At 37.6% G+C, this 288,358-nt stretch overlaps 1 protein-coding gene across 1 annotated transcript; it reads right to left on the bottom strand.

The window, feature by feature from the left end:
• Positions 1–6,003: 6,003 nt before the first annotated feature.
• mdga2a (MAM domain containing glycosylphosphatidylinositol anchor 2a) lies at positions 6,004–162,001 on the bottom strand (the record flags this gene model as incomplete). Its single annotated transcript, XM_081347548.1, has 17 exons — positions 6,004–6,581; positions 7,988–8,090; positions 8,307–8,437; positions 11,269–11,433; positions 13,447–13,602; positions 14,867–14,887; positions 20,201–20,378; positions 38,171–38,319; positions 45,183–45,452; positions 68,404–68,697; positions 73,964–74,293; positions 86,544–86,813; positions 88,522–88,654; positions 90,803–90,999; positions 98,737–98,911; positions 114,510–114,649; positions 161,929–162,001. The coding sequence occupies 17 exons, from the start codon at positions 161,999–162,001 to the stop codon at positions 6,493–6,495; spliced, it is 2,874 nt and encodes a 957-aa protein (XP_081203674.1). The 3' UTR covers positions 6,004–6,492.
• Between the last annotated feature and the right edge of the window lie 126,357 nt (positions 162,002–288,358).

Below are 288,358 nucleotides of genomic sequence, written 5' to 3' on the forward strand. Positions count from 1 at the left end.
CATTTATAGTCAAAATGACATATTGTGTGAAATAACCCACAAGAGTGTGTAAGAAAAGCAGAGTTTGTTCTCAGAGAGAAAGTGTGTGTGTGTGTGTGTGTGTGTGTGTGTGTGTGTGTGTGTGTGTGTGTGTGTGTGTGTGTGTGTGTGTGTGTGTGTGAAGAAGACGTTAGCCTGTTGAAGTGTAAAGCAAAGACTTCACAGAGAAATCTCTGGTGGATGGAATCTCAGGCCCTACAATGTTTCAGACTTCACTGAACGCGCACATCACAGGATTTAAGTCTAATTGAACCGCAGAATCTACCAGGCACAGAGGGTGAAAGCTTTTCTTGTATTATATAATGCAATCTTAAATTTTTGATTAGAGAGCTGTCAAATATACGCTGTGTAGTGCAGGAACTAAAGCATAATTCAAACAAAAACAGCTATATTATAACTATTGTTATTAAACTTATTAATTAGAATTAATATGAATATCCCCTAAAACAAACACATTCATATTAATATTTTTACAAATATAGCTTCATTAATGCTATTTATGGTGAACAAAAAAGTGGCCAAAAAACGGTTAAAATTATGATGATTTATTAATATTATTAAGCTAATAATTAAGCTATTTGAAAAAAAAAATTTAATTAAAATAATCAGTTTTCCTTATAGCTTCAAAAAAGCTATAATAATTATAATAATACATTTCACTATAACAAGCATTAATAGTTCAGTAATTTATGTTTTTCAAATGGTTAAAATAACTATTCATAAAACAAGTCAACAGTAAAACAATGGTCACAATGGTTAAAGTTATGTTTATGAAGCTATTTGTAGCTACTTTTATGATAATCATTGTTTTCAGATAGCCTTTATAAAGCAAATAAAAATAATAAACATCATTTCACTATTATGTCTTTCAAATTGCTTCATAAAAGCCATTCATAAAACAAATGAACCAAGCAATCCTGTCAATAATAATTATGATGCTGATAATTATTATTATGAAGTTATTTGAAAAACTGTATTATTATTGTTCCTTTTTAATGGTTTTAAAGTAGCTTCATAAAAGCTATATTAATAATAGTTCATTTTAATATTTCATTATTATGTGTTTTTCACAAAGCTTTATAAAAGCCTTTCATAAAAACAAACGAATCATTAGCACTTTATTTTACTGCAGTCCGTAGTTTTTCCTCTTTGTCGCCATCTTTGTTCGAAATCTGCAATTGCAGTTATTCGCGGAATTATCAACTTTGAGTGGGTTGTGCTACGGCACAGCGCGGATGAATCCAATGTTTTGAGGAGAATGTGTGGCTGTCAGTCACCGCGCCGGTGTGGATACTGTCATTCGCAATCACAGATTCTACTTTTTGGAAGTTTGACCAACATAAGAATTTTCACCTGAAAATGTCCTCTGAACAAGTAAGTAACATCCACTTTTGTTCTGACCAACTAAGGGAAAAAAAGCAGTAAATCGCGCTGATTAAATCTAACGATCGCTTACCATATCACGTCAAACCATGCAAATTATACTTTGTTCTCAAATTGTTAATGTTAACAACATAAGCATTGCGTGACTACATTTAATAGCCTTACGATATTTATCCTTGTTTTCGCATGGGCCCGGTTGCAGTCTCTTTTTTTCTGTAGCCACTCCGAAGTCCGAAGTCTTTTGCATTTTACAACAGGTGAATCTCCAGTTGTCACTGGTGATTGTCGTTTGAACCTTTCTGGAACCGCCATCAAATTGATGACTTTCATTACATCAAGTGCCGTGAGAAAAGGCTATAAAGCTCCACCTCCAACATCCTCACATATAGCCTACTAGCCGAGACACCTTCTTTATGTGTACAGATGTGACATAATGTAAAGATGCTCGAATTTCCCGCGGAAATCCACCAGTGCCGCTGGAATTAAAACATTAAGTACTACAAGCTTACCGTTTTGAATCGAGCTAAGGCAAGCAGATAGTTTTGAACACAGGCTGGTTATGTAGGCCTACTTGCTCAAACATTTATTTTGGATAAATTTTAACACCAAAAAGTTGCGGAATGCAGCTTTAACTAGTTAACATGAACTAAGAATGAACAACACGTCTACAGCATTTATTAATCTTAGCTAATGTTAATCATCTCAACATTATTATATGAATTAATTATTAAAATCAAAAGTTGTATTTGCTAACATTAGTTATTGCACTGTCAACTAACATGAACAAACAATCAACGACTGTATTTTATAACATTAACAAAGATGATTAAATACTGTAACAAATTCATTGATTGTTAGTTAGTGTTAATTAATAACCAATTTTAACGAATGAGACCTTATTGTAAAATGTTATCAGGGAACCAATTAATTCTGTCAATAATGAATATTATGATATGTGTTTTTAATAAAAGCTATTTAATATTATTATTTATACTGTATTGCAGCCAAACTTTTAATAACTATATGCATCCATAGCAAAAACTGCATTTGCAGGTAATGCTATACAGGCTGATTATAAATGTGGAAGTCATTAAAAAGTCATTGGCATACTTGACCAGCTCTCTATTCTAAAGGATAAGAGAATATCCCTGCAGTACTAGCGCGAGTCCAGTGTTTTCAGCATGCTCAGGATATTTTCCAAAATCTGTCCAGCTAGTCTCAATAATCCGCTCAAACAATATGCTTTTCCGTTGGTTTGCATCACTGGTCTGGCAACGTTTTCTCATTTGTATGTTAAGTTAATATTTTCACATGAGTGAAAGTGGGGCAAGGAGAGAGAAGGATAGAGATGAAAATGTACAGCATGGAAACAGATGTTTGGAGCATTTCGCCATGAAATAATAGATTATGGGAAAATATTTTATAAGCACAGACAAATCATACCCCTCAAAACAGCCAGACCCCCCCCCCAAAAAAAATCATTTACATTTGATGTATGATAGCTATTAACTAGCACCTCATACAATCATTTTAATGACATAAATATAGAAGGGTGTCCAACCTTTTCAGCTATAATCTCATTTCACATGACAGCACTGGAAGGCAGAGGCAAAGTTGCCTTTAGCTTTATACATTACGGTGTGTGTTTTCTCAGTGGCTTGTCACTGGTGACAAATGGGCCTGCTTGTAGGGACTTTCAGACCATAAATTACAGATAATCATATGGGTACTTATAAAATAACCTAATGGAGGGGTTTTAACCATCCCTAACATCATAAGCTCCAGGGCATTATATGCAAAAATCCTCCACGCTTGATAGAAGTTAATCTTTTTCTTTTTAAACAAAGGGTCAGAAGTTGCAAAAAGTTTGCACTGCAGATAAACAAATATCTGTCATTAGGAAAAACTGTAGCTCTTATTTTTTGGCTTATAAGGATCTGTGGATTTATTTGGCCACCCAGCTGAACAGATGAACCAACAAAAACGTACGATATATCTGATGCAGGAGGTTTCAGTGAAAATGTATTCAAAGGCGATAAAACTGATGAAATTTCTGTCAAGATTAGTAAATAAGCCTGAACTGAACACATTTCAGTAAGAGCCAATGCCATTTTACATGCATTCTTACAATTTCAGCTTTGTGTTTCGCGTATACAGACCGAAGATCAAATGAGGCCCAAAACTGAATCTGTAATCTATTTTTGATGAAACTACCAGACACCCTGTGGTGAGACCCCTCAAACTACAAAATAAGACGGGTATTTGTAGGATTAGTGGCAGTCTCTGCAACTTCATTTAGCTGGCACTTTTTAGGGCTTAAAGTGGGTTTGCAGCCCAAGGCGCAACCACACACGGGTTTTATCATAATTAAGACAGCAAATGTTCTGTTAAGTGATGGTTAGTGGAACTGTAACTGCACATCCTCTTTTCAAAAATTCAAAGCTTTCATTTCATGGAATGACAAAATATATCTCCCCAGTCCCACACACACGCAGTGCTGCTTGAATGTTTGAATCCGGCTTGAGCCAATAAAAAAAAGAAAAACAATACAGAACTGATGTATTTTAAGTGAGCAGCTCTACATAGCTTTATTTACCAAATGGACAAATCTATTGTTGATAATTTTGCTACAGTTGCCATAATAGGTGAGATTTAAGTCAGATCTATCTGTCCGTCCGTCCGTCCATCCAGAAACTTTTCCATTGATCAATCAGTACTCGATTCAGAGGATAAAAACTGATAATTTGCTCTAAGCTTTTGTTTGGCCATATAGCATTTTTTTTTCTCAAGATGTCCAAGCAACTGAAAAAAAAGTATAATTAATAAAACCATCTATACTAAGGAAAAAACCAACACACAATACCATGAAAGCCTTTTATTGAACCGAGATGTAAAATATCTTTTTTTTTTTATGTAAAGAATTCAATAGTTTATTCCTGTTGATTGTAACTTTAATAAAATCGAGAAAAACAACTTATTGTGTGTTGAAGGTATTGTGTTTCTGAATATTGACATTAATATTTCACATTGTGCTTTGTCTGAATAAGTGTGAAACCATTTCCATAGACCTCCCTACCAGGTGTATTTGCATATAATCTCATATATTTGATATTATTTTATAATGTCATACTATAGATTCAAATTATGTCATAATATAGTAATGCAAAGGGATTTTAGAAATGAATAAATGTTGAAGACAAAAAAAAAAAAATATATATATATATATATATATTTGTTGTCCGAAGCAACATTTTTGGGCTGAAAAAAACTAAGAGAGCAACGTAATTCTTCCTCGGAAATGAATAAGATGAATGAGAAAAGTGATTTTACAATACATGTCCAAAAACCAGCTGGTTAAGGTAACGGATGGTCTCAGGTAGTTCATAGTTTGTAGTACAGTTTTTGTAAAAGCAGTCATTTTCATTAGAGTAATAAAATATCATTTGTACGAATCCAACCGGATGGATCCAGATCAAGGCTGATCATCTTGTCCAGCTTGAGCATCAGTCCTCTAAAAGGTCCTCATTTTTTCAAACCTCTCAGTCCTCAGGATGTCAGAAAAAAAAAAGCCTTTTTTCGGCGGCACAGAAGTCTCATCAGATATCTCAGGAGGATTTCATAGTGACCCTCCCGGCTGTTTTTCACCTGGTGATAATAGCTCCCAGATGTCCTACTGAGGAATCAATGGTGCTTTTAGTCCAGTCCCACCACCATTGTTTTCCTTATATCAGTCGGATGTGGAGCAGGTGGGATGTATGCTGTCGAAATAAAAATATGTCATCATCTATCAACAGTATGTGGAACGCAAGACATCAGTGGTGGGCTGCAACTCTCAAAATGGGTACCCGTCTCTCATCGTGGCTCTCTGATTTTCACCTTTCACCTCACGTGTGTATGTACGCTATAAACCGTGCCAGAAGGAAATGCTATAGATGATACAGTAGCACAGTAAAATGATTTTACAGAGGCTCTGAAGGCACTTGATTTCATAACAGACAGCAACTTCCATGTCCCTTAGCGAACAGGTGACGGCTATCTTTACGCACCTAGAGAAAACAACTGCAAGCGGACACAGTGGGGAGATTTACATCCACACCAGCAGCAGGTACATCGTGATGTTCAACAGTTCTCTACTGCTGTTGTTTAGCAGAGTTGCACTGAAATGAAAGGTCAACTCAATGATTCTCAGTGAGAGACGGTGTTTGTTGTGTCAGCTGCGTGATTAGCTGTTAATATCGATTCAGATGAGTTTGGTAACATACCTAATATAACGCAACACATAGAGTAAGAATGAAACATATACAGCCCAGAATGGGCGTATCAGGACGCCAACTGTTCAGCTTGCTCTGTTAAAGCACAAAGGACAAGTACATGAACGCCCCATCTGTCTGAAAACATACTTTACATAGAGATTGTACTCCCCTTTACAAAAACACACATTTGTGGAGCCCTGATGTTCACATCAAAACGATAACATCAGAGCACAGGGAGATACAAAAAGCGCGACTGTATTTGACATACCTCTATTTTCAGACATAAGAAACGAAAACATTTTAACTTTTTTTTTTTTTTTTTTTTTTTAAACAATCATTCATTTTTGTTACCAACTCTGGTATCCTTGTTTTTTTCCTTCTCGGAAGCTTTCTTCTTGTGGTTCAGTATTACGTATTGTGACATAATGAGGTCTTTGATGACAGAATCAGACGTTCAACAAAGCAAAATGCATGTAGTGATAGAAATACATGTTACGTCTTTGTGCTTTGAAAGATTCCCCTATTAAGTCTCTCAACCCGTCCTGCTGTAACCATCCACCTGTTCTTTTCTTTCTAACACTGACAACGGTAATGGGCTTTTTCCTCAAGATCTTGAGTGGACTCCAGTATAATACTCATGCCAATGTGTTAGCGAGCTTCAGATTCCCTCCCCGGCTTCCTTTTCATTCGCACTGATCTAAAACCTACGTTCCTTTTGTGTAGACGGGATGAATCTTTGGTTGTTGTCTTCAGGCAGTCCGAGTCAGCCGAAATCTCTATGAATGCCAAAGCTGGGTTCCACCTCCATGTGATGAGGTCACCTTCGGAGGCCAACCAAGACCAAAAGTAAAGTGAGACAGAGCTGCCATATATGCACTGCAGCGGAAGAAGCCAGGGATCTTATATCTGTGGGAATAAAGACAAGAACAAATGCAGTTATGGATGTGAACAAATATTCATTTCTCAGTGTTGTGTAAATAATTCAGATATTAACAATTCTTCGGTCCTTTAGAAGTTTAATGAGGTTTGTCTACGCTCTGTATGTATAGAACATCTTTCTTTCAACGTGCAATGCTTTAATGCAAAAGAGAATGGGAAAAAATATATTGTAAATGTTTGCTGAGTCATGAAAGAGACCTTCAAGCTGGTGGATTGTCTTGTCACAAGAAAAATTAAAGATAATACACTTCTTGTTAGCCTTGATCCTACAGAAAAGTTTCTTCCACAATTGTTTGTTCTTGTGACTTATACTAATACTAAATAGGTATTTAGCAAAGGTTTAATTAAGCTGATCAAAAGTGACACGTTAAAAAAATTATATTTCAAATAAATGTTGTTCTTTTTAACTTTCTTTAAACTTTTCTTAAAAAAAAAAAAAAAACCCTGAAGGAATTTCTGAAGGATCATGTGACACTGAAGACTGGAGTAATAGCTGCTGAAAAATCAGGAATAAATGACTTTTTAAGACACATCAAAATGTAAAAGGTGTTTTAAATTGTAATAATATTCCACAATATCACTGTTTTGATCAAATAAATGCAGCCTTGGTGAGCATAAGAGAGTTCTTTAAAAAAAAATCTCCCTCCCTCAAAATATCTAGCCTGGCTAACGTCAGACCACGTCTTATTGAGACGTCGTCTGGGAACCACAATTTCATTTTCTCGTATTTGAGGCGTGGTTTACGAATGCCCAGAGCCGTTTATTGGGCGATATGAATGTCTATCAAATGCGCCTGTACGTAGCTCATAGCCAATCGTTTCAATTATACAAGATGACGTATCTAGAGCGACAGAAATTCGACGAGGAAGAAGACGAAATAAACTTGCGTTCTAAACTACTTAGAACACTATCTAAGGCTGCATCAAAAGGTAACTTCGCGTCTGATGCCATGTTGGATCCATAGATATTAACAAACTGCTTCGGTGTGTCGCATAGACGTCGTCATCGTCTTGCTGCCTCCTCCCCGTTCTGTGATTGGTTCCCTTTTTGAGGGGAAAATCTGGTCCATGGTGTCCAGGCTGCCTAGCAGTGTGAATAAAATCGAGCTGCGCGCAAGGCAGCATGGGGAAACCCAGGCTACAAAATATCCAAACTTTTGGATAAAATCCAAATTTGTAATTGCTAGTATACCAATATACAAACAAAAAATATAGCAATTAAATATGAATGAATTACATGTATTATTTCAATTAATTTGGGCTTCATTACAATAGCATGACATTAATTACAATTATTATTTTTCTTATTTCTTTTTATTTCATTGCAATAAACTCAAAAGCCATTTCTTAAAAAATCTTTTCCAATATACTTACTACTACTGGGTGGGGGGTCTCGACACTCTCCTTCCTCTATGGCCACATCGTCTATAGCAATATCCCCCTCAATGCCAGAGCCACGTATACCCTCCAAAACCATCTAAATGAATGGGCAGAAAAAATATATATATTTTCACTCTGTACTGGCTTTTCATTTCATTTTGAATGCAAAGTATATTCAATTATATAAATTATATAATTAGAAATTAGAAAAATATTATTCATGTAGTTTTTATCATATTATATTACATTATTTATTATTATATTTCTTATATTATTTTTTGCGTGTTATTATGCAAGCAAAAAGAAGAGGCACCTGGAAAGAGGATGTTGGATTGATTTTAACTCTGGCTTGCCTCCAACGGTCTCCTTGGTTCCCACTCAGGGTCCACACAGATGTATCCTGACCTGTCTGGCTCTTCTGCCTCAAATACACGTTTAACGTTCCTTGAAAAAAAGGCATATGCACTTAGTGTCAATAGAAGTCATTCGATGCAATATGCCAGTTAACTACATAATGCCCTTGGAACCGTTCTTATGTATTACACAGCAACTGCAAGGTTCAGTGACCTTGAAGAGACATCGACTCATCTCCATCTCCAGAAGAAATCAATCATTAATCTGTTCAGAACACAATCACTGCTGTTGTTGTATGTGTATACTGCATATATATATATATATATATATATATATATATATATATATATATATATATATATATATATATATATATATATATATATATATATATATATATATAATTGCTACTACTCTAATTCTATGCTAATGAAAGGAAACGCTGGAAGAAAATCTGTATTGCTCTCTCAGATGTCTGGGATTTGGCCAAATGGCATGTTTCATTTCCTTGCAAATGAGGAGACAATGAGATTAGTGCCACAGAGATGTGATGCTATTAATGCTAAGATACACTTTCTGGAGAAAAACGGCGTAGAAAAAGAGTGGAACATTAAAACAACACATAAAAAAACTCTTGTTGCTATTTCGTTCTTCTTTAAAAATGTAGTTTTTTCCTAGCCTGGTTAAAACCAGACCATTCTCAGTAGTAACTGAGTTATGGTCTGGCAAAGCTTCATTAATAACTCATTTCCAAAGGGGCGTCACCAACTGACGTCGCTCAAATGCCTCTGGGCGCAGTTGGATAGACCTAAACCAATCAGAGCGATCGTCATCGTTTAAAGCCATATGCTGCGTCCCAATTCGCCTAAGTTACACTACGCCATAAAAGTATGTACTCGATTTGTGAAGAAAAGGTATTTACTTTTGAATGTGTAGCAAAAAAGTAGGCAAGCTTTGGGACATACTACTTCGTCATCTTTATCGGACAGATCTGTCGCGTGCATCCTGTCACATAAACTGCCCTGTCAATCATCTTGTCACAGTTAAAATCCTCTATTAAATCTAATTTAATTTCCTACCATTTCGGAGAGAAATGTAGTAGCACGTTCATCTGCCTGTGGGTCTTTCATGGAGACTGTCCTCATGCGTTTGCAATTTGAATATAATAATGCATTTAAAAGTTGCTGCGCTTCACCAACGGACGTCGCTCAATGGGCGCAATTGGATAGACCTAAAACCAATCAGAGCGATCGTCATCGTGTAAAGCCCGCCCCAACGTTTCTGATTGGTGCCTCGATTTCGACGGATTAGAAATGGGCTTGAATGAGCTCTTTGCCAGACTACTTGCAGAGCAAATCTAAATTTGCCGGAAGTTGTCTGGGTTTTCCCAGGCTAGTTTTTTCCATCATTACAACATTATTTGAAAATGAGATGAAGACTCTAGTCATATTACTCCTCTAATAATATTTATTTTACGTGGAGCGGTCAGTGGCTAGCACTTTGAGATCACATAACAAGCCGAATATTACTATAATTTATCTTTTACAATAGCATTATTAACTGAAAACATTTGGATTTGCATTATAGTCCATCCAAACCACTAGCTGTCAGTATAAGTCAAAGACAACTGGAATATAGGCTAGTGCAACATCCACAAAATGGATTTTACTTGCACCTTAAGACTTGGGTAGGTTTTTATATCAAAACAGCCATCTAACCATGTTGTCTGGGTTGCTTGCTGTGCAGCCAGACAGAAGATCTTGTTGGTCACATGGATTTTTAACCCCAGACGCCCGATGAGACCATGTGTCAAAAGCCAGGAAGAGAACACCCTGGTGAGTTGGAATTAGCTTCACACTTACTATTCGAAAAGCACACAGCTTTGTGAAGCAGAAAATTGCAGTTACAAGCTTGTCTGTGAGGCCATGGAGGTCATTGCTACCCCAGAAGTGCAACAGCATGTCCAGCTCAACTGCAGCAGCATAAAGTGAGCATGAAAAAAGGAACTATAGAAATGTATGTGTACCAAAGAGCACAAATTGAGTTATTGGTCTAAGTCATTTACAGCACTTACAGTCCACTAGAAACCTTTAATAGCAAGTTTTTCCATCCCAGAAAAGGCCAAAGAGTACACTGCAGAAAAGGCCAAAGAGTACACTGCAAATTTCTGACTAGCATGGAAGCCCATTTCTGTCTGAGAGTAAAAAATAAAATATAAAAAAATAAATCCGTTATTTAGGAGAAAAAAGTGAAAAATAAGAAACAAGTTACATGATGTATACAATTCACAATAGGATATGACAAATAAATGGGCAATTTTGACATATAAAGCCTATGAGATTTAAAGAATTATGAGAAATATATTTTTCTCAGGCCTGTTTCCACCTAAAGTAAAATAGTAATATAAATTTATATGTAAAAATCACATTTCTGAGAAATAAAATCTACCCCAATTCCATAAATTGAATATTCAATAAAGCTCATTGAATTTGAAAGCATCTTGTATATTCATTCATACATTAAAAAGGTTCATACATAAAACATTTTAGAACCTGTCCATATTTTGACATTTTATACATATTTAACTGGAAAGTGGTAGACATTTCATCTTTGTTTTCATCTTGAGACACTGAAAGTAAGAATGTTCCAGCCCATATCTGCCTGTCACTGACTGACCAGGGCTGTGTTTCCAAAAAAGCATTGTAAGCCTAAGAAGATTTTAAGAAAAAGAAACGCAGCCCTGATCATCAAGCACTCATTTGAACAGTAGATTTGGGATGTCAAACACACTGTAGTTGAAGAGGTTACAGCTCATCAACACTAATTAGAAGAAACAATCAAAATAAGTAATCTGCATACAAATCCCCTTTAGTTGATCACATCAGGAGTCCTTGCAATGTACTGTGCTAACAGTAACTCACCTATATGCTTTCCATACATGTGGTAGTAGAAGCTGAAGCAGTACGTTGGGTTGGGGGCCACATTCCCGTAGGGATTTTTAGGGGCAACATTGAAGGACGGGGTCAACAGTCGGGCCTTGTCTCCCTCCAGACGTGGTCGTGAGGTCTCAATGTACATGTAGAAACCTGTGCAAAGTGCACAAGTACATACAAATGAATTTTTTTGAAAGGAGTCTCTTATGTTTATCAAGGCTACTCAAAAATACAGGGATGTTGTGAAATATTATTACAATTTAAAAGAACTGTTTTCTAATTGAATATATTATACAATGTGATTTATTCTGTGAATTTACAGCAGCCATTAATATAGTGTTCAGTGTCACATGATCCTTCAGAAATAAGTATAATATGATGATTTGGTGCACAAGAAACTTTTTTGTCACTATAAATGTTGATAACAGCTGTTTTGTTAAAAAAAATTCTAGAAGCCGTAAAATATTTTTTCAGGATTCTTTGAAGAATAGAAAGTTCAAAAGAACAGCATTCGTTTGAAATGGAAAAAACATACTGATCCCAAACATTTAAATGGTAGTGTATACACATATACATCAAATCAAGAAAATGATTTGAATTTGGCACAATAATTAAAATAGTTTAGCATCAAAATCACACAACAGTTCAAATCTGATATTGCACATGCTAAATTATCAGGATATAATTTCTCCAAGCGTTAATACACCTCCATTGAACTTAGCGCTGCCTCAGAATAATCAATAGGACCTCAGTGACTCCACAGAGCAGGACAAATGATTTTTCAATTCACATTTCTCATAGCCTTTTAAAAGAAAGATTTTTTTCCTTTCACATCAGGTCAGAGGGACTTAAAAAGCTATTGACCTGCGTTTTTCTCCCACTCAAGTCAAGCCCTTGAACATCCATTAATATAAATATTAACAGAGCGCTGCAAGAATGAGTCCTAAAACCCAGAAACAACTTAGCATTTTAGCACTTCCGGTTCCATCGTCCTCAAGTCAATAGGTTTTCTGAAAGGGTTTTTGGTTAAATGCCTGGTCTGTGGTTAACACAGTTTTCCCCTTTTTTATTACATAAAGTACATCAGTTTTTTTTAAAAGCTTTTATGTGTCTTGCAAAAGTCAGTTGCTATCAAGTGGCTAAATGGGACCAGATGTTGTCGGGGCCATTAAACATAATCACATTGAACAAGTAAACTAATATACTCTCTAGTTTTCTTTTACAGTCTTTTTGTGGTTATACCTGTGCTTCTGCAAACTATTATAACTCAAAATTTCTAACTTGCTCATTTTTTAGAGGTTGAAAGATTTGTCGGAAGCTTAACGAGATAGTTCACCCTAAAATGAAAATTCAGTCATCATTTAATCACCCTCATGTCATTCCAAACCGGTAAGACTTTCATTCATCTTCGTAACACAAATAAAGATATTTTTAATAAAATCTGAGCCAGTTATGTACTCTCCATTGACAGCTACACATCTACCACTTCAAAAGCTTCATAAAGAGATCGTAAAACTAATGTTACAATGTAAAAGTAACCTAATTCTGTGGGAAAACTGAGGATTTGGCAACACTGAGGGTGATGCTAACTTCTAGGTTGTCCTACAAAAATTACGTCATCCCTGCAGCACTTAAAAACCCACTTAAGTATATAGATTAAATAAGCACCCTACCGTTATTTCTGAACTTATAACTTGCAATCTTCAGATTCCACTACTTTACCAAAGTAGACAGGCTGATTGCATTAGTGATGTGTTGACCCATGGAAATTATCCAGTTGCACACCGGATCTGTCATGATCCGATGTCAAGTTTAATGACTGACACCATTTTTCTGAAAGTGCAGTTAATGGAACCCACTGAGCATCTTCCTCTAAACATCGCCCGACCAAAAGATGGCCTGTGCACTCCTTTAGCAACATGAGAAACTGAAAGTGCCTTTGGACGCTAATGCTATTAGCCTCTCTCTAAAAGTAACAAGCTTAATTTTGCTGATGATATAACCTTTTACTCAACATCCACTATGCCACTGATGAACAACAATTCATTAACTTATTTGTAAATATGAATCTTGAATTGTTTGACTTTGGTGTAGCTATAAATCCACATCTATCTATATTTAACTTGCAGATTTGATTTACTGCTAAGTGGCACATGTGCGGTATACCTTGTTTAGAGCCACTGCGGTCACTGCTGGGTCCAGTGTTGGGTGTATATTTAGTGTCCCTGGTGGCAGCGCTATGTCTTGTCCAATCAAACTCTTCAGTTTTATCTTGGGTGAACATACAGATGGTGTCCTCTTCGAAGCCGCACTGAAACTTACCTATGATTGTTTGAAAAAAATAGTACAATGAAGAGTGTGCAGAAAGAGCATCTAAAAAGCTATCTCAGACAATTCAGTCATTCCAGAGTGATCACATATTTGTACATAAATACATTTATGGATCATTATTAGACTGTTGAAATGTACAATATCAATGTATAGAGAACATCTAAAACAAGCTCTTTTTAAGATCTGTACACATTTGTGCAAATTTTCTTAAGACTGCTTTCATCATCATCATCATCATCATCATCATCATGAGTTCAAAATTTATGAACTAGTCAAAAACTGTTGATGTCACATTTAAATGTTTCACCCATTTACTGTCACAATATGTATGACCATTAGAAATTACACAAATAAAATTAAACCTTTAAAGGACAAATTTGATAAATACATTAACTGTGTTAAAAAATGTGATGGCATTAAACATTTTTAATTTTCACAAGTTCTAACAATAAAATCCATGAATTTAATATACAATAAACCATATAGGATCTGAAAACATTTGTATGTATATGCTTTCAAATTTGTATAATTTGCATTATACATACACTATCGTTCAATAGTTTGAGGTCAGTAAGATTTGTTTTGAAAGAAATTAATACTTTTATTCATCAAGGATGCATTAAATTGATCAAAAGTGAGAGTAAAGTTATTTATAATGTTGCAAAAGATTTCTATTTAAAATAAATGCTGTTCTTTTGAACTTTCTATTCATCAAAAAATCCTGAAAAAATGTGTCACGGTTTCCACAAAAATATTAAGCAGCTGTTTTCAACATTGATGATAATAATAATAATAAAAAAAATCTCAGGCACCATATCATCATGTAAGAATGATTTCTAAATAATGGCTGCTAAAAATGACCATAAATGCAGCCTTGGTGAGCATTTATTCAAAAACATAAATAAAATTACTGACCTCAAACTTTAACAGCAGTGTATGATAAGCAGATGCATGACTGAACATAATTATGACAACACTGTTAGATTACATTTTAAAATATAATTATCGAAAGCGAAAAGTTATTTTCAAAAACATAGAGAATATCTTACACACCCTAAACTTTTGCACATTAGTGTACATAAAAAAGTTGTTAATGTTATGTACATAAAAATGTTAATATTTTGATACATAAATGTCTATACGAGATCATGTTGATCATTTACTCATGCTAAACTTCAAAAAGCAAAAGCTATACATATTTTTAAATAGCTCTTATTCCCCCTTTTTTACTAATTCGAAAAAACCCCAAACTTACTCCAATGAGGATTCACCGGTGCTGTAAAACAGAAAAAAGAAGAGGTTACACATGTGAAACCCTAGGTTTATAGTAGATAGTTTATTAATAAATCATTATAAACAACAATAGGGGATTCAGAGAGGGGAGAATGCAGTTTGCCCTTGGAGAAAAGTGTTTAGAAAGTGCTTTGGGCATCATTACCATGTATCACACAGTTAGAGAGGGGAAATGAAATAGCGTTTTAGTGCAGGAGGGGGTGTTTGTGTGGGGAGAGGTCGCTATGGGGCTGTGCAATGCTCAGGTGAACCATAAAGACCTGTATCTCTCTTCATTCCATTCACAAGCAGCCTATCTGAGTGTGGCAGAAAGCCGTGTGCTTCCAGGCAGCCTCATTGAGGGCTAAGGTGCATTGTGGAAGAAAGGTTTCAGAGGGCATGTGTGGAAAAGATAGTGAGACTGAAACGATCCCTTTTTCAACCAACTAAGTTCAGTGCCTTAATAGAATACAGAAAAACCATGCGCAATCCTGTTTAAGTCAGAAAATGTGTATGGATCCTCCACACTAAGCTTTGAATATCTATGTTGGGAAAACAAAAATCGAAGGTCATCCATTCAAAAAATGTTTGAAAAGATAATATTGCCGAGGGCTCTAACTTTAGCAGAAGAATTTAAAGAAATACGGCAATATAAGTGTCTCAAATTGACATTCCAGCAGTAAAATGAGTATAGTGTGTCAGTCGCCTTCTGGGACGGAAAAGTGGCATCGGTTCTGGCATTTGATCAGGCTCCTATAATGAGAGAGATTAGCACAACAGCGTTCAAACATAGCAGATGTTCACAAGGGGTTGTCAGTGTAAATGTCTGCTTTGTGAACTGCAGGGGGAACAGCTCCACACGAAATTGATGATGCAAATGAAAAAGTAAAAAGTTGACAGGAGGGGGAAAGAAGGGGAATCAATTATCAAACGTCTGTTTACATACACAGGATTTACAAATGAATGAATGAGTGAATGATGGGAAGTGTCATGGGATTTGCAACCTCAACGGGAAAAGAGGATTTTTGTCAAGGAAGACAAAATGCCAGTGAGTCATTCCTTGAAACAGATGCCTTTTCTTTTTTGGTGGTTATTTTTTAAGTAAATTTATGTTATGGTTTGGTGCATTCTATCAGATATAGAATGTCTTCAAGTGTTAACAAACTGCTTTTGGCATCTCAAGCTAAGTTTATAAAAATTCATATGTTTGGACATTAAGAGAAAAAGGGAGAAAACGGGGTGGAACATTTCAAACCAAATTGCTGGTGCTCTCCATGTTATCAAGGTTATTTCCTCGAATCATTAACACTTAACAGTCAATAATATAATTATTATTACAAAAAAAGTATCTGGTGTTAATACTTTTATTACTCTTTTAACATACATGATTATTTTTAATAGAATAAAATAATTAATACAATTACAGATAATACAATACCTTATCAATGGAATTGGAATGGGAACAATGGAACATATAAATACAAAAAATTACAACTGATTTTGAATTTAAACCTGAAAAACAATTTGTTATCGCTAAACAACTACATTACTGATAAAAAAGCACAATCAATATGTCTGTCACATGTGAACTGATCAAATTCCATGTTAACTATTCAAGACTAGCTATTTTTTCCTATTGCAAAATCGTAATTTAGGAACTAATTATTCCATGAAGGTTACAGTTCCCTTCCTATAAAACTACCCAGCTGTTTCTAAATGGGGTAAGGAGGGGAGAGGCCTGCTTTAGTTAAACTAAACACATGTTGCATATTTGGAAACACGTGCCGCATTAACACACTCTCTAAATTGATGGGCTTCATGTTCTTTCCCTTTCCCTGTCTCTCTTCCTCCATCCCTGTAAAAGTACAATTAGAGCTATTGGAGCAGGAGGCGAAAGCAAAACGTCAACATCATTAAACACACAAGCAATTAGACCCAGTATATCTCCCACTCAGAGAGGATTCACAGCCGCCCTACTCAAAGGCAAGCTTTAAGGTGAAATCCTACCATATTCAGGCCTTTCATTTGAACAAAGCCATATAACAACATTAATGTGCAGAGCCGAGTAATAAATTGCAGTAATGCATTTCAGGCTATAGAGACAAGCCATGTTGTCTTATCATAGAAAACTAGGTTTTGTGATACCCATACAAAACCTGAAGGCATTTCAGAAACAATATGTTATCACTGAGCCCAAGTAATCAAAGGCCTGCAAAAATTAATGAGTAGAATCATACATGCATTCTCATTAGCATATTTCATATTCATTCATTTTGCTACAATGCTTGCATTGACTTGCATTAGCATTTAAATGACCTGTAGTAGATCATTATTATTAATATTATCAGCAGTAAACAACTAAACAAAGAAATAATGCCATTTATGACAACCTAACACCATAGTAAAGTCGTAGTGAGGTGTACTAACTGTTTGACAATACAATTATAATAGCTTGTTAGCACTGTCCTCTCAGCCTGTTTGTGTTCTCTGAAAGGCTCATAAATAGCTGCCAATTGGTGGCTTTCCAAAGCAATCTACAGGCAGCAGCAAGTTTATGTGTTGAATAACTGCTTTATAGAATGACACCAAATGACACAGTCCATCAATTCTTCTTGGTAGCTTGTTAATTTGTCTGGCACTGTCCACGCACGAATGTGAACAGCAGCCATTCAAAGTCTCAACAAACACTGTGAGACCTTTGCCACAAGTTGCAATGGCTTGCCTTTCCAATACTTTCCAATAAAAACCACCAAGTATGTGAAAAAAAAATTCTGCCTCATTCTCATAAATTATAAATAAACACATATGTGATCCAAAAATAAAAGATTCTGTCATAATTGACTCCCCCTCATGTCATACCAAACCTTTATGACTTTATTTCTTAATCTATTTTGGACTTGGATTTTTTGTGTAAATTACCTCTTTACAATTAAATATCCATTGCGCATGAACTGAAATAATGTATACCTTGGATGCAATGTAAATTGCTGTTGATTTAAGCATCTGCCATGTAAACATAAATGTGCTTTGTGCTTAGAAACCTTAGAAATAAAGTCATACAAGTTAGGAACGACTTGAGGGTGAGTAAATTATGATAGAATTTCATTTTTCGGTCAACTATCCCTTTATAACCCTTTAACATTAAAAATTAACTGGACATGAACCGAAAGAAAAATGTATACCTTGAATGCAATGTCACCTTCGATTTAAGCATCTGCCAGATGCATAAATGTAAACATAAAGGTGCAGTTTTATCAAACCAATAGAAGGTACTATCCTCACAGAGAGCTTATTCAACCGTTTATTCCACTGCATTGTGAAAGCTGGGATATGGATTTTGACTGGTGTGATTGTGTTATCACCTTCTCCAGGCTATTTTAGCCAATTAAAATGCATAATGTCACAGTGGCAAAAGCTGGACTCTTTGATGGAATTGCTCCTGGTGTGAAAGTCATCCCATCAATACAGATGGTCTTTTCCTATGAGCCCTGTGGCAAAATGACTTCAGGGGGAATGGAATAGCAGTGAGGGAGATGTTATGGAATGAGACGTTTTCAATTTTTTAGCACTGGTATTTCCATTACCTTATACAAAGACCGTGTTGAGCCATAGGGCTTCATATCACATGGGTAAGCTGCTGAATAAACTATGAGCAGAATAAATGAAATAATGACTGAATATAAGATTAAATGAATTTTTGGGGAATTTTTTTCTCTGTTTTTGTAATTGCACCTGGTCTGTACAGATCTACCAGGGTCTTTTCTTGCTAATCCCTGTTTTTAGAAGACATACAGAGAGTGAGGGGGAATTAACTCGATAGCACAGTGCTGTTTAAAATAGTTTTGAATGGAATCAAGCATGTCACACCTCAGGACACGTCGACTTTTCACAGTATTTCATGTCCATTACCCATAAGAAAAGGCTTAAAATTATGACAGAGCCTTTAAAGAGTTTCTAATATCACACAACCTCGATAACAGAACACTGTGCACAGTTAATGAATGTGCCTGTGTGCATCCAGCCATTGGTGAGGTCATAAAGCTGCCACATTACGATTGGTTTTCTAGTAAAGAAGGGAAGGGGTTCAGGCACCAAGGATGTAGGGTTTAGGTGACTTGACATACGTTACCTGTGTCTCGACTGGCCTCTTTAAGAAGCACAAAGCAAAACCATTAGATCGATCAATAGCTCTGGTTAATTTTGGAAAATAGTAGATAACAAGAAACAATTGCAAAAAAAAAAAAAAAAAAAAAATCATGTCAACAGATGAGTAATATAAATGCATTTTCCATGTACACAGCCAGCAGAGGTCTCTATTACATAGAAAAATAATAATTAAAATGTCCTCTGTTGGTTATTTGTTGGATTAGCAGATTTCTACACAAGTAGTAAAAACAGTTGAATCAACAATTACATTACTAAAGACGTAGCATTTGCACAATATTTGGAGGTGTCAAATCATCTGAATTTAAATGAAGGAAAAATGTAAATGTCTTTAAAAAGTGACCTTGACTTAATGACAAGCAGTACACAGACAGTATCTGCTCATCAGTACACCATGATTCTTGGTTTATTATCTATGTTGCAAGAGCAGTTATATATTAGCAAAATCTGAGATCACAGGTCAAAGTTTAGCATTTTTCTAACTGAATAATAATGATTATGCATAACAAAACTAAACTGAATGCATAATAATTTGAGAGAAAAGTGTAATACATTTCAAGCAGACTTTGTAAATCAGATTTTCAATATGGTCTCTGTGGACTTTTTTACTAGTAATGAACTTATATTTAACATTTCATTTTATGGCTGATACTGTAACAGATAAATGGTTTATATTAAAATTCTATACGATTTTTTCAAGTTAAAAATACTAAAAACTAAAATCAGCTGTACATTTACAAACAGCTATATAACACATTACATGAGAGGTAAGCAAAATAGGGGCACTTTAAATATTACAAATGAATTTAGGCATCACAACATACAGCATTTGCTAAAGACTGCCTTTAGCTGTGTTATTAAATTAGAGTTTTTTTTTTTAATTTAAAGATTAACATTAAGTTAGGGTTAGATGATGGTAAAGAAAATCTAAATAATAAAAAAAAAATCTCAAGTTTTGACTGATAAACAATATGCTACAGTATTGTGCATCCCTATTTTTGACCCCACTGTATTTGGAGACTCTACTATACTTTCTCTAAACATACAGTATTTTAGAGAGCTAAGTTCACCATCATGCTATGGTGCTTTCATGTACTAAAATACTGAGAACATTAAAAACAAACATGACCATAATCAAACAAGTTTTTCTTACCACTGTAGTAAATGATCCTTTCTGTCGAATCTCCTTCTCCAAACCGTGTTATCGGTGTGAGGCGGACCTGATAGGCCTCAGGTTTAATGAGTTCGGTTAGGTTGTAGGTGAGAAGTTCTCCTTTCTGGATATTGTCTTCTGTTGGGATTTCCTGCTCCCACCATCTCTGATGCCCCGTCTGAGGTAAAGAGCATAATTACAGGTTCGTTATTCCAACACCTAATGATTAAGCATCAAGCCAGCACACGCACAAGTAATGATCCTCCAAAAGGTCCTTTTAATAAAACAGAGTCTCTAGAAAACAAAAACCATACATCTTGATATGATGTCTCTGCACTATTAATTAAAAACATAATTTCAACATACCGGTACTAATATTGTAATATAACACCCTGTGCATAATATTGAAAAGGGCTGATCACCTCTCTTTCTGTGTCCATTTTAATGTCTCTGAGTGTTTTTCTCTCTCTCTATTTTTTAAGTTAAGAATCTTATTTAAAACTTCAAATGTAACTTTTCTGATTACAATGGCACCAGCCCGTGGCATTAATCAAAATACTTCCCGAGACAGCCCCACTTGTCTGATGCAAATCAGTACAAATTCTCTAAACAAACACCTACACACAGCAGAGGTGGCTTTTTCAAACAATGAAGCTTTTCACCGAAGAACGAAAGCGCATGAGGTGACTATCATAAAAAGTTCCTGAATGGGCAAAAAATAAACACTATTGAGTTTTCAGTGAGATATGTGAGCCGGCTAATTGATTTTGACAAGGCATTTTAGCTCCCTGACCCTCTCAATTAACTTTTTACTGCAAGCTGAATTAGTGCAATATTAGAAGTCAATTCATTCCTTTAGCTCAGGCTTGAAGAAAAGCATAAATGGATTTTGTCTGATGCCTTTTTATCGTTGTTGTAGTGGTAGATGAGAGGACATGTCTAATTAAAATCCAGAACCTATGAAACCTTCCTGGATCTCCTGAAGTGAACTGCCGGGCAGTAAACAAACCAACATGAGAGTTCTAATCACAAACAGAGAATCTGAAAGTTGTGAAAGTGTTTGAGAAACTCTGGGCTTTCATTTGCCTAGTCTCATGTCAACTCAGCAACTCAAAGACCTCATACATCTTTCATTACAAATATGGATTAAATAAGGATTAAAAGTTACAATTTCCAGTGAGGGTAAACACAAAAGTTTGTTTTGGGGGTAAAGTACACAAATTGTGAGTGTCAATTAATGAAAAAATGTTTGCCTTATCCTTCAGGAATTTATTTGATTGTGAAAAGTGGACATTACATACAAGAATGGAGCCAGTTTGTTGGAGTGGTATCAGTGGTAATATTATGATAATACTGTATAGACATTTTATTTATTTTTTAATAATATGCATCACTAACTCATGCACAGCATATATTAAAAAAGTAAATAGGTCCATTTTTATATCATACTGGCTTAAATCCAGCACCAAAGGGAACTGTTGGGTGGGTATTTACTAGCAAAATCATTACTCTGGGTTAGTTAACCTTTTGGCCATAGTGTGCAGAGTTGGTAAGATTAACTGTGAACATTTGCAGACTTGAACTTTTTCCAGGTGACAACTATTAGGCAAGCTGTAGATGCACAACGACGGGAGAACTCTGTTGTGCGGTGGCCGTTGATCTTGGCCGCAAGAATACGGTCTCAGAGCTTTGCTGACTGACAGCCGTACACAGACTCCCTCGGCAGTCAGCCTCATCACCGCGGGTCTCGCTGGATTCAAATACAAGATGATTGGTTAAATCAGTGGGGTGAGAGAAAGGAGGGGAGGGTGGCAGCAATAGCCCTGAGAAGTTGCCAGTGTTCCCATCAGGGTCTCTCTCTCTCCTGGTAACGAGATTTCCATCGCCAAATCCAATTACTGTTTATTGCTTCTGTGAGATTTCTAATTCCATGCCTGCAGATCTTGTAGAGGGGAAAAGCATCGGTGAAGGCATATATAAGGAAAGATAGACCGTTCTTTCCCCAAAGCACCTTACTTCTGCAATGCATCACATAACAACAGCTTATTTCAAAGTCTCTCCTTTTTAAAAAGAGAAAAAAATCAATACATTCATAAGTGATATCATCACAGACAGCTTTCAGCAGCATTTGATCTTATCTATGCAAAGCCGCTAAACCCAAAACCCAATTAAACCCCACTGAAGAGAATCATAGAAGATCGTTTTCATATCCTAAAAAAATGACTCCTAACCTTCTCCAAAAAAAAACAACAAACAAAGTCAAGATTTTTTTTTTTTTATACATAAAACACTTGACATGGAGCATCCTTCAACACCACATTTGGGTGGATTTCATTAAAGAAATGAAACGCATCTGCTTTTTCCATGTGGTTCGGTGTGCACAGCTCCAGGGACCTTCTGTTTCTTCCAACACAGCACTCAAATCTTAACACATCCTTGAGCAAGACACTCTAAACCTTGTTGTGGATGTGAGAGGCCAATATTGAAGCACACAGCCCTCACACTGAAGGAGAGTGTGAAGAGCACAGGGACAAAGAGCACACATATGCTGACAAAACAACCTTGCAGAACCAACCAGCTCTGACGAAATACTTACAATTTGGTGCCGCTGATATAATACCCAACTTAAGTCTGTGGAATGTGAAAATAATCTATTGTGATTCAAGAAAGTGACCTTGGCTGACTGTATACATGAGACAAATTATAGTTCTTGCCACAGAATGTCACTACTTGTGTCAATGTGCAAATAACTGAAAGTAAGTTCAGCTTTTTTTCTTTTCTTTTCTGTTTTAAATAACAAAATAAACAACAACAACAACAACAACAGCAGAAAGCTCAGACAACTCATAAACTACCATTCAAAAGTTTGGGGGCAGTTTAAAAGAAAATAAATTAATACGTTTTTTCTTATTATAAAAGTATTAGCACATTTACAATATTTTTACTGTATTTTTGATCTATTAAATGCAACCTTAGTGTGCATGAGACTTAAAAACAGAGAAAACTTACAGAGCCCAAACTTTTGAACTGTATACTGAATAACAAAGTCCCTTTTAAGGAAAGCCTGTTCACTCGGCGGCCATATTTGCAACGCCTCCAGTAGCTATTTCGGGCATCTAAGAACAAGTCCTATCTATTTGAATGGGGTAATCCTGAAATCTCAAAAACTGCTTGCCAAACTCACAATTAAATAACATATTTCAAATCAGCAACAAAATTTGACATGAACCGTCCCATAAATGTTTTTTTTTATGCTCAAATAGAGTTAAAAATGCTTATTTTCAGGCTAGACCAGCGCGAGTCTCGGGTTTCTATGGGAACCGGAGCTTCTAACGGCAGCTGCAGTGATTTAATGTCTTTACCAATCAGCGATTGCCTCTTTTACTTATAAGGCTGGACGTATTCCGTCATATTGTGCATTGCAGTTTTTCCCATTCATAAGTTATAGGAGTGAACCGTCTTTCTATATTTATAGACTTTGGTATAAAATAGAGACTCCATATTTTACATCTTCTGAACTTATATTAAAGCTTTATGTAATGAGCATTTAATAACCAACATTAAAATAATTAAGTGCTGATAATCTTTTCTTCTGCAGCAGCTAACCTTATTTTTAAATGCACACCTACAGAACTGGCAAAACGTCACAGCATTTGATACTTCTCTTCAGGCTGGTAATTTATTTTGTGAGGATACACATCGCGACAGGGTTCATCGCAACACTACTCTGAGACTCGTGACAAAGCTGCCAACAGCAGAAGGAAAACGCGAACTTTCACAATCAGCAGAGGCTTGACGCCAAAGGCTTTCTCTGGGGTCACTCGTGAGACAAGCATTATTATATTTTTATAATGTAATTTTCATCTGCTTCTCATTATCATAGCTTAAGAATTCCAAATGCAGTTTCCCTCCTGGTTTCTCAGTGAACCATCTGTGCCCTAAACCGTATATATTTTCCCCTTTTCTGTAAATCTTGGGTTTGTTGCAGTTTGGCAATGAATTTTGATTACTAATCAAACCAAGCACAGTTCCGACACTCGCATTTGAGCACACAGCACACTTTAAGGCATTTTTGGCTATTCTGCATTACATACAAACCTGACATTTCCCTTCCTCTGAACATGACCTTTATTCAAATACCATCATCAGAGAGATGAATACACAGGCCTCTTCTTTTGGTCAGAGAAACATCCTCAAAACACGAGGTAAATTAAATAATAATAATAATAATAATACACACACACATCAGTGTTAACCATTCAAGAGGAACTGCCCCAGTAATCCAGTGGTGAACATAGGGAAAAACTAACTCCACTTAGAATATCAGCACTGAGATTCATACTGTAGTCAGACTAAATGAAAATATACATGATCTTCTACAGCACTGCTGCTTCAGCACTCACCATTCGCTTTTCTTATGAATAAAAGAAAAAAGGTCAAATAATCTCTCTGGTACTGGAACTGGCTGGTTTCACAAGAAGGTGTGTGCTCGCTAAATAACAACTGTCTTTGCGATTCAAGTATAACACAGAGTAAAAGCATCCCCATTCACCTACTCTCACCGAAAGTACTTTTGCCTCATTTTGTTCTACCTTTTTTGTTCTGCATTGTAATATATGTTGCCGGTCGGAGGTAAAATGGCTTGTTGCTATGGCAACTGGGCTCACTTCTCATTCATGACATCGTTCAGCAAATCTTGTTGTATAAAGACGAGCAGAGAAGGAGTTGGGGATGAAGGGAGGATGGGGTGAATTGATATGAAAAGAACAAGACATTCTGCCCTTATGCAAATTCTAACCTAAACACCTTTTGTGCACTGAGATACATCAACTCCACATGGGAGAAAGGAAATTATATTTTGTGTAAATAAGAACCTCATTAGTATTTGATCGAAGATATCTAAGAAAAAAGAGCTGATTTGCAATTCAAAACAAGGCAATTAAAGCAAATTATGATGATTTCTTTTTTCACCGCATACTTGGGGGCAACCTAAGGAAAGTTAATAAAAGAACTCTTTGCAAGTGTTAATATACTAAGTTTATCAAATTAAATTATTTGGATAGCCAGCTTAATTATGAACAAGGTCAAAGGTGAAGATGTGCTGATCTCAATACAGAAGGTTTTGTGAATTAAACCAAAACTTTCCTCAAAGCAGATTCATCTGGATGTTCCAAAGGTGAAGTGAAGCAGTGCTGATCTATGAACATCTCAAAACCTTAATGCATATTTAAGTACTTTCACCCTGCAGCACTAAAACCTCTGCTTATAGCTACAGTATGCATAAGTTACGTGTACGGCAAATGCTAAACATAGAAATGTCATTTACTCTATGTATCCATTGGGAAGCATGCTATGGCACGCTAAAGCATTGTCTACTATCTTTATTGTGAGTTATGAGCAGAATAGGATCACTAAACATAGACTAAGCCGTCTACAAATGCGGTCGAGCGATGCAAACTGACCCATCATTGATGCCATGTGTATTTAATGTCAGTTTGTGTCCGCTGCATTTCTAATGCAGTTTAGAACCAAAAATCCCCTTTTGATATTTGCTTCAGTTTCCTTCTTTTTTAACTGCAGAGACTAAAAAAAAAATGGACATTTACTGAAAAAGTGTGAGATATTAGAATCTGGAATAACAATATGCACATACACGCTTACCTGTGCATGCAAAATATGAATCGCTTTCATTAGTGTAACCACTCCAGCGTGCCCCCGGTAATAAGACTTCACACAAGACTTATTTTGTCATAATACACACTAATGGCAACGAGCTTCACTTGTAAATAAGGTTTTATGCTAGCATTAGCCCACACGTAGGCCCAAGGACATTGTACCTTTAGATGCTTCATCTGGTGTGAAGTAAATTGCATATTTCCAGAGAACAGCCATGTGTCGATGTCGTGCAAGTCTTTGAATTAGCCCACAGGCCAGTTTGTTGACTGCAGAGTGCTGTTTGCTACCAACACAAATCCTCTGCTGCAGTGGAGATTAATAAATTCTTGTTGTGGTACTGTAAATGTGGAACTGTATCCTAGCACACTGTCCTTCTGCACAAACAATTCATAGACTGAAAAGGTGGCCTATATTCATTTACGTCACAGATTGAAAGAGAAACACATCAGCAATTGTGTGCTTCTCAGTGTGAAACAGTGTGCATGAAGAGTGCAAAAGAGTGTCCTTGAATCTTTACTGTGGTTGGAAGCCTTGATATTGTATTAGCATGCAAGGGGTGTACTGTATGTGTGTGTTTGTGTATCTATATCAGCGGTGTTCTCTCTAAGGAGGCCAAATATAACGAATATAACCAAAATATAACAAATATTACCAAATATGTGACTGAATAATGTATAAACCGCTCATTTTTCGGAAGTAACACAGTTTAAATGCGTCACCTGTGGGCAAGTTTTCAAAAGGCTGCAACATCCCTTTCGACTTCCTAGAGATCACATTGAGATACCAAAGCATTAATTTGAGGTGGGAATGGTGAGACACTTGATAGTCACTTGAGATCTGCGACTGGTTGATTACCCTGTTAGTGCGATAATTCCCACCATCATGTCCCCAAATAAACCAAACTGAAGGAAATGGACAAACTAATCACGAAGTAAACAACTCGCCACTTGTATGTCACTGACTTTTACTAGTTAAAACACCACTAGTGTTTTAAGACACTACTAGTTAAAAGTTTTAGGTCAGTAAGATTTTTTTAAATGTTTTGGTAACACTTTATTGGGATAGTCCACTTTAGACATTCAATGTAACTTTGCATCTGCATGTCAACTACCTGTCTGCCTAAACACTTTATTTTGATAGTCCACCAACATACATTCTACTGACTATAAGTAACTCTGCAAGTACTTTGTACAAAAACTTTGTCTTTCAAAATAACCCTAACCCTAAACTGTTTAGGGTTAGGGTTATTTGAATACAATGCTAAACCTAACCTAATGAGAGTTAGTAGCAGCAAATTAATGAGAGTTAGTTGATATGTAGTTGCAAAGTTACTTATAGTTAGATGAATGTCTAAAATGGGATATCAAAATAAGGTGTAACCATGTTTTAAAAAAAGGTATTTAATGCTCACCAAGGCTGCATATATTTGATTATGAAAATACAGTAAAAACAGTAGTAATGTAAAATATTATTACAATTTAAACCAACTAATGACTAAAATAACAGATTTTAAAATGTAATTTATCCCTGTGATGCTTTACTGTCACTTTTGATTAATTTAATGCATCCTTGCTGAAAAAAAAACGTAATAATCCAAAAACATGTTCATAACTCAAACTTTTAAAAAGTAGTGTATGTAAATTCTATAAAATAGCGTGTTCATATAAACATAAAAAATAGTATATTATTTATTGCTTGTTGGTAGCGCAACTTACTGTAAAAAGTGTTCCATTAACCTTTTACCAAAGCATGTAAACACTGGATGGCACATGAATAAATAAATAAATAAATAAATAAAATAAAATAAAATCAAGAAAAGAGACCTCCTGAAATTGAAGCCTCCTTATCAAGACAAGTGCATGCTACTGATCTATATGTGTATGAGAACAAATGAGACAAACGTTAAGTAATCAGAGGGGGAATTACGAGGTTGAACAGTATGGGATTTCAAACCAGAGGGGAAAAGAGGAAGTTATGAGGGGGAAAAGATCTGATAAGTGCGCCCTGCTGAGTTCACTACTGCGAAAGCACTATGTGAGTGTGCAGAAGGGATGAAAGGCGGAGGGCGGCCCCGACTCTGAGATTCCATATAATGCCAGAGATTCCAGATAAAATGCTTTTCAGTTTTGTCAGCAAAATGCATCAGACACTAGTTCACCGGATGATTTTATAAAAGTATGCACATAAAGCAGTCAATACCCCACTAAATATATATATTTTAAAGCATCACAGAGTGTTTACACTTGTTGTGAAGTTATCCTGTAAGACAGGGATTCCCAAACTTTGTTGTCAGACAAAGCCCTTTCACCTAAAATATTTACTTGAAGTAACTTGAGTTTTTAATTTATCATTGCAATAATTTAGCAAAAGATTAGACATGTTTACTTTTTCATCAACTCACAACTCCCTGTAGTTCCCTCACAAATTCCAGTTTGGGAAACCCTGCTTTAGTTGGTTGTCTCTGCACATTAAAATGGGAATAGGAGTACCCAGCAGACTTGACCTTTAAATTTGTATTTTGTACTTAGTTTACTTAAAACTAAAGTAGCACAGGCATATTCACCATTTTAAAGTTAGAGTGAGCAAGTAATGTGGAACAAAATCCCATAAGCAGCCCGAGGTAAAAGGCTTCATCTCAGCACTACATGAAAAGTATGATCAATAGAGAGATTTTTACAATGCTGTTGAAACATTGCAGAAATATGATGACACACTTACAGAATGAATGCAATTCAAACACTCTACAAGAAGTTCTTGGGGGCAAAACGGAAGGCCGAGGGTCAATTCCCATCCCAAAGGTTCTTCATGGCTTCATTTGGCATCGATTTGATAATTATGATATTTATTTCCTTGTGATAAGCAAACAGGTTTCAAATGAGGAAACAAACTCTGTGAAACCTTGAATATGAAATGGAATATTTCCTGAAATGAAAGCTTTAGCATAAGTTCTGCCAGGAAGACTTAATTACTACGTCACTTATTACCTTCACATCTATCCAATCATGTCCTAATACTTGCTGTATAAAAGATCGGCAGGAAATGCAGATCCGCTACCCTCGGATTATGCACTACGGACGGGGCCAACGCCAAAGAACTTTATAAATAATTGCTTGCTGGGCTCTCAATAAATTAATGCTTTGTTACATTATTATATCTAATATATCTCCCGAGTCTTTCTGGTAGAACTGGATTTCTGGGCTGCAGGAACAAAATAAACAATAACAGAGGCTTTGGAAATGAGAAACAATATGAGTATTTTCCACACCAAGCATCTTGTATACCTCACACTTTTAGGAGCCAAATTTGGTTTATGTCTTTGGAATTCGAAGGAATTATATTTCTATAATGTGGATTTGGAAGCTTTATGTGCAAATGCCTTTACCACGCCTGGAGAACTAAATGTTTGACTGCAGCAGTAAAACAGGCTTCCATTTCTCCTCTAGCCTGGGAGCAAAAGATAGTGCTAAAAACAATATCATTAAAGACACTTAATTCCCATTAAATTAAACTCTGAAATCCCTTTAATTAAAGATGAATCGTTATACAACTTTTCTACAAAGTGCTATGTAACTTCCTCTAAACATAAAGCTGAGGCAACTTGTAGCACTACAGAGATGGAACCTATATGTCATCTAAGTAAGGATAACTTTTACAACAGAATGTTAAGTGCCATAAGCACAGAAAAAAATGTTAAGAGGGCTCGTTAAACTTGAGGTACGTAGGCTGTATAGTGAAAAATGAGGTCATAGAACATTAGGGCTGTTCATAACTATGGCTGCATGCTGCCCTTTATTGCTGTTGTGAGACCAGTGCTCTAGTGGCTTTAATAATCCTTGAAGACCATGAGGTTTAAGATGGGAAGCTTGCCGCATATTAGAACAATGGAGTTTCTATACAGGATATGCAAATCTCCATAGGGTTGTCCGTCACTTAGATCTAAAGATATTCCTCATGTAGTTTTAACACACATAAAACCTCACAGACGAACATGTAGATTTCACGTGGCATTTTCGCTCATAACTTCATGAAACATGCATAGACCGTGCAAAATGGCAAATCATTACTTACAGCAGATTCTCACGATAAAAAAGTCAAAACTCACCGTAATCTCTTAGATCTAGATCTATAATCTCATGTGTCTTAGATCTAAAGAAAATCCTCATAGAGTTATAACAATAAAACAACATAAACTGGAAACACTTGTTTGAAGAGGTTTTGAATGCTTGACTAAACCAAAAAAAAAAAAAAAACTACATTGGTTCCAAATGCTGTAACTTTTGATTACTTTATGCTATCACCACAACAATTTGGTTCCAGATACAGCTCACATGTAGGGGAAATTCACCAAAATAGAATTGTCCTCCTACTGTACCTTATTTCCTTCCTGAGTTATTGCATGCCAAATAAGAAATATCTGTAAAATTTCCCTTAAGGGGAGACCCCCCAAGTGAATAGGAAAAAAAAAAACTAATAGATATCAGCATGAAACATCCCCAGTTGATTACTGACATTAAGACAAATATCTTTTGTATTACAAGTTTTTAGAATATTTGATGTGCAAACTAGGTAGTATCTCATTAAATATGCACTAATTAGCATATATTTCCAGAAGAGAAATCTGAACATTGGATAAAGCCAGATTTAAAATTCTTGTTTGTTGACATGTTAGAGTCAAAGGTTTTTACAGAGGGGATTTTGGATATCTCTTTTTATCACTCCATTAATCAGAAGAAACTGTCAACAGCCATAAAAAAATTAATTTTCGGCCTGTTTTAAGGTATAAATGTTGTATAAATCAGAATCTGAATGATATATGAACAAACCCCTCTGTAAAAACCTTAAGAATATAGATACCATTACGAAAAAGAAGTTTATTCAAGTGTGCTATTAGTATACTTCTTTTAAACTAAAAATAAGAAAGTATACTTTCAGTCTACATTTGATATACTTCTCAAAAATATACTTTATTTACTTCTCAGAAATATACTTAAAATTACACCTGAGTGTACTTGACTTATACTGAGAGAAAAGTTCAAGTATATTTGGCCTACTTGAAGTCAATCTTTGGATCGAGATATACTTAAAAGTATAATTAAGTATTTTTACATAGTGATTTTTTGTTTAAAATGTACTTGTGTACCTTTATTTATGAAACTTACCAACATTCAAGTGTTGATTAAAAAGGCATTCACGAAGCTAATAAAATGTTTTTAAAATTAAAGTACAGTTAAAGGTATTTTTCAAGTATAAAAAATAATATCTACATTTGAACATAGTAGTATACTGCAAGTGCAAAAATATAAATATAAATAGTAAACTATAAGTATAATATTATGTTCACTTAAAGAAAACTTGAAAAAAGAAAACAAGTATACTTCAGTGTGTACTTTCATAAACTAAAAAATGTACTACTTGTATTAAAATAGTAAACTAAGTAGTTTACTACTCTTTATAGTACACTTAAACGTATACTTTTATAAACTAAAAGTGGGACAATTTAGTCCCAAGCAGTATTGAAATAGTACACTTACAAGTTTACAAGTACACATTGATACTACATAAAGTAGCCTATACTTAAAAAATATACTTGAACATTACTTAAGTATACTTCATAAAATTAACTTGAATTATACTTCTTTTTCCTAAGGGTAGGAATACAACTGTCTGAGTTTGGTAAGTGCTGCTGAAGTGGAGATTTCTGGCTCAGAGTATGAGAAAAAAAAAAAAAACAGTTTTGAGAAAACGGCCTTTAAAATTGACATCAGGCAAGGAGATTTCGCTTTTAGAGTTAAATGCCCCATTGTACTTTCACGATGCTGATAAAAAAGGAAATTACCATGTTTGGAAGTCTGAAAGAAGACATGTTATTGAAGACAAATAGCCCAAAATCTCAAAATCGACCAGTGAAAAAATAAATAAAAATATATATATTTTTGCATGCCGTGTCTCCCCTTAAGCACACTTTTTTTTTGTCTTTTATCAGCAGTTTCTCAGCACGAGAATGTTCAAATGTATTGAATTTTTGTAATAAATGTAATGAATTTTTCTCTAAAAGTTTTTTTTTTAAAATCAAACTATACCTACCTTTTGACTCCTGTGCAATAGTTTTGGAGTTATGAGTCTTTACTTTTATATATATGTCACTCAGAAAAAACTACTTTAAAAAATACCTTCAGGGCTTGAAGGGTTAAACAGAAACACTGATTTGATCCTTATTGAATCTCTTTCATTGGGTATACATGTTTCTCCACTATGATTTTAAACAGAATGAAAGGAAATAACAAGCAATCAGTCTGAAAGCCTGTTATAGGCCAGGCGTTGTGTTAAAAAAAACATATATTTAAGAAACCTTGTTGGAGGTTACACTATTCAACATTTCTTTACTAGAAATTACATAAAAAAGAGTTATTCAAAATTATCGTATTTATTGCTCCGTGCATGTTCACAGCCTCAAAGAGTGTTAATATAGTACATGAAGGCTATAAAAAGCAACGGTAAGCAATCTCATTCCTAAGGGATCTATAAACACGCCAGCCCCCTGCAGTGAAATTGCCAGTCCCAGGGTTAGGCACTGAAGCGGTGCCTAATATGCTTGGCTGGCAGTGTCTCCGTTAGCCAGCGCGCACTCCAAACCCTCTCGTTTAGGATTGTCAGGCTAAGACTTCCCATGCCCGTTGTGTCCTGGAAATGTCACTAGCCAAAGCGGGCGAAGAGCCCACAGAGCGTTGCGAGGCACTCGCGTCGACAGGTGACCAGGCGAGACAACATGATGGATGAGCACGTAGGGGAAAAGCGGCATGTTAAACAGAACAAATAAACTGCAGAACAACAGTTGGTGAACAAAAAAGCATGAGCAGAGGCCGTGTAGAGGGAGAATATAAGAAATTAACGGAGAGGCCAGACTCCTCCATCATGATCAGAACAGATGAGTCAATCATCACCCACTGCAGGCACAAAACACAGCTCCACACCCACACGTGCACACAGACACACACACTAAAGTACTGAACGGATGCCCCCGCAATCACTTCACACAGCTAACCTCTGTTCGCTGGGGTCCCATCCTTGATTTCTCCTGTAAAGCTTATCTTATTACAGCAGCTTCATCCCACCGGACACAGCTGTTAATTAGTTTTCTGCCCCTTCTCTTGTTTTCAGAGTCACTCTTTTTCTCTTTGCAGTGCCAGGTGCGCTTTCAGTTGGGAAGTCATCAAAGATAGTACAAGGTGTCCTCTCTATAGTGGAAATGACATGCATGCTGTTATTTCTCTTTTAGAGTTAATGAAATAAATGCTTTCTGCTGATAAAGGTAAATATGTAATGCGACAGATGCTGGGAAATAAATCTAATCTGAATTCAAATGGATAGAGTCTTTCCTTTTCAAGCCTGTGATGTGCATCTTTTGAAAAGGTTTTTGCGACATGCTTTAAATTATTTATTAGAAAATCTAATGCTAACAGCTACATTACATGGGCCATTATGAGAGGCATGGATTTGATTATTTTCTGATTCTTCAGTCCATCCACTAGATCATTACACTCCAGAGGACACATGCAGATGGGGTGGCATGCTGCTTTTACAACCACTTTAAACACCATTTCGCCGATTATTTTATAATTATACATGTAGCCATTATGACCTCATATAAATTGAGAGATTTATACTTTTAAAAAGTAATTTGTCACACTGTAGGACCCTTATAGCTAGTGAAGACAAAAATGATTTCAATCAAATTTTAAGAAATAGTGACCAGTTACAGGAACACAATACCATTCAAAAGTTAGGGGTCAGTTAGATTTTTTTTTACAGAAAGTAATATTTAGCAAGGATGCATTAAATGAATCAAAAGTGACAAAAAAGTTCACTTACATCTCTTTAACATTTATAAAATTAAAAAGGTTTATTTCTATTTATCAATTTTCTTTCTATTTATCAAAGAATCTTATAGATTCTACAAAAGTATTAAAGGAGAACTCCGGTCAATTTTAACATTGAGCTAATTTTTTTGTAAATTTGGAGTGCTGTCAGTACAGAGAACAACGACAAAAATAGGTGTTGCCTACACCGTGTTATCCTCTTATAAAATTTGCACCCTGTTGACTTCAATGGGGCAAGTTTTAAACCTGCTTTTAGCCTCTTAACATCCTTGATGTGTCATTACAAGTGTCCAGCCAAGTGAGTGATTCCTACAGAGTGAACACGGGTGAATCTGACTGCAGTAGATGTGAAAGATATGAATAAAAGTGATGTTAATTTAGCCAGCGCACATACCTGTATTTACTTCCTGTTTTCGGTCGAAGTTCATAGTAATCGACTGTCGAGTTCACGCGCGTGATCATAGGTCACTATGCGCGTGAACTCGACAATCGACTACTGTGGACACTTTTATTCATATCTTTCACATCTACTGCAGTCAGATTCACCCGTGTTCACTCTGAAGGAATCACTCACATGACCTGTGCACTTGTAATGACACATCAAGGATGTTAAGAGGCTAAAAGCAGGTTTAAAACTTGCCCCATTGAAGTCAACAGGGTGCAAATTTTAAAAAGAGGATAACACGGTGTAGGCAACACCGATTTTTGTCGTTGTTCTCTGTACTGACAGCACTCCAAATTTACAAAAAATGAGCTCGATGTTAAAATTGACCCGAGTTCTCCTTTAAGCAGCACTCAAAAGAAACGCTTCTGAACGATGCTGAAAATTCAGCTTTACCATCACAGGAATAAATCACATTTTAAAACATACTAAATTGAAAACAGTTATTTAAAAAAGTATAAAATATTTCACAATATTACTGTATTTACTGTATTTGTGATCAAATAAATGCAGTCTTGGTGAGCATAAGAGACTTCTTACAAAAATATTTAAAAAAATCTTACTAATCCCAAACTTTTGAAATTGTTCTACATTTAAATAAATACAATTTTAGAGAGTATAGTTCAACCAAAAAGCAAACAAAAAAACAAACAAAAACAAACAAAACTATTTTCTTCATTCTAAGCCCATATGCATTTTGTTCATGGAATACAAAATATGGCAGTTCTAAAGATCCAGAAAGGATCACACAAGTTTAGTTTATGAAACACACGCACCAAAACACCAAACAGCACCAGAATAACCATAACCATACCTGTATGACTTCAAAAGACTTGAAATATAGTGCATGAGTTGTATGGACTATATTGATTGTGTTTTATTGTCTTTTAAGCTAGCTTTTGGCCAGTATGAACTGTCCTTGTACAAGAGTTGTGCGTAATAGTTCTTCAAACATTGCTATTTTTGTGTTCCTAGAACAAAAAAAAACAAGCAAAAAACAAACAAACAAAGGTATACTGGGATACGAGTAAATGATTACCAAACATTCATTTTTGGTTCACTATCCCTTTAACCCATGATGTTATTAAAAATAGCATCTCATCTCTTCCATAAACTGCATGGAAACCAATATTGCTCATGAGCAAACACAAAATTCATCTCAAGCTCAACAATCCCTTGAGCATAAAAGTAGAGTGCTAAGACTAGTAAACATTACTAATAATGCAATCCCAAAACACAAGCAATGCAGAGACCTTGATGGAAACTGCAAAAAGCCTGAGAGAATGAGAGGGAGAGAGAAACAAAATGAAAAGGAAGGAAAGGACACGGGCAAAAGCAACAACAATATGGCATGGCAAGACGCGTTACGTGTACTTTGCATTGACTTTGAGCACCAGTAGGCAGCCACAAGCAAAGGCGAATCTGACAAGGAATAAATCACCCCACATGATGTCATTATAAATGGCGGTGGACGCTGCCATTCCAGCTGAGCAGAGGAAGTGTGAAGGAGAGGGTGACAGAACAGTGTGATGATGACTCGTAATTGACAACCGCACTGCTCTGCGTGACCACACGCGCAGAGGCAGAACAGTACAGCGCTAAAGCTCTTAGACAAATATTAGCCCTACTCAATAAACAGAACGCATCTGTTTCACTGAAGTGAACTACGTCAACAGTAACCATAAACGTCTCCCGTGAATCTTAATAATGTTCCTTGATTTATCCTATATGTGTAGGATGTTGACAACTAAACTTGGTCTAATTCAGTATTACTTTAGCTCTGCCTTCATAAGCAATCGTGCACACCATTCTGCACACAGGCCAAATGCACCATTAGCATGGATGCTACATAAAGACAATAGAGTCTATAAACAATTATATATCGCCATGAGCACAGCCTTTCTCTCACAGTCTTTTTCACAGACGAGAAGTTGCATTTAATTTGCATTGACTGGATTTTAAAAATAGAACTAAGCATTCTGGGAAACAGAACATAAACTGTTATTTAAAAAATATCTTGAAATGACATGATGGTCTTTTTTTTTGTCCTATCTAATAATGTATTCAAGAAATACAACTAAAGACCTTAAAAAAAGCAATTAATACATATAATGAGTCAGATAAAATGAGCATGATTTAAATTTATTTACAAATTACTTTAATCATTAACTCATTTAACTTTTAACGTAATTAAAACAGTTTCACTACTTATTAGTATTGAAAAAATTCTGCAAAATAAAATTCCTGTGGTGTGACCAATATGCAGAAAAAAAGGAAATTATATCATAAAGAGGACCCCTGCAGATCTTAAATTAGCTTTATTCGCTTAAAGCTCCAGTATGCGACTTTGGTATTTGACCACAAGAGGGCGCAGTTTCAACAATAACAAAGGCGAAGCTTGATGACGCTATGAAGGAGGTGACGATGGGAGATGTCGTTTTTTTTAATGCGTTTTCACCATCTAGCGATATATCTACATGGAATTAATGAATCATGATCACGGATGAGGTAATTTATTCGTTTTTGTATTACCTGTATGTCTGATCGTATTATTTTATTTCATCATAATTAATGAACTGCAAGGAACGTGAAATGTTATGCTATATTATCCCGTTACAACATACAGCTATTTGTCAAATGATTTGTTTGGTTAATGTTGTGCAGTTTTACGTTTTTATGGTTAATGCCGTGTTGTGTAACGTGTTCAAACCAATATCTAAAAGTAAATTTGAACGAACATTTGCAAGTAATGACTAAATATATTTTTTTAACATCATATCCGATTGTATTTAATTGTACTGCCATAATCTCGGTCACCACACGTAATAAAAAGCCTTACCAAAGTACAAAGAGCAATATAACTTTGTTTATAAGTGCTATTATTGACAGTTGCATGTCTTACCTGTCTATCAATACACTCGCGAGACCAGAGTCTCGGTCAAGTCCAAGATTGACGCGCAGCTCTCTCCATCTCGAAAACGCCTGGCCGATATTTATCTGGGTTTTATTCCTTCGTTTGTCACACAGTCTGAGTGTATCCGAATATGGACGCTTTCGTTTTGTTGGCACTTCCATACTCGCCAAAGAGTTCGTGATCCATAACAGCTATAACCATACAGTCTATGGCTATAACGCTTTAACCACCACTTCCGCATTTGACCATGCGATATTCCGGTGTGGTGGGTCATATTTTTTATTTTATTCTTTTTTTATTCTTTGTCAGACGTCTTTATTGTTTATTGTGATAAGAAAAAAAACCTCAATAAAGTTGTTGTAAAAAAAAAAAAAAAAAATCCGGTGTGGTGGAATATCCTATCACATGGTCCACACCGGAAAAAAGGGATATTGCGTCACTGAGGCGCGACATTTCTTTTCCGGGACGGCCAGTTATTTAAAATCGGAATTTCTCTGAAATAAAAAATCTTTGGAGACTTTTGAGATATTTTAAGTACACAACTGGAGGAAATATATCACACTGTGCAAGTTATTTTTGGAAATTTTATTACAAAATTCCTACATATTGGAGCTTTAAATTATCAGATAATTTGACCACACAACTTTATGAAAATGTTTTTATATATATATATATATATATATATATATATATACTTTGTACCATTAAAATTATATTTTTCTGAAAATAATAATTAAAATGTGTACACTAAGACATTATAAATATATAATTTAATGCATATACAAGAATTACTTTTTACTTGATGGTTACACCACATGACATTTTTAGAGTATTTTTAAAAAAAAAAAATTAAATGGCATACCAAATGAAATCGCCAGAAATACAAAGAGTACATTTCTAAGACCTTGGCACATGTTTTAAATGTAAAATTGTGGACTTTTTTCATTGTGGACATGTATTCACCCTTACACATTTTCCACATATCTGTCATACATCTGGTATGAATACCAAAACATACCACTGATAAAATAATCTTTAAGTAAGTGTTCAGACACACTTACCTGCTTGATACCAAGACGATAAGCCATGATACGGTCGACCGCATTGGGATTCATTTGAGTCCACTGAAGTTTGAAGCCGTAGACACGAGGTTTGTTCTGCCACAGAGCGCTGTAGGTGTCATAGTAGAACTCGGGTGCAAAGGCTTTACCTGAAAAGAGACATTGGCTTATTACTGTAAATTCACAGCCACATTTCAAGGCCAAAACCAAGACTGAACAATTATTTGTTTTGTCCTAATAGAAAATTCATAAATAAACTTTTAATATTGAAGAAAAAATCTAGACAGATATGAAGATTTCCATGGATTGTGTTGGCTATAAATTGCAGATACAAAAGTGGCAGATTCCACATTCCCTCTGCCATGAAGCCGGATACATTATCACAAAAATTCGCGATTTAGGATGTGTCAGATAAATCATTTGAAGTAAACCACAGGGATTTGTTTTATAAGGTAGGTCTGTCTTAAAGAAGTAATGTTTTTTACACCAGTAATGTTTTTTTTCTAAGCCATGTTTATAAAAGCTATTTAAATGCCCTAATTGAACTAAGGCCTAATCCTGGCTTAGTCTAAGTCTTGTCTGTGAAACTGGGCTATAGTCTGCTGTTTAGATCGGCAGGTCAAATGTCTGGCGCACTGAAGTGATGCTAGAGGATATTGTGAATGCATTTATAAACCATTGCTGGTGGAAATTTTGTAAAAAAAAAAAAAGAGGAACGTTCTCCATCAAAGGTTCAACGGAGACAGACACAAAGCAAAGTCATTAGGAGAGCTCACCTCTCTATCTGCTGAAAGCTGACAAGCAATGAAAAAATATGAAAACGCGAAAGAAAAAACAGTTTTGCATCAAGGACTGTCTGTTTCTTGCCTAACTAAAAAACACTTGCAGAATCAAAGTAAAAAAGAATAAATATATTAGTTGCAGACAACAAATGCTTTAAGCTCATGAAATGAAAAGAAACTCTATGTTACGTCTAAAATAGCTGTTTTTACAGTACATTGACTGCACAGTTAGATAAACAAAACAAACAAAAACATTATTGTGGTTATGTGGTAGAAAGGTCTTGTGAATGAATCCAGGAAAATCATATTATTACGATAATTGCTTTCATATTGTCACTTTACTAAAACCAAAAATTAATTAAAATAGTTTTAGAAAGCAGAATAAAACAGTAAAAATATGTTCCACAGTTCCACAGCTTCTTCTTTTTGTCAGACAGGTCACTCCATCCGGAAGTTCACCTTTCTGCAGATACATTTTGAATGTCCAAGTCGGTAGAAACATCTTGGAGGGTTACATTGAGAAGAGCGAGAATGGAAAATTTGCTGATGTCTGCAGGTCAGGAATAACGGCTGTCACCAGCACTTATTTTATCCCAGCTTATTAAGAGGGAAAAATCTAGAGCCAATGCTAATAGGTCCATCGAGTTTACTCTGCTTAAGGCTTAGGGATAAATTTGACTCCTCTGGGAATCGATGCTTGAGTGAAGGTGGAGTGAAAAAGCAGGAGCATCATACACACATGGCTCTTAAATCAGCCTAAGATGGAGAAAGATACATGTAGTACTGCATGGATCAGCTGTCACTTAGCAGAGAAGCAAAAGAAACACAGCGGCTCCTGCAGCCAAGGTTTCTAAGAGTGCGTCCACTGTGCTCTACAATGGAAATGTACACATGCTTTAAAGTGCAAACCTTTGATTCATTAGTTTCAGGGTTGGATCAATACCACAATTCTCAATTAACCTTGTCTCAAGGTACATCAGTTTCTAAATGGATACTAAACCAATATCTTATGCAACAAATAAACAGCCACGGACAGCAGAAGAAATTAAATTCGTCTAAAAATGAATTTGATAATTTGACATCAATAACTCAATAATTAAATCTGCTATTAAATGCTCATACTACTGCAAACCTCACATAAAGCTCACATATGTACTTTATATTTGACTCCCCAGCAGTGTGCAGCCATCAGCCAGTGGGGAGTACTTACTAACCCATCAACCACAGGCACCCTGAAGCAAACCACCCAAGATTTTTAAGCCAAGTGAACTTTGAATGCAGCTTCCAAAAAAAAAAAAAAAAAATTATATATATATATATATATATATATATATATATATATATATATATATATATATAATGTCACACAATTTACATATCATTTGTGTTAAACTAACAAGTTCAGTTGCATTTTAGCTTGGAAAAACGAAATTGTTACAGAAATTCTGTATTATGGCTCTTTAACACCAAAAGTGAAATGAATCATCTGAAAATCATGTATTTTATTCACACATAAAGAGTGAAACAAATACGCATCAGCCAATGCAAATTCACCCAGTGAGATTAAATCCATAAAGTGTATTCAATTTATTATATATATTTTTTTTATTATATATTATTTTAACATAATTCATTCACTTCTGCATTAACACATATTTTGTCTTATCTTAAAAAGGAATATGCGTTAATACATTAACTACTATGAAAATGTTCAATTAATCAGAAATTAATAAGATTATTTGAATCTCTTGACAGTCCTTGTTTTTATTTATTGTATGTTCAGTCTGTAGTACTGGATACAGAACTGATTAGGCCTAGTTCACGTTTCGAGTCTATCGACTTGTTCGTTCATCACGTGACATCTCTTGAGTCTTCGGGTTCGAGTTGTTTGGTTTTATGTCACGTAACTGCATGTTGTTACTAGGCTATGTATAGGTATCTTTATCAAAGTGATTTTCTATGGGGTTAGGATTGTATAGGCTATATATATAAATACATAGACATCCAAATAAATAGATTGAGATTCACAAACAAATGTAAAGAGATTCACAAAAAAAATATCAAATTCACAAATAAATAGATTAAGATCCACAAATTAATGTAAGAGAAATTTAATTTAATGTACAAATTTAATGTAATTAAAAAATGTATAAAACTCACAAATAAATAAAATGAGATTTGCAGTACCACATTCAGTACTTTAGTAGCACCTCATTCAAAAGGAAAAGAACCATCATGACAGAAATTAAAAAAAATTCTAAATTGAAAGAAATAAAAAAGGGTTACACTTTATTTTAATGTGTCATTGTTACAGTGTAATTATATATTTAAGTACTGAGTAATATTAAGCAACTACATGTACTTACTCTAGGGTTAGGGTAGGATTAGGATTTGGTTGAGGGTTAGTTGCATGTAATTATGCATAATTTACTGTTATTACTATGATAAGTACATGTAGCATATGTAACAAGGACACTGTAAAATAAAGTGTTACCTAAAAAAGCTATAATTTGAGACCAAAAAACGCAGCATGTAACTGTTAAAAAAACTGACTACGCGCTTGTTTATGAGAAAGGAATTAGCATAGCATAGCTCTATGGGACTGACAGGAAGAACGACAGGAAGGACTGACAGGAAGAACGAAAGACTCGGACTCGGACCCGAACCCGAAGACTCGAGAGATGAACTAATCATTTCTGTTTCCAGTACAGAACCTATGGGATGTTGAGCATGCGCGGTCAACACAAAATGAACGAATCACTCTCTGAGACAACTCGGTAGTTCCGAGTCACATTAAATATTCGTTCAAAATGTATCCAAAAATTTAGACTAAAATATTAAGCATTTTTATTAAGCAAAATATTAAGCACAAAAACTGTTTTCAACATTGATAATAACAAGAAATGTTTCTTGAGCACCAAATATGCATTTAAGAAGGATTTATGATTTCATGGAAATATATTAAAATAGATAATTGTGATGATATGAATAGTTCATAATATTTTACTGTTTTTCTTAACCCTGATCAACACTGATCAACACTGATCAAATGAATGCAGCCTTGGTGAGCAAAAGAGACTTCTTTAAAAACAGAGTATTAGTCACAATGACGTCGTGAAGAAATGTTGATAGTGCAAACATATGCAGAAATAAAGACAAAAGAATACTCACAGCAATAAACTGTATATCTATCTGTAGTTCAAATGGTTCATGTAATTGAAAAATTCCCATTCGGTGTGGAAAGGCCTTTAGGTTGGGATTTGAACCCAGGTCAACTCATGTGCAAAACAAAAACTGTACAACTGCACTAACACAATTCATACTTACATTAAAAACTTCTTGTTAAAGTCTTTCTTTCCTTAGTCATGTCTTATTTCGCCTTGGGCACAAGTGAGCCAGAACACTGGTGCCCTTTCAGAAAGAAGGTGCATGATAGTCCTGCAGGGCCTTCTCTCAACTTTCTGAACTTTCTGCTGTATTAATTGGTAACCCCTGTTGGGTTTGCATTTTGCACTGAAATTAATGCTGAGACTGAGAAAAGTCAAGCTTTCTTATCTTCGAACAGTTGTGCACATTGCTCTGACAAAGTGAAATGTCAACTTGATGCATTGGCCATTTGTTCAAGTGTCACACAAAACCCTGTGGCCATGTGACATTGGCTGTTGTTCTGTGCCTTCGCCTTCATTTGCTTGAATCCATCATGTTCGCTTCGTGATACAACATTACAGGAGTTTAGCCTCCAATAAAACAGACTCAACGTGGGATTGGGATTGGTTTGGGCTCTTTTAACGCTTAGACATACAGTATAAAAACCCATAGGACGACAACGATAAATGAGAGCTTCAAGCTCGTGCAGCATGTTCCAGCATCATAGAGAGCAGAGGCTCATCATAGATGCATGGTTTGTGCAAAATAATGGCCTTCAGCATGTCCTACAGAAGTGCACATAGGAGAGAGAGAACGAGAGATGCGGATACAAGGAGAGTGGATATGAGTGATATAATCCTCTTTTATGCCTGCTGAACAGAGCAGGAAATTGTCAATGCAAATTAAATGATTAGGGGTGAACATCTCCAAGAATAACCTATGCATCAGAAAGCAGGTAGCTCATCTCTCTCTCTCTCTCTCTCTCTCTCTCTCTCTCTCGCTCTCTCTCTCTCTCCCACATCCTCCTCTGGTCCAGGATGCCTCATCAACCAGCTGGGATTTCAGCCATGAATATTCAACAGCAGGGAGGGCAAAAACACGAGCTAGCAGTTCCCATTTCTAAACACAAGCGTCTGGTGCAGTAGCAGGCATGAGATCAGGCTACTTATGTGGTGGCACGAAATCAAAGAGAAACTGCTCCACCATTTGCACCAAATGTTCCAGGTGACATGGTGGACTGGATTTATTGGTGCCAAAACAGATATACGGCCAGTCCAAGATATGGGGTTTTGAATCTCGAAGGAAAAGCAAGTGTGCTAGTGAAGCGCTAATGCTAGCAATATATCTGCACAGTTTAATTTATTCTGTTGTTAAGTGCTTGTAGTTGAGATTTGCATTTTATTAATGACTGCATATAAAGTGTTAAGTACTGTATGTAAATATATAAGAAAATTTTTCCAGGACAAAACCAACATCTGCTTAATGGACAGTTAAAAAAATAACAGGGTACTTCAGTAGTTTCTTCATAATTAAATGTGATTGTACTGTAGCAAAAAAATCTGCCTATCAGGAACAGTTTGGATTAGGCACCAAAGTATCGTAAAATGGTGATTCTCGACAGCTTTTTTCTTAAGGAGATAGATTTGAGATTGCATGGTGACATAACAAAGAAACAAAATGTAACGTACAATTAAAGGAGAACTCCGGTCAATTTTAACATTGAGCTCATTTTTTTGTACATTTGGAGTGCTGTCAATACAGAGAACAACGACAAAAATCGGTGTTGCCTACACCGAGTTATTCTATTTTTAAAATTTGCACCCTGTTGACTTCAATGGGGCAAGTATTAAACCTGCTTTTAGCCTCTTAACATCCTTGATGTGTCATTACAAGTGCACAGAAAATGTGAGTGATTCCTTTGGAGTGATCACGGGTGAATCTGACTGCAGTAGATGTGAAAGATATGTATAAAAATGATGTTATTTAAGCCAGCGCAAATACCTGTGTTTACATCCTGTTTTCGGTTGAAGTCCAAAGTAGTCGATTGCCGAGTTCACGCGCGTGATCATAGGTAACTAAACCTATGCGTGTGAACTCGACAATCGATTACTATGGCCTTGACCGAAAACAGGATGTAAACACAGGTATTTGCGCTGGCTTAAATAACATCATTTTTATACATATCTTTCACATCTACTGCAGTCAGATTCACTCGTGTTCACTCTGAAGGAATCACTCACATGACCTGTGCACTTGTAATGACACATCAAGGATGTTAAGAGGCTAAAAGCAGGTTTAATACTTGCCCCATTGAAGTCAACAGGGTGCAAATTTTAAAAATAGAATAACTCGGTGTAGGCAACACCGATTTTTGTCGTTGTTCTCTGTATTGACAGCACTCCAAATGTACAAAAAATGAGCTCAATGTTAAAATTGACTGGAGTTCTCCTTTAAGAAACAAGCACATTAGCAAAAGTGCTGTTGCTTGCGCCCAATATCACAGCCATGCTAATATTCAGCCCAATATTGAGTGTGACATTTCATTTATACAGCATTTCAATAAACAAAAGATGCGTCCCTATTTACACACTGTACTTGTGCACTCTTCCATTTTGTAGTATAAATAGTGCAAGCAGTGTGTTCACACTTCAAATTACAACACACAACGGTATAGTACATAATGAATAGTATAAGTGCTTAGTGTCTTGAACATTATACAGGACACAAGAAAGAAGTTAATATTGAATAACTTACATTTCAAACATAATATTGCCAGTTACCAGATATAATATTACAAGTTATTTTGTCTTGTTTTGAACCGCCAATAAAAAAGGTCACAAACAAAGCCAAAGAAGAACCGCTGCGAGTTTCTAAGCAACACATAGTACTGGAGATTTCCTTCCTGAATGAATAATTTAAGTTGTTCATAAAGGTAGTTGCTTGTTGCCAGCTACTGGCGTAACAATGTAACCAGTGGAAAGAGTCACTGATTAATCCTTCCCCTATGTGCTATCTTCCTAACTATACATAATTATATTGCAAATGCATCCATTTCAATTGCACATGTATTTCAATTGTCTTACCTGTGACAAGGAAAGTACATCGGCCAGCACCTGCTTCGTTGGTGATGTCACAAGTGTACGCGCCGTAGCCCTCACGGTTGAGTGACTTTACGTGGTATTCCGTCTCGTCCCGAGTATCGAACTTGCCCGTTGTTAGCAGTCTGGTGCCCAGTTTCCATTCGTATGTCAGTACTCTTGAGGGGTGGGCACGTAAGACCCTGCAGCTCAGTGAGAACGGCCGGCCTAGACCCTGCCTGATCTCCGTATACACCGGCTCCACCGCAGGAGGATCTGGAAAAGGACGCACGTTCATATCAGACAAAAAGAACGTATTTGTACTGGTGCCTACTAAGTCAATAAAACCAATACAATTCCCTGCTGAAAAATCCAGCATAAGGTATGATTTGCATGCTGGTCACCAGCATAGGAAGCAGGAGAGCTGGTGGACCAGCTGCACAGCTCAGTTTTGCTCCAGCATGACTATGCTGATCCACCAGCTAGACCAGCACTATACCAGGTCTAACCAGCATAAACCAGCCTGGACCAACATGGAATTCATGCTGGATTTTTCAGCAGGGTTGAGAAATGTGGCTGATAAAATAAAGATTCATTCACAAAATCAAAATCGCCTGTGAGTGACAGGAAATGCGAAAGTTACTTGAGAATGTCGCAACAGCAGCAATACAGACATCACAGATGGATCTGTAAGTTTTATAATCACTGCGAAGCAGCAAAACAGCAGAAAAAAAGGGGGGGGGGGGGATGCTGACTCACCCACTCATAAGAGGGTGACCTGTCATGAATCAGTGATTCATGGTGTTGCGAGCCAATGCACGCACATACACCATGATGCACACCATCAGAGAGCACAGCCCCGGGAGAGCATCATCAAACATAACATTATGTCCTTAGAAGGGCGCTGGCATCTGCACAGAGTTTGCACTTTTTATAGTCTGATTTGGAGAAGCTTCCTGTTACTGTAGTGCACAGCACTTCTATTAATGTCCGCTGAGAGTCATGCGTTCTTACAGAGAGGGCTTGATGCACAGAATTCACACACCACATTCCTCTCTTACTCTTCTATTTCATATACAGTACACCACCGCTATGTAAGCTACAATATGTATTCATAATTTGTACATTATCAGTGGCCCAAAGTCCCAAACAGGCATTAGGACACTATAAAATTGAATGAATTTCATTGCACTATATGCCAAAATATCAAACACGTAAAATATGGATATTGAATATTTTCACAAAAAGGAGGATGACTGAAAATGTCATTCATAATGGTTACTATGGCCCTGCAATAACATCTTCCCAAAGAAATAGGCTTTGCCTTTTTATCATCTGTTTGGTTATCTAGTAGGCCTTCAGTAGATAAATGGAACAGTATAGGCAATACAGGGATGCAGTCCAGTAATTCAGACTATTCATACTTTACAATGTACCCCTACATCTCAAATCCACAGTGGCAATCATTTGAGGCATGCTCATCTCAGTCCCATTTCCAAAACTTACATAGAACAGCACATATTTTCTCCTGTCTAAAAGTGCTGGAAATAAAAAAGGAAAGCAAACTTACTGTACCAGACATGCTGAATGGAATGAAGCCTGGATGCTTCTAAATTCTTAAAGATCTAAAAGCATAAGCTTAAATGACTGAAATTAATTTAGTAGGCAAATACTGTTTGCCTATGCATGTATTTCTTCAGAAAACTACTCTTAATTATTTTACTCTTTTTATTTTATTATTCTTTACTTTACTTATTAGTAAAATGCAAAAACTGTAATAATAAAGAATAACTGTGTCCAGGCTGGCCCTGTACATAAATGGAGACATGTATTGTAAATTGACTTTTATATACATGTAATATTCTACTATATGTTATACACTATGTTTACATTAATCAAACAACTCTATATCATAAATAAACAGTGGTTAAAATATATATTTTTTAATAATGAAAATAAAAAAGTCTCAGGTTACGACTGTAACCATGGTTCCATAAAAAGGAGAACGAGACCCTGTGTCTTGGATCGACGCTATGGGGAATGCCATCAGCTTAACTGGTGTCTAAAGCACATATAAACACACTCCAATTTCGTTGGTTGGCGACTGTCACACTTATATGAAGACGAGGAGAAGAACGGCAGTTCAAATTACAGCAAAACTTTAATAACTCAAAACCAAAGAGATCCACGCAACAGTGTGCACTCAAACACAATCAACACTAGACAATGAACACAGAGAACCGAAGGTCTTAAATACACAAGATAATGAACTCAAATGAAAACAGGTGTGCACTAATTAATAACGTAAGAATAACCATGGCAACAAATGGCGAGCAGGAACACAGGACACAAAGAGAAGCAAACAAAACCAAGTCTTTGAAAACGAAACCAAAACAGACTAAACATGACATTACTCCCCCTTTTGGAAGGCGGCTACTGGCGCAATAAATGATAAATGTTTAAATTGAGTTCAGGAGAGTGGAGGAGCAGAGGACCTCAATGGTGGAGCAGAAGACTACCAAAGCAGGAATGACGACCCCCATAGAGGAACGGAAGACCACCACAGCAGAGTAGACAAGACTGAAGGTCCCCACGGTGGAACCGATGGTGGGAGGAGCCAGGGTGGAGTTGGCGTTTTAACGGCCAACAATGGAGCCCAGAGAACTGAAGACCCAGGCACAGCTGAGGAGATGGAGAGATCAGACGACACCATAGGTTCAGGAGCCCATGGCGGAACCGCAGTGAAGAACTACTTCAAGAACCAATAGTTGTTGGGGAGGGAGGTAAATGAAGTAGGGGAAAGTAATTGCCCTACATACTCCATTCACCCTGCATAAACCCTAAGGGGGTACCTCCTAAGCAACCATCCACAGGGGAGCATACAATTTTGCATACAATACAATACAAAAACCATGGGAAACAAAATACTTCAGGGTATTAGAAGGGAGAAAGAGATATGTTAGACATAATCAACCTCAGCACACAGCCACTGACTTATGCCACCCTCACTTAGGGGGGCATGTGAAGGAGACAGGATGTCCTCAGACATGTGTCCATCCTCCTATTTAAACTGAAGTATCTTTGCCAAAAATGTGCCGGTGCACATACAATCGAGCACTGCTCAGCATGCATATGAAACAGGTGACAGAAACAGCGGTTTCAAATTCATGTTAAAATTCCATGTTAAAAGAGCCATGACGATAATGTAGGGTCCAGACATCAAGGAACTCTACAGTCTATAAATCCAGCCCTGGACCTAAGGAGCATACTGAACCACAGCATTGCTCTGGACTAGAAAAGTTAGCGGAACACACTCATTTACATTTACATTTATTCATTTAGCAGATGTTTTTATCCAAAGCGACTTACAAATGAGAACAATAGAAGCAGTTAAACTAACAATAGGACAACAATATGCAAGTGCTATGACCCTTCCCAGTTTAATCTAATGCAGTATCTGTATTTATTTTAAATTTTTTAAAGATAATACAGAATAGAAAATAAAGTGTTAGTATTAATGAATCAAGTGTTGCCGAAAAAGATACGTCTTCAGTCGTTTCTTGAAAATGGACACGGACTCAGTCGCACTGGTTGAATTGGGCAGATCATTCCACCTGCATGGAACAGACCAGGAAAAGGTCTGAAAAAGAGATTTAGTGCCTATTTGAGATGGCACCACAAGACAACGTTCACTTGCAGAGCGCAAGTTTCTGGATGGCACATAAGTCTGAAGTAATGAGTTTAGGTAAAAGGGAGCAGAGCCAGTGGTTGTTCTGTAGGCAAAAGTCAGTCACTTGAATTTGATGTAAGCAGCAACTGGCAACCAGTGCAATTTTATGAGGAGAGGAGTGACGTGTGCTCTCTTTGGCTTGTTAAAGACCACTCTAGCTGCAGAATTTTGGATCAGTTGCAGAGGTTTGATAGTGCAAGCTGGAAGACCTGCCAGGAGAGCATTACAATAGTTCAGTCTGGAACAAGTGCTTGGACAAGGAGTTGTGTAGCATTCTCTGATAGGAAGGGCCTGATCCTCCTGATGTTGTATAAGGCAAATCTGCAAGACCGGCCAGTTCCAGCAATGTGGTCTGCAAAGTTCAATTGATCATCAATCACAACTCCAAGGTTCCTGGCTGACTTTGATGGAGTTATGGATGACGAACCTAGCTGAATGGAGAAGTTGTGGTGTAGTGTTGGGTTGGCCGAGACTACAAGCAACTCTGTCTTCGCAAGGTTTTGTTGAAGGTGGTGGTCCTTCATCCAGCCAGAAATGTCTGTCAGGCAGGCTGAGATGCGAGCAGCTACCGTCGGATCATCAGGCTGGAATCAGAGGTAGAGTTGTGTGTCATCAGCAGAGCCGGATTAACGCAAAGGCAAACTAGGCACGTGCCTAGGGCCCGATTGGCGGGATGGGGCCCAGACAGAGGGACAAAAAAAAAAAAAAAATTAAATGTCCTATCTACAATTTATTTCAAAATGTAGCCTATTAATCAACTAAAAATAGTGACAATGTTTATCTTAACCATAGACTGTTACATTACGTCACATTAACGCCAGCCCATGACTGTATAGAGGCGCCAGCCAGTTTAGTCCGAGGGGACGTCAGAGGCGATCAGAGGCGGTCAACGAACGCATCCATCAGGTGCTGCGAGTGCGAAGCAAAAGCAGAAATAGGCACGCAAAGAAGCACAGCTCGTAATGCAGGTCATCGATTTTGGTGTGATTGCAATGTATTTTAAATATAAACTTGTGGGATACTGTAGATCAGCGTCATTTCTGGAAAAATCATTCACCGCTTTGTGAATTTAAAAGAGCGCGCGAGCGTCATTAACGTGCCCAGACGCGACGCTTTGAATTTGCGCGTACAATCAATGAATAACATCGCGTCCAAAGCTAACTAGTAAAAAAGCTACAAAAGTAAAAGACAAGACGTTTGTATTCAAAGTTAAAAAACCAACACACTGCAACATTTTTAAATGTTTCAAATAAAGGATCTCATATCTATGGGTCTATCTTCTATATGCTGATGCTGATGATTAGATAATACCCTGACATCATAGCCTATACGAATATCAGTTTAGATTTTTTTTCCTGCTCAGTAGCGATCGTGTCTTTCTCTTCCACTTGATTTGTGTATAGCATATTTAAGGTAGCAATGCAATACATAATAACATATTACTGATATTAATAATATGACAATATCTGCAGTCAATATTGATTAAATGGGAGGGAAAAATCCTGCCCATAACGCAGAAAAATTATAAAAGCACGTTCATGTTCATCTACTGAAGTGGTATTCTGGAACTGTGAATAAACTGAATAAAACAGCAAAATAACAACAAGAACAATAACATCTTCATTAAACAAAAAAGAGATTAGCTTAGATAAAGTTTGATAGGCTACCAGTAACAAGTCTGGACCCATTACTATTTTTAATGTTTTTGAAACAAGTTTATTATTATGCTACAAGCCTGCATTTATTTGATCAAAAATACAGAAAAAAACAGGAATATTCAGCAAGGATGTGTTAAATTTATAAAAGTGATATTGAAGACTTTTTTAAAACAACTTTTTAATAATCAAAGAATCATGAAAAAAAGTATCACATGTTATAAAATAAATATTAAGCACCATTTCTAACATTTGATAATAAATCAGAATATTATAAAGTTTTCTGAAGGATCACGTGACTCTAAATTTAGCTTTGCATCACAGAAATATATTTTAAAGTATAGCCTAGTAAAATAGAAAACCATTATTTTAAATTGTAATAATATTTCACTATATTATTTTTCTGTATTTTTGAACAAATAAATCCAGGCTTGATGAGCATAAGAGACTTCTTTCAAAAACATTACAAATAGTAATTTGTCCAAACTTATGTACTGTGTAAGTAAAAATATACTAAATTTAAAATTAAATGTTTTATAAATAAAAAGGTTAGGAATCATATTTGTTTCAAGTGTGTTTTATTGGGGGTGGGGGGGCCTCCAACATGAATTTTGCCTAGGGCCTCCAAATGTCTAGATCCGGCCCTGGTCATCAGCGTAGCAGTGATAGGAAAAGCCATGTTTTATGAATCACAGATCCTAGTGATGTCATGTAGATGGAGAAGAGAAGTGGTCCGAACATACTCCGTTAAAATAGACTCTTATCATTCTAATGAGAATCAGGCGAGAACAGAGTCTGCTGCCGTGAATGCATCACTATGAGTGCCTTCAACTCCCTCGAGACCCGAATGTACTCTGTTAAAATACTAGACCAGTGGTTCTCAACCTTTTTTGGGCCAGCGCCCCCTATCCATTATCCAAGTCCCTTACCGCCCCCTTTATTGAATGTATGCTGATTATCATTGTTTTAATAATAATAATAATGTGTATTATTCACATCCTTATTTTCTTCTTCTTATTATCATTACTATTATTATTATTAATAAATCCTTAACTTTTTGTATTTAAAATGTACAACATTTATGTAATGAGCGAGTACAAACTAAAACAATTTTCTAAACTGTGTTTTTGTCTTATCCTGAATCACTAAGGTACACCTATAATAAGTGTTTATATTGGGACTATTTTAAGGGCCGCGCCGCTTTCTCCTTGTTTCCACAAGCGATTGCGCTCTGTCTGTCGTTGCTATGCAACCATGAACTGCGCTCTCCATGACATGATGACGAGGAAGTTTCAGCAAAGGATTAATTGATTTCTAGCCCTTGCTTTAGCTTTACTACTAGATATATTTATGGAGATGAGAAATAAAAACCCGCCCAATGATCAGCTGTTCGGCCGAGCTTTCGATGTTGTTACGGAAAGGCCGAAGCTGATCAGTTGGTTTTTGTCACATGACCTGCTGTGCGCTTGCGGCATTCTGAAAAGTTGAGATGTTTTCAACCGACCGCGTCGCTTCTATTATGAGCGCGCTTGCTGAGCGCCTACATTTGAAATAATGAATTTGCACGCGCATAAAATGCGATATGTGAACAGCCCCTGACTGGTTCAGTTTTGTTTTTATGATAGTGTATTTGCCCGTGCAAAAGTGGACAAATCTTTTTAGCGCAATTTTCCACCAGACAAAATTGCGATTGTTAACTCATGATTTCTGTTCTGTGTGTCTGTGCGCACCAATCTTGCACTTCTATCTACTCCTCAACCAGACCACCTAGAGACTTCGGGTTTTCGGCATTATGTTAAGGAAGGTCTAATCTCGGGAACGCACAAAAAAAATCCAGGAAAAGATTTACTATCTCTTGTTGTGATCCCATGAGGTGAGAAAATTGCGCTAAAACACTCACCGAGTTTTTATTACTTGTTTTTAAATGCACTGTTTGTGGACTGTGATTTTGAACTGATAAGTGACTAAATGTCACAGAGGCTATTATGTATGGAAGACTAGGAATGCAGGATTTGTTGTAACACCTTATAAACCAAAAGAATACGGAATAATGTAAATTAATAAATCATTTTAAAATGGACCAATGAGTAGACATTTAAAATTGTTGTGCAATTCTTGTTTTATGTTAAATGTTTGATTATTCATGTTAAATGTAAACATTTTAAATAAAATAGAACAATAAATTAATAAATCGTAGGCCTATATTAAAATAAATAGACATATGAGACTGTCTATTCACATGTTTAAAACATAGTTTAATAAAGCCAACATGTAAAAACATTTTGGCAGTTTTTTTTTTCTTTATCCATTTGAAAATCTTGTTAATATATGCTATTATAAACTCGTAGGGGCAACAAGTGAACTTCCGACTCTCTCCCATGCCACTCAAAGTAGATGTAAGATGGGCTGTCATTGGACTGTAAAAACGACCGTAGGCTATGCGGTCATCAAAGCGGTAATGTTTGCACTTAGGTTTTATTACGCATTTAGGAGAGTATTGCAAGAAGCTGCTTACATTAACCTTACTTTCTAAAAAAATAAATAAAAAATCATGATTTTTCATGAAAAATTATGTTAGAATTGTAGGCCTAAAATACCTTGGTATCAGCTTGTTTTCATCAATGGTATAATTAATACAATTACAATTAAAGGAGAACTCCGGTCAATTTTAACATTGAGCTCATTTTTTGTACATTTGGAGTGCTGTCAATACAGAGAACAACGACAAAAATCGGTGTTGCCTACACCGTGTTATCCTCTTATAAAATTTGCACCCTGTTGACTTCAATGGGGCAAGTTTTAAACCTGCTTTTAGCCTCTTAACATCCTTGATGTGTCATTACAAGTGCACAGCTAATGTGAGTGATTCCTTCAGAGTGATCACGGGTGAATCTGACTGCAGTAGATGTGAAAGATATGAATAAAAATGATGTTATTTCAGCCAGCGCACATACCTGTATTTACATCCTGTTTTCGGTCGAAGTCCGTAGTAATCGATTGTCGAGTACACACGCATAGGTTTAGTTACCTGTGATCACGCGCGTGAACTCGACAATCGAAAACAGGATGTAAATACAGGTATGTGCGCTGGCTGAAATAACATCATTTTTATTCATATCTTTCACATCTACTGCAGTCAGATTCACCCGAGTTAACTCTAAAGGAATCCCTCACATTAGCTGTGCACTTGTAATGACACATCAAAGATGTTAAGAGGCTAAAAGCAGGTTTAATACTTGCCCCATTGAAGTCAACAGGGTGCAAATTTTAAAAAGAGGATAACAAGGTGTAGGCAACACCGATTTTTGTCGTTGTTCTCTGTATTGACAGCACTCCAAATTTACAAAAAAATGAGCTCAATGTTAAAATTGACCGGAGTTCTCCTTAAATTTGGTTTGTCATGATTCATTTGTGGTTCATAATCAGTAAAAAACATTTTTTTTCTAACAAGAATAAACACATATGAACATTATTTCATTATTATTGTATTATGAATTATTTTCAACTATCTTGAAACTATCCAAGCAGTGTTTTGCGCTCAGATGTGACGGCGGAATTAATACATTACCAAAATGTGATTACAGAATATATTTAAATTATCCATCAAATTGTCATTTTCTCCTTACAGTCTTGCGAGTTAACAATAATGCCTGACCAGTAAATTGCTTGGTGAACAAAGAAAACCATTTTGGCATTAGGCATTGGCATTAGTTAATGCCTAAAAATGTAAAAGTTTACTGTATAAATAGAATTTAGTTTAATTAATTTTAAAATTAATTAATCGTCTGAGTGAATGGGAACATGATTTATTGAAAATATTGTATTAGTATAAGTGGTTCTTAAGTCAATACTTTTTTAATGGATTGTCAACTTTCCATTCTTCCTCTGCGTGATTCTAGTCAGCTCTGGATTGTTGTCAGCGCAAACACATTTTTGAGCACGTGAATGCTGATTCTTGTCAGCGCTGGATTCTAGTCAGTGCTTGAGCGCTGGAAAAAATAATAGAGTTGTTGCAATAAGAAACGATACATAGCTTACATGTCGCATTAAACTGGCAGATTTTAGAATGTTGTAGGCAATTATTTTGCAAGTAATTACATTTTTTAAATTACATTTAATCTTGTCCTCCCTGGATCTTTGGTGTAAACTCCTGAACGCCCCTCATGAACACCTGAACGCCCCCGTTAAGAACCACTATGCTAGACTCTCATCATTCTATCGAGAATCAGGCGAGAACAGAGTGCACAGAGATGAGTGTCCACTATCCCTCGAGTGATAATCAAGGAAGAACAAAGCTTCATACCAGTCTCTTTCAGCTAGTCTCGTGAATGGATCATAATGAGCACATGCAGCTTCCTCGAGGAGTCGAACATGCTCCACCAGCAGTGCTAGCCTTACACACGCACTCAAAGTCTCCTGAAGACAAAAAGGTTGATGACGATTCAGTTTTCTCTTTATCTATAGTGGTCACAGTAAAAAAAAAAAAAAAAAAAAAAATATATATATATATATATATATAAAATGAAACAAGAAAGAAAAAGAAATCGGATGACTGGAGCTGTTTTATGAAATGACAAGAACAGGCTTTAGCAATCATGCCATTTAGAGAAAAGCTTTCTAAAATCAGTGGTTTGTTCACTTTGTTTCCCCACTCCAAATGACAAACATGTGGAGGCCCCACACTGTGAGTGGATTACATTCTGTGCAATACAATATCTCTTACAGCTGAGGTCAACAGTTCAGCTTCCACAACGACTTTATTCAGGCAATGATGCGAGCCCAAGCCTACCACATTTTGTCATTCTGAATTTCACGGCTGAGTTTCCCAAACTGAACCAATTCCTGCTGACATGTTGCCAATGGATGAGGGTTTGATAGACTAGTCATGGCGGTTATCCCACACTCGCGCTGTCAGACAGGTGACGGCGAGCAACAGTGTGCATTTGCAAATCGATTTTCAGCAATACGGGGAGAACAGGAAAAGACGTTTGCTGAAATGGAATCAATTGTGTATGCAAGTGGAAAGAAAAAACAGATAAACGATTTACTGAAACATTGCAACAGGAGGTGAAGAACAGTCCCAAATTGCCAAATTGCAAATAAATGTACTGTACATTGCACAATATGGTATAGCACACTGCTGTGTACACATTTTAATAACAGCTGTGTATCATATTGACTCTCTGCTAGTAAGCTGTAATTGTGTAAATGATTTATGTGTTTCTCAACAATATACTGTAGCTGCAACATGTCTGAAGTCTACATGAAATGAGTAAATCAGGATTTTGAATACATTTTTATAGAGTTTATTCATTATAAATGGATTAGATTATGGATTAGATTAGAGGGGGTTATATTAATTTAATAATTAATATTAGTATAATTATAATAGCACTAGCAGTAATCTAATAAAAAACTAAAATCCGCAGAAAGGGAAAGTAGTTTCAGAGTAAGTCATTCAATATATGATTATAAATGAATCAAAATACCTTTTCTTCAGAATACCATCCACTGATGAATCATTTACAATAAGACAAGAAATGTGCATTAAGAAAGCAAATGGGACCAATTTAGATTTCATGTTCAAACAAACATGATTTTAAGAATGGATTGCTTTATTTCTATGATGCTGCCTCATTATATGAATTAAATGGGAATAGAACACATGAATCAATGACAAAATTATACAATCATATATGAGGTCATTTCTTAAACCATTCTCTTTACTTAAGACCAAATACAAAGCAGTTATAGAATTCCTGCCTAGCACAATAGCCTTATGAGACTTCATGTTAAAACTTTTGAATCAGTTGTGTTGACTTCTGCATCGTTATTAAGGGTCTTAATTGCACACAGAAGACAACACTTTACAGTGAAGACGTTATGACTGTTAAGCTGCACGGAACATTTGTTTCTGACCTATGTAGGAAATTGTTATGCAACACGCAATTACATGACATTACATGACAACAGGCTTGTGTATAGATGAGAGTGTTAAAACATATTAATTAACAAGTCCCCAGGGAACCCTCTTTACAAATTTGTGTCCAATATTAACTAAAGCAATAATGCAGTTTTTAGTTCTATTTTAGTGAATTTCTTAGGGGACTAAAAGCTGGGTTTGATGCATGAATGGTGATCGTACTTTGAATTGCACTCAGGACTTTTGCATGAGCATACCCTCTTTTTCATAAATGAATACTATTGGGAATAAATTAGTTCTCTGCTAATTAGGCTGGCAGCCAGTTTTGAATGCCATGCTAAGCGAACATCGAGCATGGAACGCTGGCACTGTGTCATCCGAGGAGAGAAATATTCCTCTATTCTCCAGCGCTTATCCCAGTTCCACACCACTAATCAGGATGCCAATTTTATCCCCTCATAACGAGGATCCACACTGCTCTTATATTCCACATCAGAATCCTTATTTGCATATGAGCCGTCCCAGTGTTTTGTCACTTTGAATAAGTAACTGTCATCCAAAACACTCTCTTGTAGCAGCTTCTTAAAGCAGCTTCTTAAAGCATACATCAGTTCTACTTAGACCTCGTCCAAGTTGCAATTACTTATCGCTGGGCCCAGATGGAATCTGTGGGCTTTTATTGCATTTTCTGCACTTATTTTAGGAAAACTCATCTAAATGGATTTAAACGTGGTAAAATGTTGAGAGTACTACTTTTATTTGTAGCAGAAAATGTAATCAAATTAGCCAAACCGTTGAATAAATAAACATGCGGTGTAAGGCAAGCTACTCAAAATGCAGCACTACATGTTACACTACTAATGAGTGAATGAATGAGGCATTTATATAGTACTTCTGTACATATGAAAGCATATGATTCTGTACACGCTGCTGTGAAGAAGAATCCTCTCGAGAACTTTTTTCTACCCTGCTGCTTTGAGAATCAGAAGAGGACAAGTTGGGTTGTTACTGTCAGGGTTTAACTGCAATTATCCCTTCATTAAAATATATTAGATCATTAATAATCAGTCAGCCTTGCCACATTTAGATGCAATTAAAACTTACTTCACTCCAAGGTGTTGGGAGTCCAAGCTGCACGGCAGTCATATTCACCACGTCTGCTTAACTAACATGACGGTATGTGAATCCATCATCAAAATCTGATCTCAAAGGCAGAAATAAGTCACACCAAAATAAAATAAATCAAATAAATATCCCTCCCTTATTTTACAAATAGAAGCTTTAGCAACTGCAAGCCAGGCATTTTATGAGACAGAGAAAACTTGTAGCATTAAAGAAATGTCACGTCCTAATGAGAGAGGCTCAGCTGCCGGTGCAAAACACTCCTGAGAAAATGACAATATGAGCTCAATTGACACCCCCCCATTTCTCCCTCCCTTTCTGTTATCGTTGCTCCCAACAAACGCATTGGGAGCAACGACAAGAGTGCCAATTGACCTTTACAATCCGTAGCTGTTTGCCTCCTGCAAAAATCGTAAGTGACGAGGTTCCGATTCTGGTCACAGTCATTGGTTTTGTGGCAATCATCGTCCGCCTTGCATGAATCGGTGTGTGCTTAATTATGGATGGGTAGTTTTTTTGCCGGTACATGCTCTGAAAATGAATTCAATTAACCCCTTGACTGGTGAACATTGGCAATGTTGTGTGGAATGTGGAGCTTCCGTGTCAACTCTTGACAAGTGACAGGAGATAATTGAGTTAAAGTGCATTAAAAATACTCCAGTTATACTGACATTTGGCCTGGACACTAGATATTTGCCTCACTTTTTGAAATGTCACACCTCTGCTTCCAGTTATTTTCTGTGGCCATTATTTATTTCTGGAACGAAAACTGAATTGCGCATAATTGCATCAGACACACAGAGATTGTACAAAGGGACAGCCGTATTACAGCATACCTTGACACAATGGCAGTGGACAGAGAAAGTTCCCATAGTGGAACTGGAAATGTGGTCATTTTATTGAGAGAGACAATAAAAAAGAGGGAAGAGCAAGGGCAGGATTGAGAACATTAAAGGCCAGTTACTATTTGGGCCAAAAAAAAAAAAAAAAATGGGCTGCTCAAATAAACTGAAAAGTTCTGATAGTTCAAGATTAACTTAAAATAAATTTCATTTTCAACCTAGTATTCCATCAGAGAAAAAGTTCAAGGTCAGTGGCAGTCGGCCCGAGCGCTGGAGCGAGTCGCGAGTTGTGGTTTTTTAGGAGCAATTAAACTGAATGCTAACAGAAGGCTGAGAACTATGTATGCGGAAAGGATGATGCTGGGGTCATCTTGGTTATCATTGGAGACACAAGCAGAGATTTCTATAGGGATCAAACTCATCCTTCATGATGAAAAGATAATGCAAAGTAATATGCAGCTTTATGAGTGGTTGAATGGTTGTCACTAAAATAAAGAAATGTAACCAGTCACATGACATAGATCTGTTAAGCTATTCACAAGCACTTCATTTCACAGTGAATAGTCCCATTTTAAAAGATAAATGTGTAAGTCCACGTAAAAGGGGCATGATTGACTTAATGGAACCCAGAATGACAGAATAAGTACAGATAGCTGAGATAAAAAAAAGGTCTTTCCAAAGAAATTTAGTAGAGGACACATTAAACCTGAAATATGGGTTATGAAAATTAGATTAAGACCTTTACACATCACATTCTTTACAACTGTACATTCTTTACTGTCCTTCAAACTCTTGATTATACATGTATTTTTATGCTTATCTATCTACCTATATAACTGAAATCAATCAATAAATCAATAAATAATGGGAAAAATATATAAAATAAATAAATAAATAAATGGCACTTGCACCATATTAAATGTAGTGTTCATCATCTAGAGATAAGCTTTGGGTGAAAATATGAAATGAATAAATAAATAAATAAATAAATAAATGAATAAAGAGAATAAGTGTGAAAAATGTGTAAATATTAATATATAATCCGTTAATACTATACATACTATTCCTTTTGAACTACATATGTAATTTATCAAAGTATTTTCTTGTCTCCTCCACCATGATGACAAATGAAATAGGTCTATGCAAGTCAGATCTCAAACCAAAGTATGTCCAGATGGATGTATACTGTCCAGAAATGAGCTTCTACTGTTTAGCTTTTAATTTTGTCCAGAAATGATATTATCCTGATTAAATGCCAGGGAAAATAGGGGAAAATCCAAGGGGTAACTTAACAGATGGCACTCAGGCATTAACCTCTGCACTATTTGTTCTGTGATGAGAGGGCAGAGTTTCATTTTATTACCAATATAACAGAGTAATGCAGATTTGAAGCGCTTTGACAGAACGAAATCCAGGGCAATCTCTTTGATGGACAACCAACCCCCTTCTCGCTTACTCACACAAACATACTCGCTCTCTCTGTACTATCTCCATACTTTCTCTTGCCCTGTCATAATTCCGCCTCTTTCTTTTCCTCCCTCACTCTTTCAGCATCTGTCTTCATGCCTCTTTTATCCCACCTTTCCTCTCTCTCTCTCTCTCTCTCTCTCTCTCTCTCTCTCTCTCTGTCTGTCTCCACCCCCGCAGTTCTAGCACTTGCTGCAAGACCCGTTCAGCTGTCACAGATATAAGCAGACATTATCCACTGGCATACATTTGTGCCTTGGACTTCTGCAAGTAATGACTGCAGCATTAGGATTACCTCTGGACCCCCCCTCGAGTATTCAACTGCAATCATTCTGTCTGTGATGGAGGGGGAGGAAGCAGCCTTTATTACACAGGGAGAGTTGACATAAGTTAGAGCGGTGGAGAATGAGTCATCAAATACAGCTACTCGTTCTGAGCGGCTAATGCTTATGCTAGCTTCGCTTCTGCTGAGCAGGAAATGATGGCTTCGTTAAAGAGCTTGTATCTGTCATTAGAATACTTCCACATGCAATATGTGCAGCTAACAGGGAGAAATGTAACATATATGGCTGCTTCAAATGGAGATTTGAAGAATGTGTTTAAAGGGACAGTACACTCAAACTAAAATTCTGTTTGATTGCTCACTTTCATGTCGTTCCAAACACGTTTGACTTTGTTTCCTCGGTGGTACACAAAAGGAGAAATGCTACAAAAAAAAAGTACTGGTCATTTTTTTCAACATAATGTCAATGTCAATTTTATTTATATAGCACCAGTGTTCTCAAGTCTCACGCACTGGCCGTGAGACACGCAATTCAACCAGTTCACACGCTCACACGCCACACCATGTATTTCTCACGCTGAAAAGGCAATGCTAACCAAGTTGTCCTGCAAGCTTTATATATAACGTTATATACGAGGCGCAGGCACACAAAGTGAAGTTTCCTTTCGCCAGCACGGCCAGATTGCGTTCGTTACTAGGCAACATAGATGCGCGAACACACGGAAGTCGACGGAACATTCTTGGCCACCGTACGTTCGTTACTAGGTAACCAACAACATCGCACGAACACACGCCGTGATGGAGAAGGTAAGTTGGAAGAACATTTTTGTCTCGTTTAACATTTTTAGGCTAGAACATTTAATATATAGCCCATCGTATACATTATTATTGCCTGTTATCAAGGCATCAAAATGTGCAACAAACACAACACAAAACACATTTCATAAGCTGAAGTGTGTACTCTTGTGTACACACACACAAACACACACACACACACACACACCTTAATACTCTAATATGTCATTTGTTCACAATGTCCCACCACACAATAAATCATTATACCATTTCAACTAGACACATTTAAAATGCAAAAAGATTTGTGTTTCCAAACTGTTTGGAGCAATTTGTTATATTTTTGTATATTTGTAATTTTGAAATATAACATTAAAGAGTATATTTGATGACGTGATGAATTTGTCACGATCCACTCACAGGAAAAGAGGAGAAGATCCAATAGCAGTAAAATTTATTGGGGAATTCTGTACTCACAAACAGTCCAGGCAGGGGTCAAAACCAGAGCAGCAATCCAAACAAAAAACAATACAAAACAGGCAACAAAGCAGAACTCGGAAGTGGTGTGATAATAGACAAGGACTCCGTGACAAACACTGAAACAACCAGGGTATATATACACACAGAACTAACAATGAAACAGGGAACAGCTGGGAACAATGATGACGGGGAACAGCTGAGTGCAATGAACAGTGATTGGTACAGACAAGGATTGTGGGGAATGCAGTTCATAATGTGACAGACACCGTGGGGAAGGAGGAAATCTAGTGGTAACCAGGGAACACAAACCAGACACTGTGACAGAATTGCTCTGTCATTTATCAGATTTACCAATTGTTATAATTTAAGTTTGTGCTGGTTAATTATGAACAATGGGTAAAATTGGGGGCAGGGGCAGGGCTCCATTAGGGCTCCTCCCCTAACCGCATGTGATCTCACCCCAAGCTTTTGATAAAACTTGAGAACCCTGTATAGCACCATTAATCCCAACCGAGGTTGTCCAATGTGCTGCACATACTGTAGTAGACATAATAAGACAATACAATATAATAAAAAAAAAAACTTATAATAAAATCTTACAATACAACTTCCTCATTGAATATAAGCCAATAAAAAAAGCGTTTTTAGCTTAGATTTAAAAACAGACAAATATGATGCAGAGCGAATACACAAAGGTAGAGCATTCCACAGTCTGGGGGCAGATACTGAAAAAGCCCGGTCACCCCTGCACCTCAGCTTCGATTTTGGAATACATAATAATCTTAGGTTAGAATACCGGAGAGACAGAACTGGACGATATTCCAGAGAGGTAAGGAGGGGCCAGACCGTTTAATGATTTAAACACCAAAAGAAGAATTTTAAAATTCACTCGATAACACACGGGCAACCAGTGCAGAGAATGTAAAACCGGCGTAATGTGATCCCGTTTTTTAGTCCTGGTTAAAAGTCTTGCAGCTGCATTTTGAACTATCTGTAACAGGGATAAAGCTGACTGGCTAATCCCAAGATATAGTGAGTTATAGTAGTCCAATCTAGAAGTAATAAAAGCATGAATTAATTGTTCACATTTTTTTCTTGACAGAATAGGATAGAATAGAATAATTACAATCAATGAGGAGCTTTAAGGTCAACCGGAAGTTGCAAACGACTTTTCTCCAGTGTTGTGATGTATTTCCAAGTGAAACGGAATATTGAACAGAGGGCAGGGTTTTACTCTAGCGCTCCTCCTCTCCATCTCTGCTCATAGCAGACTAACGGTTTGAGGGTTGTGGGTAAGCATTTTTAACCAGGGTTCGAAATGACTTAGGACTCTTGGGGGGTCCCCTAAAATTCAATTATTAAAAATTCTGAAGACTACCTTGCTACACTAGCTATATACTGTAGGCAACATTATATGGACCAATGTTGAAGGTGGGATAATGGTCTTGGGATGTTTTCATGGTTTGGGCTAGGCCCAGTATTGTAGTGGTGCCTGGAGAAGTGGCTATAATCTAACAGGTAAACCTCTAACTCTGGAGCAACAAAGTTGCAATTCTTTTTCCCTCAGAATTGCGAGATATAAAGTCAGCATTGGATGAAATAAAGTCGCAATTGCGTCTTATAAAGTCAGAATTCTGACTTTTTTTCTCACAATTGCGACTTTAGGCTATATATCACGCAATATAGGCTACTGACTTTATAACACATAATTGCGAGTTTATATCTCGCAATTCTGACATCTTTTCTCAGAATTGTGAGATATAAACTAACAATTGTGATATATAAAGTCCAATTCTAAGGGGAAAAAATACGGGACTTTTTTTTTTTTTTACCTCAGAATAGTTTATATTTCACAATTCTGACTTTATAACACGCAATTGCGAGATATAAACATGCAATTCTGAGAAAAAAGTCTGAATTTCAAGTAGCATATTTCTCGCAATTGCGAGTATATATCTCATAATTCTGACTTTATAACACACAACTGCGACTTTATATCACACAATTTTGACTTAACACACAACTGCGACTTTATATCACGCAATTCTGACTTTATAACCTGCAATTGCGACTTTATATCACGTAATTCTGAGATAAAAAGTCAGAATTGTGAGATGTAAACTCTCAATTGTGAGAAAAAAAGTCAGAATTGTGAGATTAAAAAGTCGCTATTACCTTTTTTATTTTTCACTCTGTGGCGGAAACAAGTTTCCATAGTCTGCTGTTAGCTGGCGGATCATTTGGCTTATACAGCTAGCAAGAAACGTTGACAAACGTATAGGCTATGGACCCTACTCTTCTAATCATTACACTGCGTATCTAGTTAATGCAACTTTTGATATAGGAACTCGAGCTCGTAATATTTTACTATAAGCAATTATGGAGATATAAACATAATCGAAGCACTTACAGGATTTTCATTCAGGTTTTCACCCTTAGTGAGGTTTCGTTTTGCCGCGTTCAGCTACAGTGTGTGTCTGCGGGAGCACCACAACAACAATCTGTGACACTGTATAGCAGGGGTGGGCAAACTACGGCCCGCGGGCCACATGCGGCCCGTTAGGCTGTTTAATCCGGCCCGCCGAGTATTTAAAAAAATTGTCTTAAGATCGCATTAATTTTGCCTTTTTTCTTGCAATACTTTGCGTTATATATTTATATATATATATATATTGCGTTGCATATATTTGACAATCGGAATATCAGATATTGCATGCCATAGCTAACAAATGTAAAAAAGGAAAAATGACATAAAAGCAGATCATCATTCATTCAGCGCTGTTGTGGCTGCGGTGTGTCACGTAACAAGCAATGACGCGTCACCATGGAAACCAAACAGACAGCGCCTTAAGCGCATAGACTTGTTGCACGTTAATGTTTTTTCCTTTTTTGGAAACTCAATGAGAAAAAAAATGTTTGGTAACCGCTTGCACACCTTAGTTTTTCCTTTGATTTGTCTGCTATTTAGTTTCTTTGCTCCTCTGGATTTGTGGATGTATCCTGCCCGATTCCGTTTACCGACCTATCGTCCGGCTTTTGACTTCGCTCCCCTGTCTGCCATACAGAACCCGTTTTTTTTTTTTTTTCATTAAATGTTCTGATCTCCCTTTGCCTTTTATGTTTTATTTTATTATTCTTAAAATAAATTTGTATATTCGTTTATTTCCACAAATGTATGACTTTTGGAAGTGCAAATTGCCATTCAGTTTTAATAAAGTTGAATTAACGTAACCTGTAATTTTTACTCTTCTAAGTGTACACTTGCAGATGTTTTGTTTCTAATTTACTGTTAGGCCATTAAATAATAATAAGGATAAACAATATTTAAAAAGTATAGGCTATAATTATCTAACATCTTTAAAAATTAACATCAAAACATAACATACTAAATGGGGGATATCTACCATAAAAAAAATTATTGTCAGAATGTCGTCTCTCAGTTGTTGAATTTCGCACAGACATTGCCACAACATTGTCTGTTTGCTCAGCCCGATCTTATGAAAGTGCGAATACCACGAATTGTATTTGTAGTGCATAATATGTTTTCGCGTGCATATGATATGCACTTTATGGCGTGAAATAGGCAAGCACTCCACACCCCTAATCCTAACCAAGGGGTTTACAGTGTGTAGCATGCACGGAAAAAAAAAAACAAAAAAAACAAAAAAAAAACAAGATTTTTGGGCCGGCTACTGCTACTGGGCCGGCCCTCTGTCAAATTTTTAAAACCCAGTGTGGCCCTTGAGCCAAAAAGTTTGCCCACCCCTGCTGTATAGGAACTCACTCGGCGCTGCCCTGATTGCTGCCTCGCGCTAGGAAATAAATTAATTACTGTTATAAATATAAAACGTCACTAAAGACCTATAATTTTCACAATCATTTTTAATGTTAAAATATATTTGTCGGGGACCCCCCAAAATCCAAAAATAAATTCTTATGGTGGGTCCCTAATGACTTATGGAGGGTCCGGGACCCCCCCAGACCCCCCTCATTTCGAACCCTGTTTTTAACCCAAGCCGTCAAACTGACGTCATCAGAAAAGGAACGCCATTCCAGACTGGAAGAAACTTTTCAGATTTTGATTAAAGATTACCACGGCAAACTATTTTTTTTCTGTGTATTAACTTGCACTGATTAATTGTTCACCACAAGACTAGTAATATGCGCTAACAAAGTAAATAGGGTCAATTTTGATTTCACGTCGACTTTAAAGGTTCAACAAGGATGCAAATACACCATGAAAGTGGACCATGCAACTTGTGTGCTATATTCCAAAACTTTTGATTCATGGCTTTGTGTGAGAAAGACTGAAATATTCTCCTCCAGCGAGCTGTTGATGAAAACCGCTGTGATCACATTTTTGAATCAATGAGCTTAAACCAGATCAGTCTGATTTGTAGATGAATCAATCAGATTGGTTTGGTAAACAACTGATTCAGTAAACAGATCTGACTCAAAAGAACATTTAATTCACGAATTAGACATTATTACCTCTCTCACGAAGACATTGAGGGAAGCTAGGGGGACGTCAAGATATTTAATGAATAATGACTTAAATTTTGGGTATGTTCCTCACTTAAAACCATTGAATGACTTCAGAATACCTGGAATACAGCGCACAAGACGTATAGACCACTTTTATGCAACATAGGGTATGTTTACAAAACAACAATTTGGCACCAAACGAGCCAAATCTTTTTCCTTTGCAATTTTTTGCATACAGAACGCAGCGTTGTCAAAATTATCGCGAAAACGACTAAAAACGCTGCATTGTGCATGCCAGGCCAGCAGTTGGAAAGTCACTTTGTGAAGAAACACTACACACCGAAAGACTGAACAAGTAATACGAATGCATGACGTCACCGTTTTCATAAATTCATGTTTTTGTCCTACAAGAAAGCTAAATGCAGGTGAGTCTGGTCAGGGTTCGAGCTAAACTCTGCAGGGATGTGGATCGCAAGGGCCAGAGTTTCCCAGCCCAGCCATTGTCATTATTTGTAAACTAATACAGTTTGACATTTGCATTACATAACCAGCTCCATACGTATTTCTTTTCTGATGTAGTAAACTTTGGTAGTTCACTTGGTACAGCATTCACGGTCCTGTGAAACACAATAAAACTCAAAGCTCAAAGACTTGTGGAAGCACAATACAATGGCATGGCTGTTTCAACAAATGCGTTTTTGTTTGAAGTTTGTCTTGGGGTACGTTCTTTTTTTGCTTTTGTGTCCTTTAAAACTCAAATCCCCATTCATTGTAAATGCTTTCAGTAATTCCTCATAATATCTCTGTTTGTGTTCACAGAAAAATGAAATTCATATGATGATAGGATGTATGGATGAACTGTAAGCAAATTTCTAAAGGACAAAATTCTGCTGTCTGCATTAAAACAGAAACATAAAAATTGAACCGGCAAGCAAAAGCTAAGATTATAAAAGGCATCCGTGACTGTACTTCACTGGAGAGTAGACCTAAAAAGCAGGTGACAAGTTACAAGCAGTTCCCTCACCAAGAAAATTAATCGATTTCAAACAAGCTCTCATTTTATGTAGAAAAGAATAATAATAATCCTAGAGCAAAGTATGATGGGTTTAAGCAAATTTCACAAGACACTACAACACATACCAGATCTTGTGTTCATTAGTTTTCACTAAGCCAGTGCAATATGCAAAGGTCAGGATTATTTGATTCAACTAAATAGGGCATAATGATCACACATGCTGAATTGATAGTAGGGTGTAACAAAAGACAAAGCTCGGGCAGAGCGGGCAATTACAGAGAAACAAAATAAAAAGCAGTGAATCGTGACTAACAAACAAAATCACTGACTCAGATCACAACAGGAAACACACAAAGGCTATTTCAGACCAATCTGGCCCTCTAGACAAAAAGAGAGTCTGAAGACATTAAAGAAGTAAAACGCTGACACAAGATAGTATTGTGAAGTGTTATTTAAATTTTTTGTGGATCTATACAGTTTTAGCAATTATATCTTAAAGTGCTGAGCGCTTTTCAGTCGGCGCTACATTGTGTTCCTTCATGCGCACGTTTTAAATGAAATCTTCTAGCACAATGCATTGTTAATTAAGGTATACATAGAGGTCATTTAAACTTTTTTTTTCAATACAAACACTATGAAACATGTTTAAATGCATGCATAGTCCTACAATTTTCCACAAAGCAGAACTGTCATACTGTACATGTACGAACGGTAGTTAAGTGTATGAGAACAATATATTCAGCAAGGCCAATTGGACCACATACAATCTGCCTTGGGAGGAACTAAGATTGAATATGATTGTTGTTTCTAACACATGTCATTTAGGGTGCAAGTTATTATCAAGATGGATATATAATAGCTCTTCCTGACATCGTTACAAATGCCAGATACTTAATTAAAATCTCTTCAGATACTTTAAGTGAAGCGTATATCTGTAATCCACCATACATCCTACTTGCATTATGGCTGTAATTAGATATTCCATGACATCGTGAGCTGTAGGGGAGAATAAGAAAACGTAGCCACAGCCAAAACATGTTTTTCACCTTCCCCATAGATGAAATGATGGTTAACACTTACATCTGACCCTCTCGTGTGCCTGTCTCTGAGTCAAAATGAGTCAAAGTCCTCTTCAGCAATTCATGCTATGCTATGCTGTGATAATATGGAATGCATTACATTGCATTAACCTCTGCACCTGCGCTAATTGAATCTGCGAGCCTTAATGAGACAGAGAAAAGATCGGCAATGTGCATCGCTCACCAAGGTTGTCTGTAATTACAATTAATGATGCCCCTATACTTTTTCCATTTATTTCTCCAGAAAACTAATGGTTTGCCAATCAGCCACGACAAAAACGTATGTTCTAGCCTGAATGTAAGTTAATTAGGTCCAGCTAAAGTGCATGAGCAACAAGCAAGTCCAGTACTTACACAGCACTATGAGCTCCACGATGGCCTCTCTGGGTTTGACGTTGAAACCGTTGTACTGACTGGTTTGGCAGCGGTACGTTCCGGTCATCTCACGGGAGACGTTGACGATGCGCAGAACTCCATCGTAACTTTCGGTTTGCATGTTGCCATCTGGCATGGGTGCCTCCTTATCAGCACGGGACCAAAGGATGATGGGTTTGGGTTTGCCGGAGACCAGGCACTGCAGCTCTACTGTGTCGCCCTCCTGAGTGGCCAAAGGGGACTTTCCTCGTGGGACGGTCAGGTTGGGTGGAACTAAAAGAGAGTAGATGATGATCAAAATGTACATATTACATATTTTACTCCACAGTCCTTGGAGGAATGTTCTGGGTACAAGTCGACAGCATTTATTGTGTAATGATAATAACCAGAAAAAATTTTGTTTGTATAAAAAGTTTGTATACTATACTACTACAAAATTGTATCATTTTTTCTATGATTTTGAAAGTGTTTTATACTCAGAAATGCTGTTTTCAATTTTAAACTATTTTACAATGTAATTTATTCCTGTGATGGCAAGTTGCATTTTCAGCAGCCATTATTCTAGTATTCAGTGTGACCTGAATATTTTTTTTCTTTTTGTGCATTTTTTTTAATGTAAATCACCAATTTTGTAGTGGGACTACTGCTCTAGGTGAATAAACATCTTGTCACAGACATAATATCTGTATCAGTTTTGCCAGTACATCAATAGAGACATCTTGTCACCCACCAGGTGTCAGGTAACTACGTTTCTTGCTGGTTTTCGCCGTCAGGCATCATAAACGTATGCAGACGACAGGAAGGAGACAAGTTTATGTTCTTCTGCTGATTCCAGACAACAGTCTGGCAAACTACCCGCTCAGCTCCATGTAAACAAGGATGTTGTCACCTTCCTTCTTGGTATTCTAGCAGGACATTGTGTGAAGGTTACTAGGTTTACAGGCCTTATCGTTGTTGTGTTGTCATGACGACAAAAGACAGAATATAATTTTACACACTTTTCTATCACTATAGTCTCATGTTAACACATATAATATGCGTTTTGTGTGGCTATGCTATTTTTTTGCCTATAAACAGTATATACTGTATTTTAATGTTTATTGCCAAGTCTCATTTACTTAAATTCTTTCTAAATGTTCTTTCTTTAACTAAGGGATAAAAACAACCTTATTTTCTGTTGTAATAGACATAGAAATGTCACAAATGCTGTCGACTGACCCTACCTTGTATTCGACCCATACCATTCCTTCAAATGTTTCCAGTTATACTCAGGATGTCTCGGTGCAAGGGAATCTTAGTTTTCCACATCAAATCCTCAATGACTGAACAATTTGTCCAGAATACTTTCTGCCAACTTTTTTGATTGAGTTCAGACCTTAGAAACAGCAGGGTCAGGTTGTAATGACATGATCTGTGAAACAGGACAACTGAAGATGTATACAGTTCAACAATGCCACAGACACACAGCTTCCTCTGAAATGAGCCACTTGGGTGCTGCATAGGCCCCTTCCATTAAACACACTGTAAATCTTGACTTTACTATGTTCAAAGTATCTGGACATGAATTGTCCAAGTCTCCACAGCCCACTTCACAAGCTCCATTAATAAAAGAGCTGCATGAAAACAAGGGTCCTTGTTGGGTAGTGAGCATATCACTTGATTGTGTTCTTCTGGGATTTTTTAAATCCTATTTTAGTACAATACAAAAAACGGGAGGTCATAATAAAAGCTATCATGCATGTATGAGATGTGCGGTATGAAAGAAGATGACAAAGACACATAAAGACTGTACAGTGGAAAATAAGAACTTTTTTCCTCTGGATAAAAAATAGAAATCTACTTTTCTCTCCTCCAGAAGGTGAGTGGGAAAGACTGATTTATATAAAGGGATGGTAATGAGTATAGCATGAAAAAAGAGGAGAACAATGCTGAATGTATTTCCGATAGCGACTGTAGGGGGCCTGGTGGGAGAGAGATCTTGCGTCTGCAGGTTGATTAAGCATGACTTCTTTTGCAGACCCAGGGCAAACAAACAAACAAACAAACAAACATAGGATATTTTGCATAATGAAATGAGTCAGAAAATAAATCACATTATCCATTCTGTCAACATTAAAAGCCTAAAACAGCATTATCTATGTTTTGTGACAGAAAAAAATCTTTTAGATCTACATTTGTATCATTAAAATGTCATCAGTGGGGGAGGCTGAGATTATTTTGTTTTATTGAAGCTATAAAGCCGTAATGTGCCGAAACAGTCGGTAAAACAATAATAAATGTAATCACCATAAAAATGTTTTAATAATAAATAATTTTAAAGTTTTTTTTTTATTTCAAAGAGTGATGGAATCCTACCATTAACCCCATTTCCACTGCAATTGTTTCTCATTTACTCAGTAATGCATGCATGATTTCTAATTAATTCAATTTTATAATTAATAAATCCATGTTCCTGTAAGTGCCAAGCTGCTTAAAACATGTTACGGTTTCATCTGCTGAAATTCAAAGACTGAGGTTCTCAGCAAATCTCTTTGAATCCTCATGGCAGTGATATTTAACAGATTCAGATGTATGACCTTCATACATACAAACAAACAAATAAATATCAGCAAATATTGAAAACAAAGTAAAAAGACATTAATGCATGAGGTCAGTGGTGTTTTGGATTCCATCCTGGGGTGGGCATTTGGATATGTGTGGCAGGCAATGTGTATACATATTATGTATATATTTATATAAATCTAACATATATATAGACTTTCACTTTCATGAGAAACTATTGAAAAGTTTCTCGTATGGAAACTTATTTCTTCGTTAGGGCAATACGTCATATTTCAAGGCCTTATGGCCGCTTTAATGGATTTAACTCAGAGAGGTGTTTAATTCGGATTTAACTGGCGCAGTAGGAGGCTCAGTGTGCATTGTCCTATATGGTTAAAAAAATACATTGGTACAGTAAAAAAAAAGTAAAGAAATTGGATTTCTTTAGGGCAGTATTTGGGTCAATGACATGACGAGCATATTTTGTATCCAAGTGCATTATTTTCTTTTAAAATAATTTGATAAATTCATGACATATGTCACTTAATTCTATAAAATCTATTTATATTGAATTCATTTTAAGTACATTCTAATAATACATATTATTTTATATTTTATTACCTTAAACCCACACAATGTCAGGTGGTGCAACTGTCCAAACAAGTTCTGTCTGAAAATGGTGTCTTAATAATATATATATATATATATATATATATATATATATATATATATATATATATATATATATATATATATATGAAGAGTTCAGATGCAAAAGCCTCTAAATGCCATCTGACATTTTCTTATTTTCATGATTCTGCCATCTAGTCCTTGTCATTCTTTAATTTTTGAGGCAGGATCATGGCAGACCCATGTTTTGTGTACAAGCACATGGCCATTTGTTTGGGCCATGTGCTTGTGTTGTCTAGTTCTCTTGCCCCGCCCCCTTGTTATCCTCGTTTTGTCATTATTGCTTTACCTGTGTCACCTGTTGTTATCATTAGTCTCCCTATTTAATCCCCTTGTGTTTGCTGTCCTGTGCCGGTTCATTGTTACTCTTTACATGCGGTCATTCATAGTGTGAAACCTGCTGTGATGCTACACTCTGTGAATTCTGCCTATCTTTGCTATAGTTACGTGTGAGTCATTGCTAATTATTACCTGTGACTATCTTGTCTTAGTTATGAGTCCTGTGAAGATCCTGTTTGTGTTTTTGCTGTTAGTTAGCATCTAGTCGTCTGTCAAGATCATAGTCTAGTTAATCATCCTCTGCCTTGTCTTGTTTTACCCCATCGTGGGCTTTATTTTCACCTTTTTGTTTTCAATAAATCGTGTTTAGTGTACTCTGTCTGCGCCTGGGTTCTCCTTCCTCACCATCATAACACTTATAGAATGATCATTTTTATCAAGCTTGTATGTTTTAATTTCAGTAATTTCACTTAAATGATAATTAATAGGTAATCTTCATTGCCATTTAAGTGAAATTATTGAATTTAAACATACAAGCTTGATAAAAATGATCATTCTATAAAAACATTTCAGATGGCATTTAGAGGCTTTATATATTAGGGCTGTTTTCGACTAAGGATTTTCATAGTCGAATCTGATTTGTTAGATTTTCCCGTAGTCGACTGATAGTCGAACTTTTTTTTTTCTTTTTTTTTTAGATAGCAGCTAGATTTTTTTCCATTTCAAACAAAAGAGATAAAAAACATATATATCACACATATATCATAACATTTCATAAACATGAGGAGCAATATGAGAGAGAAATTTGGTGATGGTTGTTTAGGTACATTAAACCACGTAAAGCTTTTTCACGCCCATGAGAACCGCGTGGAGTCAACTCACAGCCGCTCCGCTGCCCTGCTGAAAATGTGAAGCAGAAACGCTTAATATCAGATAACGTCCATAATAATTGGACTCTGGGTTCGATTTTTTGACCATTTTCAGTGGTTATGAGGAGCAATATGAGAGGGAAATTTGGTAATCGTTGTTTAGGTACATTAAACAAAGTAAAGCTTTTTAACGCACATGAGACCCGTGTGGAGTCAGCTTTTTAACGCACATGAGAACCGTGTGGAGTCAACTCACAGCCGCTCCGCAGCCCTGCTGAAAATGTGAAGCAGAAACGCTTAATATCAGATAACGTCCATAATATTTGGACTCTGGGTTCGATTTTTTTTATCATTTTAAGTGGTTATGTGGAGCAACATGAGAGGGGAATTTGGTAATCATTGTTTAGGTACATTAAACCACGTAAAGCTTTTTAACGCACATGAGAACCGTGTGGAGTCAACTCACAGCCGCTCCGCAGCCCTGCTGAAAATGTGAAGCAGATTTTTGAATACATTTTTATTTATTTACATTAGTAAGCTACAGGACATCATCTTTCAAAACATGACCTGAAAAAATAAAATAAAAATGGTACCCAGCCCTTCTGAAAATGCGAATGCGTCTCTGTCCCCAGCACATTTCAAACCAAACTGACGCCCATGTATTCGACTATGAGGTAAGGTTCATAGTCGAATCAGACCTCTCCGAATCGAATCGTTGAATCCTCGACTATTAGAAGTCAGCCCTAATATATATATATATCAAAAAATATTGGTACAGTAAAATGTACAAAAATGTTGGATTGTCGGATTTAACGCACCCTTACAGGTGGCGGAGAAATACAGATTTTCTTCATTCAATTCTATCAGCGCTTATTGTGAGCAGAGCCATAGACATAAAATACTTTAGATAGTGTTGTTATATTAAGGGGAGGCTCACGCTTCATTGAATGACAAAATAAGTAGCTAAATTCAGCCTTGTACAAGACAAAGACGTGTGCACGCAAAAAAAAATCCAATGCATATGAAATTGTTTCTTGTGAGCACGCAAAAAGTTGCTTGTGTGAAAGTCTGTATATTTTACATTTTGTGCAAAGGTCCATTTAGAGGCTCTGTAAAAACGAGCTACTCTCTCTTGTTTGTAAAGAATAAGAATAGCTCACCAGTGGTGGAAGAGATGTTGACGTCTATGCTGATCTCTGGTATCCCTCCGTTCTTTAGTGAGGCCACACAGGTGTAAGTGCCAAAGTCAGTAAATTTGAGGTCGATGATGTCCAGGTTTGTGGTTCCTGGGGCAACGTCTGGGTCAGTCTGGGTAATGACCATCCGCTCTGAGCTACGCAGTGGACGGCCGTTTTTAAGCCAACTGAACATCAGCTCCTCGGGCGGCGTAGCCTCCACCTGACAGGATATCTTCACCTCTCTGCCGATCTGGATGTTGTCATCATTATGATAGGGGTCTGGTGTGATCCAGAACCGGCCCTTCTTCAGAGCTGTGTAGACAGAATGAAATGCAGCCGATTTAATAACAACAATAATGTTCATGTGGATATTTCTTCAACTTTGGCCAATTTTCGCCCTTTAATTGTTAGAAAATACACTCAAGACACACTCTAACTAGTTTATTCCACAGGAACTTTTTTTTTTCATTAAGTTATTTAGGACTGTCATGATTCCTCGATTCAATTTCAGTGCTCAATTTTTTATCACAATTTTACCTGTGCAAATTAACCAGCAAAATACCGGAAGTGGGGCATTCCACAGATTTGAATCCACGAAGTGCATTATTAGACCTTTATCACTGCACAATATATTAAAATCATCCAAAAATCATAGTATAGTGCTACTGAAATCACAAAGGATGCGATTCAATGAATTAAATATATTGTGTATTTAACAGTGTTGGTTTCCGAAACCTCTTTACGCTACGTCATTCTTAAGTTAGGCTAACATTCTTAAGTTAGGCTAACGTTCTTAGTTAAGTATATCTTCTGTAAGTCACTCGTTCGGAACTCGTTTGGTCTGGACCACTCTTAGCTTTACCTTATCACTGTTGCAGGTCTATAGCCTACGAATATAATTCTGAAATTTTAATACACAGTGTTCAATTAGGCTAATTCAAGTGTTTTCATGCAAAGAAAAAAATTGTCATTACACTGATTGTTGTTGGATTTTTAATTATATTATTATACAATATTATTAATTTAATTAAAAAGCGCTTTTAAAGGCCAGTGAAAGCATAGGCTACTGTCAGTTAAGTCCTATTCGGACGCTAATATTGTTTCTCATGGGCTTGTATGATATTTTAAACATTTATAGGGGTGAGTCGGTGATTTTAGTGTCGTCCGAATCCATAATATCAGTGTTTTTCTCACCCAACCTGCGTAAAAATCCCTGGCCAAATTAGTACCTACTGTTTTTTTGACAAACAGGTCGTGTGGTAATTTAATTGCCGTCTGAATCCACATCTCTGAGTTTACAAGAGATTCAAAATCCACTGTTTAAACCCTTTTTGATCACTGCCGAGCACAGAGATGTAGGCCTACACTTTTATTACTGAAATGCTGGAAAGTATTTACAAGAACAATATTTCATCGCCGCTCCACCTCAGCGAACAAAAATGGGAAAGAGAAGAAAGCACGTAAAAAATTGAAATGGTTATCATGGCAGCAATATATGATACAATTTAAAAATATGTAGGCTAGGCTATTATAGGCTATTATAGTTTGGATTATTTTTTATAATATCCCATGAGTCCTAATAAATGCAATTTCAACTATTTCTGAAGTACTTCTTTTATAAAGAACACTGCTTTCTCACATTAACAGCCCCTGCACGAAAGAATAATTGATTCTCGAGCCATCGATATCAACCAATTCAGCACCATCGCCACGGACAGCACCCGGTAACGTTGCACGTAAGAAGGTATATCTTAAAGGAGAACTCCGGTCAATTTTAACATTGAGCTAATTTTTTTGTACATTTGGAGTGCTGTCAATACAGAGAACAACGACAAAAATCGGTGTTGCCTACACCGAGTTATTCTATTTTTAAAATTTGCACCCTGTTGACTTCAATAGGGCAAGTACTAAACCTGCTTTTAGCCTCTTAACATCCTTGATGTGTCATTACAAGTGCACAGAAAATGTGAGTGATTCCTTCTGAGTGAACACGGGTGAATCTGACTACAGTAGATGTAAAAGATATGTATAAAAATGATGTTATTTAAGCCAGCGCAAATACCTGTTTACATCCTGTTTTTCGGTTGAAGTCCAAAGTAGTCGATTGCCGAGTTCACGCGCGTGATCATAGGTAACTAAACCTATGCGCGTGAACTCGGCAATCGACTACTTTGGACTTCAACCAAAAAACAGGATGTAAACAGGTATTTGCGCTGGCTTAAATAACATCATTTTTATACATATCTTTTACATCTACTGCAGTCAGATCCACTCGTGTTCACTCAGAAGGAATCACTCACATTTTCTGTGCACTTGTAATGACACATCAAGGATGTTAAGAGCCTAAAAGCAGGTTTAGTACTTGCCCTATTGAAGTCAACAGGGTGCAAATTTTAAAAATAGAATAACTCGGTTTAGGCAACACCGATTTTTGTAGTTGTTCTCTGTATTGACAGCACTCCAAATGTACAATAAAATGAGCTCAATGTTAAAATTGACCGGAGTTCTCCTTTAAGCAACTTCCTAAGGTATGGTTCGGCGAACACGCCTAGAAATGGTATACCTTCAGTTAAGTTATACCTTAAAGGGGGTCGCACACCGGACGCGCACCTTTTCAGTTTATGGCCAGCAATATTGTTATGTTTAAGCAAATTATGAAATTAAGATAATGCCTGTACTATGTTATGATTGTACTGTACAATTAAATACAATCGTTGCTAAGTCTGCAGTCTGAATTCACTTTACCTCCGTCCGTTAACTGAATGAATTGAGAATATCACCTGAAAATCCGATAACATCAGCAATTTTCATTCAAGCAGCTGATTTCTGTGAATGAATGTAAAACTAAATGTATATTGCAGCACAGGGGGAAGTCAGTATATACATTAACGACGATTTGAGACAAATAAATGTACATTTAATGTAAAACTATGTAAATGGCGCTCTGAGGTGCGGCAAGATTTTGAACAAGGTCCTGAGCCGTAGCTGGGCGCCGCGAACAGACGGCGAAAGGCGCCACCGGTGTGTGTATACTTATAGATAATAATGTGTTCGAATTTAAAAGACGTGGCACGGCGCTGAGCTGCGCGTCCGGTGTGCGACCCCCTAAGAGTCTTCGTAGCTCGCTAAGAGATATATATATTTGAAGTCATTTTAAGGCTATTGTTCACTTAGGTCTTTTTTATAACCAAAAAAATAAAACAAAAAATTAGATTAGGCTACTAGATTAATCGTCTAAATAATCGACCGATTAATTGATTGCCAAAATTTCCGTTAGTAACAGACCAAAAGTCATTTATCATTAAAATGTCCACCACAGTACAATTACCACCATATTTCCAGAAATATATTTTGTTTTTTCGAGTTCATTGGTGGAAATGACACTGATGCAAATGACATTTGGAACATTTTGGACTCTTTTGCCTTGCTAAGGATAATTTAATTACTAACATTTTACATAAGCTAAATAAACACAAACAATATTTTCACACTTTTGGCATAATTTACAAAATGACAGCTTGATTGTAAATAAACTTTTATTATTATTTTAATTTATTATTATTATTATTATATTTCTAATTAAATTAAAACACTAAATACGTTTTAGTATTATGTAAAATAATACAATTTTAATATTATTGTGACATTATTATTGATATTTGTATCGCTTTAATCATATTTACCTCAATTTTCTTCACACTTTAAATGTCTCATATTTCATCTCAAGCATGCTCTGCATTGCCATTGTCATCTATAATAAACAATTGCAACTTTTGAATTTTTCTTAAAATAAAAGGAGCAAAAATCAATGAGTATAGTAAAATATTTCGTTTTTTAAATCATTTAAACATTTTTATATTAAATATTTAGTTCATATAGTTCTTATATGATAATATGATGATATTCTTTTATTTATTTTAATTCTTGGTATGTAAAAGTACCTGGGGTTGAAGAAACACCCATTAATAAAGGCACTTTCCTTTTTATAAAATATCAGTTTGCTCAAGAAGCAGTAACACACTGCACATTTTCTTATCATAAAGTCTCTTAATCTCTTCATACAAGATTTGTACTGCATGGTTAATGATGCATTAAATGCAGTGCATCAGTTTACATAGCTAAAAGGTCTTTCCTTAATGTAATTTCAAAACAGTTTAATATACTTTTCCACAATTCATCCACACCACTGCTTTTGAAGTCATTATCACTGTGACAAGCCAGTAACATAAACATGACAAAACTCAAAATGTTACTAAAATACCCATAAGCTATTTTTAAGGAATGGAGGTGAAAGACTACCATCTTAGCCAGTGAATACGGCACAAATAAAGCTGGATCTTAAAATACATAATCCCACTATCACCCCGAATAAGGTGAGAAATAAACAGAGGGCCCCTCAAGACACACACACACAAAAACGTGAAATTATAAGGGATTGTCAAGGAGTCGCGCACTTTCTCTGTTCGGAGGAGAACAGACGTTTCCTTCCACAGAACCTCAGTCCTTTGACACTGACATTGAGAAGAACTCTGACTCAACCACACTGACATCTACAGAGTTGGAAATGATGTAAGAATGGCGTGACATGACACACACTTTCCACACTACTCCACACATGCTAATGACTTAATCTTTGCAAGGCTGGATTGAGAGATCTTGCGCACTGTGAACTCACATTCAGAAATAACCCCAACTCAAAGCCACACCAGACTGAACAGCAGCTATTTTAGGATCTTTATGAGTTAAAACCACACAGTAAATAAGCCGAAACCGCAAGCCGCCATTCTCAAGAAAAATTATCTTTTGTAAAGTCGCAAAGTCAACATGAAATCAAATATATATATATATATATATATAGGCCTATATATAACATTTTGAAATAGTCTCTTATGCTCACCAAGGAAGGCTGCATTTATTTGATCAAAAACTCACTGACCCAAACTTATATATCAATAAACCTCTCTTCACCTGTCACAGAGACCGGTTCCCGATGGATAAAATCAAGTCCTGCCCTATTTTTTCTTGTTCTTTTGGGAAATGTCACATTACACATGTAAATGGGTTGTGAATGCAGTTTTTCTAAAGTCACATTGACTTCAACAAAACACAACTGCATATTTATGAGATTTTGGAGGTTTCTTTTTTGTTTTACTTTTCATTAGCGCTCACTGCTCTCTTTTCAACAGGAGTAAAGGGGTCAGAGACACACAAGAAAATGTCTCCCAATGGGATTCCAAGTCTCAAGCTAGCCATGAGCCAAAGCAAAACACCACAAACTCATTTCCCAGTCATTTTTGAGAATGCTGTGCATCTGGCCCTAATTATTAATCAGTGACTGAATTATTTAAAAACAACTTTTAGGAAATCTTATTAACCAATTGCATTAATTCGGCACATTTTACAATCTGTTACAATCTGGACTGCTAAGAGAGGATGTTTCAAGGTGGACTAAGGCAGAGACTCTGAAAATTATGAGATAGATGACAAAGAAGAGCTGTAACTTTGCAGGGTTGCTTTATGCGAGGTTCGGCTCGGCTGGCCTTTCCTTACTGGTCAATTTGCGACTTAATCAATAGCTGAATATCGTGGTGAGATAGCTGTGCGCTCTTTGGTGAGCCCATAAAACGTGCAGGGTGTTAATGCTTTCGAGTCCAGTTCTGTCATTATCAAAAAGCACTGCAGGTAAGCAATTACCAAGAGACAAGCTGCTTAATCTTTCCAGGACATTTAAAGTCAGGTTGCAACACGTTGAGCGTTTGACGATGATTTCTTACAGTAATCCGCTGTAATAACATCTCTTGAAATTTCAAAAACGCTTAAAATGGAAATCCAACTTTTTGCTTCAACTTTTAATGAGCTTTCCAACAGAAGAATATATCAAGGAGCTCCTAAGAGACAACATAATGGTTTCTCTCCACCATTTGCACCTGTGTTTTGTAAATGTTTTATGAAACGTCTGGGAAAGAATTAAGACATCACCTCGAATTACTGCTAAGCTTTTTTTGCATTCCAAAAAACACAATAATGATGTTCAAATACGATTCCTTTCTGGCATCAAACATATGCAGAAGATATTGATGGATGCATTTCAAATGATTTTGTTCTAGATGAGTCTTTTCTTTGTGATATTATAATGAGCTAGTTATTTCCTCAGCTCAGCACCCACCACAGATCATTGTCAACACACTTGTTGCATTATATGAAAATCAATAATTCTTTTGACTATCCCTGCATAGTCGTGCAATCAGAGTGAATAGATACAGTGAATGGTTGAGAAAAGTCTTTTACTGATGAATATGTGGTGCCACACACAAGCACTTTTCTTTACTTATATCATCTTATGCAACCATGGGAATTTAAAACAGATCTTTTTTTTCTTCATGGCCACATTTGCACTAGTCAATTGCACCTTTTTAGACAGCAAAACTGGAGTTTCAGACTTACTCTGCAATGCTGAATATTGCAGGAAGGGTTTGTCATTTGAAAATGGAACATTGTTATTTGGCACATAATAATCAGTGAGTTTAAATTAATGTCTTTCATAATAAAAAATAAACCGATTATCATTGCACCTGCAAAAAACTCAGAAACATGGCTCTTCCAGAATGTTCTATAAAAATATATTCATATTGTATAATAAGTATTACTCAGGAAAAATCAGGAAAAATGATTTATTCATCAAAAGAGAATGAGGATCAGAACAAATGTATGCAGAATGCACCTGTTTAAAGGACATTTTGCATAAAAAAAATTTCTGTGCAAGCAAATGGTGTATAAAAAGTATACAAAAACATAGAAATAATAGTGAATGATAACCACCATCTCACATTCCGTTATACAACAGGCAGTAGTACAATCAACATAAACCCCACCAACAAGATGTGAGCGCTCACATTAGAGGAGAAGAAATGGTTGAATACAAATCTGTTATTAGCTGTAGTAAATCACCACTGCAGCAGTCTGCTAATAGTCACCACCTCATCAAAAGCAACTGAATTCTCTATTATCCATTTTATTTAGCGGAAAAATAAGTCAAGTAGCGCAATGTCGAGGGGATCATCCTGAGCCCAGCTAATTTGAAAACAGCTTTACAGGCAAAAGCTGCATTCAGTCATTACATCCAGTGGAATCTCATCAATGTGCCCTCACATTCACAATACTGACACATTGCATTGCTACAGACAACGCAAAAGTTCGCACAGCAATTCTGCTGAGAAAACAGTTGATGTGAATGACCATCAAAGTGATTCAGAACATCATTTCCATATCAGAAATATGACCAATTTCTGCAGCCAGGGAAAGGAGGATGGGAGGACCGATTTTTGCGTGCCTGTTTTGATTGCTTGGTGGAAAGTGGCCCAAACAGGAGATGATATCTTCTCTGTAAATAAATAAAAAGATGAGTTTCTATAGCAGTGTGCAGGCTCAGCAATACCCTCCCTTCCATCCCCTTAGCTAATAAATATCTTATAAAGAACGTTGGGTTATTTTGCAGTTATCTGCAGAGCAGACCCTGCAACGTCTGGCATAATCTGCTGAAGAGTACTGACAAGGCTCAGTATTTGAGTGATAACTGGGAAGGGTGGGGTGTGTTTTATTGATGATGCTGCCAGCGGGTGGTGGAACAGAGCTGTCAGAAAAGGCCTTACTCAGGGATGGCTATCTGGTCACTCCCACCTGGGTGCCACTGAATGACGGCCCATTACACCTCTCATCAGACCAATCTGCCCCCAAGTAATCCCTGCACTGTGTTTGCTCTGTATAGGAGCCGAGCAAGATTACAGAAGACTTTGCTTTCTTTCTTTTTTTTTTTTTTGTGTTGAACTAAAAATGAAAATTCTGTCATCATTTACTCATCCTCATGTCGGTCCACTGGGATCATTTCAGTGATAAATATAAAATCTCTCTCTCACACACACACACACACACACACACACACACACACACACACACACACACACACACACACACACACACACACACACACACACACACACACACACACACACACACACACACACACACACACACACACACACACAAACACACACACACAAACACACACACACACAGGCGCACATATCTTTGTGGGGACTCTCCATAGACGTAATGGTTTTTATACAGTACAAACTGTATATTCTGTCCCCTTACACTAACCCTACCCCTAAACCTACCCATCACAGAAAACTTTCTGCATTTTTATATTTTCAAAAAAATATTTTAGTATGTTTATTAACCCATTTCCCTCATGGGGACCGCTGGCTGGTCCCCACAATGGAGGTGATCTCAGGTTTTACTATCCTTGTGGGGCCATTTGGTTCCCATAATGTAATATAAACAAACACACACATACACACACACACACACACACACACACACACACACACACACACACACACACACACACACACACACACACACACACACACACACACACACACACACACACACACACACACACACACACACACACACACACACACACACACACTTAATTTGCTCAGGAATCAGTATTTGCATCCTTTTGATTTTAATTAAATAGTCATATTTTATTGAAATTCCATAGAATCTGCATAAATCTGTTAATTGTAAAAACAACTAAATTTATTCAATTCATTTGGCTAGCAGTGGTACAAACAATTCGTCAACATGTACTAGATTGGCTTAGTTTAATTTATGTTAAAACTGTGTAAATGAATGGACATTTTATATCCAATTAAATCTTAAATATTATGACAAAATAATGGAGTGTATTTGCTTAATCCAATATACTGCTCTATATCTTCTCCTCACAAAACAAAGTAAAATAGAGCCACCTCTATTCTACCTTCATCCATCCTCAAGAGTTCAGCTTCCTCCCCAATAAAGTGATTGGAGAAACAGTTCACCTCAAACACCACCCCATCTGGCTACACATGCTCTTTTTCCCATTGCAGGAGAAAAGGTCATATTTCAAATGGCCAGTACAGCTGCTATCATAGAGCTTTGTACAAGCAGCCAGCAGAGTGTGTTGGGATTACCCAACTTCCAAACCCTCCCATGTAATATCGTTTTCTCTCCAATCCCTTGCTTATTTTGCCCAACAAATGAGATTCTGCCATCTGTGCAGCAAAGAAGCTGCGCAGCTCAAGCTCGTAACGTCCCCTCTGACGATCTTATATTATAAAACCTTCCTCAATCTATGGAGCTAAAGAATGGGCCTATCATTGCTATTTTCTGCCCAATAATGTTGTTTCCATCCATAAGAAAAAGCATTTAAAACCTAAATGGCCAACACGTCTAGGACAAAAAAGAAGCATTGGCCACAAGTGAGCCATAAAGACGTGGCAATGATATTACAACATTCATGGTTTCTTGTGATGTAGTGGAAAATGAGTAGCTCTCCACTGAAGGTGGTTAATACATGAAGAAAAACACAAAAGTAAGGTGAACGGAATTGTGGGAAGTTCATTTTGTTGTTGTGAGAGTCAATTAATACATTGAAAATACTTTTAAAGTGTTATAAGAGCTCTGGATCATTAGGTATGCAAACTGTTTCTGCAACATTGATTGTAGGAAAGCAACCAGGACCAGGCAGAAACTGAGCCACCAGAGGATCAGTATGTCTAATGAAAAAACATAATGGGATAATAGGATCAAAATCTAATGAAAACGAATGTTAAAATAATAGCATTTTAATATTACAATGAATGAATAATGCAAAAAGTGTCTCAGAGGGTTATGTATGGCAATAAATAACTGGCTTCTAATGTGGAATTTATTTATGGGATAATGTACAGTCAGCTGGTTATTAAGGCAAAATAAAAGACCTACTTCAACCCGGTGCCCTGATCACCAAGTCTGGGTTTTTAAGCAATGTCACACGAGCAGCACAATTGCAATTGCTATATTACTTTTATGCAATTATTTTATAAACAATAAGTTAATCTGAGTCATATTTTAGACACAATTTTGCTATTTACTGCTATTTGCTTCAACAACACAGTGGCAGAATCGTTGCATACCTTTAATCATGTTTTTCGTTCTTGAGTGATTCAGTTATCTTGAATGATACAGTTGAATGAATGATTCAATGGCTTTCTCATAAAGAAAATAACTTGCTTCATTTATAAATGAATCATTGTTTTTGAATTAATTCATTGAATTAATTAATAATGAGAGTCACTTGTTTCATTCCTGAAATGATCAACATTTCTTTATTTTTATTAAATGGTTGAATGAATGATACACTCATACAGAGAGTGACTGAATGAATCGGAACTTTCAACAATTGGTTAAACAAATTATTAATTTATAAACAATTGTTTCATTCTTGAATGAATACTTATTTTGAATTTTTGAATGATTCGATTGAGCGAATTATTAAAATCATTCACACTCACTCATAAAGTTGACCTACTGGTGTAATGAAGTAATTTGCAGAATTTTTTTGTAAAATCCCCTCCATAATGCACAGACTGTCTCAAACAAACACAGAATAGCAGAGTGACACAAACTGCTTTTAGACTGTCATATCAGCGCTAACCAACCAAATTGAATGAGGACCAGAAATAACTGTTGAATAATTTATGATAATGTAAAGCTGACAGTACATTATCTCGCTTATTCCAAATAAATCGAAAAAATAAATGGAGAATGATTATTGAACTGAGTTTAATAATTGTATTACCGTATTTGAGTCAAAAGAGTGCTAAGTAAAACATTAAAATCGATATCACAGCAATTACCCTCTACTAAACCACACTCATCCGACCAAGGACATTTAAAAAGGTTTCTGGATATCAGAAGAAAAAAAAATCCCCAAAAAACGATACTCAGAATGATACTGATACTCGTCAGTAATGATACTAACCACAAACTAAACTGTTCTTTGTTGTGAGGAGAGCTTGGAGAATTACACATGGCAGATTTCTTTCTTTGGTATGATCCTCTTCCCCTTTGCTGTCTACCCCACCAAGATGATCCTCCTCACTGGCAAGACATCTGACTCCCATCATACTCTCCAGCCTCACACACAAACCCAGCTCGCTGGAAATGCGTAATCTCACTGTGCTCCCCAGACCCGGTGAGTTGACAGACAGTAAGGGATTCACATTTAAACCTGGACCTCCAGATGTGTAAACAGCTTTTTGTGCACACAGGGGATCAGCCTTGAGAAGGAGTAACTGTGAAGTAAGCTATAAAAGCTGCTCCAAACCGGGGATAGTAAAGCTTCTTCAGAGAGAGTCCCACACACAGATGCCTGAAAAAGCAACTCCTTTTCTCCATTTCACTCTGCTCTTTTGGCTAGATGTAATACGTCAAAGTCATGGATATTCATTACACTAGGTAATGACGCTGGCTGGAAGAGCACCTATTTATAAGACATTTCAAGCAAGGCTGAGTCTTGAAAGTTTCAACAAATACTTTTCTAATAACGCTTACCGTAAGCAGAAGCAAAATCTTCGTCCTTTCACATCAGCTTCGAACCACAACTTGATTGTTTTTCGATGCATACTGTTAGTCATTATTCATAATTGTACTGCATTCATAAGATATTTATTACCCCCATGTATTGTCATTCTGCCTTCATGATAATCATTAAGTAATTCATTATGCACTGATAAATGGTAATGTGTATAGTGGAAAATGCTGACAGCAAACTTGAGAGGCTTGTAAAACTTATTGGAGGAGGCAATTTACACTGAGTGTAAAGGAAATTAGATGTTATTTACACCCTAGTGTAAATACTAACAAACACTTTTTGCATCTTGTCAGTATGTTATAAATACATGTTCAGAAGTCTCTTATGCTCACCAAGACTGCATTTTTGAATCAAACATACAGTAAAAATAGTAATTGTGTGAAATGTTATTTGAATTTAAAATAACTGCTTTCTATTTTAAAATATTTTACATTTAATTTATTGAATTTTCATCATCATTACTCCAGTCCAGTGTCACATGATCCTTCAGAAATCATTCTTTTAATGCTGATTTGGGGCTTAAGTAAAATTCCTTATTATTATCAGAGTTGAAAACAGCTGCTTAATATTTTTTGTGGAAAAAAAATATTTTTCAGGCAATGGGTCTCTAATTCACTAATAATTCATTCTAACTACCAGGATTGTTCTAAGGGAGCAATTCAAATTCTAATGCTATAAATATAAATTAAGGCATATAAATAAATACATTTGGCTTCACAAATATCATGTTTCTAAGGGTCAGACATGTTTTGATTTGGTTCTAAATATTAGAATAGAAATTAGATCTGAATTTTAGAATAACTTTAACTTTAACATATACTGATAATTCCTGATGAGAGCAGAGGGATCTGAAAATGCCGCAAGCCTAATGCAAACTCAGGTCATCCACGCAAACATACTAATACACAATCTCGGCACTCCAGGCCACCAACATCAAAGTCACATGTTTGATAGTTTTGTCTAGTTCTACTAGACTCTTGGGGTGCACTGTGTGGCCAGTGCTATGTACACCTGCTGCAAATAAACAATTTCCAGAAAATATGATACATCAAGCACAAACAAACTAAACCAGCTCGGCCTCAAGGCCTCTCTTCTCACCTCTGACGACAATGTTGGTGGATTTCTTTGCAGGATTACCCACGTTGTTACTGGCTACACAGCTGTAAACACCAGCTTCATCCGTGCTTATGGCAGGTATAGTGAGGGTTCCACCGTTGAGAACGCTCTTCTTTGGAAGCTCTTCGCCATTCCGGACCCACGCCAGGGTCGGGTTGGGCTCGCCTCCAGAGATGATGCATACCAGAGTTACTGTCTGCCCAGGGTTGGCCACAATGGGGTCTTCCACAAGCAGTTTAATAGAGGGGGAGGCTGAAACAAAAACAGAACAGGTTAATCTTATCAGCTTCACATGGAAGACTTATTTTCTTACTTAAAGGAATACTCGCACTTCGTTTACATAAGCGAATGCACGTATGACAGCTATACGGAAGCGATGGTTTATAGTTTACAATTTTAACAGTATTTTACTCACATATACACATTATTTCGCTTCAGAAGACTTTTTATGGATTACGTTCATGTTTGTTTTGCATGTTTTTTGCAGCATACATTTTGGGGGATCTATCCACTTGCATTATATGGACTCACAGAGATGGACAGTGTTGCCAACTATTTTCAAAGGAAAGTAGCTAAAGCCTGCCCAAAAAGTCGCTAAATGTCGCTAGAAGCTGTTCTCATTTCCTATGATATAGTGAATGACAATTTTTTTTTATATGTGTTAAATTATCTGAATTGAGAGAGTTACTGAGGTTTGTCCAAAAAGTCACTAGATTTATCGCTAGGAGCTTTTTTTAAATAAAAAAAAAGTGGCTAAAGGGATCTGGCAACACTGGAGATGGATTATTTTTCAAAAAAATATTTGTTTGTGTTCATCTAAAGAAAAAAAGTCTAATAATATATATCAGGAATGGCATGAGGGTGAGTAAATGATGAGAGAATATTCATTTTTGGGTGGAGTATCCTTTTAAATCCAGGGGCGTTGGAGCTTCAGAAAGAAAAAAAATGAGGAAGAAGAAACATTATAAAACTTACTAGCTTGACTCATCATGAATATTAATTAAGTGACGTTATAAGATTTTAAAGGAATCAAAAACATGCTGTTTAGAAGCAATACCAGGTGCACAGCCAACTTCAAGTGAGTAATTACAGCAAATACACAAAGTTCATGTACTGTCACCTCTTGATGACAATTATGGTGGTTTACCTAATTACGCTAATGGGTTTATACTTAAAAAAAAGTGGTATTTACAATTAGCACCCAAAGAGATTGGTTTACTTGGGCCCATAAGTGACCACATCCAATCTATATAATCAAGGCCTTGTCCCAAAAGCACACTGGCAAGCTGTGATGTAAGGGCTTTCAAGTTGGCAAAGCTATCAGTCAATCCCCGGGATTGTGCCATGATCATCGTCATCAGGCAATGTGTTGCCAGAAATGCGCTGAGAGATGGAAAAGAAGTGAGAAAGAAGGATAGTGCAAGAAAATGAGCAGGGTGGTGGGGTGGGAGAGGAAGATAGAGAAACAGAGATGGCCGGAGGAAAAGGTCCTTCGACTCTGTTCATTCTTTAATGGATTCCGTAAAGGTTAGGTCTTCGCCGCAGTAGCATGTGAAGCCCACCGAGACAGATAAGGAGCACAGGAACCCGCAGGGCCATTTCCTTAAGAATATGGTTTTGCCATAGACTGAATTAACTGCAAGGCCAGTGGTGAAAACATTAGCCTAGGGCGGTTTCTTCAGCCATCAACCGACGAAGGAGGAGAAAAGTAGAAGCAGACCTCTAAATGTAACAGGCGTAACATACTCAATAACACATGCAGCACTCACAGCTCGCTGATTATCAGACCACACAGCACTTGTGGTGACAAGAGCCTTAGGGCACTTCCTTTGGAGAGTTGCTTCTGTGGTGCTGCTCGCATGTACTTTCTTACTCGTTGGACGGCTCAAATATAGCAGAAGGAGACTAAAATAACAGACAATGCTGTGCACAAGGAGGAGGTATCTTTGGCATCTCTCACCGGTTTTGTTGGTGAGCCGGAATAGCACACTCTTGTCGGGGATGCCACAGACATTGCGGACAGAGGCAGTGCATGTGTAGTTAGCGTAGTCCTGAGGACGCAGGTTCTTTAACTTCAGGATCTTGGTCTCACCCTGCAAGCCAAGAAGATGATATTGTATAAATCAGGATCTCAACGGGTTTTGCTTCAGGACACAGATTTTACATTAGACATCAAGAGGTGATTCAACAAAGTACCAAAAAGTTTAATATTTAAATATTATACTAATATGAATAATTGATGTTATTTTTCTTTTGATAGCTAATATTTTTTATTCATGATTGATATATATATTAGCGCTATGGAGTATTTTTTGTTCCAGTCAGCATTAGAGTGATTGGTGCTCTCTTTGGTGAAGTTGCTTCCATTTCAGTGAGTATATACAACTTGTTTTGATGTAAGTAACTCTATATAACCTTTTTAGTTTGCGTAAAACAATGCTAAATACAAATAATTAAATGCAACTAACCATATAAAGGTGCTAATAAATAAACTGACCTTTTAGAAGGGAGGAGGAGATTTGTTGTTGATCACATAAAAAAAATCATCTGTCATTTTGGTAGAAGTGGCCAAATAAGTTAACATGAACAAAACACGGTTTTCATCACAATGTAAAATCTGTGTTCAGAAGCAAAACCAGTTGAGAACCAGTTTATTATGGCAACTGTGCACTTACAGCAAACAGTTCATAAATAGTGGCACTGTTTGATACCAAAACCTTCTGAAGATTCTTGGCTTTTGATCTGCTTTCTAACCTGAGATTTTAACAGAAAACTGCAGTGCATCAGCTTCATATTCATACCTCTGAAGGGGTTGAAAGATAAAGAAGGCTCTATTGAAAATAACATGTAGTATCTCCTTTAAGTGGACAGACTAATGTTGCATGAATGATTCTCTGTGGGGAATAAGAAGAGCGAAACAGGTCCAGAAATACCCTGCATCTTATGACTAATTACCAAGACAGATCCACTCTGGGCCAATCACTGTGCCATATCGGATATGGCAAAGCTGTGTTTTGAAAGCACTTTTTTTTAACTGTCATTTCTGATGTGCATCCTTCTGGACCAGATAACACTCACAATGTCAAACTGATGCTCTCTCTTTGTCTCTCTTGATAGCTGCGACAACTTTGATGCAAGAGCAATGAAATTCATCACATGTTTTCAAGCAAGCCAGCCTTTCATAAAGTTATCTTATATTAAAGTAATCTAGTATTAAATGTCACCATTGATGCACACTATATAATCTATTTTTTATATTACAAACAATTAAATATGATTCCATTTAAAGGAACACTCCACCGTTTTTTGAAATAGGGCTTATTCACCTTCTTTCCTACTTTTAGATAGGTGGGCAAATGCATTTTTGTCACAGTGCATGCATTGTTTTAGTTTGACAGGGTCGGCGCTAGCTTAGCTTAGCATAATGAATGGAATCCTTTGTTGCCAGCTAGCATGTCCTGAGTAAAAGTGATAAAAAAAAGAAATAAAAAAAACACCTAATTACTTCTTGTGGCCTGTGTATTCACAACAAGTACAAATAGTGATGCAGATTAACACTAGCCGATTTCCTATTCAGATATTGACTTGGGACTATATTAGGGGGAAGCACAGGCGAAGCACTGCTACTTGGGCGCAGAGATATCACGCCCAAGTAGCAGTGCTTCGCCTGTGCTTCCCCCTAATATAGTCCTTAAAATATAAGTCAATATCTGCCTAGGAAATCGCCTAGTGTTAATCTGCATCACTATTTGTACTTGTTGTGAATATGCAGGCCACAAGAAGTAATTAGGTGTTTTTTTAATTTTTTTTATATTACTTTTACTCAGGACATGCTAGCTGGCAACAAAGGATTCCATTCATTATGCTAAGCTAAGCTAGCGCCGACCCTGTCAAACTAAAACAATGCATGCACTGAGACAAAAATGCATTTGCCTACCTATCTAAATGTAGGAAAGAAAGTGAATAAGCCCTATTTCAAAAAACGGTGGAGTGTTCCTTTAACTGAAGTGCAGTGCAAATATCATATATTTTGCATCAACCAAGTGGTTGGGAGGGAGCATGAAGAATCATTTTCACACATGAATTGGCACCTCTGAGTCCATTGGGATGTGCTGGAGTATACTTTACAGAGAGCTTGACTCTTGCATGGACAATACAAGATTTTGACCAAAAATGGATGCACCTCTTGATGGAAATAACACCACAAGATTTATTTCCATCAATTTATCCCAATGTCTTACCTGTGTGAAGAAAGGCTCATAGATCTCCACACCCTTGTCCAAACCTTGGGACAGGAACTCCCTCCCTCGTCTCCAGCTGTACCGCACCGGAGGGTTTGAATTGGCAGCACACCGCAGGAACACTGTCCTCTCATAGTAGAACTGCTCCTTTGCCTCGCCTATACTCTGATGGACCGTCACGATGGGGTCATCTAAATCTGAAATGTAAACAGATGGGTTGGTCACGCTCACGCTGATCTAGCATTGCTCAAATCACCCTGAAAACCGCCAGGAGACTTCTGTAGAAATAGTGGTATACAGAAATAGCCATCTAGAACTCTAGCTAGGTATATTTCTGAAAAAGGCTTCAGTATGCAGACATGTAGGACAGAAGTATGGAAATGACAGAATGTAAATAAACAGAAAACTAGGTTACAGGTAAACAAAAACATCCATTTTAGCTTTATTTACACCCTACATTTTACATTAATATTCATGTCCCAATTCTAAAAAGGAAGCTCAATTCAAATGCACATGTCACAGTGTTACAGATACCAGGAACAGTTGTGTGCCACTACTAGCGTTAAGTTGTTGCTAAATATACCTCAATAATGTAGAATAATTCAGACATTATACTGTGATTTATCTGATTTTTCCCTGTTTTTTTCTTTGCTTCGAGATTGAAGGCACAATTTGTTAAATTGCTTAATGAGCCAAAAACGACCTAAATTAAGAAAGAAGCCCATAAAAGAATTGAAATTTACTGGAGCGCAAATCATACAGTAGCCAATTATGGTCCGATATAGACATAAATTGCTTTGCACATCATTTTTAATACCTAACTCATTAAACACCAGTCAAAATGATTGAGATCCAATGCAGTCAGTTAACACTTTACAATAAAGGTCAAGGAATATACAGTATGTTAACATTAGTTAATGCAATATCTTACATATAACAAATAACAATGAACAGTAGGGGAGAGCGGGGCACAAAGTAACGCTTTTTGACTTTCTCAGTTTGTGTAAATCTACTTATAGTTCAGAGTATTTATTTTTTCCCACATTCATTTCCCACATGTCTACTACAATTATGTGTTTTTGTTTTATCAATATAGTGTATACTTTTTTCTTGATATACCCCGAAAGAATGGAAGTGAAATGTGACAACATGCCCCATAGGTGGGGTACATTGTAACATGTGCAGGGGCACATTGTAACATGACCATATGACAGCTTAAAATGTTATCTGATCTAATAAAAAAATATACAAAACAATCTAAAATATTTTCTAAATAAAATACAATTAAAAAACTTTTTCATATAAAATAGTGGCAATTTTTAATAATTAAATATAAACTCATTTTTGAATTTTGACTATGAACACATGAAAACACAGCTATACAACATAGTTCAAAACAAATAAATAATTAGTAATTTCTGAACATTGACTCTCAGTCTTTATTCACCTTTTTCTCACGTTTTCTCAATAAAATTAATAAACGTATAGAATATAATAGCATATTTCTAATAGGGGCACATTGTAACGCAGTGTTACAACATGCCCCCGCCTGCACAACTGGGATTTAAACCCTGCTAGTGTCTTCTGCTAGTTAGCGGAGCATTAAATAACTATCTCAACTGTTAAATAACATCTTGGAGATTAAAATAATATCAGATTTGTCTTATTTTAAATAAACACAAAAAATAGAGATGAAAAATTAACTTAAGTAAGAAATTTACTTTTGCTATGGTTTAATAAATGTCTATGAATATCTTCCAAAATAGAAATAATTTTGGCGGATTTTTTTTTCTATGTAGTGTTGATATGGCAACTAGTAAATACACAAAGTTCCGTCATCCAAGCATGTGCGGAAGTATTTAAAACAAGCGTGTTACAACTAACCCCGCGTTAGGTTGTGCCCCGCGCTCCCCTACATTATCAACCAACATTAATAATGTGTGTTAAATTCTATATTTAATAATACATTAACATTTCAACTTATATAAATTAACAATACTTAATGTAAAATGAACAATGGGATACATTTAAATGATAAACATTATTTATAAATGAATATCAATCTGCATTAATAAATGCTGTACAATTGTTGTTTATTGTTTGTTTATGCATTAACAAATGATACCAAATAGAATCAAAGTAAAGTGTTACCTGAAATCTCTGTATTGGTATATAAAGATCCAAACACTCTTCACCTCTCCACAAGCCATTCAAGCATTAACAACAAACATAATGTCTAAAATGATGGACCACGTCGGGGCCTTTATTTTGGCATCTGAATTGTGAGTATTTTTACAACTGTAATTTTTTTCAAGAGCCACAATAATTACAGTGCTTGAGCGAGGAGCCATGTGCTTTTAGACTGCCCTCAAAGCAATGCAATTTTAGAGAACTCTCAGCAATCAGTAAGCTGTGCCTTTCAACATCTTTCTTTCTCCTGCTTTAAAACATTAATCAACCTGTCCGATAACAGTTTGACAGACAGCATTGGTACGACTCATTTCCTGCGTGTCAGGTTATATTTTTAATACTGAACCACAAATGAATTCATTGAACGTCAAAGGGGTCCAGAACCCCCCCCCCCCAAAAAAAAAAACACTATTATATGGACAAAAACATATTTTATGTTTTACAAAACAAAAAATGACATACAGGTTTGGAATAAAATGAGGGTGAGTAAATGATCACAGAATTGTCATTTGTGGGTGAACTATCTCTGTTATTTGAGGAAAAAAAATGGATCACTGGATTCAAGGTTTCAGTAGACCACTCTGGAACAAATATAAACTTGAATGTAATCAATATCGCTATTGCCAATCTTGACCGCTTTAAACTAATGACTAGTGAGTGCTGCCACGCTTAGAGACAACACGGGCACTCCAAATCGAAGTACTCAGTTGTTTATCGGCAGTGTGTTGGCTGTTCTTTATCAATGACATGTATCTAGGCTTTGATCACTGCATCAGGAGTAGCATGTCTCTGATCGATAAAAGCAAGTGCCCACCAGCGAATAGTCCACCATGAAACTGGAATAAAAATGACAAGCTGAGGCCTGTTCTCTAATTCAAGGGTAATGACTTGCTCCTCATTGTCTCCCCACGGCAATGCTGCCTGTCATCGTCCATCGCTCCTTCTATTCATCTCTCTGTGCTACCGTAAATCACTTTACAACATCTATGGCTCCTCCGTGTCTGTAGGGAACAGAGGCAACACACAACTCCTTTTTTGACAGGTTGTGATAGCTTTTGATGGTTCCGATAGCAGAGGAGTAAACCTTTGAAACTTGGAAAAATTCAGGAGCTAGCTTACTGACAATGATGTCTCTTTGAAGAATAATCCTCATTTTCATTTTACTCATTCATTAAACCTCTCATTTTATGCATTTCGTCACATATTCAAAGCCATGCATTTGATTTCAACAAAGTCTATGGTTGCCAGAACTTCAATGAGAAGTGCCTTTAAGTCGATAATGAGGCCATGTTGCATCTCTAAGAAAATAAAAGTGTTCACAGACTCAGAATGATGACGTGTATGAGTGCAAAACTCTTTGAAAGAGACATAGATGAGATATGCTCTTATGATGAGTCACATAAAAAAACTCACTGTCTGGCTTTTGATGGCTAAGAAATGTGCTAGACACGAAATACAAGAAATAACACATGCTCCATTAGAAGCCCTGATAATGTAAGTTCGACCATATCAGAAGTACCGTAATTCATTTCAAACATAAAGCCGTAATGAAACATCTGAAGAGGTAAAGGTTTCCATATATCATATGATACACATTAATATTGGTACCTGAACATATTTTGTGCTGTTTTCTCAGTAGGTTTGCATGCATGTTTTTCTTCAGTTGTTAATATAAAATATAAAATGTAGCTAGACTTAAAATGGTTCCTTATACTGTAACTTACCACAATATATTATAAACAGTATATAAATTGTATACTATCGCTTAAAAGTTTGGGGTCAGTAAGATTTTTTAAATGTTTTTGAATATAGGCTCTTATGCAACAAAGGACACATGTATTTGTTTAGGAAATATAGTTAAACAGTAATTTTATGTAATATTATTACAATTTAAATGACTGAACAGTAGTGCATATTTATTAACTTTAGAACAGTAGTGTATCTTTATATAAATATATCATATAAATATTATATTATATATTATTTTACATACTATAATATATGTATTATACATATAATAGTATATTAATTATTATAATATTTCAAAAATATAAATTTATCATATATAAAACAGTGAAAGATAAAAAGTGACAGCAGCAAAAGTCTAAATATTAAAAATAAAATGTAAAAAATCTGGTTAAATTTCACATATAAAGCAAAGCTATAGTAGATGACTAGCATAACTAACTACAGATAGTGATGGAAATAAACTTAGATTATAGCAATAAAGTAACATGTATTTATTAGTAGTACTGTATTGTTTCCTTAAGCACTTCCTTGTGTCACTGTCCAGTCATTATTTGTTATCGTGTCTGTATCATTAAATGACACCATAAGTGGATAAGCTATTTAGCATTTACTTTTATTCAAAGTGACCTACTGTAAACTTATTTTAGGAACATTCATTGCTCAAGGGCACAAAGGTTGTGGCTAATGGTTAGCTCCTTAAGAGGCTGAGATTTAGTCATATAACACCCTGTTTTGTTAGTGAATATTGTGCCAAAGAAAGCATGTAAAATATGCTTGGAATTTGTACAACCGTCTCACTTCGAGCTGCATAAAGCAACTAGTGAGAGACACATTAACGCTTAGAAAACGTTCTGGCCCATTATAAACAATGCTGGAAGGTCATTCGGCCATGATAAATTATTTAGATTACTGTGCCTAACATTTTTTTTTTTTTTTCAGAGAAATGGTTTTGAATAATGGGCACTCCTTTTTTTTCTTTCTTTTTTTCATAATCATGAAAGAAGCAAATAGAAGCACAGATTTGAAAACAAGTGTTCTATCAACAAGCTTAAAGGTATATAATTAAAAATTAGAGGTCGACCGATAGTGGATTTTACCGATACCGATATTTAGGTTTGACCGTACATGCCGATAACCGATTATTCATCCGATATTTTTTGAATGGATATTGGGATTAAAAACAAACATAACACTCCAAGCAAAAGTGCTGAACTGAAATGTGCTAAATGCAATAAATATATAAATATCAATATATTAAAATGAGAAGTTCTATAGAACAAACTCTACAGAAAATAATTTAAACATTCAAATGTTACAGGTCAAATGTGTGTTTCTTTAGCTATAACCTAGACACTATGTAAATTTCATGGGTAACACTTTTGCAAGTCCCATTTGTTAACAATGATGTATTAGCTAGCTTTCATGAACTATATGCAATATACGTATTTACTGCATGTAATACTATTTGTACCTTGATCATTCATGTTAGTTCATAGTACATTTAGGTAATAACAGATTTTCATGTTAAAAATGAAAAAACTAACAATGAATAATACTTCTACAACATTTATTAACCTTAGTTAATGCTAAAATTGTAATCTTATTGTAAAGTGTTACTATTTCATATGAATCATGCTTAAAGAAGATGTCCATATTTAAATATCTGCAAAGGCCAGAGCATTAAAATTACATAAATGTAGACCTATATTACATGTATAGTCTCTCACTTTATTTGCTTCTATTTTAGAACACTTGATGACTATCTAATCAAAATAACAATATGTATTGTAGTGATAAAAAGAATAACTGAAATCGAATGCGTTTCTAATTTGTTTATGTTTCTGTCGGCTACATGAACATATAAATGTTGAGAAAGCAATCAAGTCACTAGCTTTAAATATTAAACTTCGCCGGCTAATGAATGCATAAAAGTGGCCAGCTGGATATAAGCTAATGCAAATAGATGGTAACAATTGTGACATAAAACATTTGGGTCATGTTTGCGTGTGTTTTTGTCACATTGTTTTAACCGCTTGAGGTAGCCACTACTAATGATCTTTGTGCTGCGCGCAGCCTCACGTGTTAACTTAAACTATGGAGTTAATATTGTGCTATAATTAAACAATAAATGAGCCTAGATAATATTTCACAAATATTACATGTAACCTTTGAACAAATACCAAATCTAGTGCATACAAATTCATATCTGTCTGTTACGATTGTGAGACACTTGGCTTTTTATGAGATCTCTCGGCTCGATTTTCTCACAAATGTGTCCAGGCAGATTTTCTCACAAATGCAGTTGAGCAACTTCCTCTTCTAAAACAGTAGATGGCGCTAAACTAGAGGATTAATTTAGCGCTAGTCTCCCGGGAGAAGCACTAATTTGAAACTTGCCTTTGCCTACAGCTGAGGAAAATGACCGGTGAATGGGTGTGTTTCTGTCTTACTTTAACTATAATTAACCTTCTTAAGGTTTTCTTTTGTAAAATGTTTATTGCATATCTAGACAGAAATCCACATTAGCACTTAGTAGCAATTCACTCTCTCTAGGATTGGGGAATCAAAAAGCTGAAAGCTCTGCCATCATATGTTGCTTTTTTACATTTTTTCTACATCGGACTACATCGAAATGACTAAATTAGTGATTATGTCTACACTGAACGAATCTATTTCTTTCGTTCTTCATAAATTAATGAGAACATTTCATTTAATTGAAAGGAGGGTTTCATTTGTCTGTCCAAAATAATAATTTGGGCACTGCATACGTCACAGGCTTATTTCAGCTTATAGATTCCCCTATCCTAGAGAGAGTGAATTGCTACTAAGTGCTAATCTGTCTAGATATGTAATAAACATTTTGCAAAAGAAAACCTCAAAAAGGTTAATTATAGATAAAGACAGAAACACATCTGTTCACCGGTCATTTTCCTCAGCTGTACGCAAAGGTAAGTTTCAAACCAGTGCTTCTCCCGGGAGACCAGCGCTAAATGAATCCCTTATCTTAGCGCCATCTACTGTTTTAGAAGAGGAAGTTGCTCAACTGCATTTGTGAGAAAATCGAGCCGAGAGATCTCATAAAAAGTCAAGTGTAACAGACAGATATGCATTTGTATGCACTAGATTTGGTATTTGTTCAAAGGTTACATGTAATTTGTAGGATGTTTTGTATTTATTTGTGAAATATTATCTAGGCTCATTTATTTATATTTGCAAAACAATCCATATGTGTTACTCCACTGCATTTTCGCTCAAATTGACCTTTGTACTTGCACATTGCTTTCTGTTTGTTTACGAGTCGAGTTTTCCTTTGCAAAGCAGATCGAGTTTGTTTGCAAAATGCTGGATTTGTTTGTTTAATTATGGCACAATATTAACTCCATAGTAAACAACTCAGCCAGTGATAGTTTTTATTTGTCCTCTAGAGGCCGCTCTCGCTCTGTATAATGCCAGCAGTCTCTTCTCAGCGCTCTCATACTGTGTAATGACTGCGCACACTTCTCAGCCGATCCAGCAACGGACGCAACCCGGAAAAACTATCAGTGTGGATTTTTGCCGATAACGATAGTTCCACCAATCAACTATCGGTACCGATATATCGGCAAAACCGATGAATCGGTCGACCTCTATTAAAAATGCTCAATTAAAAATCCTTAATTGTAATATAAATAAATATATGATTTGATATAGCATATGTTTAAATGCTACAATCAGAAGGACAGCACTTTTTCCTTTTCTATTAGTTTATAAAATTTGAGGTGACAATATACAATCAACAGTGAACCCAGAGGTGCAACAAACACTTTTGCTTATAAATGTCTTTCCAACTACTTATGTGATTTGTAACTTAAGGATTTAAGTGAAGAGCTGAATCAAGGTATGCATCTGAAAATCTGAAGAGAGATGCAGACACAGTCAGCAAAGGCTAATACCAAGCTATGACTTGCAAGAGTGTGTGGTTTTCGGCCGACGGGCGGATGAGCTTGTTAACTCACAGTAAACATCCACTCGGATGGATTTGATGGCGGGAGTGCCGAGTCCGTTCTCAGCCTTACAGTAATAACGACCGCCCTGGTGCCTCTGGATGCGGGTTATGCGCAGTGTCTCGTTGAATACGCTGGAGTCCTGGAAGCGGTCAGTAGCACTGCCTGCTGTCTTGGTCCATCGTATCTGACGTGAAACAAAGAGAGAGAGAGAAACAAAAATAACATCAGCTTAAAAAGAGAATCATAAGCTAGTGGTTTAAACTAGTCAAAGTTCACATCTCCTTGTCTGTCTCTGGTGAAGCACATTGGCTCATAAATCTTTAAACATGGTAAATAATGATATAAAAAAAGGCAAAATTATTGTTGAGTTAAAAAGTTAACATTGAGCAGTGTTCTTTTAGTAATTTTTTTTTTTATTATTATTCACATTCTATTATGGTATTTAATAATATTTTTATTTTATTTAAATTTTCATTTTAATTTTAAACTTCTATTTAACGTTATAAATTTCTATTTAACTTAAACAATCCAGTTAGCTGTCAAGGCAACATTTCCAATTTTCATTTAAGTTAAAGTTTTTCATCTTATATTTATAATTTATTTTATTACAGAGACTTTTATTCTAGATAAGTGCCTTTTTTGCAAGACTTTATTTTATTATATTTTTTATTTAAATTTGGCAAATGGCATCAATTCTTCATAAAGTGTGTGCCTAAAAACTGCAGCACATAAATCGAGAAGACTCTGTCTGCGTCCCTGCAGATTACACCTACTACAAGTTACGTCTCCCACAAAGAAACAAGCGGGTCTCACTGACTAAAACAATCTTTTGAAGTAAGTTATTTTATATTTTATGATTGAAATGTTTGTAAGAGGAGCTTATATTCCTTTTAAATCTTATTAAGTATGAAATAACAGTAGTAACAGTAGTAAAAGATAAAATAAATGATACTATCAAATTATAACAGACTCATGGTAATTATAGTTAAAAACATACCCTCCACACCTAAACCTTACCTAAACCTACCCCTTCCATAAGGATAAAAGTGACGAGGAAAGTGACGTTTCTTTTTAATTCAAGAAATATATGCAAATGTATACAGTTATAACAGTTCAAAAACCATTTATATGTAAAGTCAGATATCTATCTAAAGTATTAATAAATATTTACATACATATGAAGAGAACAAATAAAAGACAAGGGATAAAGACAGAACATTTTTTAAGTACCATACATTTTTTATAGGGAAACAATAGTAGCAAGAGATAGATAATCAGAAGAAGAAGAGGGAGGACAAAAATAATCAATATATGAGAGAAAGCTGGTTAAATTTGACCTTCAGTGCCATTACAAAGGAATTGTTCATATTGTTTCGGGAATCTATCACAATTTTTTCATTGGTAGATAAACTAAAAATGTTTAAGCTGTGAGTCTATCAAAAAATGTGAGAGAGTATGCGAGCCCATCGATTTCTGTTTATGGATGAAAAAATTGCCAAACAAAATAAAAAAAAGTTGAAAATATTCTTTAGTTTTGTTGGAGTCAGTGTAATAACAAATAATATCTTTCAAATTAAAAGATTGTGCATAGATGGGGTTTTTATTGAAATAAAATATATGTTGGACCAAAACTTTTGAACCAATTTGCAAGAATTGAATAAATGTCATTAGCATAAATATATGATCAATTCATAAATAACAAAAATTAATAAATTCATCTTTGTGACCACAAAACGTACAAGTACTAGGAATATCAACATATTTGGACACTGTTGAATTAACAGGGTATATCTTATGCAATATTTTAAAGTGAACTTCTTTGGTCTTGTTAGGAATAAAATATTTATGGGGCAACAACCATGCTCTTCTCCAGTTGATTTTGCGAATTAAGGCAGCCCAATGGGATCTACCAATAGGGCAAATTTGTTCCCTTTTCTGAATCATCTGGTGAATATGTTTGCTAATGACAATACCGTCCAATAACAAAGCAGGCTCCTTTGTATCTTTCTGGTTGTATAATATATGGCTCTTTGCCAGTTGCACTAGACCTGTACGCATAGCTTTAAGCACGGTATTATATTTTTTAAAAGGGATATGGAAGTCATGGACAATCATGAAGTATTCATTACACATGATATTATCAGAATTGTCAAATAAAGAAAGGATATAAATTAAACCTCTATTAAACCAATTGGAAAAAAGAGAGATTTGTTCCTAACAGTTATATTCATATTATTCCACATAGGAGTTTTGTGTGGTGAGAAATTGTGGATGTAACACAATTTCCATGCAAGAAGACCCTGCTGATGAAAATTAGAAAGTTTAAACGGGAGTTTATTATACATATAATTACATTTTAAGATAAAAGGGAGATCTCTGATGTTATTAAAGATATAAAAAGGAGTAAAAAAAAACATATAGAATTTGGATTTATTAAACATCTTCTAATCTAATTTATTTTAAACACATTTATAGTGTTATGAAAATTTAGCACTTTCAGTCCCCCATCACTTCTACAGTTGGAAGCGAGGAAAGTGAAGAAGAAGAAGAGCAGTACTAGTGAGGACATCAGCGATTTCAGAGGGAGGGGCTCTGATAACATCCCGAATGGCATTGTAGGGGGCGTAACTTGAGGTAGGGACAGTGGTTTGTAGTTCTGCGAGACACAGTCGGACATACATCAAGCGGAGCAGAATTCACGTCCCACTGCAGCATTCACTGGTGACAGCCAGGTAATGATAGTTTTTACCCTCTGCTTCGGCATTGTTTGTCACTGCTGTCAAATTAGACTACTATAAAATATCTACATAGAGACAGCATAACTAGGCAATAGCCCTATTAAGCTTAACAACAAGCAAGTTTGGCGCTGGTGTAAAAAAATCTGTTGTGCCGGGTCAAAAATGCCACCAAAATTAATAAAAATGCCACCAAAATTCAAGATATGAATTTTCCCCACATGAGATTTGATCTTTTTTGTTTTTATATTATGATATATTTAAGCAATATCACACGAACTGCATGTTTTTCTCGAATATCAGCACGACTGCAAATGTAAGATTCCACTTACAGTTTTTCTCGATTGCTTAAACACTATAACCAGGCTTTTGAACTAAAATTTCAAAACCATACTGTAATTTATCAAAAAGCACACCCATTTCACTAAACTATAAACACTATTCCCTGTTTTGACACATGAGTCAGATTTTTTGAACTGTCACTGCAAAACTCTACACACAAATCCCTTCATTTCTCATTGCCTAGACCATGTTGTCATGTATAACGCACTAGCATTCAGTATCATTCACTCAAGTCAGCACAGCTTCAGCTCAGTTAGCACTCAATTACCCAAGTGGAAACACTAAGAGTCAAAATTTAACACACGTCAATCAGAACCTTCAATAGATATATAAAAGGGCCCAAATCAGTTTATTGCGTTTTGGATCAATGGATCCAGAAAGACATGAAGGAAGAGATCGAGGAGGGATAAGGAGAAGGAGGAGGACAACGGGCAAGGGCAAGAAGACAAGCAGTCTCAGATGAAATTCAAGCCACTCTAGTTGCCCATGTCTTTATCAATGGTATGACTATGAGGGAGGCTCGGCTACGAGTAAGGCCAAATTTGAGTCGCTTTACCATCGCCTCGAGAATCTTCAGGGAGGTGTGGTGGCAAACAAAATTATATCACTGAGTAAGAGACAAACATTTCCAATAGTCTTTGATGAGGTTTATTTTCTTGCAAGAAAAGGCCAGCAGTCGTACAGTCACACAGAGTGTCTGCAGAGTGTGACAGTGAAGCATCCTTTCTCCTTTATAGTCTTGACTTCCAGAATGTTATCTTTCTAGGCAAATTATGGTATTTCAACCATATGTGGAACATTCTTAGTTCATCATATTGTATCCTTCAGTGGAGAACCTCCTGTCACGTCCCAACACTCTTTACCATTCCAATACAATTCCATATTAGAATAAGGTTTGTGTGTGCTCTTTTACTGTCATATGATGGTCACACACATCTTACTGTAAGTCATTTTTTTTTTTTTGAGGAGAGAATAAAAAAAGAAAAGAAAAGTAAAACAGGGAAAACAAATTTGTTTTGTTTTGTTGTGTGTGTGTTGTACTGTGTAGTACACGAATGAATAAAAATGTGCCAATGTATACATGGGTTGTGTCTTTTGTGTTCATCATGTAAAAAGGTTTGTGATGGGGGAACCACAAGCAACATAACTTACCAGTTTTTGAAATGTTGTTTTGAATTTATTGCACCAGTGTGTTAGACTATGTTGTAGTGTGTGTCATTTTGAGGGCTTGTGTGTCCTGTCTGAGGGCAAAGTTTGGTTTTTCAGCAAGAGTGAATGGTTTTGAGTGTAGAGCTTCATTTTGACCTGAAAATAGGATGTTTGGGGAATTGGGTGAGACCATATGGATTTGTGTTTACAGTTTTGAGAATACGAGGCATAGTTTCAAGAAATGTGTTTAAGCAATCGAGAAAAACTGTAATACAATAGTTTAATAAACAATAAGTTGATATTAATTTAAAATAATTGTAAACACAGTTTTGTCCATTTTGACTGTTTCTTGCTCTATTTCATGAATGAAAATAGTTCAGAACAAAGCAGAAGAGTTGCTTCCCCCTGCAACATACAGAGTAGTGGTCTGTTCCATCATTTCACTGTGTAATGAGTTTAATGAAAAATAGCAACTAAATGACTTAGGGGCCGCTCACATATCGCGTCTTTTGCGCGCGCAAGTTCGTTATTTCAAATGTAGCCGCGCGGTATGCGCGCTCATAATGGAAGCGACGCGGTCGCGGTGCGACGCGCTCGTTTTTTCCAAGCGCGTCCGCGCCGCATCGAGATAAAAACATCTCAACTTTTCAGAATGCCGCAAGCGCACCGCAGGTCACGTGACAAGAACCAAGCTTAGCAACGACAGACGCCTCCGGAGCGCAACCACCCGAGCGCTTTGGAAAAAAGGAGAACGCGGCGCGCCTAGCGTTTTCAACGCGTTTTTAGGCGCGATATGTGAGCGGCCCCTTAAATGACTTTAGAACATTTCTAACTGTGATGCTACTGTTTATGTTTAAGTTTTGATTTGGAAATGAGCAAATACTCTGCCACAGATCTGATCTCCAGATCAATACATGGCATAAGCTGTATTTGGACGGCAATTATTTCTCAGCAGGATGTCTGTAAAACAAAATCTGTATGTCATGAATTTGTATGCCAATTAATTCACAGAGGACAAAGAAAGGAGTTCTGTCATCTGACAGCCTGTAAGTTTATTTGATGTGGTCTGTCTTGGTATATACTACAGGTTTATAAATCAAACTTTATTTATATAAGTGGTCCATCTCTAACATGATATTCTCTAATACAAGTCCCCATTTTTCAAAATAGCCTTTTTTGCTTTCCATATCACATAGTGTCAAATAGTATGGCTGTGAAACATAGATCTTTTTTTTTCTATCGATTCATTCTTGTAAATTCGTCAATTCAAAATTGATTTAAATTATAACACGAAGCTGAAGCGTGTCTGCAAACAGCAGGAAATTCAGCCCAGTACACCAAGATTTTTGATTCGGAAAGCAGTTAAATCACTGTCTACCAAAGGTAAATGTTGAAATTATACCATGTTCGCTAATGGAATAAATTTACAGCCTGAATAGGACTACAGACTATCCAAACAGTAAATATATTAAATACATAAATGCCAATTTATAAAACAACGTGACCCTAGTCTATTATTGTCTTACTTAATTGCCTCATTAAAATCTAATATGGCAAACATTTTTCATGGTAAACAAACAAACAAATATTGTGTACATCTCAAATTGCAATTTTTACATCAACACCCACACACAAATATAGTATAACTCAGAAGAAAGCATGGAGAGATGAGGGAAAGAACGCAGCACATGGAGCTCACCCGGGCATAGAGGAGAGAGAGAGAGAGAGAGAGAGAGAGAGAGAGAGAGAGAGAGAGAGAGAGAGAGAGAGAGAGAGAGAGAGAGAGAGAGAGAGAGAGAGAGAGAGAGAGAGAGAGAGAGAGAGAGAGAGAGAGAGAGAGAGAGAGAAAGAGATTCTGTAGCTCCCTCTGTGTACACTCTATCTGCCAACCAGCCAGACAAGTGGAGCAAATTGGCCATTCAGGCCTGGCTTGGCCTTACCGAGTCCTGAGTGAGACTTACTGTGTAGATGACCTACATTACAACAGAACCCCCCTTTATCATCCCTGCTGCTCAAGAACCTCAGAGGCGGGAGCAACTCAGCTTGAGTCCAGCAACAAAGATCAAAGCTCCGCCTTCCTCTTGCAAGTAGCAACTTCTCCTTCACCCCAACTATTAGCCCCGCTCTTACTAATTGAAAGCATTTTCAGCTCTGCAATTTTAAAAGACTACGCATTGCTACGCACGCCTACACTCTTAAAAATAAAGGTTCCAAAAGGGGGGGTTCGCAGTGATGCCATAGAATAATCATTTCAGGTTCACCAAACAGTTCTTAAAGAACGTTTTAATTATCTATAGAACCTGTTTCAAATATAAAGAACCTTTTTGTGCTGTGGAAAGGTTCTACAAAGACCCTTGGGTGCCAATAAAGAATCTTCATTTTTAAGAGCGTGGTCCTCGGTTTTCCTTTCACGAAGGTCTATGAAGAAAAAAAAAAACAGCGGTTTGAAGCCCAACAGAGTCGTAACCTTTGGAAGTGGCAGAATGAAATCCATTTCATGCTTTGCTGAGGATGGAGGGTGGGCAGATTTGTTTACACACGTATTGGATGTTGGTCGGGAATAACGGCGTATTGGAACTCGTGGGGCTTAGATACGCCGGCTTTCTTTGTGAGCTCAGACAGGAAATAAGGCAGCTAAAGAAAAGTGCTTAGCCCTGTACGTCTGCATGTATTGAGGTGGGCTATAGCTGACAGCGCACAAATAGGAATTTCTACTTTCAGACGGAACAAAGTGAAACTGAATAATTCTTCGTGCATTATGTGGCAGCAATTCAGTACAACACGTAAGAAAAGATGACCCAGGCAAATCCTTAAGACTTATTGTACTTTAACTTTCTTCATGTAATGTATAAATTCACAACTTTGGGAATGAATGAAATAAAAAAGTAGGACATAAATCAAAAACCTCTGTTTTATTATTTGTTTCTGTGTTAGTAGAGAGCATGACGCAAGCGATATGTTGGGGTAGAGAGTGAAAACAATTTGACAGCAGCCCACTGTCTTCACAACCAAAGTGTCTCCATAAATAGTCATACAACAGTGGAAATGACAGTCCTCCAGAACCCATGCCATGTAATAGAAAGGAAAATATTGTTTCAGAGTAAAGGAAGGAAAGGAAATTTTCAAATTACAGTTATTGTAACTCAGGATTTCACTTTAAAGGTCTAGTTCACCTCTGAAATTTCTGTCCTCAATAGCTAATGTCCCTCCTAATGTCGTTCCAAACCTGTATGACTCTCTGTATTCTGTTGTTTTGTCCATGCAAGGAAAGTCAATGGGGTCCAATATATTTGTTTTGGATTCATTTTATCCAATATATGGAAAAAAATGTTTTAACACAAAAAATATGTACAGTCGTGCTCAGAATTAATCATACCCCTGGTAAATATGATCGAAAATGGCTGTAAAAAATAAATCTGCATTGTTTATCCTTTTGATCTTTCATTAAAAAAATTGCCAATATCCTAACCTTTCATTGAAGTAAAAGAATTGAAAGTGGGGGGGAAATCACATTATAAAATAAATGTTTTTCTCCAAAACATGTTGGCCACAATTATTCATACCCTTTTATTAAATGCCTTTTTGCAATCTCCTTTTGCCAAGATAACAGCTCTGAGTCTTCTCCTATAATGCCTGATGAGTTTGAGGAACAACTGACAAGAGATCAGAGACCATTCCTCCATGCAGAATCTCTCCAGATCCTTCAGATTCCCAGATCCATGATGGTGCTTCTTCTCTTCAGTTCACTCCACTCATCAGGTCAGGGGACTGGGACGGTCATGGCAGAAGTTTCATTTTGTGCTCCCTAACACATTTTTGTGTTGATTTTGATGTTTGTTTTGGATCGTTGTCCTGATGGAAGATCCAACCACGGCCCATTATAAGATTTCTAGCAGAGGCCATCAGGTTTAGATTTTGTATCTGTTGATATTTGATAGAATCCACGATGCCATGTATCGGAATAAGAAGTCCAGGACCTCCAGCAGAAAAATATGCCCACATCATTAAAGATCCAATGGTATATTGAATTGTACACATGGGGTACTTTTTATTATTGTGTGCACCATATAGTGTGTTTGCTGCCAAAAAGCCCTTTTTTTTGTTGTTTCATCTGACCACAGAACCCTGTGCCGTTTGAAGTTCCAGTCGTGTCTGACAACTGAGTATGCTGGAGTTTGTTTTTGGAGGAGCGAGGAGCATTTTTCTTGAAAACCTCCCAAACAACATGTGGGGATGTAGGGGTTGTTTGATTTTTTTTTATAGGCTTTCTGACCCCAAGACTCAACTAATCTCTGCAATTCTCCATCTGTGATTATTGAAGAGTCTTTGGCAACTCAAACTTTCATCCTCACCGTCCATTAAGACAATATAGACACACGTCCTCTTCCAGGCAGATTCGTAACATCTTTAGTTGATTGGAACTTCTTAATTATTGCCCTGATGGTCAAAATGGGGATTTTCAATTCTTTAGCTATTTTCTTACAGCCACTCTCTATTTTGTGATGCTCAACAATCTTTTGCTGCACATCAGAACTATATTCTTTGGTTTTACTCATTGTGAGGGATGATTAAGGGAATTTGGCCTTTGTGTTTCCTCATATTTAAACTCCTGTGAAACAAGAAGTCATAGCTGGACAATTTCATGTTCCTAGTCACCCTGGTGTGCTAAAAAAAAGGTAAATATTAATGGGAATATACTTCAGAGATATTTTATTCATAAAAGATTCTAGGGGTATGAATAATTGTGGCCAACGTGTTTTGGAAAAAAAAAACATTTATTTCATAATGTGATTTCCCCCCACTTTCAATTCTTTTACTTCAATGAAAGGTTAGATTTTTACCAATTTTTTGAATGAAAGATCAAAAGGATAAACGATGCAGATTTATTTTTTACAGCCATTTTTGATCATATTTACCAGGGGTATGATTAATTCTGAGCATGACTGTATATTTTGAAGAATATTTTTTATTTTATCCATAAACTGAAATTCAGTGGGGTCCAAGTTTTCAAGTGTAAACTTAATCCATGCAACTCCAATCTTCTGAAGTGATCCAGTTACTTTTTGATGAAAACTTATATTTAAGTGGATATTCACTAGCAAATCAAATCAAAGATCAACAATATCGTGACACATCAATAACAAAAAAAAACCTCATGTATGGAGCTCTTTCATGCTGCCTTTATGGAGCTTGAAACTGATGGACAATGACTTTCACATTCATCAAATATCTTATTTTTAGTTCAGCAAAAGAAAGAAAAATGACATAAGGTTGAGTAAATGATGACAGAATTTTCATTTATGGGTGAACTATCCCTATAAAGGATTTGGTAATGTCATAAAATAGGTGTATATGTGACCCTGGATCACAAAACCAGTCATAAGTCGCACGTCACGAGTATATTTGAGGCAATAGCCAACAATACATTGTATGGGTCAAAATTATTGTTGTTTTTTTTATGTCAAAAATCATTATGTTAAGTAAAGATCATGTTCCATGAAGATATTTTGTAAATTTCCTACCGTAAATATATAAAACATTTATTTTTGTGAGTGCATGCAGCACAATCGCGAACATAAATGGATTATTTTAAGGCGATTTTCTCAATGTTTAGATTTTTTTGCACACTCAGATTCCAGATTTTCAAATAGTTGTATATCGGCCAAATATTCATATCATAGCAAACCATGCATCAATGGAAAGCTTATTTATTCAGCTTACCAAAATTTACCCATGTGACTGGTTTTGTGGTCCAGGGTCACATATATATAAAAAAAAAAATAGTAACTATGAAAAATGAAGGTTCTCTTTTTATTTATTTATTTTTTTAAGTACAAACATTTTTCGTTCATCCTCATACATTTGTCAAATCTGAGATTTCTTCCCCTGCCAGCATTAAGTGGATCAGTGCCACGGAGCGCCTGAGCCAGAACGCTGATGAGAGTTCTGTGACGACGGGCCCAGTGTCAAATGCAGACAGAATGCGCCCATAAAAAGAGCTATATATAGCCTCCAGCCCCCTCAGTCTATCATAAAGCAGCCCTGGGTGTATCTTTCTCTGGCCCACTCACTGTCTGTGGGATCTATGGGAACTGGTTCAGTAATGGAAGAGCTGAAACAAAGAGTTGGTGAAACCTTAGACAGGAATGTTTTGAGGGTTTACGTTAATTACCGATTAATATGCTTTGCTGCAAGGTAAGAAATACATGATGACCCTGTTGCTAATTTTGAAGAGAAAAATTCTGGAATAGAGCCATAAATAAAACTGTGGTAATTAGGACACACAGCGAGTGTGTCTGGTCACAATTCGCAGTGCTAGACGACGGACAAGACCAGTATAAATATATTTTTTGTCATATATCTAGTTGTGTGTCATTTTGATTCATATTTGGTCAATTCACTGGTTGGTCCTGCTTCACAGTTGAAATAAAATATAAAATAAAAAACTAAATACAATAATATATATAAAAAAGAAAAAAAAGTACTGTCCATTATTTGTATTGTGAAATATCCATGTAACAATACACAAATGCAGCTTTAAATTTAAACAAGTTGACAAGACATGATATCTTGTGAAACGTCTTGGGAAACAATCAAATTTAAAAAGTAAAATCTGCCAGAATATGCTGCTGGGAATAATTCTGAATGGACGTCAACAGAGAAAGACGTTTATGGCCAGATGGTGTAGTTACGGCATTAAACAGCAGGGGCTAAAGAGCTCCTGCTGAACTTGAACTATTGGTAGCATATGTACAGACCCTTTCCAAAAAAATAGAATATCATGGAAAAGTTTATTTATTTCCATAATTCCATTCAAAACGTTAAACTTCCATAGATTATAGATTCAGGGCCCACAACTTAAACGATTTCAAGTATTTAATTGTTTATTTTTACATAATTTGGGCTTCCAGCTCATAAAACCCACGAAAACAGGATTTCAAAAAAATCTGAATAGTACATGAAATCACACAGTAATTACACAGTGATACCATGGTTTTGGCAGTGTGGGCAGATGCAAATCCTGTTGGAAAATGAAGGAAGCATGAAGTGCTCTGAAAATGTCCTGGTTGACGGCTGCGTAGACTCTGAATTTAATAAAGCACAGTGGACCAAAGTCCTCTTTTCTGATGAGAGCAAATTTTGCATCTCATTTGGAAACCAAGGTCCCAGAGTCTGGAGGAAGAATGGAGAGGCACACAATCCAAGATGCTTGAAGTCCAGTCTGAAGTTTCCACAGTCTGTGTTGGTTTGGGGAGCCATGTCATCGGCTGGTGTTGGTCCATTGTGCTGTCCACTCAACGCAGCCGTCTACCAGGACATTTCCAGAGCTCTTCATGCTTCCTTCAGCAGACAAGCTTTATGGAGATGCTGACTTCCTTTTCCAGCAGGATTTTCACCTGCCCACACTGCCAAAAGAACCAAAACCTGGTTCAATGACCATGGTATCACTGTGTAATTACTGTGTGATTTCATGTAATATTCAAATTTTTTGAAATCCTGTTTTCATGGGTTTTATGAGCTGGAAGCCCAAATTATGTACAAATAAACAACTAAATACTTGAAATCGTTTAAGTTAGGGGCCCTCAATCTATAATCTATGGAAGTTTAACGTTTTGAATGGAATTATGGAAATAAATAAACTTTTCCATGATATTCTAATTTTTTGGAAAGGGTTTGTATATACACGCGCTTGACTGGGACAATTCTAAAAAAGTAAAAATAAAAAATTTCATGGTGGTCTTCGACATTTCTTCCATTTCATAACAAAACTGTATGATGTTTTGTTTGTACTGTCTCACAGAACTGAGCTGTGCCAGTACCCAGTTTAAATTTTAGATAATAAATGTTCCTGTAGTACATTTATGACAGCCTACTGCATTACATGATAGGATAGGCCCAGAAAGTCATATTTCATGTTTACTGTCATTAACTGCCCAAAAGCAGAGATGGCAAGACTGCTTTAAAGTGGAAAAAAGTATATAATTCATTAAAAATCTTTCCTTATTTACACTCAAGGTAAGGGAGTCAGCAAAAGTCGGAGATGAGATGAGAAGTGGCACAAGTTCATTTATTCAAAATGAGGCTGCCAGCAAAAATCTTCCTATCTTTCTACAATGAAGACTGGGAGGCAAATGCAGCACAGAACATTCAAAATGCATTAGGGTTTTCACAGCCAAAAAAAAAACCGTCCTCTGCATGAACCAGCACAACTCAAAACGTGCTTGCATAAACAATTAAAATAACAAACTGCCTGAATTTTAGTCATCAAACATGTCATTTATAAGCATAAATTGATCCATAAATTGTATTTTGGTTGAATTTGATAGTGTTTATGTTTTATGTAGGACACAAAACCTACAAACCAAACGCAACAGTAGGGTTCCTATAAATACCATTCATTTTCTCCATAAGAGAATTGATTTTTAACAATAAATGATAAACCTTTAAAGATAAACCTACTGTGAGGTTGTTAATATATGGTATATTGAAGCCATCAACATGCATAATTTTTGCCTTGTTTAAAAAAGAAAAGAAATAATCATGTGATAAATTCCTGGTGATAACCTATGATGCCCAATCACGACAAGCAAATCGCGTCAAAAGAACCGCCCACTACCATATTTATATTTCTCCATCGTTTTCAATTAGATTAATTACAGCTGTTAAGTACACAGTCGTGTACCTTTGTCTTTTTGTCTGATTTTCAAATACTTTTTTGCTTCAAATCAGTTTATAATGTTGAGATTCACCTCATTGGTTTGTGTGGTTCACAGCTTATAACTCTTTAACAAAGACTTCTACACCATAACTAGACCCAATAATGAGATATATATATATATATTTTTTTTTTTACAAGCAGCATATATTTATCACTAATATCTCACTAAATGTTTTACCAGTGCCCAATTTTGTTTTACAGCTATTTACGACTAACTCGAGAGAGAAAAACAAAAAAGAAGTTCTCCAGAAGTGATATGGCCGATTTCAATTCACAATACTTCCAGGGAGTCCTATGGCATCGATCATCTGACATTAAGATGAATGGGAATGTTACCAGATAGATTTCTTCAGGTAATATAGACTTTCTTGCTCCCCTCCAGGTCTGGGGCACATGGGGTGGCAGCCTCCCCCAGTGGCTCGGCGTCCCAGGGCCCCACTGTGCATGCAAACCGCCGGAGGAGAGATGCACTTAGCACTTAACGGCAGCGGTGACGAGGCACCATTACCTTCAGGTGTACCTCATCCCACACTGCCCACCCTATTCATCTCTTGTGCCTCTGCTCCGGTCAGGAACCTGGCTGCAGGGCAGCGAACAAAATGGACAGCGCGGCTCTGATGTGAGGAAAAGAACGTCACAGGACCACTAAAAAATGCAAACTCCTTACAGAAAGTGTGTAGAATGCAAAATGAAGGCTTACCTCAAAACTATGACACCACAGCGCCAGGAGGATTTTTTTAGCAAACATTTAGATTTTACGACTCTTCCTAGCTTTCTGAGGTCTGACAGTGCTCCTCAGGGAATCACTCAGCTCTTCTGCAGTCGTGCAGATTCAGTGATTTCCCTCGTGGCCGTCTCTTCCCCTGCACTAACTCAGTGAGACTGCTCTTCCTCTCCACTGAAAATGCAGCACTGAGACCAAGATGAGAGGCGTAGAGTGCTGCCTATCTAAAACAGCACACAGGCTATGGGACTGATAAGCCCTCTGCAAGATATGGCGAGGAGTGGGGCGTTGAGAGAATTAAGACCACTTGAGTGAGGGTGAAATGGAGAGTACTGCAGCAAGTCCAGGAGCGTAACAGATGAATGATACATACAGGGAGTGCATGAAGTAGAAACACAGAATGTTGTTATCATCCTGTGATAATCAAAATGTTATATTATTCAGGATTATATTGCGTCCTCTTGAGCTAAGAAGCATAACATTGATTTAGGATGCACGGTAGCAACGAATATAGCTTAATTCCTACCTATTTTGTCACTAGCTCATATCTGAGTAACATATAGGGTAGAGGAGAGTAGAGGAGAATGGTATTCCTACAATTAAACATTTCAGGATGAGAAGAAAGCAACTGTAACATAGGACGGTAGGAAATATGACTTAAAAATTCTGCCCCACATTAGGGGTAAGCTGCGTCATGACAAAGAGTAAGTTGAATCATTGCGGAATACTTGAATAATTTACATCTCAAATAAAAATATGAATATAAATGAGAAAAAGCAGTTTTCTAAAACACAATCCGATTTCAAAGTCCTATTTGCCTGCAAATTATTCACATTTTCAGAATATTTTGGTAATTGCATTTGTAATATTATTTCCTACATATGGATACAAAGCTTCACACTTTACCCCTAAGATACCATTTTGGAATTTCTTCATATATAATTAAACTAAATTTAATTAATATAAACTAATTTAAACAATTTTATACACAGGCAGTTCATTAACTTTTGTTAGAAAAATATATTTTGACAATATATATCATCTTTATACTTTGACATGCAAAAAACAAAGTCTTGCCAGAGATGGACTTCGACTTGTACTTCGACATGCAAACAAATTCTTAAAATTTCTCAAGTGCATCTCTGGCAGGATATTGTATATGATGGACTTGCATGCGAAAAACGGTGCAAATTTTCTATATTTAGGAGGTGGCACATCTTACCCCGCTCACTTCATTCTGTGCCAGTCATCACACTCTATAATAAATATACTAGTAAGTTCACTGAGAATCAAATTGTACTATATTGTATTTTTCAACACCACAGAATGTTTTGTACCTCAAACTTCCATTTCCAACCATTTTCATCTATGTAGCACACTTTATAAAGTTATTTTTTCTTATTTAGATTTATGAGGTCGCTTCACTTCCATTCATAAATCATCTCCTGTGGCCTCATGGGATAGTAAAGTCCGTCACATGTGCACTGTCACCTGATGGAGTTTTGGTTCCTTGCCACAGTCGCCTTTGTCACCTTTGGCTTTTGGCTTGCTTAGTTGGGGACACTTAATATTCAGCAATAATATTGATCTGCCTGCTTTGACACCATTATATGATTATACCATTATATGACGATGACATCACTGTTTTCTCGGCCTTATATATAAAAATATATAAACTTTTTTACAACAAAAATTAACCATCACTGAACTTACTAAAGCTGGACTATGACGCTATTTTCTTCTGTATCTGCTGTACAGCCGAAACAAACTTTGTTGCATTAATTTCCTGTTATCACTGTAAAGCTGAAACAATCTGTATTGTAAAAAAACTATATAAATAAAGGTGACTTGACTTGACTTAACTTCAGAATCTCTGTGGAAGTAGTAGGTCATCTGGGTACTTTTTTTTTCATTTACTTTTTTATGTATTCAGACATACTACTCTGTTGGAGTACTGTTTTCTCGCATACTAGTTGGGAAGTTTCGGACACAGCGAATGAAATGTTCAAATTAAAATCTTGTGCAAATATCCCAAATCACCCACTAGAAGTCCTGCGATGATCATTCTGATGATGGAAAAACAACCAAGGTCAGTAAACAGTGAGAGCCTCACCTGTGGCCGTGGATGCCCAGACACCAGACAGGTCAACTCCAAAGTCTCCCCCTCCCGGATGGTGTACACCCTCTCTGTGTAGCGTTCCTCCTCAATGTTGCATGCGTGACCGGAATGGATGATCCGAACGTTTGGGGGAGCTGCATTAGGGAAGAAATGAAAAAGTGATATAGTTCAGTTTGCCGGATCATTTGAGGTTGCATCATCAACCAGCCACACTGCAGAAATCTGTCATGGAGGGAAATAAAATCCCTGCCACATGAGACTGATGCTTTCAGCCAAATCAAATTCAAGGTGAGGCACTGCAATCATTCACCTCACTGTAATTTGCACTACACCAGTTGCTCTGTATGTAGAAAAATATTGGACTTGCATTTCCAAGCAATTTCACAGACAAAAATACCCTCATCTAAGCATTACCTTATAGTACATCTCAAAGATGCGTAGGCGACTGATGAAGAAAAGTGCCTGTATTATTGATTTCCCCTCTAAGCAGGAGAACGGAGCTCGCTGCACTGCAGTGTGGTTGCTTGATGATGTTTCCTCCACTAATATCCACTTACCAAGCACTTCAAGGTTGCTATTTTTTTAACACAAACTCACATATTCTTATTGATGCCAATTCAGGTCTTCCATTGTTAACTGCATTATTGTAAAGATTCATTACAGTGATATAGGAAAAAGTACCACAGTATCTCTAAGCTTAAAATAATAATTGAAAGCCACTTCAATTCTTATAAAAATGCATTTTTAAACGAGTGAGTGAGCAAGCACCAGTTTTATGGAGTAACAAAATGAAAAGTACCAACGCAAGTAACGTAGTGAAGGAAAGGGGGCAACAAAGACAATCTCAATCACAACAAGGAGATAAAGGGGCGGGAAACATGTAAAATGACTGACGACCATAAATAATAAAAATGACACAAGGACGTTATTGAAACTCTAACTTTACTTAGCTGATTATTGTTGATTTGAAGACATGCAAATTTTAATAAAGGATAATAAGATTTGTTTGTCATAAATTTTGAAACCGACTTCTAATGAATCAGTCGATTGAATGATTTAATGAAATTATAAATTAAATGTATGTTAATGTTTTAAGAACATATAGCCTCAATGTAGTTAGCTACTTTTTGTAACAAGCTTATATGGAGCGATACAGTTTCAAAGAAGTTCCCCAACACTGGTGAGCACTGTTATGACCCTATGGTTTTGTTGTATTTCTGTTGCTTTGGGAGTGTCTGTGTGTGTCTGTCAAGGAAAGTCTTCTGATTTGTTCCTGCAGACCTGATTGGTGCACAGTACTTTAAAAAGCACGCCATCACTTCCTCTGGAGTCATCTTGTGTTCAGAGCAGAGAGAGTTTGATTGCATAGAGCAGAGTTTGTGTTGAGGTTTTAAAATAAGTTTTGTTTGTTATTTTGGCCCAGTCAGCTCCTGAATCTAGACCCAATTTAAGGCAATAAATTCATCATTGTTGGTCCAAACTCACTGCATTCCAGAGTCTTTCATGTTGCACCTTGACGGGGCGTAACAAGCACACAGAAGTTATCAGGACTGACACCACCTGGAATGAAGACATCTCAGAGATCTAATAGTGCTCACCAGGCTACTGCAAAGAGTTTAGGAAATGACAGGAAGCTGTGCCAGAATGCATTGTGTTGCAAGGTCTCCTTCTGGATGCCAGATGAAACAAAAGGGGGGAGAAAAAAAAACACATACAAAAAAGCATTCTCTTCCAGTGTGCCAGCTGCCTGCTCTGCATCGTCCTAGTTTTAGTCCTCACCATCTATTTTTAGAAAGTCAGTGTCTATCTCACAACCCACCATATGACTGTGCTAATGTCCTTCCATATGACGTCAAGAAGTCAGGAAGCAGACATCACTGAACAGGCCTCAAAGGGACACGCAGAAGGTGGTCTTTGGATTATTATTGATTAAAGAGGCAGCATCGAGTGCTTTCTGACGTCTACACTACGACATCTGGATGCTCCCTGCAGACTGGAGACCGCTCATATATGCAGAGGTGGATTATCTTATCTATATGAGTTACACGATAGCATCATGAGGGAATTATTTGACATAAGCATTACAAACAGATATTCATCTCAGGCATCTCACCATGCCAGGGCATATCATTGTTTGCTAATCTTTCAAGTGCCAACACAAATGCACTCATATTTTCACACCAGACCAATGACCTAACATGTGTTTAGTACACTCAACTTGAGTCATCTTAGAAATGATTTTTTTAACATACATTGCATTGTGCTATTTCCAGCTAAATGAATAAAAATAAGTATGTCAACATATTCTAGACTTGTGATGGTGTGGAATATTTCAAACCAAAATGGCCGCTGCTTTGGTTACTAGTTACTGTAACGATACCCTCATGTAATGATTCGATGCATATCACGATACTAAACTCACCATTAATATTATTGCGATACTCCAAGACATACAGTAAAAGGTTAAAAAAATGTTTTACTGTTGATTAAAATGCAAAATTTGTTATTACACTGGGGGTGGAAATTAATAGGCTTGGACTTGGTGCTAGTAAACCAATGCACAGGACAATAGTGACACTAGAATAAAAATATTCATGATTCTGAAAATACAGAATTATTTTAGACCAATATGCTTGCTCTCTGTCACTGACTATATATATTTAAAATAATGTAGGCCACTTTTTACTGGTAACATAAGACATTTGGCATTATCAGGACCCATAAATATTCCTCCATTGCATTATAATACATTTTATTCAACATTATAGTAGTTTAATGTGGTACGGACACTAAAACTCTGTAAACTTTTCATTTTGGGTGAACTATACACAATATAGTCAGTTTGTATTCACGATACATATTGTCGCACTTTTGTATTGCGATATATTGTGACACAATATATTTTTACACCCCTAGTTACTGTACATCCTCAGATCTTAAGCATTCAAGAGTCGACAATATTTCTATAAATAGAGGAAACATTAAATAAATATATTTTTGTGTCTATTTTGGGACAGGGTGAATAGGTTTTTCTTTATGAATCCTGTCAAGCATGAAAAAACAACAAATTCTGAATGTTAGATAAGAGTAGAACTTGGCAAGTTGGCTCCTCTGAAGGCCTAAATTATGTCACTTCCTCCCTCCATATCTCATAAGTGTTGTGGAAGAGGGAAGTCAAAACTCACATACACGTATTAAATTATTTAATTAACCATATCAATTTGTTCCCAAATTTGGCATAGAACAGGGCATGGTAATAAATAGACAAGACAGTTGTAGGGAGTTTTTGAGTGTGCAAATGTGCAAATTTTATGTTCAAAGATTGATAAAGTCCATGTGAATGTATGTGTGTGAGTGTAGTTGTCAGGCCAGTCACATGGAGTTGAGGAGTCTGATGGCTTGGGGGAAGAAACTGTCACACAATCTGACCATGAGGGCCTGAATGTTTCTGTACCTAGGTTGTTATATAAATATAAGTGATCTAGTATGAATGAATGGAATACAGGTATATACAGCACAGTATACAGTATTTTATCATTTAACATTTAATTGTGTTAATACAATTAAAATATATTTTACGTCTATGACTGTGAAATGCATGAATGAATATAACGTAAAAAATTATATAATAAAATATAAAAATACTGTAATTAATTGAATTAATATAATATAAAAATTTATAGAAATATATTTCTGCTTCTTCAAATGACTCAAACAGTGCACCTGTCATATAATGAATCCCCTAACGGAATATTTTACTGTAGCCCAACCCCCATTTTAGTCATTAATCAATTAGCATTTTTTAATTCTGTCCAATGGATTTCCACTGCTGGAACTGAAAAGCCCCGTAGATCAGATCATGTTCCATAGCATCCATATGCACAACAAATCAACTCTCCAATCTCTTGTCATCACATTACATGTCAAGTATAGCACCATCTAGAGAATGTGAGTACATATTCTATGAAATAAATAAGGCTGAACTCTCAGTTTAATTTCCTGGAGTGTTATTAGTATCTCCGAAAGCAGCCGATGGGCCGCGTGTTGGAGTTTCCTGCCCAGATCAATCAAACCGGCGGCTGTGTGATTGCCTCATCCACTCTGGAGGGTGATTCAAGTTTGGCTCTGTATTGCAGTCAACCCTGCGTGGGAAATTGAAGCGCTTTTGGATGTACTTCCAATCAAACAAGCTTTGATTTCAATGGTAATGTCTGCCTGCTTCCCCACCCAAAATTGTTCATGTGCCTGCAGTCCCATTGAGAGGAACAAGGATTTATGATCACTGTCTGATACAATTAAGAAACGCGTTAATTTCTAATTCATCCAGAAAACCAGTGAGTACAACAAGGACAAGTCACTTATATAATACACAAAATGGGTATCAATAAACTGAATCTGTGGAGTCTCCAACAAATAACAGTTAACATGGATACACATAGGAGGTTTCAGTGGACTGGGTGGGCAATATATGTACACAAAATATTCAGTGATATATATGATATACAGTATGTGCTTTTTCTTTGGCCCTAAGTTTAATACAGAGTGTTTCATTAGAATAATCACTAATTTACTTCAAAGGTTGTTTGCTTGAAATGATTAGGAAAAAAAAATCTATCCATTCCAGAGCAAACTAAATAAAATACATACTAAGAACTATATCAAATATTGTAGAAAGGCTAAAAAAGATGTCAAGACCAGCCCTGCTGCATGGTATGAGGAAAATTGCTAGTTACATTTGCGTTCTGATCACGTTACAAAAGTGAACATCTCACATGGTATTACAGAACACATTCAAATTTAGAGTCATAGTTATGGGAATAAACACTCTAATGAACACTGATGGAAAGCCATTCTCAGTTGCCGCTACCAACAATAATGGAAACAGACATAAAAGCATAAAGCTGTCGGAGAGACTTTTTTATCCCTGTGCAGACACATTTGTTTATAATTTGAGAAGTCTGGTATTGGATTCTGGATGAACAAGAACACAAAACACTATACGGATACAATGAACATAAAGGACATATTTTCATCTTTCAGGTAAAGTAACTATTCTGTCAAATTATTACATTTACATAAGTTTTTTTTTAAAGAAAGTAATGTATTTTAAAACAAATATATTTTTAGCTTACCTTAACAGCACATATTCTCAATGTTTGTTAACAATTAAAATGAATTCTCAGTCATTAAAAAAAAAAAAAAATGAATAAAGACCAATTAACCAGAACGTACTTAGTAGCAGTCTATTAAACCTTTAACAAATTAATGTATTCGTTTTTTTTTAGAGTAAATATATTATAAAGGTAATATGTATTATGATGGATGGATTGATAGTCAAGAATTAATATAATATAATATAATATAATATAATATAATATAATATAATATAATATAATATAATATAATATAATATAATATAATATAATATAATATAATAATAGCATTGGCATTTGCAAAACTGTATGTGTTGACCGCTAATGCTCATAAAAAAAAAAAAAGTGTTTAAATGTCAAAAATGTCAGTGGGGTGCAGCAATAGAGCATAACCCCTCTGTTTGCAAACATTAATCCTTTTTTACAGAACAGATTCCTTTTGCTCAATCACTCTAATCAGACATAGGCAGAGGAGGATAATAGCCCTATTGGGTGGAGCGAGCTATTGGGCGGAGTGAGCTTATCACTTTGATACACATGCTATGACAACTGCAGTTGCCTGAGCCCCTCTGCTGTCCAGCTGTGAGGATTAACCCCCAGCCAACCTGGCAACCCACTTGTTCATACAATGCATAGCATTCTACAGCCTGAGGGGATGTGAGACACACGGAAGAGGACAAACCCGCTGTGCATTTGTCAATATAAAGTGCATACAGTGTATAACCTGAGTTAACTCCTCTACAGCAGGGTTGCATTGAAGAAAATTAGCGTCCAGGTCTTGGGTGTGTCGTTTGATGATGCGTTCATTTTGATGACTAATAATGGAAGAGAGGGGCAGCACTGGATGGCAAACCCGCTGGGCCGAGGGCTGATGGAATTTCCTTCCTCCTTCATTTGCAGAGGAGCTCGATTGAATAAGCACTGCAAAACGAGTCATTACTTTTCATTAGCCTGGCACTAATTCTGTAAAGGCCCATATACACATTCACATCTGAATTGACAGTGCTATTTCAAATATCCGATTATTTCTAATGGTTAATATTAATCATGCTGGGAACATGGCTAATTGTGGAGGAGCTCAGAGGCACCACCCAAGGCCATGAAGCTCAATTGACAATGAGTGCACAAAGTGTCTTCTGTCATTATAAAGGGCTGCATTTTGAGTACTTATATTTCCAAGAGGAAGAACAAAGACAACCGATATAACTTCTAGCCAAGGATGAATCGTGACAAAGCAAAATGTTTTCGTGCTATCCGTACGCCAGTGTTTCTTCAACTTTATGAAACGCAAGTACACAAGTAAATTCCTACCGACAGCACAGCTGCAGTCTTCTGTTCAGTTCAACTCACACTGAACTCAACACATGCTTGGTAATTCACTTCAAACTTCATGATGGCTAAACTAATTATGAGAATGTCTTGTCTGAATGCAATGTGTCATAATGCAGACACTTTCAAAAGAGTGGATTAATTAATTTTATTATCAAATGTTGATAAATCATCACAAACCACGCAAAATTAAGCTATTTAACAATTTTTTTAATTATATACAACATCTAGCACTGGTATGTAAGAATTGACTGAGTGTCAAATAACATTAATCACTTTTTAAAATTCAAGTATACGATTTAAAGATTAGGTACAACATATTGTATTCATATAAGAATGGTCTGGGATTTATATCATGCCAAATTTTAATTTTACAATTTAAAATAGATGTTTTGTAATTTCATAGTCTTCAGTATGGAAGAGGATTAGGGCCAAGCAATAATAAAAAAATAAAACCATCTCAAGATTAAAGTCATTATAATGCGAAATTAAACTCGTTAAATTTCAAGAAAAAAGTCGAAATACAATCTTGAGAATAAACTCATTAAATATCGAGAATAAAGTCGTTGTGTTTCGAGAAAAAACTCGTTAAATTTCGAGAAAAAAGTCGAAATACAATCTTGAGAATAAACTCATTAAACTCATTAAATTTCGAGAGTAAAGTCGTTGCGTTTCGAGAAAAAAAGTCGAAATGAAATGTAGAGAATAACGCATTCGATCTGTGTTCATTAGCCTACTGATAGAGGACATGGCAGAGTTGGATCACTTAGTCAAGCTATATTTTAGACTTTCTTTCAGTAACAAAGCCGTCTAGGTCGGCTAGAGGAGGAGCTGTAGCCTATCATGGAATAATGTCCACTTGAATGCACCCTATAGGCGGGTGAGAAACAGCGCCATGAATTATGCAGAAAATGCAAGACTGCTCTTTGTGCATTGTGTAATGTGTCAAGTTCAAAGCTTCATAAAACAATAATTCCACAGTAAAAACTGCTTAAAATTTGGATTTCGTTAGACAACAGCTCTTCTATAATGGGATAATGTCCACTTTAACGCACCCTCTGATGCGGCCTAGAAAATGCACAACTAGTAGGAATGATGGCGCAATAAGGCGACTCTGAATTTGTTTGTCCCATTTAAAACTTTAGTCCATAAAAAAACCCCGGTAGCCTACAGAAATTTGTGCCAATATTTCGGTTTCCACTAGATCAATATATGCTGTATTACTCCCTTTAGTCGGATTTAACGCACCCTTACATATGGCTGAGAAATGCAGAATTTCTTCATTCATTTCTAACAGAGCTTGGTGCGAGCAATGCCATACACACAGGGTGCTTAAGGAAGCGTCGCGTCATTTAAAGGGGAGGTCCGCGCGTCAATAAGTAGCCTAACGAATAAAGGCCTCATTATACTTCTGCGTCGGACCTACGCCGGAGCCTATACGCCGTAGGCAACGTGTTGGTTTTAATTTATACTTCTGTGTCGTTGTCCGCGTTGACGCGCACCTAGGGAGCATGTGAAACCCCGAGGGAGGGGTTCTGGCAGACCAATCACCGCGCTTGTGTCCGCGTAGAATTGACGCGTTGTTACATTTTTGGAGAGGTGCACGTCAGGGTTCGCCGTAGGGTACGCGCGCTACACACAGCCTACGACGTAGCTACGGCGGCAGTTCGACGCAGAAGTATAAAACAGGCTTAAGTAACTGGATTCAGCCTCGTTTGCAATGAACTCTGATCGAAGGCGTTATTCTCTACATTTCATTTCGACTTTTTTTCTCGAAACACAACGACTTTTTTCTCGAAATTTAATGAGTTTATTCTCACGATTATTTCGACTTTTTTTCTCGAAATTTAACGAGTTTTTTTCTCGAAACACAACGACTTTATTCTCGAAATGTATTGAGTTTATTCTCAAGATTGTATTTCGACTTTTTTTCCCGAAATTTAACGAGTTTAATCTCGCATTATAATGACTTTAATCTTGAGATGGTTTTATTTTTTTATTATTGCTTGGCCCTAATACTCTTCCGTACTTCAGTGTCACATGATCACTTCAGTGTCACATGATCCTTCGAGAAATTTAATATGCTGATCAGGGCTGTGTTTAAGTCCAATTTTGTATGCCCTTCCCTCGATAACTTCACTCCGTCTCATTCACTCGGCTGTACGTCATTGCTTACGTTGCACGAGTGCCCACTACTGGCGGAACCCTTAAAATGTGTTAAAATGGAACGCACTAAGCCCTTGATCCCTTGGAATATATGCAATGGAGATGATTTATTATTTACATTTTTTTTCCCCTCATGAATTTGTTATACACACCATTCTATAGGCTGGTATGTATGTTTGGGCTGTTAAAAAAAATCAATATAAACAAATATTAAATATAAATATATTAATATATACAGAACTGAAGTGTACATGTTGAGTATACTCGCTTCCTCGTTCAAAATCGAGGGGGTCAAGGGTCTGTCCAAATATACTTCCCTCCTCCACTTGACGAAGTTGAACACACTTCAGAATGGCGGTGGGGGTTCCCCCGAGGGTATGTATATGTATGTATAAAAGATTTAAAAGCAGCCTTGGTGCTGGTTATCAATGTTTTGTGGAAACCATGATACATTTTTTTCAGAATTCTTTGATGAATAGAACAGTATTTATTTAAAAAAGAAATCTTTTGTAACACTATGAAAGTCTTTACTGTCACTTTTGATCAATTTAATGCGTCGTTGCTGAATCAAACTATTCATTTTCTACAAAAAACAAAACTTACAAACCCCAAACTTTTAAACGGTAGTGTATATCAAAACAGGATTAATTATTTAACAGAATGAATTAATTAACAGAATTAATTTGAATTATTCAGGTTTCTATAATTTCTATAATTTTTTTCCCTATTTTATGAGGCATGAGACTTACAGAACATTTCACAGGCTCTCACATATTTTAGCGGGTCACTGTTGTTGCCACATTCTCATTGCCGAGATATTTTCTTTAATAAGAGGCATTTTGACACTATAACATGCACAGTTAAACAAAGATGATGTCAATAATACAAAATGCCTAGCTATGCTTTTTAGAAGAACAGCTTTGTCCTTTTTTGTGCTCATTTATCACCGCATCAGCTCTGAGTCAACTGCTAGGATCATAATAGGTCACTCTTTCTATTCCACAAGCATCCGAGCTGATACGAGTATGCATTTTTTTTTAAACCTTACTAGTCACCTTTGACCTTTTGATCCATAAGGCCTCATTAATCATAGTGAATTTGATTAAAATAAACTCCACCATCCTGGTCATATGCGTTAACTTAATTTCAACTTTATTTGAAAAGTTTTTTAGCATGAGGGCCAGCTTTGCTGAGTCTGAGGACAAGCTCAGTTGACGTCGGTCTGCTTTGTGGCTTTCAGCTGACAAGTCTGGTTTGTTTGGCTTTTGAAATAGTAATGAATTAGATCGTTTCGGTTACTCACGTAACCTCTGTTCTCTCTAGAAGAGGGAACGAGTATTGCGTAGTTAGCTTACGCTACGGGAAAGCCTTTCTTTCTCGAGATACTGAAGCCAAAAATTATCCTTAATTTTTATAATCTTGTCAACGCAGTGCGGCAGCCTGCAGACCTAGGGCAAGCTAACTAGCGTGCCCATTGGCTGCCCTGCGGCAACTGCAGCAGCCTACCGCTGAGCCCTTGGCGTGACGTCACGACCAATGAGCGCGCTTGGCGCGCTTAATGCGTCACAGCCCGCGAAAAGGGGTGTGGCTTAGCGTATATAAACAGGGCTCGGAGGCTGCTTCTCTGGTTTCTGTCGCATGAAGCGAAATGAGCTCGTGGCGCGAGCACGGCGGGCTACGCAATACTCGTTCCCTCTTCTAGAGAGAACAGAGGTTACGTGAGTAACCGAAACGTTCTCTTACGAGAGGTTCTCTCGTATTGCGTAGTTAGCTTACGCTACGGGAACGCCCTTGTCAACGCCGTGCGCGCCCAGCATCCACTGAATGAGTCCCAGGGAGAGCCCGGGGAACGTGATAGCGGAGAGCCGGGCAGCCCGAAGAGGGCTAGCGCCGTACATAAGCACACACTAGGGGGTTAGGAGCGGCACGGCCGGTCCTAACTGCCAATTCCCTGTATAGTGCAGCTCAACCAGTAGAGCTAAATCACACAACGTAGCCCGCGCACAGATAGTGGGCTGGCATACGCGAGACTTAGACTGATAAGACTTTCGCCTGCAAGGCGGGAACATCCAGGTTGTAAAACCTAACAAACGTGGAGGGGGAGGCCCAGCCTGCCGCTGCACAAATGTCATGAATGGGAATCCCGCTGGACCATGCCCACGACGAGGCCATGCCTCTAGTGGAATGAGCTCGAACGCCCAATGGGCACTGCAGGTCTTTAGACGCATAAGCAGCAGCAATAGCGTCCACTATCCATCTGGACAGGCTGTGTTTCGAGGCGGCGAGACCCTTGGTGCGCCCACCAAACGAAACGAAGAGCTGATCCGAGCGCCTGAAAGCGGCGGACCGTGAAATGTAGTTTCTCAACGCCCTGACCGGGCAGAGGAGATTACTATCGGCCTCGCTGCCGTGCGTCGGCAGGGCTGAGAGGGAAATGACCTGTGCTCTGAAGGGAGTGCCCAAAATTTTTGGAACGTACCCATGCCTCGGTCTGAGAATGACTTTGGAGTCATTAGGTCCGAACTCGAGGCATGCGGCGTTAACAGATAACGCGTGAAGGTCTCCCACTCGTTTGACTGACGACAGTGCTATCAGAAAAACGGTTTTGAGCGTGAGGTATTTCATATCCACAGTTTCCAAGGGTTCGAAGGGATGCGCTCTCAGGGCCTCCAAGACCAGAGAGAGATCCCACATAGGAACCGAGGGGGGTCGCGGGGGGTTCATCCTCCTGGCTCCCCTAAGGAAGCGGATGACGAGCTCGTTCCTTCCTAATGCGCGGCCCTGCTCAGAAACCGAGAGCGCTGAAATGGCCGCAACATAGACTTTGAGCGTGGAGGGGGACCTGCCCGCGTCCAGTAGCTCTTGAAGGAAACACAGTACTCGCGATACCCCACATGTCTGTGGATCGAGCCCCTTAGCAGTGCACCATGTGTTAAACACTGACCATTTCGACATGTAGAGCCGCCTCGTAGAGGGGGCTCTAGATTGTATGATCGTGTTCATGACCCCGTCTGGCAGATTAGCGTGTAATCGTTGAGGCTCCACGCATGCAGAGACCAGCGCTCTGGATGGGGATGCCATATCGATCCGCGTGCTTGAGAGAGGAGGTCTCTCCTCACCGGTATCGGCCAGGGGGCTGAGTCTGCCAGCTGTATTAGATCCGGGAACCAAGCTTGGTTCTCCCAGCATGGGGCTATGAGGAGCACTGAGTGGCGCGCTTCCCTGATTCTCTCGATGACCTGAGGCAGCAGAGAGACCGGGGGAAAAGCGTACAACGGGCCGCTGGGCCAGATCTGGGCCAGCGCGTCCTCGTTCTTCGAGAAGAACTCTGGGCAGTGAGCATTGTCTTTTGACGCAAAAAGGTCGACTTTCGCTCTGCCGAACCGTCGCCACAGTGACTGGACTGTTTGGGGGTGTAGAGACCACTCCCCAGGGGGAACGTTGTCCCTGGACAGTCTGTCGGGGCCCTCGTTCAGGTGGCCAGGCACATGCGCGGCTCTCAGCGAGCGCAGAGAGTGCTGAGCCCACACGAGGAGGCGTTCCGCCAGGGTGCAGAGCATCTTTGATCTGACACCGCCCTGGTGATTCACGTAGGCCACTACCGATGTATTGTCCGTACGGACTAGAACATGGTGACCGTGGAGGAATGGGAGGAAGTGTTTGAGCGCTTTCTCGACCGCGAGCATCTCTAGACAGTTTATGTGTAGGAGATTCTCCTGGTCTGACCAGCGGCCATAGACCGGTCTGCCTTCGAAGAGCGCTCCCCAACCTAGGTTGGAAGCGTCTGTCGAGACAACTTTCCGGTGTGAAATCACTCCCATAGTCACTCCTGTGTGATACCATTCGGCTGCCAGCCAGGGCTGCAGGGCTGAAATGCATCCCTGATTCACTCTGACTCGCAAGCCGCCGGCCGCCCAGGCTTGGTGGGGCACGCGCATTTTCAGCCAGCGTTGGAGCGGGCGCATGCGCAGTAAACCCAGCTGGAGCACTGCTGCAGCTGAGGCCATATGCCCCAGGATACGCTGGAATGTCCTCAGCGGAACCCGGCTGCCTATTTGGAGGGATGCGGCGAGAAGGCGGATGCGGCGCGCGCGCTGCTCCGACAGTCTGGCCGTCATAGCCACCGAGTCCAGTTCTATTCCAAGAAAGGAAATTGACTGACGGGGTGATAGCGAGCTCTTGGTCCAGTTGACCGAGAGACCCAGCTCCTCCAGATGGCTGAGAAGCGCTGTTCTGTGAGACACAAGTTCCGTCTCTGACTGCGCTAGAATAAGCCAATCGTCCAGATAATTCAGTATTCGCATTCCCTGTTTCCTCAGGGGAGCGAGGGCCGTGTCCATGCATTTCGTAAATGTACGGGGTGCCAAAGACAGGCCGAACGGCAGGACTGTGTACTGATATACTCGACCCTCGAAGGCGAATCTCAAGAATGGCCTGTGACGGGGAGTTATCTGGATCTGAAAGTATGCGTCTTTTAGATCGAGAGAGATAAACCAGTCTCCTGGGCGAATCTGCGCGAGGATTTTTCTGGTTGTGATCATCTTGAACGGCCGTCTCATGAGGGCTTTGTTCAGATGTCTCAGATCTAAAATAGGTCTGAACGCTCCGTCCTTCTTGGGCACGAGGAAGTAGCGGCTGTAAAAGCCCGACTCGCTCAAAGAAGGATGAACCTGTTCTATAGCCCCTTTGCGCAGCAGCTTCGCTATTTCTGCTTGAAGCAAGTGCGCCGCTTCTGAACTCACTCTCGTCTCCGTCTGTGCTGTATAGCGCGGAGGGCGACGAGCGAATTGAAGCGAATAGCCGTGTTTTATAGTTTTCAGCACCCATTCTGACGCGCCCTGAATCGCTTCCCATGCTTCCGCATGCATAGCTAGGGGTCGAATGGTCTCTGGGCTCAGATCGCCGCGCTGCGCGGGATGGGGAGCCTGTATCAGAGAGAAAGGCGCGGCGCGCGCGCCGCTGGTGCTCGAACACGGGGGCTGGTAAACAGTATTGGCCGACTGTACAGCGTTCAGTAGCTCGGTCCCATCGGATGGAGCGTGATTTGCTGTCAAACAACCCAGGCGCGAGAGAGGCGTGGGGATTATCATGTCTACAAGTGAGTGCGCGTGCTCGTGAGCGGGCGCAGGGTTTACACTTATGACACGGCCAGTGTTTGGGAGCTTTAGAGGATCCGTGACCCAAGGTAACTGGCTGGCAGAGCGAGCAGCGGGTAGGTGTGAGCACAAGGTTGTGGGCACATTTCCTACATTTAATACTCGAGCGGCTTGCGACCGCTTTATGAGAGAGCGCTCTGTACGCGTTACCATGGGGACCCTGTTTGTGTGAAGCAGTGAGCACATGGGAGTGGGCACATTTTCTACACTTATAACACCCTCGGCTTGAGCCGCTGTTGCCCGGGGTAACCAAGTGGCAGAGCGAGTTACAGGTAGATGTGAGCACAGAGTTGTGGGCACATTTACTACACTTATTACTCGAGCGGCGTGTGACCGCTTTATGAGAGAGCGCTCTGAACACGTTACCATGGGGATCGTGTTTGTGTGAAGCAGTGAGCACGTGGGAGTGGGCACATTTTCTACACTTACAACACCTTCGGCCGGAGCCGGAAAGCCCGAATTTACACTCTTTCTGAGATTTATTTGGGCCGCCGTAAAAACGGCGTTTGTGTGCAGGCGAGCGAGTGGTATTACTGGCTCGTTGGCTGCGGTGTAAGCTGCTGCAGTAGCCTGCACTGAGGGGACTGACAGAGCTGGGCGTTTTGATGGCGGTCCGGCCGCAGCGGGACTCAGCCATCTCTTCCTCCCTGCGGGTGCTAGGAGGACTTCGCGGGCTCAGACTTCAGCGTTATCTTGGGACGCGGACCCCGGGGGGGCGGCGGTCTGTGACGGCTGGTCGAGCGCGACCTAGGGCGGCCGCCCTGGCGTCGCTGCGAAGTGGTTGGTGGCCGAGACGAGCGCTGTGTGGAGCTGCGCGCAGGAGGCTGAGCTTGAGAGCGGCCTGCGGCTGGGCTCGAGCGGCGAGGCAGGAAGAGATTCATAGCCTGCGACGCCTTCTGCACTTCAGAGAAGCGGTCCACAATCCCGCTGACCGCAGGGCCGAAGAGGCCGGTGGGCGAGAGCGGGGCGTTGAGGAAGACAGCGCGTTCTGACTCACTCATATCCGCCAGCGTCAACCATAAGTGTCTGTCGATGACGGTGAGCGCGGCCATAGATCTGCCGATGGCTTGTGCAGCGGTCTTAGTAGCACGGAGCGAAAGGTCCGTCGCGCTGCGCAGATCTGTTAAGGCTGTATGATCCGAGCCCTTCTCGTCCAATTCGCGGAGGAGGTCGGCTTGCAGGATCTGAAGAACAGCCATCGAGTGCAGGGCAGAAGCAGCTTGGCCGGAGGCGGCGAATGCGCGGCCGGCGAGAGCTGATGTGGTCCTGCAGGCTTTAGACGGCAGGGCAGACTTTGAGCGCCATCTAGCAGACGGCGGGCAAAGGTGCGTTGCCACCGCTTCCTCAACGGAAGGGATGCCGGTATAGCCTTTCTCGGCGGCCCCGTCCACCTGGGAGAGAGCCGAGGAGACAGACGAGCGGAGTCTAGCGGAGAAGGGCGCGTTCCACGACTTCGACAGCTCCTGGTGGAGCTCAGGCAGGAAGGGTGCTGACCTAGAGGCTGGCGCTTGGCGGCGGCTAGGCAGAAAACACCCGTCGAGTCGGTTAGGCGCGGGCTCCTTGGGTGGGGACCAGTCCAACCCCAGTCGGTCGACCGCTTTGGTGAGGAGGCGGATAAGCTCCGCGTCGACACTGGAGCGGGACCTGCCAGACTCAGGAGTCGAGGAGGCGGAGCGGTGAGAGCCCGACCACTCCTCGCTGTCCGAAGCAAGCAGAGAGCAGCTGTCAGCGGCGTCATCTGCTTCATCCCCTGAGGCGACGGCAGTGCGGGCAGTAGCCGGCCGCTGCGCGTCGGTGAAGGGCGGGGGAGAAGGAGAAAGCGAGGCTCGCGGGAGGGGCTCCGGCGAGCGCTCAGCTATAACCACCGGCTCTGGAGGCCTTTGAGAGCGGCGTTTCTTCTTACGCGGCCCTGAAGAGGCAGCCGGGGAAGGTGGAGGATCGTCAAACATGGCGAGTCGAGCCCGCAGGGTCGACATCGGCAAGTCCTCACACTGTTCGCAGCCGCCCGAGGAGAGGGCGCGGGCTGCGTGGTCGAAGCCCAGGCAGAGAGCGCAAACCACGTGGCGGTCTCCATCGCTGAGCGGGGCTCTGCACGAGCCACAGGATGAGCGAGGCATTTGCAACAACGCCTCGCGCTCTTTTAGATGCAAAAGTGTGTCGCGGGGCGAACACACAAACACATACAAAACAGAGCAGTAAAGGATATGATCGCCGGATAGCGAAGCAGGCAGGGAAAGCTGAAGGCGGCGAAGGCGGCCGGCGTCCTCAGGCTGAGATCCTCGGCGTGCTGGTCGCTTGTTTCGACGGCGGCTTCCTCAGAGAGCAGCGATGCGAAGAGCTTCGCTGAAAAGACAGAAATCAGAGAAGCAGCCTCCGAGCCCTGTTTATATACGCTAAGCCACACCCCTTTTCGCGGGCTGTGACGCATTAAGCGCGCCAAGCGCGCTCATTGGTCGTGACGTCACGCCAAGGGCTCAGCGGTAGGCTGCTGCAGTTGCCGCAGGGCAGCCAATGGGCACGCTAGTTAGCTTGCCCTAGGTCTGCAGGCTGCCGCACTGCGTTGACAAGATTATAAAAATTAAGGATAATTTTTGGCTTCAGTATCTCGAGAAAGAAAGGCTTTCCCGTAGCGTAAGCTAACTACGCAATACGAGAGAACCTCTCGTAAGAGAACTAGATTCACGTCAGCGTAGTGGGTGACCTTTCAGGCTAGAATCGGCAAACTCTGCATGCAGCTTCTGCATATTCTAACAAGTATTGCTCACACATTTTTGATTCTTCGCATTCTTTGATCTATTGGTCTGGAACGAAAAAGATGTCTTAATGATAAATGAGATTTTACATTTTCTGTTTAAAGCTGTCAAACTTGTGACGTAGCCCCAGGCTACCTGTGCTGAAGTATGTTCTCATCTTTCTGTCCTTTCTTAAGAACAGAACAGTTTTTTTTCTCATCTACTACATTATACAAAGACATGCATTTGGTTTCATCTTCATTTTATGAAGTAGATGAGACTAAACGTCTACAACACAACAAAATGCCAAGACGACTACAAATATGTATCCCTATATCGTAGCTCTTTCATCATTCTTTTTTAAGTTGTACATTAATTCAAAGTGATTAAAGCCGACCTCAAATGGATGCTCATTTCGTTTAAAGTCTATCTCACAGCAATGATTTTGATGCAAAGCTTGTTGTTGTGATTCTAATTACATCACCAGTGTACTTGCCAACGATAAAACCTTTTGGGACATACATTCTATTTCAAATTTGTTTTCATCATCTCATAGTGAACCAGCCATCAGTTCAGACAGTCTTATTCTAGTCTAAATTCATACTATATTATTAGCCATACTAAAATAATTTCTCTGTGTAATTAGGACAGGCAATATCGCTGGCCTGCTTTTAAGGTGAACATGACAATGCACCCAAATATGCAAAGCAAAAAGAGTGTGTGAAGGAGACACACACCATGACTCATCGATATTTTATTAAACCAGTGCCATTTCCAGTTTGAGATGAAGTACATTTTTGTAGGATTTTAAACATTTCATTAGGAAAATAATATGCTTAATTATTATATTAAAAACATTTTTTTTTTAACTCACTCGAACATGTCACTTGTTTAATTACTGGATGAATCAGCATCTTGAACAAATCTCTTGAATGAATGATTCAATGACAAATACATGTTTAACAGTCACTTGTTGCCACCTAATGGTGTAATGATTTAATTGATACATTATTTATTTGAAGCGTCAAGTTACTTTCAAACAGTGATTTACCGCTACTGCAGACATCAGCATTTATTTCCCAACTATAAACCTTTATCTCAGTACTTCTGTGATAAGTTGATTTATTGTAACAGAAATAATGATACAGTGTGGTTGAAAAAAACTCTTTATGAAGCTGTTTCATTTATATACATGACAACTGTGTTCTCTGTATCAACACTTTACGCAGATCTGAATGTTCACTATCATCGTATTTATCAAAGGTTTAATAGACACTTGAATCGTTGTCGTTTAGGAATAAGATTGTGTGGGTGTTTGAATCGAGCTTGCGATCTTTTAATGATTAATCTTGCAGCTCTAATATATATAATGTATGCAGGTATAAATATATATCAAGTTAAAAAGTTATTGATTTTTTTTAATGTTTTTTGTAAAATGTCTCGACACAATTGGCACCAGTTTTGAAGAGTAACTCAAAACAATCTGTGACCGTCACAATACAACTCAAATCAGATTAACATTATTTGTTTGTGCACACACTGAAGTGTGGGGTCGATGTGAGATATACTGTATATAAAAGCAAAATTATCTCTGATCAGCTCTGCATGTCTCTCTCAGTCAAAGCTAGTTTTGCAGAGCGCAGTGCATATCTGCGAGATCCATATTTCAATCACGTCTCAGGTTCCACGCCTCCAATCTGAACGTTCCACTTTACCAATATAGTACTTCTGGGCAATAACAAGTACGCCTCCAAATGCTAAACAACCGGCACAATTTCCTCCTGCTGCACTGAGACAAATGCATTGATTTATCATCACCACTATCAAAGCTACCTCAAAACACAGGGAGTCTGGGCCTGTTTGAACACAACACCTGATCATGAGGGGGACAGTAATGAAATTTGGAAAAGCTGCTTACGGCTTACGGAGAAGCTAATCCGTTGATGCAGCATGCTGTCCACATGAAAAGTGATGATTAGATTATGGTTTGCATTCAGTGCTGTAGAGAGCAAATACGGTGCAAAAATATGTCATCCAAGAAATAATGGCTTGATGTAATTATATTGCTTCATATATGCATAAACCCCAACCTTCCACTTCTGGTGGGACGCCATATGCTCTTGTCACAGCAATTGCTATTGTTGTCATTGCTGTTTGTGGTATCAGCATTATTTGGCACTGTTGATGTGCAGAAAAAGTGAAACTAAAACTCAAATATAAAAAAGGAAAAATGCATAATAAATATTTTAAAATACATTAGTATATAACTAATAATATAATATAATATAATATAATATAATATAATATAATATAATATAATATAATTGGTTAACTGATTGAAGCTAAACATAAGCACATAAGTGTATATAAATAATAATAATTAGTTTAACATTTACAGCATTGACCAGAGACTCCAGCAGATATCCTCATATAACCTATAAATGTTACATAAAATGTTTGTGATCTACAATTTGTTGACATATTACAAGCTGAAATCGATGTTGGAATAAAACCATAGCGGTTAACACACTTGAACGGATTTTGTTCAACTTTGTAGGGCACTTTGAAAGTCTGCCTAAGGGGTAAAAATGGTTTATTGGTGGGAATATGATTCAGTAGAGACAGATAATATGCATGTCCTTGATATCTGACTTTATTGCACTTTGCCTGATGTCAGTCCTGCCCAAACACCTGGCTCTGATTCCTCCAAGCAGTCTTAAATCGGACTTAAAAGCTCTGGCTGCACAGGCAGATGGTGTGGGTGGTCCACTGAGGGCTATAGACTCAGATAAGCCCAGGGTGAATTTATTTCCCTGGCCAAAATTTTTTTTTTTTTTGCTTTTTCTTTCTTTACTCTCTCTCTATCTCACCCACACACACACGTGCACACACACACACACACACACACACACACACACACACACACACACACACACACACACACACACACACACACACACACACACACAAACACACACACACACACACACACACACACACTGTAAAATACTGTATGTTGTCAGGTAACCTAAAAAACTGCACTTTATGTGGAAACATCTAAATTAAGTTTATTCAAGTCAAAATTGAATTTAATGTGACAGAATCATCAACCTAAGCCCATTAGTTTATACGCAAGTATTTTTCAATGTTCAGATCAGGAAGGAATAAATCCTTAATATAACAATTTTCCATTTCTTGAAGAGACAACTGTCATGAAATAGCAAATTGTCAGAGCTCCAACTTCAAGGTCATTTTTTTTTACTGTGACACAAGGCCGTTCAAGCCATTTATTCATTAAGTGTGACAGTGGGTATTGGTATTCTTTAAGGATGCTATGATTTTAGCTATAAACCTATTATGGTTTGACATTGAATGATATAGAAAGACAGTGTTTTGCATGACCTTCATTTATGCTTTGTATTAAAAGATAACTTTTTAAATACTTCCACTTAGAACAAAAGCACTGTCCTTTATAACGCATTTCTTTAAAAATTAAAGCTTAGAACTTGCTGTGTTTTTAATAGTACAGTACTTGATGTAGTTTTTAATTTTGTAACTGTCAAACTTATTATTGTTGATGTGTTTGTATTTGTTTTTAACAACAGTAAAAGGTGAAAATATCACCTTTACCAATTTGTCACAACAATGTTACCATAAATCTTAATTAGCATCTGTTTGAGCACAAGCATAAGGACACCGTTTGATTAATATCCTATAATATTCCTGTAGTCAAGATAAATTGTACTGTTGCAAGATGCTCATCAGTCCCTTGCAGAAGTGAAAAGATCCTGTCATCTACAAACGCACACCACCCAATAGAATTTAAATGTAATTAAATCGAATCTACACACTGCAGTCCAATTCAAACATAAATAGTCAAATTCAGACAACTCTCTAAGCTCACTTTCATGAAATTGAGCATTTAAGATGCTGCTCACAGACTTTGTCAGACTCATAATCTTTCGTCTTTTGTCGAATGCCTCAGTTTTTCTGAACACATTAGATTTGATTCAAGCAGACATGCCGAGAATTAAGAGTCTTAGACATGCAAAACTATATTAATATTGAAAATCAAATAAAAATCAAATAAAATGTGTCTTCCACTGAAAGTGACAGTGGACAGCAGCGGTCCATCTTGCAGCCTCTGCCTTTAACTATGATCAGCTCCAGTGATCCTGGCTTACAAAGATCATCAGTCTCCTGAGATCTCTCATATTGCAGGAAGATGGCAGCGCATACAGAAGCCATCTGCCCCGACATCCAGATGATGCACAGTAAGTAGAGATGACAATGTCATTCTTGCACAATTGCCGTTTTTATGCCTTTTATTACTTTGCACATTTTGCATGTAAATCTTAAGTTAGACACACAACGCTCCATCAGCTGCCAGTGCTGTGCAATTACGACTGTGTGTGTGTGTGTGTGTGTGTGTGTGTGTGTGTGTGTGTGTGTGTGTGTGTGTGTGTGTGTGTGTGTGTGTGTGTGTGTGTGTGTGTGTGTGTGTGTGTGTGTGTGTGTGTGTAACACAGTCTTAAGCCAGCAAATCACACACGGCACGGCGGTTACATAACAAACCCAGACTATTTTAAGCACTTCAAATAATAGAGGAAAGGTAATTCTGTGGTCTTCATTTTTCTATGTGAATGAGCACATAAAGGGGATGCTTAAAGAGTACTGTAATCTTGTTTTGATATGACATACAGAACATATAGAAAACCAAAACGTTTAAAAAAAAAATAGTAGTAAACCTTTTGCAAAGAAAAAAGCATCAGCTCTCCTTGCAAACAAAACAAGATGATGTAAATAGTTACAGTCTCATTTGAGCACCATAATGCATTTTTTCAGCTATTTCTAGAGTTAATAATGTGACTGTGTTAAATGTTGGAACCCCAAAAAAAAAAATGAAATCAACATACAAAAAATGCAAAACATACAAAAAAAAAAAAAAAAAAAAAAAAAAACCACCCTGATATTCTCAATCCATAAAAGCACTAGGATCATCTTCACACTCGCAAACATATAAACAGAAGGCATTTTCTGATAATTCATTTAAAAAAAAAATCTCTAAACACTTGAAAGCACACCGCAAAATTACACCATTCATCTTCCGTGACAAAAAGGCCACTGGAGGAGAGGAAATGAGGAGAAATGCAAACATGAGAATAAACCCGTCAGGTGGAAAACATACTTTGGTTCTGTTATTAATTAAAAGCTTCATGTGCATTTCTTAGGCGCCCACCCCATTTATCTCACTCCAATTTAAAACATGAACATGCATTCATGAATCTGTTTGAAAGTTTAAATGGCGCGTGGCCTTCCACAAGCCAATGGCACAAGTTTGCAGTGTTGACAGCTTCTTAAACAGTTTCAAAAAGTGATCTAATTCCAGACAAGAGGTACACACACACAAATATATTTGAATATGTGGTTTACGGTGACTCTCCATAGGCGTAATAGATTTTATACGGTACAAATTGTATATAATAACCCCTTACACTAACCCTACCCCTAAACCTACCCATCACAGAAAACGTTTGGCATTTAAAAAAAAAAAACAAAAAAAAAAACCCTGCTTGGTATATTTTTAATCCATTTGGTTTACGAGGACAAAGGAAGTTTATAAAAGTTTTTTATAAAAAAATTTAACCCCCAAAATGTTTTTTCAAAAATGTAAGCTAAAATTATTATTTACTATTCTCTCTCTCTCTTATGCTCATCAGGACTGAATTTATTTGATTAAAAAACATTAAAAACAGTAATGTTGTGAAATATTTATGTTATCTATCTTAATATATTTTAAAATGCCAATTTTTTCCTGTGGTGATAGCAAAGCTGAATTTTTTCAGCAGCCATTGCTTCAGTCTTCAGAGTCACATGATCCTTCAGAAATCATTCTATGTTGCTTTGGTGCTCAAGAAACATCGTATTATCAATTTTGAAAACAGTGTTGTTCTGCTTAATATTTGTGAAAACTGTGATACATTGTTTTCAGGATTATTTGATGAATGCAAAGTTCACATGAACTGTTTTTTTTAAATTATAATCTTTTGTTACATTATAAATGTTTTTACTGTCACATTTGAATTAAATGCCTCCTGCCACTTGTTAATTTTGAATAAAGAATCAATTTAAAAAAAAAAATCTTACTTACCAATTTATATTTATGACCCTAAACCTGTAAATATAAAAACTAAACAAAACACAAATACTTCTGCAATTTTTTATTTTCTTTAAGACATTATTTTGTATCCTGTCCTCATTGTTAATATCCCCCCAAATTATATATAATTATATAAACTATTTGTGGGGACCTTTGATTCTATACTATATCTTTATGTAGGCTAATTAATTAGTATGATTTTTTTTTTAAAAAAATGATGAAAACGTACAAATTATGACCTTGGAACGAAGTCAAATCTCTTACAGTCAAATCATATGGAATTCTGCCAACACACGGTATGAAACCAAACCGGCTTTTCTTACAAGCTGTGAGAAACTCTGAGTCAGTCAGTGATTATTTACACATGAGCCCACTATGTTTGAACAGGTAATATTAGTCAGCTTAGCCATAGATAAGTCATGGACACATATTTATTCCTTTAAAACTGTACTAGCTGTGCTTTCAAGACCATATTTGTAAGGCATAGTAGTTTTCAATTAACGTTGACCTGGAATAGGTCATGAGCTGCCAGAAGTAGCACACACGATTAAAGACTGAATCTGGTATTTACAGGACAGAGGGGTAAACCCTTGATTTTCTCCCTCCAAGGACATATAGTCGTTCTCTAGCAATTCAATTTACACAAATTGAAGTCATTTTCTTTTTTTATTTTTAAATTTGCCCTCCAGAGTAATGAAGCAGATAAAATGGAAAGGCACAAAGCATGAGTCTGTAGATGGGGAATGCCATTACATTGTTGTCCGCTGCCATTCTGTCCTAGAACTGCACCTAAGTACTTTCATTAGAGCAATACTTAATGTAATAGTGCCATAAACTACTCAAAAGTTAAAAGTGTCAATTAGAGCACCTCTAGAACAGCTCCTCATGCCAAATTGGCCATGATGAGAGTAAGTGGAAGCCTCCAAAGAAAGTGTTTTGTTCACAGTGGCGTCTCAAGTTACTCTGTTCGCTGCAGTCACAGCATTTAGTGATGGGCCTAAGAAATGTATTGTTGCTTTCTTTTAAAGTGTCCCATTTGTCCACCCCCAAATTTCTTACTTAAAGGGGTGGTATAATGCCCCTTGTTACAATATGTAAAATAAGTCTCTGATGTCCCCAGAGTGTGTATGTGAAGTTTTAGCTCAAAATACCCCACAGATAATTTTTTTTGCAGCATGTTAAAATTGTCCCTTTTTGTACGGTGGCCCAGTAGTGCACAACACAACGAAATTAAGCCACAACACAACGAAATGAATCCACAACACAACGGAAATGAGCCACAACACAACGGAAAATGTACAACACAACGGAAATAAAGCTGCAACACAACGGAAATGCTCCCGACCACTAGAGGGCCCTCGGAGCGCGATAAAGTTGTAATTGTTCTATAGTCGGCAGTCTTAATTTATCAACACCACGATTAGTTTTTACAGTATGCAACCATTGTATATCGACATAAAATATACTTCAAAATCACAGCTGCGTATTTATACTGGAGAATGCTTTGACGCGCTACCACAGCGCATCCCTAAGGGAACGTCTGGCAATTCCACCAAGTGGTTAAACGTATAATTTATAATATAGTTTGATAAATAAAAATAAAAACCATTTGGTGAATTGTAGAATTACAGGAAGGTATTGGCACAATTTCACCTGTAATAAGTCAGTCTGGTCACTATACCACAAGCTTTGGGACATGAAAAAAATAACCTTTTGGTGAATTACAGTAGGCCTAATGTTTTTATAAAAAACAAATTGTGTACTGTGCATATAGGTAGCCATTGGCACAATTTCACCTGTTGTAAGTCCGTCTGGTTAATAGGAACTAACCTTTGAAACATGATAAAAGAAAAAAAACTTTTATTATATTAAAGAAATTTCCTAAAAAAAAATTGGTTACTGTAATGAAGGGAGGTATTGGAAAAAAATCAGCTGCAGTAAGTCAGTCTACTACCAATACAATCAAGCTTTGGATTTGGAACATGTCTGTATTTGAATGTTAAAAGTAATTTTAATTAATACAAATTATACGTTTTAACAACTTGAAAGAATTGGCGGACGTTCCCTCACATTTCCGTTGTGTTGCAGCTTTATTTCCGTTGTGTTGTACATTTTCCGTTGTGTTGTGTCTCATTTCCGTTGTGTTGTACATTTTCCGTTGTGTTGTGGCTCATTTCCATTGTGTTGTGGCTCATTTTAATTGTGTTGTACATTTTCCGTTGTGTTGTGGCTTATTTCCGTTGTGTTGTACATTTTCTGTTGTGTTGTGGCTCATTTCCGTTGTGTTGTGGATTAATTTCGTTGTGTTGTGAACTTATGTTTGCTTTTTAAATTTCGTTGTGTTGCGCACTACAGGGCTACCGTCAGTGCTTAATTTGTAAAGTGGGAGGTCCTGGAGCGCAGAGGGGGGGTGGATCCGGCGACTCAAAACGGGGGTTGGAGGTAACGAAAAAAATAATAATAATTACACTGCCTACGTAGCTTCTCTGCAGGGGCGGCGCCAGAAAATTTTTAACTCGTGCTGAGGGGGTGCTAGATCATTGACGGGGGGAGCTGCGCAAAACTTGGCCACTAAATATTTAATATTCAGTTATGTTAATGATCACAATTAAAGTTTTAATTTTATTAAATTGAACAAGCGCAACATTCAGCATTCAATCAAATATTCTAATAAAAATATTATTAATAATAATGTTATTTCAACACAATATCTCATTATTTCGACATAATATGTGTGCGTGCAACGAGCAAGATGTGCATCTGTAAATCCGGTGACGCGTGTATTGATTTTTATTAATAAACAAGTGTTTTCTCTGACACTGTCGACTGCAAAGATGAAGTTGACGATCGCCATCTCCGTGTGAACGCGCCTATAGAGAGAAATGCACATAAATAGGCCTAATGGATTACATAATCAGAGAGTAGCCTTTTTCTTTTTTCGTTTTGAATTATTTCGTTTAAAGACATTTCAAGCTTTGAGTATTTGATGTATTTTTCATGTCTGTGTGAGGCATACACTGAGTTTCGTTAAGTTAGGATGAGATGTGCTCCAGTTCACGTGCAATGCAAGTGACCGCGCAGGCGCCTCCATGATTGTCTGTTATATTTGCTTCTTATTCATTAAATACAGACAATTGGTTGATGAAAAATTGATTAAAATTAAGACACAATTTATACAAAACAAAATTCACTTTAAAGAAAGGTTTTCTACAAAACAAAACTTGATGAAGTGGTCAAAATCATGTCTGACCCGCTCCATGTCTCATATTGCGCATCCTATCTTACTCAGTCGTGCTGTTCGCTTTTCATAAATCAACATAAATAGAAAAAAATAAAATAAAATAACATTATAATATTTTAACAAATATGAAACTAAATGTGCTTATTTAATGGCTACAACAGTAGCCTATAGTAGGCCTACATACTCTCTATTTGTACAAATTGCTGCACATTCATTTTATTCTGAATTTTGCACACACAAGTTGAGAGGCATTTGTTCAAATCAAGCTCACGGATAATTGTGCGTGCATTTATTAATCATTATGATACTAAAATCATAACAAAGTAAGCTATGCTATGTACAAAAAATCAGATGAGCCCAGAATATGAACGCAATTACACGTTAAGCATTTTCCTCCCATAAAAAAACATTATAAAAACGCTTAATGTGGCTTAATGCAGATTAGAATGTCCCCTTATTTTGTCGAAATAATGAGATATTATGTCGATACTAGGCTACTGCTGTGTCCACCGTGGTCTCCACATTCTTGATCAGCGGAAACGATTTTTGCTTGTTTGGGATCTGACTGGCCAGCGTATTTGAAAAAGTTAAGCAAACTTTTCTGTCTTTTTGACATTTTTCCCCTGAGTGAAACGATCGAGGCTAACAGCAATCTCAACTAGTACAACAAGCGCGCAAGTCATGTGTCACAAACATTGAACACTACACAAACAGTAATTTAATTTTTTTCATTTAGGCAATTAATTTTCCATAGTGACACAGGAGGTGCCGGATCCAATAAAAAAGGTTCCGGATCCAATGTCGGAGGTGACGGAACATGTTCCGGCATGTTCCGGCTCAAATTAAGCCCTGGCTACCGTATTTTTGAGGGTCAGTAAAAACGTGCTGTTTCGTGTGTGTCCCTACATGTTGTCACTTCTTCTTGAGTCTCCATCATTGTCAGACTCCAGTTTAAACATAAAAGGCAGAACAGTTTCTGATTTTAGTGCTTGTCTGCGTGAGGTAATCGGAGCTGCTAACACACACACACACACACACACACACACACACACACACAAGCTCTCGAAGCTCTGCCCTCTGTGCTGTTTCGTGTGTGTCCCTTTAAATGCAAATGAGCTGCTGCTCCCAGCACAGAGGGCAGAGCTTCGAGAGCTTGTGTGTGTGTGTGTGTGTGTGTGTGTGTGTGTGTGTGTGTGTGTTAGCAGCTCCGATTACCTCACGCAGACAAGCACTAAAATCAGAAACTGTTCTGCCTTTTATGTTTAAACTGGAGTCTGACAATGATGGAGACTCAAGAAGAAGTGACAACATGTAGAATGCAACAGGACGTTTCTGAATGGTTAGTTGAAGAATTTATGTTGCTGATGTGGAGTTAACTATCTTCAATTTGCATATTCGGTCATGATAATCAATAAAATTGCTCGTGTGGGAACTGTTGTAAGATGCCTACAGAGTGACATGCTATTGCATTTGTGTTATGTACTGGTCTGGATTGCAATAAATGTGAAAAGACGGATGCGACAGCTTGAGCAGTCTCACAGATGTGCTTTACTACAACAACTCTTCCTCTTCTCAACACTGTTTGCGTGTTCCCGGGGGCGGGGTTTATTGTAAAATATCTCCCTTTGCTTTGAACTTTGAGCTTTGTAACTTTGCAGATGTTGTTTATGCTCAAACAACAACATTACACACTAACTAAAGTTAGAAAAGTGAAATCATAATCAACCACCCCTTTAAGTTATTTTTTCATCTCTGTTTTTTGTATTTATTTTAAATTAGACAATTATGATATTATTTTAATATTATTTCTGTTATTTAACAGTTGAGATAGTTCATAATGCTGATCTAACCAGCAGAAGACACTAGTCGGGTTTACAATGTGCCCCTAACTATGCTATTCTATACTTATATGAATTCTATTGAGAAACCATGAGAAAAAAGGTGAATAAAGACTGAGTCAATGTTCAGAAATGATTCATTATTATCATGTTTTAAACTATGCTGTATAGCTGTGTTTTTCTGTGTTTGTTGTGAAACTCAAAAACTTTATTTTTAATTATTATTGTTTTAATGAAACAAAACCACATAATTGTACAAGAAATGAATGTGGGGAAAAATAAATACTCTGAACCCCAAGTGATTTTACACAAACTGAGAAAGTCAAAAAGGGTTAGGTTGTGCCCCGCTCTCCCCTAGTTGTGAGTGATTTACTGAAAAGCAAGTGGGCACTAGTCATATTCGAATTACTGCTTAATGACATTTGCTTGCCCGATCGACTGCTGATACAGCATGTTGGCACAGCATTTGATTTAGTTGTACACTGCACTCTAGACAGGAAGAGGTAAAGTTACAGTCAATCAAGAGTATGTTAGCAAAGCAAGATGGAACCATATAGCTCATACAACTTAGATTTCTTATGCCAATTGTGGCATATATATATAAACAGGAACACAAAAGCCATGGTTTGGCTCTGGTATTTTGACATGATTTTGTGTGTATGTGTCCGTTCAAGCGCACAGAGATGCAAAAGAGGAATAAATTCACTGTTTGGGCACTATCTGAAACGTGCCTCTGTGTGCGCACCCTTTGGGTGTGTGCGGCTGTGTTGTGCGCACAGATAACAGCGAGCGAGTACTGGATTGATGGTGAAACTTAGTAATTAATCTGCAACAGCTAAAGCGAGAGTGAAACCCAAGTGCTGAACACTGTAAGGGCGGGGCGGCATTTATTTTCGGCCATTTTCCTCTTTTGGCCAAAAAAAATAATAATAATTTTAATTTTCGCCGCCTGAGATTTCGGCGAATCCCTGTTTTTGTTGCTTAATATTTTTGGTATATATATTTTTCCTAGGATTCTTTGATGGACATAATGGTAAAAAAAAACAGCATTTATTTAAAAAAAAAATCTTATTTTTACATTATAAATGTCTTCACTGTCACCTTTAATCAATTAAATGCATCCTTGTCAATTAAATGCATCCATTGTTCTGTTCCTGATTTCTAGTTGAGAGTGTTTTGTTTTGAGGTTTTGTTAAATAAAATCATAACTGCTGCGTATAGATCCATTTCTCATCTTTAGTTTCAACCAAAGCTGACAATAAGTGCCAATAATATAAATATAAAAAACAACTGTAATTCTATGGCCCTGGTCCTGAGACATACACAGGTATGGCAGTGAAAAACAGAGGAGAACAAGATGGGAAGGAAGAGAAAAAGAAAGAAAAGGAAAAGAACATTCTTTAGAGAGCAGGCCTTTAGGCGGTCTTCACAACCAATTTATTTGTCTAGTAATTATGCTGTGCTATCTGTTTTTGTTTTCTTGTTTATTTCTTTGGTTGTCAGGAGAACTCTTTGTCAGGCTATGTCAGTGTTATCCTAAAAAGGATTCACAGTGGGGGGAGAACTGGGAGGTAAATTGAAACAACACCATGAGAGTCTTGCATTAGAAAGCAGTAATTTCGGTATCTGTAAATGAAGTGTTTAAAGTGTAATTGTGTTTGGTTCACCAAAGTGTGCTCCTATTGCACAGCCTTTAGTATTTTTGTTTCGTGTTCAACCATCAAAAGCACATTTTGCATTTTCAAGAATCTCATTTAAAACTGGGAAGAACTTTAAAGCAATAACATTACATGCACACTGCTAATGTAAACCCGTTGGAACTGAGGGTCAACATAATTGTGCCCGGTTCATTAATTAAAATTTGCTTTAAATCGTATGCTATCTTTTCTGACCATCTGATCTCAACCCATTCAGGCTGTTCGTGAAACTAAGCAGAGAAAAGAGAACACAGCGGTGCTGAAAATGGCAAGGGCGACTCATTGAAATACAGCACTTTGCTCTCCTTTTCATATGCTAATTCCCTGCAAAGGGCAGAGATGATGAGGGCAGTGTTTAAGAATAATGATGGAGAACATTTGCCCTCTTTGGACCACAACCAATCTGACGCCCTTCTGCTATTTTCATCACATGTACATTGTCTTAAAATGTCATCTCCAGCACATTAACGACGCAGGGTAATTTGCTTTGCTTGGGAACTCGTCACATGGTGAGCAAAGGCAGACAATGAAAAAGTGAGCTTCACCTTTGAGAGTAGTTACTTTGGAGCAGAAGCAGGTCATGATTTTTTTTTTTTTTTTTCATATTTCACTTTCTTTAGCTAAACCTGTTGAACTGTTTTGAAGAGTGCAAGTGCTTTACCATACCAGCAACATCTCCTGATGCTATGATGCTACAGTATGATGTTCTTAACATACAGAATCCACTCCATTCATGACTATATCAAAAACTTTTTTTATATTATGCTAATTCTATATTATACAGATACATCGTTAAAATATGGGTATTTTAATTTCGGCCAAGTCTTACTCTTTCTAAATATCTTTATTAATGTTTATTAATGTCTTTATTAAAAATAGTGATGCCCAAACCAGGGCCAAACCAAGCATATCTTCTAATACTTTATCTTTTTGCTAGAACATTTTTGAAATTCAGAAGATTTATTTAAACTTGTACATTTTGCATTTAAAATATTTTGTTGGAATTTCTCACCTTAAATGCAGGTCAAAAACTTTATTTCAGTTATTTATAAATAATAAGTACCCTTAATGTAGACCCTACTGTTCCACTTAAAGTGTCTCGGGAACAGGACTAAGGAGTTTCCATTTCTATTCTACTCTATCTTGTTCATTCCTCATCAATATGTTCCAGGCATAGTTGCAATGCGGTGCTCCACAGAGCTCATCTTAATGCCTGATTGGCAATTTTTTTCAGACACCTGTAATCTTTGTGAGCAGTGCTCTTAGCATAGACCAGGCTTTTCCTTGAGACCTGACTTAAAGGGTTAGTTCACACAAAAATGAAAATTTTTCACCCTCAAGCCATCCTAGGTGTATATGACTTTCTTCTTTCAGCACACAATCGGAGTTATATTAAAAAAATATCCTGGCTCTTCCAAGCTTTATAATGAACTTGAAGCCCCCCCCCCCCAAAAAAAACCCCGCATCCATCCATCATAAAAGTAATACACACAGCTCCAGGGGGGTAATAAATGCGTTTTTGTAAGAAAAATATCCATATTTATAACTTTATTAACTATTATCACTGGCTTCCGGTAACGGCTGTACACACTTCTAGTTCCGACCGAAAAGTGAACTCTGACCCGACGCATGATGTACTGTAGTAGCTTAAGCTTAGGTGAGAGTAGATGCATCGCGCTGTTCAAACAAATAAAGCAAGGCAACAAACTCAAGCTCCTCAGACATTTCTCTTTAAAAATGTGACTTCTAATTCAAGACAGGTGTTTTTTTTGCTCTATCCATGCGCTTCTGCGTTCATCAATACATCATGCATCGGGTCAGAGTTCACTCTTCGGCCAGAACTGCCATTCGTCTTAAATGGAAACATGTTTAAATGGAAAACCCATCAATCTGTAATTTTTTAAATTCAATTAATGTAAATGTTAAATACCAAAAAAAAAAAAAAAGTAAAATATTTTGTTGGATAAATACATATAATGCCCAAAGTCCTCAATCAAGTTTGTTTTTTTGGTACTTTGTAGAAAATGTTCGGGCAACTCTGATTCCCAACCAGGGATACAAGCAAATTCCACAGGGAAACATTTAGGGTACGTTTACACGACAACTATGTACTAAAAACGTTTTTCATGTACAGACGACATTGTCAAAACGATCCCCACAGATCCGCGAAAACGATTAAAAACACTGTATTATGCTGCCAGGCCAGTAGTTGGCGAAATCACTTTGTAAATAAAAACTACATGCCCATCGACTGAACACATAATATGCATGCACATGGTGTCGCCATTTTCAGAAATTAGCATGTTTTTTTAGTTTACACCGAGAAAATAACAGTATTGTTTTCAAAAACATGCACGTTGAACCCTGTTTTCAAAAGTTTGTGTTTTCAGGCCACCAAAATGCTGTTGTTATAAAAAAAAAAAACAGTATTTAGCTGAAAACGGTGTCGTGTAAATGACCCCTTATGTTTGCTTTGTTAACCCTATACTGTACAGCAGAAAATAAGACTAAAAAACAAAATAGTGTAACGGGTAATCTGTGTTTATGTCTGTTTTGGGTGGGTTTCAGTTCTGTGTCCTTGTTTTTAGTTCATGTCTATAGTTTTTCATTGTTTTGAATATCAGTTTAGATAACTATTATGTGTCTCATGTTTTAAGAGCAAAACTGCGTTCTGTGTGATCATACCCTCATGCCTGTCACTAATAAGTAAAAAAAAAAGTAACTAAAATGAAACTAAAGCTCTTCTCCTCATCCAGGTGGATGAAGAAAACAGCTCTGCGATTAAAGGTCATTTCCAATGATTTTTACAAGTATTTTGGTACTGATGTGTGAATGGACTCTTACCCGGAAAAAATACGGAATGCTGTTGCTTGTGTGAACAGACAGTGCATTTGTGTATTTACCAGTAAAGTCATTCTGGTAATTTTACGGTAATTTACCAGGATTGCTATGTGAAAGGGGCTAATGATGATAGATTCTGAATCCAAATGAATGGCAAATACACACTCACAAATCTGCAATAGTGAAGTACTATAAAACATTACCAACATTTTATGGACTTTATGGTTTCACCATAAAAAGTCTTCTCACACTATGCTTAACTCGGGTTATCGTGTTCTAAACCTAGCTTTTAACCCCTGGTAATGGAACGTTTCACACTTGTAATTCAGAAGCGGCGGTAGCACCGCTTTTTTCCCGGTGTTATGAAATCGTTCTCTGGAGCAGGGTTAGCTCCACTTTTTGACAATTGACAGTTCTTACCTTTATAGCTCGGAAAGTCTACTCAGGATAAACGTGATAGTACAGTCAGTAAAATTATAATATGTAATGATAATATGTGCCATGCCATGTTAAACATATTGTGTGTGGCGTTCGACCAAACAGTGACACCGCAAATATGCAAATAAGAATGTTAACCTTGGGTTTATGAATAACAAGTGTGAAATGGCAGCATATGAACACCAGGAAAATTATGAGCAGTGTGAAACATGTGTTAACTATTTCAAGTGTTAAAGACCCTAAAGTGAATCATCGTAAAAATGGAAATTTGAATAATATTAATGACAATACTGAATGAGGGCTGTGGGGTCCTTAAGAACAAAAAGTTGGGAACACTGATCTAGACTGCAGATTAGTGTTAATATTGGCAGACTGCACTCAACTGATCTTGAAATCAGTGGAGGTCAGCAAAAAAGTCCTTGTAACTAAGAAAATCAGCTAATGTTTCACATTTATTTCTACTTGCGCTAAAGGTCTTTAAACCATGGATTTAAGAACATTGCTGCCATAAAAAACTGAGATCTGTACAATAATAAATAATATAAGAATAAGACACAGTATAGCATCTTTGTTATCATTTGGAAAACAGAACCACTTATACTGTAGCAATCATCTAAGATCTAGGTAGTTCATCTCAGTTCACTACAGTTCACCATAAAGTTACATCTTAAGGCACATTCATAATTCATAATCTTGGATCATTCACTTTGATCTCACAGAAAACCCAATTATTATTCTAAAGGAAACAATATGATCATAAAGATAACAGAGTGGCAAAAAAAAACCTTTGTGGAGGAATAATTTATGAGGTGCATCACAAACACAAATCTGCGTGTACACAATCAAAGTTGCAGTATGTGCTGATGCAGGCACACAGGCTGTTTTTCATCATAGAGCATAAATTCACACTCCAAAGACCAGCTGAGGAACAACTGCAGTAAATAACCGCAATGGCTGCCTGACCAAATAGAATGGTATACATTAAGTAATAAAAAAAAAACTCAGAACAGAAAGAGGGTTATTTGTTGTTTTTATAATGTTTATTATGACGAAAGCGGTCATATAGGGATTGTCAAAGTTTTTTTTTTTTTTTTTTTTGTCACCTACTGAATTTTCCGTCAACGATACCAGGGACACCGAAGCACCGGGGAACATGAAATTTGGTGGGCATGTAGCCCCACTAGACTTTTACGGAAAAATTTCGTTTGGTCCACCGGGGCCACTCCCCCCCCGAGCTAGGGCCCCCCAAACCCCAAAAATGCAGTTTTTCCTACATAACTACCTGAACCGTGGCACCGAGGATGACGAATTTTTTATGGTATGTTGGTCTTAAGGGCCCACATCAATCTAGCCCATAATCGATTTTCAAAGTTTTTTTTTTTTTTTTTTTCCGTCATCTACTGAATTTTTCGTCAACGATACCAGGGACACCGAAACACCGGGGAACATGAAATTTTGTGGGCATGTAGCCCCACTAGACTTTTACGGAAAAATTTCGTTTGGTCCCCGGGGGCCACTCCCCCCCCCCGAGCTGGGCCCCCCCAAACCCCAAAAATGCAGTTTTTCCTACATAACTACCTGAACCGTGGCACCGAGGATGAAGAAATTTTTATGGTATGTTGGTCTTAAGGGCCCACATCAACCTAGCCCATAATCACTCATTTGTGATTTGCGCCCCTCCCATAAAAAATGAAAATGCTATATTATTCTACTTTAATCGCCCCTATCTTCAGTTGAGATGTTCAGAACTGCACCATATTTCATGTGTATGATTAACTTGACATCCTCTGGGGGTATGCTAAGTTTCGTAGAATTTCATCCATGGGGGGGGGTATAAAATAAATTCATTTATGTGCACATTTAGTGACTGTACACTCATCGGCCTGTAGATGGTGGTGTTGAGCGAAGGGTTGCTGGTTTAGGATGATACTGTCACACACACTGACATCCACACGCACAGACACACACCCATACACACACATACAAATCCACATGCACAGACACACACACACAAACACACACGCGCACACACATGTACGCACGCACACATACACGCACAGACACACACACAGACACACACATACACAAACACACACACAGACATGCACATACTACTACTTTTTTTAGGTATATACATAAACACGCAATACAGCCAAATTGCTCCACGTCATTTATTTTTGTGGAAAGCCAGTGCAGGCCTGAGCGGCGGTCATATTTTGTACCGCCCTGCGGTACATCTAGTTTATTTTGTTTGTGTTCTGACCTCTATTCGACATTAAGGCAACACCTGATATTTCTCTTTTAAGTGTTTCAGTTTGCTGTTTTTGTTTTTTTTATAATTTAAATTTACGTCCTACGTTTTAAATATATTTTCGTTAAATTTCTTCTTTTTTTTAAAAAAAGATAAGGTTGTTAGTTACTGTATATTATAGATTATTTATTTTGTTTGCATTCTGATCTCAGAAAAGTTCATGCAGTGTGGGCCTAAAAAAAAAGGTGCAAACCTACAAAAGTACTTGATTTTTAATGTTCTTAAGTATTAAAAATAAAAAGTACCGATCGATGAACGTTTATTTTGTAATATTAAACTGGCCCCCTGACAGAGCCTGGTTTCTCCCTAGGTTTTTTCTCTCCATTCTGTCACCATTCAGATGCGCATAGACTATAAACGTAATACGCATGTGCATGGCTTCACTGTTTTTACAGATTCACGTTTTTGAAGTTTACACAGAGAGGACGGTAACGGAACGGTATTGTTTTCAAAAACTCATTTTCATAAACTTGCACTTCAAAGTTTGCATTCTCAGCCCACCAAAAAGGCGTTGTCATGTAAATAAACAGCCAGAATGATTTTTAAATGGAAAGGAATCAAAGCTGAACTTCCTAATAACTTTCTAGAACTATCTTTGTTGCATTCATTTCCTGTTATCACTGTAAAGCTGCTTTGAAAACAATCTGTATTGTAAAAAGCACTATGTAAATAAAGGTCACTTGACTTGTATACTTTTAAATGTATCATTTTATACTATATTTTATATAATCCTACTGCTAAAAATACATGGGGGATGGGGTGGGGGTGTTGCTGGGTCTGACATCATTATGAAGAATTATTATGAATTGTCAAGTAGCCAACACTAGTCAGTAGGGTTGCAAAGGGGCGGAAAATTTCCGGTAAATTTCCGGAAAGTTTCCGGTAAATTTCCTTGGGAAGTTAAGCTGGGGAATTTTGGAAATATTCATTACCATGGCAACCGCTTGCGCGTCCACTCTGAAAGTAACTGTACACATAAGAGACGGATAGATACATTATTTAAGGTTATTTCTATTCGTTAGAATATTGATATATGAAGTTGTTGTCAAGTAAGCCCCGTTGCGAGCAAGAGCAAAGGCTCTCTAAACTTTCAGTGTGCTGCACTGCTCTAGTTGACTTCTGCGCCCTCCCCCCCGAAAATATCACGTTAATTTTGAAAACATAATTCCTTTTGTGGATCCTCTTGGTCTTTCTTCATGTTTCTTTGACAAATATCAGTGTCTCAGTCTCACGCACGTTGCACGCGAGTTAACCACGCCTACTTATTTACATGTTGCGGTATACACGGAATAAAAAAATCTGTTACGGTTGACATTTTCTTCCGCGGTAACGATATATACCGTCATACCGCCCAGCCCTACTTATGTGGTAAATAGTTATGCTAGCTTATTTAGCATCTAACTTATCAGCTTGCTATCTACTAGATGAATACATTTGTATGTGATTTTTGCAATTTAAACATTTAATAAATATATTTCCCCATAATATCATCAAAACTTACTTCACTTTGTTTAGTCCACAGGCTCAAATGTGTGGCTTCAATAGTCTTTGGGCTTCTGTACATGTGATGGAGGCATGCACAGTGCCAGTAGGGGGTGTGGTCTCAATAGCCATGCAGTAAGCAGTGTGCTATGTGCATGTGATTTAGGAATGGCATGGATATTCAAGTGTATTTAAATGGCATCTGTTTGTTTTAGTCAAGATTACGCTAAAATATACTTTCCTCAACTATATTTAAGTTCTCTATGAAGAGCCAACCTTCAAAATTGAAAATTCCCAGTTTATTCCCGTTTATTCCCATAAATTTCTGCTAATTCCCTTAAATTCCCATTAATTCCCATGGAAAGTTTCCATCTTTGAAAATTCCCAGAATTTTGCAACCCTACTAGTCAGTAAGAAGATTAGTGGATGCAGATACTGTACATATATGTATTGATCTGCAAATAACTGTTTTATTTTATAACCAAAATTTGTCATACAATCAAAACATTAAATATATTAAAATATCAATTTAGGTTTCTGATACTTCATGTGTGCAAATGTAGACTTGGAAATTAAGCTTTTTCCCTGAAGTCATTTAATTCACGGTACCGGACACCGGTTATTTTGCCAAGAGATCTCTTATTTGTATTTTATATGTGTCAAGACATAGGAAAGAAAGACAATTTTCTGGAGAGATGGACTTCATTCCAGCTTTCTCTGTTCAAAATGCGTGTCGACAAACAATATAAAAATAGACGTCACATAGAACAAAATGCATAACATTTTAAGAAGAATGCCATGAAAACTTAATAGTTTTATATCATTTGAAACTGCTACGGCAGTGGGGAAGATGCATGGGCATTAATTTGCATTATTTTATTGTTTTATTTAGTTTTTTACCTACAACCTACCCCGTTGAGATGGTGATACACAAATGTGGACATGTCCGCATTCAAGTGTTACAGTGGCCTTAAACAGCTCACCCTTTTACAGCAGACTTAGTTCACAAACAAATGACAGTAGTGACCAAAATATGATTTTCATTTGCCATAATAAATCCTAAAATTAGGAGGTACCATCAGACGCGCATGCTCAAGCTCTGAGGATCTCCAGCTCTTAGCTCATTTTGAATCAGACTTATGAATTCAGTGAATTGTTAACTTGAGACTTGCTCTGACTGGATCATTTGAAGCTAGTTGTTGACTCGAGAACAGATGCAATCGGATCAGTCCAATTCGTGAATGAATCATTCGGTGCAATTCCCAAACCGATTTAACAAGGTTCATTAATAAGGTTCAGTTCGTTCACGAATCAGACATTGCGTCTTGGAGAGGGTGACAATTTCTTCAGTTCAAAATAACGAGGAACAACATGTTTTTAGGAAATGTAGTGGAGTAAAAGTAAAAGTTTCTCAAAATAAAAATACTCCAGTAAAGTACAGATACTTGGAAAATGGACTTAAGTACAGCAATGAAGTAAAAATACATGTTACTGTCCACCACAAAAGAACAGTAAGGAATGGGTTCCAGTTCTATTTCCACTTAAGCTTGGTTTGGCACGGCACGATTACAAACTGTTCCCGGCCCGGAATTTAATAATACAATTAAAAGAAATATCTGATCATCCTTCATAACGCAGTCATTTACATCTTATATCATCTGTAAACTCTTGCATTACCAAGGCAACAACTAACGCATTTGTATTACATTCCAAAGCGTTCTGTTATCAGCTCCACAGTGGAAAATGAAACCATATCTGTACCGGCTAAGTCGGATCGGCACGCAGTGAAACGGTTAAGTAATGAGAATGGTTTAGTCCGACGGCGAAAAAGCAACTTTTGTTACAAATGACTGAAGCTGAGTGATCTAGTACTATAAAACACGAAATATTTTAATGAATTGGTTATACGGGGAAAATATATTAAATAGAAAAATAAAACAAAATGAAGCATTTCACTTTTGTAACTCACTGTATTTTCATAACTCTGACAGCATTGCTTCATAGAGCCTTGCTCATGTCGGTAAGCTGATTAGATATTTGATCATGACCAGATCTGTCCAATCCCAAATATACAGATTACTTTTGATCTCACTAAGATGCTAAGAGAAGTATTATTGTCTGGCGTAATCATATTTGGTGGATCCATCATCATTTTGCTTAAAATCAAGAGAAAGAGGAAACTATTACAGCCTTTGTCTGACTCTGTCCTGTGTACAGTAGTATATTTTTCCAATTTTGTTTACAATGATCATTTTGTTGGCTTGATTGGTTTCTTTATATTGTCCTTGAGATTTCACCCAATTACAGAGAATGAATTATAGATTCCTGCATAAAATCTTCCACTGGGATACAATAAAAGTGTTTTCTGCAACACTCCTAGTGATTATGTAAAAACAATGCCTACATAAAAGAAAAGGCAGAAATATATTAGCATGAGACAGACAGGATGCAACGACTTCTTCGTAAATCTGTGAGCATGGCCTTAAGTTAACCAGCTTTCAGCTTGTGAAATTTTAATTAAGGAGAGCATCCTCACACAAGTCATGGTAACTCTCAGGATAACCTGCAGCACAGGCCTACCAGACTTTCACATCTAACGACTAGCCTCCTCCCAACAAAGATAAACGATAAACAATTCGTATCCTCTCTGAATTGAGAGATATTTTTTTATCTGTCGTCCATGACCTGAAATGTGGATATCAGTTTTCCGAGACAGTTTCGAAATGTCTTCACGTTTTCAAAGAAAGTGAAACCTTCTCGAAAATCAACTCAAACAGAGCGGTGAACCACAAAATGAAGCCTGCCCGCATTGCTTGCAGTAATGTGCACTACTTTATACTCATTAGCACTCATTAACACTTATTAACACTCATTCTCACAAAATCTACAGCTAATGGCTTGATAAACGTGAGCGGCGTGCCTGCGCTAATAGAAAAACTCAAAGGGTCGATGCATAAAAATTTACGGATTTTCGCGTTGACAAATGTCGCTTACATCTGCCCTGAAGGTTCACTGATGCAGTTGCAAAACTCACTTATTTCCATGAATGTTTAATGAGTTTAAACTACAAGCTATTTTCATTTAACGTGAAACACAAAAGTCTATAAATGTAGTTGAGAATGTTTGTTAAAAAAAAAAAATAGAGAGCAAATATAGTTCCAAATCAATAAAGCACCATGGACAGGTACATAGCTCCCAATCCTTTTACACTCTTTTCATTTCCCTTGATTGAAAAAAAAAAAGAAAGAAATACCTTACAAGGAGCATTTATTACCTTAATATAATGATTTTACCGTAGTTCAAACCTCATAGCCTGTGCCAAAGGGGAACACAGATGTGCAGAGATGTTTTTCTTTATTTATTTTTTTTGCACAGGGCTCAGCAGGAAATGGTTCTGTAATAATGCTTCCTCAGAGACCTTCACTGAAGCATTAACAATGTGAAGTCCAAGGTCTTGCTGAGGTTATTTTGTGCTGTTCCATTGGTTGTTGGAACATTCTTTGAGTCCACACACACAGGTTTGATCAAGGCACACTCACTGTGCATGCATAGTTCAGCAAAGCTCTTGTCAGGAAACATCTACACTTGACATTTTTGAAGAAAATATGAGTGGTGCTTGCCTGTGCAAATCTTGCCTCCTCAGTGCCAGTGTGTTGTGAGTGGTTTAAAGGGTGTTGCTCTGCAGTTGCTAAGGTGTTCTGGGTGTTCAAAGTTTTTTTTTAAAGGATTATTTTTTTCTTAAAAGTTTTTTTTTGTGTGTGTGTGTGTGCCAGTTTTATCAGTTGCCAGGCAAAGAAATCGAATTACTTGGTAAAGTAACAGCATAACTCCTCTGATAATTTGAGGCATTTTAAATGTATTTATTTAATTAATTAATTATATTTCTATTTCAATGGAGGAATAAGCATTTTTAGGTTGTGTTCACACTTGTAGTTCGGTTCACTTCACTTGTTTGGTCCAGATAAAAAAAAAAAAAACCTTTTAGTCCTTGTCCGCTTAGCATTCAGATTGGCGTTCTTATCACCGAACCTAAAGGCATAGGGATACGTTCACAACCTGATTTTTTTGGCTTTTGTGACCTAGAAAAAACAGGTATGCGTGAGCATTCTGTCCTTTTTAGGGTCGCATCTTCCTATTTTTGGTTCTTTTACAGTACGTCATTATTCGAACCGTACCAGAGTTCGTTGTCTTATCATGTCTTAGATGCCTGTCTGAAACCAGTTTCCTTAGGAGGTACTAAATCTAAATAATTTGGTTTTAAATCATTTGGCTTGATGTTATGATGTCTTAGAATGACTAACTAAATAAATAAACTGGGTAATAAGGTAGCTTTTTGACATAGCCCACATTTTTAAAATAAATAAATAAACTGGGCAGTAAGGTAGCTTCTGGACATAGCTCACATTTTGGATGTCTTCCTAATCTAACCCATCTGGTTTTCATCAGCTCGATAGCAGAGTGCTCCATGACCTCAATCAGATGTGTCAAATAAGGGATTCATACAAAATATGCAGTGTTGGGCATATTCCAGATACCGTTAGAGAGTAGATTTTGACTTTACTTTGCAGTAAGACATTGTAACCTCAAACATTAGTTTCTGTCAATCACCATCTGCTAGAGGCTATTCAGTTCAGAACAGCTTTACAAATCAGTAAGAATGGAGCGACTACCAAAGTCTATAAATATAATAAATATAGGATTGGAGATGTGAAAAGCACATCTTGAATATTGTGCATTAGTGCTTGTCATGTTTTATATTAGCAGTAAAACGGTCATTATTTGAGACTGGTATGAATAGGCTATAACTGTGTAGTTATTAGTTACTCATGCAATGTACAGGATGCCATCAGTCGTAAATTTACTGTCCAAAGTGTTCTTATGGCAATACACAGTTCTTGTGACTGATGTCTTTTGTTTTTATGGTTCTGTATGGCACTTTGAGAGTCACTAATCTAGCCTTTCTGCTTTAAGGACTTTAGCTCACACTCAAGAGAGGGAGGCAACATCCATTGATTATTTTTTCCCCATGTTACTGTACTTCCAGCCATTAAATATTCATTAACATATGCATTTTACCAAATCTTAGCAATGTATTGCTATTATTAGTCTTTGCCTTTTCGGCCCAGTATTATTCTTGGCCACTATAACTCGCCCTACATGAGCAACAATGATTTCTTTCAAAACGGCAGTGGGTTGCAGTAATGCATTGCATGGTTAATCATCCACCTGTAATGTGAAAAAAAGTACAAACCCACAGGAGCAGAAAGCCTACAATACACTAACACAAAAAAGGTATTACAAAGGAGGAAAAAACTGTGGTCCTCAGTATGAAAGCCTTAAGCCTGATAAAACCTTACAAAATTAGCAAGACAGCTAAGCATATGCAAAGTTTTTGCTGTCACATCTTTAGAAAACTATTAGAAGAATAGTGTATATTACAAGATTTGTGCAAGATGGTACTACACAAAAGTGTTGTAATATTTATATGGGCCCCCAGTGAAACTGGCAAATCTTTATAAACGAGTGCCAGTGGATGTGTGGTTCTCAAATGTTTTTCAAAAACAAGTAGTCAAAGCCAGAAGCATCCTGCCTATTTAAACAAGCCGGTAGATATTTTTGAGCCATGCATTTTGAATGCAAAATCCAACATAAATTATTCACATCTTTAATTAAGTTACACGACACGATTATTATTGCAAGTAGAAATAGCATCAAAATGCTGTGGTGAAAAACGCTCAGCAGAAAGTGTTGCAGTCAAATCAATTCACACCTTCCGCAGATCAATTGCTTTCAACAGAAAATTCTGTCAACATCTAACCATCCACATGCCACTCAAAACTCTTGAGATATCATTCCTTATGGAACACAAAGAGCTGTTTTTATTTAAATCTCAAAACTGCTTTCCATTCAACAGAATCCATTGTTAAATTCAGTTGTGATTTTGCTTGTGTTTATAAAAAAAACTATTATATGACTAAATTATGTTGGGTTTGAACTCCTTTGAACGTACGTACGTACGTACGTACATACACATAAATATACTGTAATATACTGTATCATTTTTATTTATATATAGATAACATTCAAACTTTTTTCCCGCAAGACTTACATTGATCAAAAGTGACAGTAAAGACATTTACACTGATAAAACAATTTCCATTTTAAACAAATGCTGCATTCTTTTGAACATGAAATATTATCATGGTTTTTCTAAATAACAAAAAATAATAATAACATTCATCCTTTCTGAAGGATCATGAGTTAATGAAGACTGTGATGGCAGCTGAAAATTCAGCTTTTCTATCACAGGAATTCATTATATTTTACAATATATTTAAATAAAAAAGTTATTTTAAATTGTATAAAATATAGTTTTTACTGGATATTTGATCTTGAAATTGTACCGACCCCAAGCTCTCCCAACCCCCATTTCTGTTTAGCAGTTGTGTTAAGTTTGTTGTACATTGCCCAAGTCTTTCAAAGTTTACAGAACATGGCACACTAAATGTGCTACACAAACCAGGAGTGGAGGGTTGATAAATAATGCAGAGAAACGTGTAAAGAAGGTTGTTGTATTCCACATTAACAGTAATGCTTAACAACCGTTATGTGCACTGTACATCCCAAGGTTACTCGGCTGATGATTGCTACCATGGTGTAGAAAAGCATGTAGAAGGACTGGAGTAATTGACCTTCTTTGCACAATAAGACCCATCGCATAGAGATCTACATTGTGGCCTGCAACATATGCTACTGTGCAACTCAACATCATTCACAAGTTAAACTGTTCCCCTTCAGAAATTGCACTTGGAAATGTAAGAGAATTTTGAATATTGTATAACTATTTCTATACCTTTTCAATGTCTGCTTGTAAGAGGTGTGAATTATTGACAGTAGAAGCCAGAGGAACTGAGAATGGCCCTTTCACAGTGGTCAGTCCAATCTGGAGGAAACTGTCACAGGCAATTGGCTAACTCTGTTTAACAATGTCATAATGTATATGAATGCTATTTTCATTCCCCCCCTCAACCTCCCCCTCCCCGGCCACGTCAAATATACTTCCAGCTTGCAAAGTCCAAGTCCAACAGGAGACTGTCAGTATGTGTGACCATATGGTACATTTTAGATGTGGAAAAATGCAGCCATCAAATTTTAATTAAACTATTAAAGTATGCACTATTTCTAAAGTAAAAGCAGTGCTTGACCTCTGTTTCTGAAGGGTCCAGTTTGAACCAATGTACAATGAAACTAAAGCAGTCTGTTGTGGCCAGATAAGCAGAATGCATTTGATTATTCAGTGTTAGTAAAATATAAGCAATTCTTCTATGGACAGATGGGATGTTGAAGCTAAAAAATACTTAAATATTAGCAGCTCGGATTAACACTGGAAAAGCAGAGAATGGACGCATTTAGCTGAAGTGTGTGATACTATCAGCTGACCACGACTGACTGTGACAGATATGAGCCTGGAATTAATGGAGAGGCTGCATATGAAATATGACACAGAGAGCCATCACACAGGGTAAATAACATAAATATCAGAAAAATATCCATATATATCCAATCAAAACATGCTGACATTAGATCCAACAGTGGACCAACATTTGTACTGAATTACATGAACTAAAAGCTTATCGACCTCTTAGATGTCTTACTATCGGAGCCCTCTTTTTCATTTCGGCCTAAGTGGCCTGTTGGGATGCTGTAATATAGCATTAGTCTTGCTGTACAATAAAACATTTATTAGTCTTTCCAGCTAGCATCTTCATCAAAGTTGATTGCGGTGTAATTCTTATTGACTTCGAAAAGGAAGACGAGTTCAGGTATTTTTATATTTGCATCTCTGTTCACCAAAACGTAACAGCGCCAACGGTCTTCTTAATATTTTCTCTATTTGATTATAAAATCAGTGCACGTAGATTAAAGCTAACCTGAAAGTCCACACTCTTCAAATTACTTTGTTTTGTTAAACATATCCTTTGATCAGGCAAATGCAACAAGGGAAAAAAATAAATGTGAACACCAAGAGCAACATTAATTGATTAGGAGAGTGATATGAGCTAAGCATATTTGAAGTTGAAAAGAACAGGAAAAACATGTTGTCACTAAGAGGCAGTGTGCAAAGAAGGTCTGTTAACTTTTTTTTGCAAATCCTGATTAAATGTGTTAGAAAAGACAAAATACAAAAGACCTAACTGTTGTTCCTCGCTTAAAAGGTATATGACCACTCCAGACTCTATGCTCAACTTGAACGACAACTACCACCTTACAAAGTAATGTGAACCTCGTAAAATGCATCAGAGACTCACTGGAAATGATATAGGCAGATAAAAATTCCATGAAATCAAGGCACCTCTATCCACATTACCAGCACGGATTGTGGGGGTAAATCTACAGAATTCTGTAGAATGGGTTAATTGCTGCCAAACATCAAAAGTATGTATTTTTTCTTCACAAAAACTTTTAGGGCATATAAGAAGGCGAATTGGGACACAGCGTTCCTGTCACTCTGATTCAAATTCCAATTTAACTTCCAATTCAAATATCAACTCTTGAACTTAAAGGGAGCAAATTGTTTCATTGTGGTAAACGTGTTAATCCAAAACATTTAATGATCAATATGTAGGGGTGGAGGTACAGTATGTAGAATGATTGCTGTTTGAATCCTGTTGAAATCTGTAGAGAAATCTGCAAGTGCAGGATCCATGCAGACCAACTTAGTATATATCAATTCAATGTTCAAAAACCCATCATGATTCACCATGCAGCATCCATGGAGTAAACTAAGAGGGCATGAACCAGCATCCAACTCCTAAAAATGAAGTACAACCCACAACAGTTAAAAATTTGCACAGGTCATTACACAGGAATCATTTGTTTGTTCATATTACAAATAGAAAGCAAGCCAACACACTGTGAAACATGAACATAATCACACCATTTGACCACTGAATGTCGACTGAATATCACAGATCCCAGATTATCACATTTAGTGAGTAACGTGCCATATTTAATATGACATCAATCTAATCTGTATAAGGAAAATGAAAAGAATAGCCTGAGGTTATCACCAACTGTCTACTCTAGGGTCATCATGGATTCCACAATATAAATAAATGGATAAATGTACATTTTAAATTCTAAAAAATAATGGACCACGTGTCCACTGTGCTTGACTTCAGGTGCTCACAACCAACCTGTAGCAAAAATGTTGCACTGATTCTTGCCCTTATTTTCTTTTTCTTTTTTTTACCAATCCAAACAGTCTTCCATTAAGTAACAGTAAATCTGCCCTTGTAATCCATGTGACGTCAGCTAAAATCGGTCTCCCAGCCGACGCTTTATAGGTATAGCCTTCATCCCATTATGACCAACCCCTTGTAATATTCTGCAGGCAGAAGGACGCTGAACCGTTTCTATGTAGGTTTCTATGACTGAACGGTTGACACGAGCAGCCTAACCTACATAAAATTCTGTCAAAGGAAATTTAACAACCTTACATCATATGCTACTGCAAATCACACATCACAACAAATGTGCTTTCATGGCTATTCAACATAGCTATTGAGCTTAGAGGACAAAATTCATCAAATATTCTGTTTAAAGTGGTATTTGAACTATACACATGCTATAGAGAAAGCACATATATATGTTTAGAATTGTTTTTGATTCAAAACCTTAGATACAGTCACTGTAAAAATGTTAGATAAATAAATGTGAAAATACTGCACTAAATGTAAGTTATCTTAATGCATACAGTAAAACTAATATTATGTTGATATAATAAATGATAGTATATTATATTATAAATTGTGATATAATTTTTCTATAAAATATTATTAAAAATGTGATGCTGAAATGAAGTACAGTATGAATTACCTTAAAATTTACATAATATATTTAACAAGGTAATATGTGATACACATTTACATTTAATTATTAAAATGATGTTGTTTATTAATAGAAAGTATGAGTAGCATGAGTATAAAAGTACCATAAAGTAAAATATTGTTTACATTAATTAATTGCTTCTAATTTTTGGAAAAGAGATTGGGAACCATCACATTTACAGATTTATTTCAAAAGTTTCCTCTTATTTTTATCGGCTGGTTATACACATTGAATCTACAGTGTTTTTTACTGCATTTTATATTATTCAGTTAATGTTTACTGCTTTGTTTTGTGTAATGTGTAATTCCGAAAGTGTTCTGTATTGGGTAATCTATGCTCTGTCTTTATGTATTAATAACCATTTGCTGGAAAACCCACTTTTGATTATCTCTAAGTCATTATGGGTAGTTCCACTGGACCACCTGTGTCATTAGCAAATTGTACAAGCCAGTTCAGTAACATTCAGGTTTTAATAGCTCAACTAAGTATATCAACATTATATAATTTAACGACATATATGTAGAGATCTGACAGATTGAATTATAAAAGTCAACAAATTGCGCACAGTGTAGCCCTTTGTGACAACTTCACCATGTGGCAAATAGCCGTCAGTCTGCCCATATACCTAAATACTTTGCAGCAACGTTTACCACAGTGATGGTCACAGATCTTTATGCGTTGATCAAGCAATGCATCTCCTAGTAATAAAGTTATTTCAAAACATCCTATCAATAACGGTTATCATGCATGGCAACGTAGCCTATTTCATGCATAAGCCCAATACGAGGCAGACTGGGGCCACAGGCTAGCCCACAGTGCACCTGTAACGCAGGAACTGTCAATTGACATGTGAGCTATAGGGCCTACATCACACTGGATATCATTGAGAATGAACATCCACATCTACCATCTACCTCGCAAGGTCACGACAGTTCTGTAAAGGCTATTGTACGTAGCTGCTACGTCTGTTTGTCTTACCGTATATTCCCTGGCAAAAAACGCCTTCAAATAGTGCGGCCAATAACCACAGGAGAGCAAAGATAATATCCATCTTTACGTTAGTCTGAACATATCCAGCTCCTCAGGCGGCGAACAGTTGAAGGCAGTACGTGCAGTCCAAATCTCCCACCTCGCGTGACCGTATCATCAAGAAACAGCTGAAGTAGTGTCAGTCCGAGATGTCTCACAAGTCATTTCTTGCCAATTCAATGCAGATGTTCTCACCAAATTGGTCTAGGCGGAGATATAAATCTGTGACAGATAAGGAGGACGAGCATCAAACCTTCAGAGAGGGTCTCCTCCTCACACCTTCGCCGGCATTAAGCACCGACGCGGCTGGCGAAAGTAAATGACAGCGCCATGGGAAACACGCGCGCTATTAATCGGTTACGCGCGCTGGCATCCACCTCATCGACGTTCCCAAAAGATAATACTGCGGAATTTAATGCGAAAGATAACCAATAATCGACGAGACCGCCTCTCTCATCCCTTCGTGCGTTCAGGATGCCGGTGAGGCAGAAAGGCACGCCGAAAAAAAGCTGCTCGTTGATGCTGATGGGAGCGCTACTATAGTAACACTATGATTCTTCGTCTCCAGCGGATAAACAGATGAATCCGCTATTTCATTAGAGCTGTGTGGGCCAGCTTTACTTCTCGGAAGTCTTTGGTCCCGGCTTGAAAAAAAAAAGGGAAGAAACAATGACACACACACACACACACACGGATGTGTCAGGTTAGGTTGCCTATATTCAGGATAAACCGTAATTTAGACTGGATGAAATGTGAAGGGTGGTCGGGCACGCTGCGCCATACGTACTGCGCTGGAACGCCGGAGCCCAGCTGGCTGACTACGTCAAAGAGCGCGTGAGTGAGTGAGTGAGCGCGCTCGGATCTCATTTGTATGAGAAGCACTCTCGCGCTGAGAACGTTCGCAGCAGAGCAACGTGAACTTCATTATAAATTAAAGGCCGCTAGTCTAAATGGTATACATGCTTTCTTACGTTTGTCCGTTCGTTTGCCTTTTTTCTCTCATTGAAACGGAAGATGATAGCTGCTATTAATTTCGCCTCTCACCTCCTCGCTTGTCGACTTTATAACTATCAAATGAATGATTTTTCCTTCCATTATCAACATATCAACCACAACAATGCCAGTAGATGCGAGGCTACATTCTGTTAAACACTTCACCATTAAATCAGGCGATGTTAATATGCTCGAATATATATTCGAGCGAATACAATCTGTTACTGTAAAACGAACTGATGATGATGACACAGGTGGTTCAAGAGAAGGTCACATGATGACTCACTAGCAACCGTGAACAATGATCAGACACTAAAATAAAACAGTAAACATTAACCAAACTAAAATACCACAAAATACTCAAATGTACATAATAAGAAATAAAAATGTTATGATTTTAATAGAGAATTCTGAGAATGGACATTTTACTGTAACATTATGTTGGCCAGTTAATAATTAATTCACACTTTTTACAACTAAACAATTTACCACAATGTTTTTGTAATAAGTATACATATTGCGTTATTTAAACATTGTCATGTTTCACTAAGCTTTTATGATGGTCATTCAGTGTTTAATAGGTACTTACTAACTGTTATTCAACACTTTACCAGAAGTGGGCCAATGTGGCCAGTGTACCAGGGGCCTTGAACTGAAAAGCAAACTTCTGAAAATGTAAATATACAGATGAACAGCGAATGTGTGCAAGTAATCTAATAAAACCTAATAAACAATACATTGTGCCCCAGGGTCTTGCGTGACTGTAATCCTTGATCACAGTAGCTCCTGTTCATGCATCACCCTGATTGAATATGTCTTAACTTAATTGTAAAAATCTAGTAATCTGTACTATTCACATTCTATGCTTTGTTTACTAAGAAACCCAGGTTAAGATTAATTGATTGGTTTGAGTGTGTTTTTGAGGCGGGGAAAATCTTAATGGACTTTTCACTCATTTCCTCCACTTCTGCAGTTATTTTTCTCTGTTTGCATTCACTCATTTCCCAAAGTCATCTTGAATGTTGAAATTTATACAACTGAAACACTTGATAGAACTTCACAAAAGCTGACTTCATAAATTGATGTTGATTTTCCTAAATTGTTTTTAGTCACCATTATGGCAATTAGTGATCCCTTTGGTTGGGCACTTGGAACTTCATTTATACAATTGTAATTCTCTTCCCATTGATGCAGCAATTGCAACAAGAAATCACTTATTCCATTTCAGATTTCAAAGGAAGATATATATATATTATCAATTATATTTTATTTAAAGTAAATTATCAAGTACTCTCTACAGTTCTTTTTTAGTTACTAGAACTCTTGTGTAAGTGAACTATACTAACTAAGCATTTGTCAGTACCACATACAATTCCTATTTCACTTTACTTGTTTTTTTAAGACAATCGGTTTGCATGCTTTTTTAAGTAAGTCCAACTAATTAGATTTTACAGTGTACATTATGTACATTGCGTCTGTATTATCGATATTAATATTTCATATCTATAAGAAATATGCAATGAAATGATCAATCAAGTTCTATGGATTACGAAATTTTAATTATACTGTCAGCTTTGTCAGGGCTTCACAGCCATAGAGGATTAGTTGGTCAACAAATTGTGTACTGTACATATACTGCCATCTTCTGGAATAAGAAAAAATAAAGTTATATGAAAATACAAGGTGACATGCAAAACAGCACAAATTGATTACATTTTCTATAAAAATAATATTATTCTTATTAAAGGCAGGGTAGGTAGGATTTTTCTAAAGAAAAAAAAAACATTCCAAATTTGTTTAAACTGTCTTTATATACCAATGCATAATTAAAATGTAAGTACTCTGAAAAAGAGAGTATAAAAATTGAATGTCTGTAGACCTCTCACAACTGTTGTAAACACAGCTAATTATTTCCATTCACTCCACCCCCTCCCTTCTGAGCTCCTCCCAAAGCCACGCCCCCAAAACACATGAACGCGGGACACCAAACGCTAAGGCTCAGCTGGAAGACGCATTTATTTACCGGAGACGAGCGGAGAGGAAGGAACGCAGTGCATGCAGTGACATCATGTCAGAATCACATGTAATAAAATACCTAACTTTATCACTATAAATATAAACATAAGATTTCTTTTAGTACTCACTATCAAGCTAGCATATCGGTAAAGTTTAAAATATACTTTGTTTGATTCGGTAACGAGCTATATTTGGGCAAAGCTAAAAACAGGTTGCATTGATACACGTTTTTCCATTACCATCAGTTACACTGTGATGAAGGTGAATTTCGTGTAAGATTCATAACATATACGTGTTTTGCATGTAAGAGTTTCCATGATGAAAACATTGTTGACTTTAATCAGGACTAACGTTACACTCCGGAGACAAGTACCGCATCGTCGGTTCGAGGACAGGTCCGGGGCCGAGGGCGAAGCAGAGGAGGTCTTTCAAGAGTGCGGGCAACCAGGGTCCGAGGAAGTAGTTTTTGCCTTGTTTGCCTTCGCTGACTGCATGTGCAGGTGCTTTGAATTTTGAATGCTCTTTCTCTGCCATAATTTTACTCTTCGTAGGTTCCGCGCCTCTCTTGCACTCCTCAAATCAAACGGATGCGCGCGCATATGGGCAGATCTAGCAACAGGGGTGGTAGCCATGGTTGCGAGAGTGAGTGACAGTCGCCCAAACCAATCAATTGTTTCGTCCCGAATGGAAATAATGAGCTGTGTTTATTGCAGATTAAAAGGTCTACAGTTACTCGATTTTTATACTCTCTTTTTCAGAGCACTTACATTTTAATTATGTATTGGTATATAAAGACAGTTTAAACAAATTTGAAAAAAGGTTTTTTATAAAAATCCTACCTACCCTACCTTTAATTCACTACTTAACATTAAAATATTGTAGCTGAATATAATTAGTGTGATTATGGCTTTAAGAACTACGCAAATTAGAAATTACATAAAATGTTGTTGGTGGTCATCTAGACTTATCTTAAACATATAATCATTTAACATATAAGTGATTGCAAATGCTGTTTAAACTGTATTATGTGAAAACACCATATAGCAATATAGCATTGATGAACATGAATAGGCCAAAATATTTTTATGATATTTTTGGGTTACTTGACAGTCTTTATTTAATTGTCATTAAATGTCATTAAATGTCATTAGTGTCCAGGAAGTTCTTCAACAACCCATGGAAGAAAGTAAGTCGTACATATGATGTACAAAGATTAAAACTGAGTAAATGATGACAACATTTTATTTTTTTAGATCATTTTAAGAGAATAACTATTTGAATTATGTTTTCTGTTTTCACAATACCCAACCTTTCTTTTGTGTTGCTCACTTTAAAAAATAAAAACATTTATTCCAATTTCCAGTTCTTTCCCCATTTTCCATTTTAGTGTAACTGGCTACATCACTAATGACACTTACAAGGTAACAGGGAAATGTTGACAGGAAACAGGATCTCAGTTTTTCATGTCCTGAAAAGCAAAATGCACTTCAAAACTGGTGTAAATTGTATAAAAGCACAAGTTTTTGTTTTTCCAATCTATCTTTTATTACAGCTATTTGATTAACGCTTATATTGTTAGATTTGTGGCAAATTCAATGTTATGGCAGTGGCACTGGGTGTGAAATTTGTTTTTGAAAGTCTTTTATTCTCACTAACGCTGCAATAATTTGATCAAAAATACAGTAAAAACTGTGAAATATTACAATTTAAAATAACCGTTTATATATATATATATATATATATATATATATATATATATATATATATATATATATATATATATATATATATATATATACATATATTAAAATGTAATTTATTCCTGTGATGGCAAAGTTTAATTAACTCCAGTCTTCAGTGTCACATGATCCTTCAGAAATCTTTATAATATGCTGATTTGGTGCTCAAGAAATGTTTCTTATTATTCATGTCAGTTGTACTGCTTAATATTTTTGTGAAAATCATGATATATATTTTTCAGGATTCAAATAAATAGAAAGTTCAAAAGAACATTTATTTGAAATTTAAATCTTCTGTAACATTACATTAACATTACATTACAAATGTCTTTACTGTCAATTTTAATCAATTAAATAAATCCATCCCTGCTGAATAAAAGTATCAATTTATAAAAAAATAAATAAAAAAAAATCTGAGCAGTAGTGGCTGGACACATTTATCTAGTAGTATACTACCAAGATTCTTTTTTTCCTTTTTTTTTTTTTTTTTGTCAGGTTAATTGCTGGGCTTCAGCTAAAGCTAGATACTTTACAAAGCTACACAACAGACATGACAGCTGCATGTGCGGTGTAGTCACCCATGTTATTGTTTAATTAGGGTGTGATAGAAATGTGTGTGTCAGAGAGTTGAGGCAAATTAGCGCTGGGTTAAAATTAGCCATCGCAGTGGTGAGCTGAGATTGACGAGACAGCCGCTCGCCAGAAACCTCAGAGCTGTCCAGGTCATTATGCAGCATCACTAACTCCATCCATCCAACAACGGCAAGCTCACATAACTGCCTGTTAATGGTGAACAGTTCTGTGAGCTGTGAAGCTGAGGAACCTTGACATGAGGGAGTGGATGCGAACATATTTCTGATACAGATCTGATTATTTTATATTTTAATGAGGTATAAGCATCCACATACAACAACTATCCGCTCTTCAACCTCTTTTAATTAACACTCAGTTCTTGCTTCTGAAAGGATACATGCTGAGTTGATGTATACAACATAGGTGATAAGACCTTGATGTATAAGAACATTGCCCCTTTCATGAAAAGTTCTCTGTATTATTCTTGCTTCTCAGACTCACTTGGATCAATTTGATAAGCTACATCAAATGTAAATGTAGACTAGAGTATTCACAAAGAAGACCCATTTCAGCCTCGACCAGTTGAATACAAGGATAGACACGAAACTGCTTTCAATTAATAATAGGCCTATACAATTGCAGAAATTATTCTTGAACTGACTTTATTAAAAGGGAGAAGGTTACATACATTTAAACATTAGATAGTCAATAGTCTATACAGTATTTTAATGCAATTACATCAGAGGAAACTGAAATTAAATAATAGAAAAAATAAGAGTAATCCCTTACTTTACTTTTTCAAGGGAAAAGTAATTAAATTACAGTAATTAATTAGTAATGCATTACAACCAATCCAGCATGGGATTTTGTTATTGTATTATTGTAAACTACATTAAAAGTTTGGGGGTCAGTAAGATAAAAAAAAAAAAAAATGTAGGATGCATTAAGGATGCATTAAATTGATTAAAAGTGACCACAAAGATCGCTATCAAAAGATATTACAAATAAATGCTGTTCTTTAAACTTTCTATTGATCAAAGAATCCTGGAAAAAAAGTATCCCAGTTTCTACAAATATATTAAGCATTACAACTGTTTTCATCATTGATGATAATGATAAGAATTGTTTAATGAGCACCAAATCAGCATATTATGATTTCTGAAGGATCATGTGACAATGAAGACTGGAATAATAATGCTGAAAATTAAGCTTTGCTATCACAGAAATAAATTACATTTGAGAATATATTAAAATAGTGAAAAGTTATGTTTAAATTGCAATAGTATTTGACAATATTACTGTTTTTACTGTATTTTTTTTACAAAAAAAAAAAGTCTCTGTCAACATGAGAGACTTGACATGGGAAATATCATGGTTATTTATTGAAACCTAATGAGATCAGAGAAACCTTCAAATCTATAATGAGATTGGACTGTGATCCAAATATCCTTAACCAATTTCTCTGAGCTCCTGACAGAGACTTCATCAAGTCTTCTATTGATTTTTTGATTTGCACACAACATTTAAGTGGTGAAAAGTGTTATGTTTGTGTAATGGAGCAAAGCTGGGTCATCAGTTACAGTACATTGGCTTTCATTCTTAGACACGTCTTCCTTAGAAATTAAACATCCTTCTCCTATTATGTGGTTATAGTTTAAGTCGTTCACAGAAGAAAAAAGCACCAGTGCTCTAACTCACTAGCTTGGCAGGGTTTGAGAGATCGAGCGCTTGTCTGAGCAAGTCTGTCAGTTACTGTACATCTGTCACTGAAGATACATCTTCCTTGAAATGCAAATGGATCTGGCCAGTGGGATGACAGCCCTGCATCTTGGCTCACTAAGGTGTGTCCCTCATTATCTGGGTTGTGAAAAAATAGAAATCTTTTTAAACGTCTTCAAGAAACCAACCACTCGAATGATTACATTATCACCCAAGTCCTCTTTCACTTTCATTATGTATCATTCTTTCTACAGTATACAACGCGTGTGTGAAATTGGTTTGATATTTTTATAATAGAACGTATAATGTTATCATGAAATGAATTATGAATTTGAACTGCATTAATAATTAATTGATAAAGATGAAGATCAACTGAATGGACTATTAAAAAGAGTAGATAAATAAGTTAATTTCAAATAAATGATTATCATTTTTGTATAGACTATTCAACACAGTTGGGAGTCACATTTTCTTATATGTATATAATCATTGTGATTCCATTTTATTTTTCCCTACACAAATCAAAAGTAGTTGCAGTACTGAAACCAATATTTGTAGTGATCTTGTAGTAAATATTTGTCAATCAGTCCAAGGTGTTCAGCTCTCTAATCAAATTATTTCTCCACACTTTGTCTCACATGACATACATCTGTCATAATAGCCTCATTATTTATTTACAGTGTGAAAATAACTCTGGATGTTTAATCTCTAAATTATTTCTCATATATGGCTTTAAAATAAAGACTTCAGTTGTAGACTAATGGGTAAATATCTGACCTGATAACTGTGAGGCTAGGATAGATATACACTGATGTGCTAAAACATTATGACCACCTGCCTAATATGCTGTTGGTCCTTTGCGTGCTGCCAGAACAGTGCCGATCCGCTGAAGCATGGACTCTACAAGACCCCTAAAGCAGCAGACATTAGCAGTAGATCCTTCAAGTCGTGTAGGTTACGAGGAAGAGCGCTGTGGATCAAACTAGTTGATCCCTGTTGATGCTCTGGGAAATTTGAAGGCCAGAGCAACACCTTCAAACCATTTCTGAACAATGTGTGCAGTGTGGAAGGGTTCATTATCCTGCTGAAAGAGACCACTTCCACCAGGGAACACAATTTTCTTGAAGGCTGTATCTGGTCAGCAACATTGTTTAAGTAGGTGGCATATGTCAAATTTACGTCCACATGAATGGCCGGCCGCAAGGTTTCCCAGCAAAACATTGCCCAGAGCATCACACTTTCTCCACTGGCTTGTCATAATCCCAGAGTGCATCCTCTACACTTCCCCAGGTAAATGGCACACACGTACACGGCTGTCAGTGTCCACATGATATAAAAGAAAACGGGATTCATCGGACCAGGCAACCTTGTTCCATTGCTCCAAGGTCCCTTTCTGACGCTAGCATGCCCACGCGCTTTCGACGATGGACGGGATGCAGTAGTGTGCGATGCACTGTATGTTTTGACACATTCCACCCATAACATCATTAAAATTTTGTGTGACTTGTGCCACAGTAGACCTTCTGTTGGTTCAGACCAGACGGGATAGCCTTCGTGGCATCGCTGAGCCCTGAGCACCTATCACCCTGTCGTTGGTAAATTCTCACCACTGCGGAATGGTAGCGACCCACGAGCTTTGCCGTTTCAGAGGTACTCTGACCCTGTCCCTTGCCAACAATTTGGCCCTTGTCAAAGTCGTTCAGATCTTTTTTCCTGCCCATTTCTCCTGCATCCAACACATTGTTTACGAGAACTGATTGTTTGCTTACCGTCTAATCTACCCAGACTTTAATATAGCCTTGTTAGTAGATGATCATATATATTCACTTTACCTGTGACTGGTCATAATGTTTTGGCTCATCAGTGTATATACATAGATGCCTCATTAGTGGCTGTTTCAATGGGCACTTTACCTTAGCTGTCGGCCATATTGGAACAGACCAAAAAACACTCAAGAGCAAGTTGAATGTGTCTGCAACCGTATTTATGCATGTATACATTTCTATGACTGCAATAGGCTTCAGCACATGAAAGACAAAACGAAGGTGTTAGCTAACACAACCTAGTTGTGTTACCATAGTTTAAAATACTATAGTATTGAGTTTATATTAAAGTGCAAACCAACACATTCTCATCTGTGAAAGGTTATCCCATTTCTTCGTGAATTTAAATCTCAGCAGTTTTTACAACTAGAGGCTGTGCAATGTAAATGTTGACAGTTCCAAGATGGCGGACGAGTCAACGTGTCTGGAGTGGTCGAATGTGGCACCTATGTATACAAATTTATACACATCAAAATCAAAATGCTCAGACATGAAGGCAACAATGACACCACACCTGCCATAATTTTGACAAGGGAGCCAGCCTTACAGCCACACTCTAAAGCAAGCTTGTCCCCAAGCAAAATGCAGGAAAGGAAGTGTGGTAAGATACCTTACACTAAATGAACCAGCTGACATCTGAAAAGATGAGATATTACTTCTAAGCAACTGACTTCCAAGGACTGTGCAAGCCAAGGGAGGTGCGGTGACATCCAGTCGATATCTGCTGAATGTGTGTGGCATAATCCAGCTGGGTGAATCACAAATACATCAGACACCCATGACTAAATCCCACGGGGTTGTCATTCCTCTAATGGAATGAGCCCAGGGCCACTGGGGGCTGCAAATTGGTAGATCCCACACCAGTCATTTCCATCATCCAATGAAATGAAATGGGCGCCTGAGTCTAAACTGAGTCTTATTTCAGTCTGTGTAAAGGTATAAAGCATATACTGGGTAAAGGCAATGCAACCTTCATTCCTCCTCTGATGAGGAAAGGTCCAAGGGAGTACAGCTGTAGGACAAAGCACAGTCCCACTTTATATTAGGTGTATTTAACTATGAAGCCTACATAATATATATATATATATATATTTATGTATGTATGTATGTATGTATGTATGTATGTATGTATTTATTTATTTATTTATTTATTTATTTATTTATTTATGTGCAATTTACTTACTGTGTTCATGTTGTAATTCAGGGTTACACATTTTCCACTTCAAAATTCCATACTTTTCCAAATTCAAATGTCTCTGTAGATGTTATAGACCACATTTGACATAAATGGTTCATACAGCATTATTTTCAGCATTATATTTGGTATACAGTACAGTCATCTGTAAATAATTTATCTTCTCAATTTTGTTTGTTGGTTTTCTTTAAGTGATAACATCCACTTACATGAAGAAACCTAAACACTTTATAACCTGCATACTGTATATTCACCTCTGACACATCGGTTTGATGCTGTAATCATGGTTTGATGTTTAATGATCACCAAACAGCAAAGTACAGTAGGATTTAAATGATCGTTTGCTCCTTACTTAGTGAAGTTCAAAACAGATTTGCCAAAGTCTTATGCAAAGAGCTATAGTGTGATGGAAATGTGTGCCTGTCAAAAAATGACAGTAAAAACATTTATAATGTTACAAATGGTCTCTGTTCTTGTTAACAAATGTTGTTCTTTTAAACTTTGTGGCCCGGTTTCACATATTTAGATTAAGCCAGGATCATGCCTAGGATATTTATAGTAGCTTATTTAGTAGCAGGATATATTACTAGCTTTTATAAATGTGCCTTAGAAAAAACATCACTGGTGTGAACCTTAAAAACAAAACAATGACACTGACATATTTTAAGGTATGTCAAGTTTCTTTCAGTTAAAACAGCTCAAACATGAGAAACTGTGAAACTGGCCATATATTCATCAGACAAACCTGAAAAAAAATTCCTAGAAAAAATATTAAGCATCACTTAATATATGCCGAATCAGCATATTAGAACAATTTCTGAAAGATCATGTGACACTGAATACCGAAGTAATGGCTGCTGAAAATTCAGCTTTATCATCATAGGAAAAAATTACATTTTTAAATATATTACAATAGAAAACATTTTAAAGTGTAATAATATTTCCCAATATTGCTGTTTTTACTGTATTTTTGATCAAATAAATACAGCCTTGGTGGATTTAGTTTATAAATCATAAAATGCAAACACTGGACTTCATATTTCAAATATACTGTAGATACTAATACTTAATAAATACATATTAGAGATCCTAGATCCTAGAATATATTTTTAGGTTATTCTTCTAAACTTCAATTTCTTTCCAGCAGAGTGCACCATTGTATCACAAATAGTATTATAAAAGAATATACTGAACAGAAGGTTTAGCTTGTCAAAAAAAAAAAAAAAAAAAAAAAAAGCCTATTTATAGTCTATAAGACCTGTAATGTGTAAATAAATAAAAAATTATATTATATATTATATTATTTATTATATATAATTATATATTATATTATAAAATAACCTCAATTCTAACCCCTTCATCCTAGTCCTTGATAATACCACCATGGAATACTAACCTTTAAATATATGACAAAAAGCTTGTGGGGATCAACGACAAACACATTGATGAAACTTATGATCTTAATAAACCTACGTTTTACAATTTTACATTTAGAGTCAGATCCTCAAAAAGGCAGCTTGAAATTGTCACCTGTAAGATATGCATGACCTTTAGCAAAGACCACATTCTTCTAGTTGGGGACAATATTATTGACTTGAATGCACAATGATAACTGAACTGAGGTGGATGATGACATCACTGTTTTCTCCAGTGCTGCTGTATAGATGAATTTAACTCATTCCATAATTGATTAACTTTATACAGTTATTGAACACTGAACTGATTTCAGCTGAATAATGACTGTATATTGTCTTAGCTGCTTTACAGCAGGATGGAACTGTTATTTTCCTGGTTATCACTGTAAAGCTAATTTGAAACTTCTGTATTAATATATAACCTATTGATGTCATTTTCTGATCTGTATGTTATAAAACGATATAAATAAAGGTGACTTGACTTGGTTTACAGTATAAAACACTGTAATGTTGGTCATCAAGACAAGAACATTAAAAGTATTTCAGTCGAGGAAAGGTCTGATGGAGACACTGATAACCTTTCTTTCAAATAATATAGTTACATCTTAGTGACGTTAGTGAAGTACCCATCTATGCTTTAAATGTCTCTTTTCAAGACATTTATACACTGCCATTCAAACGTTTGGGGTGGGTAAGATTTTTTATTATTATTGTCTGTATTTAACCAAATTCCTGTGATAGCAAAGATGTATCTTTAAGATCATTTTCAGCATCATTAATCCAGTCTTCAGTCTCACATGATCCTTCAAAAATCATTCTAATAAGCCTGATTTGCTGCGACATACAGCGACAAAGTCGAGGCTTAATAAGGCGAGTGCAGAATGAATGGGAGTCTATGGGGTTTCACCCCCAGAATCCACTTTTCTCAGGATGTAATTTTTTGTCAAGTAATTTGAAAGTTGTATTCAAAAGGTGGGGCTAAGATAATACATTCAGCTGAAAATTGTATTTTTAAGTTCACTTATCTGTTCTAAAAATCCGTTCAAAAAGTGTGATGAGGTCACATATTTTCATACTGCCAGAGGTGCTGCTTTACGGCAATTTCTGAGTCACTTCGGCACTTCCGCTTCATGGCTTCCTTTCTCGTGGCATTGGCAACGATAACACCAGCTGCTATTTGAGTTAAGGCTCTTTCGGTTAATACACGAGTTACAAAGAGTTAGCTAATGTAAAAAGGAAAATGCGCAAATATTTTACAATTTTACAAAAAAAATATTTATTTTGCAAAGAATGGCAATCGGAGCCAATACCGACTGAGAATCGGATCGGTGCATCCCTAATTCAAACAACAAGACTAACCCGATAAAGGTATCCAAACAGTTGCTCACCTGTCTAATAAAACACATGGTTTCTACGGAAGTGAGACCGGAAATCGAGGGTAAGGCGGATATGACGTAATTGACAAGCGACCGTTAAACATTATTCGAAACATTTTGGATAATGCAAGTACACAAGTCAACAAAATATATAGCATTGTTCTAATGTTTTTTGGATATTTTCATCCAAAAATCTTATATATATTGTGCCTTAACTTGTATAATTTTGTTTGAACACAAGGTCTCAATAAACCTAGGCTATATCATTTATAAACTTAATTTCTCCCACAGCGCAGCCTTTTTAACAGAACTACACCCAAATAGAACCACAAATCAAAGACTATGCTGAAAAACATGTCTAAGAAATTTTTAATCGGATGTATGCAAAAGTAAATTTTCATAATCACACTGTCAAACATAAATAGTACAGATTTCCAATCCAATGACACAGACATAGGCTACTGTATGAATATGGTAATTTTCTGGATTTTGACCCAATGACTTGATGTTGTACACCTAGTATATTCATATGAATATTTCTGTGTCTTTAGATTGGATATTCTGTCCTCTCTTGAAGACTGAACAATGAATCTAGTGACAAACACAACTCCTAATACAGCCAATACTTGGTGCCATATGCCTACATTAAGTTTGTGTGTGTGTGTGTGTGTGTGTGTGAATACATACATATATGTCTAGAGTATATCTTTTAATTTATATCTACATTTTATTTTAATTTGAACAATTTCGTCATGCGCTTTTGTCATTTTGTTATATTTCTTATTTTATTTCAGTTTTAGTCATTTTACAACTTCAACTTATTTGCAAAGGTTGAACTGTTTTTTGCACGTTCTCAAGCTGCCTCTGGGTGGCAGTGTTTGTCAGCAGAAAACTCTCACTGAGCCTATCAGAAAGTGATGTGTCTGTAGGCCCATGTGTATCAGTACAATGTGCATGTAAGGAGGATGTCTTTCCTCATGGGAGCATTTTGTAATCAGTGGTCAACTATTAAAACAATAATAATTTGTTACACTTATATAGAAATTTTCTCAGCACTCAAAGCGCTTTACATGGAAGGGGGAATCTCCTCAACCACCACCAATGTGCAGCATCCAGCTGGATGATGCGACAGCAGCCATAGTGCGCCAGAACACCCATCACACACCAGCTTATTGGTGTAGAGGGCGAGTGATGAAGCCAATCAGTATATATGGGGGGGAAGATGGACAGAAGCCAATGGGCAAATTTTGGCGTAGATGCCGGACTCTTTTTTTTTTTTCGAAGGACATCATAGATTTTTAATGCCCTCGATTTAACGTCTCATCTGAAGGACGGGGCTTTTTTGACACTATACTGTCCCCATTACTATACTGGGGCGTTAGAACCATAACATCAAGACACACACAGACCACAGGGTAAGTGAGCACCTCCTACTGGCCTCACTAACATCTCTTCCAGCAGCAACCTAGTTTTCCCAGGAGGACTCCCATCCAGGTAGGCCTACTGAGTCTGACCAGGCTCAACCCTGCTTAGCTTTAGTGGGCAACCAGTCTTTGTACTGTGGTTTGTACCCACAGGGCTACAATGGTTCAGTTCTTATTATTGCTTTTCTTTGTATTGCAGCTACTGTTTGTCCTCTCAGCTGAAGTAGTAGAGGGCTGAATTTTATTCCACAGATTTCTGAAAAAGGGAACCGAAAAGCCAGTTTGAGAACATATAGTCAGCGCAGCTCTCATTATATAGGCTATACCCCGCAGACAAACATGTAAACACACAAACAAACTTAGGAATTTTAAAATGAGTTGAAGAAAGAGATTACCACTTCACACATCTCTCTGCCCCTTTCTTTCTTGTGGGTTAATGAAAGACTTCTGTCTTGGTTCAATGTTTCATAAAACACTGTCTCCTACAGGGAACATCTCTCTCTAAAGAATGAACTCGACCAGTAAAAAATGCTCATTAGCGCTTAGGAAAAAATCCATTCTTTAAAACCATCAAAACGCAAACTCCAGATGTTATGTAAATTAGCCAAACACGTCTTTTTTTAGGAGCCATAATAAAGAGGCATAAAGATCTGTCTGAGATTATTTGTGACAGCACACACTCACATGCTTTACACCTCAATACAGTGAATTCTCCTGGTGAATGATTCATTCACAAAAAAACAAAAAACACTCAGTTGCAAGAATGCCACATGAGCATTTCAGAGGCAATTAGGGAAAAAATTCAGTGTTAAAACTGGCTATTGTCATAACGTTAGGAAGTGAGGCTGACCTGTAACTCATTAGCAGAACGGATCCTGTCATAGAGTGAAACACTACCGCCGAACGCTGCGAAACTTCATATCCGCTTTCCTCTCACCCCCACATGCAATCTTCCAAACACAACATTTAAATGACATTTTAAGGGCACAAAACTACAAAGCTACTCTACTACTCAAACTGCATTGACTCACTGTCTTAAATATCCTTACTTAGGCCAACTTTGTTTTACAAATTGCTTTAAGATTTAAAGTTCACATAAAATCAAGATGGACATTTACATTAGTGTGAACAGGACTTTACCCTCCTAATACATGTTCTTGGTCTTATTGTGTGATTTATTGATGCATATTGGACAAAATACATTTATCAAAACGCTCTGAAACTAATTTTTGACTGTTATTTGTTTTAATGTCTCTTCTTTACTCTAATTGTCTCTCTTTACTCTAATTGTAGTGTTTTCTGTCACCATTTGACATTTTTCCCTCAAACGCTGAAATAAATCTTTATACAATGCGCAGTGTTTCCGTGCATGCGAATATAAGACATGCGGTTGGCAGTTAATGTTAATATTAATATTAAGGCTTTAACATTCTAATAATACTGATTTTCAGTTCGAAACATTGTTTCACACTATACACATGTGGCACCACAAAATTGGTCCTATCCCTGCACTGGAGAAATTTTCATAACTCTGCGTAAAAAGCAGTGCTAACCCCTCTTCTAAATTACTGTGAAACATTCCTTTTCCCAGGGATAAAATGTGGTTTATATTGACGAGACCCCGGGGTTAAGCACAGTGTGAAAAGCACTATTGAGTCTTATGGAGTCAATTTTCCCCAATTCAATTAATTCCTGATGGATATTAAAGTCCCATCCTACTTTATCCTCATTTAATTTGTGAACATTGTTTCATTTTGACTTCAAAAGTTTTACTTACTAATACCTCTCTCTGTGTGTGTGTGTGTGTGTGTGTGTGTGCGTGCGTGCGTGCGTGTGTGTGTGTGTGTGTGTGTGTGTGTGTTTGAGAGAGAGTGTGAGAGAGAGAAAAAAGAGAAAGAGAGAGGCTGACAGACAGAAAGATAGATACAGAAAGACAGATAAAAGCAGTGATCTGGATCAAAGGATATAAGGAGGAGAATGGTCATCTGGGACAGACAGAAACACAAGTGTGTAGCAGTAGCTACAGCAATAGGATTCATTTTTTTTCTGCATGAGGCCTGAACTTCACACCATAAACATGAATTCCTAGATGCTGCATTAGCAACTGCTCTTAACTACAGTCATAATTCTGCAAAGGTATTGACTGGAAACTAAGGTCAAGATCTGCCGTAAACAGAAGAATTCACAGATGCAGCCTGCAATTACATTTACAGCTTGTGACATAAACAGGCTGATTTTCACACAATTTGGTTCATAAATGTCAGACAATTCAGCTTATTGCAGATAACATAAAATTCTAATTCTAAAAGTATTGGTAAAATGCTCTAGTACAGTGGTTCTCAAATTGTGGTACTCCATCTACTGGTATGCAGAGGAATCACTGAATTTCGCACGTATGATCAAACCGGTGTGATCAGTCTTGGCTGGTCCCTGGAGTGCACGATTACTATGATCCGATTGTGAGTAGAACGGTCAGTGCGTCACGTGATCAACTGCTATATTCAAATGTGCTTTTGCAGTTGGCTGGTGCTGAGCCAGAGACTGACGCGCTCAGTGCTGTCATATAGCACAATTATTCAGTGTTTTCAACCACGTAATGTTTATTTTAGGTTTCAGACATTTAAATTCACATAAGTAGGGGAGACCGGGACGGTTGTAACACGGGGCTAGTTGTAACACTACAAATTCCACCAATCAGGGATAAGATAGGACTCATGTAACAGTTTCAGTTTCCTCAGGCTTCCTTTACGATCGCACACGGAGGTTTTTAAGTCTGTGTTGCAATCTCTCCTGAAGCTACAGCAGAAAATCAAATTCTGAGGTAAGAAAGTAAAAAAAACATAAGATAATATTTTGTTTAGTACTTCTACCGTTGTAGATAATGTTGCATGAGTTAGCCTATATCAGGTCAAACTGTAGTTTCTAAAGTAAAGAATGGTGTATTAACCTCCTACTAATTTCAAAGCACCATGCTAATACAGCTAATTAAACAATAGTGACAGTGGGGGGTAGGCTGTAACACACACACACACACACACACACACACACACACACACACACACACACACACCACCCACCCATATGAATCTGCACGTAGTCACGTACAGACATGCACAAACACACAAAATATGCACATACCCTCCCCATACACATAACACACATATTTTATTGTTGCAGCCATTCATTTAAAATAAAAATGTTGTTAATAAAAACCCTTAGTTTTTGTGCATTTTGTCTAGGCTACCTGTTACAACTTACCCCAGTAGGTGTTACAACCTACCCCAGTAGTGGGGTAGGTTGTAACAAAGGACCACCTTGTATTCATGATCATCTCACAAAGTCTGTGATATATTTGAAGAAATTTAAATTGTTGCCATTTGTAGTAGACAAATATTGGTACTTACTTTGCCTAAAAGTTTCAGACGTGTAGCTAAAAAAAAAGGGTCGTTTTAGGTGCTGAAGAAAAAAGTGTTACAACCGTCCCCGGTCTCTAAAAACAATACATTTTATAATTTGTCAAATACACACTGATGTCTATGGAAGCGGCAATAATAATAATTTCCATTATAATTAGACGACATGTTTTATTCATATCAGATACACATTGTGTAAGTAACTCTATTCTTCCAGTTCACCGGCCACTTACTTTCATGTATTTCGGGAGAAGTGGATGAATTCACGTGTTGTAAATCCAACAGATCCGATTCTCTGAACAGTGGCACAAACTAACATGGCGGCGCATAGGCTAGCTCAACTAACGCGATCGTTATAAAGGTGTTTATATCACGTATTTGATAATCGGAATATCAGATATTTCATGCCGTTTTAGTGCTATGCGGTGTCATGTGACAAGTATGACACGTCACCATGGAAACAATAAAGTGATCAGTTCAAAATAACAGTCGCCTTGAAAAACTCACGGGGGTCGGCCAGAATATTTAAATGTAAGTGTAAAAATGTTAAAAATGAATACACAGCCCGTGTTTTTTATTTTATTTTATTAAGTACAGTACTTTTTTTACTTAATATTTTAAGTACTGTACATTATTTTTTTATTTCACTTTTAGGTGCAAATGCAATGCATTTGAATTTAATCATTATTTAAGTTTTTTATTTACCTGTATGTAAAAGAGCACCGTGCAGTGATAATATTCAAACTGTGTTTTTACAATGTTTTCACAAAGTGGCTGACAATAATACATATTCTTATTAGAAATAAAACTGCCTCGTTTTTGAGCTGTGTATAACTGTAGCTGAATAGCTTACTACGCTACTGTATTTTCATATTGGTCATTGTGGTGGTCCTTGGAGAGGCAAATATTTTCTGAGGTGGTACTTGGTGTAAAAAGTTTGAGAACCACTGCTTTAGTAAATGAAATGGATCACTACCACAGAGAAAGCCTGATGAAACTGGTGGGACTAGCAGGCTAATCAGAAAAATAACGGTGTGAGTAGAGGTCATAATCCAAAAAATGAATACAGCTATGAATTTGTATATATATATATATATATATATATATATATATATATATATATATATATATATATATATATATATATATATATATATATATATATCATATTACCATCCCAAAGTTTGGGGCCAGTAAGATTTTCAAAATATTTTTGAAAGAATATGCTCACCAAGGCTGCATTTATTTTATCAAAAATACAGTAAATAAATCAGGGCTCCAGACTGCGACCAAAATTTTAGAGTGTGCGACTGAATTTTACATCCAGTCGCACATGTGCGACCAGTAATTTTTTTTTCCCACTAAACGTGGAAGGGGCGCGTCAATGAATCCGGAATTTGTGGCAGGCAAATGAGTGTGAGAAGAATAGGGAATGCCACTGTAACTGGCTAATGTGTGGAGGGGGAGGGTCCTAGAGATAATCGAGCGCGCGTAAACGTCCGTGGGAAGGAGACGGAGACAAATATCAATGTCACAGACAGACACAGTCGGATGATGATGATTCAGAGTCAGAGGTTTGTAAGGTGATAAAGGCCTGAACCCACTATTTTCGGGAAGACTGTCTGCGAGAATTCAGCTGGTTGAGAGGTAGCCTACTGTAAGGAGACGAACTCCATGAGCTGCGAATGTTGCAGTTTAAACACAATACGCTAGTTAGACACATTCTCAGCCTCAAGCATAGAGTATGCCGTGACATGTTAATAAATAAAAACAAAATGAAAGTGGAAAGTGCTTCACAGACCGTTTAATAGTTCGAACCAATAATAGACAGCGCAGAGCTTCTCTCGCCAGTCGCGGGCCGATCGCGATCACGCGAAACAGTTACATCGTGGAGATCCAGTGAAGAAATCCATTGAGTTCGGGACAGAATTAATAACATTGCTGCGAGATCCAGTGAGAAACGTTCAGATTTGACGCAGAATTCTCATATCAGATCAAACAGCGCTGACGTGGAAAACAGGAGAAACATGTGCCATGAACGAACAAGTAATAGAAGGCTTTAGGTCCACAGATCAGCAACATTCACCTTGGATTTAATGTAGTAACACTTACTGTAACTATGGTATACTGTGGTTATTATAACAGTAGCCTACACATATTTTTCTAGCACTTAAAAAAAAAACTATAATATCATATTTAAATGTTATTTTTAATGTGTTGACAAAACATTTTTGTTCATCCTTTAAAGATTGTCCCTATTTATAAAACTAAAAGTTTCAAGAAGTAGGAAAAGTCACACTTATTTAAAAAAAAAAGATAAAGATTAAATTACCATTGTAAACATAGCTGCAGAGGACGCTTACTGGCTATTTTCACTCCATAATATCTATTTTGTCACTCATTTTGCTTTTGAATTAATATTAAGACATTATGAATGATAATAATTAAAGTTAACTTTATCTATACACCTCAAATTTAGCTCAGTGCTTTGTCATCCCACAGTGCTACCAAATACTTTCTGTAGAACTTAGTGCTGCTGCCCTCAGATGTTAGTCTGGAGCCCTGTGAACTTAAAATAAAACTGCACATTGTAATTTCTGTACGTTAAGGCTATTTATTATCAAAGCATTTGTCAGTAATACAGTTATTTTGGGGGGAAATGTGAATAATTGCATTGTAAGGTGATTTAAGGTGTGCCCCTAAATTTTCTGCTTGCGCTCCTAAAATTTTAAGTCAGGGGCTACAGCGCTCCTAATAAAAAAAATTAGTCTGGAGCCCTGTAAATACAGTAATATAGTGAGATATTATTACAATACATAACTGTTTTCTATATTTTTATCATTTTATTAATTAAAGTCTATATGAAATCAAAATCTACTTTTTTGGCTTTGTTTTATCTATAAGATAGAGTGCTCCAAAACAATGTCAAAATTAGCATTTAGAAGATATTAGCGTTCGAAACTTACTGTCTCCCACTTTCGCCAATATTTATCAATGATTTTGATGACATCACTCTGCACTTCAGCTTCTCATCAGATTTTCTGTCCAATCAAATGCTCTCTAAAATCAAAAGAGTCCACTGTCCCCTACACTATAAATAGAAGCTGCTGCTGAAATCGGTCACTTGTTCACACAATTGCTATTTGGTGAATGGCACATAATGCACTATATAGGGGATAGGGAATGATTCAGACAGAGTAAATATGCTTTCCACTGGGCGAATGAAGTCTGGTTTTGTGTTAGTGTCATGAGTCCAGTTTTGTGTTGGTGTCATGGGTCCAGAGACACGATAGCACAGAGTGGTATGCGCGAGTCGGCACAGACCCACAACATGTCTGGGACCCGTTTGAATTCTACACAGAATGCCATATGTTAAAGCAATATGGAGGAGATTAGGAGGAGAAACGGTAAGGCATTAGAATAACAGCACTGATGAGTAGAAGAGATAACACCAGTGCCATTTCTGCGCGTTTCAGGCACTTCAGTTTTGGGGTGGGTGTGCGATATGGCAAAAATATCATATCACAATTTTTTTTTCAGGAAGATCAAGATTCACCATTTTATCACGATTCTTTTTCCATGTATGTTTTACTATTTCGCAAGTGACTGAGCATTACAGCCAACTAATGTCCCTATTTTAAAAACAAAGCCTTAAAAGGTAACAAAATATAAAATAAAAAAGAATAGCAAAGTGGCGAAGATAAAAATCTTTGTTATTATTTTCTTTGTTATTAAAGGTGCTGTAAGGGATCCCGGGAGACGTTACTTCTTGTTGACATTCGAATTGTTGTCAAACAAAATGGAGGCTAGCTAGACCCTCCCTCCTCATCCCGTCTCCTCCCTCCTCCCCTCCCTTCCGACATAAAGGAAAGTCCAAATAGTCACTACAAACAAAGTTAAGTTTTACTGGCTACTTCATTCAATGAGTAATGTCGCCAAGTTAGATAAATGCTTTTATATATTGCAGAACAGAATGCAGAAAAAGAGAAACATTATCTTAAAATCGTTTCGCCACCTGAGGTTATAATTAGCTCCCATACAAGGACGCAATAATAGCATGATAACGTTCGCGTTTCCCAGTGAGCATAAACAACGGCGGCGGCGTAAACAAATTTAGTCAAAGTTGTCAAAAGCCTATAAATAAACATTCAAATTCATAAACAGTGGATGAAAACAATCATTCACACAAATTGTCGCCCTACTGTGAATTTGCTTGATCATTTACAATAGAGATTGGTCGCTGCTAGAAACATACATGTTGTATTCACCTTAACGCTGACTGCATAGTTCTAGCTAATTACATCCTTGTGTTGGTTTGGCGAACATGAACGTCAGTTTAGAAAGAAAAATGGATTTACCTGTTCTGCAAAAACAGAGCAACTATGTCGGATTGGAAGCCCTTCTGCCGGCGGAGTTCTCGCCACCTTTTAAAGGTTTTTCCGATGTAAATTCGGGACTTCGTGCGTTCCTTGTCCTTGTCCCTCTTCTTTGCAATTTGTTCATCGTAACGTCGTCTCTTTGGTCGTGTGTCGGCCATAATTCAAACTTCCCTCTTCATGCTTCTCTGTTCTCTCTCCTCCACACACCCCCTTCACGTGCACGCACACTAACCCCCCAAACCCCACCCTCCAATACTTCTTGTTGGTTATTGGCTGGAACTCTGTTTATTATGTTTCGGGGTGCGGGTGAGCCCAGTTTGTTTTTGTTGCCATTTGTGGAGCCTGTGGTGTCTAGAGAGACCGTGTTTTTTTTACAGTGTGTTCAGGGGACAGGCAGCTAGCTGATATGAGATGTTTGCTGTATGTGACAAAAAAAAATGTTTGGCCTAAAAAACACGTCGCATCACTTACAGCACCTTTAAAAGATAAGAACAAAGATACACATTACATATACACAACATATAACTTAATAGGTCTATAGCTACAAATGAAATAAACAGTGCTTTATTTTTTTCCGCTACAGTAGGCCTACTGTAGGTGTGTTTAACAGAAGCAATCAAGAAAAATTAATTGAACAAATATAAAAATAAAACACTAGGCTACATAGACTTCACTGTATAAATTATACATTGATACTTATTAAAGCTAGGCTACTATTAAAGTTCTCAGAGCAGTGAGTGATTTTTTCTTTGTTGTTTTAACGTTGAAGGGATATCCCCCTTGAAAATTGTAATCACGGACACGGACCCGACACGGACACGAACACACCAACACGGACACGAACACACCGACACGGACACACCGACACGGACACAGGCACCGCACAGGCATGGACACCGACACTGACACGGGCACCGTCACGGATACACCGAGACGGACTCACCGGCACGAACACCAGCATCGCGACACCGGCACGAGCATGGGCACAGACACGGGCATCTTTCTCCTTGTGTTTTTCTATCGGAACTCTGACCTTAATAGTCTATTGCTTGTAAACTGTTACAATCCATTCACATCAAGAACAATAACTATAAATATAACTTAACTATAGCGATAACTATATTTGCGTCCACACCAACAAACAACGGTTAAAGCCTGCTCGCGCGCTGCGGTTTCAGAGTGTATAGGCTAACATCATTGAACATGTTGTTGCTGGTCTTGTTTCACGGATGTAACCAGCAGTCAGATGTCCTCCTCAGCATGCTATGTTTTGAGTGAAGCTAGTGCATCGATCTAATAATCTAACTGAATTTAGCTGACGGAATAAAAACATAAAACATAAAAACACCACATAGTCTATATAGCCTATCACCGCAACTTCAAAGGAAGCAAGACATGTTGTCGAAACAAGCGCTGGATATTTGAGGTAGCCTAATACTTCTCACCGTTTATTCAGAGGGTATGAACGATTGTTTTCCATATAAATTTTCTTGAAATGGGTGATTGATTGACTTGTCAAACAGTGGTGGATTTTTCTGGACCTCGGCAATTAACTTTTCCGCAATGTCATCTGCCATTTTTAATGCACGAGCCCTTAAATTAGAATGGATTTTGATTGGCAGTCAGTGATTTATCGTTCAACAGCTGGAAGAAAAATCGTTCCGGAAGTGATCCCAACGATATCGTTTCTCTATATCGTTATCGTTATAGCTGTGGTGTGAACTCTGCTATTCTTTAATATTGAGAACGATTTTTAGAACTATATCTCTTTATCGTCATCATCATCATTGGTGTAAACGGGCTTTTAGTGTCTTAAGGACTTTTTCACAGGTGAAACATTCAAATAATTGAAGAAAAAAAAACATTGTTTAAATCCTTTCCAATAAAGATATGTAAATATATATGATATACAGACATACACATGACGATACTCTTGTCTAAGAGAAATCAGCAGAAAAGGGAGATTCAATTCTTTGAAAAGCTTGACAGTTTGACAAGGGTCAATGATCAGAAGAATGACCAGAGGAGATATTAAGTGACCAACAAAGACAGTGAAATTAATGGTGTCTAAATGATTGATGGCCCAGTCACAGTGTGAAGTAATGATGATATTTTGCATAAATACTTAACAGGAATTTAAACAATAGAACAAATATAATGGGTTTTGACCACACACCAGCAACAAAAACGGTTGCTACTGGTAACCAGGATAATAAAAACATCCATCTGCTATTTATTTAGGACGTCCTTTAACAGAGAATGTCATCTCCCTCTGCACATTTCTCTGCAATGGTCCATTGAAATTCCAATGATCAGATTGATCATTAGTGTGAATGATGACCTCACTAATTACAACTCATTTGCAGCTAGACAGTCAAACATTAAACAATTGTTCTCAATTGCACCAGCCGTTTTAACAAATAGGCAGAAAAACAGCTAAACATTTGACAAGAATAAATGTGTCTCGAATACTTGTGGCCATTTCAAATGCAAGACAAATGCAAATGTGAGGAAAAAATCATTTTCTAAGAAATATTGCTGCAAGAAATATATGCAGAAAGTTACAGATAACTTTTTTTGCATAAAAGAAATATTACTTCAAGACAGAAAGGCTTTAAATCACAAAAATGGTCCAAATACAACACATCTTTGTATTATGAAATCAAATACAACTTTTTCCCAGAAACATACAAGCAAAGTTTCAATGCTAAATGGCTTGATGATGTCTACTCCTACGCTTGACAGCACTTATTTTCCAGCATGAGTCTGGTGTACTGATCTGACACCCGAACACCTACTACTTCACAAAGGTTACCTAGCTGTACCGTGTTAAACTCGAAAATCTACGTGGCATTGAGAGCTTGATTTGAGATTTGTAGTATCACTCAGTAAAGCTGAAACACATCTGTGGAATCAGGCATTGGGTATCTCAGGCCTCAAAGAGCGAATATGATTCCAAGCATCAGGTTTCACAAAAAAAGCTGATTTGTTTAAGAGTTGACAAGTTCTTGAGAGGTTGCAATGACCTTTCTTAGGAGTGATTCATGAAAGGGAGTCGAGGAAACGAGAAAAAAAAAAGTCCTTAAAAATGGGACATGCCAACAGTGCTCTAATGGAACTCATTCAGTCCTCTTCAAGGGCCAACAGAGCCATTGGTGTTAAATCACTGTACACACACTTTTATTGACGCTTTTTTGGTGAAACCTGCCCTTCATGAAAAGAGACCAAATATGGTTCTGTATGACTTGGAGAGAAGGCAGAGATTGAGTTGGATGACATAGGAACATAGGATGACTTGTGAGGAGAGAAAAAAAGGAGATGCCTCCAGGCCCTCTTTATCCTCATCATGATGCTTTGTGAATTGTTTGCGTCTGTGCATCCAAGGCCTATGGGTAGTTTGTGTTCAGACTGCCCTTGCTCTTTGAGCGATTTTTGTGCTATAAAACCTCTGTGACACACACACACACACACACACACACACTCACAAACAAACACACACTCTCTGGGGCTCATGTGGTTGCCAAGGTTACCAATATCAGGCTGAGAGTCAGGAATACATGAATACAAGACACCTTTTACTCTTCCCATAATCCACCATAACACTGAGATAAAGAGTGAGTGTTTTTTTTCTATCTGCCGTTAGCCAGCTGCACCTTACTGTGTTTTTATTGATTTACTCCACATTATCACATGCCTTTAGGCTACTTGATTCTGATTTGTCAATTGTGGCATTGAGAGGTCAAATATTTTTGTATAATGATTGCTGAACTATACATTTAACTGCATGCTGTCCATGACAAGATAAAGGTTCCTGCATCTTGTATCAGTTAATGGTCTTTTCATACTAATGCATACTAATATCATATTTGGGAGTCCATTGCATCAAAACGTCTGTGTTTTCTGTGCTAAACTTTAAATCAATATTTCAATATTACATCTATGTTGTGTGTGCTGTTATGTATGGTAAGTATTGAGTGTGAACCATGTGACTGTGGTGTCTTTCTGTCCCTGAAAAGCCAAGCTGTGAGGAATCTCATAACTTTAAGAAACCAAGACCTGAATTCCAACAGAACATTCACCTTCAATAATGCATAATGAGTTTTTGACCAGCAAGACATGCAACAGCAGAAACTAAAAATAAGCTGATAATAAGCTGACTCTGACTCGGCAAAAGTTAACAAAAGACTAAAAGTTGGAGTAAGTGACAATTAAGCGTGGGGCTGAGGCTGTATGTTTTTCCAAAATGTTCTTTTTCATGGACGTTCTGTTTTCAAGGCTTTCTATTTATGTTGTGCATCCTGTCACAGTGAAGCTCTGTGGTGTAAAAGGCCTGTGTAAAATGTTATTTTAATAGGCATTCAGCAGTTTGTGAAGTCATGGACTTTGAGTTGTGAGGACAAATGGATTTAAATAAAAATCCCATCCTTTTAGTAACCAAGATTTTCTTTTTTTTCTGTGGGCTAGGCTGTGGTCACTTGGCCTGTACTTGGTCCAGATTCCCCTCTATATGATCTCTGTGCATTGTCACTTATTTGCAAGATTATTCTGGACTTTAACAACTACAATCAGACCAGGAATGACCAGGATGAATGAAACAATTACTGTAGTGAAAGAAGCTTTTTTTTTTCAAACATTTGTTCCATGATGAAAAAAAAAGTAGTGTGTATAATCACTCTCGCTTTTTCACACAAACACACACACAGCTTGCTTCACAGCTGGGTTCATTCCCTTGGGAGATGGCCATGCTCTGAGGGAATTGCAGAGAGAAAGTTAATGCTATTCTGTCTGCTGCCTCCAAATACCATTGTGCACTTAATGTGGTTTCAGGAGTAAAGCTAGTAACTGGTTTAGGATCTTTATATAAATTAATTCCTGGAAGAGAAAAAAAAAAAAAAAAGACTAGGGCCTACCTAGTTTCTTTCTTTTTCAATTTCTGTTTAAAATGTATTACTACACAAAAGGGAAAGTGTGTAAAGGCAATAGTTTTAAAACCATTAATGGAAACCTTGTAGTGGAAGGAGAGATGGGATGTGAGATGTCATTCTGCTGTGCGCTGTTGACTTCCTCACTGGAGGTGGGAAGCATAGAGAAGATGTAAGCAACATCTGGCCCTGACGATGTCTTGGTGCAGATAGTTCCATCCTTTGCCCTGCCGTTGGTCTGTGTAGTTGTTGAGAGGGTACTGAGGAAGGCATATGGGGCAGGTCTTCTCTGTAGGTGGAGAGACAGTGGCTTCTGGAATTCTCTTTTTTTTTATTTGTTTTGCCCTCTGTTTCTCTCTCCTCCGAAAGCACTCAACAACCTCTTTCTCCAGAGCTGCCACAGCATCTTTCGCAAATTCCTCCACTGAATTTTATATCAACAGTCTCTCTAAGATAGACTTCACGGTTAAAATGACTTTCGACTTTCGAGTCTTTAAAATCCTTCTCCAGTTTTAAAACAATGTTTTTAAGAGAAAGTACCTCTGCACTGTTCACAAGCTGTTCACAATCACATTGATGTAAAACATGTTAATCCTTAAAATCAGCAGATGTTAAAAAAGGAGCAGCATTATCCAATTGAGTCGTCATCTTTTAATGCTTTTTTCAACACAGCCTTTTCAATCTCAAACATTCCCCGTATGGGCCACCATATGTAACGTTCAGCCAATTAAGTTGAGATTACAAAAGTTAAAATGGGGTCAGATTTTACTGTGTGAGGAATTGGGTGTTAAAAGAATTTGACAAAACTGAGGTTAAAGTGGATAAGATCGGTGTATTTACAATCTTCACAAGATACTTTAAAACAACACAATAAAACCAGGAAAACTCAGGCTGTTAAAAGCATCTATCTCACCCTACCCTAAAACAGTCCATAAGAATCCTTGTGTGTTGAAGCGTCCCAATATGAGTGTTCACCAGTGTATATACAGTCCGAAAGCTTCACTAAACTTTGCACATATCATCACCTCTAGACCATGCTGAAAAAAGTTATCAAAAGAATTTTGATCTATTAAGCAGTTTAGGAGAGACAATTTTGATGTGTGCTATGGCCCAGTATATCTATATCTTGTGTGAACAAAGTTAATCTTGTGTGGCCAAACTTCTCAAAACTTTGTACATATGGAGAACATGTCATTTTTAACAATCATGAATTTATGATGCTCAGGAGGCAAACGCCAAATTCTAAACTAGTATCAGCCATATGTGACCCTGGACCACAAAACCAGTCTTATGTGTAATTTTTAAAAAATTGAGATTTATAAATCATCTGAAAGCTGAATACATAATCTTTCCATTGATGTATGGTTTGTTAGGATAGGACAATATTTGGCCGAGATACAACTATTTGAAGATCTGGAATCTGAGGGTGCAAAAAAATCTAAATATTGAGAAAATCGCCTTTGAAGTTGTCCATTTCTATTGGCGATAGTGCTGCATCCATTCACAAAAATAAATGTTTTATATATTTAAGGTGGAAAATGTACAAAATATCTTCATTGAACATGATCTTTACTTAATATCCTAATGATTTTTGGCATAAAAGTAAAATCTATAATATTGACCCATACAATGTTTTGTTGGCTATTGCCACAAATATACCCGTGCAACATAAGACTGGTTTTGTGATCCAGGGTCACATATAAACTAAAGTTGAAGGCTGTGATAATGTTGCCCACTAGAGGCAGCAACAGGATAAGGTATATTATGCCTAATCGTTTTCTATCAGTTGACATCCCTTTGAATGGAACCCACAATGCTAGACATTTTCGAATAATAAACAAAACAAAAAAAGATGCTATACAAAAGTGAACTATTAATTGTGGTTTTCTGTAACTGTGATTACAGGCATTACTCGCAAGAACAGTTGATTGACTTTACCAGTCCATATATTTTCTGCAATCTCTGCTGAATGCACAAGACCATTTTAGAATTGAACACTGACTGACAAATGTATGAGTTGTGATAGGTGATCTGGGAAATGCTAACTTTAGCCTGCTAGCATTGAGAGCATAAGATCCCACCCTCCCGGCAAATCACCGTCCAAAGCCACGCCTCCAAAACATGAAAGAGCACAGACCAGGGGTCCGTTCTTCGTACGTTGCTTAAAACATCCGAGATCAAATGAGACATCCAAGATGATATCATCGTGCTACTCATGATCTGGCTAACTCGGTTCTTCGAACACACTTGCCGGATATGATTAGTATAGCTGGATTGAGTTATCTGAGATAATTGCGCGTTCATGCTAAGTTTAAAAGGGGATATGTATCGATAGTAGAAACATTGATCAGCAACGCTGCTATTGGCTGTTCAGCGTGGCCAAAGAGCGCGCCAGAGCCCGCCTTTTAGATATTCTCTGAGCGCGCTCAGATTTTCTCCTCAGCAGAGCAAGAACTAATAGTCGAAGTTTATTCGGAATTTTAATGTTTAATCAAAACGCCAAGGAACACCTCAAAGTCTGCCAAAGCCAGGAGAGAGGGCTGACAAAAAGTAGCAGACAATTTAAATCCGTTAGAAGTGGCCATGTTAGATGTTTTTATCACTTATTAGCCTATATTTTTGTATTTTAATAATTGCATAATAGCTTTGTTCATTGTAATGTCAGAGTCACCACACTAGAACATGGGAACAAATAAAAGTGAAGTACAAAAATATTCTACATAATGGTAGCCTAATTTTTAGTTATATAGTTTCTTTTATAAAAGGCACTGTTAAATAAATGGTGTTCTGTTTATAAAAGCAACCAAGAAAAAGGCTGAGAAAAAAAAAGATCTTAGTAGCCTACACTGTAAAATATTTTTTGCTGCATTAAATTAAGGCCGTATAGTCATTTCAACTGTTAAATCTTGAGTAATGATGAATTGCTTTGACTTGTGAAAGTGAAAACTAATAAACTTATGTTAATGTAAAAATATTTTTCCCAAGTGTTGTTCATTGTAATGACATTACTTTTTCCTCTTTTGTGCACTTTTACATAATACACCAACACTTGTATCTGTTCCCAAGAAAGTGGTGGCTGAAATATGTGCAGTAAGTGGACATTTTCTAACTTTCCAAAGGAAAGAAAGTATAAGACTTTGTAATGTCCATTTGTTTCCATTGCACTGGACAGTGAATAAAGCCTCTCAGATAACTGTCATATGGAGGAACTAGCCTACCTGCAAGTGCATAAATAACTTTACTTCATTTATACTTGTATGCTTTATGGCTGCAATATAAGTTGTAGGATTCCACATCTACAGAAAGGCTACAGAAGAGTCTGCACAGACAGAGGAGACATAGGCCTACAGGTGGGCAGTGTATAGCCAACTTTTCCTTTTTATTTGTTGCATGAGGCATGTGTCTAATATCTCTTGTTGCAGGCACTTGACCACTGGCTTTTCTTTACAAAGAACAATTGAAATAAAACTCAAGGAACTAAGCATATTTGTCTTTTATTAAACATTTAATGAAAAGTGTTTTTTTTTTGTGGCAATGTTGTGTAATATGGCACATTTGCCAACAATGTCACAGGCCCTGTCAGGTGTGCAACCCTCAGACTTTTCAGACACTGAACTCTTCCCTTTAGTTAGCCAAAGTTCATTTCATTGTGTGCCCTTGTCCTGGCTAGAGCTGCATTGTAACTGGTTTGGGTCAGGGAATGGGGTCATAAAACACCTGTCTGCAGGAACATGTCATAATCACCTATGAAAAATGCAGTTCTGTTAGGATCAGCATAAGTGTATGTAATACAGTGAGCTTGATATTTAATTGTGGAACTTTTCTTACCACTTTCAAATAATGTGCATAAATGTGAATCTCTGAAAATTCTTAAGTCATGCACAGATCCTGGCCATTTTGCTTTCACTTTTGTGATATGGAAGATTTTAGTCAACTGCCTTTTTTTTATTTGATATAGTATTACTAATCTGGAATATTAAGAATCACAATAGTAACTGGGCTGCACATTTACATTGTGAACCCCCTTTCTGTTCACATAATCCCCTTCATTGAGGCCTTGATGGCAGTCTATGGTAGCCTAGTCTATGGTACCAATCACGTTAGTGAAGCCTGAGTGACATCTGTAATCGGCATGGTCATGATTGTATGATCTTCATAAAAAATTATGATAGCCTAAAAAAAAAAAAAAAACACTGCTTTACAACATTGGGTCTTAAGTGGCTTGGAAATGCCAAAAAACAAAAATAATAATAATAATAAAAAAAAAACTGTCTTTTAAACAAAAAAGCGACAAAAAAAAACGACAAAAAACGACAATCTCACGAATCACGAGAAAAAATAAATATCTCAGAAAGTGCTCTATCGCGCTGCGCTGGACTTCCCGTATCAGCTCCGCTTATGAAGCCGGGATCTAATCCTGTTAACATGAAATAAGCCTGCTCCCGAGCAGGTTTAAGTTTGCGCACATGTTGCTATGACAGCAAGTCCAGGAAGAGCGTTGAAGAACCAAACAATCCAAGATCATGCCAAATCGCCAACAATCAAATCCAGCTAAGTGAGTTAGCGACGTACGAAGAACGGACCCCAGATGCGAAACGTTATTGGACTACATCATGTGTCATTCACCAGTGAGAAAACTTACAGTGAGGGGAGAAACAGAAGCACTTGCTTGCACACACAATTGTTAAATGACTCCAGTTCAGAGGTTGACCCATAAAGGAAAGAATGCACTGTATTTCAGCTGCCTTCATTCATATGTGATTTGAATCACAGTTGAATCTCACTGAATTATCTGCATAGGGCAAAGTCAGCAGTACAAAAAAACTGTACTGTCAAACCAGAAGGAAAGTTAGGTTGTTAAATTCTCGCTCTGTCTGCTTAGCGTACTTGAAACGCGCTGATGACGGATGATTTCTGCGTGAGGGTAGGTGATGTGACGTGGCTTTTTCACCGTCACAGAAGATAAAAAATAATTTATTTCACATTTTCATCATTAAGAAAATGGTTACTGTAAATGGTTAAACATTTTCTTGTTTTACATGAATTTGTTGTTTTAATAGCCGAGTTATTTTTTATGTTTTTACAACTTTGAGCCAAATCTCAAAATCGTCCTATGGTGTGACGGTAGACAAAATTATTTCATAAATATTAACTTTTATAAATAAAGAAAATAATGTTTAAAAATCTTAATGAACACTCCTGGCATAATTGTGCAAGTGTCTATTTCACTAAGTGGCCATCACTTTTCCTATACATACATTTCTAAAAGTGTAGGAATTTCATAAAGTTTGTCACAGAAAAAAATGTCCTTTGGTGTTATGCAATAACCTGATATTAAGTTGGGCAATATCATGGACAACTACATTTAGTTGAAAGACCCCATTCAAGGTCATGTGACTGAAGACCCATATGAAGCCCATGAGCAGTGCTCATGCTAAGTATTTCTCTCAGAATTGTTCAAATATTTAACTATGTTTTCAGACCACTGAAGTTGTTAAGTTTTTTTGTCCTTTGGTGTGACACCCCTAAATTTCATTTTTTAATTCAAATTTGTATTTTTAACAGCAGGACTATGTAATATTATGCAAATGTATCAAAGCCAATTGCTAATGACAGTTCAGCTAGTATTAGCATGGTTATTAACTGCCACAAAAGCTCAAATGTCCTTTGGTGTGACAGGAAATGTCACAGGAAATGTCCTTTGGTGTGACACTTTGGCCTGTCACACCATAAGACACAGATGTCAAACAATAGGACAAGACCTCCTTAAGAAGCTATTAAAACGCACTCGGTTACTAACGTAACCTCGGTTCTCTCTAGAAGAGGGAACGAGTACTGCGTAATATCTTACGCTAGGGGAAAATCTCTTTTCCGCGAGATGTTGGAGCCAAAAATTATCCTTAATTTTGACAAAACGTGTTGCAGCAGTTTCAGTATTCTAAGCCGATAGCATCGGGGCAGACAATACCAATTTATTAAACCGAAAGCAGTTTAGCCTGCAAGGCGGGAACCTCTAGGTTATAAAACCTTATAAATGTAGACGGGGAGGCCCAGCCTGCCGCCATACAGATATCTTGCAAGGCAATCCCTCTAGACCAAGCCCACAACAAGGCCCTGCCTCTTGTGGAGTGCGCTCTGACACCTAATAATGGGCACTGCAGGCCCTTAAAAGCGTAAGCCAGCGCTATAGCATCAACTATCCACCAGGATAGACACTGTTTCGACGCAGCTAGTCCCTTAGAATGTCTGCTGAACGAAACAAAGAGCAGCTCCGTCTGTCTGAAGACAGTCGAGCGAGACACATAAGCCCTTAATGCCCTGACCGGACAAAGGAAGCTCGCATCCTTTTCCTCATTATAAATCGGCAGGGCCGACAGGGAAATCACCTGAGCCCTAAACGGTGTGTTGAGTGATTTAGGAACGTACCCGTGCCTTGGTTTGAGTATGACTTGAGTCATTTGGCCCAAAATCCATACACATCGCGCTCACTAAGAGCGCAGGCAAGTCCCTTATATGCTTTACTGAAGCGAGAGCCAGAAGAAACACTGTCTTGAAAGACAAGTGTCTGATATCTATAGATTGGATTGGCTCGAATGGGGCACCTTTCATGGCTTCCAAAACCGTAGAAAGGTCCCACATGGGGACTGAGGGAGGTCTGGGAGGATTTAGCCTCTTAGCTCCGCTAAGGAAGCGATGACCAGAACGTTCCTCCCAAGTGACTGGCCAAGCGCCGGTCTAGTAAACGCTGCTATGGCCGCCACGTAAACCTTGAGCATGGATGGGGTTCTGCACTTATCCAGTAGCTCTTGCAGGAAGGAGAGAACCTCCGTCACCCCACAGTCTGGGGGTGATATGCCACAAGCTGTACACCAGCTAGAGAATACAGACCATTTCGAGGAATAGAGCCGTCTAGTAGATGGGGCCCTAGCCTGCGTGATCGTGTTTAACACTCCCACTGGGAGGTTAGCGGGTACCCGTTGATGGCCCATGCATGTAGGGACCAAAGCTCTGGGCGAGGATGCCAGATCGAGCCCTTGGCCTGAGAGAGGAGGTCCCTCCTCACTGGTATCGGCCATGGGGCAGTGCTTGTCAGCTGCATCAGAACTATGAACCAAGCCTGGTTCTTCCAGAACGTAGCCACAAGTAGCACTGAGCATCCGTTTTCCCTGATTCGCTCTAATACCTGAGGCAGGAGCGTGACAGGGGGAAAAGCATAGAGCGGGCAGCGGGGCCAGACGTAGGCCAGCGCAACCCTGCTCTTGGAGAAAAACTCCGGACAGTGAGCGTTTTCTTGAGACGCAAAGGGGTCTACCTTCGCTCTGCCGAATGTCTTCCACAGCAGTTGGACTGTCTGCGGGTGTAGAGACTATTCTCCTGCTGGAACATTGTTTCTGGAAAGTCTGTCTGGTCCCACATTCAGGTGGCCTGGCACGTGCGCTGCTCTCAACGAGCGCAGATTGTGCTGAGTCCAGACCAGGAGGCGCTCCGTCAGCCTGTAGAAGTTTCGGGACCTGATACCTCCCTGGCGATTTATATAGGCCACCACCAACATGTCCAAACGGACCAAGACGTGGTGTCCTTTTATCTGGGGACAAAAACGCCTCAACGCGTTATCGACTGCCATCATCTCCAGGCAGTTGATGTGTAGAAGCTTTTCCCGTTCTGACCACTGGCCGAAGAACGGTCTGCCCTCGAGCAGCGCTCCCCATCCCGAGGTGGAGGCGTCCGTAGACACCACCTTCACACTCGAGGAAGTCCCCAGGCTTACACCTAACCGGTACCAGTCGGTCGCTCTCCAAGATTTCAGAGCTGAGATGCATTTCTGATCGACCTTGAGGCGAGAAAGACCGGAGCCTGCCCGCACTCGACTCTCTTATGGCGGCTTGCTGAGAGAGAGCAAGCGGGGGAACCCCGTGGGGCTTGTCATGTCTGTGAGTGAATGTGGGCGCGGGACAGCGGGCATATTTACTACACTGAAAACACCATCGGCTTGAGCTGACTGTATGTGCGTTGGTTTCGTTTTACAGAAACCGTGAGAGATGCAGTGTGCAGTGTTTGTGGGCACATTCACTACATTTAATGCACAATCGACATGAGTCGATTTTATGAGTGCGAGTCCTGTAATGTGGCGGGCTGTGCTTGTGTGTAGGAATGAGCACTGGGCTGTGGCCATTTTTACTACACTCATAACACCATCGGCCGTGGCCGAAATACCAGAAAATACACTCTTTATGAGATTTATCTGAGCCGCCGTAAAAACGGCGTTTGTGTGCAAGCAAACGGGCTGTGGTACGGGCTTTTTTTCTGCAAAATACACTGGAACAGTCACATCTTCTGGAACTGAACGAGCGAGAAGTTTTGGTGGAAGTCTGGCCGCAGCGGGACTTGAACACCGTCGTTTTCCTAGGTGGGCTAGGAAGACTTTGAGGCCTCGGGCTTTATCTCAATCTTAGTCCGGGGCCCACGCGGAGGGGGGGCGGCGCCCAGCAGAGCGAGAGCGTGGTCTCGGGTCCTGGGACTGTCGACGCTGAGAAGCGGTGGCGGGCGGAGGCTGCGGCTGGGAGCTTCGAGCAGACGGCTGTTTTGAGTGGCCTGCTGCGGAGCTGGAGCTGAAGAATGGCCATTGAGTGCAACGCAGATGCAGCCTGTCCAGCGGCGGTGTAAGCGCGACTGTGCATGGCTGAAGTTGTGCGGCAAGCTTAGAAGGGGGCTTTCCAAGACCGCTTTAGAATGGGAGTCTATGGCCATGCACAAACATGTCCTTAAAACAACCCTTAACGTTCGTTTTCAAAACTGTGCAACTCACCGAGTGGTTAGTGGTGTTCGTTGATGTTCCAAAGAGTAGCGAGATACGTGTTTTATTTGGCATTTTGTAAAATCCCATTGATTTCTGTTGGAGGACTCATTGCTTGTTGATATTACTGCGCTACCGGGAACGGAAAAGACGCTTCAGACTCAAATATCGAGCGGAAGTTTATACGCGGTTGTGAGGTATCTGAAAAAATAGTTCCACTATAGAAAAATAAACGGATTGAAATCATACATTGCGCCGATATTTTTGTTTTTAATCATCAATGAACACCACTAACCACTCTGTGAGTTGAACAGTTTTGAAAACGAATGTTAAGGGTTGTTTTAAGGACATGTTTGTGCATGGCCATAAACTCCCATTCTAAAGCGGTTATGGGCAATTCTAAAATAGTCAAAAAGTCGAGACAGGAACCATTGTCAAAATTTCTTTGTCCACCACTCTTGTTCATCCAAAACAAACTACAAAATAGACTCAAAGTGTTAAATACCGGAATTATCCTTTAAGTGCAAATCCACAAAGCCTTACCATGATAAACACAGTCTTGTTATCATTAACTTATTTAACATTCAATACACATTCACAAAGCTCAAAACTAGAAGGGTATAGCTTATGAAAAAAGAAAACTGCTTGCTGTGGTTACTTGCATTCCTCTGCGGTTGGCTTGTCAGTATCGCGGTACTACAATATTGCGGTTATCAAAAACAGCACTAATTACAAACAGGTGCGTTGGATCAGGGTTGTATCTGAACACTGCAGGTCCCCGGGTGTATGTGGTCATTGTTCCAAAGCAGCTTTATGGAAGTAGAAAAATATCCAAATTCAGAACTGGCAAGTGGCTTAAATATATTTACCTTTTCTATGACCACTGAGGGTTTATTGATTTATGGAAAGGACTGAGTAGGAATGACAATAAGATAGTAGATTACCCCTAACCCTCTATCTGATTCTTTTCAGGCTTTTGGGAAAAAGGGACCAAACCATTGATCTAACATTAGATGGATGCGGTGTGTGAGTCATGCCAGTTAAAGTAACACCTCTTGAAGTCCTCATACTCACACAGGTAATACCGGTAAGTGAGGACAGCTGCCAAGGGAGTTTCGTGAGGAGACTAATCCAATTCTAGTGCAGGGGAGTCCTCTTCACATCACCTTTATGAATGAGAAGAAAGGTGAATGAATGGTATGGTTATATAATGTATATATATTGTTCTCTTTAGTTGCTGCTTTCTGCTTAGACATGACTCATTGTCTATGATGAGGCTAGACAGTGGTTTCAGTTTAGACAGAGATGAGATGTTAGGTGAAGTGTGAATGAAGCATAGACATATACAGAGATCTGGAAGTAGATGTGACCATGCGTATGACTTCTACATGACGCGTGTCTGAATAAATATGACCGTGAGAGGTTCATACAGGAGCATGACAGGTCTCATCCTTGATTAATTCATGAGCTAGTTCACCTGCTGTGGGGAGCTGTCCTTAAATGATTTACCTTTCCTGCAGCAGTTGGTATTTCAAATGTGACATTTCAGATGGCCGTAGATTTTTAGACTAATCTATTAATTTCTTTTTGCTGTAGGCCATTCCCGATCTCATCGTAAAAAAGGTTTAGCATCAATTACTGTAAATCCTGACCATTAAACACAAAGAAAATTCGGAGACCTTGCTCAGTGTCACAGACTGGGCAGATATGTCAAAGGCCTTTTAAACAAGACGTTGCGTTAAACAGCTTGACAGAGCACAGCGGGACTTAACATAAGGCATGTTTTAGGCGTGTTAACTCTTAGACAATATTGCTTACATAAACACTTGTAAACACAACCTGATGTCGTAAACATGACTTCCCAACTCATAAAGACAAGCTTCTCAGGAGGACTCTTGCTGTGTTCACGCCATGTCGTAATAACCGTAATTTCGAGATGACAACATGTGATATACTACTCTGAGCTGTTCAATTATGCATTTCTGTGGCAACAATATCAATGCCCAAATGAATTTGCAGTGGTCAGGTGGTGCAGCAGTCACGTGGTACAAGTAGGAGCTCTCAGAAAAATCCAAGTTTACAAGTTATAATTACGAGCTCTAAGAGAAGTTGAAATCTCATTATACAGTAATTTTGACATGGTGTGAATGCACCATATTTTTGATTGGCCTTTGGACTATTTTTGTTACACAGACCCTGATACATAAACATCACTCGCACATAGAGATTGGAGATGGCACTGCGTGCACACAGATACATGCAGGAGCACAGATAGCCTAATAATCAACGCTGCAATTTTGAATCGCTTCATTTATATGACACATTACTGTTTTTAAAGTAATTAAACTCACAGCTTCATTTTTAGTAGAGATACACTGCACAGGCCCAGGTAATTCAGACATCTCTCTCTCTCTCTCTCTCTCTCTCTCTCTCTCTCTCTCTCTCTCTCTGCATGCTGGGAGTTTGTGGATGGAGCGTGAGTGTGTGTAGGAGTGAGCTCTATGACGTGAGTGAGTTTTCTATCTTTTTATCTATCTCTTATGGTTTTGTTGTTAGGTAAATAGAGGAAAGTTTGTTGGTGTTCGTGAGGAGCGTCGTCGGTCAGTGTGTACTGATCACTATGGCGGCATCTCAGCACGCAAGCTTGGAAAGTTTAACGCGGCGGCATGGCGTTAAAGGTATAGCGGAGGATCTTTCCGAATTTTAGATAAGACCCGCCATCTCCACTTTTTGAAAAGTTTGATTGATTCACCAGAATGATTGACAATTAGGAGGACCAATAGTATATCACCTCCACCCGGAAGTAAAAAATCCTCCGCTATACCTTTAAGGTAGTACCCGCAGAGCATTGTTCAGTTGAGGACTGTGTCCTCGCTGTTGCTGCTGTTGTTGGTCATGATTGCATTCTATCTGCATCAAGAATGAATAGCGCAATAGTGATGTTTTTGAACAATGTTGACAAAGTGAATGAAGCTGTAGAAACCAGGATTGTTATGAATGATTCCCTTAGTTATGCCCTTGCTTAGTACAACCAGCGAAAAGAGTAATATTGTCAAATGTCTCGCCGTTTATTAAAAATGGAGTGATTGAAAGGGAATTGTCCAGACACGTAAAGTGTGTGTCAAAAATTAAGAAAATCTCACTCGGTTGCAAATCGCCACAGTTGAAACGTTGTATCATTTAGCAGGCAGGTGCACGTGATCTTAAATAACCAGAATGAAGAGCTTAATTTAGCCATGAAGTTTAAGATTGAGGATTTTCATTATGTTATTTTTGCTACCTCGGATCCAATTAAGTGTTTTGGTTGTGGACAAGAGGGTCACGTGATACGCGTGTGCCCTGAGAAGCGTGCAGATCAGAATCACAATACAGGCGAAGCGCTTAATACAGATCATCCACAGGGCTCTACAGTGCGCCCATTTCACTCGCACATGCGAGTAAATATTTCGGCGTGCGAACGTGAAAAAATATTTGGGCGCACTCGTGCGAGTGACACAGCATTTTTCTATAGAAACAGCTGCAAATATATCATCATGAGGAGGGGCAGAGTAGGACACTATATTACCGGGAGATCAGTTATTTAGGCCTAAATCTTTAGTCTGTAGCCTCATAAAAAAAAACTACAGTGCCCACACACGAACTATTTTAGGGCCCTATAATTTCCGCGATCACGGAATCGCGGAATTGGCAAATTAACGCGGAATCTAGTGTCAACGCGTAATTTTACATATTTGGAATAAAATTCTGTTTTTGTGTGGGAGAAAAACGTATGTCTGAGGAAAATCGCATATTACTGAAAGAACGCGCAGAGAGAGAGGCCCGGTCGCGCGCGCGTCTTCAAACTGTCTTGCTCTCTCTAGCTCTCCCTCGCGCTTATTAATCTAAATCAATTGATCAATTGAGAATTGACACAATGGTAAAAGATCGGAAGAACGAGGTTTCACGTGGAGCATTCGGATATTTTTTTTTTTCCTGAATTAGGCTACCGCTGTGTGTGAATTGTGCAAAAAAAAAACTTTTTTACCTTTCCTTCTTCTCTGAAAAGCGTTCCGCCCATTCAGCTGACATAAAAAACACTTTCAATAAACTAAACAAAACCTATCCAATGATGAAATGTTTTCTGTGTTGACAAATCTTGTGCGATGTCCTAAAACTGCCGGGATAATCACACAACGCGTACAAGTCTGCTAATGATACGTCCGATTCGCGAACTAATGATTCCTTTGAACCGATTCACTTTAATGAATGGTTAAAACAACTGATCTGTCCAACACTGAATCGGTTCGGTGTTTAACAAAATCGGTAACACTTTACAATAAGGTTCCATTTATTAAACTCTAGTTAACTAGATCAAACCACATTTAACATCTCTTAAAATGAGAATTTTGTTTGTTACCTCAATAAATTTAGGGTCATTCCTATTTTATTTGTGTACATTTTAATCATTAACATTAAAAACACTCTTTTTTACGACTAAAATGACAGTAAAGGGTAAAAAAAAATCTGAATTCCCAAAAATTAAAACGGAAAAAAAACGGAATTTGCAAAAATTAAAACGGAAAAAACGGAATTTGGGAAAAAAATAAAACGGAATTTGGGAAAAAATAAAACGGATTTTATAGGGCCCTACTAATTCGGATCAGCACAGAGGGGCCCTCCCTGGAACTGTTTGATCCTACAAAATGTGCTGAAAATTGGCTGTCTGCTGGAAAGAGGTCAAGGTGACCAGGCTACAAAGCTTGGCCAAGTGACTCAGACATGATCTTCATTTCAGATAAAATGTGAACCATACATAGGGCCTACATACAATGATAAATGAAATCTACATGACGATAAAATAGAATTAAATGAAAATCTTTTGTTTGAAAGTTTTGGTCTGATGTTCTTAACCTTACAATGAGCATTGTAAATTTAATTGTTGAATAATTCTAATAATAAAACTATAATGATAAACTTATACAACAAAAATGACTGTGCCCCCAAATATTTGTCTGTGCTCCTAAATTTTTTTATTAGGCGCACCAGTGCTCCTTGTTCAAAAAGTAAGTGTAGAGCCCTGATCCACAAATGAGTGATACAGTATCTTGTGTTGACGATCGTGAAAGAAATAAAAATGAGAGTGTGGCCACAAATGAAAATGTGCATGAAGGTGGTGTTTCTGAGGTCAGTGTGAGCAGGCCATATTAGAAGATGCTTTGGATGTTGACATGACAGAAGATCAGAGTATTTTTAAAACACCGACATTAAAAAGGAAAACTAAGACCAAAGGAAAAGAAAAAAGGGCTAGTAAACAGCTGTTGGTGATGCAAGGGAGGTGGACTCAGAGTCGAGTAATGTTGAGGAGTCTGCTGTAGATAGTGATTGTGGATCATCAGACTCAGTGAGTTCAGCTTCACAGAAGCGATCTGTCCGCAGCGCTTACACATCGGACAAAATTAAAAAGTTTCTTCAGACAACGAAAGGCATGAAAGGTGTAAATGTAGAGGATTACTTCCCAGATTGTGAGTTGTTTATAGATTCAACCAGGGCTTTAGTGAAGGAGGGTGGAGCTTTCACTGAACAAGAAGTCTTTAGGCTGAAGAAAATTACTAAATTTAGAAAACTAGGCCTAAATTTATTGAATGATGAATTCGAATCAGTCTAGCTTCTTTTCTTTTCTTTTTTCTTTTTTGAAGTGTTTGTTACTGGTGTGCTCATTACCTTTTTATGAGTAGGATACAATTGGGCACACTTAATTTAAATGGTGCACGAGACAGCAAGAAAAGAGCAATGCTTTATGAACTGATAAACAAAAGAAAATCGATGTAATGTTGGTCCAGGAAACTCATAGTGATGTTTTTAATGAGAATGAATGTCTAATGGAATGGGATGGGTCAATTATTTTCAGCCACAAAAATCAATGTAGTGGTGGCTTAGCTGTACTTTTTAAAGAGGGGGTGAAATGCTCATTTTCACTCAATCTCCTGTTAATCTTGAGTACCTATAGAGTAGTATTGCATCCTTCATATCTCCAAAAAGTCTTTAGTTTTATTATATTTATAAAAGAAAGATAGGCTGTACCGAGTCTTTCCAGAAAAAAAACGAACGGCTGGAGGGCGGGCCGTGTGGGCAAAGCTAAAGCTGTGCTTACCCGCTGAGCTAACAACAACACACAGAGACATTTGAAGCAGTTTACTCACTGCCTGTGACCGCAACCTTTATTATTGTGACTGCTCCATCCTTAAGCATTAGACGATCTGCAAATCCATCGATCTGGGCTTTGTTTATAAAACAAGCATCTTCGAAATGCAGGGAACAAACAGTCTTGCACAACTCCCTTGATGCTCTGAAAAAACAAACTCCATCCACTGGTCCCTTAACGCTGGGTTCTTTGGGAATCTGTGCAGGGTTGTCTTGCCCTGGCAACCAAAAACACACTTCTTTGGTGACATTGACTTCCAAACGCCGAGCAGGGCGCTTTGATGAGGTACTGCTTTCGCTCTCTTCTCTCTCTGGTCTACGAGTGCGTGCGCGCCCGCGCTATTCATGGAGAAGTGCCCTTAGGACCCATATAAGGAAATTCCGCCCCAGCTGACGTCACGCAGACCCATACTCGAAAAAAAAACTTTCCGAAACTTGTGACAAACCGGAAGGACAATTTTTGGCACAGAAATACTCCTTCAAACGTACAATTTAATTTTTGAAACTTTGTCCATGTTTAGCATGGGAGTCCAACTCTTTAAAAGTGTAAAAAACTCAGTATGCATGAAATAGCATTTCACCCCCCCTTTAAGAAAAACTTTAAACCAATTTCATATGAGATAGAACATGTTGTTGAGGGACATCTAATGAAAATAATAAATAAACAAAACAAAGCTCTTTTTATATGGGTTTGCCTAAAGTTCCAGATGAGACCAATTCTTGGCTTGAGAGGGCGCTTTCAGCATCTGAACTGCCTGTTGCTCTGCGGAGCATGGATTGTGGTAAGGCCCCGGGAATTGATGGTCTACCAATTGAGTTTTATAAAACGTTTTGGTCAGTGCTGGGGGGTGATTTGCTGTCTGTGCTCAATGATAGTCTGGCCGGAGGGTTGCTATACCTTTGAGTTGCAGGAGGGCAGTCATTACCCTGTTACCCAAAAAAGGTGATTTAAAAGAAATAAAGAACTGGCGCCCTGTTTCACTTTTGTGCTCTGATTTAAAGCTCTTTTCTAAAGCTTTGGCCATTAGGTTGAGGGAGGTAGTTAGGCATATTATTCATTGTGATCAAACTTACTGTGTGCCTAAATCTATTTTTGATAATGTTTATCTAATTCGGGATATTTTGGATGTCTCTAGGCTATTGGACATAGACACTGGTCTCATTTCTCTAGATCAGGAAAAGGCATTTGACCGCGTTGAACACAGCTATCTCTGGCGCACGCTAGAGGAGTTCAGGTTCAGCTCTGGTTTTATCGCCATGATTAGGGTTTTGTACCAGGATGTTGAGAGTGTACTGAAAATTAATGGTGGTCTTAGTGCTCCTTTTCTTTAACCTACCCAACATATTGAGTCATCTACATAATTTACACATTTACTCCCCATAGTGAAAATCCCCAATACAAGAAACAAACATAAGTACAAATATACAAAAATACAGAAATACAAGCACATATATACATACATGCTGTATAAGTACATGGAGACTGCAAGGACATCAGTAAAAACCTTCATAAACTGCAGTATTCAAGACTTATAAAAACAGTACAGCTGTGACTATAGCATGACACTCATGTCGAAATCCACATTTAAACCTTTGGGATATAAGGCATCCAAAGTATGAATCCAGTACAGTTCCCTTTGGCATAGCACTTTGTCAATGTTGCCACCTCTAGATAATTTAATCTGCTCAATTCCCTGAAAACGGAGAGAAGAGACTGAGTGAGCACACTCTGTAAAGTGACAGGCCACAGGGTAGTTAGGATCAGCACGTCTGATAGAGCTTTTATGCTCACTTATCCTCTGTTTTAAACTACGTGTGGTCTTTCCCACATACACCATGTCACAAGGACATCTTAAAATGTAAATAACATTCTTAGTTTTACATGTAATAATGCCCTTCACATTGTAGCTCTTACCGGATCTGGGATGTTTAAAGTTACAGGTCTTGTGTGTATTATTACATTGGGCACAATTGCCACAGGGATAGTTACCATCCCTAAGAGGTGCTAAGAGTGTTTGGGTAGGAGCTGATCTTATGCATGCTTTTACTAGCCTGTTGCGGAGGTTAGGGCCCCGTCTGGACACAAACGAAGGTGGATCCTTAAATTTATCCTGAAGAGAAGAATCATCAGATATTAGGTGCCAGTATTTCATAATGGTGTTTTTAATAATAAAGGATCTTGGAGTAAAAGTAGTTATGCAAGAGACAGAAAACTTTTTATCCTTTTTAACACTCTTTTTCAAAAGGTGTGGCCGTGGTGTGGAGAGGGCGATATTATATGCCTCTTCAATACTTTTAATGGGATACCCCCTGGCTAGAAATCTTTGCTTCATATCTATAGCATTCTCCTTGAACTCTTCAATTGAATGGCAAATCCGTCTAAGTCTATAGAATTGACTCTTAGGCAGGCCGTTTTTTAGGGCACTGGGATGCGAGCTGCTTGCCAAAAGGAACGAATTGCGATCCGTCTCTTTACGATAGAGGGTTGTGGTCAATCTACCATCTTCTAGTTTGATCCACATGTCTAGGAAATGCACACATTTGGAGTCAGATTCTACAGTAAATTTTAGATCTGAGCTCATCCTATTGAGGTGAGTAGTGAATTCATTCAGCTCATCTTGGGACCCTTTAAAAACACACAAGACATCATCTAAGTATCTGAAATATCTGATGATATTACTGTAGAAGGGATTTCTGTCCTCGTTAAAAATAAACTGTTGTTCAAAGAATCCAACATACAAGTTCGCATAACTGGGGGCAAAAGTACTCCCCATACTTGTGCCTTTAACTTGGAGGTAATATTCTCCCTGGTGGAAGGCAAAGAAATTTAATCTGAGAATTGATGATGCCAGATCACAGATGAAAGTATTAGGAGGATTAACATCCTCAGGGCGATTCTGCAAATAATATTCTAGTGCTGTAATACCTCGTTCATGGGAAATATTGGTATAGAGACTTTCTACATCAAATGTAGCTAAAATGGTATCAGGAGGGAGATCCCGAAGTTCAGAGATTTTATTAATAACATCTGTAGAGTCTTGTACATAAGCAGGCAGATTTTTTACAAAAGGTTTGATGAAATAATCCACAAAGTTTGATAATGGCTCTAATAGTGACTCGTTACTCGCAACTATGGGTCTGCCCTTGGGTTTAGTAAGGCTTTTGTGTATTTTAGGAAGCATATAGAATGCCGGAATGACCGGATGTTGTCTATTGAGATAACTGAATTCTTCTTTGGTTATCCAATTTTGTTCTAGGGCTTGAGTAATCAGCTCACTAATTATTTTTTGAAAATCAGCCGTAGGGTCACACTTAAGCTTCCTATAGAATGTTTCATCATTCAGTTGACGATATGCCTCAGTTACATAGTCAGTTGTATTAAGGATAACAATAGCCCCTCCCTTATCTGCTGGTTTTATTATAATGTCTGTATCTTTAGCAAGCTCTTGAATGGCATTTCTTTCATCCTGACATAAATTTTGCTGATGGGAGTAAGGCGTAGTCTGGCGTAGACCACACGTAGTTTAAAACAGAGGATAAGTGAGCATAAAAGCTCTATCAGACGTGCTGATCCTAACTACCCTGTGGCCTGTCACTTTACAGAGTGTGCTCACTCAGTCTCTTCTCTCCGTTTTCAGGGAATTGAGCAGATTAAATTATCTAGAGGTGGCAACATTGACAAAGTGCTATGCCAAAGGGAACTGTACTGGATTCATACTTTGGATGCCTTATATCCCAAAGGTTTAAATGTGGATTTCGACATGAGTGTCATGCTATAGTCACAGCTGTACTGTTTTTATAAGTCTTGAATACTGCAGTTTATGAAGGTTTTTACTGATGTCCTTGCAGTCTCCATGTACTTATACAGCATGTATGTATATATGTGCTTGTATTTCTGTATTTTTGTATATTTGTACTTATGTTTGTTTCTTGTATTGGGGATTTTCACTATGGGGAGTAAATGTGTAAATTATGTAGATGACTCAATATGTTGGGTAGGTTAAAGAAAAACTACAACTCCCACCATTGGACTACAACTCTCCTACCTGGCTTCCACAGGTGTGGTAATCACTGTTAATTGTCCTGATGTGTTTGAACACAGTTAAGTTGATTGTTACATTGATTGTTTGTATGCCCTGAGGATGGTCGTCTGACCGAAAGCTTGGCTATTAAATTTGCTGTAAGGATTCAAGTGTGCAGACAGTTTTATTTATCTTTTGAGATCTTCAGTTTTGTTTGTCTGGCACCTTGTCTTTCGTGAGTGCGGTGTTACTCCTTCAAAATACTTAGTGCTCCTTTTAAAATTAACAGGGGTATTAGACAAGGTTGTGCATTTTCAGGAATGCTGTATGCTCTTGCCATTGAACCTTTATTGGTTGAGATCAGAGAAAGCATTGAAGGTTGGACTATACCTTGCTCTGGAGCCAATTTTAAGTTGTCTGCATATGCAGATGATATTATTGTTTTGGTTAAAGGGCAAAATGATGTTGATCTTCTTAAAGACATTTTTGACAAATTTGGTATAAATTAATTGGTCCAAAAGTGAAGCCATAGTAAGTGGTAAATGGTCCGATGGTCTTCCTAAACTACCAGGTGGTTTGTCCTGGAAAAGAGATGGGTTAAAATATTTCGGAGTATATGTTGGCGATGATTCAATGTTAGACAAAAATTGGGAAGGAGTTTTAGAAAAATTAAAGGGGCGATTGGAAAAATGGAAATGGCTTTTGCCAAAAATGTCTTTTAGAGGGAGGGTTATAATAATTAATAACCTGGTGGCTTCAGTTTTGTGGCATCGTTTGGCCTGCATCAATCCTTCAGATGGACTTTTGAGTAAAATTCAAGCCAGGTGGTGGACTTTTTTTGGAGCACTTTTCATTGGATACCACAGAGCAGACTTTTTCTACCCAGAGATGGAGGACAAGGACTTATCCATTTGCCCAGCAGGGGGGCAGCCTTTCGACTTCTGTTTATTAAAAGGTACCTCACAGGACCTAAGGATCTAGTCTGGAGAAAAGTGGCTGATGTTATTTTTAATCAAGCTGGCAGAATGGGATTGAACTCTGTCTTGTTTTTGATGGACTCGAGTAAGCTGCAGTGCAACGGACTGACTCCTTTTTATAAGGGACTTTTTAAAGTTTGGGACTTCCTCTTTGTACTGGCTTTAGAAGGAACCTTTTGTACATGGAGCTTGGCTTGGTGTTACTTGTGAAGTTACACCTGGACTGCTTCATTGTTTAATTACCACTAGACATAAAAACTGCATCATTTGTTGGATGTTGCTGGTTCTGGTTTAAATAATGCTCAGTCCATGGCTGCATATCTAGGTGTGCGGTTGGTACGGCATGTAGAAAAAAATTCTGGACATTTTTAAACAGAAACTCACAGAGGAAGAAAATAATCTGTTAATTGATTTTTATAATGGGAAACTGGTTTAAAATAATACAGATCCCTTTCCAAGTATTTATCTTAGTCCCAATCTCAAAGGACTGTCTGGACCTTTTCTAAATCTGAGGGGGTTAGAAGGGTTAAAGGTTGTATCAGCGATTGTGGGTGACGTCACTTCTGTTTGTGTTTAAAAGCGAGATCCCAAACAAACCAAGTTAGCTAGCCCCTCCCTCCCGTTTCGTGCATAATGTCGCCTACATTAGCTAGAGCTACCCAAGTTTAGTCGAACTTCGCTCATATTTTTTCAAGAAGGATATTTTCACACACAGTTCACATCCAAACAAGTCAGCACTAGCAGCTACACTCACCTGTCCAGAAGAAACAGTGCAAACTCAGCGTCCGATTTAAAAATTTTCAGTTCTTTAAGTTCTCTCCACCTTTCAAAAAACTTCCCAAAGGTATTCCCTCGCATTAATCCTCTTCCTCCTCTTGGGGATTCACTCAGCCATGTTTAATTTCTCTTGTTCGTTGATAAATGCTGGCTTCTTCTTCAGCTCCGACTTCGCATGCAGCCGAAAAACCTCACAACACCCACCCCCTGTCGGTGATTGGTTGGAACACTTTATTTTGGTTTTGAGTGGTTGGTGAAACCAATTGTTTTTGTGTGCAGATCTCAGAGCCTAGGCTGTCTACAGAGATGCGTTTTTTCGATGGCCTGCTTATGGGGCGGGCAGCTAGCGGATCGTTAGGAAAGATTAGATGAATGTGATCATTTATGTTTGGGCCTTTTTTGGGCCTGAAATCGCTGATACAACCTTTGCAGGATGTTCAGAGTTTTGTATAAATGTCTTGTAAAAGTTTTAAATAAAGCAAATTTAAATGAACGCAGTGATACAGTGTGGAGAGAGAAATTGGGAATAGATGATGAAAATAAACCTGTTTGGAGAGTTTCATACAAACCACCAATTGAAAAACGCACAGGTAATATTCAATGGAGAGTTTTACACGGCGCAGTTGTTGTAAATGCATTTGTGAGCTTAATTAATCCCAATGTATCAAGTGATTGTCCTTTTTGTAAAATGAGGGAGACAATTTTTCATAGTTTTTTTTAGAATGTTCAATAATGTATGATATGTTTTGTTTTTTTGATGTTCTTTTCAAGAATTTTGGGGAGATTTTTTTCTTCTAAGATTTGGATTCTTGGACCCAAATATAGTGTGGCGCAAAGAATAGAAAGTCAATTGTTGATTTTTTTATTTGGGCAAGCCAAACTTGCTGTTTACATATAGGAAAAACAAAATAGAAGGTAGAGTAACCAACATGTGGTTATTGTATTTAAAAATATGGTAAAAGTAAGGGTTATGTTTGATTTCAAGTTTTATAAACTGATGAATGATTTAGAAAGTTTTTTGCACAAATGGTGTTTTAATGGAGCTATTTGTATGGTTGAAGAAGAAATGTTGATTTTTACTACCATGTTACAATAAGTCTTGATTTTTGTACCTCTTTTTTGTTTTTGTATAATGTGATTGGATGTTTTGCTGACGTTGTAATGACATAAATAAAGTGTGTTGGAAACTCTCTCTCTCTCTCTCTCTCTCTCGATAATTAATTGAAATAAAAGCTATAATTCATTAATTCAAATAAATATAATCTTAATGCACTGCTAAATCTCTGTGTCTGATTTAAAGCGGGCAGAATGCTAGAATTAACGAGCGGTAACTGACAAAAACAACCATAATTTTTTCCTTTTTTTTCAATTATTGTGCTGCAGACATCAGTAACAGCTTTAGCTTGTCAATGCTGGCAAATGACCATGGTATTTGTGGAATAATCCACGGCTAGCTGGGCGTTAAACGATTCGAATTTTTTGCCTCCACGCCATGCACTAGAATCGTTTAACACACAGCTAGCCGTGGATTATCCCTTACTTATCCTGTGCCCAAATTCATCCAGTTGGCCCATTTTTTAAAACTGACATTGATCTGCTGTGCTGTCAAAACTTTTAAGCTTGTTTACACGGCATCTTAAAACTGTGCCACTCATGTTGCGGAATGCTAAAAAACTGCAAGATGCACCATAATGGCCTAAAGGCATCCAACTAGTGTTTGCATAGACCAACAATTGAAAAATAATACACGTCTTGTGTGAACATTCCCTCCCGTCTCTAGACTAAACTACGGTGTTATGCCCATTAATGTCTTATGATGTTACATACAATATTAAGTAATAAAACAATAGACTGAGTAATCATTTCTTGTTTTTATAGTTAGATTAGATTTTTAAAGAGAACCGTTTGGTGTGCTAGCTTAGCAAACAGTTTGTCAAGTAGCTTGTTTGCTTCGCCTATATACCTTAAACAAATGTTAAACTGAATTTATCAGCAAAACTAGATATTTTTGCTAGAAACTAGATATTTATCCACAAATTAAGAATTTGAACAACGTATTGATTTGTTCCATTTTAGTTGAATCGTGGCCATGTTGTACTAATTTGTTCTCCCGTTTTAGTTAAATTGTGGCCACGATATAGCTTTGGAACACATTAGTATGGCATGGCCATGATTTAACTTATTTAAGGGAACAAATTTATAAAACGTGGCCAGTGGCCATGAATGAATAAGTTGTGGTAATAAAAAATAAAAAAACACAGGCTATAGGCCTCTAATCTCAGAGAATTCACTTCTGGAAATGGGGTATATTTTTGTGTTTATATATCATGTTTATTTTGAGTGAGAAAACAATGCACATACTAATTCAAATTCAGAAAGCAATAATACCGTAGCCTATTAAGTCACACTTTTTCTATGAATAAGCCACTAGCCACAGACGTGTGATAATCATCAGAACTTCTCTTTTCACATGCTTTTCATGTTCAGCAGCTCCGCAAGCAGAGAAATAAGCTGTATTTTCATCATTCTATTCAAAACTGAAATGAACAGATTTGAGTCTGAGATACTACACTCTCTCTCAGCCATTCGCTCTGTAAATTCTCCAAAAGTTGTTAATTTGACAATGTCTCTCATTAGCACTCTGTGATCAGGTTTTCAGAAAAGAAAGTCAAAGATAATAGGATACATATTAGGCTACAGACAGCGCAGAACGTCTGGTAGTTGAGATGGTGTGGAAGCGTTAATTACGTTCTGTGATGAATATTTTGCTCCCCTTCTGTTACAGATGTGCAGTCCTCCATCCTGCAGCTATGCAGAGGCTTAGATCATGCCTGGATTATGAAGGTAAATTTGTCATATGTTGTGAACAGACTATTTAGTTGTTCTTTTTGAAAGTGTTTAAACGCTTACAGTTGTTCCATTTGCTAAAAAAAAATAACAGTCCTTTGCTGTTTGGAATGGATGTTACTATATTGCATAAATCATCCTGATTTACTTAAAACATTATGGCTAAAATTAGCGCTCAATTGTGTTCATGTTTGGTGTGTTGACATTAACTTTTAGCTCATATAGTATTTATGCTCATCTTAACTGTTTATACCGCAAATGTGAAGAGTTCAGGTTGCATTAAATAAATCCCTTTATCCACTTTCCAGTGCTCTCTGTGATGTCAGGTTTTACTTAAGTACGTGAAATATAGTATCTGCCTTTGAACTTCATGCCTTTTATAGTATGAGTGGCTTTATCTGCATGCCAAACAGCGCTGCATGATTACACTTGAAATGTATGTGGTTTTACATCATTTGCATAAGATGACTGTTGTTATTTCTTCTTGCTAAACTTTATACACTGTCATCTTTATTTTTGTCACAAGGGCTCAGTTCTCCAGTTGAGTAAATCCAGCGGGTGTCTTGAGAATGGCTGTCGAGGAATGTTTTATTGTTGCTTTCAACAATCAGTGGTTCTACGCTGAATGTCAGCGTGGCTGAAATTCACTTTCTTGGAAGTGCCTGGACTCTATATATGAGTCGAAAGACTATATATGCCATGACAAATTTCGAGATTTTATCAATTTGTTATTTTGATCCTCCAATATCCTGTTTCCCAAAAAGCCATTTTGAACGCACAGATCTCATGTACAAAGAGCCCTGATGGTAATGTCTTCCAACAGCCTCATTTCCCCCTGGTATCATGGGGAATAAAGAAATCATGAAAGAAAGGTTCTAACCCTAACCTAACCCTAACATTAAAGGATCAGCCCTCTTCATGTTCAAAGTTGTTCATGATTTTTTCATAAAACTTTTAGAGTGCAGAGATGAAAGAACATTTTTTTTCCTTCTTTTTTACAGATCTCCAGTGAATAAAGAGCAGGTGTCATATATTATCAGAAATGGCAAGAGAATGACCCTTGTGGTTCATTATGTTCCTCTGTTTTAGGGGTTAAATCTGATTGATTCAGGTCATGGGCATTCCTAAAATAGGTTTAATAAAGTGACTTGAAAGACACTTTCCACTATTCTCTCTAGAAGTATACTATGTCAATATGGGGGTGGGGGTCACAACAGCTTTTTTAAGGTTTATTTAAGAAAGTCTGAAAAGGTTGATGTAGCAAATCTAGTGGCAAGAGGATGACATGGAAATCATTTTTCTGTACTTCTGAATTTCTTTCTCTTCATCTCTTCCAATTGTGGTAAAACGTTAAGGGCAATAATGTACAGTGCTCTTTTATGACCCAAGCCATTAAAAAAAAATGGACTGAAAAGGCTGCAGGAGTCAAAGCCATAGTGTCAGACTAAGTTTCATGCTGAAGCTATATAAAAATTCGATGTGAACTGATATTTAACCCAGGCTTTATTCTAGGTTCCCAACAATGATTTGTCACATCTCTCTAGATTAGAAATTTGATTTGAGAAATTTAATGGTTGAAATTAACATTTAGGGCTCGTTCACACACAACGCCTTTTTGCTTTACAAAATGTGAGACGTGGGCAATGGAATGGGGGAAAAAAATGCAAGGTCTTGAGACGCGTTTTTTAAAAGTTCAACTGATTTTAAACCGCATTTTTGGAATGCCATGTCATGAGCGAGACGCTGCAAAAGACACAAGACGCGAGCACAACGGTTATACACGTCTGTCTAGAGCCTGCTTACATAAAACAACAATTGAAAAGTAGCACATTGTAATGGAAAAATGCATTCTGTGTGAACATGAGTGAACGTGAAATGAAAATTGACCTATTTATTTGATGGTTTTCCTTTTCCATTGAAGTCACTTTTAACATTCAGGCTTTATAATAATGTGGCGAATAGCTATTTAGGTACTGTTTTAGCTAATTTGGTAGGCTATAGCTAAAGATTTTTTGTAAACTTTTTGTGGTCCAATCAAATAATGAGTCAAGAAGCTGTGTTAAAAAAAAAGTGCTTAATATTGCCATTAGTCACATTTGTAAGGTCAAAGGTGCATTGCAGTGATGCAGGATCCCACAATCCAAAGAACCAGAGCCCAAGTATTATGCTTTGCAGACTCTGTCTGTCAAACTGAATTGAAGGAATATTGATCTGCGCACTGGTCCAACAGCTCAGAAATCATAAATGTTGATGATATTTCACTAGAGAACGTTAAGTCAAGTCACCTTCATTTACATAGCTTTTTTAACAATATAGATTGTTTCAAAGCAGCTTTACAGTGATAATAGGAATTTAAAGTAACAGAGATTATTTGGCTTTACAGCAGCTCTAGTAAAGTTATTGTCCAGCTAAAGTTAGTTTTTGATTGATTCACTTACGTTGCAAAGATCATTAGTTATTAACTTACTCGCTTACACAACACTTTGAAACTTTGAACGTGTTCTGGCCGTTCATTTGCACGACAATTTGTTTGGTGGCTCGAGAATGCAATCTTTGACATAGGTTCCAAGGTGCAAGTTAAAAAAAAAAAAAAAAAAAAAAAAAAACCTTATCATCTCCTTGTTAACTTCAAAAACTTGAATCTGTGAAAAAGGTGACGGTGTGCACATTATGTGTTTAGACTAAAGGTATGCTCGTTTGAATATATATGTGCACAGGCGTGTAGTCTTTCATTACAAATATACCTCACTAAATTACTTGTCTGGCCTGCATAATACAGAATTAATAGTCACTTCCGTGGATCCATGCGAACTGGAATCATTTTGATAACGTTTTATCTGTACAGAGGTAGAGGGAAGGGAAGGAGGCCTTCACAGGGAAGAGACTAGTTCAGGACTGCGTTGTCATCATGTCCAGGCGCAGGTCCTTCATCAGATCTGGATACGGCTTGGATCCGGCGGACTACGGTAAACCTCAGGATAAACAGAGAGAATAATATTAGCGTAGATGCCATTCTTCTTATGATGTAACGAGTACATCAGGTGTTATGGGAAGTGGTCCCGGTTTCGGCTGAGCGGGCTGACCTAATCTATGCAGCCTAACATTGAATTATAGAAGTTGATAATGTGTTATGTGTATGCTAGGTTAATGAGATTAGTGTTTTTAGTCTAGATTTAAACTGACAATGTGTCTGCTTCCTGGACAATGTAAGGTAAACTGTTCCAAAGTTTAGATGCTAAATAGGAAAAGGATCTACCGCCAGAAGTCGATTTTGATATTCTTGGTATTATCAACTGGCCAGAATTTTGAGATCGCAATAGATGTTAAGGACTATAATGTGTTAAGAGCTCACTCAAGTACTGAGGAGCTAAACTATTAGTGCTTTGTAAGTAATCAGCAATATTATTTAATAGGGAGCCAATGCAGTGTTGACAGAACCGGGCTAATATGGTCATACTTCCTAGTTCTGGTAAGAACTCGAGCTGCTGCGTTTTGGACCAGCTGTAGTTTGTTTATTAAGCGTGCAGGGGAACCACCCATAATAGCATTACAATAATCTAGCCTTGATGTCATAAACGCATGAACTAACTGTTCCGCATTTGTAATTGAGAGCATATGTCATAATTTAGATATATTTTTAAGATGGAAGAATGCGGTTTTACAGATACTAGAAATGTGACTTTTAAATGAAAGTTTTTTATCAAAGAGTACACCCAGTTCCTAACTGACGACGAAGACTTGACAGAGCAGCCATTAAATGATAGCAAACCTTAAAATGGTTGAAGTGCAGCATTCTGCTCATTTCAGTGCATTTCAAAATTAAATTGTAAGGATCCAACTTCTTGTAGACCTTTTAAACCAATTGTCACAGCTTTGCTATTAAAATCAGCATTTAAAGGAACACTCCACCATTTTTTCATATTAAACTATGTTATTTGCTTAACTGAGACGAGTTGATACATACCTCTCTTGTCTCAGTGCGTGCACTCAATCGCTCTGGCGCGTGGCGACACTTTGATAGCACTTAGCTTAGCCCAGTTCATTCATTAGGATCCAAACAGAGATGAAGCTAGAAGCGACCAAACACCTCAATAGCGGAATAGCACTTGGGAGCACTTCGACTCGGCGCAGTAATATCATCACTCCTGAAAAATCCTCTCCCCTCTCCCTCTCACTTCTGTCATTAGAACCAACGTGACTTTTTACTTCGCCGAAAAACTTGTTCATGCTTTCATCACCAGCAGGGTGGATTATTGTAATGGACTTCTAATGGCCTTCCCAAAAAGTCAATAAGACAGCTTTCAGCTCATACAGAACACTGCTCCCAGGATACTGAGCAGAACCAGAAAATATGAACATATCACACCAGTCCTCAGGTCTTTATACTGGCTCCAAGTTACATTTTGGATTGATTTTAAAGTAGTGTTACTGGTATATAAATCACTCAATGGCCTAGGACCTCAATACATTGCAGATGTGCTCACTGAATATAAACCCAACAGATCACTCAGATCATTAGGATCACATCAGCTTGAAATACCAAGGGTTCACTCTAAGCATGGTGAGTCTGCTTTTAGCTTTTATGCCAGCCGTAACTGGAACCAGCTTCCAGAAGAGATCAGATGTGCTCCTACAGTAGTCGCATTCAAATCCAGACTCAAAACACATCTGTTTAGCTGTGCATTTACTGAATGAGCACTGTGCCACTGTACGTCTGACTGATTAGACTATTTTATTTTTGCATCCTCCTTTTGATTCTAGACTGAACTCAAATGGCACTGAGAATTGGATAAGAGACAAACACAAATTACTTAATTTGGGGAAATTGAGAGATGAAACCATGCCGATGACCTGGGTCTGTGGTGGAGTAGTGAGTTTGACGTGCAATTAAACTTGAGGTTCTGTTGGGTGCGGACTGGATCGATTCCATTCCTAGAGCTTCTGAAACAAATCTTTGGGGTGCGGACTGGTGGGGAAGTGAACCCTAGGTTACCCCGTTTTGCCAGATGAGAAGTTTATCTATGTATCATCTTTTTAATCTTTTAATTCCTTTTATAACTGTTTTACCTTGTTAAAAACCTTGTTTTTATTTTGTGATTATTTTAATTCCTTTCGGTGTAAATGTAAGCACTTTGAATTACCATAATGTATGAAATGTGCAATATAAATAAAATTGCCACAATCAATTGAGTGTGAAATAGTGTCTAAATGGTGTAGTAACACTAAATCCTGTTTGTTACTTTCTTTGGCAGTAGATATTTTGTTTCCTGTTGGTGCTTCAAAAAGAATGTAATAATTTTCCATCCCATTTTAAATTATCGGCAGGTTTTTTAATTTCCTGGTTTAGGCTATTGTGCGGTAGAAAGCAAACTCAAGGTCTGAGGGGTGTCTGTTCGTTTTGAGAGATAAACAAACTTTTGTTTTATTGTTTTATTATTAACTTTTGTAATATTGAAGGCCCGCGGCTCAGGTAAATAATTTGTTTGAAGTAATTCGCTTGTCACCTTTTGTTTTCCTCAGTTGCAGATGAAGCAGTCTATCAGTGAAACGTTCACTCGAATGACGAGTGCTGGAATCACACTGTAGGCCTACATCAATTTACATGTGCAAAATAAATGTTCTATTAGATGAAAATGGTTTGCAATTATAGGTTGCTGAGAGTAAAAAAATCGAGTCTGGTAATAATAGATGTATAATTTTTTTTTTTTAAATTAACATTATTAATTTAGGTTAGGCTAATATTCATTAAATGTCTAAGGGAAGGTGTTTATTTTACAGTATGCGGTGTGATAGATCATCAAGTTTTGTTAATTTTTTCAATTACTTTTTGGCTTCATCGATTCATTTTGGATGATGCTGCGGTCAAATTAATTTTAAATTCAAATATTAATGATTCAAATATTTAATACAGTCTCTCAATTTTGCGCTGATAAAGCTGCATTCATAAGCAATATGATTAGCAATATACTTCTAAAATGTGCCTAAAAATTTTTTGTGTATATACTCTACCATTCAAAAGTTTGGATCAGTAAGATTTTTTTTAAATGTTTTTTTAAAAAGAAGTCTCTTTGCTCACCAAGGCTGCACTTACAGTATTTGATTAAAAATACAGAAAAACATTTATATTGTGTCTGTTGTTTTCCATTTTAATATAGGCCTATTTTAAATGTTAAAAAGTTGTCCTTTATTGCAGTGGTTCCCAAACCTGTCCTGAAGGCCCCCCAACACTGCACGTTTTCTTTGTCTCCCTACTCAAACACACCTGATTCAACTCATCAGCTCATTATCACATGGGTTAATTGAGCTGATGAGTTGAATCAGGTGTGTTTGATTAGGGAGACAACGAAAATGTGCAGTGTTGGGGGGCCTTCAGGACAGGTTTGGGAACCACTGCTTTATTGGAATATAAATTAATATTTTTGGGGGGATTATTTGAATTGAAAGTTCAAGTAGAATTTACATCAAATATTTACTGTCACTTTTGATCGATTTAATGCATAATTTCCAAATAAAAGTATACATTTCTTTAAAATAAAATCTTACGGACCCCAAACATTTAAATGATAGAACAGATACATAGACAGATGACTTAAATAATATGTTATATTAATATATTCCCGGTAAGAAAAAAGTGCACAGACAAAACATACACACTGCTCTTTATTATATAAATCTCAGTTTGCCAACCATGAACATTTATTTTCTACTCTTCTCTCCATTGTTATATTTTCCCATTTTTTTGACTGATTCTAAAGACATGAGAAAAGGGATTTTGAGAGATTTACATTAACCAATAGAGCAGCATAAAAAAACACATTAAGTGTGGCCTACTGCAGTCTCTCTGCATTACAGCAGCCCTGCTGTTCCTCTCTGGGGCTTTCTCACTAGATGCTGTTTGTTAGAAAGCCAATTTGTCACCTCAGCTATGCTGTGAGCATCATTAGCAGAGGTCGACAGCTCTCTTACTCGCCTGGTTTCATGGTTGAATTCTCCTTTTCCACATCACTCTCTCACTCTCTCTCTCTCTCTCTCTCTCTCTCTCTCATATTTAGGACTCGGGATAAAATCATGCTTTGGTAGAGCCACTGGTGATGAATGATCAGGCTTGGAAGAAAGATAGCAGTATGCAAGACAGGGTTACAGAGAGAGGTTATTATAATTCCAAAGGACGATATGACTTGGGTAGGTGGTTTCTTGGTTGTAGAGTGAAAATGTCTAGCTCAGAGATATTGTGGAAATCCAGTATAATGCAATGCAAAGCACTGTCAGCTGAAAATGACGTTCTAGATTTAAAACTTTTTGAAATCTGTTTAATGCAGTGAATGTATCTATTCACATCACCATTCTGTGGGTTGGGTTTTCAGGCCAGCTGAGAAGATATGCTCCAAATCTTGATTCCTAATCTAATGTGTACTGTATGTTTGCAGTGCATTGTAAGAGAAGAATCCCAAGAGAGGGACCTGTTAATGAAATAAAGATTTTTAAACCAGTGCTGCAAGGGAATGAGTTCTGCTCCTTTTCATTATGTTTTTCTCATTATGTTCTTCTGTAAAGTGTTGTCAAATTTGAGTTTGTTAAAATGAAGGGAAAAAAAATGTTTAAAGTAATGGGGCAAATTCAGTGAACTGCAGCGCAAAATATTTTTTTTTATTTAATAATTGTCTCTTTCAGCACAAACACTGAATGTTTTAGTCCTATAAAACAAATAAGTCCAATAAAACCTAGCCAACACATTCCCATTCAGTTTTTTTATTCCTCTGCCTAGTTCATTGAGAACACCTCAATAAAGCTTCTGGAAACCTTATTTTCACCTCAGGCTAAGGACTGCAGTCAAGTTACAGCTTGCCTCACAATCAACTTGGTAGAAAAATTTTTGCTTCTCTCTTCTTCTTTATTTTTTTTGTCTTTTTTCTCTCTCTGTCATTCTTTTTGCATTCTGTCTTTTGGCCTTGGTTCACTCTGTCCTGCAGTGCTGGAGTTTATAGTGAAGGGTAGAAGAACAGAAGCTGAAATTGCATCAAGCTTGAGGTAAATACAATGAGACAGAGCAGCTTCTTCTTTCACATCACTGGTTGCTTACAAAACAGTTAGAATTATCAATCCTGACAGAATGTGTGTTTCCTAATTTCATATTTTTATGTAGGTCTAACAGGTAAATATATAGAAATTGAATAAGTTCTGTATGTGCTATTAATAGGCTAAACTGTACAGTTTTCACTGCATAAATTATAAATTGAATATAGTAGATTAATCCTTATTAAAACTGCAAAAGTTATTCAGTCTAGAGCAGCGAGCGAAATTTCTCAAAATTTAAAAAGCAGTGGTTCAATTGTTAAACTGTACAATTGAACAGACAGTGGACAACCTTAAATCTCTCAACTTTAAAGGAACACTCCAACGTTTTTTTAAATAGGGCTTATTCACATTCGTTCCTACATTTAGATAGGTGGGTAAATGCATTTTTGTCTCAGTGCATGCATTGTTTTAGTTTGACAGGGTCGGCACTAGCTTAGCTTAGCACAATGAATGGAATCTTTTGTTGCCAGCTAGCATGTCCTGAGTAAAAGTGATTAAAAAAAAAAACACACAATTACTTCTCGGCCTGCGTATTCACAACGAGTACAAATAGTGATGCAGATTAACACTAGGTGATTTCCTAGGCAGATATTGACTTGGGACTATATTAGGGGGAAGCACAGGCGAACAGAGGTGGGTAGAGTACCCAAAAACTGTACTCAAGTAAAAGTACAAGTACTTATAGAAATATTTACTCAAAGTAAAAGTAATAATCTTAATAGTTACTTGATTAAGAGTAAAAAAGTATCCAATGAATAAACTACTCAAGTAGCGAGTAACTTACTTCGGATTATATATATATATATATATTTATGTGTGTGTGTGTGTGTATATATATATATATATTTATGTGTGTGTGTGTGTGTGTGTATATATATATATATATTTATGTGTGTGTGTGTGTGTGTATATGTATGAAGAAGACTTCAGATGCAAAAGCCTCTGAGTGCCATCTGAAACTTTCTTCTAAAACAAGCATTTTTATTAAGCTTGTATATTTAAGTTCAGTAATTTCACTTTAATGACAATTAATAGGTACTTTTCATTGCCATTTAAGTGAAATAACTGAACATAAACGTACAAGCTTGATTTGCATCTGAAGTCGTCATATATATAAAATTATATTATTTCAATTTCTTATTTTTATTTAAATGACTATTATTTTCATAAGTAGATTGGCTCTCTTTGCAACAAAAAGCATTTTCTCCCATCTGTAGCCTGAAAAAGAAAATCATTGCCTGTCCTTTGGTTTGTATAATAGTAATATAACTTACTACATATATAATATAACAACTACATTTGGATTATTAGACAATGTCGAAATAAAGTGAATCTGCAGAGTGTTGCATTCAAAGGCATGCAATTAACACAGAGAAGAAAGAGTTAAACTCTTCACATGTGCTCGCGCTCATGACTGCTACTGAATATCTGAACACACACACAAAAAAAAGTACATCGACAAATCTTCTTCTGTCGGTTCTCCAAAATCAGTGGTGGACAGTAACGAAGTAAATGTAATTCGTTACTGTACTTAAGTAGTTTTTTTGTGTATCTGTACTTTACTGAAGTATTTAAATTTTGGAAGACTTTTACTTTAACTCCACTACATTTCAAAGTCAAATATCTTACTTTTTACTCTACTACATTTTCGAAATCAGTCGTTCCTTTTTATTTATGAGTGGATAAAAACTTAACTGGTGAAACGAGCCACCAATCACTAGCCTACAACGTGCGTGCTTTGTTTTGAACTTGCCTTGGCGCTATCTGCGTGAACCAGAGCTGTTAAATAAGAGAGTTGCGACCATAGACAGTATAAGGTTGCGACACACTAGGCTTGTTCGACTTGAACCGGAGCTGCACAGACCGATCAGTTTATGACATCGCGAGAGTGATTGAAAAGCATTCAGAGCCGTCTACACTAGTAAACTTCTAATCGATCTCACCTCGCAGTATTATAATATCATTCGAATGGTCTGTGCAGTATGCAGCCGCTGTGATCTCGCCGCCGCGCGGTCACGTGATTCGTGTAGCTCTCAATAGTTCCAAACAAATTGCGTTGCTAATGATTTTAAGCGGGGCAGAGAGCAGCAGCTATTGCTATTATATAGCTATTTTGCAGCAATTATCGGTAAATATTGACGCATAATGAGCATTGCTTATTACGTTGACACTAAAATTACTAGCATATAATAGCATTTTTTTTTTCTGGGGAGTAGCAGAAACACTGCATTAATACGTTTTGGTGTTTAATTTTGGAAGGAAATAGGCTGCTCCCATAACGTAGAAAAATAAAATAAATAAATAAATTATATATATATATATATATATATATATATATATATGTGTGTGTGTGTGTGTGTGTGTGTGTATTTAATGGCATTGTGCAGGTTTATGTGAATGTATCATAACATTAGGATGTTTATAATAGGCCTATTATAACCATAGATGCTCGTGAAAAATATATACAGTAAATACTGTAAATGTATTATACCTTATGGGAACAGTCCCCTTCCATCCAAAATTAAACACACAAAAAATGTATTAAATTCAAAAATATATATAATATAAATATATATAGAGACTAATTAATGTCATTTTATTAATAAATTGATGTGCCAAGAGTGACATTGGAGTCTGCACGTAGACTGAGTTAAGCAAGAGTCTTGTGACAAAAATTATAATAGGACATTATAGCCATAAAAAAAATCATAGTACTTGGATACTTAAGTACATTTGAAGGCAAATACTTTTGTACTTTTACTCAAGTGAATGTTTAAAGGCAGCACTTCTACTTTTACTTAAGTAATATTATACCTTGAGTATCTTTACTTTTACTCAAGTACATGGTATGTGTACTTCGTCCACCACTGTCCAAAATATAATCAAATGTATATTTCTACCAGAAAGACTCGGGAGAGTTATTTCAATAAACCATACATTTATTGACAGCTCAGCAAGCTGATAAACTACAAAGTCATTTGGCGTAGGCCCCGTCCGTAGTGCATAATCCGAGAGTATCGGATCTGCAATTCCTGCCTAAAGATGAAGGCAGGGGCGCAGCCGACCCCCCCTGGGAGGTATGGACGGGACCATCCTGGTGGTGGTGGGGAGGATGGGGGTAATCGTCGCTTCAGTATCTGCGAACTCAAACATGTGTAAGTACCGTGCTTTTATACAGTGAGCATAAGAATATGATTGGATAGAAGTGAAGGCAATAAGTGACGTAGTAATTGAGTCTTCCCAGCAGAACTTATGCTAAAGCTTTCATTTCTGCAAGCATGTTTAAACTGGTTAACTGTGTCTACGGCAGGCAATTAAAGGCATTCGTTTTCAAGTCGAGTTCGCCCAATAATATCCACCGCGGGATGGCGGGTGTTCATAAACTGTGGGCAATGGTAGATTATTTAATGTATAAATTAATGTATATGTCCAAAAAACGGGTAATGTCATATTTTCTAGAAGTGCTATCATGGCGTAATAATCTGTTAGGTTGTAAAATGTATTACCTGAGTGAAATGAAATCGAATATATCGTCCTGTGCTGTGGAATTCATTCACAGACAGCTTACGAAGATGTTCAACTAATAAAGATCTTCATCGCTGGCAAATATATGATGCATTTGCAGATTTGCTCTCACTTGACTGTACCGTAGGTCCACGGCCACTTCATCCAACGCTCTTGATGTCCTTAAATCTTCCTGTTACGACTCCGAGTCGAGTGTGAATTGAAATCGCTTCAGACGATTCAGTGCGTGCAGGAACTGAACAGTTCATTCAAACTGATTCGCGAACCGATTTTAGACAGATCTGCCAACTTGTTTGATGAAGTCTTTGAACAGAATCGACTCAAAAGAGTGATGCATTTGTGAATTGAGCATCGCTCAAGCCCAGAAAAAAGATACATCACACTTACGCATTTAACAACACATATTGCATTAAAATAAAGTAACGAGAGGAACGTCGCCCAACGTAACGAAGTAAAAGTACCGTTTTTTCATTAGAAATGTACTCGAGTAAAAGTAGTAAGTACCCACATTCAAATCTACTCTTAAAAGTAAAATTAAGAGACCAGGAATCAAGGCTTCATCGTGACAGCATTCTCGCACAGAGAAGCGCAATTATACAACATTTTAAGGTGCTCTTTTGGTTTTCAACTGTGATAACTAATGTGCTCACTCACAGAATCAGACACTACGGCTATTTATTTAGTACATTTCCCATTATGAATTATAATACCATTTGGTTTGTTGGTCCACTGGGTCGGATTGCGTTCACACCTCAAGCAAACCGCCCAAGAGTTAATTTGCAATCGGGCCGAGATCACCTCGTTCAGGCGGTGTCGATTGTTTTGGTGTGGATTCGAGCGCGATTGCCGTGTTCACATATGCCTCCAGGTTCCGAAACAAACGCTCAGGTGTGAAAGCACCCTAAACATAAATTGTCCATAATATACCTCTTGGGAACACGACATGATTGATCCCAGCTGTGTACAATCAATTCAAAATCATTTTTTAATCAATTTGACAAACATTTTGAGAATATTTTGTATTAATTTGTAAGAAATGCATCAGAATTGGCAATTGGTGAAACATTCATGCGTTTAAGGGTTAAAAAAATAAAAAAAATACAAAAATTGTGGGATTGAATGAGTGCACTCAATAACATGCAATATGGTTTCAAATGGCTTTCCCCTTAAATAGAGCCCCATTTAAGTGTTTAGGGGGCAGTTTCGGACACAGCCTAGGCCAACTAAGGAAGACGGGAAATAAACAGGAACTGGGAACACAAAAACTAAACCAAAACAGAACATAAACCTGACAGCACACATATGCATGATCTAGGATATAGGGCATATTTTAATGTTTTATTTTTATTTTTTTGCATTAAAATAATTTAAATTAAACAAATTAAATTAAATTAAAATAAATTATAGGCTAATTGTTTTTTCAATAACATTATTTCCTTTAGAGAATGGCGTAACTCTTACTTCGCATGTAGTCGAGCTTTCAACTTCGCATGTAGTCAAGTCTTCATTCTGTTCGATCTGGTGTTTTGAGGTTTGACCAGTGAGAAGCAAGAGAGCAAAAAAATAAAAAAAATAAAAGATTGTTGATTTGTAATGTGTGTTCTTTCCCAGGAGAACCCAGTTGTTTTCTTGCAGTCTTAGCAGGAAGTATTACAGTTGGACAACAACAATAAAGGAGCAAATGTTTCCCATTAAAGGGACAGTTTAACAAAAAAATCACAGTCTGTTACCTTTGACTCACCTTCATGTCATTACAAACCTATACGCCTTTCTTCCTTCCATGTAACACAAAAGGAGATATTGAGCAGAATGTCCAAGCTTCTTTTTCCATGCAGTGAAAGTGAATGATGACCAATGCTCTCCCTAGACAAAAGCAGCTTGTACAGGTAAATATTTTTTCCACTAAGAAAAGCCAGAATTGGCTTAAATTTTCCCTGCAACATGGTATTATTAGACATTTTAAAACAATGTTGAGGGTAAATGAATAGCCTTGTCTTAAAACACAATTTACTGACATTTATAGTGGAATTATTTACACACGTTCTTTCATAAAAGTTTAAAAAAAACTAACAATACTGTACACCAGTGGTTCCCAAACCTGTCCTGAAGGCCCCCCAACACTGCACATTTTCGTTGTCTCCCTAATCAAACACACCTGATTCAACTCATCAGCTCAATTAACCCATGTGATAATGAGCTGATGAGTTGAATCAGGTGTGTTTGAGTAGGGAGACAAAGAAAACGTGCAGTGTTGGGGGGCCTTCAGGACAGGTTTGGGAACCACTGCTGTACACTGTTCTACTCTCTTAATCAATTTGATCTCCACCTCTATCTGGAGGCCTATTGCTGATCCATCTTTTTAATCAATTTGCACTAGTAAAGTCATTTGCTACTGTTAAGCTTCAACAAACTGTGCATTTTATATTGAGTCATGCCACAGCAGGTTATAAAATGATATCTGACCTGACCTGTTGACTGCTCCTAATTCATATCGATTTGCATGCTGCATCATGATGGGAGTTTAAATGGCAGCAGCTAGGATTAAAGATATTTGAAACTTCAATACCAGAATGTTCATATGAAGAAGAGCCAAGAGGATGTGATGTCACTGGTATGAAGAGAGCTGACACCCTCATAATAGGAGCTGGGACTTCGATAATAATGTCTTTAGGAGGCTCTCACACACAGCATAATCCTCCTTTGATTGATGGAGGAAGGCCAGCGTGCTCATTGATCAAAACTCCCTCATGTTCTGCTTGGCCTGAGAATTAGTCAACACAGGAACAAGAGAGAGGGAACTAACTAAATAAGATGATGAAAATTAGATTTTCTCGTTCTTCATGTCTCCAAGCATCTTTTTTGCTCTTTATCTCTTTAGTTCTCTCTCTCTCTCTCTCTTTTTTGAGCAGCTCTCACGCTGAACGCAACGCTGAAAGTCTCTTCAGTTGCAGTTTTTCTAACAAATCATAAGCCACTGCATGCAGGTTAAAAGATGCATCTGTTTTTCTCTAGCCATCAACTCTTATCAGCGGTCAAGTAGAGCAAGACGACGTGAATGAGTAATAGTAAAACTTACCTCTTGAAACCTGATCAGTGCAAGATTGAATAGGAAGAGCACAGTGGCATGTGGAGAACTTCTGAAATGACTAGTGTTCGTTCATTCATTCATTCATTGATTCATTGATTCAATTATTTTTAATCTAATATAAATTCAGTTGATTTAATTCAGTTTATTAATTAATTTATTAATTTATTAATGAATGTTTTCATTCATTTTTTTTTTTTTTTTTTAGTTATTTTATAAATTCAAAGGCGCATGGCATTTACCTATAATTAAGCAACTGTTACTATAGTATTTATTTTAGTAACATTTTAACTATATGTTATTTTTTGTTTAAGTATATTATTAAACAGTACTTTAAGCTACATAAAACTATTTTTTTTTTAAAAATTCACATTGCTTCAAACTTAGCAAACTCTTCTGATTATTCTTTTCACTCCTATATCAGAAATCTTGCGAGGAGCACCGGTCGAGGCAAAATTATCATGAAATTATTGTCTTTCCACTTCCGTATTATGGCCCCAAAAGTGCTCACTGGACCATTCAGAAGCTTAGAATGGCGCCTATAACCAATGCCATCATTATGTTTTGCAGCAATTAGGTTGCGAAGGTCTTGAGACAGCTCTTTGCTTTTACCCATCATGAGATGTGTCTTCTGTGACACCTTGGCAATGAGACCTTTTTGTAGGCCATCATTTGGGACTGAACCAGCTGTTATTAATTTCCACTGACAGGGAAAACTGTAAGTTTTTAGCAGTTGTCTTGGCTTTCCATGCCTTTTTGCACCTCCCTTTCTTCATGTGTTCAATACTTTTTCCCTGTGTCATTTCACATTATTACACATAACTTCTGAACTTATTTTTATTTGTTTATTTGTATGTATGGCTCACTTGGGTTGTTACCAACATCTGGTGAAAATTTCATATCAATAGCACCTTTGGAAATATATTTACTGAGAAAAATGATGACGTGTTCAATACTTATTTCCCCTGCTGTATATGCATACTATTAGTCATTTAACTAAGTCATTTAACTAATTTTCCGGAATGCATTATTCAACATTTATATAAGAAACATCAGTGTTAATGTGTTTCATTTATCACAAGCAATTTGTCAGCACTTGCCAGTCTATTCACTATTCATACAGCATAAGATGTCAACAACGTTGTACAACATTGCTATTTAAGGGGTTAAAGCACGTAGCGCTGAAACCCTGTTGTTATTGTTAATTTTCCCATGATGTAGCATTCTCCATCTAAAACCGATCGGGCAGACTGAACCGTAACCCCGGATTTCCATCAAATGTTGAAAGGCTGGGGATCGGCTCCACTGTGTGTCGGCTCCGTGCTCCACCGTCCTTCAATACCCACCAGGTCCGGATTTGTTGCGGAACGGCTGCGGCCATGACTGACAACTGAAGTCACGAGATCTCGCAAATTCACGTATGATCGCACATTATAAGTGCTGAATTGCTGTGGAGCTCTCCGGCATCTGGAAAAAATAGAAGCTCTGCGTATCTGCTCCGGAGGGCTGCGTATCGCCAGAGTCGGAACACAGCCGTTCCGCAGTCAGTGAAAATACACACATTGACTTTAATGGAAACCTATTGACTCCACCGCCGTTCCGGAGCAGATCCGCAGCCGTTCCGCAGTTGGTGGAAATTAGGGGTTAGTCATTTAGACTTGAAACTTTGAGTGCTGGTAGTATTCACACTGCCCACAACGTCACCAAAGGCGCGCCCCGAATGGCCCGACATATCCAGGCCGGGGTCTCAGGAGTCATGAGAGTTAGCCGGCCCGAATTCCAGGCACGATTCGTTGACTGAAAATGCGGGCAAATCCCTACCCTCTAGAAAGAGACCAAACAAGCAGGAAAACTGTTTCTTTAAAAACAGAATTTTTAACTCACTGCCTGTAGGGCTCAAGGGAGGTCTCTGCACTGGAGATAAGTCCCAAGGGGGTAAAGAGATGGATTTCAGTTTTTTCCCCTTGCTCCCCTCAGGGACCTGACGATCAATTCGCACTCCCCATGGCACTGCATCATGATGTGCGTCAGTACAGAGGCCACAACATTTTGAGGTGGAGGTGATCAAACACCTTCAGGATCTCCTCACGTAGAGAAGACTCAATTCAATGCATAGGTTCCACTTCTAAGGGGGAGCGAGCCTCTTTTTGAGAGGGTGCTATCACAGAAGTGATGGTCTCTACAGCATAAAAATTATTGCGGTAGTAACCAGAACCTCTGCGTCCTGTTCTTTTTAGAACCAGACCTGGAACTCTCCAAGGTCTAGACGTGGGTGCCATCGTGTCCCATCCCTGTACTCAGAGGAAGGAGTCAGGAAGACTGTCGAGAGGAGAGATCGGTTGTGCCAATATGGGGCATCTAACAAGACCTGCTCCATCTCTTCCTGATTTTAGCACCGTAGTGCAAGAAGGTTCACTGGGGAACGCATTTCTGTGGGGGCCCCAGGGCCAGCTGTTGCCAGAGTTCTTTCTGTATCGAGGGATATCCACTCAGACAGGAGAAGAAACAACTGGTGGAGGGACGAGTTCAGAGGGGCAACAGACGTGGCTGTGCGGCCCCGAAGTGGTCCCAAACAGCTGGCCAGCTGGGGACGGAGTCTCCACTGTATCTGAACCAGAGGCTGTTGTGAGGCACGATTGAGCAAGCCAGCAGAAGTGGAATGAAGCGACATTAGTGGACACTTGTTCCAGGATCCATTGGCCCGGGGAAACAAAAGGTCTATTTATGGGCTGAGGGTTTGACGACAGGCCAGGGTGTTCACCACACGGAGGGCATCGCTCTGCCACGGCCACCTCGAGACTCGGTCGTGAAGCCAGTCTACATATGGAGGAGCCGTGTGGCTGCGTCTGCCATATGCCCCAGGAGCCTCTGAAAGTTTCAGTGGGATCCTTTCTCACTTCTTTAATAGCACTGAGCTGACACACCTCTATCTGAGAGATGCGCTAGACCGAGACCATCTCTACACTAGAAAAGAGATTCTCATCCCTTGGGTGAGATACTCTTTCCCTGTTGGCCTGAAGACCCAACTGGCTATGGAGCACTCGAAGGGTAGGACCATGTACTGATACTTCATACCTTCGAACACAAGAACACAGGAGGCCTGTGGAGCGGAAGGATAGCGATCTGAAGTACAAGTCTTTCAGGTTGAACGCTGCAGACCAAGCTTTGGGACGGGGCATTGAAAATGCAATTCTGTGTTTAACAAGTGAACGGAGGCTTTCGAAAAAGGGCCCGTTTCAGTTAACAAAGATCCAAGATGGTCGTAACCCACCACAAATTAAGGGTACAACGAAGTACGGGTACTTGGAAGCCAGACTTCATATCGGTTAGAGTGAACGGCTAGCTCGCATCCTTCGCCAGTAGGACTCATTTTTTAGGAGCATCTCTGCCTAACACCTAGGTATGATGAATATCACTGAGCCTGGGCGGAAGCCGAGTGAAATTAATCGCAAGCCGAGTCTGAAGGTACCAATTGGGGCCAGGCTTGGCATCGGTTGGGAAGCGTTTTAGACTTCCACGAAACTGGACCAGGGGCCAGGGACCACAGACGTACCCGAGGTGGGGCAGCAAAGTGGAGGACAGGGATCCGGCTCGAGAGGCCCGCAGGCGGGCTATGGGATCTGAGAAGGCGGATGACCGGGTCCTCGAACCGCACCCAGCTGCCAGCTGGTGAACAAGAGGGGGCTGAGGGGTGCAAGGCTTTACAGGGTTGCACACTGCCAGACCCTTGGTGACAAGCAGGCGAAGGAACTGCCACCTGCGGCGAGGTGCCAGCAGCGGGCCGCTGGGGCAGGATGTGCCGGATGGCCTCCGCCTGTGCTTGGGCGGCAGAAAACTGCTGGGCGCAGTTCTCTGCCGATAGGCCGACCAGCCCCACCTGGGAAATTGGGGAGACCAGGGGTGTTTGCATATCTGTATATATATGTAAGAGTTCGTGTATGTGTAGGCCTGGAGAGTCGCTACGCCTGGCATCATAATCTAGGTGCCTCAGTCCGCAGGATTGTCATAGCGATACACAGTAGTTGCCATGGAGACAACCTTGATCAGGTCCCAGACAGAGTCAACAATCAACAGGTGTCTGTGGGGAGTGGGTGAAGGAACGCAAGAGCGTCTCACTGCAGTGCTCTTCCAGGGAAGTTGTTGTTCCAACAGCGGCCTTGGCCAAGGCCATTGCTGGTTGAGTGGGGCCGAAAGCAGATAAGATTGGGATTGTTTGGTCTTGGGGCGAGTAGCCACATTCCAATTTACACGGCTATTCTCCTGGTCCATTTTGGTCTCTGAAACAATCCATTTGTCAGCCTTTGCAAAGCTGTGAGCTTCTCCATGATGTTATCCATATTGTGGTTCATAGTCACAATCTGAGTGCTGACAGCTCTGCCCACTGCTTCAATCATGACGGGCAGCCCTGTGGGGCTTTGGACAGCTGTCACCGTCTTCTTCATTACTCGATAAACCAGGGCAATGTCTAATCCAATCAGCAGAAGACCTGTTATCATGGTTTCGCATAGGTAGATATCTTCAATGTCCTCCACGGAAAGAGCTGCCAGACACACGACCCGCCACCTCTCACACGCGTCCATCGTGAGCTGCGAACGTTCCGGCAGGGCAGTCAGGTTCCCCCGAACCCAAGCTTCTCGTCGAGAAGATGGTGTCAATTGCGTCAGAACGGGTGCCCCCTCTTGTTCACAAAGACACATCTCTTTGACCTAGCTTTCACATAATACATTATAGACTTCTATAATTTAATGTTATGTTGCACAGATTAGGTCAGCCGGAACCGGGAACACTTCCCAAAAATCCTGATGTACTCGTTACATCATGAGAAGAATGGCATCTACGCTAATTTTAGTGTCTGTGTTTATCCCAAGGTTTTTCCTGCAGCCTGCCGGATCCAGGCCGTATCCAGATCTGACGAAAGACCTTCACCTGGACCGATGACAACGCAGTGCTGAAGTGCCAACTAGTCTCTCCCTATGGAGGATCCCGCTACCACTCTACAGATAAGGCGTTGTCGGGAAAATTCGTCTTGCGGTCCTACCCCAAAGCAACAAATAAAATAAAATTCCTTATCAAAATTTATAAGGAAAGACAAGTATTTTGTTTAGGCTTGGCTTGTAGGGAATTCCAAACCTGCGTATATTCTAACGCACATAACTATAGAACCCATTCTAAATGCGCATGTGACCGCCATCAGCGTTTCTCACAGGTTCGCGTTTAAAGTCTGTGTAGAGAGAATGGTGTCGTCTTAGCGGCCCCTAATTTAATAACAAATGATCATTGCGACGGAACCAAATCAATTAAAACTAACTTTAGATGGAAATAACTTAACTCTGCTGTAAAGCCGAAACAATCTCTGTTACCTTAAATTATACGCTTATCTCTGTAAAGCTGCTTTGAGACAATCTACATTGTTAAAAGCGCTATATAAATGAAGATGACTTGGGTGAGAACTCACCAGCTTTAGGGGGGAGACAAGGGGCCCCATCCAAAAAGCAGTGGCCACCGGACACAGGTGCACCTGTGTCGCACCAGACCGTTCTATTGGTAGGACAGCCTCGCAACCCTTCACCGCTCCTCCATCAAGGGTAGTGAGGGGGGGGGGGAGCTTATTCAGGCAGTTTCTGGCAGAGAAAGGTGCCGTCTACAACCTGGTAAGCTCTCCATGTACTTCGGGAAGGAAAGGCACTGGGGTGGCGAGCTGAGAACCAGCGTGGCCCATCCCGAGATACCAATCATCCAACCGGGACACGGTGGAGGATTCCACTCGAGCCCGACTGCCTCCGCGGCCCGATTCAGCATAGCTGACGTTTCTGGATCTGGCTCGAGCAAATTACACTCCCAGAGGGAGAAAAGGCAGCCGAGTCATCATTTCCAGAGGTCAGCTCACCCTCCGATGCTGCAATCGGCATCCTGTCCCCTGGAGAGGCCCCAAATGAAACGGCTGGTCGGTCCATTACAGAGGGACCAGCGCGCTCAATGGGGGGTTTCAACCGGCTGCGATGTGATAGAGGAGTGAGGGGCCCACAGGGATTGGTTACCGGGCGGGGAAACCTCACTATGATCCTCTGATCACCCAACCCACACGGCGCCGTATCGGGGCGTGGTAATGGGGACTCCACCTTCACGCATGAAGGTGAGTCTCAATCTCAACACCGAGATAGTCATATCCTCGCAATGAGAACACAAACTATCCACAAAAGCTGCTTCATCGTGCTGCATATATACACATACATTATACATGTACATTCTACAAACACGTGATACAACCATTGTGACCGTCCATTTGGGGGGACAGGGAACGATCGCATCCAGAAACGCAAGGGTGGAATAACATCTTGAAAAAGACGCAAACACACCCGTGTTGCTCTTTCAGGAAATGGGACCCATCACCAGTGCCGGAGCACACAGGGGAATAACCACGGCAACACTGAACAGTGAACTGAAACAGTGAAGCACCAATTTTTCCGCCCTCTAACCAGCCGTCAACAAACACAGACATTTGATGCTGTTAAAACAGCAGTTGAGAGTTCAAAAGCTTGCGACCACCGCTGCACTGCACTGTAGAAATCACCAGCACTGGGAGAGCACCACCACTGGGGGCGGAGTGTATGATGCGAATCACGTACACCAATTTGCATTGGCTCGTTCAATAGTACTCGAAGAAGACAGGCTCCCTAGCATGATCCCATTCAGTCGACGTCGACTACGTCCAACGTTCTCGACTGAAAGGGAACCTTTGCATCTTTCCAAGCTAAAGGAAAAATCCTTTTTTCAATACTGATATTAAAGATGTGGCAAACTGGTTCTACCAAACAACATTTCATCTCTTTATTTATCAACTTTTTTATGAAATATCATTAAAATAATTTCCAATTTCATATGGTTTAAAAATAGTTCAAAATGAGTCACCTGTATCAATCAAATAAAAGAAGGAATTTGACTTGATTTCCTGTCTATTATTTCATTGAGTGTACTCCACATTTTTTACAATCATATTTACATTCACTTATTTTAATTTTGTAAAACATTCTATTATTTTTTCCTATTAATTTTAGTTACTTGATTTCTTAATTTGCAATAGACGTCCCAATCCTTCTTGTTCCCAGTTCTGTTTGCCACATCTGTTCTGTTTGCCACATTTTCCCTTTGCCACATCTCTCTCAAACATAATGTTTTTCAACTCATTAACAATCCATGGTGCCCTAACATTCTTCACTGTCCATTTTTTCATAGGTGCATGTTTGTCCACCTAAGGGTATAATCTTTTAAATGCTGACTATGCATTATCATGACGAACTTCCTTATAAACATCAATCCAACATACATTATTTGCGTCTGTAAAAACTGATTCTTGACTGAATCTCTTATATGATCTTATATTATTTTTTATTTTTCTAAGCGTTTACATACTTCCTAAATAAAACATAATATGTTTTTTAAGCATGTGCTTAAAAGCCTTAAACCGCTTGAACCCCGATAGATGCTGCTTGCCACTTTAATTTATTATTATTATTTGTATAAATCCAGTGATTGTTTTCCATAAGAAACAGCAGGTGCAAATGTTTCGAGTAAATGCATTGCAAAGGTCACACTTTTTCCTGGAGTTGCAGAGTCATTGAAATGGTCCATTAGTGTTATTTTTTGTTAACACAAATCAGACTCCACTATTATTTACTTAATCGATGTAGCAGCCAAACTCAAAAGCCAAAGTCTACGTGAAAGGCATGTTTCATTGATCACAACTCTTTTGACGCACTGCAGGGGGGAAAGCCAGAAAATATTCTAATAGGGTAAAAATCTATTTTTAAGAATAAAGAACTATTAGTAAACCAATGCGGAATTATGTTACTACAAAAGTGCACCATTCAAAGAGTGATGGCTCACAAATGTTTTTGCAAAGAAAATGTGTTCACAAAGATCAATAGAAATGCACTTTGCACGTGTTGTATAGAGTAATTAACAATAGGATGCTTGTATCAGATGCCCCAGGTCACTGGTATCATTGGGGACTATTTTAGTCTAAATTATGTAAAGTAAGGTGTGAAATTAAAATCTTGCAATGACAAGCTCCTCTCCTTCACTTCCCTGTTCTCCTTTCCCTATACTTCTCTTCCATTTCCCCCTGTTTCACCTCACACGCAGCCCAGAATAAACTGATTATTGGAAAACTCAATAGCTTTGTGGGCTATAATTATCTTTTCATTACAGAGGTGTTGTTTTATTCACCGTGAGCTCCACAAACAGACAGCAGGATGAGCTCATGAAAATTCATCAGCTTGTTAACTTGCAGAGCACATGCAGAGGTTTTAAAAACGTTATTATTCTAGTCAGGCTTCCAAATGAAAAAGCCAGACCAAGTTGCTAAGACCTGGATGAGGCTTCAAGTCTTTGTGTGAGAAATGTTGCAGACTCAGACATGCAGAGTTGGATAGCAGCGTAACTCATTCGTGTCAGGGGGTTAAGTGTCTTGTGCGCTAATGCAGCTTATGAATTGCAAAAGTGTAAAGAGTCATGTCCAAGGGCAAAAATTAGTGTGGGGTTTTTGTTTGATCTTTGGCACAAGGAAAAGCGAGAGATTTAAGAAGCATGTATTTTCTGTTGGGTTTTGAACTTCTGTACATTAAGATGAGGAAATCACAGGTCTGTATGGCACGAGAGATGGGGATAAGATGCATCTCCTTACCCCGAATTATTCAATGACCTTCAGAGAGGTCAACAATTTAAAGGCTAGCAAAAAAAGTTCAAAAGCATTTAAATGATTTACCTAAAATTGGCCATGAATTATTAAATGTGACATTTTCCCCAAAATGGTAGCTGAGGGGTAAAGTGTGCCAGCAATAGTGAGTTTTGCATCCAAATGCAGGAATTACTTGGGTCTCGTTGAGGAACTTAAGGGCAAACAAGTGACAATTTTTTCATGACTTTGAGGGAGTGCTGGCACGGCCTTTCAAAAGCAAATATTCAACGCTATCTCACAACCAGTACGAGTGATTAAAAGGTGGCTAATTCGTACGAATTCGTACGATTTGTCTAAACCCACGTGATAGATATGGTTTAGGGGCGGGGTCAGGGGTAGGTAATTCGTACGAATTCATACGAATTTGGCAGCTCGTAAAATATGTACGATTTAACAAAAATCGTACGAATTCGTACGAGTGAGGTCGTATGAATTGGTACGAATTAGCCACCTCGTAAATTTTTTTACGAATTGCCGTGAGATCGGGTTGAAATTTTAAAGATTTTTCCCATTAAGAAGCTACCTCAGTCTGACATAGTAGGGAAATTGCAAGAAAGGAGCAACATGTCAAGTGAAGTCATCTTCATTTATATAGCGCTTTTAACAATGTAGATTGTTTCAAAGCAGCTTTACAGAGATAAACGTATAATTTAAGGTAACAGAGATTTAAGGTAACATCTCATATTTCACTGCCACATTGATGGATAAAATGTGGGATTACAATGCTTTAGTTTGCTAAGATCTTTTGTAAATTGTAAATACATTTTTTTTTATATTTTTTTGTTTTTCATCACTGTGTTATATGGATAAAATGTGGTTAATGTCGAACAAAGGAAACTTTAACAGGAGGTAGTGCATTTATTTGTTTGTTTGTCTTTTGGTTAAAACAATTCATTTGTTCACATTTTTATTTAAATTAATGTAAATCATTCTCATATTCTCTAATAATTAACTTTACCCTTGGCACAGTTTTTCTTAATGTAGACTGATTTTTAGAAAAAAAAAAAAAAAAAAAAAAACAACAGTTGCTTGCTTTTACACAACAGTTCAACAAACAAGATGAAATTATTGAGTAACTTAGAATTTAGACACAACAGTGCTAGTTACTTTGTCTGTTTTTGTTCCACCAGTGTAGTTCAAAACAAAGCCACAGCAGAACCATTGTGCAATTCTAAGCAACACACAATCGTGGAATATGGCTGAATCTCCCTTGTTGATTGAATTGTTTCAGTGAATAATTTAATGACACACTCAAACAGACATTAGCTGTATTCAAAATCGCACACTGTCCAGTATGTTCTACATTTGGTTTGCAACGACTTTTAAAAAGTATGTTCTATATAGTGAGAATATGGCTAGTATGAATGCAATTCGGACATACTACTGTACATCTGCTATGTTGTCAGTCACGTGACCAACAAGTGTCATTTGCGACACTTTATTGCCATTCACAACAGCTCTCCCATGGCTTCATGTGATAGTAAAGTGTCCAAAAATACACACTCCAGAATCTCGATGGAAGTAGTACAGTAGGTCATCCGGTTACTTTTCACCTATACTGTTCTTAGAATACATGAATTCGAACATTATAGTCTTTTGGTGTACTGTTTTTCGCTTACTATGGAAGTAGGCATATTCAGATCCAGTGATTCACTTGATGCAATCTTGTATGAATCAGTGTTTTAAACAAATTGGTTTAATGAGCGATTTGCTGACTCACTTATACAGACACCAATTACCCTATACTGGTGTAATGATGTAATCTACAGATACTGAAAAAATCCTAAGCACTGGACTCTAATACACGGACTGAAAGTCTGTCTAAATGAAAGGTCCCTGTTGAATTATTCTGAGATCGTATAAGAGTCGAGAACCAGAATAAACTGAATATTAGTTTATTATAGAAAATATATTATATTAAATTATAGTAAATATATTATAGAAAAAATTCTCCAATAGCGGAGTACTTCAGTAAAAAGTGACATCACTCCCCCCTAAGACATCTAAAAAAGTCCTACTGAAAAATATTTTACCAATTGATCGCACAGTGAGCAATAAGGAGGATAATTAGAGTAAAAGTACAGCCCTGGAATTGAATGAACATCTCTTGGTGCTGCATGAAGACAGTCTGATCTTTATCTATTGAACCACCACAAATTCGCCAACATCAGCTCTCACAGGGAAGCATGAATGGCTATTAAAACGTGATTCTGTGGGCTTTCCTCACCTTTAATATTCCTGACACAGCAGTAACAACCAAGCTAACAGAAAACCTTATCAAAAACGTTCTGGAAAGGTTCTCTCGAAGTTATGAACAAACATTTTTTCCGGTAACAGTAATAGAACGTTTATTTAAAGTTACCAGGCCTTTAATTAAGTTTTCAAAATATTAGCACAAAAATGTTAGTTATAAATTTTTCATGCCACTTTTTTCCTGAAATGTTTTTGTTGGACGTTCGTTTAATGTTTTTTTAAATATTGCTACTTGTTTCAGAATGATCAGAGAACATTCAAAAGTGACATACGCGTAGTGTTTGCAAAATGATAAAATCAAAAAATCATATAGGCCTAACCAAAAAAAAAAAAAAAAAACATGTTCAGAGAACATTCGGAAATAACTTTTTCATAACTTAATGGGAACGTTTGCAAATGTGGAGATTTTAAGATGATTTTTCAACAGACTTTGAAACTACACATGAAATTTTACTTTCACATTGTTTACAGGTTTCTGTTAGCCTATTATTTTGGCTTCCCAATGATTTGCTACCAAATTGGGAAATCAGAAAGAAATTTTGAGAGGCAGTTGTTCAATCTGTTACCCCACTTCGATTTTTAATCCGTTAATGTGACAGAGGGTGAGATTTCCAAAACAACAATCGCTATAGGTGTGACATCCCCTACCGTTATCCAGTCATCTGGTGAGCATTAGATTAATGCAATCTAATGTGATCAGATCTTAGGTGTCCCTGATTACCTAATTTACTATTGTAATGAACCAATGTTTTAATTAAATGCTAATTCATACATACAGGTATAGGGATTTACAGAGTGAAAATAATGATATTAATATTAATAATATAGCTGTTATAATGAGAGCTTTGTAGAATTCTTAGCATCGTTAAACAATAAAATAAATACAGTTTTTTATACCACAAGAAAGAAGTCTGCAGAAAAACTGACATACTGGTAATTTTCTGCCAGGACATTGTACGTTAAGTTTATGGATTTATTTATTTTAACCCTAAAACACAATGCAATGCAATGTGTAATTCAAAATATGTAAAACACCTGTGAAAAATCAATACGAAAATTATTTTATAATTGATATTGATTAATATTGAATCAATATTAACTTAATATTGATTCATTTAATGCAGTATATTGATCCTTATTTTAACAGACTTTTCTTATTGAATAGTTAAAAACAAAAACAGTATTTTTGCAATACATGTGGTACAGAATTTACACTTTTAAGTTTAAGTGTTTATATTTACATAAGAAACCTACATGTAAATCTTTCCAATTATACAAATTTATTGCTTTATTGATATGATTTATTGATCAGCCATGACATTCTGTGGTCAAATATATTTTGCTCCACTTTTTCTGGATTTATTTGATATGATCGTTTTGTGTCTGATTGTACAATATCTCTCACAATGAAAAAAGTTATCCTTTTTAGCTTGTTCAGGTGTGTTTGACAAGAGTTGGAGCTAAACTCTGCCAGACAGTTGCCCTTCAGGCCTAGAGTTATAGCCCTGATCTACAGTATATATATAAAAAAGATCTAGCATCTAAAATCCTTTGTGACTTGCATACAAAACAATCCATACTTCAGAGCCTACTCAAAAACTTTTTTAAACTATCTGTTCAAACCTTACATGAAATCAAATGTAATAGCCTCATGGTAACAATGTATAATTTTAAATGTGCACACATTAATTATTCATGCTGTTTGCAGTATTGTATAACTTGTTAAACAACCACCTGCCCATTTTCTTTGATATAGTGTTCCTGATGCAATGATTTGTTTTGTGCTGTCAGATATTATTTACATAGAGTGTAAGCTAATAAAAATGCTGTTTGATGATATAGTTCTTAAAAATGCCACAGTAAAAAGTAATCGTTGAGAAGTTCAAAGCAACAATATGCATTATGGCTTTATAATTCTAAATATAAAATGAACACTGCAGTATATTAAAGAAGCAAAATATAGGCCTACTGTATATAAATATATCAGCTCTCATTGAAAATTAACGACATTCGGTTGCTTTGTCGCTAAAAAACGCTGTTTGTGAATGCCCCTTTAGTAAATGTGACTCAAACTGCCCAGTATAAATTGCTCACACTCTTCTAACATATGATAAATGGCACTGAAGCAGAGCTGAACATGGTTTGTATGCATAAATCCTGCAGTCTTTTCCAAGAATATACTGTACTATTTTTTGAGTGTAATCTGCTCATTTGTACCGCTATATAGAAGGGATTGCATGTCTTTGTGAAGAACGGCAGTTGTACTGTGCGTTTCCTCTCAAGCTTTTGTTTACAGATGAGCGTAATCATCTCTTATTGAAATTTATTTGTGCGTAAAAACCACAAATGTGTTGTGTGTCTATTGTCTCTTGTATGGATGAGCTTGACTGAAATTAAATGTGTTGCCATTATGAACCTTGTAGGGCTGCACGTTTTCAAGTTTTTCATTAACCGTTAACCGAGGCCCTTAGCGGTTAATACTCGGTTAACCATAGTGTGCGAGATAGGCGTAATTTGCAGGTGGGACATGTCCCCACCACTATTTTCTAAGGTCGATATTGTCCCCACCACTTTTGAAACATCTCGCGGCACGAATACCAATACAAATAAACAAAACATCTCCAGTTAACTACAGAGCATTCATTTCGTTCGTTCGTTTTTTTTTGTTTTTTTTAGGCGATCTAGCGCTGAAATGTTTTGTTTTTTAAATCAAGTGATCAAAGTGCTCGTTGCCGCTGCGATCGAGAAGGGTCTTGTAAAACGTGCTGAGGGTATTATTAATTCGTGGCCACGAAACAATTCACCTGAATATTCACCAATTCACACACAAAAAAAAAAGGAATAAAAAGCTGTACGAGAATAGTCAGCCTTCACAGAAGAGCTATCTTCACAGGTAAGAAAAACAGTTTAATAATTATTATTAATTCGTGGCCACGAAATAATTCACCTGAATATTCACCAATTCACAAAAAATAGGTCTTTAGCATTCACTTATTAATAGGCTAGTATCAAACTGTTTTTGGCCACGTTGTAATTCGTTAAATCAAAATGAGGGAGGGAATTCAACGTGTCCACGATTTATTAAAACGAGGGAACAAATAAGTCGTCGTAACAACTAATTATTTAGATCAGTGGACAGGGCGCATAAGAACAAACAATGAGAGAGCCCCGGCCGCGCGTGCGCGCGCACTCTCACCGCCTTCAAACAACATGAGAGCCTAAGTCCCTCCCCTTCCGGTAGACCACCATGGGACCTTACTTCGGAAAAATATTGTGTGGTAGTCAATGGCGCGAGACAACAAATATGTTGATCTCGTTTGAATTGTGCCCTGAATTACACATATGATGTTTATCAATTTAAAAGATACATTTTAAAGTCAAGAAAGTCACAGTTTGATGTAAAACTGCTGAGGTATAAGACTGTGAAAATACGTAATTACAGAGACTACAAACCCAAAAGGCGCACATGTGACGTCATACCTTTTCTCTCAATGAATGAAGCTAACTTTACTGAAGCTAACGTCTGTCACTTTTTCTATAGTCTTACATTATAATTGTAACGTAACGGCGTCATGCCTGAGTGTTTTGTACCAGACGGCACACATACGAGCATTGGATCTTGTGACGTACATAGTGCGAGACGAGAGATGTAGTTCATTGAGCGATTTTCACATAAAACTAAATGTTACTCTTCTGTTTTATGACAAACTGCGACTTTCTTGACTTTCATAATTATCTTTTAAATTGACAAACATCATATGTGTAATTCAGGGCACAGATCAGACGGATTAAAAAGATAATTTATCTCTCGCCATTGACTTCCATACATATTTTTTCCTTAGTAAGGTCCCATGAGCCGGAAGCGGAGGGGCGGGACTTAGGCTCTCTATTGCTCTCTCTCCCTCGCGCATTATCAACACAATAGTAAAAGGTCGGAAGACCGATTGTGTTTTATAGATTAGCAGTTTGTTCATATAAAGTGTTTGATTATCAAGTACATGTTTAGGAAATTGTATGGGTTAATGTAACGGTAAACGGACTCTGCGGGTAAAACTGTTGTGATGAATCTGCGCATACGCGGGGTAAAACTGCTGGGGTAAAGCTGTGGCTCTGCGGCTCTGCAGACATTGTGCTGCGATCAGTGGCGCGGATACTATGTTTGTTTCTGACTCGCGCACAGCCTTCACTCTCGGACACACGCTTTCTTTGCCGCTTCATATTAGAAATCTGGTCTAGCGGTCTCTGGTGGTGCAAAAATGTATTACAACTAAATTCAATGCATGCCATTGACGCCACTTTACCGAGCAAAATATTTCACTTGGTTACGCAATTTTTAACGGTTAATCGGTTAACCATGGACACCCCTAGAACCTTGACTTTGGAAGTGTTTCAGAAGAAAGGCTGGAAAAGAGCATTTCAAATGCATCTCAGAATCGACTGCTGGTCTGCAGGCAGGAGACCCTGGAGAGCAGAGATGCTTCTCGCTCGCATCAGCACCTCTAATTTCCCTCTCTCCACATTAACTAGTTCCCAGACTGACACCTTATCCCCTCATACATTGCCCTTGCTGAGACCCAAGAAGCAAGGAGGATCTTGACAGAGTTGAGTTCCTTTCTTATTGATGGGCTTGCTGAGATCTGGAATTGCCTTTGGTGTACTGTGTGCGTGCATGCATGCGTGTGTGTGTGTGTTGGCAACTTTTCACATTTATATGTCTTCAATCAAGCATAACTTCAGAAATCTCCAGAGAATAGATTCTCTTCTACCTCCTTTGGGGAAGTTTATATAAAGAAAAAAAGAAAATGGTGGGAAATTGATATAGAAGAGGAGGGGGAAAGAGTGCACACACACACACACACACACACACACACACACACACACACACACACACACACACACACACACACACACACACACACACACACACACACACACACACACACACACACACACACACACACACACACACACACACACACACACACACACACACACACACACACACACACACACACACACACACACACACACAACACAAGTAGACCCTTGGGGTCGTACTGCTTGTAGACCTCCTGATGCTGGTTTTCACTGCTGCTGTGTCAGAAATGATAAATGTTAAAGTGAGCTTGTGGTGGCATATAAAATCTGACTTATTTTAAGAAAAAAATACAGCAAGTTCATTTTTAGTATTTTTACACTGACTGCATCGTTGCAACAGTATTGACTATGTTTGTGTGCATATTAGACTTCTTATTGACACTTTACAGAAGGTTTAGCCTCTGTGCTTGAATCACCAAGTACAACACACATGCTTAGGGTTACTTAAGCAATATACACTTTCCTATAAGTTGATTTTTCTATAAGAATATGTTTTTATGGAATATTATTATTTGGTTTGGAATGCTTCATACCGTTAAAAGGTTTGTAGTCAGTAGGATTTTGTAATGTTTGTAATGTTCACCAAGGCTGCATTTATTTAGTAAAAAATACAGTAAAACAGCAATATTGTGAAGTATTATTACAATTTAAAATAACTGTATTCTATTTTAATATAATTAAAAAATGTGATTTATTCCTGTGATGGCTGTCACGGTCACTAGCTCTGTCACAAGTGACCATATCTGCACTACATTCCCCATAATCTTTCCTGTCACTCACCTGCACTGCATCTCCCTCATCTACATTTCAGCTACTTAAAGGGCCTATATGCGTTTTTCTGAAATTTAAACTCGCGACTGACACCTGTGGCCAAAAACCGGAACTGCTCTTCCTTTCTGCTTGCTCTCGTCCGTGCACACTTCACAAGTCATCCGCTGCAAAGAAGTCAACATTATGTTTACAGAGGTAAGAACAGTCAAATGCATATATTGTTTGAGAAACTAAGGCTAATTGCTGACTAGCGGTGGTGGCAGAGTGATCTAAAACGTTTAACATGAACGCGCTTGACGTCACATCCGCAGACAGCGCGCGAAAAATCCGACCCGACAGAAAATAGGAAAAATAGGATACAGGCTTATAGGTGCACCCACTGTGAGCTGACAAGATGTCAGTATGCTTATCAGGAGATGTTTGAGTCATAAATGGTCAAATAAAAAGGCTATTGTTACGTTTATTTTGGGGAAAAAGTTGCATATAGCCCCTTTAAGCACACACCTGGCACCAGTTCAGGGTCTGGTCTCGTTCATAGACATTGTTTGGATTACCTACCTGACTGAGATTTAGCGCCAGCGTTATACTCAGCGATTATTCTCCTACGTCATTCCTCTTCAGCATCTCATTCCCTTCGTGTTTCCTGGTCCTTCGTGTGTGTGTTCTCACCTACCATCCCATCCAGCGAGGTGTGTGCTTCCACCTGCCATTCTGCATCTGTCATCAACGATTTCCTGCACCTGCAAGACAAAAGTCTTCCCATTATCATCCATCTCAAGTCAACGATATTTTTCATTGTCCGATTCACTCACCTGTTTCCCACCATTACGCTTTGTGCTGCAAAAATAAAAAACCTGTGATTGTATTTCCTGTTTCCAAGTCTGTATTCCGTAACAATGGCAAAGCTGAATTTTCAGCAGCCATTACTACAGTCTTCAGTCACATGATTCTTTGAAAATCATTCTAATATAATGATTTGGTGCTCAAGAAACATTTCTTATTATCAATGTTGAAAAGTTATGCTGCATGGTGTTTTTTTTGTATAAACTCTACATTCTTTGGATTCTTTGAGATCAGAAATAATATCCAGAATCTAGAAGCAAAGTGGTTTTAAAATGCATTTCAGCTTCTCAAAAAATATTTTTCAACATTCACTGAAGGCAGCCTCATGCTGGATCCTGCCCCTTTGTGGGAATTAAGATGAAAAGTAAAAACAGAAGGAAAAGAAATTGATTGCGAAGGGATTTCTGTCTCATGCCTGGAGGATCTCGAGCCTGGAAAGGGAGCATGAGGGTTATTTGGAGCGGTATCTGCTGCTAAACTATACTCAGCGGCCGCTGTTGCTGGCCGAAACGAGAGTCTGGAGCGGACCAGAGCTATATAGAGAGAGTAGCTGGAGATGAAGTCTGAGGAGAGATGGAGGAAGCTGTCAGTTTGATGGAGGAGAGAGTGGTCTTCTTGAACACAGCTTGTACGAGCGCTGGAGCTGACGTCCTGGGTGCTCGGGCGGTGGATCGCAATCCATTGTGGAACGACCTGGTCTGGGTCAAGGAGGAAAAGCAGACGTTTCTCTGGGACGCTGGAGAGTTCGTCATCTGACAAGAATAGCTGGAGTTCCGGGAGGTCAGACATGTTTCGGTAATAGAAACGTCCGGATGCTACCAAAACAGCTGATTCCAGAGCCAGGTGAGCGGCTGCTTATATGCTCTGGCAGTTAATTGAAAGATTAGAAGGGTTCACTCCTCCTGAAATTATGGTTAGGAACTTCACTAAAAACAGAAAATATAGATTAAAAAAAATAAAATAATCAAAGCAAATGATTTAATCGAGTCACACCTTCTGCAAACACTTTAAAATTTTAATTTTGCCATCAAACCTCATGGTAGTTTAAACTTGTACAACCTTTTTCTTGTTCTTACCATTGACAGTGCCATGAGCTGCGGGAAGTACTATAGTGCCCCTACACAATACTGTTTTAAAAATTAGCAGTATCATATCCAACAGCATCACTAACCATACTGAAACTCTCTGAGGACAGTACTTGTTAACTTATCCTATTCAGTAGGATTGTGTGAATGCTGGTGCAACTCTTTCCACATAAGAACAAACTGAAATGACATGAAAGAGGGAAACACACTTAGAGGCACGTTCCCAAGTCCCATGGGTTTTAAAATGGAGTGGCAAGAGAGAGTGAAGTACTAGAGATGAAGTGATAGTGGTGAGTTTGGAATGCAGGAATTGTGGGAATTCAGCTAAAGGGATAGTTCACACGAAAATGAAAATTCTTGTGTGAGACCTGTATGAGTTTCTTTCTTTTGTTGAACACAAAAGAAGATATGTTGGTACAATGTTGGTAACCAGACAATTGACTTCCATAGCAGGAAAAAAATACTATGGAAGTCAATGGCTACCGTCAACTGTCTTACAGTTTTTTACGATTGCTATGACAGATTTTTCAATACTTTTAACAATTTTCCAAAACTCTTAACACAGTTAGCACTACATCTGTCTGTGTAAGCTATACTATTAACACATTTCTTGTTGCTTTAACACAAAATGCATACAATTAACACAAATTTAAAATGCTTGAACTTCTTTTACACACAAGCTCAAACAAGAACAAAACAATGTATTTTTACTGCCAAAATTACCAATGCTTTAACCCTGTATGTCAGAACAGATAACACCATGTTCTAAACCTAACCTTACAGGCAAAAGTCAAGGTGAACAGCTGCTTATATTGTGAATTGAAACACAAATATATCCCCTGTATTTTATTCTATTCTTACTGAGAAACAGCTGATTGAATTATGCAAATAATTAGAAGATGATTGCTAGTGAGAAACAGCTGATTGAAGTTATGCAAATATGGGACAATGTGGCATTCCACCATTCCCGTGCAGTCACAGCCTGGTTTGATGCCCATCAGAGGATAATGTCCATTTTCCTTGCCCCTTACTTCCCTTTCCTCAACCCCCATTGAAGAGTTTTCTCAGCCTGGAGATGAAAGGTTTTCGACCACAGTCCACAGGACCAAATGTCCCTCCTGTATGCAAAAGATGCTGCATACCAAGACATCACAGGTGAACACTTCCAGGGGTGGATAAGGCATGCCAAAAGATTCTTCCCAAGATGCCTTGCCAGGGAAAATATCAGGTGTGATGTGGATGAGAACATGTGGACAAATGCAGAAGACCGCGCAGATTAGAAGATGGCCTTTTCTGTTTGTATATTTTGTATTTTCACATACAGTAATACTGTAAATGGCAGCTATATTGCATATTTTTGTTATCTTGCAGAAATGTCCTGTTGCAAATAAAGACGTTACTGCAGCAATTCTGTCTCTGTCTTCTTTTTTTCACAAACCATACATTCTAAGCTACTCTAAGAAGGGTCATTTATTTTGTTCTATTGAATTTCTGCTGCTGCAAAACAACAAAATGCATGCATTTACATTACAAACAAAACCAAAATGTAGAGACTTAAAAATCTTCTTTTTCTTTTGTGTTCAACAGAAGATATTGTTGTTGTTGTTGTTTTGGTTTGTTTGTTTTTTGCTCTGATGATTGATTCTAACACTTTGCAAACTATACTTTTGTCTTATACATAAGTTGGAGAAGCCTCCATGCTGGCTATCTCATCATGTACCACTGCATGTGAGGATTAGAGAACCACAGCTGTGCCGGGCAGTGCTGGCATCACATTCCAGGAAAGTGCTGAATAACTAAGTGCTCTTCCAAATTCTAAGAACAAAGTTTAACAAAGTTAAAAGACAAGAGAGGGATAAGAGATAGTAAATATGGGAATTGATTGGAGAGGAGAGAAAGAGGGGAGAATGCAATAAGAATCAACTGGACTTGGCTAATCGTTATGGCATTTAAACTTAAATGTACAAATATGTACAATAAGTTCAACCTTTTTCCAATAAGATTTCATTCTAGGCCTTTGTGTTAAGAAGCTGTGGAAGCATCTGAAGAAGAGTGGACCCTTGTGCAGATTAATATTGGCATGTTCAGCAAATTGTTATTTTTACACTGTAAGTCTGCATGTCTACAGAATGTACTTTATCAGCATAATACTTTATCAGTAGTTTTTCATTCATATCAGTACATTCTATGAAATTATGTGACTTCAGATTATGACAGTCCGATTAAGTGAATAAAGAAAGAAATTCTAAAAATTGTGGCTGATGTTACTTCCAGACCATCCATTATCATGTAAATTGATAAAAAGTGACAGTAAAGTATTTTACATTGTTATAAAAGATTTCTATTTCTATTCATCAAAGTGTCTTAAAAGATTTCTATTTCTATTCATCAAAGTGTCTTAAATGTGTCATGGTTTCCACAAAAATATTATGCAGCACAACTGTTTTCAGCATTAATAATATATGTTTCTTAAACAGCAAATCACCATATTAGAATGATTTTTGAAGGATCGTGTGACACTGGAGACTGAAGATGGAATCAGAGAAATAAAGTACATTTTAAAAATGCATTTTAAATTGCAATAATACTTAAAAAAAATAGTTACTGTTTTTACAGTATTTTTGATCGAATTAATGCAACCTTGGTGAGCATTAGATACTTATTTCAAAAACATTTTTAAAAATACCAACCCCAAATACCCCAAACAGTAGTGTACATGCAGAATGTACTACAGCAATACCAAGAATAGAGTGCTTGTATGCTTTTAGGAACAAAGCCAATGTAGTGCTATAGTTTGAATCGCGCACAAACACTAATAAAGAATGTTTTTGTCTACTTAACTTTGGGTTTGTTAACTTTGGGTTTAAATGAGGTCAAATCTTTTATGTAATGTCTCAGTTAAAGTAGTTAAAATAAATTTATTTGTGAGGTTAAAAGATACATTTCTAGCATATACTTAACTATATCCTAATACAAGCCTACAAAACATAATTTGAGCCTTATTGACCTGTTTCTATCCAGGCCTGTAATTTAGCTTGATCTGGGAGTTGAGCTGCTGTCATGGTCGAGGAAAGAGGATTTTACAAGGGAACATCCATCGAAATGAAAGCACCTCTTGTGTTGATTACTGAATAAAAAGATGCTGTGGGATTTGCTTGTCAGTTCTGCTGTAAAATATTACATAATTACAGGCAAACAAAGAACAGTCTCATTTCATACTATATTTTGATGTGTTTTTCTGGTGTATTCAGTGATATTTTATTTTGTGCCCAAATCTGAGACATTTATTTAATGTATCTCCTAAAAATACGTCCAATTACATTTAGGAATTTTTTAGAATTGCACCAGTGCCAAGGCAGAGAGAACAGATACATTTTAGGCACATGATGAGTTGAATGTGATACTCACATGTCGCATGAAAACTTGTCACTAATCCTGTCAGGGCAGGCAAAGGGGTGAAACAGGAGATAATGCCTTTTCTCTTTCTCATTTCCCTGGTTGTTTATACTAAAACATTTATTTGCGACTGTCTGAAAATGGACAGTGTGTGCTACATTGGCTCTATGATATCTTGTCAGACATAAAACCCCCTAAAATCTTTATCCTTTGATGAATTACACAAGCGTATGTATGTTTAATGCATGCATATATTCTTACATTGCATAGCCCCTTCCTTATATATAACAGTAAAATGGCAATTACGTTTACTATGAGGATGAAAACTACTTTTTTTATATTTAGATTGAAGTGACAAAAACTTAAAGGGACACTTCACCCATTTGCATTAAGCTTTGCATTGTTAGAAACCCAGTCATACTATTGAATGGTCGTGCAACACTCTCTCATTTTCCCCTGAGACGGGAGAAATCTGTTATTTACCTCTTACACTTCCTCCTACAATGACGCAAAAATCGTCATTTTGCGTCATTGTAGGAGGAAGTGTTAGAGGGGGGGATTTCTGTTAAGACTACAGACACTAGTTTCTCATCTTTCCCAGGGTGGGGCGCGCTCACGCTACAGACCTATTACAGATCAGTGGGTGGGACTTTACTCTCTGAAACTGAAAGCAATATCCTCCATCTTGTTTGAAGCTAAGCTAACAGGCGCTGTGGAGACAGATGTACAGTTATGACAATAGCGGATGAGAGTGCTCAATATGATATAGAAGAAGAGGATTTCGGAAGTCTGATGCTTGAATCAGGTGTTTGTGGCTACCTTTACAAGCCGCATTATAGCGAAGAGCAGCCGAGGCAGAAGACCTGCCTGCCGCGGACGAGGAGCCCGGACTGGCTCGAGTTAGGGCGGACTGGTGGCGCCGGTGATCTCACTATGCAGCTACGAACCGCTACGAACACAGAGATAGAGTCCGTCTGCGGCAAAGAATTTCAACGATGACAATTTCTCCTGGACGAAATCTCTGAATCAGACGAGGACACGGACGTTTGTGTTGAGAACTAGTTTCGCACCGCATATGTTCTGACTGAACATCCAGGTACCATGCAATAATTCACCTTTTCGAAAGAAATACAAACGAGGAGTAATGCACTATATGAGTTCGCCAACTAACTAGACATTTTGTGTGAATGTGAAATGAATTTCAAGCTCTGGTAGTAGCTAGCCTTGTAGACGGAAGAGTGATTTCTCTTATAGGCAGATATGCGCTTTCTGGATTAGTGGGAGTGGCTTGCGGAGCTGTGCAATGTGGTGCATTGTGGGAGTTGTTGTCTTTCATACAAATGCGTTCTGAAGTTATTTTTTGTCTTTTCTCGGTCACAAAGGCACCAAATTCAAAAATTATTTTACATTTCGACTACATATATGACCCACTTTAAATAAAAAACAATGTTCAAATGGGTGAAATGACCCTTTAAGTGCGCATCTGCTGAGCTTTACTTTCTAAGTCCTGCTTCAGCTCTAATCCTCACTAAATCTGCACAGATCCATCATTACCATATGCAAAAAGAAAGTGCTAACAGGAAAATTGAACTTGATCTTGATGCATTATTAAGTTAAATACAGTTCATTTTCATTCAGTAAACTTTCATTGCTCACTTACACTGATCACTGTAGATCTCTGAGATCCCAAGACCAGCTGCTCCTTGAACTTCCTCGGTCACGCTTAAAAGGCAAAGGAGATCGAGCTTTCGCAGTTGCTGCCCCAAAGTTGTGGAATGGTTTACCAATGTCTATCAGATCGTATACCTCTTTAAACATGTTTTAAAACCCGTATTTGTTTAATGAGGCCTTTGCTACTTTGTAAGGACTATTGGTTTGGATTAGATGCATTTATATTATTTCATCTCTTTCTCTTGGTTTATTTTATTATTTATTTCTTTGTTTTTTATTGTGTTTTATTTAATTTGTTTGAAATTGTACAACACTTTGGTACTCTCTGTGTTTTTTAAGGTTCTTTATAAATACATTTTGATTGATTTGATTTGATTGATTGGTCTTGGACATTGGTCTTGGACAAAAGTATTGTGCAGCCAGACTTTTGATCATCAGGATCTTTTGACATGGATCATGAAGACAAGAGAGCAATTATTTCTGTAAATTGCTTCAATATGGCTTGCCACATTTAATGCTAAAATAATGTTTTGGTTTTCTTCTCATATGTCATCTGAAGTAAAAACAAAAAAAATAATTCTAGTGATTTGCTTCAAATATTTGAATGTTTAAAAATGTGAACGGTTACCTTCACAATTTGTTTCTCTTATTTGGCTGTGAAAAATAAAAATGCTCTACTGAGAATATAGCAAAATATTCACTGAGATCATTTGGACAGCTGTCTTTGGTTGCCTAAAGTTCAGCCTGTCAAAATCCAGAGATCTTTATTTATGAAAATAATACATATGTTCATGTCCGGCCACACACAAATGTCAGAGATGTCAAAGCATACAAAAGATGTTGGGAAAAGGGCATGAGTCCTTTTCACAAGGAAGCAGAACACATTGAAACTTAAGATTCAATTTTGATGGAATTTATGTTCAGCTGATATATGCTATGTTAACTTAATTCAGGGAATTCACAACAAAATCTTGAAACAGGTTTTTAGCATGTCTATATTATTTATGCCTACTTTGGCATAACTTGTTATAATTAATTATAAATATTTGGACCATTTAAAGGGGTCATGAATTGATAAATCAACTGTTCCTTGAGCTTTTGATATATAAAAGGTCATCATAATATAAGAATATCCTGTAAGTTTCGGAGCTGAAAACTTCCTTGTTAGTCAAATAAAAGCTTTTATTGACAGCTGGCTCATCAAACGAGGGATCTGCGAATTGGCCTACCTGTGACATCAGTGAGAAGCGAAACACTGCCTCAACAGAAGAAGACCAACACCTAATTCTGTAGCCCCGCCACCGATATGCGCATGACATGTAGGTAAATAACATAGGCCTACGTGGCGCTAAACTGGATCGAGCTACCAAGCAATAAAAATGCCACTCAAGATTACAAAATATTGTGCAGTGCCTGGTTGTGGAAGAACACAGTCGCTGCATAAGCTTCCTTCGGATTCCAATTTTAGGAATGCGTGGTTGAACTTTATTTTGAATGAAGTTCCAGCTCACGTGGGTAAGACATTGTGCGTTTGTTCACTTCATTTCACAGCGGATTCTTTTGTAAACAAGAATTTGCAGAAAGAATGCATAAAATGGTATACAAAAGACACTACAAGACACACAATGTCCTGGAGATATGCATGTTCATCCATAGAAGGTTTAACATTTTTTGAACTATGTATTAAACAAGTTCTCCTTTTCAACATCCCAGACATTACAATTTTTCATTGACCCTCTTACCATTGTTACACTTTAGTAACAATATGTGCCGTGCTGACTCTTCACACCCTGCGAGGCTATGCAAAAACAAGTCTGGCCAGTGTGTATGTGATTGTTTGTGTGTACCCTCCCTGTAGATCTAAACATGTTTCTGTTACCCCGCTGTGCTGCTAATATCTCAACTGATTCTAAGCATCCAGGACTCGGCATGAGGTGGAAAAAATGTCCATACCATGCAGAGAGGAAGCCTGTTTGATCTCCATATTCTCCATCCTCTGGAATTCAGTCCATCAACATGAGAAATATTAGATATGTTGGGTTCAGTTCAGACCTGCATTGAGGAAAACCTGTAAGGTTCCATGTGAAAAATAATGCACAGTTTTTCATCTAGGAGAGACATTATTAGCTGCCAAACTGATTCATGTTCAAGATCTGGGCCTCTGGAATGTCACACAGGGTCTCGACCTTGACTTATGCAGTGTTTAAAAGAAACCGGGTTCTTAGACATTGTGTTTTGTATTAAATTTTATTTATTTATTTATTTTTTTTTTATGAAAAAGTACCACATAAATGTATATAACAGATCACATAATAAGTTTAAAAGCAAATGACAGCAGTATTGATGAAAAGACCATTTCACAAAATCTAGTAAATGGTTTCCAACCACAATCTAGCTTGTTACCCTGACTGATGTTTATAGCATTTATCTTCTAGAAACATTGACTGGACAAATAATACAATTATGGATAATTGTAAAGAGGTTGTGCTGGCACACAATTTGATTTAATGGGAAAATGAGAACAATCTGTAAGATCTTGATGGCACAGGGTGAGTTTGAAACTAATGGAAACTGAAATCTATATGGAAAAAACTGCCTGCTAAGCTATTCCAAGACAAAAATAATGAGAAAGGTAACCTTTATCTTGCTGAAATAGAAACTAACAAGTCTGACCAGAGTCACCATTAATATGTTGCTATTGCATCAATTATTGTACGTGCTCCAAGAACCAAGTTAGAGTCAGGATCTAGATGCAGATAAAAATTATGTTAAATGGTTCAAAACAGTAATTCATGGCTTGAGCGTAGAACACATGACAGAGCGTACAGCTTCACCATAACAATGAATCAATGAAGGGCACGTTCACATGAACATTAGAACAAACTAATATTCAGACAATAATCCGTACAGGTAGAATGACCACCATGGTTAAATAAAAGAACTAATTAGATAACACGAGACACCTAAGTCTAATTAGCAAAAACAACATAGACCATGAACAGAACTAGCCTGGGTTTCCCCATGCTGCCTTGAGCGCAGCACAATTTTATTCACACTGCTAGGCAGCCTGGACACCATAGACCAGATTTTTCCCTCAAAAAGGGAACCAATCACAGAACGGGGAGGGAGCAGCAAGACGATGACGAAGTCTATGCGACACACCGAAGTAGTTTGTTTATATCTATGAATCCAACATGGCAGCAGACGCGAAGTTACCTTTCGATGGAGCCTTAGATAGTGTTCTAAGTAGTTTAGAACGCAAGTTTATTTCGTCTTCTTCCTCGTTGAATTTCTGTGGCTCTACATACGTCATCTGGTATTATTGAAACGATTGGCTTTGAGCTACGTACAGGCGCATTTGATAGACATTCATAGCGCCCAATAAATGGCTCTGGGCATTCATAAACCACGCCTCAAATACGAGAAAATGAACATGTGGTTCCCAGACCACGTCTCAATGAGAAGAGGTCTGACGTTAGCCAGGCTAGAACAGAACAACTGTTCTGAGGAACATGAACTCAAATGACAATTTTCACAATAAAAGACATGACAAAGCACAGGTTTCTTACAGTTATGAATTAATACTTTGGCATTGGGTTATATGTTTACTCATTAAATAATATTTCACAAGCAAAAACCTAAAAACTTGGGTTTAGTCATGGACACACCCTCGTCAGCACCAGTTCCAGACACATTTACTCCACCCACTCGCTCACTATCCCCGGATTTCTAATTGTCATCACCTGCCCTCATCACCTGTACTCACTCATCACCATCATCTCCAGCACTCTTAAGACCCACGCTCAGTTCAGTTCACTGTCCGGTCTCATCAATATCTCACCGAGATACCCGACACCTCATGATCTACTTACCTGCTCAGCTAGCGCCAATCCTCGTTCCTGTTCCCATCCTGTGCCTCGTCTCATCAATCTGGTTCCTGGCTCACCGGTTCATCATCCACCACGCAATACAGATAAGACCATCAGTGAACTTCATGAATCCTACACTACTACTTCCAGTTTATCATGATCTGCCTAATCCACTACGTGCTCTTGATGGTCCATTGTATTCAGAAAAATAGCAAACCACTTTCTAAGGGCAAAAATCATCGATCTGCACGTACAGGTAACTCTTAGTGAGTTAACTGCTTTGTTCATGCAAGGCCTTCAGCTATTAACTTCACTTGCTAGTGGGTTAGTAGCACAAAAGAAAGCATGTCTTTATGGATTGTGTCACCTTTGGACTCCATATGTGTGACCAACGGTGCCAAGGGGGGAATTGTAGAATTGAAAATAATCCAAGATATTTTAAATGAACAAAGATATTTGCTTGACTGTTTTTCTACCCCCCTCTTTCTGAGACAATGACCATTTGGAGTTCCTAGGCACAGAGGGGCTGATAGTGATCTAGGCCTGAAGGCCAAATGTCAAAGCAAGATTAAAGACACATCTCTTTGACCTAGCATTCACATAACACATTATAGACTTCTATAATTCAATGTTAGGCTGCATAGATTAGGTCAGCCAGTACCGGGAACACTTCCCATAAATCCTGATGCACTCATTACATCATAAGAAGAATGGCATCTACGCTAATTTTAGTGTCTTTGTTTATCCCGAGGTTCTCCCGCAGCCTGCCGGATCCAGGCCGTATCCAGATCTAACGAAGGGCCTTCGCCTGGACCTGATGACAACGCAGTGCTGAAGTGCCAACTAGTCTCTCCCTATGGAGGATCCCTTTATCACTCCAGATAAAGCATTTTCGTGAAATTCGTTTTGCGTACCTTTCCCAAAGTGATAAAATAAAATAAAATTCTGTGTCAAAATTTATAAGGAAAACCCAGTACTTTGTTTAGGCTTGGTCTGTAGGGAATTCCAAACCTGCGCACATATATTCAAACGCACATAACTATAGAACCAATTCTTAATGCGCATGTGAGCGCCATCAGCGTTTATCACAGGTAGGGTGACCACCCGTCCCGCGTAGCGCGTGCGCGCACAGCGTTTGAAGCCCAATTCACGCGTCACGCAAATTGAGACCGTGTCACGCATAATCTATGCTTGCTCAAAAAAAAGTTGGTCGCTCTATATACTCGAGCCCCAAGCAGACAAACGAACATTACTTGACATTTCAGCACGCTATTGTTGCCACACAAACCCCTCAGTTGAACTGCTGACTAGGTTGTTGTCAACTTTTTCGTTGTTGTCATGACAGCGCACGCACGCGCATACCAGACACACTTGGAAGGAAGGAACTTTTAGATGCGCGCTTTCCAATTCGAAAAATTCGAGAAAGAGACTGTCTGAGAGGCAACGCCATCATCAATTAAAAAGATAAGGTGTGAGTACAAGAAACAAGAATGGGGAAATGAATATTTGTGGCAAGGTGTTGAGGGGGATACCGAGAGGGCTTTTTGTGACCTTTGCAAAACGTCCTTCTCAATCGGACATGGAGGGAGGGGAATACGAGGTCAATCGTATTTTTTTAAATACTTTTTTTAACTGTTCCTGTGATGTTGAGCAACTACAATTCCTGTTAATCATACAAATTTATATTATAATTTATTAATTTATTTAAAGTAAATAAATTGTAATGAAAAATAAATTAAATTAAATAGTAAATCTTAAGTGGAAGTACATCTGTCAATTCATTGAATGTTCAAAATATTATGAGTCTTTATTTAGAAAAAAAATACACATTGGTTGGCCTATTCATGAGCTTACATCAAAAATTACACGTTTGGGAGAATAGGGCATTATTAATACTATGCAAGGTGGTATGTGCTAGAAATGGGTAAACCACTATCAGTGAGTCTGCCAGTGGGACACCGCCGCGCCAGACAGTGTCCCACATTGTCCCTCAGAAACATACCCCTTGTCCCCCCTTGGGCTTATTAGCAGGTGGTCACCCTAATCACAGGTTCACATTTAAAGTCTGTGTAGAGAAGATGGTGTCATCTTAGAGGCCCCTAATTTAATAACAAATGATCGTTGTGACGGAAGCGAATCAATCAAAACTAACTTTAGCTGGAAAATAACTTTATTAAAGGAACTGTATGTAGGATTGTGGCCAAAACTGGTACTGCAATCACTTTAAAAATACTATAGAGCGGTGTATCCCCTCCCCCTCCCCCCTCACTCGAGGTTGCCAGATAAGCTGAATTCAGCAGAAACGTAGGCTGCTTCAATGAGCTTCCGACGAGACGTACACAGTAAGTTTTTTTTCTGTTAATTATGTTTATGCTTCATGATGAGAGATATTTTGATAAGTAATTATGCATTTAAAAAATGTACTAATTGTCCTTAGTTAAAGGTATAGCAGAGGATTTTCTTTTTCCGGGTGGGTAGTGTAAACTATTGGTCCACCTAAGTGTCAATCATTCTGGTGATATGTTTACGTAAGGCCGTCGTACGTGCTCGTCCCTTAGTTTTCGCTTTCTGCGCATGCGCACTTTCAGGTGTTTATGTGTGGTGAGCTAGAGCTCAGCCATTCATTGAAGCTCGCCGTTTCACCGGGTCCTTTGAAAATGTCTGAGGGTCGCAAGAGAAAAAGTTTGTACGAACTGTATGAGAAGAAGAGAAAGGCCTCAGAAGAGAGAAACAAGATCAGAGTGTTTTTGGGAGATTGTTTCACACGATGGCGTGCGCTGAAAACACAGGTTGGGCTTCCCACTGATGCCTCAGTCGCGAAGTTTCTACTTGACAGGTAAAGTTTGGCATGCTATTTGGAGAAAAAGTGCAAATCTTCTTTTGGAAAGTAATCTTGTATGAGCGATGCCGACAGCAACTTGTAAACAGAGCGTGCACGAGGAGAACCTCGCACACGTTTAATAGGCGTTCCCTCTCGGGAGCAAGTAGAGTGTTGCGCATGTGCATTTTTTCAAAAAGTGGAGAGGGCGGTTCTTATCTAAAATTCGGAAAGATCCTCCGCTATACCTTTAAATATAATCGTAAAGATGTATGCTCGTATGTGACAGACAGAACGGTAGCTGTAGCCTGTAAGTCTAACTTGTAACGTTATGTATCTGTCATTAATGTAAGTACAAGCACAAGCCTATGTCACTATGTGTAACCAATATCAAAGATACAGCTATTCATTTAGCTGATGCTATAGCAGATAAGTGAAAGTGGCCAGCTGTATTTTTTTACTTACCCTGCAGCCCACGTCCATAACACGCTAAAATATGTGATGTGAAATACAGGTCAACTTCAGCATGTGTAACTTAGTCCACAATATACGTGAAGAACTTTTACTCGAATATTTTTTTCTGAGGTAAAGTTAGGCTTCTGTCTCAATTACGTTTCAAATTTTCATATAATGGGCATGCTAATGTTTTCCTCAGCATCTCAGCATAATAACAGAGAAACGGGCTCCTATAAATGCATTGCTAATGTTAGCATACGTCCATGTGAGCTAACGTTACGTTACTTTGCACGAACATGCATAACTTTGTTCGACTGTCATGAATATATGAAATGTCCATTGACATCAAGTACAAGTTAGCCAAGCATAAGTTAACTTCGATGAATCGTACCTGTCCAGTAGAAAATTAGCTACGTTGGCGTCTGTGTTAAAATTCTTCTCCGTTTTCAGCCGTCTCCATCTTTCATAAGCATCTCCAATACAAATTCTGGTTTTATTTCGGACTTTGTCACAACAAATTTCTGAATTATAACGAGGTCTTTTTGATTTAGTAACATTAGACATTTTTATCTGACTAGAGTAGGTTAGAGCAAAGCTGGCAACCCGGATCCCGAAACACTTACTGACTTCGTGATTGGTCGATAGGTGGAGGGAGGCGCGTCAGGCCAAAACACAAAATGACAACATCAACATCAGTTGAGGGCTGCAAGTCCACTTTTTAGATGACAATATCCTTGCCATACTACTGTTGTAAGTGATATAAGTATTTGAAATGAACATGATTTCTTAATGTCTAGTGACACATCAGGGCCATTTTATGATTAATTGAAATAGATTTCTTACATACAGCTCCTTTAAAGAACCGCTATAAAGCCAAAACAATCTGTTACCATAAATTATACGTTTATCTCTGTAAAGCTGCTTTGAAACAATCTACATTGTTAAAAGCGCTATATAAATGAAGATGACTTGACATGACAATGAGCAGTGACCATGTTTGTTTGTTTTACTTCTCCCTTACATTTAGTAAAAAATTAAATTATATTTAGCATGCGAACCTGCGCAACACTGGCTATTTTATGTTATAAGATTAATGGAATCAATGAGTTAATTACTTTCAGGATAAATTCACAGAATAAGTCAAATTAAACTGATGTGATCTCATCGAATTAAGATAAAGAAAATGAAAATTGAATGAAAACACAATAGAATATATTTTTTAAAATGTCTCTGAGGACCCCACTGCCTTTCATCTTTTGTACTATACTTTTGTGAACTATCCTTTTAAATTAAACTTTTTTGGTATAACTTCCAGAAGCCAGAAAACAGACGGGAACAGAATCTTGCCATTTCTGTGTGCCTTATGCATCAGATGGTCAGTGAACATGTTGTGGGTGGTTTTTGGACATGCTGTTTGAAGGCTGAGACTATCATTGTACCATTGTGAATGGTCTTCACCCAGCCTCAGGTCTGTGTAATTGTACAAATGTCTCGGTGCTCGGTGAGTCTTAAGATTCTCAGAGAGGTTGAGTCATGGCAGTCGGACTGCTTGGTTTGTCAATCATCCATAACTCATTCCTACAGCAACCTGGAGACATGATCCGCCTCTGCACCGAGACAATTTTTCATCACACCGTCAGAAAGATTGGTGGCATAACGGAGGTGGTGGAAATAGACCAACATAAGTTTTGATGACTCGTTACAAGTTTGTGCCACAAATCACAAAAAGTGTCCATACAACTGTGTCATTTTTGTGCTAAGGGACTACTCTCTCTCTCTGCCTGTTCATCTATTTTTAGGTGGATACATTCCCTTGAGAGAATATTCTGCAGAATATTGATTATAATCAGAGGTATAACGAGTAAAATGAAAACATGAACATGCTTGAGTAAAACATGCTTGAGTAAAATATACCTAATGACTCAACTAAAAGTTACAAGTCACCAAATCCAGATACCAAAGTCTTGGTATCTGTTTTAACAGTACTTAAGTATTTTACTTGTACTGAATGTAGGCTCAAAATGCAGTAGTGCTCATCTAAGAGACACACCTGTGAAAATAAGAAAGTTGATTTGCAAGGAGAAAATTCACGTTTATTTTCTAAACTCAATATAAAACTGAACACCTCAAAACTGCCTCTTTAATGACAACAAACACTTAAGTCTCAGTTAAGCTCAAATAGGCCATAAGTAAACCAAAATCGTTCTAAAAGGTCTATTCAATATAACGGATAAATATAATAATGTTAATTCAAAATAACTAGTCAAAGTCTACTGTACATACACTGGACGTGTTGGTTTCGGCCTCATCGCCAGCTACAGTAATAACCTCATCTCATAAATCAAACATCTGCGATTCAGCAACTACCTGCTAATGCTAATGACAAGTTTGAGTAAGGTCAAAACGCAGAAGATGTATGCCCTGTAGATGGCGATTATCACTTCTATGTAGCAGAAATAAACTGCTGCAGAAAAAGTTAGGTGCCATGCAAAATGTAACGAATAATTGCATGACTCATCACAAATGTATTGGAGTAAGAAGTACATATACTTATTAAAAAAATGTAGTCAAGTACCGAGTAAAAGTTGCTAATATATTTGATATTCAGTAAAACTACAAAAAAGACAAAAAGATACTTAAGTACAGTAACTAATTACATTTACTCAAATACTTTACACCACTGACTATAATAAAATATTCTCTCTCACTTACATGTTCAGTGTAAGCAGAAAGTCATGACTTGGGTAACTGTGGTCATTATTTCATACTTTGTGGAGCTTTCCCCATTCTCATATTTCTGTAAGACATTTGATGGTTTTGCGGGGATTGACCTGTGCAGTGAACAGGGACGGTCCCTTCTTCATGTTGTCATTGCAGACAAATGGAGGTCACTTGTGGCAGATTCATTCTCTCTTTGTCTGAATGTGTGCACACGTGACAGATAACCTCAGAGTACGTGACACAATGCATTGCCATCCACAGAAATCCTCTAACTTGCAGATAACTGCATAGCAACTACATTTTATAGTGATTCGTCCTTCCCATTATTTTTAAATACACTACTTCTGGAGGAACAACAGAGTACAGAATGGGGCCAAAAACCCTTTTATTTTTCAATAAATGGTCAGTGAAATGAGGAGACAGCTTAAAGGTACAATATGTAAGATTTTTGTAATAAAATATCCAAAAATCACTTGCACAGTGTGATATTTTTCCTGCAGTTGTGTACTTATAATACCCCAAGTTCACAAATATTTTTAATTTCAGAGAAATTCCTATTTTAAATAATGGCTTGACGCTGGTCATTGTTGCCTGTCAATGACGTATTATCCGCGTTATCCCTGGTTTCCGCTTGTACTGCCATAGTAACTATGGCGACAGACGTGGACAACTGTGTTACGTCTAGCGGCACACTCACGCTGTTGTTGTTTCGTTCAAACATTATGGACCATGGCAAGCAAGCAGACTTTGGGAACTAAAATGAGGATCAATATCGGCGTGGCATTTTCAAAATGCCAAGAGCTATACGTCCGCAACTAGCTTTGACTTGACAGAGACGCCGCTCTTCCATGTACTTTATTAGACAGGTGAACAAATGTACATAAAACAAATCAATGTTATATAGCTTAACAACATGATGAAATGTTAGAATATGATCAGTATGTTATTCTAATGTTGATCTAGCTTACTGCTAGTCTCATACAGCCAACAAACTAACACATAGAATAACATTATAACTTTCAACACACTCAAATGCAGTTTAGTGTGATAGTTTAACATTAGACCAAGTGAAACAGCACTGCGTTACCTCACAAATTTAATTCGTCAGATAAACTGACCTGTGTGAGTAGTAATTCAGCACTTGCATTCGGTAGAATGAAATGTCTTTATTCCTTTATATCCGCGGGACTTGCTTGTGGCGCTGATATCTGTCTCTTATTAGCAATCGTGACCTGCTTCATGGTCATGTTAAAAAACATGAATGTTTTCACTCATCCATAAACATTATTAGGTCCAACGGCATGACAAGTTCCATAATTTCGCTTTTGCATCATTAACCTGCGCCTTTGTTATTGTAAGAGGTTAGCGACCCCTAGCGGCAATTTTTTTTTTACATATTTTAACTTTAACCTTGAGAAAATGTTCTGTAGATTGATGACTTTAGGGGTCAAACTAAATTTTATATGAGATTAGTTTAGCCTAAATTAAGCTGTTACTCAGCAGGAGCTGGCTAGTTTGGGATCAAATGTTGGTCTATTTTTGTTCTATTTTAATATAAATTTTAATATATTTCGAGTACCATCAGCCTGACCATCAAACTGTGTCTGTACACAACCATCGTCCTGCCTACTGTCACCTGGCAGCGAGACGTGGAAGGTCACAGTGGCCGTCACCCGTAAGGCTGACGTATTTCATCAGCGGTGTCTACGACGTACCCTTGGAATTAGCTATCTAGACCATTTCACCAACGTGGAAGTCCTCCAACAGAGTAAAATGCGCAGACTGAGCATCACCATCGCCAAACGGAGCCTACGATTGGCCGGCCATGCTCTGCGAATGGACCGGCAACGGATTACGAGGCGCGCCATGTATTGGGAACCGCTAGATGTGGACGTGGACGACCAACTGGAGGTCCACGTTCAAAGATGACTTGAAGCGACTCGGCATCAGCTGGGTGGAAGCCGAGGACCATGCGTCTAATCGTGCGCAGTTGAGAGCTCTCGTAGCCTTATATGCTAGACAGCATAGGCAGGACTAAGTAAGGTATTCCTATGATGACACAGCTGAATTTTCAGCAGCCATTATTACTACAGTCTTCAGAGCCACATGATCCTTCAGAAATCATTCTAATGCTGATTTGATGCTCAGGAAACATTTCCCCTTATTACCCCTAGAAAAAAAGCAAAAAAATGAATGGCAGCATCACATGTCTTCACTGAGTGCTAAATCAAGCTTTATGTTTTACACTTTTGTGATTCAAATCATGAATGCTCAGATAATTGTCAAATTCTTCCTCACAGTCCTCAAGGTTAAAGCAATGAACACCATCCTGAAAAACTGACCTCATTTGAAAGGAATCTGTCATCCTTTTCTCATCATCATCTTGGTGCATTTTACATTCATTGAAATTAGAGGGAGACAGGTCTGTATTAAAGTCATATAAGTTGTACCCTTTAGACAACTGCTGTGATTTCCCTCCATTTCCTTCATGAAATGTTATTCAGTGAGAGAGTCTGCTGATGTTCTACTGCGGTATTTTCTATTCCTCTCTCTGCCACAGCAGGGATATAGATGGGTAGAAGCCGACTGTTTTCACTTTGAGTCTGCCTGTTTTAGCTAGGAGGCACAGATAAAAAAGAAGATGATTTAAAGCTCAGAAGAATTTCCTAGAAGTCTGAAACTTGGGCAGAACCACCGTTTTTGTGTTTCTTTCAGACAGCATTAAAGGGGCATTGCTGGGGTTGTACAGTATACTGGTACTAAAAAGTACCATCGTATAAAAGGTTTTCCATGCTAATGTTTATAACTGATCCAAATGACAATGTGCTGTTCAGCACTTTTCAGCAGTTCAGGCAGAGTGTTGTGAAGCATAAACATTAATGCGCTGATGCATGAGATCATTTTTAAAAAACTGTTTGATTCCGTATTTTTTATTTACTCAAGAATCTATTTGCATACTTTGTATGGCAGAATTTAACTATTACAACTTAGCAAGTATTTTTGTAAAACAAAAAATATTAGACAACAGCAGTGTCACACAATTAAGTGGGGGTGTTTTATAATATTTTTTTTAAATAATAATTGTTTTATTATTTAGAATTGTAATTTTATTTTAGTAAAGAAAATAAGATTTTGATAAATTAAAAATACATCTGATTAAACAATATGCGTGTGTTAATGCAGTTTGAGAAACATGTTCAAATCTACCTAAAATTAATTGACAAACTGTAACGGTGAGTTACTCAAATTTTAAATGTTCACATTGGACGCCAGACAGATTAAATAAACTGACAAACAATTTTATTCTCCGATTACGGAAAACACAGAAAACCACAACACGAGTCTTGCTGATTTCATTAAGTCCATTCATATAATTTTTCACCAACAAAGAAAATATTTAAATAGTGTCCAGCAGTAAGCTCTCAGAAATTAGCAAATAAATAAATCAGTTTGTTTACAACTGAAATAGCCTACCGGCGCGGTTGCGCACAGACTGAGAAAGTTAAAAATTAGACCAAAGGAAACGACAACAAAAAAATCCCCAAACTGTTCAAAATAAGTACATTTATAAAAAATAAATAATAATAATAATAAAAAACAAAATTAAATCAAATAATATTTTTAATAACTGATAGAGGGGATAATAATCGTTTCTGATGAAAGAGTGGGGTCGTTTGATGTTTTGCAGGAAGAGAGAGGAGTATTTCGAGTTAGGAACTTTTGAGAGCTCGGGGAATACTTAATTCTCCTTGTATCTTTCAACGATCATACGTCGGGAAAGTGTCACAGAAGGGACTAACACTCACAGGGTAAAACTTGCGATTCTGCAGTTTCTCAAGTTTACCCTTAGGCGTTGGTTTTCACCCGCGGCGTCCAGGTTCCAGTTCGATCAGTCACTCAATCATCGCATGGGCGTCCATACGCCAGTATTCCACAATGTAGACGTTCAGGCTTTGTCAACATGAACAATAATCCAACACAGAGCACTTCACGACACGCTGCAACAACGGCCTTGTTTTTCCTAAGACTTTTCCAGACGCGGATTCAACTTCCCGACCAGACTCTCCTTCCACTTATCTACTTCCTCTTTTCTTTTCGCCCTGTCACCCAAAACCACACCTCTTTTTCTCTTTTTGTTACCATTTTTAGTTTCCTTTCGTACAAATTCTAATGACTATAATGAAATTGTGTACATTTATTTTTTTGTGTGTTATGTAATATGTATATATGTAATATTAATTAAATATTTGTTCCTTTTGACTTACATTTGTAGCGGTTCGCTACATCCTCCCGCCATTGGAAAGTCAACCCATGGTTGTTCTACTCTTAGAATCCTAAGAATTCTTCTTCATCCGAAGAGTCCTGAAAGATTTCCAGAATTTTTTGGTTTTCTTGTCTTTCCATCCCTAGCTGTTAGGATAACAAGGTTTCAGGTTACAAACATGAATATTTATCATATCTTCGCCAGAGCTTTCCAGGACAACTTGATAATTTATCGGCCCCAGCCGACGGACGATCCAGTACGTACCTTTCCATTTCTTACCCAACTTAGCAGTGAATTGATGTGGGGCACTTGACTTGGGAAAACTTCTTACCCACACTTGGTCTTGAAACTGGTAAGTCACTCTTATGTTTTTATTATAGTTTCTTAATTGTCTGAAACAGGGTTTTTTTAACTAGCTTCTGCCTTTTCTTGAAGTTGATGGAGTCTATCCATAGAAAAGGGATTGCTGACTGAAGAATTCGGTCCATAGGACTCTGGAGCTTCCTGCCTACTTGAAGTTCGGCTGGCGTCAGTCCCATAGTTTCCTGTACTGCAGTGTTCAATGCAAATCTGAACTCAGGAAGGTACGTATCCCACTTTTTATGATTATCTTCAACATGTGATGCAATCATACACTTCAAGGTACGATTAACACGCTCAGTCATGTTGGTTTGGGGATGATATGCTGTAGTAAGTTTTGGCATGACTTTCCATTGCTCACACAATTCCTGAAAAAGGGACGAAAAAAATTGGGAACCACGATCCGATAGAATGTATGTTGGAACTCCCCATCTTGTGAGAACTTCTGTTCTGAGTATACGGGTAATCCTGGAAGCTGTTGCGGTTCTCATGGGGAAAATCTCAACCCACCGTGTATAGTAGTCTACCACGAACATTATGTATTAATGTTGTTGTGAACTGCGTGGGAACGGGCCCATAAGGTCTACTTCCAGTAGCTCATTTGGTCTGTTCACAATAGTCTGTTGTGTTTTCCCTGAAGGTTTTTTGTTGTCACTTATCAGGACTTGGCACTTCTCACAGCATTTAACAAAGTCTTTTACTTCGGACCACATCTTAGGCCAGAATGCAACATCATGAAGCATTTTGTAGGTCTTGAAGATGCCCAGATGTCCACATAGGGGGTTCTCGTGATAAGCCTGTAACATGAGCGATTTTAGCGAAGAAGGAATATAAATCCGGAAGTGAGTTTGGTGATCAGAAATTTGTGTTTTCCTATACACTTTGTCTTCCAGCACTGTATATTTTTCTAACATGACAGGATCTCCTTCTGCCAAAGCACAGAACACTTTTTCAATCTCAGGGTCTTGGTGTTGTTCTGCCCACACAATATCAGCAGTAAAAGGGAGATCCCCTCCTTTTTTTCTTTGTAGAGAACAAATTGCACCTAACTGTCAAAGGTATTTGAGAGAGCGCATCTGGAACAACATTGAGCTTGCCTCTTCTGAACTCTACAATGAAATCAAATTTCTGCAATCTTAAAGCCCACCTCAGTAGACGACTTGTGGATTTATTAGAAGTCAGAGCCCACTGCAAGGCAGAATGATCGATGACTACTGTGAATACTTTTGGTTCTAGATAGTACTGCCAGTTCTCTAAGGCCCATACTACCGCAAGGCACTCCTTTTCGGTTGCGGAATAGTTTACTTCAGCCTTGGTCAATGTCCTACTGGCATATGCTATAACTTGCTCAGAGTCTGCTCCTGCTACAAGACCAGTTTCACTTGCGTTTGTATACACGGTGAATGGAAGATCTGGTTTGGGGTGTCCTAAAACTGGGGAAGAAGTCAAATATGATTTTTAATTGATCAAACGCCTGCTGACACTCACCAGATAAAAGACTGTCCTTTTTTTTCCAAGTTATTCAACGGTTCAGCAATTTTTGAGAAGCTAGGAAAGAACCTGTGGTACCATCCAGCCATTCCTAAAAATCTTTGAACCTCCTTGAGATTCTTCGGTACAGGATACTGCTGAATGGAGCGTACCTTCTGGATCCGCTGCAATACTGTTGGTATTGACAATGTTTCCCAAAAATTGTATCTCTTCCAGACAGAATGTGCTTTTCTTCAAGTTGATGGTTAGTCCTGCTTGTTGGAGTTTGTCAAATACCATCTGAAGATCCAAAAAAATGAATAAATAAACCCAAGAATAAATGATTATATCATTTTGTAGCGGTTCGCTATAAAACCCAACAAAACATTTTGTATTTAATTGACAACTTTAGTTTAATTTCATCAGTTGCTAAGACTGTCTGTTGCCTAAAGAATTAATTTAATAGCGATACCAAGGTACCAGAGGCTGGTATAAAGCCAAAAGTATCAATGCAAGCTCAGGTACAATTTTTGATTCCTGATCCATCATATCACAGTATTTTCAGTATAGACTCTTCAGTACTGGACTTTAATATTAAGCAAGACTGTTCTAGCAGATGGTAAATCTGCTTTATCAGTTCCAGTTTGTGTTGTTTTTATGCAGGATTAGGTGTTCTGCAATGCAAAAGCGATTCTATGTTGAGATTGTGGGCATATGATCCACTTAGCACTGATTGCTGTTTTCTGTAGGTGCTTTCCCAACATCTGGGCTCTATGGTGGAAGGATGCTAATGAGTATCTGCAGTATACATAACGGATCAGACACCAAAGCATTGAAATGTGCCTCCAAAGGGAGAGTGGAGGGTATCAGAGGTAGATGCTCTCGCATGCACATGGACTTGATAGCTGTCTCTTGTCATTAAGGTGATAGTTTGAGCAAAGTGATTTACTCTGGAAGTTCAAGATCACTTTATTTATATAGCACATTTACAACAGCCACTACGCTGACCAAAGTGCTTTACAGAACAACCAGATAAATAGTAAGAAAATAATACCAGCATAACGACACATAAAACACAAATAAAAGCAGCAAAGCTAAGAGCAACCTTAAAACCGGAGTAGCAAAACAGTATCAGACTCATAGGGGTGTAACGATATTCAAACCGAACCGAAAAACCGCGATACAACAGCCACGGTTCGAACCGCGATACTCTCATGTCGAACCGAACGCGCCCCGCCCCCTGCTGCCCAACTCTCACTTCACTTTGTCACAAAACTATTTTTTCTTCCTTGACATTTGATTAAATAGTAATTAATGAGTACACTTTTAACAACTAATAAGAGCTGTAGTTTTAATAAATATTATTATAATTTTATTTACTAAATAAAGTGCATGTCACGTGATTTGGGTGATCGATCACGCTCGGGAGTTTACATACGCACTTCAGGATGGCAACTCCGCGCCACGGCATATTGTGATTGAAGACCCTGCGGTCACAACCACGGACTGATATTGATACAGCAGCAACAGCAGCAGTGCTGATCACGACACTTGAGAATGATCACCGACACCTGTCATCATCCAATATGATGACATATCACAGCTTTTTTTAATCATTGTTTGATTTGCGAACATAATCCTTTGCCGTCTGGCCGCTTCCGCTTCAAGCCGGACTCGTCTCGCGCTAACGGTAATTTCCTTTCACTGTCCACGTTTTGATTTCGGCAAATCACTTTTGGCGAATGCAAACAACGTGATTATTGTTCATGAGTCCAACATCCAGCCACGCAAGAAAACATGTAGCCTAATCTACCTGAGGGAATAATATGCTCACAAAACATTTCTGATTATTATTTGTTTAAAACGGTTTTGTCATAAGATATTTAAGATATTTATTTGAAATAGAAAGCTTGTGTAACACTATAAATGTACTGTCACTTTTGATTAATGTAATGCATCCTTGCTGAATAAAAGTAGGCAATTACTTTCTTTAATTACTTTCCCCAAAAAATAATCTTAACCTCAAACTTTTGAACTGTAGGCCTATGTATAATGTTAAAAAAGCTTTCCATTTCAGATAAATGCGGTTATTTTGAATGGTGGTTTGTTTGTAATGTGACATATTTTTTTGTATGACATTAAAATTATTTTTAGAATTAAATTGTACATAAATAGGTTAAGCAATACAAATGTGTTTGTCGGATAACCTTTTAAACATAGCCTATACTTAACTACAGTTTGCAGACACTGAAATTATATAGATTGTGCGATACAGTAAATATTTTGAGTGTCCCTCATTTTCCTATAAAGAACCACAATTGTCCCGCATTTTACTTTTCTGAAGTTGGCAACCCTACTCAGGTGTGCAGTTTATTTCTGACTAGTCAGTGGAGACATTTAGGCTATTTCATTTTAGTTAACTCAGGTGTGCTAACTGCTCTAAAGAAAACATGAAGCCAATGTATAAAATTAATAAAGTTAAGTTAAATTATTGTTGTTGTTGTTGTTTTTATTAAGTTAAAAGTGAATCTAGTGTTATTATTGCTGGTGGTGCCCTGCCATGAACCCTGCCCCCACAGCAAACAGAACCGAACCGAACCGAACCGTGGCTCCAAAACCGTGATATGAACCGAACCGTGGCATTGGTGTATCGTTACACCCCTACAGACTCAAATATAAAATAGTAAAACAGAAGTGGAAAAGCAGTATCAGACTCAAATATAGAATAGAAAAAAATGTACTCTGGAACAGGGAAATCACAATGTAAAAAAGGGACAAATTGATCTCTCATCAATCCAGACAGGCACCTCTCAATGCAGGGTTAGCCTAACCATAGAAACTCATCAGTAATTTCCCACAGCATACCTATATGCCACTCTGGGATGAGTTCTGTTACGTCCAACTCAAGTCCATAACCTTCAGCATGAGTTACCATCTACAAAATGACACGGTTGGAAACAGGGGTGCAAAATACTTGACTAAGGGGTGGACTCAGGTTGATTGGGACGTTTTTTCCAGTCATCTCAATGGCAAAAAAGTGTCCCAATCAACCTGAATTCACCCTACTGTATGTACCATTCACACATTTGAGGTCAGTAAGCTTTTTTTTTATTTAAAGAAATTAATGCTTTTATTCAGCAAGAATGTATTAAATTGAACAAAAGTGACAGTAAAGACATTTATAATGTTAAAATAATTATATTTCAAATAAATGTTTTTCTTTTGAACTTTCTATTCCTCAAAGAATCCTGAAAACAATGAATCAAAGTTTCCACAAAATATTACCTTGTTAGTCTGCACTCTTCCAACCCTTGCCTCTTTTTGGAAAAAACCCAAGAAATGGCATACCCAAACTTAAATAGATACAGTTCTTTGTATCGTTGTAAACGTACCCTCAGTCTGTTCCTTTGTCCGTTCTTGTCAATGTAAACTGGTAATGTTTCCTGAGTTTTCCTGCTAGATTTATTTATTAAAGACTGTTTACTCCTAGAATCTCTATTGTTGTGTGTTTAATTCATTACAGCCACCAGACTGTGTCACACAGGAATAAATTACATATTAAAATCTAATAGTCAATTAAAATTGTAACAATATTTAAATTATTACTGCTTTAATCAAATAAATGCATCAAATAAATGCATTTTTGATTAAATAAACGCAGCCTTTGTGAGCATAAGAGAACAGTATGTGTAGTTTTTTCAACCAAATATGTATTTATGTCATCTTCATGTTGTTCCAAACCTGTTTGTCTTTCTTCTGTGGAACACAAAAGAATATATTTTTAAAAATATGTCAGTATGGTTCAGTATTGTTCAAGACATTGAGAAAATGTATTTGTTTTGCACAGCTGTTTACTTTGAAATATACAAGTACAATTAAATGTAGAAGCTGTCAAAGAATGTCAAACATACTTTGACATTTAACTGAATATAACTGTCCGTCTTCCATACTATACAATATTCCAGTACTTTGTACTGGGTAAAAAAGTATGTCATATGATACTCTTTTGCTCTTATAAGTTATTTTTTTCAGTGCTTACCTTCATTCTGATTTCACACATAACTGTTAAAAGGTTCTATTTGACCTTATTCTAGCATCAGTATGAAGATAAAAACTCCACTCAATCAATCTCTACAACTATAATTAATTGATTATTAAATTATGTCCCAGTTGACATTATGAGTGAATTGACTCATACTCTCTTAGAATTCACTGCATGCTGCTGCTGAAATGCAAAAATCTGCCTTTCAGTTCTATGAAAAACATGCACAGTTTAATGAGATTGATAGGAATGATAGTGCAATCTCCTGGGTTTAATATAGAAATCGGAGTCCGCCGTTCATCAAAATTCGACCACTTACTCTCTGTCTTAGAGAACATGGAGTAAGTTTATTCATAGACCAATTACACAATCCCTCAGAGGAAACTAAGAAACAGATGCAGGGGTGCTGGGTGTGTAAAATGCGGTAAAAAGGGAGTTTCTTCAACTTTGGGCACTTTCGGCCCTTTGGGTTTGAAATATACAGCGGGGGAAATAAGTATTGAACACGTCATCATTTTTCTCAGTAATATATTTCCAAAGGTGCTATTGATATGAAATTTTCACCAGATGTTGGTAACAACCCACGTGAGCCATACATACAAAGAAACAAACAAAAATAAGTTCAGAAATTAAGTTATGTGTAATAATGTGAAATGACACAGGGAAAAAGTATTGAACACATGAAGAAAGGGAGGCGCAAAAAGGCATGGAAAGCCAAGACAACTGCTGAAAACTTACAGTGATTAAAAAGCAATCCAGCCCCCTGTCAGTGGAAATTAATAACAGCTGGTTCAGTCCCAAATGATGGCCTACAAAAAGGTCTCATTGCCAAAGTGTCACACTAGACACATCTCATGATGGGTAAAAACAAAGAGCTGTCTCAAGACCTTCGCAACCTAATTGTTGCAAAACATAATGATGGCATTGGTTATAGGCGCCATTCTAAGCTTCTGAATGGTCCAGTGAGCACTTTTGGGGCCATAATACGGAAGTGGAAAGACAATAATTTCACCATAAATTTGCCTCAACCAGTGCTCCTCGCAAGATTTCTGATAGAGGAGTGAAAAGATTTCCTTTCATTTGTTTAGTTTAATTAATTTGTCCACTAATAACCAACTAACCTCCAAACTAACATTAACATCCACTATCACATCCAACATCCACCAGATATACCTCTATCACAGGACATTTCTATTATTTCTGTCTTCCTAAACTTTTGCAAATGTCATTTCCATCACATCACCCTTAAAATTAGTTTACTCTTTATTTTGATTATGTAGTATTTTGTAATATTTGCAGATTTTCAGTGAATATCTAATGTAATAAGAGGAGAAAAATAAAAACATGCAAATAAATGCGCCTGCAGTTGTTGAAACAAATTTGGTAATAGTGCTAATGTTGCACACATGTGCTACATCCAGTTCATTTAGATTCCATTCGTATTTAAACACCTGTCAGCACTCAACCACTCAATCTCTCACACCTGCGTTCTAGCTAAACAGCTCACTATCATGTCAGACAATGGCATACATCAAATACCTGCTCTAATATTACAGATGATTCTTGTAATCACCCAAATGTAATTTCCTACTATAACTGAAGCTTGTCTACAGTACAGAGAAACCATCTGTCTGAGCGTAAGCAGAGGAGTGTGTAACTGTCAGGCACAAAGGATTTAGATCTTTCTCAGAGTAAGAACAATGATGTAGCTGAACGCCTCTGCTCTTCTGAACACACATCCCTAAAAGGGCTGCAGTGAACTGAAATGTGAATCGGATCAGATATTTTCAGTCTTAAGTGCACACAGCATGAAGAATGTGTCTGTCTGTCTTTTTCTATCTATCTGATATAAAAGCTGACTGTCTGATATCTAAATGGATGACTAAGTTTAGAACTGAATAGTTTATATTATGCAATTTGAGCTTTACACAAATAACAAATCAGTCAGTTTTTTAGGTTTACTCGCTTCAATTTTGTGTCAAATTTCCATGAAGCTGAATGAAGAAATCTTTATGGAGGGGGGATTTGGGGCACCTATTCTGTTTGTAACATTGGAATTTATATGGAAAATACGGGAAATATTTATGCATAAACATCAAAGTGTTTCCCATTTAATTAATGCATTCACTCTCTGTAAAAATAAACAGTGTCATTCTACCTATTTAATTAACAAACATTATCAAAACTATTTGATGAAGTGTTGTGTGATTAAATGCAATTTTTGGAAGATATTTATTCAGGCTGGTTAAAGCTGGTTTTCATGATGAATTTCAGATTCATCACATCATTGAACTTCATGAGCAGTGTCATCGCTCTACTGCAAAGCTATTACAAGAGGACAAGAGGAAAGCTATTTGCAGAGGATATATTACGGTCAGACAGTCATTTGAAATGGAATACAGTACAGTAAATGTATAGATGTTTATATAGGATGCAAGATAATGAACCTTGCCCTTGGAGAGTTACTCGCCATATTTTATGGACACAAACACACATGCACACGCTGGTAATTAGATTTTTTTTCTTCTCACATTCACAGTGAAGAGTTTGATGAGGAAATGGCCGTGGTACTTGATGAAGTGTTGCTGTGGAGTAGGCCAACACCTTCACTTTCACAATGAAGCTGTGATTTACTTACCATGCCCAGCGTGCTGTTAATGGCTGCAAAGGACATAGTCAAATGTCATTATGTCTCCTTCATTCTTTCTCTTTCATTTTCAACCTTCAGAAAAGTTTCTTCATCATCTAATAAGAATTCATGTACTTTCTCTTTTCTTACTTTTTTCATGCTCTTGGTATTTTGTAAAAAAAAAAGTAAGAGTGTAAAAAGAAGGCCTCTGGTATTTAGATATAAATATCTTTACTTCATATTACTATATTGATTATTAAACTGAGCTCTATATTCTCATGGATCAAACGGCACTTTAAAAGAAGGCTGTTTCACTGGCATAAGAAACATGAATTGATTTCATTCCTACAGAACATTTTATAACTTTAACTTCAGGAAACATGTCTTTATCTTAAAAATGTTTTTAATTAAAAATGCAGTATTTTTGTGATAAAGGATTTCGGTATGTACAAAATCTCTATACTATATATTCTCTACACTATACAGTTATTTCCAGTCCTCAAATCTGATTAGACAAGTGACATTGCAAGAGTGCTGATAAATTAGTCCAAAAGCACTGAGATATGTCACTACGTTTGTGCCAATAGGTAGTGACAATCACACTCATAAAGATAGAGTAAGTGAGTCACTGAATCATTCACTCTGGTTCATTCAAACACACTGATTTATCCAGGAACTAAACACATACAGTGTTGCTCAGAGATGCAACATTTATTCCTTCTGTGCATTTGTATTAAACAATTTTTAATTTCATTTTCTTCACACTAACAACTTTAATTTAAACTATTGCTATAGAAATTAATATTTAGAATTGCTTTCCAGTATATGCACTTTTAAAGACCCCCTCAACCATAAAAGTTCATATTACGACTAAACTTTGAAAGTAGTCTTCCACAGTCAGTCGATTGCTTTCTTTGAGGAATAGAACAAAATGAAATCATTAAATAGCCATTCCTTGGTGCATGTAAGAGAGGGATGAAGGTTCAATAATCCACATCTTTATTCAATGGACATTGAAAAAAAAACTCATTAGATTAACCTTCTCACCTCTCTTTTTGTCACTGCTCAGTGTTCCCAATGATTCCCACTTATTTGACCCTGTTACAGATTTTGTAGGACAAAGTTTACAGATCTAACAGCTGAAAAGTCGTTCCCTTTCTGCCCTGTACAGTACAGTATGTACAGTATGTCAACATATTGCTTGGGACAGCACACCCTTATACAAAAAAATCAATAGACTATAGTATTTTATCCCTCTCTAGGGAGACCGCTCTTGCAATTAATGTACTACCATATCCAATGCACATGGATATAAACCATTGGATAACCAACAAGCCATCAAATCGAGGTTAGCTTTGGTTTTCTTTATTAAAGAGGACACTTGTCAGAGTGACACATATTGTCTGCAGGACTACAGTAGAAAAGGCACATGCTAATACAAATGAATTATTAGAGTATAATTAGTGGCTCATGTCAAACAGACCAGCAAAATGTTGGGTTTGCATATCTAGGTTTGGTAATGGCATTAAATGTTAATTGTTCTGCCCACGGAATAAATTACTTGTTAACCTTGCTAAATCCCACTGTATGTCAGTGCCGGAGAGGCTTAGAGAAGCATTTTTTGTAATTTGACAATGCCGGCTTACATCCAGAATCATTATGCAACATTTAGCTTATTAGAATCGAGATAGTACAGAAAGCAGCTTTTGAGGCACTGATACACAGTAATTTGTGTGAAGGTGTCAGTCATGTCATGGAATCAGTTATGCAAAGTGCTGCAAAAGTCACTGAATTTGCGGAAATAAATGAACAGTGGTAGAAGTTTGTGTGAAAAACAGATGAAGCAGATGGCTTGAAGCTCCTCACAGTCTTTTTCATTTTACTGACAGTCTGACACGCCATAATCGATTTTTGCTGGCACAGCTCACACACACACACACACACACACACACACACACACACACACACACACACACACACATTTTTACAGCTGCTTTATAAGGAGATTCTTCATTCAGTGTAGTTTGGCATGCGGGCCAAGAAAAAGCATTTCTGACTATCAGCACAAGTAGCATTACTTGGAGCTCTGCGTTTAGATTTATAGTTGTAGTATTAAATATATTCCCAAAAGCTTAAATATAGTACAATAAAGTTTAAGGAGATTTCAGAGTTTGTTGTGAGGCACAGAAGATTGTGGCCTATGACTCACCCATGGGACTTATGACTGTGAGACTATTTTCGTAGAGTCCAAGACATTCTTGCTAAATATCAGGTATCCTGAAGCTAAGACTCTGTGGATATAAATTCTGTATGAGATCATGAAGGCCTCAGTGCATCCTCGGACAGCACTAAAACACATTTTTACAGCTTCAACAGCAAATGAGCCCTCGTTTTCTCAACAGTTTCTTTCAGTCTGGCACATAAAGATGGAACATGTCCACACTTTGAGCTACCAAGAAAATAATTAGACTCCATATAATGAGGACTTTACTTTGTTTCCCTTTCCTGCACCCATAGTGTTCCATAGTCTCAAAATTAATTAATTTACAAAATCTGATTCAGAAATGCAAATTTAGCAAATTACGTATTTGCAATTCACAAATTCATAACCTAGTTATTATTCACAAAATACAAATTGATCATGCACATCAAATTTACATAAAAAAATATATGATTCAGTTCATAAATATACAAATATGTTTGCACATTTCTGAATGTTTCTACATGCACAAATTGACTGATGCATCTGCGTTTGCAAATCATTCTGTGTGTGGATTGCAGATGTGAGTTTTCAAGAAGCATAATTTTACATAACTTTAGATTTGCAAATACAGCAGTCAAGTTGTCCAGAAAGTTTCAGAAATGTGCAAACATACTTGTGCATTCATGAATTGCGCTTTGCACTTGTGAATCTTGTTTTGTGAATTCCCTAAACTTTAAACACTATTCCCTGTCAGATTTGTTGAACTGTCACAGCAAAACTTTAAATTTTCTTTAAAGACTTTAAAAACATCTGTGTCATGATATAAGCACAAAAACAGATGCAAATGAAGGTTCGGTGGAACTCAAGTATGGATAACTCAAGTTTCTTGCCCTTCTCAGCTCTTTGTTTACTAAACCTACACAGCATGCCCACAGTTCCGCTGCATCTAATGGATTAGCGAACAGGTGTGTCCATGTGTGGGAAGGATTGAAGCGTTCATTTGCGTCAAGCCTGCCGTCAAAGTCAGCCAGCTGAGCCAAAAACGTCGTTGTGATTTTGTGCTTTCAGAAGAAGATCAGGCACGGGAAGGTCATTTAGAGGTACTTTGCTGTCATCGAGAAGCTCTGTTGAGTAATATGGTAATAAACCCAATGATAATAGTTTTATAACATAGGCTATTTATCTCCCTGCAATATTTATTCCTAAAGGACTATCAATAGTTGCATACAGTATATCACTGTAGAAAATCAGTTCCAGTCAAGTGTGTTTCACTTAATGTTCTTACGAAATGAAATGCATTCAGCGTTCCACCTTATGAATAATTCATTTTTATAATGGATTGTTCAAGTATGCAAATCAATATCATGTCAGATAATGAAACCTTCTTTCTTAGCCATGAACATTGAGAAATTTACATGTGACAGTAATTACCGCAAGCTGTCTCATTTCCCACCAGTACACTAAAATTGTTTTAATTAGGATGTGCTGATTTTAGGCACTTGTTCATCAATAGGTTCTAATTATGTGTTCTGTATTAATGACCTGGAAACATGGACTATCTGTCACAGTCAAGAACACTTTGTATAGTATACAGTATGGAGTTGATTTATTATGGAATAGTTCACCCAGAAAGGAAAATCCTGTCATCATTTACTCACCCTCATTGCCTAAACCTGTATGACCTTTTGTCCTCCATGCACTGTATCATTTTTTATCATTATGTTGCAAGAACACTTTTGATGCCATTCACTTAATTTTTCACAATTTCTGTCATTTCATTATTAAATTATTACATTCAAAGTGTTTTTTACATTATGAAACTTTGCAATTACAATTAACGGAGACTGGCGCTTTTAAGCTTAAAAAATAACACAGAATGTGTAATTTGTTCATGAAGTGTTCTTTTCAGTGAATCATTTATGCAGTTCAGTCCCAGAATTATTTAATTCACAAATAACACAGATCAGTTTTCAAGCTCAACTCTTTATAATGTATTTGTTGATCCATTAGTGTGTTTTTTTTTAGCTAGAAAACTCTAGAATAGATTGTGTTGGTGCTTAGAGGCTCGAGTACCAACGGAAATGGCCAAGCCCCTATGGAAAAACACAAGATATTCTTCATTAATTATATCTAATTAAAAAAAACGATTGAGATTGGGGAACCTGTTCGATTGGGTGATCTCACTTCAGGTCATACATACACACAGTTCTACCGTTATATTTAGCATTAGCCACAACATAACAACCTGACACAAAAGCTTGTGATTTCTGTTTATTTGCACAATTATAAATGGCAATTTAAGTAATTAACTCCAGTTAACTCTCATCAGGTATATCAGCGAGAGAGCGACTCACGACAACACTCACAGAAAGAATGTGTGTTTTAGTTTGATTAGTAATCAAAGGCGAAGAGGCTGAACAAATTCAAAACATACATTTCCTTGGAGCAAATAAAAATTACAATTTACGTTTCGCAGTACAACTAATGTAAACGCTCAGGATAAATTATTTGTTATTAAAGCATGTATGTTTGCAAACCACTGTTAATTTTAACAGAAAAAGCAAGCATACTTTATGTGGGATTTGGCATGGCAGAAAGCACAGAAAGAGCTCCCCCTTTATTATCACTCTTACCTTAGAAAGTTCTGTTATAATAAATGAAGCTGACTGCACAATGAATCTCTTATGTACATAATGTCTACACTTTTTTATAACAAAAGAATTTGCAATCGTGCAGAACTCAGAATCCACTCACTGCTCAAAATGCCAGTGTGTTTGTTCAGTGCTAACTTAAACGCCTCTGATTGGCCATTGTGTTCAAGAAATCAACAGATAGGTTAGTGATTGGCTACACTGCTCAGTATTGCAAAACATGTTGTAAAAAGGAACCTTTTACGCTCTTTAGAGTGCAAAAACAGATATCCACTGGATCGTTTGCCAAATCTGTTTTGCCAATATGCCATTATGTCAGACACAAAACACTTTAGTGTGAGTTTGCTTGTGTATAAATTCGAATCTTGTGTGTACCCCTACTTGTGTGTGTGCGCATATCTGTGTGTTTTTGAGATACAGGATTGGAGTTGACAACCCTGAGGTGCTGGACAGCACCCTGATCCTCTTCATCAGACTTCCTGTCAGCAGAGCTGAAAATGACTCTATCATTGACAGTACAGAAGTGTGTGCGTGTGTGTGTGTGTGTGTGTGTGTGTGTGTGTGTGTGTGTGTGTGTGTGTGTGTGTGTGTGTGTGTGTGTGTGTGTGTAAGAGAGAGGTATAGAGCATAGAAAAAAAGAAGGAAGAACAGAGGAAATGAGGAAAAATATAAATAAATAAAAGAGTGAACACACTGTATAAATATTATCAGACAAGTGGAAGGAAAACCACCATGGGGCAGATTCGTGATTCTGAAGAGGATTAAAGACTGCTTTTGCGACACACACTTACGTAACCGCCTCACACACACACACACACACACACACACACACACACACACACACACACACACACACACACACACACACACACACACACACACACACACACACACACAGTCTACCAAAGCCTCAAGTATGAAATCAAACCTCATTAATTCCACTCTGACATTGTGATCAAAGATCACTGTTAAAACTATTCCATTCTCTTTGTATGCTGTGTATTCCTGAGGCTGCTAGCATGAGTCTAAAGAACACATTTATCATGTATTGCGCTCACACAATGACACACAGCCCCACTAAGGCCAAAGAGAGAGGGGCAATAAGGAAAAAGAGAGTCAAAGAACTTTAGAGATTTTGTATAATACTACGTCCATGTACTACTTTGCTTGATATTGTTAGTCAGAAGTATTAGCAGGAGGGGGCGTTTTAATTCTAGATAGTATTGACTGAACAATTTGAATATGTCAGTGAGTGTAGGATGAATCAGAAATATTTTTGAGCGAGATTGTACATTTTAAGCCACTGATGTTGGTGTCCAATACTGTGGAAAAATCATTTTAACCACTCAGTGTGTGATGTTACATCCATTCACCGTGAGTGGTGTGACCGTGACCTTTAACCATAATACTATACTACAGTCCTCTTTATAGTTGTTTTTTTTATGGCAACATAAATTCAACATGGCTGACAAATCCACCAGTGAATCATTTACTATTATCTTCCACTGCAGAGGACAGACGGACAGCTCTCTCAAAAATACACACACACATATATATATATATATAAATTAACTTAAAGATCAGGAATGGTTATATTAAGTATTTTTTTCCCTCTGTGTTATTAAATAATTCATGCATCAAAGACAATTTGTTTGAACAAAAATGTAAAATATTGTATTAATTATTTATTAATACATTATAAGTACACATAGCATATAAATAGCTTTAAAATCTTTAAATCAAACAAATGTACTCATTAAAAAAATGCAGTTTTTTTATGTTTTTGACAGAAGTCTCTTATGCTCACAAAAAATCCATCTATTTGATCAAAACAATGTGCAGTATTATTACAGTTTTAAATAACTTAATTCTGTTTTAATGGTTTTAAAAATAATTGATTCCTGAATTTTTACACTTTAAAAGCTGAATTTTCAGCAGCCATTGCTCCGGTCATCAGTGTCACATGATCCTTCAGAAATCATTCTAAAATACTGAAATATGTATTATTATAAGTTTTGAAAACATATATATATATATATATATATATATATATATATACATATATATATATATATATATATATATATATATATATATATATATATATATATGACTTTGATAACTTTGACCCAAAACTTTTTGAACATTATTGTGTATAAAGTCTAAACCTTTATAAACCTAAAATGTGTGACTGTGGTTATTTAGTTCAGGTGTTCAAATCAAGTTTATAAGATATTAAATATTTGGAACTTGAATGTGAATTAATGCCAGAAAGCTAGCTGGAAAGATTCCTGCAGTGGAGAAAGCTGGAACGAGATTCTGAATGCGCAAGACGCACTAAAAATCACTGAGAATATTATATCAAGCTCTTGGAGAAAGACCAGACAGCAAACTGCAATTTAATGAGAACAAATGGAGTTACACAAATTCGAAGAGTTTGATGTGACACGTTCTTTGGTGACTTGATGTGATTATAAGGGAGTAATTTAGCTTAGATTTCTTTATCACAGATTTTAATTAATTTCAAATCACATAAAGTTAATCAAAGTTAGCACATCAGAAGAGTAGGTCCCATGAGTGCAAAAACTGAAGGAACTATTGAGTGAATTAATTGAAGCACATAAACCTGAAAACTGCCAATCAAATGTCCAAAAAGTCTTGAAGTTTGGTCACTGATTCCATGTCATGAAGTGTCTTTCCCTCGAGTCCCGCACAAGGTTCATTAGCTTCAGCACATTTAAATTCAAATCACAATTTCAATATGAATGGTACAATTGAATAGTAAGTTCAATACCCTTTGCAAGAAATTTCACTTATGAATTATAGCCAGATTGAATATTTCATCAGGCCTTATTGTCACTTCCATATCACAATGTACTGATTTTCCACATTGATTTCTGACAATGACTGTTTAATGGCAGGCTGGAATCAGTTCTATAATATGCTCTTTCCTCCAGAGAAATGTGATTATGTCTAATGAAGCTGAAGCTTTTGGGAGATTCTTCCCTGATTGCTTTATAACCTGATGGGAAATAACTTTCTTAATTTGACCGAATAGGCAGTTGGCTTCTGTATATGATCCCAAAAACCGATAAGATCGAATTTGGAATTGTTCTGTAACTTTACAAGTAGCCTATTACATTAGGATAAAAACATGAATAGATCAGTGAACCTGACATGTCTTCCTTCCTTTACACATTATACTGCCCATAAATCCCTTCATCTCTATTCACCAAATAAACATTAATCTGTAACCTTCCTCTTATTCCCTGTGAAAATGAGCTCTGTTGAGATGTCTGCCGCCACAGGCCCTTGTCATTAGTATTCTCCAGATAACTCTCCGGCTGCTTCTGTCATCAGCGCTGTATCTATCATAAGAGCTGCCCTAGAAGCTTTCACAAGCCCACCATCATTTCCATTTCATTCAGAGTTGTAATTTGAGCGCTTTGCCTTAAAAAGACCCTCCTGACTGATTAGCTCTACATTAGGAGTTGCAAAGTGGTTTGAATTAACAAATATTTCATGGACAAAGTATTGGTTGACAGAGCTTTTTCAAAGGGGTTGCTTTGCCTGTATACAATAAGCAGCGTATATTTGTGTGTATCACTGGGTGTTTTGACAGGCAGAGTCTGTTCACCAGCTTGTCTAAGCACCTGTAGTCAGCAGTGATTTTCTGGGATGACAGTTTGAATCTGTTTAAAGACTCCATGGGGAGAGTGACAGTGTGTCCTTTAAAACTTCAGCACACACACCTGACAAAACATATAGGCTTACAGGCGTAATTGCTTCAGACCCGACCTCTCCCTAAACTATCTGAATTTTTTTTTCTGTTTTTTTTTTTCTTCACGTTTTTTAGTCCGTACGCACAAGATTTTCAGGAAATTGGCCCTAACAAGGGTTGCAAATCAAGTACACGCTTGTGCTCCCATTCTTGGCTCAAAAGCTCTGATTGATGACTTTCTGACCTTATCAGATTCTGAAGAAATGTACTTATGTTCAGATCATGCAAGGTTTATTATAAGAGAACTGAGCAGAAAACTGATCAGTTTATGTTGATGTTTGGAGATAGAAGCGACATGCATGGTCAAGTAGAATTCGGCAAAAAAAAAAAAGAAAAGAAAAGAAATTGTGATTGTCTTTTCTTTCTTCTTGTGACATATATCTGGGTGAAACAGCTTCTTGAACGGGAAAAAAATTTAGGGTGGTACTTGATTTTGTTCATCGGGAATTGATTGGATCGTTGGATGGTTGTCGTTTGCTAAAGCAATATCACGAGAGACAGATTGCCGAAGAGGAAAGATTATTGTCCCATCCTCACACCAATGTACACGTTGTTTTCGAAATGCTCAAATATGATTTTTTTTTCAAGGGTAACACAAAAAGAGTTTTAAAACTGTCAAAGCTGCTCTCTTTTTTACATACAACAAAATATATGATGATTACTGTTCAGTTGCAAATTTACATGTTTTATTATATTTATTAGTCTAAGATTTTTGTTATTCTGTTACTTAATAAAGCTTTTTCTTTCCAGGTACCATACTCGCAAGTATACTTAAGAGGTTTTATAATATTTGTGAGGGCATTTTCAGAAAATTGGCCCTCACAAGTGTTAACAAATCAACAACACACTTGTGCTCTTGTTCTTGGCATAAAAGCTTGGTGAGTGGCATCTTACTCCCATATCAGATTCTGCAGCAGTGTACTTTAGTTCAAATCATAAGGGGCTTATTATTAGAAAAAGCAGAACCTGATGAAAGCAAATCAGGCCGAAGATTAGTAAAATAAACTATGAGAGTACATTTCTCTCTGTATAAGTGCATATGTTTATGCGAGTGTACTTGTTTATGCGAGTGTACTTGTTTTGTCCTCGTATAACGTGCCATTGTAACATTTCAGGCTTTGTGAGCCCTTCATTTAAGCAGCTGATTACCACAAGCATAACCATGGCAACTGGTTATGAAATGTCAGAGTTGCACCCATTTCTTTCCATTTTCGTTTTTTTTGCTAAGTATTTACTTATCTACGGCATCAGAGCCACAATTCATCTGTATCGGTCAGAGGCAATTTCATCTGAGACCTGAACAAGTTCCACTAGCACCATTACCATGAATGTAAATCTATAAAAGCTTTTGTAAAATAAACTGGTTCTATTTGTTTCCCAGATGTAAATGCCAGCCATTGTAGCCAAAGATGTCAGCCGAAAGGCAATCTTACAAGAAAACAAGGCATCTTACAGCATATATTTTTATATTTTAAGCCTGTGGGGCCTATTTTAACGATCTAAGCGCATGGTCTAAAGCGCACGGCGCAAGTGCACTTAGGGCGTGTCCGAATCCACTTTTGCTAGTTTAACGACGGGGAAAATGCGCGTCCTTAAGCATAGTGGACGTGCGTTGTGGGCCCGCCTATAGGCGCACATTACTAACGCACTGTTTAAATAACGAAAAAAATACTGCGCCATTGACTTTAGACCAGGTTAATAAGCATAGTTGACATGCGTTGTGGGCCCGCCTATAGGCGCACATTACTAACGCACTGTTTAAATAACAAAAAAAATACTGCACCATTGACCCGCCTTCAAGGAAGTTAACGCTTGTCAGTAGAGAGTGACCAGACTCTCTGTACAAATGAAATGTACGAGAGTCTGGTAGGACCAGGCTAGCAGTCTATTTCAGTTACATCAAAATAGCAACACGCCAACAATGCGCCTGAATGCGCCTTTTTTGCTATTATTTATGCATTTGCTATTTAAACAATGTGACACAGGACGTGAAAATGAGAACTGCGTCGGACTGAAACTAGCAAAAAACACTTGCGCTGCGCTTGGCGCTGCATTGCGCCGGGTGTATGATAGGGCCCTGTGAGTTAAATGATGATAAACAGATGTGGCAGTTCTGTTTGTTTTTTGTTTTGTGGACATTTTAAATGCAACAAGGTTTGTGATGACAAGTCAGATTCATTTATTTTTCAAGTTCAAATTCATATATGCAAGAGAACCTCTAATTTAGCACCTGCTGAAGACTTAATCTACGGTAAACAGCAGTTGATTGAACTTGAATTGATTGACTCAATTTCATTTTATGAACCACACTTAAGGACAATAAAACAACTGATGACATGTTGATTACCCAAGGACACGGCAAACCACATGAAGGTATTAGGTAGAGCTATTGAAAATATGCTCTTATATGCTCTCCACAGCTCTCATTTAAACTAAATTAGAAATTCAAAACTGAAATAAACCTGGCTTTAGTCCTTCACTTTCACTTTCTTTCTTCACGTCAGCGGTACATGACACTTTGTATGCTGAGGAGTTCAGACTTTTTCCTTCCTGCTTGTGTTTTAACTGACTCATTTTCATAGATGCCCTTTAAAGGTCAAAATGAAATAAACCACTGATGATTATCTCAGTGATGTGATGCACAAAACAACAAGAAACAACTGTAAACACAAACCCCTGTGGACCTCTGCTGCTGTTCCTTAAGGCGATGAACTGCAGGGACTCTGAGCTTATACTTCAGCTCTGTCAGCGAGATCCACACAATAGTGCCTCATGGGAGAATAGAAAGAGAAATGAATGAGTGGATAAAGCAGCCAGACATCACACGGAAATCAATGAGGCTTCATATTCTCAGAGATGGTCCGATTACCCTGTGGACTGCCTGTCATGTTTAGGCTTGATGTCCATTGTCCTTTTAGATGCTATCATTAATCTCTCAGTGTTCTTCGGTTCCTTTGAAAGAGCAAAAATAGAGTAAGTGACTCAGTGACTGCCTAACATTAAATGAATGTTAAACACTCCATGGTATTGAAATCGGATACAATCTGATGCGGTTGATGCCTTGTATCTGCGCCTCGTGAGATTTAGCGAGTTAAATAAGATTCACTGTACAAAGACATTTAGAAAACCTTTGAGATTTCCATTCATTTCTGTGCCAGCTGGGTTTTTTGGAGAAAATCTGACACCTTGGATTAAAGCTGACATATGATTTGGGATGGTTCCTTGGTGGATATATAATTAACATGAAAGCACATTCTCCTTTGTGGATCATTCCGAATGATGCCTTGATAAACGGCCACTCAGCTTTAAGAAGGTGTTGATTTGGCTTTTGTTAGGCAGTAAAACAGCTGTAATTAAAAAGACAAGAGCAACATGGCTTGTCATCTCAATAACTTTGATGAGATAATTTTCTGTTCCACCTTTCGAGAAAATTTTTGGGTGTAGAACCGAGCAGTATTGGACAGGAAAGACAAACTTGAGACCAAAATAATTATGTAGCACTATAGCAACCTTACAATACCCAGCCACCCACCTCCATGCATACACTGTTTCTAACAGCACTGCAGTCCTGTTGGAGAGAATCCTCTTTGAAACTTGTTTTCTTTGAGTAGATACTGAAACTCCTGAGAGATACACTCATGGCATGAAGATGTGTGTGCGTTGTTGTTGTTGTAGTTGTGTGCGTGTGTGTGTGTGTGTGTGTGTGTGTGTGTGTGCGTGTGTGTGTGTGTGTGTGTGTGTGTGTGTGTGTGTGTGTGTGTGTGTGTGTGTGTGTGTGTGTGTGATACAAGAGGATGTGAGACAGGGCGAGCTGAGCTGTGTGGTGTTTTTGCTGATGTACTCATTCAGAGCATAAGGATATTTCCTTCAGTGCCTTTGGGTCATCACCAGGAACATTACATGGACATGCTTATACATTCATTCAGGCAGAGGTGGACGAAGTACACAACTTCCTTACTTGAGTGAAAGTACAGATACTACTGGTAAAATATTACTCCGTTACAAGTAAAAGTTGTAAAGACTTATTTTTACTTAAGTAAAAGTACAGAAGTACTCGTTTTTAAAAGTACTTAAGTATCAAAAGTAAAAAGTAAATGTCAATGCATTGTTTTATTATTGTTGCATTGTTGAATGTAATACTTAAAGTACCTTATGCCTCTGAATCTATGCCTGCCTACCCTCATATCAATATCACATTTATTTCTAGAACACAGTTCCAGTGGGATTGAGTGTGAGATTGAATAAGTCACTCAATAACGTCCACAATGGTTTCGGACACCCAAATGGCTGTTCCCTCAAATACTGCCCTATTTAAAGTTTTTTGGCTTTTAGTATGAATATGTTAGCCGTACTGTTATCTATAAGCTAGTGTGCTCCAAAAAAGTGACAAAATTCGCATTTAGAAAACCAAATCCAACGTTGAAAATGAAAATCGGGTTGACGTCAGAAACCAACATCAGTCGGGTTCTGACGTCAACCCGACTTTTATTTTCAATCAATATCCAATGTCAATTTGACGTTGGGTTCTGATGTCAATCAGATGCAGGGTTCTGACGTCAACCCGACTTTCATTTCCAACCAAAATGCAACCCCTGCAACCAAAATCATCCACTGACTGATGTTACTTTCTACTCAAGGACCTTGACAGAAATGTAGTGGAGTAAAAAGTATGATATTTGTCTTTCAAATGTAGTGAAGTTAAAGTAAAAAGTTTCCAGAAGAAATAATACTCAAGTAAAGTACAGATACTCAAAAAGTGTACTTAAGTACAGTACTCAAGTAAATGTACTTTGTTACTGTCCACCTCTGCATTCAGGAATGTTCAAGGCAAGTCCAGCCTTGTCCTGTTAACCTGCTTTAGTGTGTGTGTGTGTGTGTGTGTGTGTGTGGTGTGGATGGGGGGTGTGGGTGTGTGTGTGGGGGGGGGGGACTGCATGCTGCAACAAAAGTAATTCTATTTCAACGTCCAATCCAATCAATAGTTCAGACTGCAATTATCTACGAGTCAGAACTCATCAAAAAGGTGACTTATTTGATTAGACCAAGGATTCAAGTTCAGTATATTATAATGTTTATCGGCCACAAAGGTACTTAATTGTGCCTGCCCATTTCCCTTATTTTTACATTTGCCATAAACTAATACTCCCTGAATGTTAAGCTTTAAAAGCACTAAGAATTTAATAACATAAATAAGTTTTAGGTCATTTTTAGTCATTTTTAACTAATCTTAAAATCAATATTTATTATTTCACATTGAATACTTTATTGTTGTGATGCCAAAATTCACTTGTAACATTTAAAACAATTGATTTTAGCTTTCGGAGTTAAAATTTTTATATATATATCTGCCAGCTGGAGTGCCAATGATCGCCACCAGAGGGCACTCTTTCCATCTCCTGTGCTACATCATCATAAGCTACATTTCTGAGTATGGGGTCTCTGCAAACAAAAGTGGGCGTTTCTAAATTTGTGGGTGTTTATAAATCATTCAATGAAAATTATGCCCTTCACCCAACCCCACCCCTAAACCTTACACTAACTATGATTCACTGGGTTTCCACTCATTTGTTGCAAAGTTTTGTTTGTCTTACATCTGCAAATCTGACAATCTTTGCTGGTTTTGTGGTTTTGATCTTTTTGCCTGTTCTTTGGATTACCTTTGTTTGCCTGTGTACCTTGGACCCTGCTTTATATTTTGATTGTTTGCCTGTTTTTGACCTGTTTATGGATTATGACTGTGGATTACCCAAATTAAAGCTGCATTTGGATCTTCAGCCTGTGCTTCAGGGCAGTTTCGTAACAGAAGACTTCGCCAATATGGACCCAGCAGTCACCCTAGCCCGCCTTCGCCAAGGAACTCGCTCACTCGAGGACCACAACAAGGACTTTCTAGACATTGCTAATTTCAATGATATACCAGACTTTGCTCTTACTGATATCTTCGGCTATGGACTCAACTATCCATTACACTCAACGCTGTTGAGTGGCCACCACGCCAGAGCCTCCAGCCACCATGCCCACCACGCTAGAGTCTTTAGCTGTCATGGACACTGCACCTGAAGCTACAGAGGCAGTCGCTAGACATTTGAGACTGGCTTCCAGTTTGGTGGACCTATCACAGATGTTGGTGCGAGCAGCTGCATCTCAGTGGTCCAGACATCGCCTTTGAGACCAGGGCATCCGAATCCGTTGGTATCAAGTCTGAGGGTCT

The sequence above is a fragment of the Scardinius erythrophthalmus genome, assembly GCF_964197995.2.
Source record: "Scardinius erythrophthalmus genome assembly, chromosome: 19".
Taxonomy (NCBI): domain Eukaryota; kingdom Metazoa; phylum Chordata; class Actinopteri; order Cypriniformes; family Leuciscidae; genus Scardinius; species Scardinius erythrophthalmus.